At 41.2% G+C, this 237,308-nt stretch overlaps 1 protein-coding gene across 1 annotated transcript; it reads left to right on the top strand.

Moving 5' to 3' along the window:
• Positions 1 to 2,699: 2,699 nt before the first annotated feature.
• LOC126456342 (trypsin-like) lies at positions 2,700 to 189,773 on the top strand. Its single transcript, XM_050092098.1, has 7 exons — positions 2,700 to 2,792; positions 4,928 to 5,044; positions 41,437 to 41,624; positions 160,372 to 160,510; positions 166,203 to 166,319; positions 180,533 to 180,691; positions 189,612 to 189,773. The coding sequence occupies exons 1-7, from the start codon at positions 2,700 to 2,702 to the stop codon at positions 189,771 to 189,773; spliced, it is 975 nt and encodes a 324-aa protein (XP_049948055.1).
• Positions 189,774 to 237,308: the final 47,535 nt, after the last annotated feature.

The following is a 237,308-nucleotide window of genomic DNA, read 5'->3' as shown; positions in this document are numbered from 1 at the left end:
CACACACATCCATGCCCAAGGCAGGATTCGAACCTGCAACTGGAGCAGCAACACGGTTCCAGACTGAAGCGCCTAGAACAGCATGGCCACACCGGACCGGCTCACAATTTTCCTTTAGGGCTTTTCCTGGCTGATTGCAATATGTTTCCTTTTTACAGCTTCTGTTACTTCTTCTTACTTGACTTTGGAACAGCACCTACCAAAAAAATTTTTGCAAAAGTTTTAAATGTGCAATCCTTTCTGGAATATCTGCACCCCAGTCTAAACTTTCCCTTTTAAGTAATATACTTGTTCGCCTAAACTTATCCTCCTCTGACCAGCCTGCATTGAATTTCTTTTGTAAACTATTTGTCAAAGACATTGGATGAAATGACACATTTAGCTCAAAACTGATGTTACTGAAACTGTTCCTGTCTTTTATGTGTATTATCATAGACGGAATTGCAATATTTCCTTCCCAAACTTTCTTTTCAGGTAACTCCATTCTGTCCAATTTTTTCATCTTCTCTCTAGCTTCTTTGTTGAACGCTTGAAAAATCTGACCATAATAAATTTTAACCTCATGCCTGCCTTTCCTGCATTAACTGACTTGGTCTTCAACAATTTTGTCCAAGTCTTGCATCTGTACGTCAGCTCTCAGTTCTAATGAACTTGTTTGTCCTCGATATAACCTATACCCCTCACATCTTTTTGAAAGTTAAGACTTCCACTTTAAATATTTCAAGGTTTCTTGAACCTTTCAACCTCTTTCTTTGTCTATAACCTAAGCTTTGCCCCTTTATTTTCGATTCCTATCAATTGCTCATATAATGCCTTCATAGATTTATTTTCAGCCTACAATACCTTGATAACTTTCGATTCAGTTATAGATTCAACATCCTTACTTCACCTGCAACTTTAAATTTAACCTCCTGATTCAGATTCAATACTCTGAATCACATCTCATCATATCATCCGTATTGTTTTTCTCATCAAAATTATTATTGTTACCCGATCCCATTTCTCTTTCCTTCTTACTACTTGCTTTGTGATACCCTGCTGCTTTATCCCCTATCACTTGAAATCTGTGTCAGCTCTCTTCTCCACTCATAGTAGTTTTGAAAAATCAATGTAAAATCTAACAGGAATATCCACTACAGAATATTTGACATCTGGCCACTAACTACAGGCACAGGAGCCTCAAAAACAAAGTTCTGAAGTACTGTCATACTCAGCACCACGTACAGTGAAACCAGATCCTGCTCATAATTAATCTTTCTATCAGTAATGTCCATGGTCATGCAAAAAAATCTAACACCATTTTAATTGATCTGTTAAGTAAAAGTCAAATCTGATTGTTAACATTAAAGAATGGGGAAGAATTACAATATTTGATTGTGTTAAGAGTTTATCCACTGGTGCCCTCACTTGTAATGGAATACGTATAGCAGCCATGTACATAGCTCACAAGTGCCCAAAATGGCTCTGTAATATTGCAGTTTGGTGAGTTGTTATACGCAAACAAACTTGATTCAGCAGAAAACTATCCGCTGTCTGAACATTCTACCAAAGAAAATATAGGTACTTTGGTGTATTTGGTCGACCCCAGCTGGCCTAATGGCGCCCACTTTACGACGAGAACATGTCAGTAGCACTTCAAATATTGCGTAATCCACTGGAAAATCTGACTAAACGTACCCAAGGGAGTGCAACACATATAGACACTGCCAATACCAGGTTACATATAAGAAGACAAAAAAACAAAAAAAATTAATAGAACATATCTTCTAGAATAAATTTTTCACGCTTCAGTGGAATGTGTGCTGATATGAAACTTCCTGGGAGATTAAAATCGTGTGCTGGACCAAGACCCGAACTCGGGACCTTTGCCTTTCGCGGGCAAGTACTCTACTGACTGAGCACCCAAGAACGACTCACCACCCTTCACAACAGCTGTACTTCCGCCAGTATTTCATCTCCTGCGATCCCAACTTCACAGAAGCTCACCTGCGAAACTTACGAGACTAGCAAGGATATTGCGAAGAAACGGCTTAGTAATAGCTGGCGGGATGTTTCCAGAACGAAATTTTCACTCTGCAGTGAAGTGTGCGCAGATATGGCTCAAAATGATTCAAATGGCTCTGAGCACTATGGGACTCAACTGCTGAGGTCATTAGTCCCCTAGAACTTAGAACTAGTTAAACCTAACTAACCTAAGGACATCACAAACATCCATGCCCGAGGCAGGATTCGAACCTGCGACCGTAGCGGTCTTGCGGTTCCAGACTGCAGCGCCTTTAACCGCACGGCCACTTCAGCCGGCGCAGATATGAAACTCAGTGAGTAAAGAAAGCACTTGCTCGTGAAAGACCAATGCCCCGAGACCGGCAGAGACAGGAAGTTTCAGAACATTTCGTAAAAGTGTAGGAAGTCAACAAGTGTAATGCATGCAATTGATAAAGGAATTTAACGAAAACAGATACCATTTGCATTGACATATTTCTGTGGTAAAGCACTGTACAGCGACTTTCGTTTTAGTTCAGTGCTTGAAATTATGGGAAAATTATTTAAATAAATGTGTCACAAAGCAATGTGAGATGGACGACAACAATATGAAAACCAAGAAAATCAGCATACGAACTCATCAAAGCCAAGTTAAGGTTCATGTAATAAATCATTAAACAACATAATTGCGAGAGGAGATTTGTCTAATCATTACAATGTTCAGAGAAAGAAACTTAGCTGTGGGGAAACGGTGCTTATATGTGCTGGAACGTCGCTGCGAGTTTGCTCTTGAAGACAGTAGTATGAAGGTACAGTAAAAGATAGATATCGTCTTCTTTTTTGTGGAAGCATTGGTGGTCAACGATGCGAAACAAATGTAATCTGTCAATAAAATTCTTCTGAGCTGTTTACCGCATTGTCAATATACAAAACTGTCCGACGTTTTGGCCACTATTGCAAGTGGCCTTCCTATGGGCTATGTGCCGAGCTGATTCGAAACTGTACTGAAAAATGAACTTTTTGGCGCCGGCGCAGAGAGTAACAGCTGTTGTAACCACTGTTCGAAAGTAGTAGCTTTTGTATATTGTATACAGTTCGGAATATATACTCAATATTGAAATCATTTCACTGAATTAATCTGTCCTTTTACAGATACTGCTTTTATTCTTCTACCTGATACACTGGTTCATGATAAGAACGAGTAACCCTCATCTCACAAGACTTCGTGAAAACCTGGCGTCATTTTGACGTCAGACCCTGTAACGAAGATGATAAAGGCTGTCAATCGATTTTCGGAATCGCTCAGTTCACAACACATGATGTGACGTTCAAAACAATAACATTTGCCTCGATTAGAGAGGTTACTGCAGAGTACATTAACACCGAAGTTACATTGATTATAAACTTGTTAAGATCTGCATTCATGTGGACTACACTGTGGATTAGGGAGAGATTAAAGTGTTTGCAAGAATTGATTCCGAAACTTACTGAAAAGCTGTACCAAATACGTTTTCTGATACGTGTTCAACCCTGAATATGAAACGAGTAGCAAAAAACAAGCTGGAGCCAGCGAGCATTGAATCCTTTTAAAGTATTTGTGAAAAATCGTTCATTAAGGTGTCCCAACAACTTAAGTTAATTTTTGGAACTCTTGAAAACTAATTCTGAAAACTAGTTTCACGAGTTGGACTGCAATTAAAATGGGTGGGTAGCCACTCTGGTAGACAAATTATTCTATGAATAAATGCGTTTTCAAAACATGGGTGTTGGTACATGTTGCTGTAGTGAAATGAAGTAGAACCTCAGATTGATGGCTAATATAATTTAATTGAAGAGAATCTTGTTCGACAAGAAGTGTCCTAAGAGAATTAGCTCATAATGATGTCGAGTTTTCAGGGAACTTGTAAACTGAGTGTTACCCAATAAGAATCATGTTGTCACTGGTACACAGTTGATAATACTGTACGCGCTCAATGCTGATATTAGATCACACTATAAAACTGTCTTTCTAAACTCATTGCTTCCACATTTCTCCACAATATCTCAGATCACGGTAAAAGCCACACCGACACTTCGGAATTTTGTCCCGGCAGTTCGCAATGTGTTTCGAAAATCATCCAGACAATAAATGTGTCTCTGCACTACTCCTGCGTCTTACCCTCTATACCATTGCGTGGAAGATCAATACAGGGAAGAAGAGGAGATTAGTGTTAAACGTCCGTCGACACCGAAGTTGTTAAAGGCGGAGCAAAAGCTCGGATTAGGGAAGGATGGCGAAGGAAAGCGGCCGTGCCGTTTCGAAGGAACCATTCCGGCCTTTCCCTTAAGCCATTTGGGGAAATCACACAAAACCTAAATCAGGATTAGTCTAAGAGAAGTAACATTTGAATACAGTTTATCCACTACTTATCCAGTCCATAGAGAAGGGTAAAAAACTGTATGTTGGTGTTATAAACTCGCTATCCATACCGGCGTACGCGTCGACAACCAACCCACGCATAACTGCCGTCCACTCTTTGTTGTATCGAAAACCGCTACCTATCGATACACATTCTAGATTCTCGCTCTCACTGAATACCACAGTTAAATTGTGTTAAACATTTTATAACTGAGACAGATACTAATGATTTTAAAGATAAACGAACAGCATTAAATAAAAGAAGAGTAAATACTTTAAAACCCATTAAGTTACTGACAATTATAAAAGATACACAAACTGTGATGCATTACAGTGTATACAAATAGTCTGTTGTATATTATAGTATATAGCTATACACAAGTATAGCATATAGACATTTATTTCCACAGTCTTATCTTCACAACATAAATTTTTGTTACATGTCAGAATATTTTTCTTTTTCAGAGGGCTTTCCTTGCCATTGCAAGCCTTAATTTTATATCTACTCTACTTCCACAGCCGTCAGAAATGTTCATGCCTTTTCAGGTATCCCCAGCTTTCCCGATTGACAGCGTCACAGTGGCGCCAATACAGCTGCCAGAAAAGGATGAGGACGTTCCAGACAATGCCAACGTCACGACCATCGGCTGGGGAAAACATTGGGTAAGACCCCTCTTTCTATATTATAATTTCTGAAATCAACTTCCTATAGAGACAAAAACTTTCCACGCTTGAACTGTCACTTTGAGGATGTGGTTCCTCAGCTTGAGCTGTATTCTTCTTGCAAACGGTGTATGCATACTAGCAGCTTGAGATTAAGAAAATCTTTCGACGTTGAGCCACATTCCAACTAACTACCAAGATACAATCAGTCTCAGATCTTCTTAGATAAGATTTTGGTTCTAGAAATATTTCACTAATAAAACGCAGCTCTATATACTGGGTGCCGAATGTTCAGCAGAAAAGTGTGCAGTGCAAAGAGGCGTAATAGGACCGTTAGTGATCTCGGTATTTGCAAGGAATTTATTAGAGAGAGCCAGCACTGATATCAGATTATCCACTGACAATGGTGTTGTCTTCAGGAAAATATTGTCATTGGGCAATAGCAGGAAAACGCGGAGAGAAGGTATAACACTTCAACTAAATGGTTCAAATGGATCTGAGCACTATGGGACTCAACTGCTGAGGTCATTAGTCCCCTAGAACTTAGAACTAGTTAAACCTAACTAACCTAAGGACATCACAAACATCCATGCCCAAGGCAGGATTCGAACCTGCGACCGTAGCGGTCTTGCGGTTCCAGACTGCAGCGCCTTTAACTGCACGGCCACTTCGGCCGGCTAACACTTCAACTACTATGTTGTTAGCAATAGACTGATAATGTTACTCCTGTGAAAGGATTTTAATGTGACTGTACTCGTGCTTGATGGAAAGGTATCAGAATGTTCTCGTTTCTCGAAACCTTGCTGTTGAAAGGAAGCAGTAGCAGAATTAAATGAATTTGAACCAAGATTCTATTATTTATATGTAAACTGCAATTACATAAAAGACAATGGTCACCAGCCTAATTACGCAAGTTATATCAAGCACTAGCACTGTTCATGAAGAAATTTAACTATTCAGACTGACGTTACTTGATTCTGAAATTCTCATTTTGCAGATAGGATAGAGGACAGTAGCACACTTTAGCGACCAATGATACAGTAGTTTGGCAAGAACAACACAAGAGGAATATTAAATGTGTTTGTTACAACATGTATGAAAGAACACACACCACAGATATATATTATGTAAATTGAGGCTGAATATTATGTAAGTTGAAGCTGAAAGGGGCAGAAAGAAAATCAGAACGCAAGGACAATTGATATCAGATGCATCTGTGTTTTACATAGAATCAGCAGCGATGAGTGAAAGCAGAAATGGAATGAGATCTTCAGCACGCTATATGTGTGTTGCTCTCATTTTACCTGGCTCCAACTGATAAACTTTATTCAAAAATGTGCTAATATTAATCTATTTTATTCATTACATCAATAAATATGTCAATTAAAACTGATAATTTTAACAGAACATAAAACATTAAAAACACTACCAAACAAAAAAACCTTTTTTTGAGACTAAATATTAAATATGCAAACTCGTTTTTTTAAATCTAATAAATTTTTTATTATTCATTTTTAAAAACCTAATAGCTTTTTTAGTTTTTAAAAACTAACAATTTTTTTATTTTTTAAATATGTCACATCCCGGCACAGCCTCACTATACCAGAATGAAGTAAGTGTGAACTGCGTAGCGCATTCAGGATGTTAACGACAATGGGTTAGTTATAAATAGCTATCAACCTTTATATCAGAGATGAGAGGGAGAGAATCTCCTTGATTTGAAGCAAATCAGTTTCCTGAAAATAGGTTAGAGATTGCAATAGGCAGAAAAGATTGCTTGGTTTCGATCAAGTTTATTCTCACATATACTTATGTGAGGTGTTGGACCATAAACCACCTAGTAAGATTCAGTCTATTTATCCGGGCTTGCTACTTCAAAGCTAATCGCCAGTACATATAAGAAACAAGTACTTGTTCTTGGTTAGCACTGAAATCTCTCTAAGTAATTGATACAAAGACTGACAGCCTCTGTTCAACACTATTCCAATGAAACTCTAAAAACCCTACTTGACCTGCAGTTCCTGAGTGTCCACCAGAGTGTATCACCGTCTTCTCATAGTTGAAGTCTTTATCAGCTGTATCGGTTGCTATGGGCCTACTCTGCCCCACTGGCGTCCCGCTGCAGTATCTCTTAACTGCCGGCACTGGCTCTGAATCTGCATCTGAATCTCTGCTTCTAGCTATTCCACTGACTGGCCTTTTATTTCATTTCTTATGTACTTTGGTGCACACAAGTTAATTTGTTTCACATGACCCTTTCATTTCTAAGTGATTGGATTGCACAAGAATGCCTAGGGTTCCACATGACACTCTCGTCTCTAATTGGATGGATTGCGCAAGAATGAATTCGGTTCCACATGGCACTTTCGTTTCTAGCTGCACATAACTTAATTTGGTTCCACACGAGTCTTTTCTGCACGTGACTGACACTCTCTCTTGCTGTATTATTGCCCTGGTGTTTGCGTCTTCGATTGCCCAAGTTTGAGTCATGCTGCTTCCTCTGGCAGGAAGTCAAACACTAAGTTATTTGATCAACAAGCCATACTTGGCAGCCTCCACTGCTTATCTTGTCCCTACATCCTGGTGGACTATTTTTTAATGTCAGCTGGCTGTTTGCCTATGGAGCCTGGACTCTTATTATGGTCACAAAAGCAAGAATAAAAAATAAAATTTTCTATGGTCACAACAAATCTATAATTTTTAACTTTTAAAATCTAATAGTTTTCATTTTTCGTTTTTAAAAATCAAATACATTTTTATTTTTAATTTCTAGTCCTTTTTCATTTTTCATTTTTAAAATCAAATAAAATTTTTCCTTATAAATTCTAACAAAATAATTTTTGCAGTTTCAAGAAATGTAATTTAGAAATATGACCTTTGCTTTTGATGAATTTAAATTTCAGAAAAATATTTTAGTTACAAGAAATAATAAGCCAAGAGAGGAACTAGTTAAATGATATATTTGCAACTACTGTATTAAAGCATCTTTAATTATAGAGCATTTGAGCACTGTAGAACATAATAATATTATCGTTAATATCAAAGGAATTGATGGTGAAAATATACATGAATTTGAATTGTATGGTTACAATGAAGATTTGTCAGAAATGTGGGAAGAAATAGAAAAGTCAAATTTCTCTTTTCTACAACATTAAAAGAATTTGTGAAATATCATATAAAAATATGTATTGAACATACAATTTATTTTATTTATGATGATACATTCAAAGAGTTTAACAATGAATAAAGAATATTAAAAGTTATATTTTTGTTTTAATATTGTTTTTAAACATCTCTAATTCAATAAACAAAAAGTATAAATATTTTAAAAATTCTGAATTAACATTTTCTGTCGAATAGTGTAAGTTAAATTATTTTTTCCATAAAAAAAAGTTAGTGTGAAATTTCAAGTAGCTTAAGGAATTTTATCATGAAAGAAGCAGTTAATTTCACTTTTGTTTCTCGATTTGTACCAATATTTGTCCTTTGAGTAATACGGGTTGTTTGAAAAAGAACTCCTTAGTGTTAAATATAAATGTAATAGGGGAAATTAATGAAAAATTACATCAATGAGTATACTTAACGAAAGTAAATTCCTTCAAGTTTTATTTAATGTTAGTATATGCTAACGTGGGATCCATTTGTTGCCCTGCACATGTTGAGACATTATTCCACTTCTCAAACCAAACTTACGTCTTCTACGCACAACATCATACACAGTACCTTTAGGCACTCCAAATTGTAGACTATGCCTTGCCAATGACTTCTTTGGGCTCCAAAACACGAAAACAGATCTGTTCAACAACATCTTCAAAAGTTCTTAATCTACCTGGTGATTTTTGCTTTTAAAACACTGCTGGTTTCCTTGAAAGAATTTCGCCAATGATGGATAGTTTTACTGTTGGTGGTTCACCAACATGCTAGTATCTAAAATTACATTGCTCTTTTGAAACTGACACAGTTTTCATGAGCCAAATAACATACTGCACTTTCTATTTCGGAGTACACATTGTTGCTCAGTTGCCCTGCACTGCACTGCACACCCACCTTGACTGTACTGAGGGAATAGAGGAGAAAACCAGCACTGGTACTGTCTCAAGGTTAAGCAGATCTGCCAACTGCAGCGGAGCCAAACTTAGAGAGGTGATGAATCAAACACCACCAACTAGAATAGTACACATTAAAACTATGGAGTTCTCTTTCAAACATTCTGTATTACAACACAAATATCATAATTCATAATGAAATTATATAGACTTATATGAGTATCCCCTTTTAATTGTGTTAGAAATTTAAAATCATAAATGATTCATAAGCTTTTGAAGAATTGTTTCGTGGATCTAAGTTCGACATTTCTTGTGGAAAAATTATATTTCTTCCATTTTTAAAATAAATATCTTGCAGTTTAACTTGATCAACTTACTGAAGAAATTCAACCAATTGATTATTTTTTCTTTTTATTTGAAAAAAAGAAAATAAGATGTATCAAATGTTGTTCAATTATAATGATTTGTTACATCTAACTCGAAGTTACTATTATTATTCAATCTAGCAATTTCTGAAGTTTGTAATTCAAAGAAAGATATTGGTATTTAGTAGTTTTTAATCTTTTTTATTCTAATTCTAGTTGATAATCATGTTCATATTTGATGATAGAGATTCTAATTTCCATATTTTCAGTGTTTCCTTCTTTTGGTAATAAAACTTTTAATTCAGCTCCAGTATAATTTTTATTGGCCCATCTCAAAATTTTTCCAGCACCAGAGCTTAAGGAAAATTGACGAATGGTTCAAATACCTCTGAGCACTATGGGACTTAACATCTGAGGTCACCAGTCCCCTAGAACTTAGAACTACATAAACCTAACTAACCTAAAGACATCACACACATCCATGCCCAACGCAGGCTTCGAACCTGTGACCGTAGCAGTAGCACAGTTTTGGACTGAAGCACCTTGATACACTTGTCCACCATGGCCAGCTGAAAATTGATAGTTAAATCTCCTTTCCACATAATATCTTTAAGAACCCCCAGATACTTCTGGTGGATAAAGTACATCGTTTTCTTATTTTTTTATTTTACCATTACTAAACATATATGCTTCCATATCAAATTTGTCAGAAAGGGATGAGGGTCAATTCAATAAAACTGACAAAGAAATAAAAGGAAGTTATTTTCTTGATAAAATATTATTTCCTTTTAGCAGTTACAGAATCAAATAATTTGCAACATAATTGTCAATTAATTATTTATTTAATTTTCCATCTTATGGAGGGTCACCTAAGACATCAGTGTGAAAAATTAAAAAACTCACGTATAATAGAGCATGATTTCCATGAACTCAGCTGCATCCAATATTTATATCAATTTCTATTTCTCTATAAGAAATATTTGAACTATCTTTACTTTTTTCTTTGACACAAAGAGAATAAAATTGATAGATTCCAATTTATAAACATTAAATTTTGATAAAAATTTGATAAAAAAGATCTTATCAATTTTAATTAAAAAAACTATAACCCTTAACTCACAAGGTATGGTGTCTCAGACTGCGCCAGAATTATCCAAATCGCTCATGTAGGTCAATTATGGCAGATCGTTTTTATGCACCACCTACCTTCTTTTAATTACCAACACTAAAAATTATTATTGTCAGTTGCATTATCACTTTATTTGATTTTTGTTGACATATGTAGTTGACATGTGATGGGGTCTCCTGGACTGCACCTTGTGAACTGTACCTGCTTTCGACAGTTCAGAACAAAACATGTTAGCACGAATATGACAATTTTACGTACTCTACGTACGATGAAAATTTTAGTCAGTGAATGGAGAATGATGTCAATGATATAGAACCAGAAGTAGACGAAGAAGACAACGATTTTTCAGTAGCCAGTGATCACACTTCTGCTACCAAGCAAGAGCACCATTCAGAGGAAGCACTTCAGGACAATGGTGATAAAGACCTTTCTGTTTCTCCAACAAAATGATTAGTATTAGTTAAAATTAAATGTGTTCTGAGTGGTGCCAAAGAAAGATGTAGATGTCGGTACTGAATATTAATTTTGCAACCTTTGATTCTCTGGCTATAGAATTCAGGTTTTATGTGCAAGTTTAAATCCTAGAAATTAGGTTTGTGCGAAAATTTGCTTTCCACTGAGATACCATAATTTTTCAGAACGCAAAATTCACTTCGCTAACAGTTCGTTTTGTGCACTATTGAAAAAGCAACACAAAGTATTTTTGCTTCTAACAAAAAAAATCCTGTTGGCTTTGTTTCGTGCAATAAAATCAACAAGGACTATTTAAACAAAACTTATGTAGTTGTAACCATAAATGTTGTACAAGATATATTGAATTTTCCAACGAATTAGAGCTTAAATCAGAGACCTCACCTAGTAGTATACATTACAGGAAACTGACCTTGTGAGTTAAGGGCTAATTCCCAACCATTATCATCTAGGCCTATCCTAATTTTAGTTTTTCAGACATTATTCCTCTGTTGCTGCTAATTTTTCACCAAATGAGGCATATTCATCATGCGTTCTTTCTTTTGCAGTTAACTGAAGTTCTATACCTACTTCATGTTTCTATTCTAAATCTTTATTGTCTCTATATGCAATATTATATTTTTTACAAGCTTCACCTAATGGAATGATTCCTTAATCAGCTCTAGATAACATTATGTCTAATGTGATTCTTGGACCACAAAAATTATAACCAGGAAGACACATTTCAAAAGTAATTTATTAATTAAAGTATTAATGAGCACTTTTCCATATTTTTGTCATTTCCAAAATGTGGGAGGTAAATTATTCAAAAATCTGATTAAATAAGTTGGTATTAAAACATCTCATTACATAAGGTGTAGCTTTTGGATTATTAATAACAAAATCAATAAATTAAATGTTAACACTTTTGTTATTCCAAATTTTTCTTTGTAATAGTTGTTGTTTCAAGCTAATACTTCTCCATGAAGAATTGCTTATATAGCAATCGAATCTCCAACATCATTCATCCAAATGTATTTAATTGGTTTTACCAAATATACTTACCTACTATTTCATCTTCACTTGAATTTAAAATTACTGGAAAATTTTTTTTGAAATATATACATAGAGAATTTCTTTCATCAAATATTTATATTCCTTACTTTTACTCGATTTTATTTTATTTCTATTATAATCAGAATATAATTCTCCTGAGTGATCTAATATATCTAATTTGATATATCAACAGTATCAAATTCTTTATTCATATCATAGATAGTAATCTGTTTTTCAGTTAAAAGTTTCATTAATCCATCTGTTACTTTATATGGTTATCACCAACTGCTAATTTATCAGAATCGAATGTTACTGGTATTTTACCAACAAATGTAAATGTGCCAATCCAAAAATCGTATATTCGCTGTTGTTGACATATTCTAGCATTTTTCACATACATCTACTTTTTTCACATTTGAGGGTTATTCTCACTTTTTTTCGATCTTTAACCTCTACTTCATACTTGTTTAATAAATCCTGTATTTCTGTTTATCTTAATTTATATCATTGCTGGGGAATTTCGTATTCTTTAATTCATTGTACACCATTATGTTGTATCTTCAATTGGTTTTAAGTTTTACCTGTTGTATCTTCTATTGTATCAATGAGGGGTTGATCTTATTTCTCAAGTTCCTTTCTAGGTGGTTTTCTGCAATTTAAAATTCTTCTTTTAATTGTTCCCTTATCCATCTGTTTTATCTAGCTCTTATAACAACTTCTCGATCATACACAAAATACATAGTAAGCCCTTTAAGGTGATCACATTTTGCAAACATGTAAGAAGCATAACAAAATTAATATTTTAGTTTTTAAAGTGTATATTGGTTTCTAAAGAATTGTTATGTTTCAATTTTGTTTTTATCTTTTATAATAGCTTTATATGTTTTACATGTTTTTACATATTTGTAATGTTGTTTAATACATTTGTATTTTTATGAATCTTTATACTTTCTTAATGTTTTTAGATCCTTTAGCGCATTTTACACGTTTTATAGCTATTGATGTGTTTTTATAAGTTTTTAACATTTTTATATATTTGAACGTTTTTATATGTTTTAACATTTTAATTCGTTTTGTTATGCTCCTCAATTTTCTATGTTTTTATTTTTAATGCTTTTAAATATTTTGCAAAGCTTTCTACATTTTTATAAATTTGAACATTATTTCTGTATTTATCATTATCAACTAAATTGTCATATCTTTTGTATCTTTTGTAATAACTCCAAATTTATCATCATTGCATCATTTACTGCACATTTCTTTAAAGTCCAAAAATTTAATACTGCCCTCAACAAACCCATGATAAATATGTTTCAGTTTTTTATCATCCTGTCCAAAAATGTTTAAAAATGCAAAACATTTCTTACTAATTATTTCTGTTTTTATGACTTTGTTTCAGCTAAATAACACTATTTATTCCTTTATATCTTCCTATAGTAAAATATTCTCTAACATTATCTTGTTTTTTAAGTATAAAATAAAACAACTGAACTATCTTCACATTATCTAATGCTATAATCTCTTCATTTTCCTTATTAAAGTAAAAATTTTTTTCTTAAATATTTTACAATTTTTAATAAATTCTGAAATTTTTGAGTGATCTAACTTTTAGAATGAATAAATAATGATATACTTTATCTCAGTTTAACTGTCCTGGCACTAAAATATGATTGTCAATAGTTCATGTAGTTTTTTCACATTCACTTGGTACAATTACAGCAAACTGATTTGATTTTGGTAAACGCTAACCCTGTCTTTTAAAATGATTTCTCACAAATACTCATTTTTGGCACCCAACCAATTTCTTGATTATTGTGATAGCTACAGCAGTTTTGACTGCATTTCGTTTATTTTAATATTAATTTAATAATAATTGATGAGTCACATAATTCCATTAATTTATAATTATATAAAAGTTGCTTTGACAGCTTTCCAAACAACATTATTACCTGAAACTACTGTACCAATACCTTATAAATTATATTGTGATGGTGAAACAATAGAAATTCCTGTTGGTCAATATTGTTTAAAAATAAAGAAAAATTAATAAGACTAAAAACCTAATATACATATTGAAGAAGATAAAATTTAAATAAATTTATTGTTGAAAATGATGTTAAATTGTATGCAGATATAAAAGATTAAATTGGATGATTTTTAGGTTTTAATAATCAAATTATGCCAAATAATGAAACTCTGTTCTAAGAATTTGCCAAAATATAATTCCTTTCGAGTTAATGTTTATTAATTTTAATTCATCTCATCGAATCTATACAAAATAAAACAATTTTTCTCGTTTTGAAAAAGGTTTTTCTGCTCCTTTTAAACCAGAACTAATATTGGGCGCTCCAATTATTTATAAATCGTCTTTTCTTTTATTTGTTCCTATTCTTAAACAATTTCAATTCTAAGAAATAACTATAAATGATGGAACTGATAATTTGAATGATTTCAATACTGCTACTCTCACAGATATTTTAGAAATATATTTATAAATTTTAATCTCGTTATTACGTTTAATTTTCTTTGCTTTAGGTTTAGTTTTAGTACTTTAAAGTAAAGTATGAACAATCATTAAGCTGTTCAATAAAAATTGTGCATTCAGCCACATAAATTCGACTTATTCTTCTAATATTTGGGGTGAATATCGCCAGCCTTCTTCAGAGTTAGGCAAGGTGACTGACGCTCCAGCACTTGAGCCATAGATGCACAAAGCACCAGAGACGTTGATCTATGGCAAAGAGATAAGATATGTGCATGGAATCAGATCTGTGGCTACATGATGACACTTTGAGACTTGCAGTGTATCGAAAACAGATCCATATCCATTTGTATTTACATGCAAATAGCTGCCACCATCCTTTGCAGATGATGAGTGTGCTTAGAATATAGTGTATGATAACGTCGAAATTTTAGCGTCAACTTCATCTTTCTGTGACTCAATAGTGAAAGAAGCAATTGAAGTACGGTTGGCGACCAGTTTAATTAATAGTGATGGTGGCTTCAGCTTGGGAAGATCATGGAATCTGGCAATTCCTGTAATAATTTCACAAATATGGCGTGAAAGTGCAGCTCTCTGCGATACATCGATATCACCATGTGGATCAAGTGTGCAGCCATAGATCTAATTCGATGCATATGTCATCCCTTTCCCATCAGTGTCTCTGGCGCCTTGTGTATCTGGGCCACATGTACAGTTTTGTGGTCTGTGGCATTTAAAGGATGGAGCAAGTGCCGGACTGTCAGTCACCTAGGCTCACCCTGAATATGGCTGGATGATGTTGAGTCGAAATATTAGAAGAAGAAGTCGAATTTATGCGGCTGCACCCTCCATATTTTATGGAACAGCTTATCGATTGCTTATACTTTACTTTGAAGTGCTAAAACTAAACCCAAAGCAATGAAAATTACATAAAATACAGAAGAATTAAATAATATTGATAATTTTGTAACTGATACTCAAAAAAGAAAGAAAGGAACATGAAAATATTGTTGGAAATTGACTTATAACATTTGGTATTCCGACATGTTCTGGATGAGTAGAACGTTATGGTGGATTTTTGCTATTATTATTAGCTGCATTAACACATTTAGCTGCTGCCAGTACAGTAGCAAAAAGAATAAGTGGTAAAAAACCAAAAAGGTTGTAAAAAACAAAAAAGAAGCGATTTAGCAATGGAAAAGAAAGCAACTGACTAAAAGAAACAAAAATTAATAAAATTATGAACATTTATCAAATTTTGTTTTAAGAAACCTTGCTAAGGAATTAAAAATTGAACATTTAGTATACATTTTTAAGATACATGAATCTGAAACATTACATTCACATATTTCTGATAATGTCAGTGCTCTATAGATTTGTTATTACAAAACAAATAATACAGGAATTGTGTTTGATCCACTTGGCAGAAATTTACATAACAATTTATTAACTTTTGGTACAAACTAATATTATAATATTAATAGCATATAAACTTTTGAAGAATTCATTTGTGGTCTTTTCTGTTTGTTTATGTGAAAACTGTTACTACATAATTATAAATTTCAACATATTTGAAACGTAATAAATGGACATTTTTGGAAGCAAGGGACAATCTAAAGGCTGCTTTGATAGCTGCGAAATAAATGGTGAATAATTAGAAAAACTGAAAAATGAATTGCAATTAAAATTTAATAATGAATCGAACCTAAAATTCTTTCAGAATTATATTCAGAATTTTAAAAATTGACAACAGATTCATTAGAATTAAAAACTGAAACAAAGTTTAAGAAATAAAAAAAATAAAATCGCCTTAAGAAATAAATACTGATACAAAACTTAATAAACATGAATTAGATCAAATAATACAAAAGATAATTAAACAAATTAAGAAAACACTAGTATAATTTTTCGTTTTAGGAAAATTTGGACTACTTTTGTCAGTAGAAGATTAGTTGCTTCAAAAAATACAGTAAATAGTTATGATCCTCTTACTAACAAAGTTTAGAAATACAATTAAACTATCCTTCCATGAAGACTGAAAGCATAAATATTTATACACAGTTCAATAATAATATTACTAAACAAGAATGAAGTAAATACACTTGTGTTCAGAAAAAAAACAGAACACTTTGAACAATGAGAGATAGGATATTCATATGCACAGGACATGTACATTAGTAAGTTCTGCAGAAATGATTAGTATTTCAGTCACATTGGTTCAACATGTGTCTCGTTGTGTAGCAGGCACAACCCTAATAATTTGTTGCATGATTGCATCAGTACATATAAGGTGTGAATGGCATCCTGTTGTATAGTTGTCCATGCTGCATTCATCTGTTTCCAAAGTTCATCTTTGATGTTGGCAGTGGGTCACAGTACCGTACCTTTGTTCCACCACTTCCAACACAATTTCGATTTTCGACAAGTCTTATGATCTGATGGGCCAGGGGAAAAGGCTGACATACTGTGACACCAAGAAGGTGGGTGTACATTCAGCAACATATAAATGGCATATAAATGGCATATAAATGGCATCACTGATATTGTGCAAAATTGGTTATGGTGACAGGTTGTAGGACGTCATTCACATAGGTTACACTGGTCACAGTGCCCTGGACATGCACTAACTGTGATTTGTGATTGTACTCAATAGCACCCCATGCCATTATGCCTTGAATTGCTATTGTGTGTCTTGTGTGAATGCAGTCGCTGCAATGCTGCTCTTCCTGTGTACAGTGAACCGAAATGCTGCCATCATTATTAAGCAAACAGAATCTGCCTTTATCTGAAAACACTGTCTGATGCCATTTAAGTCCCCTGTGGTGTCTCGACATATTCCACACATTATTGGCATCTACCCACATAACACATGCCATAATAAAGGGTGACAGTCTGTCACCCTGATAGTGTATGACCAATTACACTGTTCCACAGTTGGACCAGAGCTGAGGGTGATGCAGATCTGTCCTGCTATGCTATTTGGATGATGTGTCGATCTTGTGGGTGGAGGAGGGGTGGTGGTCTGGGTGGTGCGATCTGACATCTCATCATGTTATATAGCTCTCTGTGAATCATTCTGCTCATACCTGTTGCACTGCTGAAGCACTTTGTTTCACATGAGGAGCAATTTCCCGGATAGAAGCATGAAATTCTCTTATGCCAATAATTCACCTTCTTTCAAACAAACTGATCTGATGGTACAGCTCATGCTTGTGTTCACAAGGCATCCTACACATCTGCTCAAGTCACACTGATCCATTATCTTTAGTTGATAGCGACAACTAGAACCACTGGCACAATTATCAGTAGGTGCTGTTGCGCAATGGTATTGACATTGACCTTGAAGCCATAGAACGACATCATTAAAATACTAATCTTATAGTGGAATATACTAATGTACATAACCTAAGAATATGAACATTCAAACAATTGAAATTACATTTATGAGTGGAAATGAACAAAAAACTCACTATTTTGGATATACTTTTCTTCTTGACAAAGTTGTGGTTATTGGTAAAAAATACAGAACAATTTATTATTCAATGATTTCGGTATTTCGTTAAGTCTTTCAACAGTACTAGCAATTACATTTTGTTTAAAATATTAGTAAGCTTGAATTAACTTTTAAATAAAATATTACTTCTTACAAAAACAGTATTTAAATATGAGATGTAATGAAAAATTTGTTTGTAACTTAATAACTAATTTAAAATTATTTTGTCAAACAAATACAATAAAGTAATTTATGGTTATGATTTAATTAATTTGAAGAAGGACATATTAAAGTAAAATCTAGAGGAGTTCTGGATACTGCATTCACAATACAAGTTGTTTTCAAAAAAATTCAATTAGTTTTTATTTTTTAAACAAATGACGTTTTTTCATTATAAATGAGTATGCAAATAAAGAGCATATGTAATTTGTTTAAAAGAATTTGTGATCTAGAAATAAATATTTTGTAATTACTACTACCTGTGAACATATAAGTAAAAGATATGACAAATATAATTTATTTCTTTGGGGCTTAATAATGATTTTAAAATTATTTTGCCAATGCGATATAATAAACGAATTGATGAATATCTGTTTCAGTTTCTTGAGGAAGGATTTCTATACTAAAATATAAAGGACTCAAACAGTTGGTATATTTCTTAAAAGTAACTTAACTGTAAATGTACTTTGCGATTATTGTAAATTAGAAAAATTTTGTGGACATCATATATGAAAAATAAACATAATTTAATTGTACGTTTAGTTTAACACTTAATAAGAAAATAGAAACAAAGGCTAATTTGGTAATGATTGCCTTATTCTAAAATTGAAAACGATAATGGAGTTTTTTAAAATGATGAACTAAACCATTATGTGAATATTTACTTTCTATACCAATTTTGTTTTGTGGAAACAAAAAAAGATAACAAACCGAAAATTTCAAAAATCTTTTACTGCCATTTGAGACTAACCATTTCTAGAATGCTGGAAAGCCAATAATTATGACAACTGTGTGACAAAATTTTAAATTATGTAACAGTTCGAAAATAAATTTTAATTTATGTTGTATATATAAACTGCAGACAATTAATGAATTTTGTCATCAAACTGAAAACTATGTACTTCCTACAGAAAAACATAAAGTTAAAAAAATCAGAAAAAGGGAAAAGATATTAAAAAAGCCTATGTTTTCAAATTTATGATTCTGGATAGACATTAAGTAGAATAAAGGTAGTCATCTTATATTAAGTAACAAGAAAAATAAAAGAACAAATGTGCATTCACTAATGTAAAAATTATGATCAGAAACATTTTCAGTAGTCTACAAAATTGCCACTACTTCATTTCGAAAATAAAAATAATGAAAATCCACAAAAGGTTACTGAATATAAAACAGTAGATTCGTTATTGGTGAAAAATTAAAGATTTTGGGTTACCACACATAAGTGATGATATTCGAAGATTTGTGACTAAAATGAATTCACCTAATAGCATTTTTTAATTTGGCATAAAATATCAATTATATCATTATAAACAACATACACAATAAAAGGAACTCATATTTATTTATTATATTTTAAAAAGGGAAATAATTCGTACAACTGTTGGATAAAAGATTTTGATCGACAGATTGTATCACAGCTCTCGAAATATAATGGATCAAAATTTGTCATATGTATTTATACTTTAATAATATAGAATATTTAGATACTTACTCAAAATTGTGTAATTATTAAGTCGGTAAAAATAGAACTAAATAAAAAAAGGTCAGTACATAAACCTTAAAAACTTTAAGATTATCCTAAAGTTCCTTTTGTTATTTTTGCAGATGTGGAATGTTTATTATTAAATGGATAACTGCCATCCAAATCAAACACATTAACCATGTGGTTTCTGCTGTTGATTAAATATATCAGTGAATACTATAAGAATCGAGTTATGTAAGGAGGGTCTAGATGTCATAAAAGTTGGCTGTATCCATGAAAAAGAAGTTTAAAAATTTGTTGACATTTATTGTGAATTGAGGAAATGAAACAACTGATAAATGAAGAAGAATCTAGGCAAGATAAATCGATAAAATATTCTTTTCTGCAAATTATTATCATGAACATCAGTTATGTAACAATGGTAAAACTAACACATTGTGATTTAATATTGGTTTATTTATATTACTTTATCAGGTGATGATTCTCATTTATTTGCAAATTCCTTGGTAACAATGGAAAATATATTGATTTAACATTAAATAATGAACATAGATATATTAGTTTTCAAAAATCTGAAAATGATATTTATTGATGAATTTAAATTTTAAGCTTGAAGTCTTGAGAAGCTTGCTTCGAGTTTAAAAAACAATCAAATGGAAAATATTAGGGTTATTTTTCACAAGGATACCTAAAAAATTTAAAAACAAAAAAGGAGTTTATCCTTATGATTATATGAATAATTGGGAACAATTTCAAGAAACACATCTTCCAGCAAAACAGAAATTTTATGATAAACTAAAAGACTATAAAGCAAGTAATGTAGGTTATAAATGTGTACTATCATTTTGGTAAACATTGTTGGATAAAAAATTAACTAGAATACCGTCTTATATAACTCAAAATTGATGTTTCGTCTTAGGCTGATGTTTTAGAAATTTTAGTAACTTTTTTGCTGATGCATTGGTTTAGATCCATCTTGGTGTTTTACATTACCTCTTTTCTATTTGGTGCGATATTATAACTGACTAATCAACCACTTTAATTGTGTTACAATTACGATATGATTCTAGTAGTTGGAAAAGGAGTAGAAGGTCGTATATCACAGTGTTGTAAATGACATGGTGAATCATATACTAACCACATGAACAATTTTGAAACAAACAATATCTTGCATTTTTTAGTTTATTTAGATGAAAAATAATCTATATAGGTATACCATGAGTCGATATTTACCTTATGGTGATTTTGATTGAACTGGACCAAAAAATTATGGTTCTAAAACTCTAAGTGTAATTTTAGATCCTTCTAAACATAAGTTATAATTTCGAAGTCGATTTATGATATAAAAAAGAATTATGTGATTTATGAAATAATTTACCTTTAGCATCTGAAAGTCAAATTGTACCAAGAACTAATGCACAAATTAACTACTTCAGATAATAAATATTATTATGTCATTCATTATATAAATATTAAATAGTAGCTCTCTTAGGAATGAAGATAATGAAAACTGATAAGCAAAAGATGAATTTCTAGAAGAGTCTTATAAATTCTGGTTAATTTGGTACTCAGAAAAAGATTGCAAGATATCGGAAACAGAGAAGACAAAAAATTAGTTGGAAATGCAAAAAAATGTGAGAAATTAATAGCAAAGCAAAATTTGAAAAAATAACGAATAGTAGTTGCTCTTTGAGTGAAAGAAACTAAAATTTTGTTTAATAAACCTATTTATATTGCAGTGACTAGTTTTAATGCAAAGAAATAAGGTATGATTTTCATTATAATATTATGAAAGTTAAATATGCACAAAAAATGAACTTCTTATCAATATACTGATAGTGACATTGTATAAAAACTTAAATTTTTTATAAAGATATAATACCAATTATTGATTTTTTGATACTTTTGATTATTCAGAAAGTTCTATTTATAATATACCTCAAGTAAATAAAAAGTATTAGGAAGTGAAAGATGAATGTGAAGGAAAAATAATGGTAGAATTTTGTGGTACAAGAGAACAAATGTATGCTTATATAGTTGATGAGCAGAGGAGAATAAATCAAAAGTGGAAACAAATTGTCATGTTAGAGTTAAAAATATCAGTAAGATTGTTTATAAAAAAAAATTATAAGATTGTTGCCAAAAGTAAAATATGTTACCAAGGTTGCTTTTTTAATAATAATGAACAATCGAGAACTATAAATTTAATGTAATGTGAGAAACATGAAGTCTATTTAGTTGAAGTCAATAAAAATATTTACATTTTCAAGATAATATGAGTTATGTTTTAGAAAATAAAATACTTTTCCAGATGTTCATTATTTAGTTAAAATCATATAAATATTTATTCCAAATACAACCATTCTTCAAATAGTCATATTTGATATATAAAATGTAAAAAATTGAGTGATGTAATACATCCAAATAGAATAACAGCAAACTTATAACAAACATTTGAAAGTGTTAGTTCAGTCTGTACAACTAACAAAAGTAGGTTAATTAAAAAGTATTGTAGGAGCTGGAGAAGTCTGATAATAATATTCAAAAAGAAATAATTTATGTATTACATAAATGGGTGAGTAAAAATTTTACAAGAAGAAAAATTATTTCTTTTGGTATAGATCATTTGTGGCCACTGGATTTTGTAGATACATATCAAAGAAATTTGAAGGAATTTCAAAAATAAATAAGGTATAAAATATTTATCAACCATAATAAATGGATGTTAAAAATTACTCAGGCTATTCCAGTTAAGGATAAAACATATCAAAATACAGCTCATTGTTTTGAAAAAAATTAAAGGAAAGATATACTTTACAAAGGCGTAATGGAAAAGAATTTTATATTAAAGGTTTCGAGAACTTATGTATAAATATAAGATTACTCATTATTCAACTTACACAGAAATGAAAACACTGTATTTGATAGATTTAATTGGATTTAAAAAAAGAAAAGATATTAATTTGACTTACACAGTAATTATAAATGGATGGATATAGTTAAAAAGCAAGTTGATGAATATAATAACATGAAATATTCAACAATGAAAATTAAACCAAACATGTAAACAAAGAAAATCAAGAATGATAATTACAAACTGTTAATGTTACAAATTTTGAAGAGTCTAAGCTTTGTAGACGATAAAGTAAGAATCAGGAAATTAATAGGCATTTTTCAAAGAGGCTATGTAGTTAATTGGTCAACAGAAATTTTCGAAAATGGAAAAGTCATTCGTTCTAATCCAAACATATAAAAAGTAAATAGTTTAGATAGAGAAACAAACTTTTTATATATAAGCATTGTAAAAGACAAAATTTCCAGATATTAACTTATACAAAAATTATATAAACAAAAGATGATACAGCTTTTGTAAAATGGATTGGTTTTGATATTTCTCATAATAGCTTTGAATCGAAGAATAATGTTATAATATACAATTAAAATGTTATTTGTCAATTATTATTAAAATTCATTTATCAAAATTTTTAAGTTGTTGATTCAATCCATTTACTAAAAAAAATTATTTTCATTTTTTAACTGTTGCTTTTTCTACGAAATACTTTTCTATATAAATGGAAGTTGTCAAATCGAAAATATGTAGGATTGATAAATCTATTAATATATTTTCTTCACAGAAATATTCAAAAGATTGTTACAGAACAGTGTTTAAAGCTTGATTAAATTACCATCTTTGAAATATATTTAACAAAAATGAAATTCTTTGTTTCTGGAAAACACAGCCCTAAATTTCAAATATTATTATAAGCAATTTTTAAAATGAATTTGGAATAAAGAACATTCAAAAACATTACTGGCATTTAAAAATATTGAGAATATAAAAAATAATGATGAAAAGATGAATTCAAAAAATGCATAAATTTTCAAGAAATTCTAGATTGAAATTGTTTTATAAGTCTCTTTCATCTAAAGTATCTATTCAAATAAATGAAAAAATGTGTTCTAGAATATATCAAAAATAAGAAAATTTCTAGCATTTCTTAATTCTCTTAAAGTATTTATTGTATGTATATGGCTATGTTTAAAGTTTTGGAAGAGTTAGAAAATTAAGACATAAAAATATTTTAAAACAAACATCAAATATGTTATTTAATAAATCTATGAAGAAGTGAATTATTACATACATATTTGATGTTGAGAATCATGATAAACAATTTTCCAAATTTTTTTTAGTTTTATGGTTTTAAAAGACGATTGTGGTGGTTGGTAAGACAGCTTTGGAATCAAAGAGCATATAATTGATAAATATTTTAATGGACAACATAGATAAACTAAATGTGAATTTTGCAAGAAATTAAAAAAATTTAAGAAAATGAAGAAATTAATGGGTTTAAAAATACAAGTTCCTGTATTTAATATTTAATCTCAAGAAAATTAATTTCTTTTCATGTGTGAGTTTTCTTTATGTTTTATATTCAGTTAAAATTAATAATTTCAATTGATAAATTTATTGATGTAATTTGGTTAAAATTAATGAATAAAATTAACTAATATCAGCTCACTTTTGATTAAAAGTGTTTATGGACTGGAATTGGATAAAATGAAAGCCACACACATAAAGTACACTGAAGTTCTTATTTTATATGTGTACTGGACTGGGATTTAAAATCAGGATCCCTGCTTATGTGGCAGCTGGGCTTATTATTGTGCCTCCTGGACACAGTGTTTATCACAGTTGTGCAGAATATCTCATCACATTTCCTGGCCATTGCCGATTCCCACTTAGTACCACTTATCAGCAGTCCCTGTTGATGTTCTATATGCTCACTACTTTGAGATTCCCACAGGTCAGACGTAACTGTTCTTTCACACTGAAGGCGGTGGATTCAATACCCATTGTGGCCAATCAACTACATGAATGTGTGATGCCTGTTCTTTCAGAGATTTTTCACTTGTCGCCACTGATTCTGAAAAAAAGTCTTGATGCAGCTGATACCAATAGTCCCTTCTTTTTCCTTTACTTTCTCCCCCTCCACCTGCTATTTATATAAAATGATCATTACAAGTAAAGCGTTTGCTTATGGTGGAGATCTGCTAAGTTCGACATGAAGCTCTAATTGCACAATTAAACATTGCATTGCAGCCTGCTATAGACAATATTGATCTTTATTAAGTATTTGGATCTGTGCATACTGACAAATATAAAAAGAAAGTATTAACTATCTTTTATCTGTTGGATCAGTTGAAAATGCTGCCACTGAAATTGTTTTCAGATAACTGTGTTACATTACTGATTATTATTTGCCTTCTTAAGGAGTGTTCACATCTTTACACTATTTTGCTCCAATACTTCATGCAGTACTGAGATCTAATATAGATTGAATAATTGTAGCTAGTTGCTTATTATTACAAAAATATGTTAGGGATTGACAAGTACAGTTCATACTGCTGCAGTTGTAATATGAAATTGAAATCTGGCTCATCAGTTGGCTTATGCACTCATAAACTAATCTGTCAACAGGCTCAGAACAATGCTGAACATTTTGGTAACAGCACAATGTCAAAATACCATTAATTACGTATGTAAGAAGTTATAAACACTCTTACTTCCAAACCCGCACAATAATTAATTCTTATGCTGGCCATGAAGTCTACTAGCTAGAAACTATTACGAATTATAACAGTTTTTTCAGGTAACAGTAATACTGAACTGAGATTTCAATAAAAACAGTCTTTTGGCTGCAGATTTTATATATTCTCTTCGTAATTGTGCTTTGGCAAAACTCTAATTATCCTTTTATGCAAATTGCGTGACCTACTTCAAACACGACGTTCAGTGAATAATTATGAAATTTGCTACTCCACAATGTTTATTAACTGTAGTGAAAGAAACTTCCTGCAGATTAAAACTGTGTGCCATACTTGGGACCTTTGTCTTTCACAGCAAGTACTCTACTGGTGGATGTAAAGCTGTGGGGACCCATCGTGAGCACTTGCCCATAAAAGAAAGGTCCCGATTTCGAGTCCCGGTCTGGCAGACAGTTTTAATCTGATAGGGAGTTTCACATCAGCGCACACTCCACTGCAGAGTGAAAATTTCATTCTATAGTCAAAGAAAATTGTTTTTCAGTTCAATAAAATTGGATACTCAGAAATATCACTGTACTTGGAACAGGGCCCTATCTAAATAAATGACTAAGGATAAAATACAGGTGTTGAACACAAAGTTTGAGGGACACAAATATCTTATTGAATAAAAACCGCAAAACTGGCCCACACAGTTGTGGTTAGCGTTTTTTTTTTACCAAAACACGTTTCAGCTCTTACTGTGCTCACTTCAGTGGGTTTCATTTACTTCCTTTCTGAAAATTAATGTTACATATTAACAACTTGTTGCGGTTATGTGGATTTCGGCTTATACATATCTATGAACATAAGGAACTGATAATTGTAAATTGCAATTGTTTCAAAGAAAATGCCTTTTTTGCATGCTGCACATCGAAATTTTTATTTTTATTTATGCACCCAGACATGTTTCGCAATTTTTACAAGGCATCTTCAGTGGGTGCCCTGAAATTCTACACGATTTGTCCGTTTTTACACATAGGTTATGGTTTCACATCTATGCTATAGATTTAAAAACAGCTCCTTAACGTTTTTTTATGAAATGGAAAGGTACTTACAGGTAACTTCTAATTCATTGTATTTACGCAAACTGCTTTTTCTTATCTGGCAAGCATGTGGACATCTGACACATAACTGTAACTGCCCTCTTTTTAATACAGAGTTTCATTTCTTTTTCTGTCCGCCCCGGTAGCTGAGTGGTCAGCGTGACAGACTGTCAATCCTAAGGGCCCAGGTTCGATTCCCGGCTGGGTCGGAGATTTTCTCCACTCAGGGACTGGGTGTTGTGTTGTCCTAATCATCATCATTTCATCCCCATCGACGCACAGGTCGCCGAAGTGGCGTCAAATCGAAAGACCTGCACCAGGCGAACGGTCTACCCGACGAGAGGCCCTAGCCACACGACGTTTGCATTTCTTTTTCTAAGTGTTACCAAAATTCTCTCTTTTCTGCTTTCAACTGTTTTGTGAATGTGTGTGTGTGTGTGTGAGTGTGTGTGTGTATTAGAGAGCGAGACAGACTTTTTTTTAGTAAAATAAAAATTATTTATTTTATTTTTATTACTACTTTTTATTCATTTATTTATTCTTAATAACAATAATAATTATTATTATTACTATACTTTCCTCTATGTACTTATGAGAGGAATCAGATGTATAATCATTTGTTGGGTTTTCTGTATATTATATGATTAATCAGTGTAAACAGTGAGTTGTTATGTAAGCGTAGGCTTCCGCGGCCGTTGTCTTCTTCAATAAAATTCTTCAGGGTATCAGACCGCATCGTCATAATTTTAAAATGCGCCAACGTTTCGGCCAGCGTTGCAGCTAGCCTTCCTCAGGGCCTTACGTTAACTGCTAAATGAACACACTTGGATTCCTTAAATAGCTGCACGAGAAAACCGTGTCGTTACTTGATTGGCTGTACTAGGAGGAGGAGGAGGGGTGAAAGGTATGCTTTATTGGTGTTTCCTTTATTATGTGTTATTGGCTGAAATAGATGTTTTCTATTGGTCTTTATATTAATCCACCCCATTGGAGGAGACGGACGAATAGCGAACAGGTGATGGCTGTGACGTCACACTGTTTCCATGCTGCCCAGAAGCCGGCTGCGGCGTGCCATTGCTTTGTGTGCTCGCGACCACTACTGTGGCTCTCCGCGTGTCCGCATGGGCCGCCTCGGCTCTGCCGCCGCTCCGTAGCCCTGCTATTGCAGGCAGCCAAGACCTCGGAAGCTTGTACCCGTCCTCTCTATTCATGTTGGCGGGTCTTTTGGCTATTTCTATCGCCTCTCTAATCTTTCTTTTGAAAGTGAGAGGCTGTTTCGCCAGGACGCGGGCTTCTTCAAGCGATGCGGTCTGATACCCTGAAGAATTTTATTGAAGGAGTGAGTTGTTAGTCATATTTACTTGATCGTTTAGTAGTTATTTTTTTCAGCCTTTGTTTTGTATATATGATAATTTTCTTGTAATGTTAGGAGATTTTTTCATTATTTATTCTAATTATTTTCATATCATTTTCTCTTGTAGTAGGTTTGTGGTTGTTTTCTGTCAAATGTTCTGCAAAAGATGAGTGGTTCATTGTATATTTCCATGGTCTGATATGTTCTTTGTGCCAGGTGTCAAATGTTCTGCTGGTTTGTCCTATACACCTTCCATCACATGTGCTGTACTGTAGTTGTAGGTTCCTGCTTTTTGGTAGATATCTAAGGTTTTTGTTACTTTTGGAATGTATCTTTGGATTGAATTGTCTGTTTTGCATGCTATGTTTATCCCTTGTCTTTTGAAAATGTTCGTTATTTTATGTGTGAGTTTTTGCTTGTATGTCATTGTGTACCATCTTGAATCTTCTTTCTTGTTTTCCTGTATTCTTTGTGTCGTTATTGTTCTGTCTCTGTGCCTGTTTGTACAGTGTTTTGTTGTACTGTTGTTTGTGGGTTTTTATGTACTGTGTTCACTGACTGTATTTGTTATTTAATTTTTTTGTTTAATTTCGTGACTAGATCCCTATTGTTCCCATTCTTTGTTGCTATTTGTGTGATGATGTCTAGTTCTTTCTGGTAATTTTCTGTGCTGAGTGGTACTGTGTTGAGCCTCCGAAGCATGTGTCTGAGTGTTGATTGTTTCTGTGAGTGTGGCTGATCAAAAGTCTGATGTAGGATTGTGTCAGTTGTTGCAGGTTTACAATAGATTTCAAAGCTATGCTGATTGTTTTCTTTTTTAATAGTTGTATATAAAAGATTTAATTGGTTGTTCTGTTCTTTTTACATTGTGAATCTTATCTTTCTGTGTATTGTGTTTATAACTGTATGAAACGGGTCAATTTTTGCCTGAGGTTCATCTATTAAACAAAGGATCTCATCTATGTATCTGACCCAATAAAGTATGTTGTAATTCTTTTTGATAACATTTTTGAAAATTAAGTTTCCTACTGGTGATCCCATTGGTAGCCCATCTTCTTGTAAATAGTATTCATTATTGATATTAAATTAGTTTTGTTCAGTTATCAGTTCCAGAAACTTGTGTATTTCTTTGATGTGTTCATCAGGTAGTTGGCTGTTGACCTTCAGGTTTTGTTCTATGATATTTATTGTTTCTGCTATTGGAATGTTAGAGTACATGTTTTCTATGTCAAAAGAGAGTGGAGTAGCTGTGTGTGGGATTTTTATATCGTTTATAAGTTGTCTTAATTGTGCATTGCTGCTTGTAGTGCTGTCATCTTCTATTATATAAGTTTCTGTTAGTAATATCAACATGATTCCTTTAAGTTTGTAAGTGGGAGCTTCTTTTAAGTTTAAAATATGTCATACTCAGATATTTGGTTTATGGATTTTTGGTTGGCATTAGAGAGTGGGTGCTGTAGGATTGTTCTGTATTAATTTACCTTTTTCTCTGTCATCCAGTATGTATTCTATATTTTTAACATATTCTTTACCTTGGCCTGAAATGTGTTTGTTGGGTCTGATTTCAATTTTTGAATATTATTTTGTGAAATGAACTCTTGTGCATTGTCAATGTATTGCTGTTTGGGCATAAGGACTACTATATTTCCTCTGTATGCTTTAGTAATAATGATGTTTTCATTTTGGAGTTTGTTTCTGAGTTTTATGAGTGTTTCGGATTTTGTGTTTTTACTTTTTATGTCAGTTTGCGTTTTTGTATCTGTAATATTTTTAAGTATTTCTTTTTTTTATCAATTCCCTTGTTAGCCCAGTGTTTACATTGCTGTTTTCACTTTTCTCCTCTCGCTTTAGAATGGCTTCTTATTGTATTATGAGGTTTTCTGTATATTCTTCATCTACTTTTGTATTCATGTTATATTTCAGTCCTTTTTCTAAGAGCTCGTTTCCTTCATTGTTCAGTATTGTGTCTGTGAGATTCATCAAACGTGGATAAAATTTGTGTGTGTGTTTTGGTTGTTTATTGTTAAGTTTCTTTGTTGTGTTTGTTGTCTCATCAGCTGTGTTATCTTTTTCTTATGCTTTTCTTCATTTTCTTTCAGGACAGTGTCAATGTAACTTTCAACCTTTCTGACCAGATCAGAAGAAACAGCAGGATTGTTAATGTTATTTGCGTGTTGTACATCTGTATTATATAGTTTTCGAGATAAAGTTTGTTTTTTCGAGTGTAGAGCTTTGATTTCGTATTTTAGCCAAACTTTCTGAGCTGTTTCTTTCGTTTTTATAGAACTAGACGAACTGTTTTAATCTTTACATGGATATAGTTAGGTGGAAGGTTATTGGATTTACAAATATTGTTGAACTTTATGTGTTCCAGGGTTTTATGGATGTTGAGATGTAGTCTTCTGAATCTTTGGTAGAGACCAACTGGAAATGCCTCGTAAGGCTTATATAACACGTTTCTTGTAATGGTCATTTTCGCAGCAGCTGTATATAAATTGCAGTTGTTTAAAAGAAAATGCCTTTTTTGCATGCTGCACATCGAAATTTTTATTTTTATTTGTGCACCCAGATTCGTTTCGCCTTTTTTATAAGGCATCTTCAGTGGGTGTCCTGAAATATTACATGATTTGTCCATTTTTACACATAGATTATGGTTTCACATCTAGGTTATAGATTTAAAAACAATTCCTTCACGTTTTTTATAATATGGAAAGGTACTTACAGGTAACTTCTAATTCATTCTATCCTAGGAAACTGCTTTTTCTCATCTGGCAACCAGGTGGACATCTTACAGTTCACTTTCAGTTCACTCTTTACGTTACACATCACTGTAACTGCCATCTTTTTAATACTGAGTTTCATTTATTTTTCTGGGTGTTACCAACATTCTCAGTTTCCTGGTAAAACAGGACAGCCGCGAGCTGTGACAGAAGTGACATCAGACTTTAATGCTGGGCAGAATACAAGTGTGTCTGAACACACAATGCGCCAAACACTCCAAACGACGGGTCTCCGCAGCCGATGACCCATGCATGTGCCAATGTTAACACCACAACATCGCACCTGCGACTGAAATGGGAACATAACTATCGGCTCTGGACGTTGGCGCAGTGGCAGAGTGTTGCATGGTCTGATGAAACCCGATATCTTCTTCATCGTGTCGATAGGAGAGGGCGAGTCCGTCGTCTTCCAGGGTAACAGCTTCTTGACTCTCATACTGCAGGACAGACATAATCTGCCGGTGGCTCCATTATGCTCCGGCGAATATGCATGTGTGCATCCATGGGTCCAGTGGAGCTCGTGCAAGACCCCATGACGGCCAAGCAGTATCGTACACTAGTTGCAGACCACGTACAACCCTTCATGACGATCATGTTTCTCGAGGGCAATGTCATTTTTCAGTAAGATAATGAGCCTTGTCACAAAGCAAGGAATGTAACGCAGTCGTTCGAGCAACACTATGGCGAGTTCCAATTGATGTGCCCCCTCCCCCAAATCACCAGATCTTAACCTGATCGAGCACATTTGGGATGTGACTGAAAGTGGCGTCAGAGGTCATCGTGTACGTCCTCGGAATTTACGGGAATTAGGTGACTGGCTGTGCAAATGAGGTGCAACGCCCCCCAGCCACTTACCAAGGTCTCATTGCTTCGATGCCACTAGCGTCGCCGCTGTTATCCATGCCAAAGGTGAACTTACCAGGTATTAAGGAGGTGTCTTAATATCCTGACTGATCAGTGGTAATCATAGGACGACATTAATTGTTTACGTTGACAGTTTTATATCTACCATCTATTCTACAGCTTGTCATTGGCAAACAGCGAAACGTGTTATTCTTTTCTATTTTTCACCCACTTTAGACCTGAAGCCTTCCATTATTTAGCGTTTTACTTTCGTTTTTTTTTGAGGCTATTGTCTTGATACTCTTATTTTTACAAATGTGACGTAAAGTAATACAGGAGGCAGGCGATGATTATTACAATTATCAGTAGTCCGCTAATGTTTGTTTCACATACTACTGGAACACTGTATCTACTTGCCTGTATACTTAGCTGGGTGGTAACATGCTTGCCTTACCTGCAATCGGTCCCGGGTTCGATTCCCGGCCTGGTTGGAGATTTTCTCCGCTCGTGGACTGGGTGTTGTGTTCTCCTCATCATCATTTCATCCTCATCACCGGCACACGTCGCCCAATGTGGCGTCGACTGCAATAAGACTTGCACTTAGCGGCTGAAGTTCCCAGGATGGGGCCTCCCGGCCAGCGATACCATACACTCATTTCATTTCATACTGTATCTACGCGCAATAATAGCTCCTGCATATCTGATGATGGACAAATTCCAAAACGCGTCATATGAGCAATATCTAATGTTTGACTTTCACCATCGCGACCCAGTTAGCCTGAATCCAGAACTATTGATTATTACTCTTTTTTCGCTCTTTTCAAACTTTAATTTCTTTTGTTATTTCGGTTTTGCTGTTATGGACGTATTTAATGTACTTTATCAGACAAACTCCAGATTTCTCTCCCCATTGTATGTACGTGTTGTTGTCGCTACATTATTTATTTCGTTGCCTACTTGTTTACACTGGCGCGCAGTTCGACGCAACGATCTTTAATCTGCCAGGAAGTTTCACTACAGAGAGCTATCCGACGGAAAAAATATGAAGAAGCAAGGAGTTGTGCAAAATAAACGAAAGTTGGCAGGTGTGTTTCTACATCTGAAAGATAGTGTCTATTCAAATTTCGCCTCAGTCGCGTAAGAAGGCGCTAGTGGTCCCACTATGAGGATGCAAATCAAGTTTGCTCTAAACACATGCTGTAACGGCCGTGAGCGTTAGTTACCTTTGAGACTGGACATGGTGAGATGATGTTAGGAACGAATGCCTTCAAGACGACAAAGAAGCCATTATCAACATCTCACTGAGCCTGAGAGAGGCCGCGTAATAGGGCTATGAGAAGCTGGATGTTTCTTCTTCGATATTGCAAGTGTTCAAATGTGTGTGAAATTTTATGGGACTTAACTGCTAAGGTCATCAGTCCCTAAGCTTACACACTACTTAACCTAAATTATCCGAAGGACGAACACACACACCTATGCCCGAGGGAGGACTCGAACCTCCGCCGCGACCAGCCGCACTCGAAATTGCAGAAAGACTTGGCAGGAATGTGTCTATTGTACTTGGTTGTTGGTAGCGACGGTCACGAGAATGTTTGGTCGCAAGACGACCAGGCTTCAGCGGCCACGTGGGAAGACTATCGTGTTCAGCGTATGTTTCTTACGCATCATAGTGCATCTGCTGCAGCAATTTGTGCAGAATTTGGTACCACAGTGATACAACGAACTGTTACGAATCGAATACTTCAAGAACAGTTCCGAGCCAGATAATCTGTATCGGGCATTCCACTGGCCCCTGAGCACCTCCATTTGCGACTAGAATGGTGTCAAGTGAGATCTCATAGAAAGGGCAGGGTGGAGGTTAGTTGTGCTTTCTGATGAAAGCTGGTTCTATCTTAGTGCCAGTGATGATAGAAGGTTGGTTAAAAGGAAGGCAATTGAGAGCCTCCAACCAACCTATCTGCATGCTGGATATACTGGACCTACACCTGGAGTTATGGTCTGGGGTGCAATTTCTCAAACCATACTGTGTACTCATTAGACTGTTCATTCCGTTCAGCATATCATTTAATTCCTCTTCACTTTCACTCAGGATAGCAATGTCATCAGCGAATCGTATCATTGATATCCTTTCACCTTGTATTTTAATTCCACTCCTGAACCTTTCTTTTATTTCCATCATTCCTTCCTCGATGTACAGATTGACGAGTAGGGGCGAAAGGCTACAGCCTTGTCTTACACCCTTCTTAATACGAGCACTTCGTTCTTGATGGTCCACTCTTATTATTCCCTCTTGGTTGTTGTACAGCACCCTTATTGCACTTACGTCAGTCTGGTCATTCGAGTAGTTGTGTTGCCATTTATGAAGAACATTCCAGGGGGTGTTTTACAACAGAATAACGCTCGTCCGCAGACAGCTGTTGTAACCCAGCATGCTCTACAGCGTCGACATGTTGCCTTGTCCTGCTCGATCACCTGATCTTTCTACGATCGAGCACATAAGGGACATCATTGGATGACAACTCCAGCCTCATCCATAAACAGCTTTAAGCGTCCTTGTATTCACTGACGAAGTGCAACAGTCATGGAAATTCGTCCCATATACTGACATCCGTCGCCTGTGAAACACAATGCATGCACCTTTGCACGCTTGCATTCAACATTCTGGTGTTTAAACCAGTTACTAATGTACCGGCATTTCACATTTGTAATGGTTTATCTCGCGCTTATGTTAACCTGTGATCTTGCTATGTAAATCACTTAAGTATGTTAACTAGAGAAATGTATTCCAGAAATATTATTTCTCTACATTAATTATATTTTGGTGTTGCGATTTTTTTTTCGCCAGTGCGTTTACCTCCTTCAGTTAGATCATTACGAGTATCCCTCAGTCATGTGAATACGTCTTCGTCACATAGACGGGATGTGTGTAATAGGTTTGTCAGTGATGTCTCAAATATACAAAAATGATTTTGTCCACTCTATGTGCAGGTATCTGCAAAGAATGCAGATTTAAAATACTTTGGTAAAAGACTGATGATGCCAGCTGAATGACTGGGAATCAGTTCCACAGAAAAAGTGTAGAGCGTTGGATGTTGAAATTTTGCTGTCAAAGAACAAAGCATCTATCCTAAGTAGACGAATACCATTGTAACCACTGTTAACAATGAGGTATTATAGAAACATAGCTTATTCGAGAAACTGAACTTCAACCGTGCTTGCCACCAAAATAGAGCAGGTCTATATTTCATAAGCAACTTTTGTTTAAAGAAATGAACACACCGCCAGTTGGCTGCATTGTTCATTATTTAATTACGACCCATGTTTCTGTCTTTTATGCCATTTTCAAGTGACTGAATTTATTTCATTAACATACACTCCTGGAAATGGAAAAAAGAACACATTGACACCGGTGTGTCAGACCCACCATACTTGCTCCGGACACTGCGAGAGGGCTGTACAAGCAATGATCACACGCACGGCACAGCGGACACACCAGGAACCGCGGTGTTGGCCGTCGAATGGCGCTAGCTGCGCAGCATTTGTGCACCGCCGCCGTCAGTGTCAGCCAGTTTGCCGTGGCATACGGAGCTCCATCGCAGTCTTTAACACTGGTAGCATGCCGCGACAGCGTGGACGTGAACCGTATGTGCAGTTGACGGACTTTGAGCGAGGGCGTATTGTGGGCATGCGGGAGGCCGGGTGGACGTACCGCCGAATTGCTCAACACGTGGGGCGTGAGGTCTCCACAGTACATCGATGTTGTCGCCAGTGGTCGGCGAAAGGTGCACGTGCCCGTCGACCTGGGACCGGACCGCAGCGACGCACGGATGCACGCCAAGACCGTAGGATCCTACGCAGTGCCGTAGGGGACCACACCGCCACTTCCCAGCAAATTAGGGACACTGTTGCTCCTGGGGTATCGGCGAGGACCATTCGCAACCGTCTCCATGAATCTGGGCTACGGTCCCGCACACCGTTAGGCCGTCTTCCGCTCACGCCCCAACATCGTGCAGCCCGCCTCCAGTGGTGTCGCGACAGGCGTGAATGGAGGGACGAATGGAGACGTGTCGTCTTCAGCGATGAGAGTCGCTTCTGCCTTGGTGCCAATGATGGTCGTATGCGTGTTTGGGACCGTGCAGGTGAGCGCCACAATCACGACTGCATACGACCGAGGCACATAGGGCCAACACCCGGCATCATGGGGTGGGGAGCGATCTCCTACAATGGCCGTACACCACTGGTGATCGTCGAGGGGACACTGAATAGTGCACGGTACATCCAAACCGTCATCGAACCCATCGTTCTACCATTCCTAGACCGGCAAGGGAACTTACTGTTCCAACAGGACAATGTACGTCCGCATGTATCCCGTGCCACCCAACGTGCTCTAGAAGGTGTAAGTCAACTACACTGGCCAGCAAGATCTCCGGATCTGTCCCCCATTGAGCATGTTTGGGACTGGATGAAGCGTCGTCTCACGCGGTCTGCACGTCCAGCACGAACGCTGGTCCAACTGAGGCGCCAGGTGGAAATGGCATGGCAAGCCGTTCCACAGGACTACATCCAGCATCTCTACGATCGTCTCCATGGGAGAATAGCAGCCTGCATTGCTGCGAAAGGTGGATATACACTGTACTAGTGCCGACATTGTGCATGCTCTGTTGCCTGTGTCTATGTGCCTGTGGTTCTGTCAGTGTGATCATGTGATGTATCTGACCCCAGGAATGTGTCAATAAAGTTTCCCCTTCCTGGGACAATGAATTCACGGTGTTCTTATTTCAATTTCCAGGAGTGTATATTGTAGGACGTCAAGCTCAAACTTGGCCATAAATTAAGAAAAATATTCGCACCCCACGAATGATATCGAAGTGACACCGTGGACAAGTTATAGTGCATTACAGAAAACGGAACTCAGCGGAAGCTAATACTATTTTCGATTAGAAAAGGTTGGTGGGTGCAACTGAAGCTTCAGAAGCATAGTTACATTAGCCAAGCTTCTTCTTTCGTACTTCAGAAGAGTCGAACAGAAGCTTTCTTGTCATTTTGACATGTGTCCTGCAGAAAGAAAGTAGTGTAGATATATACATCGATGAGCAGTTATACGGCCTATGATTATTACTAAAGACATCATTAAAGCACTGAACGGCAGGGCTACGGCGACCATTACCGTGTAGTTCGTACATGGTGGAGAAGGAGTTACCTGTAATTTTCTGAGAGCAACTTGAGAAAAATTAGAAAAGATGAAAATGTAAAAGTCGATGGCCAGAACTAAGTTTGAACACCCCCCCCCCCCCCCCCCACACCCCCCCCTACCACCTTACACATGTAGTTTCAAAATGGTTCAAATGGCTCTGAGCACTATGAGACTTAACTTCTGAGGTCATCATTCAACTAGAACTTTTTTTTTTGTCATCAGTCTACTGACTGGTTTGATGCGGCCCGCCACGAATTCCTTTCCTGTGCTAACCTCTTCATTTCAGAGTAGCACTTGCAACCTACGTCCTCAATTATTTGCTTGACGTATTCCAATCTCTGTCTTCCTCTACAGTTTTTGCCCTCTACAGCTCCCTCAAGTACCATGGAAGTCATTCCCTCATGTCTTAGAAGATGTCCTATCATCCTGTCCCTTCTCCTTATCAGTGTTTTCCACATATTCCTTTCCTCTCCGATTCTGCGTAGAACCTCCTCATTCTTTACCTTATCAGTCCACCTAATTTTCAACATTCGTCTATAGCACCACATCTCAAATGCTTCGATTCTCTTCTGTTCCGGTTTTCCCACAGTCCATGTTTCACTACCATACAATGATGTACTCCAGACGTACATCCTCAGAAATTTCTTCCTCAAATTAAGGCTGGTATTTGATATTAGTAGACTTCTCTTGGCCAGAAATGCCTTTTTTGCCATAGTGAGTCTGCTTTCGATGTCCTCCTTGCTCCGTCCGTCATTGGTTATTTTACTGCCTAGCTAGCAGAATTTCGTAACTTCATTGACTTCGTGACCATCAACCCTGATGTTAAGTTTCTCGCTGTTCTCATTTCTACTACTTCTCATTATCTTCGGCTTTCTCCAATTTACTCTCAAACCATACTGTGTACTCATTAGACTGTTCATTCCGTTCAGCATATCATTTAATTCCTCTTCACTTTCACTCAGGATAGCAATGTCATCAGCGAATCGTATCATTGATATCCTTTCACCTTGTATTTTAATTCCACTCCTGAACCTTTCTTTTATTTCCATCATTGCTTCCTCGATGTACAGATTGACGAGTAGGGGCGAAAGGCTACAGCCTTGTCTTACACCCTTCTTAATACGAGCACTTCGTTCTTGATGGTCCACTCTTATTATTCCCTCTTGGTTGTTGTACATATTGTACATGATCCTGTCTCTCCCTATAGCATCAGAATCTCGAACAGCTTGCACCATTTTATATTTTCGAACGCTTTTTCCAGGTCGACAAATCCTATGAAAGTGTCTTGATTTTTCTTCAGCCTTGCTTCCATTATTAGCCGTAACGTCAGAATTGCCTCTCTCGCCCCTTTACTTTCCCTAAAGCCAAACTGATCGTCACCTAGCGCATTCTCAATTTTCTTTTCCATTCTTCTGTATATTATTCTTGTAAGCAGCTTAGATGCATGAGCTGTTAAGCTGATTGTGCGATAATTCTCGCACTTGTCAGCTCTTGCCGTCTTCGGAATTGTGTGGATGATGCTTTTCCGAAAGTCAGATGGTATATCGCCAGACTCATATATTCTACACACCAACGTGAATAGTCGTTTTGTAGCCACTTCCCCCAATGATTTTAGAAATTCTGATGGAATGTTATCTATCCCTTCTGCCTTATTTGACCGTAAGTCCTCCAAAGCTCTTTTAAATTCCGATTCTAATACTGGATCCCCTATCTCTTCTAAATCGACTCCTGTTTCTTCTTCTATTACATCAGACAAATCTTCACCCTCATAGAGGTTTTCGATGTATTCTTTCCACCTATCTGCTCTCTCCTCTGCATTTAACAGTGGAATTCCCGTTGCACTCTTAATGTTACCACCGTTGCTTTTAATGTCACCAAAGGTTGTTTTGACTTTCCTGTATGCTGAGTCTGTCCTTCCGACAATCATATCTTTTTCGATGTCTTCACATTTTTCCTGCAGCCATTTCGTCTTAGCTTCCCTGCACTTCCTATTTATTTCATTCTTCAGCGACTTGTATTTCTGTATTCCTGATTTTCCCGGAACGTGTTTGTACTTCCTCCTTTCATCAATCAACTGAAGTATTTCTTCTGTTACCCATGGTTTCTTCGCAGCTACCTTCTTTGTACCTATGTTTTCCTTCCCAACTTCTGTGATGGCCCTTTTTAGAGATGTCCATTCCTCTTCAACTGTACTGCCTACTGCGCTATTCCTTATTGCTGTATCTACAGCGTTAGAGAACTTCAAACGTATCTCGTCATTCCATAGTACTTCCGTATCCCACTTCTTTGAGTATTGATTCTTCCTGACTAATGTCTTGAACTTCAGCCTACTTTTCATCACTACTATATTGTGATCTGATTCTGTATCTGCTCCTGGGTACGCCTTACAATCCAGTATCTGATTTCGGAATCTCTTTCTGACCATGATGTAATCTAATTGAAATATTTCCGTATCTCCCGGCCTTTTCCAAGTATACCTCCTCCTCTTGTGATTCTTGAACAGGGTATTCGCTATTACTAGCTGAAACTTGTTACAGAACTCAATTAGTCTTTCTCCTCTTTCATTCCTTGTCCCAAGCCCATATTCTCCTGTAACCTTTTCTTCTATTCCTTCCCCTACAACTGCATTCCAGTCGCCCATGACTATTAGATTTTCGTCCCCCTTTACATACTGCATTACCCTTTCAGTATCCTCATACACTTTCTCTATCTGTTCATCTTCAGCTTGCGACGTCGGCATGTGTATCTGAACTATCGCTGTCGGTGTTGGTCTGCTGTCGATTCTGATTAGGACAACCCGGTCACTGAACTGTTCACAGTAACACACCCTCTGCCCTACCTAGCTATTCATAACGAATCCTACACCTGTTATACCATTTTCTGCTGCTGTTGATATTACCCGATACTCATCTGACCAGAAATTCTTGTCTTCCTTCCACTTCACTTCACTGACCCCTGCTATATCTAGATTGAGCCTTTGCATTTCCCTTTTCAGATTTTCTAGTTTCCCTACCACGTTCAAGCTTCTGACATTCCACGCCCCGACTCGTAGAACGTTATCCTTTTTTTCTCATGGTAACCTCCCCCTTGGCAGTCCCCTCCCGGAGATCCGAATGGGGGACTATTCCGGAATCTTTTGCCAATGGAGAGATCATCATGACACTTCTTCAAATACAGGCCACATGTCCTGTGGATACACGTTAAGTGTCTTTAATGCAGTGGTTTCCATTGCCTTCTGCATCCTCATGTCATGATCATTGCTGTTCTTCCGCCTTTAGGGGCAATTTCCCACCCCTAGGACAAGAGAGTGCCCTGAACCTCTATCCGCTCCTCCGCCCTCTTTGACAAGGCCGTTGGCAGAATGAGGCTGACTTCTTATGCCGGAAGTCTTTGGCCGCCAATGCTGATTATTTATCGAAATTTAGGCAGTGGCGGGGATCGAACCCGGGACCGAAGACGTTTTGATTATGAATCAAAGACGCTACCCGTAGACCACGGGTCCTAGAACTTACAACTACTTAAACCTAACTAACCTAAGGACATCCCACATATCCATGCCCGAGGCAGGATTCGAACCTGCGACCGTAGCGGTCGCGCGGTTCCAGACTGTAGCGCCTAGAACCGCTCGCCCACTCCAGCCGGTTCAAAAAATGGCTCTGAGCACTATGGGATTTAACATCTGAGGTCATCAGTCCTCTAGAACTGAGAATTACGTAAACCTAACTAACCTAAGGACATCACACACATCCATGCCCGAGGCAGGATTCGAACCTGCAATTGTAGCGGTCGCGCGGTTCCTGACTGACGCACCTAGAACCGCTCGGCCACACCGGCCGGCACTCCGGCCAGCTTGCACATGTAGATGCAACATTCCCAACCAATGGTGAAATAGCGGTACTATTGCAACTCCCTTGTCATCGGCTACTTTGCGGTATTGTTTAAATTTGCTGGCATTTTACAGCGAACTGACTGGACTACTTCCGTTAACATTATGCCACTGACATTGTTATCTCACTCTGTGTCGTTACTTCCTCTGCTCAAAGCACTGCGCCTGGTATTTCTCAAATAGGATACTTTCTGGGAGCGAAAATTTCTCTAATTTCTCCACCCTGCCCTTCAATGAGAAAATTTCTCAAGGAGAAAGTGCAACTCAGGCGCTAAATGAAATTAAGAACAGACTTTAGACATGTCTGCAGACTTTACAGAAAAAATCTATGCCACGTTTGAATTTAATAATTTGTACGTGGTTACTGTAGGAGGTAAGACTTTAAACTTCATACAAATGTGGGTTAAATACTGACCAAAAAAATCTGGTATGAAATGCGGTATGAAATTTAAGAGCACCCAGTCGCCGAGGAAGATATTTTGGTACTCAACGAAAATAAAAACTATTTCAATGAGTTCAATAACTTTTGAAATTACTTCCTATGTTTCAAATTGTTTCTGGATGCAAAACGTTCGTCCTGTTTCGAAAACATTCACCTAACTCTGATTCTAATAAAAATTAGAAACAGCTACTTCCTATACTTAGAGAAATTATATACAAGTATTACATACATGAAGTGTCAGTGATAGATTTTAAAGCTATTTTCTGTCACTGTGGAGTGTGGAGCACTCTCTGCAGAGATACAACAATATTGCAGCTTCAGACCTTAAATGTGAGATGAGTCCTAATTTAAATTAGATTGTAATTTATGATGTTCTTATTATTTATTTCTATGTTGTGTTAAAATATTGAGCTCTTCTAATGGTGGGCCTATTATAGAAGATTCACATCATACATTTTTGTGCTTAAATACTGGGTTTTGAAAACTGGAACATACTAGCGTAACTCTAGTGTAAGAAAAGACTGTTCTTTTTTCACAGTACTTTGGACAGATTCAAGATGGCCTGCGCAAAGTGGACATACACATATGGCAGCAGTGGCTGTGTGAGTCCGTGTGGCATGACATCAATTACAACGTCCACCCTACGCAGATCTGTGCAATTCGTTTCAAGAATAACAAGCACTACGACGCCTGCACTGTAAGTAAACGACGAGCTGGTGGTGAAAAGTATGCCGGGACGAGGAAGGGCCTTTTCTCTGCCTCTTACAGAGTGGGGGAGTTGTTGTACCTGGAGGATAGTGTGCCTAGGAACATATGATGTTTCCTAATCAGTGTTTCAATCTAGCGACTGATTTTAGAATCACATGAAGGAGGATAGTGTATCTAGGAACACTTGATGTTTCCTGGTCAGTGTTTCAGTCTCGCGACTGATTTTAGAATCACGTGAAGGAACGGGCTCTAGAAACTGCCATAAGCAGTTTGTGGGACTGGCTACTGTTTTATTGTTGAGAGACGTGAGGTTCTGTTTTGTGTAGCTTTTGTAAATTATACGAGTTGTGCATATTTAAGTGTTATTTAGTATATTAAATCTATCTGGAGGATACTGTAAATTCTTCTGTTACAGAGTTTCATGGTGAGTAAAATTCCTTACTTATTTAATACTAGTTGCATGACGTGTGGATCGTTAAGCCACACTTTGTCAGTTGTGCACCGTGTTGTTTCCTGAAAAAGAAGAAGGTCTTCGAACATGGAACACGTGTTATTTGCAAACGGGTCGACGCCCAACACTGCATTCCCTCATCATCGCACTAGGTCTGTATCCGGGGGCGCCGAGTGGAGATGCTGCAAGGGGAAGGGGAGAGAGGAAATAAAGGCAGCACCGAGCAGGTAGCTCGTGGGTTGCATGCACCTGGAAAACCCATTGTGTTTGTTGTTTTAACAGTGGAAGCAAGCTGTTGTGTCAGTGTGCACACTCTATGAGAAAACAGGGATGTGGGAACCCGAAGAGGGCAACTGTGACTGGAGGCACAGCAGCGATGTGGCCCGAGGAGCTGGCTGAGGATAAAAATCTTGCAACAAGAACTGGGTAGCACTGACAGCAACCACCTCATAATCGTTAACTCTGCCAGCTGTGATAAGATGGACGAAGACCGACTGCCACACAGTCAGAGAGCAGACCATGTGTGACTGAGATGCTTTGACACCACCTATATTTGTCCGGTATCAGGCTGAAGACTAGTTGGGATTCTGTTGCGCACTCAAAGACATTGTGAAATAAAACATCATCATCAAATGCCTTGACAATGACGCTCTACTAGAGGTTCGAATGGACTCTGCGCTGACTATGAGGCTCTCAAGCCTCTCTGCAGCCAATACATTGTTCTAGGACGAGAGAAGGTGCAACCAAAGAAGAAAATGGCAGCAATCAAGGCGCTCTTCAGAGGAATACCATGGCTTTGAAATAGACACACAGTCTGCGGAGGTACGCTACCTGCTGGGTTCAGAGAAGTGGCTGTCAGTCTACATAACAGAACCAATAAGGAGAAAAACATGTCTGGATAAAAAAAAACCTACAGCAGGACTGCCAAAAGAAGAAGCTGCCACGCTTGTTATTGTCTTGGCTGTAGACATAGCTGAGATCCAGAAAAGAAGAAAGGAAGCCAAACTGGTCTATGAACTGAACAAGGTCATGAGCTTTGACGTGAAAGTGGAGCCTCTCCCGGTGGGACTCGTCACTTAGTCGCAGTGCTATAAGTACCAAGAAGAGGAGTATGTAGCAAAATACTGCTGCAATCAGCCAGTGTGTGCCGAGTGGTCTGTCAAGCACGACAGTCCAGCTTTCCGAGAGGAAATAAGACCAACTGGCATGCCCCCACTGTGGTAGTTCACATGTCGCAAGATGGTGTGGCTGCAGAGTCTTTGCTGGCCGAAACCACGCCAGCGAAATGCAACAGTGGATGACGTTCCAAGCGACGAAGAAGACGTTCCAGGCGAGTTCGGCACGCACCGACCACGTCAAAAAGAGGCGTCGAAGGAGGTGAAGATGCAGCAAGGACGCAACTTCACCCATAGAGCAGACCAGAGGCGAGACGGAAGTGGTCCCCTTCCTGCACGGTCAGCTGCCCCCAACGTCGGTGAGGATGGTGGAGGGAGTAACCAGCAGGACACTGTAGAATGAAGGCAGTGAGCACCAGATCGCCGAGAAGTCTAAGGCACTGCAGTCGCAGAAAATGGCACACCAACAGGCTGTGAGAAGGACGATACACGTGCCGACATCGACGCCGCTCTGTAAGAGGCTGACTCTCACTTTAGTATGACGCTCCATACGGGAATGCAAGCGGCCTGCTTCCTGCTGAGAGATATCTAGTATTGTCGGCCATAATTAGATGCAAAAGTGGTGCAGATGGGCGCATGGTGGCCTCATGCTGCAACACTGAGAGATGCAGACCTGCCCTGCTAGATCATAGAGCAAGAAGCCGATGATGAGCAAATGCACAACACAAATGCCAGAGATCAACAGAAAAGACAGAATCTCAGTCATCTGAACAGAAAGAACTGACCAAGTAGTGCAAACCATCGAATTCTTCAACAGCTGTAATTAAGTAATAAACACAGAATGGCAGGAAAGGTCTATCCCAAACGAAGACGAACAGGACTACAAATGGCAACGTAACTGGCTGTTCTACCGCCACTATGTGGAGAAGGTCAACGCCCAGTGTCAAAAACTCACCACCAAGAAGAAGACTTCACTGACCCAAGGTGATGACCCTTGGAAAAAAAAAGCACTACAAAACAAGGTGAAGCCACCAACAGTTCTGGCCAAGGGTTTTGGAATTTTCCCTGCAGCTGCAAGTTGAATGACTGAACTACCCCTTGAAACTCCTACTACAATGCAGGGGTCGACGACAGGGCCGGCAAGCGCTCCAATTGCGAGACGCTACCAAATATTCCCTACCCCCTCCCAAAAATAATTCCTCTTGGCATAATCACAAACAAAATAAAGATGGAAACAGAACGATCTTAGTTTAAGACATTGGCTGGGAAAGTGCGACTATGTATCACTAGTTAAGACAGCCTTCCTCTGTAAGAGAAAAGAATGAAATGCGCTGGAGAAAAAAATATCACTCGCACTGGCAGCAGTATCACTGGCTTCATCCGATCGTCGGTGCTGAAGACATCTGAGGCTGTGTGTCTTTTTTGAGATGCGAAAGCAGAATGGTCATATCATGGCCAGGCAGGGCTGTCGATGACAGTGTCTTCACTGACATAGTCATCACCGCCGTCAGCATTACCACAGGTGTAGCGCTTGCCGACCCTGTCGTCGACCCCTGCATTCAGCGCCATCTGTCGCATGTATGCTGAACTAGGTGGTCTGGTATAGCTCTCGTATTTCGAGTTACTCTGATCGAGAAAACTGTCTTTAAAAGCAAAATATCATGTTTCTACTAGTGCCTATGCCAGACAATAAGAGGCATAGGCAACGCCGATGCAAATGACAGGTCAAGATGATTACAGGCCAGGAAAATGTGTCCCATACGGCCACAGCCAGCATGATCATCTCGATATACTTAGAGAAAATCCAGATGCAAGAAGGAGAGACAAGTGCCTCCACCACTCGTTAACTCACCTCAGACGAATCCAAAAACTGTGTTATTGCCCTGCCTCCGGCACTCTTGGAAAATGCGCAGGGTATAAGTCGTAGGAAGAACTAGACGCCGCCATCGCCAAAGTCATACGAGGAGATTAATGTGCAAGGCGAGGAACAATGGGAGTTTACTGACGTTGTCCTTTGCATCTCAATAAGTACATGACGACGCCAAGGAGTTTCTGACTGAACACCTTGTCACAGAGACTGTACCCAGGGATCTCAGAAGGCGCGAGACTGTGAAGGCGACTTTGCATGGCCTACCACTGGCTTGTGACGACACGGGTTCTACTGAGTCATAGACCTGCATCAGGTGATAAACAGGGAATGGCCGCCGGTCAACCAGTTTGTCGGCTCAGCCTGGCACAAGAAGAACAAAGACATCATTCATGTCTGGAGGCTGGCGTGATTAGAGGTCGAAGTCGCACCATCGTTGCTGGAAAGGACTGAGCAAGGCTTCTGCTGCCAGCAGCTGGGTCATGTGGCAAATATTGCTGAAACGCTGAGGTGCGTGCAAAATGTTCACAAACTCATGTAAGGACCACATGCTCCTGTCCAAATGTCACTGCACTAACATATGTCAACTGCGGCGGCAACCATGTGGCTAGCTTTCGGGGCTGCCCTCACTTAATGGATTGTCGCCACGAAAAGAAGCCAAAACGCAGGCGCGGAAAGAAGGACCACACGACTGAACCTCCCATCCCTGCTCCACCAAGAAGACAATGAGCACCTGCTACCCAACCAGGGGACGCCAACAAGTCGACAGAGTACGCAGCAATCTGCAAGAGGATGGCGGAAAGAATCTGACTACTGTCGAAGCAGTACGTAGCTGTCCTGACGGCAGCCGTGGAGGAAACCCTCCAACTGATCCCTCCCACAACCATCGCGATAGCACCACACACCGTTGTCATTTGAAGGAAGACAGAACCTGGGGATAGTAGAAGAATGCAGCCAGTAACCTCAGATACCGCTAAATCGCAACGAACTGACAGGGATGCTGCAAAGGAGCCCACGGATGCGGCCGCACCTGCCGCCCCAAAAGCCAACAGGTCATCCGCCGCCAGACGACCGCACCACAGAGCTACAACTCGCCTCACGCGACGCGATACCCAGGAAGGCAGTGCTAGAAAGACAAGCCATTCAGATGGAGCCCACGATACCTGTAGAACAGCGTACAGATGGAATCCTGTACACATTCAATACCAGCCAGGTCTCCCCTCAGGCAATGGTAGGGGCTGCCACACCAGAGACACCTGCTTCCTCACCCATACCGCACTGGGCTGCTGGGATGAACGACAGAATCAAGAAAAGCATACAGGGCCAGATGGGCAGCATCTGTGAATGGGTCCAACAATCGCTTCCGAAATATGCCCATACTTGCAAGTGTAAAGCAACCCCATACTGGCGCAGAGCCCCACCTAGAGGCGGGCTGGCCGCTGTGGCTAAGCGATTCTAGGCGCTTCCGTCTGGAACCGCGCGACCGCTACGGTCGCAGGTTCGAATGCTGCCTCCAGCATGGATGTGTGTGATGTCCTTAGGTTAGTTAGTTTTAAGTAGTTCTAAGTTCTAGGTGACTGATGACCTCAGATGTTAAGTCCCATAGTGCTCAGAGCCGTTTGCACCATTTGAACCTCGTGGTGGCTGGCTTGGGAATTCCAAGTTCGAATAAAATCACGGACATTTCTTCAAATGCCAAATAACCTGTGTTCAGCACCAACATACATACCAATACATTGAAAATCAGCTAAGGTGATTGGGCCTGTTCAGTAATGTATGTAAAAAAAAAAGTTATCATTCAGTCACCAGGAACGCCTGAAGATGGCAAGAAGTCGACTTGCCGTAATATCTGGCCTTTTAGACGACACCACCCGACTGAATAACCGAGAACTATTCAGAATTAAAAATATAATAAAAACAGTCTCCACCACATAAAATACACTGCCAGAAAAGAATATTAATAAGTCCTTTTAGACACTTCCAGTTCACTTAAGATTTATTGGTGCAGCAGTACATATTGGAGTATACGAAATGATTACATTTACATGTCACTAGCACAAGAGGTTCTGAGGTACAAAGTATAGACCCATGCTGAAACACGCATATTAGTACATGTTGCAGCCTCCACAGCCACCACGGCAACCACTGACTCTAGCATCCAGTCGATCGTACAAATGATGAATACATTCCTGGTATATGTAACACCACGCCTGCTCGACCTCTTCAGATAGTTCTGTAAGAGTTGTTCGTTGAAGAGTCGCATGAGTCACTTCTTATCTCGTCACATCCCACATGTGCTCGATTGGAGACAAGTCCAGAAATCGTGCGGCCCAGGGGAGCTGTGTGTGTGTGTGTGTGTGTGTGTGTGTGTGTGTGTGTGTGCGCGCGCGCGCGCTCACTATCTTGTTGGAATAACTCTTTAGCGCCCCCCCCCCCCCCTCAGAAACACTAAAGGCGAAGAAGAATTGTAGCTTATTGCACCTTCATAATGCCTTGAGTGGGGCCAGTGTATCTTGGACGAATTCACTGTCCAGGAAGTGCTCACCAGGTCTATGTCGTACAACAGATTTTATTGCTAAAGATTGCGGTGCGCCATTCCATCGTCCAAGTGATCCTCTGGCGGCACCAGTCGAGCCGTGCACGTCGATGCTGTGGCGTGAGTGGAAGACGGGCTGGAAGTGTGTGTGGCTGCAGTCCCACTGCTAACACCTTGTTTGCCACAGTTTCGTGTGTATGTCTGTAGTCACACTGGTAACAACCAGTTCTCAACATTTCGTGTTGATATGTCGGCGCTCACAAGCCCTCTTATCTGTGCTATGGCAGCTGTACAGTCTGCCATTGCTGCTCTCATAATAAGACGATCCTGGTGGGCATCTGTTCTGTGGGGACGTCCAGAATCTCGTCTGCCTACAGTAGTGAGAATGATCACGTGGCTACTGATACGAGCATCGTTGCACAATCGACGCAGCATGTCCAACTTGTGTGGCAATTCTCCGAAAGGACCATGCCACCACTCTGAGAGGCACAATTTGATCTATTTCAAACTCGCTCAGTTGGGTGTAGAAAGCATGAGTGCTTCTCTGTGGTATGGTTTCCTCCTTGCTTTGCACATTTGCACTACTGTGGGACATCAGGCTGTGAGCATTCCCTATTAAAGTGCAGACACAGATGACTCTCTGTAGCTATGCCAATATGCTATCAACTATCCCCCCAGCTGGCATATGCTATCACTGGATCAAAATCGTCATAGTCTTTCCAAGTATACTAATTTTTTTCTGGCAATGTATTTCATTTTTAAAAAAACTGCAATTGATTTCGATTAATGTCTCATAATCTGCAGACCATTATGTGCTGACTGCTGGAGCTGGTGGCATGAAGCACTAACTGCTCTAGGCTGGAGTGAAGAGCAAATGTTTCATAATCACATTGGAGTATAGGAAGAAACTGATTATTTAACTAGCATATTTCATTTGATGTCTTTAGTTCATCTCTATTTCTCAGTTATGTTTGTACATATGTTGAAGATATGAAAACCATTAAAATGTATAAATGCTCTTTATATATATCTAGCAGGGCAGACACAGATTGCTCTCTGTAGCTATGCCAATATGCTATCTACTATCACCCCATATATATATATATATATATATATATATATATATATATATATAGGCTGTTTATAAATGAATATTGGGGTTTTAACGCTTTATAATATTTAGCATATTAAACTTACAGTTATAAATGATATGTCAAATGAAAGAGCAACTCAAACAGTTTTACCAACAACCTTATAAATGTTCAGTGTGAGCACCATTCGTCACACAGCACACATCAAGTCTATAGCTGAGTTCTTCCCAAATGTTGATAAGTGTGTCTTCAGTGATTGTAGAAACAGCTGCTTCAGTCCGGTTTCTTAATTCAGGGAGGTCTGCTGGTAGCGGAGGCATGTACACACGATCCTTGATGAAGCCCCAAAGGAAAAAATCGCATGGCGTTAGGTCGGGTGAACATGGAGACCATGCAAAGCAAGCCCTGCCATGGGCCCCTTGTGGCCTATCCAGCGCTTGGGTACAGTGAAGTTCAACCAACCGCATACTTCGCTATGCCAGTGAACATTTATAAGGTTCTTGATAAAACTGTTTGAGTTGCTCTTTCATTTGACATATAATTTGTAACTGTAAGTTTAATGTAATAAATGTTATAAAGCATTAAAACCACGATATTCATTTATAAACAACCTGTATTCACTGGAGCAGTGTGTTTAAGTAGGCCTTACTAGTATATAGAAACAGGTTAATAATTCGAAAGCTAGAGTATCAAGTTTCCTTTCAAACGTGGTAAACGAAAATTTCAATATGTATAAAACAGAATTATCATCAGTCGAAGTAAACGAAGTAAATATCATGAATTTATTTGAGAAATGAATTTTTGTAGAGTTAAGTTCACATTTCATTCGGAAAGGTAAAGATTAGCAGTTTTATTCGAACCCCTAATATTAGTTGCTTGTAATGTTGTTTTATAATATGTTTCGATAAATAACATGGTGTAAATTTCGATTGCAATCAATATCTTAATTAAAATACTGAGATTTATGTTTAGAGATGTGAATAACAGTTTATCCTGATAATTAATATTTTAACATTAGTTGAGTGAAAAGAAACGTGTAAAACGTTAAGAATGATCAGAATATATCTTTCTAAAATATGATGCTCTACACATACTACAAGCAACTTTATCACTTTGCAGGGTGATGAAGGGGGTCCGCTTCTCTACGAGGGAAAGGTTGTGGGGCTGGTGTCGTGGGGACACTTTTGTGGTGAGCCCCCCTACCCCTCAGTCTACACACGTGTCTCCAGTTATCTGGACTGGATCACTGAGAAGACCAGTGGATCACGGGTGTAGTACTACAGACAGTGACTTTGTATTTGCTACAGGCCTTAAATACCTGTAAAATTAACATTGTGGATTATAAGAATATGTTATCGATATTATCCTCTGTCTAGAAGTGACAATAAAATTCCAGTCAAAACATTATTTGGTGGCAATCTTGTACTCAATCTGTGACACTGGGTCAAGCTCACTCTCATTCGTAAAACGTATTCATAAATTATTACACTTATAAATCACTTTTCTACTTTTCCATATTTTACAAAAAACAAATGTTATCTCGTAGTTTAAACAATGTTAAAATATGTAGTAAGAGCTAATGCATTACATTTGCGGATACATAATGCTTATCATGCAAAGTTGGTCTCAGTGTTAGGGTTTGATCCTTTGTTCCTGTGTAACCTGTTGAAAAATTTCGTCCACGATCGTTTAAATGTCAAGCAGCTGGAATATTATGTTGCTTTCAACCATATTGTTCTTTTATTTGGATGTTCTTGAACCCAAACTTACCCTCACATGTTTGACACTTTCCAAACATAGCTTGTGCAATTTTCTTGAGCCATAGAAAGAACACAAGCCATCAGAGCACAACATTTAGCAAATTAAGCAAATGCTAAACCCACTCTATTCTATTTTATCCAACTGTAAGGCTATCGCCGGCCTGAGTGGCCGAGCGGTTCTCGGCGCTACAGTCTGGAACCGCGCGACCGCTACAGTCGCAGGTTCGAATCTTGCCTCTCGCATGGATGTGTGTGATGTCCTTAGGTTACTTAGGTTTAAGTAGTTCTAAGTTCTAGGGGACTGATGACCTCAGAAGTTAAGTCCCATAGTGCTCAGAGACATTTGAACCATTTTGTAACGCTATCTATTCTTTTATTTGGATGTTCTTGAACCCAAACTTACCCTCACATGTTTGACACTTTCCAAACATAGCTTGTGCAATTTTCTTGAGCCATAGAAAGAACACAAGCCATCAGAGCACAACATTTAGCAAATTAAGCAAATGCTAAACCCACTCTATTCTATTTTATCCAACTGTAAGGCTATCGCCGGCCTGAGTGGCCGAGCGGTTCTCGGCGCTACAGTCTGGAACCGCGCGACCGCTACAGTCGCAGGTTCGAATCTTGCCTCTGGCATGGATGTGTGTGATGTCCTTAGGTTACTTAGGTTTAAGTAGTTCTAAGTTCTAGGGGACTGATGACCTCAGAAGTTAAGTCCCATAGTGCTCAGAGACATTTGAACCATTTTGTAACGCTATCTGACGCATCTCTGACGCACTTGGCACCAAAAATGCATTACACATTGCACGTCCAGCTTCACGTACGTTCTAGAATAGGATATAGTAAAAATTTGTGTTAACGGTACTGTCTTAAGTGAAACTGTTTCTGAAATTTCATTTATAAATTCTTTTCTGAAAAATAATTATTTAAGTAATGAATTATAGGCTCTATTACCAATACCAAATGCTACAGATTTTGACGATATGAAAAATAGGATCTTCCTGTTACTTTATAAAATATATTTCATTTTCGATGGCAAAATAAAAAAAAATTATGAATGAAAACAGAAATTTTGTTTACAAGAGAATTGAAGAGTAACAATATTGTATTTACTGTAAATTTGTTTTGGGTCGGTTAAGTTGTTAATTGTGGTTACTTATTTTCATGGAAGAAGATTGATATTAGAAAATATGTCGATATAAATAATAAAAATATAGTAAAAGAATTATTATTTGGTAATCAGATATCTTCAGAAATATCTAATTTAAGAAATATGTCATTTAAGTAAGGAAATTAACCCAGGTGTTAATGTGTGAAAAGTACGAGGAGGCTAGGTTCGTTACACAGTGCAAGGTTAAAAAACGCAATTAATTGGGTTAGTCATCAAGTTATAATTACCACATCGAATAATTCAAGATGAACATTCAGCCTTCAATACGAGACATTTTTCACGACAATGGATGACGTGGTGGGGGCCTTGGTTGTAGATGTATGCGTTTGAGCTCTACAGGAGACGTTTCGAGAATCGAGTATACTCTCATTGTGGCTACATCTGCCACGCAATTCTTTCCTCGACTGTGGAGAGAGTGACAAATCATTGCGTACCACGTTAGGAGAATACAGTGAGTAGGGCAACATGTGACAGCACAAAGAATCAGAGTGCGTGAGTGAGTCTTGCGTAGCATGAGCTCGGGTGTTGTCGTCCGTCGATAACACTACCTTAGTGTGCCTCGCCGCTTCGTACCGTCAGTGTCCAGCAACTCTGTATAGATATTTCAGAAGAATGCTCCTGTGACTGTTTACGGGCATAATGTTATACTGAATGGGTGTGAGCAGTCGTTGGAAGCTCCGAGCGGCGACGACCTGTTTATAACTGATCCAGGGATGATTCAGCTTTCTCCTCGCTTGTGACAGGCCGGCCTTCGAGCAGTAGGGGCCTCCATTTCTGAAGCGACTACCGGTTCTTCAGAGAGAGATGGTCCGTCGCTTCCTGCTAACGAAGAGAACACAGCAAGTGCCATAACGCGATTTCCCGGAAACTCAGTAGAATAAATGCAAAAAATAAGCGAACACACGTCTCGTCTTATCCGTACCGTAGACAAGCGGCCGTTTCCGATATAAATTAGACCTCTTTAGCGCGCGATAACTTCAGCATAAGTGGGGGCATAGAGGCTACCACACCGCTTCTAACTTTTGCGTCCCCTGTTCGAAACCAAATTATTATTTTTATTTTCCTTTTTTTTTTTTCATTTATGACCCATTTCCGTAGAAGGTTACTACGAGAATGCTTTTTATCAAGTCAGGAGATACAAGGGCGTCATATGAATTTCAAAATTACAAGTGGGTTTCTCAAAAGGGTCATACATTTATTATGTATTTGTACGGAATTTTCAGGAGCTGCAATCTTTTTAAATTGTCATATTCTTACTAATGTCAGTTCTTCATTCTTGCATTTTATTCTTATACTTATTCACCAGGAAGATTTGATGCATTCTCTTGGACGATACCAACCGTAGAAGCATTCTAAACAAAAATTCCGAACGCCATGAGCATCGAGCGAAGGCAGGTTTGTCACAGCAGCATTTCTTCTTATGAATCTCGTTCTGGAAACAAACGTCGTTAAGATTGCTGAAGATATCACACGTTGGCAAATATGTCGCAGCAAATCACACATAACGAATTACTTTTCCCAAAACTGGAGCTTCCATTTGATTATGAGTCAAGATACACGATAAGAGTTTCACCGAAAATAATTTCAAATAATTTTCCATTCATTTTTTTAATTCATTCACCAAAGAAACGATTAATAGATGAATAAGCGTAACGCTATTTCAATATACGTCCTAAAACATTCATGTAGTAGTAATCTTCCATGCATGTGGTGGCTAAATGAGAAACAATAATGAAAATAATAGTTGGGTTTCGAACACGGACACGAAAGCGTGAAACCATGACGCGAGACACATTTTTTTAAATTTATGATTTATTGTGGTTAAATACATGAAATAAATCCTTCTTCTCGATGACAGCAAAAGAAAAGTATAACTTCCACTCAATAGTGAAAAATTTAATGATGCTAAAATAAACTGTGCCTGAAGGCTTTCATTTGAGGAGATCGAAAAATCCTTCTTCCACTAACAATTTAAAATTTAACATTGAACATAAAACTTTTTTCTTGTAAAATGAAGTACAAGTTAAAAGAAAAAAGTGCGTCTTTTGCTCTTCATGCGTAATCATTAAAGGCTAATATCTATGATGTCCGTATCGGGTTTTTCTATTTCAAGGTTCTAAAACAGTTCACATAATGCACATTTTTGTTGTTGTTATTGGTTCTTGTGAGGAGTTGACGCTGAGTCGTTAGGTATACTCAGTAATCTTCATTACTCATCTTTTCTTCCTTTAAGATGTAATACACTGTGTGCCCTCTTATCCAGTTGACAGCATTCCATTCCGTTGCTGGATATGGCACTGTGTCTGGAGTTCGAAAATCTGCGGCGGTGAACATGTTAGGAGAGGTTCTGTTGACGATAACTAACTTCTACTTAACTGTACGCCAAATGTCTTTCACACTCAAACCAGTCTTCGTCGGTGTCATGAAGGTTGCACGCCGCGCACATAGGCGACTTTGCGAGATGGACTGTATGCAGTTGGGAATTAGCTGATACTTTCCTGTTGACAGCTTTATACCATGTCGCCTTCGCCCTGAAGGGTAAGTTCCTGTCATGGATATTTCTCCAAATAGCAGACCAGTCGTTGCTGGGATATTTCTTTTCAATGAAAATTGCCTTCTTTCGTGTCCATCAGACAAGTATACACGTTTTTTACTTTCATCACCTCCTGTTCTGAGAGCCTCGGTGAGATGTAACTGAATTCAACGAGGAAGTATTTCAAATGATAAAGAACGTTGGTGTATATCTATAGGTGGTTGAAGGCTGGAAAGAGCAATTCCATTCAGCAAATGGGCTGTCAAGTTGTTTGGAGACTTTTTCCACATCTTATATGTTCGCACACATATAACCTCGTAATTTTTGTGATAAAACACCCACAGCCATCCTTACGATGTCATTTGCTATATGGCTACCAGTTTCGGTGCTTCAGTGCACCATTTTCAGACCTTATCTGACATTGAGGGGGTTAACACCATCCGTATACACGATTCAACAGTGACCAACATCAATAGTTTGTGGTTGGAGAGACAACATCGTTATTACAGGTAGTGTGAAAAAAAAAAACAGCTACTGATATTGGCCAGTGTACGTTTACATCGTAATGACGGCTGTAGGTATTCCATGTCATTACATGAGTGAACGGCCAACGTCCCTCAGACCTCCAATCACAAGGGCGGACATAGAGAAACAAGTAAATTGTTGTTGACGTTGGTGAATTTTAATTCTCCATTCCCTACGCGCAGTGTTAGTGTGTCGAACTTCACTTTAATGATATTGCCTTGACTCACAATGTTTCCGAGGTCCGACAAAATTCTTTTGGTTATTTCTGTGGGTATCGGCAAGGTATATATATATATATATGTATATATATATATATATATATATATATATATATATATATATATATATATATATCAGTTTGGTTTTCTATATCTCTTCAAGTTGCCTCAGACTGTTTGCTGGTACAGACACTCCTATGCTTACAAAAAGCTTTTTCTAATTAACCGACATGGTATGACGGATGTTGCTTCTAAATTCAGTACCCACGGATTTTAATTTGGGTGCTTTCGTCAGTTCTCCTAGATATTGCAAGCATATCCTCTGCCTACGTACATGATGCCTCACTTCTTTTTGTTCAGCTGGGCACCAGATGCAAGTTCGTACGTGAGTACAATCTGAAGTGCTTGCGCTACTTCACCTTCATTCGTGGCCAGGACGCCCACATTGTCTGCATAGGCGTTGCACACTATTTTCTTGCCATTAATATGCCGTTCTGGAGCTGTTGTACGATTGTCGAGAGAAGAGCTTCTATTGCAATTGCGAATAGGACTATTGGCATGAGGCACCCGTGTCTTATGGTAATGGGCATCTCAATCTTCTTACTTAGCTGTACATTAATGATTATTCGTCCTGTGCTGGTTTTGAAAACCTGTTGAGTAATCCGCTTGATTCATGATAAGAATCCCATTGCTCCCGTTGATGATCAATTCTGTCAAACTCCTTCTCGACGTCTAATGACACTAATGTACATTTTATGCGGCCGACTTCTGAGGTTGGTATTAGATCCCTATAGTCCCATGTTCCTAATGGATGTTATTGTATTTCACTGCACATGTCTGGTAAGGCCGGCCGGAGTGGCCGTGCGGTTCTAGGCGCTACAGTCTGGAGCCGAGCGACCGCTACGGTCGCAGGTTCGAATCCTGCCTCGGGCATGGATGTGTGTGATTTCCTTAGGTTAGTTAGGTTTAATTAGTTCTAAGTTCTAGGCGACTGATGACCTCAGAAGTTAAGTCGCATAGCGCTCAGTGCCATTAGTCTGGTAAGTACCGCTGATGGAGTTTATTACCCTATTCGTTATGCTACCTAAAACGCAGACCATGTTCTTGCAATCGCCGTTGAGCCATGTGATTGGTTGCAGATTTTCAACTCCTTTGCTTCCTGAATTTCTAGAATTTAGAACTAATAGTCCTTCAGAAAACTCTTTGGGGATGTCGGAATCTCCGTTTATGAACACGTTGAGCTTGCATAGCCGTTTGCTTTTCATTTGTGGCCAGAAAACGTGGCAGAATTCTACTGGAATGACATCAGGTCCTGGAGATATAGCTTTAGGGTACAACGCCGTCAGTGACATTGCAGGGAGAAGGAAGTGCTTCTCTGGGCGGTATCACTAATCTCGTGTCTTACTGCTTTGGTAAGTCCCTCGTAGCACAGTAGTAGCGCTCAGTCGCCAGGTTCCATGTAGGTGGTGATCCTGCTGAAGTGGAGTGTTTAGGGATGCCAGTTGTTGTCAACAACGTTTGTACTATACTTGTTTTAATATAGAAATTGCTCTGTCACACACGTCACAGAATCAGAATTTGCCGGCTCTGGACTACGCCGTTATATCTGACCCTTTACACACATTAACACTGTTTTCTCGCTTTACTTAATGATAGACACTGCCCATGACACGAGACGTTCTGATGACTAATAACTTGACTTTATATCTTGTTTAATAGCTGGAATATGCACTCGCGACCGTTCTTTTAGAGCCGCCCCGGCTACTCGACCGTGCGTTGTGAGTGACTCCTCGCGACTAATTCGCCCTGTCTTCCCGAAGGACAAGAGAGACCCCCCCCTTCCTCCCTCAGCCAATACGGACACTTCTCTCGTTTCCTACATACATATAAATATCCAAACTTTCAGCCAATGGGCGTTCAGATCGCTGTTGCTAGGCGGATTTGACGTCACGTTTGTGGACATTGTGGCGAAAGTTTGTCTCAGAACACTGTCTCAGATTGTAAGATCCTAATCCAGAATAGTCGAATCTTATCCCTACTAAGGTTGCACAACATTGCCTCCTATGATTTCATCACTGATACTCCTTGCTGACGCTTAATTGTCAAATGTACATGTAGCCTGGCTGCTACTGAGCATTCCCGATGGCATAAATACGCCTAACACTTGGCTTAAACACGTGAGGGGAATGCACATATGCATTACAGGGACTCTGTGCTGTTGCTTCTTTCAGCTCGTCCTCCTCTATCTTACCCGAGAGATTTTCCGTTTCTTCTGTGCTAATTCTGCCTTGTAAGCTCCTATAGAGATCTTGCCACACGTTGTCGTCAGTATGTTTGTTAGACCTTAGCTCTGAGATATGTCTGTGAACTGCATCCTTTATTTCATTCTCTTTTATAGAAGTTGTTTCGTCATTTTGGACTTTAGGTCTCAAATAGGTCTGTGAACTGCGTCCTTCATTTCATTCTCTTTTATAAATGTTGTTTCATCATTTCACTTAATTTCTGTCAGTATTTTTCTGTCTCTTCTCTTATTCTCACGAATCACGCGGTACATAGCTGTTTCTTCCCTCTTTTATGATATTCTGCATTCTCGCCCATATTTTAGTAGCTTCCGCCTGCTGCCGTTTCAAAGCTAAAATGTTTGCTTTGATTTTCTGGATCCTTTTATAATTGTCAATTATTCGTGCCTCAATGGTGTACAAATTTCTAGGAGAGTTAAAATAAAACTCAGTCTCTTTTTTGTACCAAAAACTTTTCTGTCATGAGTATTCAGAATTTCTCTTTTCTTTAGCTTCGCGCACTGCATCCACCAAGCTATGGAAGAATTATATAAAACAATTCTGCTTTCGCATTCTTTCCATATGTTGGTAAATACCACACCACATTCCTTATCTTTCAGATGTGAAATATTTATTTTCCATTAAGTCCCTAGATTGATAAGTATTTTGCTTCTACAAATTACGTATAACTATGTACTCGTATGCAACATGATTAGAGAAAATAGTGGGCCCACTCTTCGGACTGGAGGACGCGCTTTTTTAAATAAATTGATACATAAATCCTGTCCAGTTTGCTTGCCAGGTAACTGGCACAGAAGCTGAAACCAGGCGCCGCACCATGGGTATGTTGTCACGAATCAGTTAGCTGCAACTGATAGACTATACGCTCTAGTTCTAAGCATTTACTTGAGATCGGTATTTGATCTTTTGGACTGAGAACAGAATTAAAGTCGCTGGCTAACACTACGTGGTCTAGATGATTGCTGAAAAGAGAAACAATCTCAGTTTTAAACAATCCAACTCAAGCGTGCCTGTTATTGCTGCCAAATGGTACATAAACTATGGTAATCCGAGCGCTATTAACAGTTGCCGCAGTTCCTCTTCTATAGGGTGTTCGATGCAATTCCTGTAGAGGATGATATGCTGGTACGAACTCTGGCCTCTACACACGATATTGAATAGACACCAGGATAGATGTAAAATATATACCAGAACTTGCCTATAACAACTTTGGTGGCTACCACATTGAACAGTGTTGCATTATTACTGTTCTCTACGTACGGTGTGCTAGGTTCTTCTTTGTTTTGGAACAATATAAATACGCAATGTTCAAGTGTAAATAAAAACAAATGTGCTTAAGTGATAAATGGATATTTCTTTATGGTTCCTGTGATGGTACAGTTGATGGTGGAGTACTTATTGCTGTCAGAAGTAGTTTGCCTTGTAGTGAAATTGAAGCAGATAGTTCCTGCGAATAGTATGGGTAGAGGTTATACTTGACAATCTGACCTAACTATTAACTTGGTCTTTTACCATCACCCCCCTCCCCCCGACTCAGAAGATATAGTTGCTGAACAGTTCAAAGAAAATTTGAATCTTACTTCAAATAGGGACCCCACTTTACAGACGAATGGAAAAACTGGTAGAAGCCGACATCGGCGAAGATCAGTTTGGATTCCGCAGAAATGTTGGAACACGTGAGGCAATACTGACCCTACGACTTATCTTAGAAAATAGATTAAGGAAAGGCAAACCTACATTTCTAGCATTTGTAGACTTAGAGAAAGGTTTTGACACTGTTGACTGGAATACTCTCTTTCAAACTCCAAAGGTGGCAGGGGTAAAATACAAGGAGCGAAAGGCTATTTACAATTTGTGCAGAAACCAGATGGCAGTTATAAGAATCGAGGGACATGAAAGGCAAGCAGTGGTTGGGAAGGGAGTGAGACAGGGTTGTAGCGTCTCCCCGATGTTATTCAATCTGTATATTGAACAAGCAGTGAAGGAAACAAAAGAAAATTTCGGAGTAGGTATTAAAATCGATGCAGAAGAAATAAAAACTTTGAGGTTCGCCGATGACATTGTAATTCTGTCAGAGACAGCAAAGGACTTGGAACAGCAGTTGAACGGAGTGGACAGTATCTTGAAAGGAGGATATAAGATGAACATCAACAAAAGCAAAACGAGGATAATGGAATGTAGTCGAATTAAGTCGGGTGATGCTGAGGGAATTAGATTAGAAAATGAGACACTTAAAGTAGTAAATGAGTTTTGCTATTTGGGGAGCAAAATAACTGATGATGGTCGATGTAGAGAGGAGATAATATGTAGACTGGCAATGGCAAGGAAAGCGTTTCTGAAGAAGAGAAATTTGTTAACATAGAGTATAGATTTAAGTGTCAGGAAGTCGTTTCTGAAAGTATTTGTATGGAGTGTAGCCATGTATGGAAGTGAAACATGGACGATAAATAGTTTAGACAAGAAGAGAATAGAAGCTTTCGAAATGTGGTGCTACAGAAGAATGCTGAAGATTAGATGGGTAGATCACATAACTAATGAGGAGGTATTGAATAGAATCGGGGAGAAGAGAAATTTGTGGCACAACGTGACTAGAAGAAGGGACCGGTTGGTAGGACATGTTCTGAGGCATCAAGGGATCACAAATTTAGCATTGGAGGGCAGTGTGGAGGGTGAAAATCATAGAGGGAGACCAAGAGATGAATACACTAAGCAGATTCAGAAGGATGTAGGTTGCAGTAGGTACTGGGAGATGAAGAAACTTGCACAGGATAGGGTAGCATCGAGAGCTGCATCAAACCAGTCTCAGGACTGAAGACCGCAACAACAACAACCCCACTCATACAATTATAGTCGGTGGTAACTTTAATCTAGCCTCGATATGCTGGAAAAGTTATAAGTTTAAAGCTGGCGGCAGGCATAAAACGTCATCCGAAATTATAATGAATGCTTTCTCAGAAAGTTATTTTGAACAATTAGTTCATGAGCCCACTCGAAGCGTAAATGGTTGCGAAAGCATACTTGACCTCTTAGCAACAAATAATCCTGGACAAATAGTGAGTGTTGTGACTAATACACGGATTAGGAGACACAAGGTAGTTGCTGCTAGGCTGAATACCGTAGCTCCTACAACCATCAAAAAGAAACGAAAAGTACATCTATTTAAAAAAAAGCTGATAGAAATGCTGTTAACGCCTTTTTAAGAGACAGTCTTCACTCTTTCCGATCTGATCACGTAAGCGTAGAAAAATTGTGAGATGATATCAAAGAGATAGTATCGACAGCAATTGAGAGACATTTACCACACGAAGTAAATAAGTGATGATACTGATCCCCCATGGTACACAAAATGGGTCAGTTCGCTGTTGCAGGAGCAGCGAAAAAAGCATGCCAAATTTAAAATAACGCAAAATCCCAAAGAGTGGCAATGTTTTGCAGAAGTTCGAAATATAGCACTTACTTCAATGCGAGACGCTTTCAATAATTGCCACAACGAAACTTGTCTTGGAGTCTGCCAGAAAATCCAAAGAGATTCTGGTCATACATAAAGCATACCAGTGGAAAGACACAATCAATATCTTACTGTGCGATAACAACGGTGAAGTCACTGATGACAGTGCCACTAAAGCAGAGTAATTAAACACGGTTTTCCGAAACTCCTTCACCAAAGAAGACGAAGTAAATATTCCTGAGTTCCAATCAAGAACAACTGAGAAGATGAGAAACATAGAAGTAGATATCCTCGGTGTAGCAAAGCAGCTTAAATCACTTAATAAAAGCAAGGCTCCCCGGCCAGATTGTATACCAGTCATGTTCCTCTCAGAGTATGCTGATAACAATAGCTTCATATTTAGCAGTTATATACAACCGCTCGCTCACAGAGAGATCCGTACCTAAAGACTGGAAAACTGCTCAAGTCACACCAATACCCAAAAAGGGAAGTAGGAGTAAACCGTTGAATTACAGGCCCCCATCACTAACGTCGATTTGCAGTAGGGTTTTGGAGCATATACTGTATTCGAACATTATGAAGTACCTTGAAGAAAACGATTTATTGACACGTAGTCAGCACAGGTTCAGAAAATATCGTTCTTGCGAAACACAACTAGCTCTCTATACTCATGAAGTAATGAGTGCTATCGACAGGGGATGTCAAACTGATTCCATATTTTTAGATTTCCAGTAGGCTTTCGACACTGTTCCTCACAAGCGTCTTCCAACCAAAGTGCGTGCCTATGGAATGTCGCCTCTGTTTTGCTACTGGATTCGTGATTTCCTGTCAGAAAGGTCACAGTTCGTAGTAGTACACGGGAAGTCATCGAGTAAAACAGAAATAATATCCTGCGTTAACCAAGGAAGTGTTATAGGCCCTCTATTGTTCGTGATCTATATTAACGACATAGGAGACAATCTCAGTAGCCGTATTAGACTGTTTGCACATGATGCAGTCATTTACCGTCTTGTAAAGTCATCAGATGACCAAAACGAATTGCAAAATGATTTCGATAAGATATCTGTATGGTGCGAGAAGTGGCAAATGAATAAAGAAAAATGTGAAGTTATTCACATGTGTACTAAAAGAAATCCGCTAAATTTCGATTACTAGAGAAGTCACACAAGTAGGAAGGCTGTAAATTCAACTAAATGCTTAGGGATTACAATTACAAATACCCTAAATGGGAACGATCACATAGATAATGTTGTGGGTAGAGCCAACCAAAGACTGCGATTCATTGGTAGAACGCTTAGAAGGTGCAACAGGTCTACTAAAGAGACTGCTTACACCACGCTTATCCGCCCTATTCTGGAGTATTGCTGTGCGGTGTGGGATCCGCATCAGTTGGGACTGACGCCTGACATCGAAAAAGTACAAAGAAGGGTGGTTCGTTTTGTATTATCGCGTAAAGGGAAGATAGTGCCATAGACATAATACGTGAATTGGAGTGGCAATCATTAAAACAAAGGCGTTTCTCGTTGCGACGCGATCTTCTCATGAAATTTCAATCACCAGTTTTCTCCTCCGATTGCGAAAACATTCTGTTGGCACCCACCTACATAGGGAGAAATGATATCACGATAAAATAAGAGAAATCAGGGCTCTCACAGAAAAATTTGAGTGCTCGTTTTTCCCGCATGCAGTTCGAGAGTAGAACTGTAGACAGACAGCTTAAAGGTGGTTTATTGAACCCTCTGCCAGGCACTTTATTGTGCATAGGAGAGTAATCACTTAGATGTAGATGTAGATGTTACCTAATAATTGTACTGTGTCATGCCTAATTCAGGTCCTCAAGCTGAGCTGAAACCGTCGTAAAATGGAAGCAGTACGTTTTCGGACATTGGTTCCTATCCAAAATATTATGTACTCATTCCCCGCTACAATTTCTAGAAGGTTGTAAAGGGAATTTGCCAGTTTTTGTATCTATTGACATGGGTGCCTTCTTTCGTGAGGAAGGCAGTTCCCTAATCTAACGTCTGCTACTTCCTGTAACCTCAGTACACTGAGGTGACGAAAATCATGCCATAGCACATGTGCCGATGCCGGTAGTGTCGCTTACACAATGTATGAAAGGGCATCTGTATTGGCGGAGCTGTCATTTGTACTCAGGGTGATACATTATGAAAAGGTGTCCGATGTGATTATGGCCACACGAAGGGAATTAACAGATTGTGAACGCGGAATGGTAGTTGCAGACGCATGGGACATCCCATTTCGGAAATCGCTAGAGGATTCAATATTCCAAATTCCACAGTATCATGAGTGTGCGGAGAATACCAAACTCCAGGCATTACCTCTCACCGCGGACGACGCAGAAATCGACGCCTTCACTTAACGACCTCGAGGAGCGTTTGAGTAGAGTTGTCAGTTCTACCCGCAAGCAACACTGAAGTAACCGTAGAAATCAATGTGCGATGTACGACGAAGTTACACGTTAGAAAAGTGTGAAGAAATACGGCATTAATGGGCTATGGTAGCCGACGACCGACGCGAGTGCCTTTGCTCACAGCACGATATCCCCTGCACCGCCTCTCCTGGGCTCGTGACCATACTGGCTGGACCCTACACGACTGGAAAACCGTGGCCTGGTCGGATGAGACCCTATTGCTAATGCGTCAGGATTGGCCTAGAGCGGAAAGCCGTAGACACCCGTAAAAAAAACATATTTTTCTGTGCATGGAAGTTTAATGCCTTAAACAGGCAGGCCTGTAGAAGTGGTCGGGACTGAATGGGCTACCGCTCAAGAGAGCAGGAGAGGAGGGCGCCTGGTCGGTTTGGAAGCTGCCAGCCGAAGAGAGCGAACGGCGTGTCCGCTCCCAGCAGCTGGCCGCGGTTCCACCCCCACCTGACCGCCTCCAAGCCTCCCTACTGGTCGGTCAGATCGTAAGACGCGCAGTTCTGTAGCGTTATCTCGTCAGCAACACGCGAGTTTAGCTGCTGATGATTCAACACGTTAGTTTCAGGGTGGTTCTATCTGGTTTTGGGCAACGTGACTGTGACACTGTAACTTACCGCCAGGCAGAAGGCACTGACGAACATCAAGTGAAAAAAAAAATCAAATTTTTCTACTAGTAAATCTATTCAGTAACGGCCTTCACTGTACACCATTTCTGTTGTTAAGAGCTGATGGTAGGGTTCCAGTGTAGCGTAGACGCCACGATGCCATGAATCCAAGTTGTCAATAAGGCACTCTACAAACTGACAGTTGCTCCATAATGCTGTTGGCAATGTTTACATGGAATAGACTGAGTCCTCTTGTCCGTCTGAGCTGATAATTGACCATAAGCACCCATACATGGACTTTATGTTCCCAAACATGACGGAACTTTTGTGGATGACAATGCGCCATATCACCGCTCCACAATTGTTCGCGTTTGGTTTGAAGAACATTCTGGACAATTCGAACGAGTGATTTGACCACGCAGATCGCCCGATGTGAACCCCATCGAACGTTTATGGCACATAATCGAGAGATCAGTTCGTACAAAAAGTCCTGCAGTGGCAACTCTTTCGCAATTGTGAACAAGCATAGTGGCAGCAGGGCGCAGTATTTCTGCAGGGTACTTGCAACGACTTGTTGAGTCCTTGTCACGTCGAGCTGCTGCGTTACGCCGGACAAAAGTGGGTCCGACTCGATATTAGGTGGTGTCCCACGATTTTCTCACTTCACTGTATATCGACGTCGGCTGTATGTAGGAAGTCTTGCGAGTGTTGTAGTGCAAAGACGAGCGTGTCTTACTAGTGTTCAGCTAGGTGATTTTGAATCCTCGTATTGCGTTCATCTGGTTTTATTTATTATCACTGCTAATATTCGTTATAAGATGTGCTCCCGGAAACATATAATTCCAGATGTTTGTTCCAGCAGAGTACCTTCAGTTTCAGACATTTAACAGTCTTCTTTCAATTCATCCGATTCATCTGCCCAATTTTTGCGTTGAATAATGTTTGATGTGTCGTTGTCTGCACGTTGTAACGCCGCTTCCTTTGGACGCAAAGATTAAAATATACAAATAGTACTCAAAACCCAATACAAGCCCCAAATCCAAGATCCAAATTTAATAAAAAAAGAAAACAAAGTCCCACTGTGATAGCATCACTTGAATAGTAGCAAGTATACTGAAGAGAAACAATGTAAAAAGAAATAGAAAAGAAATCCAGCATAAAGTAACTTAGTATTTTTGCAAAAGAAGATAAAATAGAATCCATTTTGTATCAAATTAAAGTAAAAGCAGATCGCAAAGTAGTGTACTTATAGATCACGGAACAGAACAAGTGACCTCAAAGAATACACCTTGTGAGTACTCTTTGAGGACACCGCGGAATACAGAAGATAAAGTAATACATTGTTAATGTGCTTCTAGCGCTTGCTTGATCGTGTCGTAACTTAACGTGTTCTCTTGTACGTAGGCGATGCGAGATTGTTTTTACGTTTTGGAGATTTGCGATCTGCTAGAAATCATTAAGCTTGAAATAGGTAGATCAGCAACTTTGAGAATATCATTACGTAAAACCAAGATAGGAAAAGAACCCAAATTGGCTTTAATTGATTATTGTCAATGGAAGACTGAACTTTGTCCCAAAGTGACAGACTGTTAGTTATTTAACAAAAAAGGAAGTGAATACTAGTATCAAATTGTGAGAAAGTACTTAGGTTTCGTTAAAGCAGCTGGTGAAATCTGGATCTTATGGCAAAAAAAAGCAGCTGGTGATATCTGGATCTTATCGCAAACTCTTTGACTGAAATTTACGTAACTAATTCCACCCAGATTAGGGAAAGGTTGCTTCTTTAAAACAGTGATAGGATGTGCTTAGACTATAATAAACGGGCATTACGTGAATTCACCGTGTTTGACATTTATTTCAAACCAAATAATATTACGTGCTTACGAAACATTTTATCAGTGCAGCGATACAGATTAATAACACAGCGCTGCATATATGCAGCTGCAAAAAAAAAAAAAAAAAAAAAAAAATCGTACTGATTCAGACTATTTAGCTTACGTAAACTGAAAACTTTAGTGGAGAAACTATTGCTGTGTATAGGTTGTAACCATGATTAGTGCAATAGTAGCAGTTTGTATGCGTCTACGCGTAGCGGTGATCGTACACGTCGGCGAGCATATGATTATTTGAGCTGCCCGGTGCAATTAATACGCACTCGGCGTGAACATAGTTGCAGCATGACAGACTTCTCTTGTAACGTTCCTCATCAGACAGTATACAGGCATTCTACCGCTAGCTGGTCGGGGCACGAACCTCATCAACGAACATTTCCAATAGAAGGGGCAGTTAGAACGTCTGGTCTCAGGAAGCACTTCCTTTGTGTCGTGAGTAGCGCTTAGCTGCAGTATTTCGTGGCACAGGGCGTGCAATAATCTTCTCGCCTTGAACTGAATCATATACATGTATGCTCAAACACAAACTTCTGTTTGTTACTGACTTTCTTTGTCTTTTCTCTCAGAACAAGTACCGATTCTTCAGCGCACTTGCGAACCAGTCTCCTCTTTTATGTTTTCTTGAACGACTGCTTCTTAGAGAGGTATCAGTGTTTTCCGGTGCCACATTTGTTTCTTGTGCGCGGTCCTATTCTCTGGCAGATGGGGCCTCGAGCATTATTGTTGTTTTCTGGGCTCTTTTTCGTCTGAAATATTGTAGTTGGCTCTGCTGTCTTTTCCGGTACTGCAGCTGATTCTTCATCTTGACGCTCGGATTCCTTTGTTACAAGGGAGTCGTTAATGTCCATCAGTAATTCACTTTCATGAGCTTTTTCATTCCGGGTGACTTCTGAAAGCCGGCCGCGGTGGTCTCGCGGTTAAGGCGCTCAGTCCGGAACCGCGTGATTGCTACGGTCGCAGGTTCGAATCCTGCCTCGGGCATGGATGTGTGTGATGTCCTTAGGTTAGTTAGGTTTAAGTAGTTCTAAGTTCTAGGGGACTGATGACCACAGAAGTTAAGTCCCATAGTGCTCAGAGCCATTTTTTGACTTCTGAAGCACGAGGCACAGGGCTTTGTCCAGAGGCTGCCGCTGCGTAGGTTAACGGCAGTGTTCACATGGTCGGGTGTCTCACAGCTTCGCCTGCGGTAACTGGGCCGCTCAGCGTTGTATAGTGAGGTGAGAAAAGTCGTGGGACACCTCCTCATATAGTGTCGGACCTCCTTTTTCCCGGAGTACTGCAGCAACTCGACGTGGCGTGGAAGTCGTTGGAAGTCGTTCGAAGCCCCTGCAGAAATAGAGAGCCATGCTGCCTCTATAGGCAACTATAATGGCGAAACTGTTGCCGGTGCAAGATTTTGTGCAAGAACTGACCTCTTGATTATCTCCCACGGATGTTCGATGGCATTCATCTCGGACGATATGAGTAGCCAAATCGTTCACTCGAGTTGTACAGAATGTTCTTCAAATCCATCGCTAACAATTATGGCCCGTTCACATGGCGCATATCCATAAAAATTCCATCCTTGTTTGGGTACAAGACGTCCAAGAACGGCTGCAAATGGTCTGCAAGTAGCTGAACATAACCATTTCTGTTTAATGATCTGTTCAGTTAGACCAGAGGACCAAGTCCATTCCATGTAAACAGAGTCCACGCCATTAAGGAGCCATCACCTGCTTGTTCAGTACCCACTTGGGTCCATGCCATAGTGAGGTTTGCGCCACACTCGAACCCTACCACCAGCTTTTACCAACCGAAATCGGCACTCATCTGACCAGGCCACAGTTTCCGAGTCATATAGGTTCCAGCGGAAATGGTCACGAGCCCAGGAGAAGCGCTGCAGGCGATCTAGTGCTATTAGCAAAGGCACTCGCTTTGGTCGTCTGCCGCCATAGCCCATTAACGCCAAATTTTGACTCGGTGTCCTAACGGATACGTTCGTCGTACGCCCCACATCAATTTCTGCGATTATTTCGAGCAGTGTTGTTTGTCTGTCAGCATTGACAACTCTACCCAATCACCGCAGCTCTCGATCGTTAAGTGAAATCCGTCGGTCACTGTATTGTCAGCGGTGAGAGGTAATGCCCGAAATACGGAATTCTCGACACATTCTTGACACTGGTGATGTCGGAATACTAAATTACCTAACGATTTTCGAAATGAAATCTGCCACGCTGTTGCATAGTTGTCATCTTGCATCGAAAGCGTAGCTTTCCGCGGAACTGGGAGGAGAGATGATGTTTGGTTCTCACGCTGGCACGGCTGACACTGGCTAGTGGGCTTAGCGAATCGTGTACCGAAATAATGCTGCGTGCTATACGTCACGCATACGCTCTATGAATCTGAAGAAGTACTATTAAATATTAATAGATGTTTTTCATGCTTCGGTTACCAAATTCTATGAACAACACAACCGTACTGTTAAAATTTAAAATCAATAATTTCAGAACTATGGAAGATATAAGTTTTACCTAAAACACACAAGAACCGTGCTGGCACTGTGAAACGGAGTTAGGGCCTGTAATGTATTCGTCTATAGTATCAATTGAAACTACAACCAAGAGGATAGGTTCATAAAATCTAATTTTCTTTAGTTTCGTTACCAAAGATTTCTGATGTAATTAAAAGTGCTTTGGAAAATTATTATTTCGTCATGTTTTGTTTTTGTGTGCTAAACCAGTATCTACCGTCGCAGAGTGATGCGGCAGACAACCTGAAACTTATCCAGGTAGGCGGGCTGATTGTTTAGTGGGAGACCAACCCGCTCCGCCGCAATGCGTCTAGCTGAAATTACCATTTCGCGTTCAAAGTCTGTTAATTACAGTCTTGCTGCAATGATCATGTCGGAAAACTTTTCACATGGATCACCTAGATACAAATGAGAGTTCTGCCAATGCATCGCCCTTTTATACCTCGTGTACGCGATACTATCGTCATTTGCATCTGTGCATATGACTCTCCTATGGTTTAGGTCACCTCTCGGTATGCATTACGAGCGGACGTGCCTTGTAGTACCACACGACACGCAGGTTCTTGGCAGCCCGTCATTTATCACGATGGCATGAAAACCGCACACATTGATATGTATTTATGTAAATCTACCCACAATTTCTAGTTCCATTCAGGATGGGGAACTTGTGAGCATGCGATCACTTTTCAGCAGAGTTACTGATTATTCTCCCGTAAGGAATTTATTTGTTCTACAGTGACCTCGAAAGGCAGCTCAAAGATACAACCAGTGCTAATTCCAAATCCTGATTGCGTGACAGAAACCTCATTCACGTTGCCGTCCCGATTTTTATATTGAAACGTTCCACCTCTGGACTCAACGATTTTCTCATCAAACCGGTGTTTCTAAGCTTCACTGTACTTCTCACAACAGAAATGAGAATACCTACACTATGTGATCAAAGGTATCTAGACACCTGGCAGAACTGACTTACAAATTCGTGGCGCCTTCCATCGGTTATGCCGGAATTCAGTATGGTGTTGGCCCACCCTTAGCCTTGATGACAGCTTCCACTCTCGCAGGCATACGTTCAATCAGGTGCTGGAAGGTTTCTTCGGGAATGGCAGCCCATTCTTCACTGAGGGGAGGTATCGATGTCGGTCGGTGATGCCTGGCACGAAGTCGGCTTTCCAAAACGTCCCAAAGGTATTCTGTAGGATTCAGGTCAGGACTCTGTGCAGGCTAGTCCATTACAGGTATGTTATTGTTGTGCAACCACTCCGTCACAAGCCGTGCATTATGAACAGGTGCCCGATAGTAATGAAAGATGCAATCGCCAACTCCGAACTGCTTTCAACATTGAGAAGCAAGAAGTCGGTTAAAACATTAATGTAGGCCTGTGCTGTGATAGTACCACGCAAAACAACGTGGGTTGCAAGCTCCCTTCATGAAAAATACGATCACACCATGACACCGCAGCCTCCGAATTTTACTGTTGGCACTACAAACGCTGGCAGATGATTTTCACAGGCCATTCGCCATACCCCACACCCTGCCACCGGATCGCGACATCCTGTGCCGTGATTCGTCACTTCACACAACATATTCCAGTGCTCAATCATCCAATGTTTACGCTCCTTACACCAAGTTAGGCGTCGTTTTGCATACACTGGTATGATGTTTGCCTTATGGGCAGCCACTCGACAGCGAAATCCAAGTTTTCTCACCTCTCAACATCTGTCATAGTACTTGCAGTGGATCCTGATGCAGTCTGGAATTCCTGTGTAATAATCTGGATAGATGTCTACCTATCACACACTACGGCATTCTTCAACTGTCTCTGTCAGTCAACAGACGAGGTCGGCCTGTACGCATTTGAGCTGCACCTGTCCCTTCACGTTTCCACTTCACTATGACATTGGAAACAGTGGAACTATGGATGTTTAGGAGTGTGAAAACCTCGCGTACAGACGTAAGACGCATGTGACACCCAATCACCTGACCACTTGCGAGGTCCGTAACTTCCGCGGAGCGCTCCATTCTGCTCTCTCACGACGTCTAATGACTACTGAGGTCGCTGATACGTAGTACCTGGCATCAGGTGGCAGCACAATGCACCTAATATGAAAATCGTATGTTTTGGGAGGTGACCGGATACTTTTGATCACATAGTGTATAATACCTACAAAAGGAATTTTCACAGTTGCCTCAAGCCATGGCTCGATTTCAAAAGAATTCGGTCTCTGAACGTTCTGATCAAACGTAAATTACAATATATCTCTGCTATTAGGCAGAAAAAATGGCTCTAAGCACTATAGGACTTAACATCTGAGGTCATCAGTCCCCTAGACTTAGAACTAATTAAAACTAACGACATCACACACATCCATGCCCGAGGCAGGATTCGAACCTGCGACCGTAGCAGCAGCGCGGATCCTGACTGAAGCGCCTAGTACCGCTCGGCCACAGCGGCCGGCTATTAGGCAGACTCATCTTTGTTTCTAATACGAATCCATTCAAGTCTGAAAGAAAGCAGCTAACTACTGCAACAGGCGCTCTGACTAGCCGAGCAGAGCACAGGAGATTGCCGTACACAGCACGTGTGGGACGTCTGCTCACCACGGCCGCCAAAAGCCGACTGCCCGCCACTGTGCCACCTCTTTGTTGAACTAGTCATTGATAAAAGGCATACAAACCACCTATAAAACACTGAAAAGGTAGAATATCTACAGATAAGCCGAGACACCTGTTCGCTTATTTTGATCCCTCTTCGACTGAGCGACGTTTCTGGGAAATTGGATTATGGGACTTGCCATGTTCTCCTCAGAAGTTATTCCGACTCGTTCGACCACATTGAAATCGCCTGCGCCATGTAAGCACTGTGTCTTGTAATGGTACATTGTCATCGTAAACTTGTGCCAGATCAGCATGGAGTGTAGCAGCGCCACTTCCCTCAAAATGTAGAAAGCGAGACCTCGACCTATAATCCATCTCATCAGTAGAATGGGTTGTTTTCTTTGGCATATTCCATTGGAGTACTGCAGCAATGAGCAAGGTGGGGATTTCAGTGACTGCCGACCTATGCCTGCAAACCAAGAAATATTAATTAGGTACCTTTATTTTTTAGAGGTGACAATTAAATTTTTATGGCTGTCTCTCATATCATAAGTAGATTGTCGCTGCAATACGTGCTATCATTTAAATTTATGACAGCGATTAACTGTATCAGCTTATTTTATTGCCTTCAAAAAAGTAGCAGTCTTCATGTTATTTAAGCACATATTATTTAATTGAAGGCGCAGGGGCGAGAAAGGAAACGAAAGAAAAGGAACTAAAGATATTAGCTACATCGGTACCTTATGCGGCTGGTCCCGGCGGAGGTTCGAGTCCTCCCTCGGGCATGGGTGTGTGTGTTTGTCCTTAGGATAATTTAGGTTAAGTAGTGTGTAATTTAGGTTCAGTAGTGTGTAAGCTTAGGGACTGATGACCTTAGCAGTTAAGTCCCATAAGATTCACACACATTTGAACATTTGAATTTTTGGTACTTTATGTGGAATCAGCGGCGACGAACGAAAGTGCATGTCAGATTGCGACTCGAACCTAGGATCTCCTGCTTGCTAAGGAGCTGCGTTAACCACTGCGCCACTCAGACACAGTGGTTATCGCAGATGCGTGGGCTATCTCGGCACTCCCTATGTATTGTGTCTCACTGTTCAGAGGCACAAAACGCGTGGGTGTTTCAGCCGAGTTGATAGGAGCTGAAGGAATTTAGGTTGCAATAATATGCGGTACGGCACACTGTTTGGAGAGAATGATTATTATTCAAGAAACAGATAGTACTGTGGAATTACTTATCTTCAATAGTTTGTAGGACTGTAGCTGCTGCTATGAACTGACAATCTCGTAACATGGAATACCATGAACTAATACAACATATTCTCAGGGACTAAGCCTGATGGCCCTCCTCAGAGAATCAATGCAAACATTATAGAACTGGCTGAGGGCCGATTATAAAAATGCGTCTGCCTAGGTTGAAATCTAGCTAAGAAGTGAACGAGGCACACTCCAGTTCCGTCGAGCTGCACAGCCCGCTAGAGTGCGCTGTGCTCGGCAGACGACGGGCTGCCAACCTTGTGTTGGCGCGGCGTTGTAGTAGTATCTGTGGCAATCATACTACACTATGGCCGATTAATGCTGTCACCCAGCGCCATCTATCCGCAGTCCCCGCCTATGATTGCTAGTTTTTCTTAGATTCCCACTGGATGTCCAACATTAATGTGCGTCCAGACTGAAGGTTGTGGATTCATCGCCCATTGAGGCGAATCAATTATATGAATGCGTGGTGTCTACTGTTTTGGGCATGTCCAAAAGAACAGACATGACGCATTCATGTAATTGATTCACCTCGATGGGCGATGAATCCACAACCTTCAGTCTGGACGCACATTAACGTTCGACTTCCAGTGGGAATCTAAAATCACCGAGCATGGAGGACATGGATGGGGTCTGCGCTGGGTGGAATTGTAAGTCGGCCATGGAGTATGTCGAGATAGTCCACGCATTTGCATTCAGTGCTGTATCAAACATTTCTGTAAGTTATTGATCCCTTTCACAATTTAAGGCTACTTTTGTGTAACTAAATTATAAACACCAAGTGTGTCACAGCTGCGGATTCCGCGTGGTATCTCTTCTTTTGGACATTTCTGAAAGAACATATACCATGCGCTCATATAAGCACATTTTTTTATAATGGCTTATCTTCAATCTGATGTGGCTAACACTATACCAGCCACGCACCTCATGGTAATTACTAGGCGATTATAATGAAAAAGAACGTTGTTCACCAGTACTTCGATACCATCGATCACATGTACACCGAAAAAAATAATTTGACAATTTCTTTTGTAAGATTCTTCAAAGATTCTAATAAAACTATCTCGGATATCCAGAAAAAGAGAAAAGGATGTCTCCCACATTTCCCATTGTGCGAAAGATATTCATCTGAGATGATGATGATGTCTGGTTTGTGAGGCGCTCAACTGCGTGGTTATCAGCGCCCATACAAATTCCCAATCTGTGCTTAGTCCAAACTCGCCATTTCCATCAATGATGATGAAATGATAAGGGCAACAGAAATACCCAGTCATCTCGCGGCAGGTGAAAATCCCTGATCCGCCAGGAATCGAACCCGGGCCCCCGTGCTCGGAAAGCGAGAACGCGACCGCGAGACCACGAGCTGCGGACTTCACCTGAGCAGGATAATAACGAGTTACCTACAACTTGTGTCTCATATTGCTAAAAACGGGATGTATTTAATGAATAATCAAGAGTAATATGTTTTTTACGGAGGTGAATAAATGGAATGTTCAAATGAAACCAAATACTTACTCAATTTGTAATAAAAACTGATTTTTGAAGTGGAATTTTACGTGCTCCTTCGATAGAGCGGTTCCAAAGCAATGTAGTGTGACATTCGTTTTATGGATGTACAGGGCTATTACAAATGATTGAAGCGATTTCATAAATTCACTGTAGCTCCATTCATTGACATATGGTCACGACACACTACAGATACGTAGAAAAACTCATAAAGTTTTGTTCGGCTGAAGCCGCACTTCAGGTTTCTGCCTCCAGAGCGCTCGAGAGCGCAGTGAGACAAAATGGCGACAGGAGCCGAGAAAGCGTATGTCGTGCTTGAAATGCACTCACATCAATCAGTCATAACAGTGCAACGACACTTCAGGACGAAGTTCAACAAAGATCCACCAACTGCTAACTCCATTCGGCGATGGTATGCGCAGTTTAAAGCTTCTGGATGCCTCTGTAAGGGGAAATCAACGGGTCGGCCTGCAGTGAGCGAAGAAACGGTTGAACGCGTACGGGCAAGTTTCACGCGTAGCCCGCGGAAGTCGACGAATAAAGCAAGCACGGAGCTAAACGTACCACAGCCGACGGTTTGGAAAATCTTACGGAAAAGGCTAAAGCAGAAGCCTTACCGTTTACAATTGCTACAAGCCCTGACACCCGATGACAAAGTCAAACGCTTTGAATTTTCGGCGCGGTTGCAACAGCTCATGGAAGAGGATGCGTTCAGTGCGAAACTTGTTTTCAGTGATGAAGCAACATTTTTTCTTAATGGTGAAGTGAACAGACACAACGTGCGAATCTGGGCGGTAGAGAATCCTCACGCATTCGTGCAGCAAATTCGCAATTCACCAAAAGTTAACGTGTTTTGTGCAGTCTCACAGTTTAAAATTTACGGCCCCTTTTTCTTCTGCGAAAAAAAACGTTACAGGACACGTGTATCTGGACATGCTGGAAAATTGGCTCATGACACAACTGGAGACCGACAGCGCCGACTTCATCTTTCAACAGGATGGTGCTCCACCGCACTTCCATCATGATGTTCGGCATTTCTTAAACAGGAGACTGGAAAACCGATGGATCGGTCGTGGTGGAGATCATGATCAGCAATTCATGTCATGGCCTCCACGCTCTCCCGACTTAACACCATGCGATTTCTTTCTGTGGGGTTATGTGAAAGATTCAGTGTTTAAACCTCCTCTACCAAGAAACGTGCCAGAACTGCGAGCTCGCATCAACGATGCTTTCAAACTCATTGATGTGGACATGCTGCGCCGAGTGTGGGAGGAACTTGATTATCAGCTTGATGTCTGCCGAATCACTAAAGGGGCACATATCGAACATTTGTGAATGCCTAAAAAAACTTTTTGAGTTTTTGTATGTGTGTGCAAAGCATTGTGAAAATATCTCAAATAATAAAGTTATTGTAGAGCTGTGAAATCGCTTCAATCATTTGTAATAACCCTGTATATTAACAGGGACAGTGTGACACGAAGAATAACCACTACTGCAGCAGCCACAGCAGCACTGACACTCGCGCTGAATGCAGCAGCAGCGCTCCCCAGTTGCTGCCGGAGCACTGGGCTTGTTCTTCGTGTTATACTGTCCCTCTTAACACGAATCAATAACACAAACATCGCAGGAGACTAATTTGGGACTGCTCAGTCGAATGGGCAATTAGATTGCACTTTAAAAATCATTTTGTTCGTAACGGGAAACAAACCGACTCTTTCCGTCAGCAGATGACGTCGTATGAAAGACTTGATGAACTACCTTTGTTTGAGCTAACTCCAGCAAAATCTAAAGTGCAAAATATCTGTCGGAACACTGGAGAAAATGCACCTGACCACTCTTAGGACAGACAACTTGTCTATATGTTTACGAATATGTATCTGGTGGATCTCTCTCAGGTTCAAGTGATTTTAGTGACTGAATTGCTCTAAGGTAAACTCGAAAGTTTTGGCGACTTGTTCTAATTTGAATATTTTCTTGCAGTTCGAACTGAGGTACAGTACCACGCCCGGGTTCCCGGGTTCGATTCCCGGCGGGGTCAGGGATTTTCTCTGCCTCGTTATGGCTGGGTGTTCTGTGCTGTCCTTAGGTTAGTTAGGTTTAAGTAGTTCTAAGTTCTAGGGGACTGATGACCATAGATGTTAAGTCCCATAGTGCTCAGAGCCATTTGAGGTACAATAATTTTTGCGTTCCCTATTCTGCATAATGTTTCTTGTGCAGGAAAAACATTTGTTCTTATCACACATTTCACAGAGAGCATTAAATCTCTCTAAACGATTGGCATGCAAGTCAATCATTACTGAGTTCACTAATTTGAATCCACTGTGCAAAAAATATCAGAGTGTTTCGCTCAAATGTTGGTTAGCTACGTTCCTTTCCCTGCGTCTTGGTACGAGGGCAATCCCAAAAGTAAGATCTCCTATTTTTTTATAAGTACATAGACCTGCTTATTTCTACAGTCGTTTACATCAGTTTATAGCTTGAACATGTAGCTATTTTTCGACATAATCACAATTTCTGTCGATGCATTTTTGTAGACGCTGGCGTAGTTTTTGTATGCCCATGTCATACCAGCTCGCCGCCATGCTGTTCAGAAAGTTATGAATCTCTTCTTTCACCACGTCGTCGGAGCTGAATCGCTTTCCGGCCAAATGTTCTTTTAACCTAGGGAACAGGTGATAGTCACTGGGCGCCAAGTCAGGACTATAGGGTGGGTAGGTGATTATGTTCCACTGAAACTGTTGCAGGACAGCAACGGTTTGCAGGGCTATGTGTGGGCGAGCGTTGTCACGGAGAATGTGTACGCCCTTGCTCAACATTCCTCATCTCCGGTTCTGAATTGCCCGTTTGAATTTTTTCAGAGTCTCACAGTACCTATCAGTGTTAATTGTGGTCCCAGCGATTCAGCTCCGACGACGAAGTGGAGGAAGAGGTTCATAGCTTTCGAAACAGCATGGCGGCGAGCTGGTATGACATGGGCATGCAAAACCTGCAACAGCGTCTACAAAAATGCATCGACAGAAATGGTGATTATGTCATAAATATATCTAAATGTTCAAGCTGTAAACTGATGTAAACCATTGTAGAAATAAACAGGTGTGTGTACTTATAAAAAGTAGGAGACCTTACTTTTGGGATTACTCTCGTAGATAACCATGACAGACACGGAAGAAATTGAGCGAGTATTTGGTTTCATTTGAACATTTCATTTATTCAGCTTCTTAAAAAATACATTGCTGTTGGTTATTCATTAAATACTTCCTGATTTTTATAACTCGATCCATCGGCGCTGGGCGCCGTATGAAATATGTGTTTAGCTATATTTGTCTGGGCTGACTCAGCTACACACGGTGAAAACTAAATTGCCACTAGAATGAGATTTTCACTCTGCAGCGGAGTGTGCGCTGATATGAAACTTACTGGCAGATTAAAACTCTGTGCCCGACCGAGATTCGAACTCGGGACCTTTGCCTTTCGCGGGCAAGTGCTCTACCATCTGAGCTACCGAAGCACGACTCACGCCCGGTACTCACAGCTTTAGTTCTGCCAGTATCGCGTCTCCTACCTTCCAAACTTTACAGAAGCTCTCCTGCGAACCTTGCAGAACTAGCACTCCTGAAAGAAAGGATATAGCGGAGACATGGCTTAGCTACAGCCTGGGGGATGTTTCCAGAATGAGATTTTCACTCTGCAGCGGAGTGTGCGCTGATATGAAACTTCCTGGCAGATTAAGACTATGTGCCCGACCGAGATTCGAACTCGAGACCTTTGCCTTCCGCGGGCAAGTGCTCTACCAAGGTTCGCAGGAGAGCTTCTGTAAAGTTTTGGAAGGTAGGAGACGAGATACTGGCAGAAGTAAAGCTGTGAGTACCGGGCGTGAGTCGTGCTTCGGTAGCTCAGATGGTAGAGCACTTGCCCGCGAAAGGCAAAGGTCCCGAGTTCGAATCTCAGTCGGGCACACAGTTTTAATCTAAATTGCCACTATCTGCCGAAACATCAGAGAAAATGTGCTGACGTCTCTTAGGAGGCACGTTCCGTGTATACACCGACGAAAAAGGAAAGAACATCGCTGGATCAAGAAGGAATCGTGCGACGTTAACGAAAGTTGGTTGGTATGTTTCTACATCTGAAAGATGACGTCTGTTCAAATATCACGCCAGTCAAATAAGAATGACGTTAGTAGCGCCACTGTGAGGACTCAAATTCCTTTAAATACACAGTGTAACAGTCGTGAGCGTTAGTTTACCTTTGAAATTGGAAGTGGTCAGTCGATGTTAGTCAAGAATGCCTTTGATGCGATAGAGACGCCCTTATCAACACCTCTCTGAATCTGAACGACGTCGTGTAATAAGGCTATGACAAGCTGGACGTTCCTTCTGCGATATTGCAGAAAGACGTGGCAGCAATGTAGCCACCGTACATGATTGCTGGCAGTGCTCGTCACGGGGATGTACAGTATCGAGACGGAAGACCATCGTTTTCGGCGTATGGCTCTGGCTCATCATACTGCATCTGCAGCAGCAATTTTAGCAGCAGTTGGCATCACTGTGACACAATAAACTGTTACAAATCGGTTACTTCAAGAATATCTCCAACAAGATGCCCTGTGGCATGTAATCCACTGACCCCAAACCACAGTCTTTTGCGACTTCAGTAGTGTCAAGTTAGAGCTCATTGGAGAGCAGGTTGGAGGTCTGTTATGTTTTTTGATGAAAGCTGGTTCTGCCTTAGTGTCAGTAATGCCCGTGTTAGCAGGAGGCTAGTTGAGGGCCTGCTGCCAGCCTGTCTGCATGCTAGACACACTGGACCTACATCTGGAGTTACGGTCTGAAGTACAACTTCATATGACAGCAGGAGCACTCTGGTTGTCATCCGACACACCTTGTCTGCAAATCTGCATGTTAGTCTGATGATTCGACCTGTTGTGCTGCCATTAATGAACAGTATCCCAGAAGGTGTTTTCCATCAAGATAGCGCTCTCCACATACCGCCTTGTTAATCCAACATGCTTTACAGAGTGTCGACACATTGCCTTGGCCTGCTTGAACACCAGATCTGGCTCTAGTCGAGAACATAAGGGGCATCACCAGGCGACAACTACAACGTCATCCACAAATAGTATTAACCATCCTTGTATTGACTGACCCAATGCAACAGGCATGGAACTCCATCCCACAAACGGACATCTGACACCTGTACAACAGAATGCACTCATGTTTGTATGCTTACATTCAACATTCTGGCTGTTACAGAGGTAGTTAATGTACCAGCATTTCACACTTACAATACCCTATTTTGGGCTTAATCAACGTATGATCTTGCAACGGAAATCACTTGAATATGATACATAGCCAGATGTATTCGCGAAATTTCATTACTCTACATTAATTTTTTTTGGTGTTGCGATTTTATTCTGCCTGTATTTTTTTTTGTACCTGTTGCTTTCTGTGCCACAAACTACTCAGAGCGAAACATGTTATTTCGTTTCTTTATTATCTTACCAATAATTAAGCACCTGTATTATTCCCATATCCTTGCCCCATAAATTAACTGGCTTTGCTATGACAGAATCTCTGAAAATTGATTTGTCATGAGAGTAGCCAATAGCTGTCTCTCTGCTGTTGTAAGTTCGTCTGTTGCTCCAGTTTTGCCAATAGCTGTAGCAGACGTAGCAAGGCAGAGAGGTTTCTGTAGATCATTAGAACGAGTATAATAGCTGATAAACGTCTAAACCTACAGGTAAAGACTAGTCACATCTTTGGTGGTTTCCTCCACCATAGAAGAATGGAAGCACTTAAGCTTTTGTTACTGTTCTGCTGAAGCCTGGTGAGTATGGACTGAGCTGTGGGCACTCCATGGATGAAGGTATCTGAATTATTTAGTGGGTCAATTTCAATCATTTTGATTTCACTTCTTCCAAAAGTCAGGGATGAACCATGCTAGTTATCAGTAGTGGGACAAAGTTCGTATTGCCCCACTCTGCATTCTTGTCAGATATTTTCAAGATGGCGGATCCAAGATGGCGGCTGTAGATGTGGCAACGCCGCACTGACGTCAAGGTGGGAAATTCAAATTTTGGTGGGAAAATGGATCAATTGGGCTACATACACCAACCTCACTCCTCCCTCCCCTACCTCCTCCAATCTGCTCACTTCCCCCATCTTGAAATTCGCTGGAAAAGGGCTCATTCTGTGCTGAGCTGCCAGGTAGGATGGATGTTAGTCCTTATTTTATAAGCAGTGTGGTATATTGCTTATTTAAACAATCTGAGTTGCCACTGATCGAGCACTGGACAGTTGCTCCATCTAGTGCGTTCACTGAGGTTTGGAGACCAACTGACAACGCTACTACCAGAGCATGCCGTTGCGTCTCCCCAACTCCGTCCTCCCCTCCCTACCTCTGATGTAATCCAAGATGGTGGCCTGGGGGAAACGGTGGGGAATTCAAATTTATTGGTGGGATATCAAATTTTGTGTCTTCACTTTGAGGTTTGGAGACCAAATGACCTGGTTCACAACACCACCATCAGAGGGCTCTGTTGATCCTCCACAACACAACTACCAGGGAGCGCTGCTGACCCCCACCCACCCCCCTACCCCACCCCAACTGGAAATTAGCAGATTAAAGGACTCAGTCTGCTGGACTGCTAGATAGCACAGACATAAGTCTTCATTATTTTGTATGCAGTTCGGAAAATATATATTTAAACAATTTGAGTTGCCACTGATCGATCACTAGACAGCAGCTTCATCCAGTTTCAATAATAACCGCTGGACATGGAGTGGATGTTTTTGCTATTAGTCTAGAACTGGAGAGTTGCTCCAGGGAGACTATACAATAGCCCTATATGGGAAGGATGGGTGGTGGTGTTAATATGACAGCAAGCTATCACTGAAGTACAGGGTGTAACGTTCTTTTAAAAATTTCTTCTTTTTTTTAACACATTGGATGAATGTGTGTGCGTACGAAGGTATATATATTGTCATACCTTTAAAGCAGCTACGGTTGAAAGCAGTATATTCTGATCTCTCATGGAAAAAAAAAGTATTCTAGCTACAGACTCAGCAGTGTGCAATGCTCGCCGTAATATTTTGAAATGCACATGAAATTCTTTTGGCTCATAAATGAAAACATTTAAGAAATATCGAATGCTTTTGAAAAACATATGACCTGGACAGGGAGGCAGTACTGATTGTGGTGAATTGCTAACACAGAGTTTTTTTTAGCAAAATTACATTCCAAGTTAAGTTTATCTTTTCAAAAACATTTGACAATTTAAATTACATTGGTACATAAATCTCATTTACTAATAGATCCACAAAACTGAGATTTATAAAGCAGCTATTATCTAAACTCACTACACCAGCATAAATGCAAATCATAAAATTACATATAGCTCTGTTAACAAATCTTAGAAACATTATAAAAGTGAAATGTCTAACTAGCCCCTTTATCAATCAGTTAATCCACATTCTGGGGTTACTCAACAATTACAAATTATCAGCTAATTCATCTATACTAATGTGCAGGCAAAATGAACATCATAATTATTTAACAACTTTACCTTGCTTCCATGAAGACTCCAGCTTCCATGTTCCTATAATTCCTATATTATTCTAACACTTGGTGGCTTCACAAAGCACACCACAAAAACTGCTTACTCCACCCCATTTCGCTCACAGAAAGTTACCTATAACTGTGTGCTCAGCGCTCCCTTGCTACAACACTAACATTTCAAACCAGATACAGTATCTTTGGCTCTGTGGTCGCGCGAAGTCAGCAAGTCTCATTATAAAGCCTATCAGATACATACATCATTTATGAAATAATAGTTCCATTTTGGTTTTCATTAACTATTATTGTGATATTCGGATGCTACATACATGTGTGCCCTAGTAGACTCCTTTCACAACCATCCTGCAGGGTTGAACAAATTTGGCACATATTTGGAAGTACCTTGTACAATAAGTGTGTGGGAAATTTATCTCATTACTGAGAAGCAGATATCTTCAGTAGTCTAGCAAGATTACAGTGTGGACCTAAGGACTACTATAAAGTAACATGTCATGACTGTACAAAAAAAAAATCTATCTGCAAAAGATCATAAAACTTGAAATAATTGAAAGTGTTCAGGTGCACTAGTATGAATTATAATATGGTTGTATTATGAGTAAATTGTCTCGTAAAGAAGATTACTGACAAGCAAGGCATATAAAACAAAATCAGTATACAATCCTAATCGTCAAGATAATGTTACAGGATTGGGCAAGGGAAAGGCAGAGTCATGGCTTAAACCTATGAGCATGTTGAAGTGACTGCATCATAAAGTCCATTTCTTTCTGTTGTGAGCAGCTTCAACAACTTAGTAGTCACCAAAGTGGATTGCATTCAGTCTACCAAGAATCTGAACTCCATATTATTTGCTTCAGTTATGTGCAGAGATACAATAGGTACTTGGCAACAAATTACCAACAACTACTGTTGGCGATTACGAAAATGTCAGTAATGTGATGACCATTGTCATCACCGATCTTCGTAGTAGATTCTTGTTAGATCCAAAGACGCTCGTATAGTCACTTATGTTGAAGTACGAATGCTAGTAATAAATTGCTCCAATACCATGAACAGAGGTGGGAGAGAATAATGGAACGTATGAAATGGTAGCAAAGGTAAGGTAATGGAACATGACCATTTCTACCTACGTCAACATCGAATAATCTGTCTGATCAGAAGAAGTTCAGTATCCTACTGGAATTAAAGAAACAGTGCTTTACCTCATAGCGAATAGGCAAAATTGAAAGTGAACTCTGAATAAGACAAAATCAATAAGTGTGGCAGCAGGCTGCCAATTAGGCATAGAATAACCAAACATGACAGAGAATGTTACTGGCTCATAACATCATACTGTGGCTCTCAGTGGCCTTGTATGTGCAATACTGAGACATTATTACTTAAGAACACCTAAAAGTAAAGTCAAGAATTGAATGGTTCCAGTTGGCCTTGTACTTGGAATACATGCAAATCTTAATAATTAAAACAACTAAATAGAAAATATCAATCAGAGATTCCAAGTGGCCTTTAGACATACATAAATGCTGATCTTAGTAGCTATAAAATGATACAGAAATCATCTTTGTGGCTCAAAGTGGCGTCGTTTTACATCAAGTAAATGCTGATCTTAGAAGCTAAAAAGTGACAAAAATCTCCTTTGTGGTTCACAATGGCCTAGTTTCACATGAAATAAATGCTGACCTTAAGAGCTAAAAATGTGACAGGAAACATCTTTGTGGCTCAAAGTGGCCTCGTTTAATGTAAAATAAATGCTGATCTTAGCAGCTAAAAAATGTGACATAAATCTTCTTTGTGGCTGAAGGTGGCCTAGTTTTACACAGCGTAAATATCAAAGCTTAGAAACTATCACAAAATATTATTTACCTATAACTTTCCATGGCACTCAGATGCCTATGCATAATTCATAATGAGAATACATAACTCGACATAGCTTTTACAAGAGCAAAGTGCATAAATAGCAGTATTGTATAAAAGTACGGGTCTGTATGGCTTGTATGAGAACATGTTAGATAAACAGAATCATAGAATTGAAGTATGGCGTCATATGAGCAAAGACACAGTATTTATAAGTTGTGTCGCATCCTCGGGGCTTCATAAATTTCAGTCCAGTCAGTAACCTAAATCTCTAACAATGCGCATACCTACAGGGAAGGATATGTGAATGCTGATAAGGGCAATGCACTTTATCTGTAAAGAAAACGATTAACAGTCAATCGTCATTTGTCTTGAGTCAAGAATTGCAATGGCGAAAGCAAAGAAAAAATGTGATTATAGTATATGTAAGCATAAAGGCAGGAGTACTAAGTGCTACATAATCTACTCACTATGTAAATTTAACATATCACAGTAAATCATGAGATAAATATACAAAGATGCGACTGAATTGCAGAAATAGTGGAAACTAGAAATGTGATTATTAACCTGGGAAAAAAGGCAGCCATGCACACTAACGTAAAAAGGCAGTATAATATGCAATCTAATTAGGAATGGTGAGAAATGTTTTAGGTGCAAAGTTTCTGTGACAGTCTCGCACAAACACCTCCAGTCATGTGGCACAAGGGAAGACAGATTGTTCTAAAAAGGACATACACAAAATACATATTAACATCATACAATATCATTATAGGAGAATCATCAATATATCAATATAATCGTCATTACTGGAGTGCAGCTCAGGCCATAAACACTCACACTGGTGCAGGTCATGGCATGAATACTCATTTAATATTCTAATAATACTCTTATACTTAACATAAAATGCAGAGAAAAAATATTTTTAATCCTAAAACTTTATAGACCATTTCCCCAATGTACCTAGTGCACTAACAGGAAAATGTTTGTAAAGGCCTGCCAGGAAATAGTGTAGAAGTGTCAATGGGGTTTAGTATTCCGTGTAAGTTGCTTTGTCATGCTTTCTACGTAATGCATTTCCTGCACATCTTTGCAGTGGTGCATTTCTCACTTTCATGTGCTTCTATTTATCAGCGTAATGTCTTGTATGGATACAATGAGACTTCGGTACATTGGTTTTGTAAAATATACAAAAAGAATAAGTATATGCGAGGGACATGAGTTACAAGGCACATTGATTTCTTAAATATACACAGGTGAAAGCAAGTAAACTAGTGCCATCATCAAGTACAAGAGATATATAACAAATTAGAGCACAAGACTGGACATAAAGGAAATGTGGCAAAGACATAGAATACAAAGAATAACCAACCTAACAGAAATGTAGTAGTAACTTATTAGACAATAGTGTAAATATCAGTATAGCATCATAAATCAATAGCACATTAAGTGGTATCAGTAAAGACAAAATACCATCAGATATAAATGAACATAACATACAGAGGTTATATACAAAAAGGACACACATTCTTATTATGAAAAAATGTCTGAGTTACAGTTTGCAGTGGTCAGACCACCCAAGGGATGTGATCGTATCAAGTCTGGCGTGTATATAGGGATGTGAACTTGCATGTAGAACCAAAACAAACATAAGCTGAGATTTGCTGCTAATGCAAATAACGACATCTGCAAGACCAATGCCGTGCATCATATTTCCTGAAAAGTAGCAAAAAACATTTATACAAAGCTGAAAAGTTTTAAAGAAATATGTATAGCAGCAGTGTGATGTCTTCAGAATTCAAGATGTTGAATTGAAGAAATAATGTATGTCGTCAAAATTGGTGCATATCAGCAGTGTAAATAAAGTAACTGGTTAAATAGAAATTTCGTAGACTAAATGCCATAAAATTTTCTTCTGAAATTCTTGCTGCTGAAATAAGTGTGTGTATAATTTCGTTCATAATGGCAGCCGTATTCTTGGTGCTAAGACTTACCTTATTGGTATTTCAGTAATTTCTTGTTATTGCTATACAATGGAAGTTGGAATTCAGTACATATCATTCAGGTGTTGTACAGCTACAAAAGACGTAAAAATTGGGCAAATTCAGTGTATCAATGTCAAAATCGTGTGTATCGGCGCTGTCCAGGAAAGCAAAATCGTATAAAAATACAGGGTGTCCCACTCAAACCTCCCTGATTTTAAGGACCCAGGAGATAAAAATCACAGTAGATACGCCAATGAAAAATGCACCACATTGTAGAGCATCTCAAAGAATTGATACTCCCACGTCAGAAGTGCCAAGTATTGTCGCCAGAGTGCAGCATGGTCGCATAAAGTGAAAATGGCGACTCCACGGCAGCGCGCGCAATAAGTAGTGTGGTTCGCAGAAACCAAATTGTTGATTAATCTGCAAAGAAATTATCGTCGTGTGTATTAACGTGATCCACTTGATGTGAAACCAATTAAGAAATGGTATAGGAAGTTTCTGGCAACAGGAAGTGTCCTGAAACATTCTGGTGGTGCACATTACGAAGTTTCAGAAAAGACAGTGGAGGATGTCAGACAAACGTTTCTCAGAAGTCCGCTTTAGTTGATTCGTCAAGCATCTTGGCAACTTGATGTACCTCGATCAACATTGCATCGTGTAGTATGTGTGCATACAAAGTGCAAATTCTGCTACATCTGACGCAGAAAGACAAACCACGCCGACAACAATTTTCTGCGGATATGCTGCAGCGTATTGATATCGATGCCAGCTTCCTGGAAAGATGTTTATTCTCAGATGAGGCAACCTTTCATCTATCAGGATGAGTTATAGGCATAATGCTCGGATTTGGGATTCGCAAAATCCGCACGTTGTTATTGAACATGTTCGTGATAGTCCTAAACTAAACGTCTGGTGCAGGCTAATGCACGACAGGATTGTTGAACCGTTCTTCTTTGAGGAACAAACAGTGAATGGGTCAGTGTACCTGGACATGTTGGAGCAGTTAGTGTACCCTCAGATACGAGACTTGCAACCCAACATCAGTTTTCAACAAGATGGAACTCCGCCGCATTGGTCAACGGCTGTTCGCAACTTCCTGGATAGGAAATTTCCCAATCGTTGGATCTGACGTGGAGATGATTCCATCATGTGGAGATTCGTGAAGGACTGCGTGTATGCGACCAAAGTGGACGATATTCTTATGTTGCGACATCGTATCACTTATGCGATTGCAACAATAACAGAGGAAATGTTACAGATAACTTGGCAAGAAATTGAATATAGACTCGATATCCTTCTTGCTACAAATAGCTCACATGTAGAGGTGTATTGATGATAAATAAATAAATTCTTTGAGATGCTCTACAATGTGATGCGTTTTACACTGTCGTATGTACTGTGTTTTTTCCCCTGGGTCTTTGAAATCAGGGAGTGGGACACCCTGTAATTTATCTGATGTTAGAATCTGCTATGTTGTATCTACATAGCGCAATCCATCCCTGATACATCCCTGTGTTTGGTTTGGCATAATATTTTTGAGATGAATGCAGGTGTGATTAGTTTAGGAAATCGATGTTTTCAAATAAATATGCTTGACAGTGTGGTGCTGGTAGTATTGAACACTGGTTATTTCTTTGTGGATTGGTTTGCTGCTGATGACTTGGCGATTAATTTCATAGGTCTGTGCAATGCTGTTAAATCAGATGGGCATTGCGAGTAAGAGAAAGTAACTTTGACTTCGGTGGGCTTGATGTTTATGGAGGAGAGTTAATTTTGGTCAGCGTGGCGCTACATTGCTCCCCGAAGGTATTGTTGACAGCGCCGCTGCTATTTTCAAGGAGGGCGTGGTACATACCTGTTGCAGGTATCACACTTTGTCTGTTTGCGGTCTCTGATGTGGAAAACTTAGCTTTGTTATTAGATTTAGTAGGCACAATTGGTTCATCAATGTTGTCCGAGATTAGTAAACTGCTGTTGCTGATGGTAACGTCGGAGGAAAAACTGACAATTTAATGCTGCTTAATAGAGGTCATGGTTAATTCCTCAGGAAAATTTTGTTCTTTGTAATCGATGGTTTTTTAAAAATAGGATGTGACGTTTGCGACGTGGCAACGTCTGTAACGAGATCTATGGAATTATTTTCAGTAGCCTTGGTACCTGTATCTACTTGTTTGAAACGGTTATCAGTCGTTTCTGTGTACGATGTAGGCTCGTCACCTATGCGGTAAAATTGTTCATTGGACTGTGCTGTGTCGTCATGTAGTTGTTGTTGTATGCTGGTGAACTGTTCATCCCTTTTATTAAATCGTTCATTGATCTGAGCAGTGAAGGCATCTTGTGTTTCTAGTATGCCGGCGGACTGTTCGTCCATATCATTAAACCATCCATTGAACAGAGTATTTCGTTCAACCATCAACTGCATGAGAGTTTGAAGCATCGCTTCCATATTACTGTAAACTGATGTGTCGGATGTCACCTGTGTTGTGCTTTGTGATGTGGAGACAGCATTAAAAATCATGGATGTCTCGTTTGCTGCATTATCTGCGTAATTACCGTTTACGGAATCTGCAGGTTTTTAAAAACAGACTGAGTACTTTTCAATGCTGTTTCCTCTGACACAGTATCGGCATTCTGATTATTTGTCTGAAAAGTAGGTAAATCATTGACCTCATTTGGTAAACAGTCAAGTTTCGAATTGTGCAAGTAAGCTACGCATTGATTAGATGCATCCGCAATATATGAATCTACCGTCTGAGTAATACTCAAATCAGTGGTTAAAATTATAGTGTGAGGAGTTTTTTCATTATTTTGAGAATCGGTACGTACAGTGCCTGTGGTGCATTGCAAATTAGGCATTGCAGAATTGTCACTATCTTTGTCACTGTTACATTCAATGTTGTTGCCATTAACAGGTACATTATTCATGTTAGTATTGTTAACAGTGAAATAGCGTACCCGATTCGTAATAACAATGCGTGTCATCGTAAATCACATACAAAGTACTAGTCAAAGACGAAAATATTCAACTATCAAATTAATGAAAAACAAGGCGGAGCATAAGAACGCCGATGAATATATATATTGTCTTACCTCTAAAGCAGCAATGGTGGAATGTGGTATAATCTGATCTCTCATGAAAAAATAAAAATATACTAGCTATTGACTCTGCAGTGTGCAATGCTGGCCATAATACTTTGAAATGGATATGAAATTCTTTTAGCTCATAAATGAAAACATTTAAGAAAAATCAAACTTCTTTGAAAAACATATGACCTTGACAGGGAGGCAGTACCGATTGTGGTGAATTACTAATACTGAGTTTTTTAGCAAAATTATATTGCAAGTTAAGTTTGTCTTTTTAAAAAATTTGACAATTGAAGCTACATTGGTAAAAATATCATATTTACTTATTGATCCACAAACAATGAGATTTATACAGCAAGTATTACCTAACCTCATTAAACTAGTATAAATGCAAATCTTGAAATTACATATAGCTCTGTTAACGAATCTTAGAAACATTACAAACGTGAAATATCTAACTAGCCATGAAATCAATCAGTTTATGTACATTCTGGGGTTACTCAACAATTACAAATTACCAGCCAACTCATCTACACTAACGCGCTGGGTAAACGAGAATCATAATTATTTAACAGCTTTACCTTGGCTACATGAAGACTTCTGCTTCCATGTTCCCGTAATTCGTTTATTAATTTAACACTTGGTCGCTTCACTAAGCACACCACAAAAACAGCCTACTCCATCGTCTTTCGCTCACAGACAGCTAGCTACAACTGTGTGCCCAGTGCTCTTTTAATCCAACACTACCATCTCAGGCCAGACACAATATCTTTGAATCTAGGGTCGTGCACAGTCCGCGATCCGCATTATAAAGCCTATCAGAGGCATACATCGTTTATAAAATCATAGTTCCATGTTGATTTACATTAGTTATTATTATTGTATTCAGGTGCCACATACAAGTGTGCCCCAGTAGAATACCTGCTCGAAGTGAAGAGGATATTTTCGCTGTTAGTCTAGCACTAGATAGTTGCTCCAACCAGTCTAACCAATAGCCACATAAGATGTCAATGGATGCCCCAGGATAAAGGTACAACTAAACGGGCTTGAGAAAGGTGTGGGCCGTTTATCATATACTTCTTCTGGTTGGCATTGAAATCATTACAGTTCCCAATAGTGGTCAATGTCATAACTTGTTTCATTTACTCACATACATCCATGGCTTTGGGATCAAGAACAATGTCTAGTCTTTTGGAATTGCCTGAAACAACAGTCACAACACATATTCATGTACATACGTTTGTCACTGGAAAATTCAGCCACTAATTAGTATAGAGGTGTATCATTCTGATTTTATCATATGTGTACAGTTTTTGGCTCTCTTGTTGCATTCTTACATAGGTCAGGCAATAATCTCCTATTTTCGTTGCCAATAATTTTTTTTTATATCTGATTATTGCCATGATTTTGACCATAGAGAGAATACATTGTTATATCTTACAGGATTCCGTGGAATATATTTTTGGTTGTTTTCTTGTGATTTTGTGTGTTGATTACATTTGTACATTGGTTTTTATGTCGTGTAAGCATTGAGTAATGGTGCCACTTCTGCTTTTTGGTAGTGCAGGTTGTCTACATTCAGGAGCAAGCATTCATTCAGGGGCAAATATTCAGGGGGAAAACGTATTATTCTCTTTTCATTGACAGGTCCTTAACCTATTGTTCTGCTAAGTGGATTATGACCCCCTGGCGGCAAGGAAAAATGGCGATATTATCCTGTCAGCGTCGTATCACTCGAACTGTACACGCCCCACACCATTACAGAGCCTCCATTAACCTGCTGCCATGCAGGTTTCATGGATTCATAAGGTTATCTCCATACCCGAACACATCCATCCGCTCGATACAATTTTAAACGAGACTCTTTCCGACCAAACACCTCGTTTCCAGTCATCAACAGTCCAATGTTGGTGTTGACGGGCCCAGATGAGGCGTAAAGCTGTGTGTCATGTATTCATCAAGGGTACACGAGTGGGCCTTCGGCTCTGAAAGCCCACATTGATGATATGTCATTGAATGGTTCACACTCTGACACTCAGTGACCGCCCAGCATTGAAATCTGCAGCAATTTGTGGAAGCATTCCACTTCTGTCCCGTTGAACGATTCTCTTCAGTCGTCGCTGGTCTCATTCTTTCAGGATCTTTTTCCAGCGGCAGCGATGTCATAGATTTGATGTTTTACTAGATTCCTGATATTCACGGAACATTCGTGAAATGGTCGTATCGGAAAATCCCCACTTCATCACTACCTCAGAGATGCTGTGTGCAATTTCACTTAAATCTTGATAAGCTGCTATTGTAGCAGCAGTAACTGATCTAACAACTACGCCAGACCCTTGTCGCCTTATATAGGGGTTGCCAACAGCAGCTCAGTATTCTGCCTGTTTACATATATCTGTATTTGAACACTCATGGCTATATCAGTTTCTTTGAATGCAAGAATGCTCTATGACTTCCATCCATATATCCATATAGGGCAAGATGGGCAATCGTCTTTGTATACTACGCAGTGTGACCGAAGTGCTACAAATATGTAGATCGGTATAGGACGCTACCTGGTATACTTTGGAATATATGTTCGAGAATTAACCATGAATGGACGTACTGCAGAGTCCTCTATCTACATTCGCAGTCTACTATATGCTACTCGAAAAGTAGTGGAGGGTTGGTTTAGCGATGACACAGAAATTGGGAAGCGTGGTGTCATGTCATTGGCCGGTGTTGAAGTTATGGAGCATCTGGTAAAATTGCTAAAACTGATCGTACTGACAGGTGAGGTGCTTGTTCCAATACATTGTCCCATATCGACGGTTTCTTTTCCATCCCATGCGTCCACTGGTATGCTGTTAATTATCACATAATGACTGACTAACGCCACTTCCTTTTACATTAAGAGAGTCTTAGTGGGTGCATCACTTTCTGAGGATGGCCTGCACAAAATAGTGACCGCTTACATGACTGCAAAATGAGGAATCAATTAAAATGGAACAGACATTTGCTACCATATCGCTGTGAAAAATGGGTTTAAATGTAGAGGTCATCAATCACCTTCATGAAGCTTTTTGGAGACACTCCACAGTGGCGCAAAACTCTCCCAGTTTCCACGTGTCTCGATGTCTTCTATTTTCTCAATAAGAAACACAGCCCTTGTCTTTTATTTCAGTCATCCTGTGTGTTGTAAGAGCAGCAGCAACAGCATAATTTACATTGTGCGATGTCTAGCTTCCTTTGAAAGGCAATGGATCGAGACATGTCAACGTCAGTTTAGCACCTGACATAGATCTCAAAGTCGTAGTGGAAAAACAAAATGTGTGGCAGTGTACTAAGCTGCGGTCTTACACTGCTTGAATGTGTTACAGTAGAAAAAACAATGTATCAAACAACTCACTGATAGTCTGTGGGATATGGTCCTCCTACAGTATAGGCGATGAAACTTTTCACTGATCTGTGGAAGCGACTCCAATCACTGTCCACTTGCTCCAATGGACCAGTACGTGTGTATTTGATGGGATCACCACATATGGTCAATGTCAACACACAGACGGTATTTGTTTTCATTATATCGAAAGAGAGACATCTGGTAAAATCTTATAGAATTTTCTACCTGGTGACGTTAGTGGAGCTTTTGTAGTTGGTAGTTTTTCTGTGTTGGATAGTACAAACTAATGAGGCTAGGGAGAATGTTTGGGTGACGAAAGCCCCCTGAGAGACGCAGAAATCATTTGGACTGGAGTACCCACATGTAGTTTGGCAGAGACTGGCGAGTAGTTACAAGATGACAGGGACTGTCTAAAAAACCACACTGCAGTATTACTGTGCGGGGTCCTTGGCAGATAGGTTCGAAAAAGGGGACTCGCTTCGAGATATCAGAGTGGGATGAATATGATTCCCCAGTGGCTGTAATCATTAAAAGACTTCTCCATAGGATCCAACACAAGTATGTGGTAAATGCACATACTTGATTCCAAATCACCGGCAGCATTTCTACCAGAAAGTGTAACGCTATCAGTGACTTTTACACGTGACTGTAGAACCACGGCAGCTTTTTATGTAGGCTGACAGCAACATAGTCGTTGTGATCGTTTTTTTTTTTTTTTTAATATCGCGGTTCTTACGCGAAATGTATGTTGCCAGCGGTAAAATCCTTCTGCAGTCAGCTTAAGATGCAGGTTCTCAGTAGTGTTCTCCAAAAAGAACGTTGTCTTCCCTCCAGGAAATTCCTTTTCAGCTCCCTGGCGAGTGTCCTCCGACTGCTGAAAAAAAATTACCCGCCATACAAAGTGACTCTCATGATCAATTTAATTGATTAGTCTATCAGTTTGATATCAGTAACATGATGTCCAGCGGGTGTAAGCGACGGCTAGGGAACTACAGATATGATTTGGGAGTGGGAGCGGTAACCAGACATTTTTTCATCGTGGCCATATCTTTTAACGAAAAATTCAGTCATTCAACGACAATGGTAGAGACGAACATCGTAATAAAATCAGATGATTTACCGAATTTATAAACTGATATGTAGTATAAATCTGATATTTACGACTTCTCTGTGCTGATGCCTTAAGAGACTTCATATGTGGCGAAGCATTTGGTTAATTTAAGAGAGATCGAAAGTGAGAAGGCATCTTGTGAAAGGTATATCATAACACTCCTTCATGAGCCAAAAATGAGTTAAGTATTCTAGTCCTGTGATGTAGGATGTATCAGATGTTAAACTGATTAGAACAGATTTTTTTCTACCTGATGAGAGAATGCTTAGAGGAAAAGTAGCCTACACCATACTATTGCACGATTTTCACAAGTAACGATATAGCGATGTGAAGACACTTGTATGCCCCGATTTCTTCTGTCTTCGGAAATAACTTGTATATGAGAGAGAAATCTGCATTAAATGTGAGAAATTCGAAGTGTGTGGTCAACAATATCGCTGTCGTGGATTGAGTAAAGTTTATTTTGTAATCGAGGGGGTCTACATCGGGCTGAAATTGGTTAGAACTACCATATACATTTGAGCCGCAGCTGTTTGTTTTGTAGTGTACTGTGGCTGTTGACGTTTGTTTCGCTGTGCACCACGGCTGTGGCAAAAGCTGTCACGAGGCTTCAGTGACTAGAACTTGTGGATTAGCTCAGTCTGTGATAGGCGGTTAGATACAAAGAATGGAACAAGGTGTCTCTGACCTTGCCAGGCAGAGGGGGCTAGCAACGTAACCAATGTGCTGGGTGAGCGGGGATAGTAGCAGACGTGTGTGACTGGTGTCTGCATTGAATGTATTGATAACATATTAATTCCTACCACTCCATTCATCCCCGAATGCCCTCCATGACTGGGGGTGGTGCACTCTGGCACACTCACACGCCTACAACAGTAGTTTCCACCGACCTCAGAGTGTTGGCGTCGGCGGTGTATGACGAGACTGGGATGCTGTTTGTGGACTACGGGACATGAACGCACGGGATGTGCAAGTGTTTCAGCGATCTCCCACATCTAGCCATCACAACTACTGCTACAGTCCAGATCGTGGTTTAAATGTGTCGTGTTTAGTGCTTCCCATTACAAAAATGGTTCAAATGGCTCTGAGCACTATGGGGCTTAACATCTGAGGTCATCAGTCGCCTAGAACTTAGAACTACTTGAACCTAACTAACCTAAGGACATCACACACATCTATGTCTGAGGCAGGATTCGGACCTCGACCGTAACGGTCGCGCGGTTCCAGATTGAAGCGCCTAGAACCGCTCGGCCACACCAGCTGGCGCTTCCCATTACATCACAGAGATATTTTTTGTTGTTGTTATTATCCCATTATGCAGTATTCCCTTCTTCCATCCGAGTGCATCGGACAGAACCCATTTAGTAATTCTATAATGCTTTAAAAACCCAATCGCGACGTCAAATTCCAGATTGAGAGCTATCTCTGACATCTAACCATTACAACTTATTACAAAGTTCAGATCATGGCTTAAGCGTGTCGTGTTTAGTGCTTCTCAATAACTGCAGTGGATACTATCTTGCAGAGGTATTTTGTTGTTACTATCCCATCACGTGGTAGACCCTTCCTGCTCCTTCCAGATGTAGTGGAGAGAACAAGTTGAGCAATTCTATTGTGCTTTAGAAACCCAACCGCGACGTCAGATTCTCAATTGATCAGTTTATTGTTTCTTATAGTTCTACTGCAACGTAATGAACTTCCTAACAAATGACCTAACTGTGTCAGTATCCACAGATAGGAGGCAGAGGAAAACAAATCCAGTGAGGTTTGAAAACTGGGTGTTTTCGGAATAGAAACCTGCCAAATATTCCAATTCTAGTATTCACCAATAGAAAGCAATGAAAAACTTCCCACACAAAAGGTATCGATTTAATACACTAGTCAATCAATCTGATGGAGTGATGGAATATTTGCAAGACATCCACAGCTGGGGGTTTACCAGGTAAACGCTGCTTTGGTTGTGGTTCAGGTGCGTGCAGGTCCAGCAGTGGCACACAGCATGACGTGGCCTCTTGAGACAGAGAGCGAGCATGTGTTTTGCCAGGAATTTCTCAGTTATCAATAGGAAAAGCCTGCTGCCACCTAACGCTATTGCTCGGGAATTAACGCGGTACTTCACGTACGTGTGAAGTGGCCGACAGCCGTCCAGCAAGCGCTCTGGCGTTTCCGAGTCCCTCCAGCGTGCCCCAACTTCTGGGCAGCGTGCACAGGCGGCGAGAGCGTTTTTCAGTTACATTTAAGCGATCTGTGACTGTGTAATTACGTGTTTCCTTAAGCTACTGGAATGAAAAAGCGCCGCAATTGCTTAAGTATTTCACACACTGCAATAGATTTCCTGACAAATTCTTTAAATAAACTATATTCCATAAACCACCTTGTACCTCATAAATTGTTTAAATAAACTGTATTGCATAAACTGAACTCCATTACCCAACATTTTCTTAAATAAATGAGTGAACTGTATTCCAGATACTGCCTTGTATCTCATAAATTGTTTAAATAAAGAGAGTTCCACACTTCGTCTAAATTGTTTGAACGATATTCCGTTCACTGCAATCGGTTTCCTGCCAAACTCCTTATAAATAAATAAACTGTATTCTATATACCGCCTTGTATCACCTAAATTGGCTAAATAAACAATATTCCACGAATCGTTTAAATTGTTTGAACAACATTCCATACATGGCATTTGATTTCTCACCAAATGACCAACCAATTGAGTATTTTCCCAAGCACATCATATCCAGGCTCTGATGTGTAAAGTGACCACATACTCATTATGATGACGACTGAACTAAAATTCAAGAACATTAAAAAAAGAAGTATATGTAAATGGGATTTGACAAACCTGAAAAATGAAAATACACTGAAGCACTATCAACTAGAAACAGACAAGAAAACAAATGCAGAGGGCTGCAATGATATCCAAAGCAGCTGCGAAAAAATAAAAAAACTGGTATTTTAGAAGCAGCAGAAAAGTAATAGGAAAAGAAAGGACAGAGAAAAGGAAGGAATGCGTTACTAATGACCTACTAAATATGATGGAAGAAAGAAGGAAATTAAAAAAATCTATGAAGAGGGAAGACCAAGAGAAATACAAGAGTCTGAAAAACAGAATCAACAGAGAGGCAAAACAAGCAATAGCAAAATACCTTGATGATCTCTGTATTTCAGTTGAGGAAAACATGAGAAAGGGAAATATTGGCAAGGCCTATAAATGTGTGAGACATTTCTTTGGAGACAGAAGAAAGAAGTGTAGAGCAGTGATGGATAAAATGGCAATATGTTGGATGACGATGATGAAATTGCAAGAAGATGGAAACAATATATAGGAAAACTGTACAGCCGACCAGAACTGTCTGAAAACATCATGGAAGAAGAAACAGAAGTAGATGCACACAACGTAGGTGAACCTATATTAAAGGAAGAGTTTGAACTAGCTCTGAAAAAATTGAAAAACAACAAATCGCCTGGTATAGACAATGTCCCAACTGAACTTCTGAAATCTGGAGGAGCAAAACTGAATCAGGAGTTGTATAATCTTGTTTTCAACATGTACGAGCAGGGAAAAATTTCTTACAGACTTTTAGAAAAACGTTATGATCCCCATTCCAAAGAAGGCAAATGCTACAATATGTGAAAATTGTAGGACGCTTAGCCTAGTTACTCACGCCTCAATTATCCTAAAACGCATAGAACAAAAAGTCGAAGCTACACTCTCCGAATACCAGTTTGGATTCCGGAAAGATAGAGGAACCAGAGAAACAATATTTGCTCTGAAACTAATAATAGAGAAACGACTTGATAAGAACCTGACAACATACATAGCTTTCGTTGATGTAGAGAAAACTTTTGATAATGTTAAATGGGATAAGATGTTTGAGGTACTCAAAAAAGTCGGAATAGACTATAAAGATAGATAAATGATATGGAAGCTGTACAAAAACGAGACAGTTATCCCTGGACGGACAAAACAAGAAGAGGTGCAGATACGGAAAGGTGTCCGACAAGGTTGTCCACTATCCCCGTTATCTTTAACTTATACATTGAAGAGGCGCTGAAAAAATAAGGGAAAATTCACAGACAGGTGTAGTAATTCATGGCCAATGAATAGATATAAGATATGCCGATGATATAGCTGTCCTAGCTGAATGAAAAGAAGATCTTGTAGTCCTACTGAATAGAATGGATAAAGTTATGGGGGAAGAATATTATATGAGAATTAAAAAAGCAAAAAGAAATGTAATGGCATGGGACAAAAAAGACCAAGTGAAAGTCCAAGTTCATGTAGGCAATAAACTGCTTGAACAAGTTGATAAATTTACTTATCTGGGCAGTAATTACCAGGGATGGAAGTAGCAAGGCAGAAGTGAGAAGTAGAATTGCTCAAGCAAAGGCCGCTTTTAACAAGGAAAAACATCTTAACATCTAAGAGCATCAGCCTTGAAATCAGGAAAAGATTTTTGAAGTCATATGTGTGGAGTGTGGCACGATATGGGTGTGAAACATGGACTCTCGGGACAGAGGAAGACCAGAAGCTCAGAAGCTAAATTCTGTTGAAATGTGGTGCTATAGACGCATGCTCAAAATAAAATGTATCGGCAAGGTCACAAACGAAGTGGTTCTGGAAAGAGCAGGTGAGAAGAGAATCTTCTGGAGTTTCATTGTTAAAAGAAGAGTGCAATTTGCAGGCCATCTATTAAGACATAAAGGACTCCTGAACACAATCATAGACGGATATGTCGAGAGAAACAGACCAAGAGGAAAACCACGGCAGAGGTAGATGGATCAAATCGTGAAAGATGTGGGATGTAACACCTATAAAGAAATGAAGAGAAAAGCTAAAAGACGCACAGAATGGAGACAAGCAGCCATTGTAGCTGTTGCAAATCAATACTTGGATTGACCACTACAGAAGAAGAAGAAGAAAAATAATTTCCAGTTGGGAGAGGGGGAGGGGAGAACTGGGGTTTGCCAGAGGGGAAGAATTAATTAATTGATCGAGTTAATTAATTAGTCAATTAACTGATATGAAAGGTGTGCTTGTAACACCGAGGAGAGTTCCCAGAGGGGCAGGGGAGGGGGCGAGGGGTAGGGTGCCATGGAATACCACTTAACTGAACAACAGGTAAAGGATGTGTCAGTCAAAAGACAACATAGGTTTACCCTGAATATATACTTGTCCCTGAATGTGGACAACCTGCACTAACGAAATCTCCTCATGATGCCATTACTCGACTACTGATATTGTGGTTCTGTGATCGTACAATCGTTACTACATACTACATATTTTGATTGTTTATATCCAATTTCTTCATTCGTATAGTACAGTACGTCCTGACTGTAACAAAGCCAGTTAGGTTTTCGCAGCGTTAAAATTTGAATAGGTCGTTTCATGGTACTGCATAGCTGAGTTTCCTGTTATGTCTGTTTTGTACAACATAGTGCACCTCACCGTGTTAATTCTAGTACAGTATTAGTTTTTTATTCTCTTTTTTTGCTCGTTGTATTACTTATAATACGTAAATGCACTGCTCACGTTTCTGTAGTACAAATATGAAGTCGTGATACTTTCCTTAAAACTTTGGATGATGAACACTTTGCTTACAATTGGAATTAGTTCTTATATACAGGGTGTATCATAATTAATGGTGTAATGTATACAGTTGATGTCTGTCTACACTAGAAGCAGAACTGTCTGAGTAAACATGGGGTCGATTATGCATACCTTAAGAGCTACGAGCAATTTTTCATCTTCAATACAGTGAAACAGATCTCTTCTACTGCATGTTCTTTGCTTGCCATATTTTTGGAACTGGTAGTATGGACCAAAACAAGAAAAAATGTCCAGTAAACGTGTGCTCTAAAATACGTTCCGTAAGAGCTATGAGCACTTGTTCATCTTTGTTACTTCGAAACACAACTCTGCTAATCATCAAGTGCTCGTAACTTTTAAGGTATGCGTTTTAGAGCACGTGTTTGCTGGACATTTTTTTCTTATTCTGGTCCATACTACCACTTCCCAAAATATGGAAAGCAAAGAACATGCAGTAGAAGAGATCTGTTTCATATTATCGAAAATGAAAAGTTGCTCGTTGCTCTTGAGGTATACAGTTTAGACCCTATGTTTACTGAGACTTTTTTGCTTCTAGTATCGTGTACTTTCAACTGTTTGGGTTTACACCATTAATTATGATACACCCTGTAAATGAGGCACCACATTTTTTTTATGGGTGGCACTTTCATTTCAAGTCATTACCGCTCTTACTTTTCCCGCAAATCGTCTACATGTTCCCAAAATTAGTCTACTAAGGCATTTATGAATGTGCATCTTAAACAGCATAATGCGTGCTAGATATATCTGGTAGCACTCCACCATACTGTTTTACTTTAGGTAATAGGGCTTTGAGTCAGTTCCGTGGTGCATAGGAAGATCTGCACACGATGCAGTGTGAACTCAAGTTATACACCCCTTCTAGTGTAGAATGATTGGTATGATGATGGATATTTGTCTGTTAAAGAGTTTTTACATTGGACGGTACACTACTGTAGACATCGATTTGATTTATTCTTCAGTTGTTTCGGTTACTTAATATGTGAGTAGCGTGTTCTATAACGCGTCTACTCAGTCTGTTCTGGTTGATCGTGACTGACAACAGTGCTTCGTGGATTTCTTGTCCTCGCCACACCAAGGAGCTGTGAGCCCACAGTAGTGCTTTGGTTTCGTCTCTGATCGGGAATATTAGGTCCAGTTCGTTGTTCGTAGTTGAGTAACTTGGGACCCATGGTTATTCTCACTCGAGGTTCATAATTTGTGATTGGACCGCTTTTCTTTCTAACATGCACGCTGTTCCTAGATGATTTACATAGGGGCAATTATATTGTGTTTCACAGACTTAGATTAGGTTTCCTTCGTAATTTATTACAGGAGATACAGAAGAAAATTATACCTGATTACGCATTTGGTACCTTGCGCATAAGATTCAGGCACTTACTTCAAAGTTTCTCCTATTAATAACAAACTGCACAAGTACGAAAATAGTGTTTACGTTTATTCGTATCCATACAGTTTCTTACTTAATCAGATGTGAGGATGGGTTGTTTAGTGTAGTGTGCTTTGACTGTATCAGTTTTACTTCCAGTTATAGATGTTACCCTCTTAGTCAGCCTGCTTACTATGCATTTTTGCAACACATTCGAGTATTGATGGTTTCTTGGACTACATAAATCCTATATTTTGAATTTGTCTTCAGGTGTAGAATAGTTGACAAAGTACATATTTCTGGACTCTTACTTCGTGTAATACTGCGCACAGTACACTATGTATTTAGGGATAGTATTAACATACCTCACTCTGTTGTATTTAAGGACGGTATCTTCTATTGATGTCTGTCTACACTGTACCCTACGCCTATGGTGTAGGATTGGTTTGGCAGTCTACATTGATACCGAACTCCTGTTAACACATTTAACTCAGTCATGAGGGTTTTCTATTCTCTCAGTTTTTTAGATTGTCTCTATTTTAGTTCGTTAGTAAACAGTTCACATGACATACTGGCGGGGATATGACGATTTTATTTTAATATTACACCTATTTGTCGGTAGGTTTATTAATGGAAAGGTTATGTTTCTCTGATATGCGTTAATCTATTTGTTTACTGGTATGTAAACTATTGTGCGGTATACTAAGAACATTAGCTTTTGTGTGGTATTCTAAGAACATTAACTTTTATGTGGTATACTAAGAACATATATTTCACTACCAGCTCAGATTCATTCAGATACATTATTGAAAACCAAACATGCTGTTATGTACCTACAGTTTGTACCTTTACTTTATGTAATTCTTCTTGGTAATATTGCAGATAATGTTGTCATTTAGAACCTTTTGATGGCGTATTATATGGCTGAAACTGGTAGCCTACAAAAAAAAGTGGAGATCAGCTAGCAGCTAACGGTGTTCTTGATATTTTATTCATATTTATTGGCTGTTGTCCTACCATTCAGCAAAGCAAGAATGAATGCATCTATGTTAGATTTGTCTATGTTTTGTTTATGGGTGTAACAACTTCCCAGAGTATTACTTTTGTAATACTTAAATTCTCCGAATTCATATGCTGTGTGCAATGTGCTGTTAGCATTCTGTGGGCAAGTCAGGTAAGTTTGACTGGTGTGAATGCTGCGGTTGGACCTCAGACTTGCAGGCAAAGACGTATTTGTGCTAAGCACAAGATCCACTTCACTCACCCTGTTAGACTACTGCAGCCTGATATGTGTAGTTCGCATGTTGTATACTGTTGTTTAGAGTCAGAAACGTCATTATTTTATCACATAGCATACCGATGTGTTTTATTTTGTTTGACACAAAAAGGTAACAAGTCAGATTCTCGTAAAATACGAGAGGGGAGACTGTATAGGTTAAAAGGTGACTGTGTACCGAATGCGTATTGTGCCAGTAAAATGACTCATACTTATGGTATTCTAGTAATTATGGTAACTTATCAAAAAAGTTAATCAAAAAGAGCTCATGCAAATTGAGTTCCATCTTAAGTTATTTGTGTAAACAATCTTTTATCAGCAGAACATTTCCAGACACCAAAATATGCTGAAGTTAAGCCTCTTTAAAAGAAGGGAAGTAAAGGGATACCATCAAACTATTGGTTAATTTCACTTTTGCTGGCTTTTTCAAAAATATTTGAAAAGATTGTGTTCAAGCATTTCTTCAATCATCTCACTACAAATAATATATTGACTAAGTCACAGTTGAGTTCCCCACAGGTTCGAACGTAGAGAAAGTTAAATGCATGTACAGTGAGGATGCACTTCATTCACTAGATAACAAATTAGAGGCTAGTGGCATTTGCTGTGACTTGTCAAAAACTTTTGACTGCGCAAACTGCGGTGTCACTGGCAGTGCAGCGAGATGCTTTGAGTCTTATTTAACTAATAGGTCATTGCAAAATACCTGTGGAGCAAGCAGTCGGTCTCACCTGATTGGGAACTAATTATATGTGGTGTTCTTCAAGGTTTCATCTTTGGTCCATTGCTTTGTCTTGTGTACATTAATGACCTGTCGTCTAAAGGTAAGCTGGTTTTGTATGCAGATGATACAAATCTCGCAATGAGTAGCAAGTCATGTACAGATTTAGTAAGGGCTGCTAACCACATTTTCACTGACATTAATAAATGGTTTAAAGCTAATACACTGTCATTAAATTTTGAAAAGACTCACTATATGCAGTTCTGAACATGTAAGATATTTCTTCCAGCATTTGTATAACATATTATATTTTAACTAAAGTTCAGTCTTGATCAAAACACTTATGTCTCAATAACATAGGTGACTGGTTTCAGTTATATTTATGTAACCATCTTCAGAATTAATTTAGAAAATACTAGAAACCAATCTTAAAATAACATGAAAAGTGTATAATGATGACAAATTTTAACAAGATAAAATAAAACTTATTATACCCATAGCTTCCTTAGAGGATGGTAGGCGGAGCTCTCCTCAGCTGCTACAAAGTCAACTGATGTTTATGAGTGCTGAGCATGAGCTTAAATATGCAGAGGCTCCGCCTACTTCCTCTCACACTACTTCACAACTGCCAATCAGCGTTCATAATATGACGCTATTGTCAGAGTATAAAAATACGAAATACACTAATAACATGAAATTGATTCATTTAAAATGTCTGATTAACCACTGCTTCTCAGTATATTTATTCTGTAATGAAATTTGTTGCAAGTAATGTATTTCCACCCAACAGCTCAATTTATACTATCAGTACTAGGAATGTAGACATGCAGATCAAAGAGGTTGAAGGTGTTACATTTCTGGCCCCAATTATAAATTCTGTTTGGAATGGCTTACTACAGAATTGCTGAAGCACTTGAACAAGTCTGCATTTGCAGCAAGAATCATGTCTGATGAAGGAGATATAAAAATAAAAAAATTGCTAAATTTGCTAACTTTCATTCTATTATGTCATACGGGATCACATTCTGGGGTAAGTTGTCAAATTGACCAAAAGTTATTAGTGTGCAAAAGCACTAATAAGACTTTTTTGTGGTGTAAATTCAAGAAAATCAGGTAGAAACCCTTTCAAGGAACTTTCTATTCTAATCACTGCTTCTCAGTATATTTATTCCTTAATGAAATTTGTGCAATTAATGTATTTCCAACCAATAGCTCAATTTATACTACCAGTACTAGGAATAAGAATACTCTACACAAAGACCTAAGATCATTTACCTTGGTCTAAAAACGGGTCCAGTATACAGGAACACACATTTTCAATAAATTGCCAGCAATGATTAAAAACTTGGTTTCAGATAAAGCACTTTTTAAAGAGCGTTTGAAAGTATTTTTGATGAGCAACTTGTTCTACTCCATAGATGAATGTCTTTACAGGGATTTTTAGACCGGCTTAATAAAAATGTCTGCTAGATTTCAATTGTGACAGCACATGGGCACAACAGTCAAGATTCAGTATTTTGTGTATGATAAATTTATTAAAAGTTGATATCTATGTTTCATTCTGACATTGTATTAATTCTGGAAATATTAGCAGTTCCAGATTACTTTAATGTATTCACTTATTTTGACAATGTCCTGGCAAATGATGAGGGTAGTGAGTACTACATTCTAATGTTTTACGTTTTTTTAATGTTATACTTTCTGACATGTTTCAAACTCATGAGAATCAGCTCATTTTTGCACTATGGAACGAAAGCTGAACCTAATCTAAACTAATCTAATCTACCAGTCATAATTCCACACAAAATTGTTCTCATTAAAGGTGTACTGTTCCTAAGTGGATAAAAACCCAAGAGATAATGTTAATGAGTGTTGTGACTGCCTTTCATGTGTGATTCGATACAGCCACTCATATTCAGCACAAAGGATACTCTTTGCCATCTGAACTGGTTTGCTGTGTTTAACTGAACAAATGTCTCATCATTGAATACAACATTGGATCCTATAAGCAGAATCTAGATCATATCTAGTAGGCAAGACAAGTGCCATAATTGTGAATCGAATTTTAATATATAACACTTTACCCCTAGGTTCCGATAATACAACGTTATCACAAAACATTGTCTCAATACGTTGAAAAAACTGCTGTTCTGTAATGTTCAAGGCAAATTTACCTTGTGGACCTAGAAACAATTTATTAAAGTATTAGAAATCTTGCCTGTCTATGCAACTCGTACGACCTGAAAAGTTCTTTCAGCTGAATGTGAAGATAAAGTGTAAGTAGGCTGTTTATGTTTTTTTATTGGTAACGCCACCTCTGTATGAAAATCACTGACTGTGCTGTGTGCAGTCTGTGGCTGCTTTGCGTTGTTGTAATACTCGCCATTGTAGTGTTGGGCAGCGGCAGCTGGATGTGAACAGCGCGTAGCGTTGCGCAGTTGGAGGTGAGCCGCCAGCAGTGGTGGATGTGGGGAGAGAGATGGCGGAGTTTTGTAATTTGTGATGAACTGCTATATATATTATGACTATCAAGGTAAATACATTGTTTGTTCTCTATTAATATCTTTCATTTGCTAACTATCCCTATCAGTAGTTAGTGCCTTCAGTACTTTGAATCTTTTATTTAGCTGGCAGTAGTGGCGCTCGCTGTATTGCAGTAGTTCCAGTAACGAGGATTTTTGTGAGGTAAGTGATTTGTGAAAGGTATAGGTTAATGTTAGTCAGGGCCATTCTTTTGTAGGGATTTTTTGAAAGTCAGATTGCGTTGCGCTAAAAATATTGTGTGTCAGGATAAGGACAGTCGTTTATAATTGTTCTAAGGGGACGTTTCATATGTCGACCCTTAGCCGAGGATACCTCACTGGAATCTTCTGATTTTTTTCTTGTAGTTTGTGTAATTAGTGTAGCTATTGTTTATTGCTAGCGCGTAATTGTAGAGAGAATCTTCTTTGTAGTTGCAGTCTTTCATTGTTGTACAGTAAAACAGTTGTGGCATGCATGTAGATTTGCACCAAGTATTTCGCAGCTGCAATTATCTAGATATTATTTTCAGTCCTATGTTAATGTGTTCCCCTATTTTTGCTCTTCAAATTGTGTTTTTCTGTGTTGTCTTGTGAAATATTGTGACAATAATGGCGTGTGAAAAACGTAACACTAGGCTCCAAAGTTAACTGAGAAATAATAGTGACGACGAGCGTAGCTTATCAGCACCACTGTGTAGTGAGTTAACAGACATTCGAAGTAGTAATTTGGTAATTGTGCATAGGGAAATGGAGCGGGCGGCAAATAATGGTGTAGACAGTGAAACAGGTAGTGAACAAGGAAGCATTATCGATCGATCGGTCGGCAACAGCTCGCCTCAGGAATCCGAAATGACAGAACACAATATTGCAAATACTGTAGACTTAGGTTTTGGGTCCTCACCGTTTTCTCAAATGAGTCAACACACATTTTCTGCTTGTCAAAGTGTGAATGTTGCCGGTGAAAATGCACTGCCAAAAAGCATAGAGAAACAGAGTCCAGACACTAATACATTATTATTGCAATTAATGCAACAAATGGAACAAAATTAGAGACAAATGGGACAAAGGCTTTAAAAGTTAGACACAATGGAACAAAATCAGAGACAAACACAGCAAGTTAGACACAATGGAACAAAATCGGAGACAAACACAGCAACAGTTAGACACAATGGAACAAAATCAGAGACAAACACAGCAAAAACTTCAGAAGTTAGACACAGTAGAACAAAATCTTAAAAAGTTAGACACAATGGAACAAAATCTTCAAAAGTTAGACACCACGCTTGAACACACACGTGAAGATTTAACTACTGAGTTACATAACATCGAATCGAAATGTCAAAAAGTCTGTAAAGGCGTAAAAACACAAATTTGTGAGCATTTCCAACCTATTTTTTCGCGTCATGAAAATGCACTACAGAATCACGAAGCAGCCATAAAAGAACTGCAAACTATTGTTCATGAAAATTATGAGACCTTTCAAGCTAAATTTGACTCAGTTGCATCTACTGATTCGGTTACGCAACTAGCAAAAACTCAGGAAAACTTAAAGGGCACAGTAGATACTCTGGAACTTGGTTCAGAAAAACACGCTGAGGAAATAAGTACACTATCGGAGAAAGTAGCCGAACTTTCGGATCAGGTCACTAATTTATCTACGAAGGTAGATGATAATCTGAATGACACAGAAGAGTGCAAACAAATTAGGAAATTCAAACAAAATCAGAATCAGATTAATACGCAACACCAAAGAGAAATCCGGGAAGTACAAGATCAGCTGACACAGTTAATACAAGAATTACGTATTTCAGGGGACACTCGCACCCCAACACGGGAAGAGGGACTTAGAAATACGGAACAACCACAAAATAATAACACAGGACACTTCGGAAATTATGAAAGAAATTGGCAAGGAACACCGAATTTTGAGATGGAACCACCGAAACAACGTAACAATGACCGATATGCTACTCGCCGACACGATAATTTTGACTATAAGCTGTTCATTACTACACGTAAATTCAAAACGTTTAAGAATTCTGCCAACGACATTCATCCACAAGCATGGCTCCATCAATTCTCTCATTGTTTTCCTCCCAACTGGTCATTAGAACACAGATTAGAATTTATGTGTGACTACTTAGAGAGTGAACCAGCTGTAAGAATGTGATCGGTCATTCACGATTGCCACAGTGAAGGAAAATTTTACCATGCCTTCCTCTCAGCATATTGGTCTCAAGCTACACAAGACCGAGTAAAACATAGCATCATAATGATGAAACGTTTCGAACAATCTGAATTTTCCAGTCTTATGAAATATTTTGAAGACATGTTGCATAAGAATCAGTATCTTTCAAACCCATACAGCCCCTCAGAACTCATCCGCATTTGCTTAATCAAATTACCTGAACATTTACGGCATATTATTTTAGCAGGACGTTGCAAAGACGACATTGAAGCTTTTCAGGGGCTCTTACAAGAACTGGAAATTGACACTGACAGTCGCGGGATGCGAAAACAGGAAAACAATCACTACAGGTCACATCCGTCACAATTCCGTGACGACAGAAGCAATAACTGGACACGACAAGCCTATTCTTACAACGTAAATCGTGACCAAAACAGACACCACCCATATGACAACCGTTGGCAGAGTAGTAATAATTACAGGGAAAGATCACCTCTCCGCGGTAATGACTATCACAGAGACAATCAGAGAAACAGGCAATATGGGAACCAAAATAATTATTATCAAGGGAGACAGAATAACTTCAGATGCAACGGTCCAGCGCGCAGTTACGATTCAGGGAGAAATTCTCCACCACTTAACCGACAAGAAAGAAACTACAGGAACTACCTACATGACGACAGACGAGATAATCATAACGACAGACCTGAATTGCATCAGAACTGGCGGGATTCAAACAGAGCAGGGCACTTTCGACAACGTGAATTTGTAGAAGTTCAGTCTCCTAATCCCAATAACGGCGCGCGCCAACAAAGAAACAGACAATGACTCTCACCGCAGGCAGCCATCTGCGCCGGCTGGCTCAGGGAAAAATAGCATACACGCTAACCTTGAGAAAAATTTTAGCATTCCTTACCGACGTATACAACATGATAATTGCATTCAAATCAAACTGTGAGTACTAGGATGAGTAAAGGTTTACACCACATTTCACATGTAAAACCGTTTATTGAAAGATAATCCGTTTTTTTACTTAGTCTTTGCCATAAAACTTTTCACTTCACGCTACTAGTACAATTTGTCACACTGAGAAACTGTTAACATGCAACAATATTTTGAAGTTAACTATCCACCCTAGAACCTAGGGAACATTTTTAAACAGAAATTACGAATGCATTGTTATTGTGAACAGACGACACAGTGTTATTGTGTGTGTACATTCTTGCTTGTTAGTTGCACGATTACGTAACGACTATAAGGCTCACATACTTAGAACATTTACCAGTACTGCTAATGAGATTTTAATGCAACAGTTTGGTTTACTTGAAATTTGGTGTATCATGAGGTAAGTACATTGGCTTTTGCAGTACTTAGCTTTCGGAGGACAATAACTACGACACTTTCACAGAGATTATCTTACAACAAGACTCACATTTAGCGCTACAGGACACGTATTTGAGTTAATTTTATACTTAAAACATTTATTTTTAAAGATATTTGAAGTACAATGATACAAAGGTTTTCCGTGACACATTTCATTCCATTGCTGTAATCTGTAGCACCTGAGGGTATTATTCATTAATCCTCAGGGGGGTACACGCTTACTTTGTGTACCATGTGTTTGGCAAGCACAAGGAGCCCTAGCTAATATGGTATTTGCATATACAACTTTACACATCGGTACCATATTTCTCTAACACAGAATTACACAGCTATCTGATTATTTGACAGAGAAACAAACATTCTTTTTACTACGTCAGTGACAGATGTTTACGCAAATTACACAGTTGGATAACTTCACACTTATGAAACTGTATTTTTTCTGTACTTTGTAAACTGTTCATATTTTTTCGGAACCATTGTGATACTATGAGAGCTTTGAATGATGTATTTGGTATGGGATCATGATTTTTAAAGTGCGTTTGAGGCAGATGACACTTTTGACATGAGCAGAGAATTTTATTAGGTTTTGAAATTATTGGAGGAAGCTACGACGATTTTGAGAGTTGACTGAGGTGTTATGATGTTATTATTACGATGACTATGTGTATTATGCTGTTGCGGTATGTTTATGATCAGTAAGCTGATGCTATTTGAGTTATTTGATTATGCTACATATCTGTAATGATGAAATATTGAAGAAGTGTCGGCGAATAAGGTAAGGAATAATGAGTAGTGGTTAGGGACTCTGGTTTGTGAAAAAGGATGTTGGAAACCAAGAATCGTACTTTAAGGGTTATGAAATGTGTGTAAATGCGTGAATGTATCACAATGCCAGCGAACATTTTTTTGGACACTGTTATATTCATAAGATTTTGTATCTACACATTTGCAACGCAAATTCTCGACCTCTGAAATTTTTTATATGAGACTGTCACTGTAGCGGAAACTGCCGTCGTAAATATTTCAGCAAGAAAGGTAAGTGACCTTGGCGTAATGCGTTTTGGGCGCCCAGCTGAGAGGTAGTCGTCTGACAAAAGAAAGCCATTAGGTGTAAAAAAAAAAAAGAGGCCATTATCCTCGCTATTGACATTCCTTTGTAGAAAGCACTGCAAATACGACACGCTCATTACTTGGAAAGATACTTACATCTGCACACCTGATTATGACAAGTGTCTTTCTTGAGAATTGAGAGAATTTTTTACTACCTTATGAAATGCCACATGGCTAATGAACGATGTTTCATGCCTTCCTTTGTACATATTTGCTCATTTTCTTTAATATCTAGTTTCTAGCTGCACGGCAGCATCGGTTAAAATAAAATTTAATATATGTACTAATACAGTTATTTTATGCCTACAGATCCAGTCAATAAGAAATTTATGATCTACTTCCAAGAAAACGAGGGCACATAAATAGACATTTCCCTTCACAGGAATTGCATAAATAATTTCTTTACGATTTGGTAACTTATCTGCTAGTGTAAGTTCTCGTGATGCATCACTCTAGTGTTAAGATGAGACATAGGTATTAGACATGGCCATTTTTAGTGTAATATTTTTTTCTGCTTGAGCTATGTCATGTTTAGATATCTGCTGTTTGCCAGGCATAGTGCTACTAAATTTCACTTTGCATTACTCTGTTAAGCTAGTTTTACTACTGATTTATTTGTCTTGTTGCTGCACATTGGCTGATATTAGTTGTAATGTTGCATTGCGTGGTAATTTAGATTTACCGCAGCTTGCTTTGACAATTTCCATTTCTTTTTCATTGCTGTGTGTATTAATTGTTTTATGTGCTGCTGCATTGCCTCGTCCCTTGGTATATATATTTGAGCTCAGTAGATTTAAGTTAGCTTTACAGGGGGTAGACTATATAAGAAACTAACTATAATGAATTGGAAGAAATGTATTGAGAAGCTATAAGAAAATGGTTTGGCCAAAAAAAAGTAGTGCACATTGGAGAAAAACTATTTTTGAAAGAGGATGTGAACAGAATACAGAAAGCATGCTTGGATAGGATTCTTTTTTTGGCTGGAGCAAATGTTGAAATAAGAGGGACGATCTACGGAATGAAGTTCTGGGCTGGACTGCAGCACCAAATGTTACACTGAAAACGAACCCTTTCCATTGTGTTATCCTCCTATGTGTTTGTGTACTCCTGTATATTTGTGTTTTTCCTGTCTTTATGTGTTCAGCTAATAAGAGTTATGTTGTAGAATTTTTCTAATAATATGTTATTTACTTTGTAAAGATGTTTAGACATTATTTATCTGTTCTGTTCTGTTGCTCATATGTGAAGTTGATGTTTCGAAAGTTATTCAGACCTTTTATGTATTTACTTATGTCATATTTCCTGTAACACTGATATATATGTTATTTATATTCTTTTGTAAAGCCTGTTTTACTACAAATGTTATCTGTATTGTTATGTTCTTTAAAGATGTATTTTGTACCTTTGTAATTGTATTCTCATGTTATAAAATTGTAATTGACACCAGTTCATCAAATTAAGTACCTTGTAAGTTACATTTCACTGCACACGTTTCTGTTGGTCATAGTATATGGACAATATGTGAGAAGTAGGGACTGTTAGTGTTTGCACGTGTGTTAATAATTCAGCAAGGGACTGGATAACAGCATTGCTGGTTCTAAGGACATTTCAAACAAACTTTTTGTGAGTGGACAAGTGGTGGTTTATGGACTTGCTATATTCTCCGCAAGACTCTTCGATGGTGATTGTGCACCTGCACAGTCGCAACAAGTGGCTGCTGGCCGTCTACACCTTTGCTGACTCACCAATACCATTATTTCTACAAGGACTACAGTGGGTCTACACCTTTACTGACTCACCAATACCATTATTTCTACAAGGACTACAGTGGGTCTACACCTTTGCTGACTCACCAATACCATTATTTCTACAAGGACTGCAGTGGGTCTGCACCTCTGGTGGCCGACCAATACCGTAATCTCTACCAGGACTACAGTGGGTCTACTCTGTGATGACCTACCTACCAATATTCTTCAAAACTTCGACTGACTCTGCGGTGGGTTTGCTCTGTTGTGGCCCATTACCAGTCTGCATGTCAAGAGTCAGCACTGTCTTTCCGTTGGAAGGACCACACTACTTCTTCAAGACTGTATGGAAATCCACTACTTCCGTGTGCATTTTCTTTTACTGCTCAGACTTTGAGAAAAACACTGCTATTTTACTGTGATGAACGATTAGGACTGTCTTTATGGACTGTTAGAAAATTTTAGCTTTTGACCAACTTTGTATCAATAAGTGTGTGCATTTGATTTCTTTGTTATTGTACTTATGAAAAATTGTATCAAATCATTATTGGCCACTGCCCAAAACAATTTGTAAAATTTTTTGTGGGGAGCATGGGGGCTATGTAAGTAGGCTGTTTACGTTTTTTTATTGGTAACGCCACCTCTGTATGAAAATCACTGACTGTGCTGTGTGCAGTCTGTGGCTGCTTTGCATTGTTGTAATACTCGCCATTGTAGTGTTGGGCAGTGGCAGCTGGATGTGAACAGCGCGTAGCGTTGCGCAGTTGGAGGTGAGCCGCCAGCAGTGGTGGATGTGGGGAGAGAGATGGCGGAGTTTTGTAATTTGTGATGAACTGCTATATATATTATGACTATCAATGTAAATACATTGTTTGTTCTCTATTAATATCTTTCATTTGCTAACTATCCCTATCAGTAGTTAGTGCCTTCAGTACTTTGAATCTTTTATTTAGCTGGCAGTAGTGGCGCTCGCTGTATTGCAGTAGTTCCAGTAACGAAGATTTTTTGTGAGGTAAGTGATTTGTGAAAGGTATAGGTTAATGTTAGTCAGGGCCATTCTTTTGTAGGGATTTTTTGAAAGTCAGATTGCGTTGCGATAAAAATATTGTGTGTCAGGATAAGGACAGTCGTCTATAATTGTTCTAAGGGGACGTTTCAAAAGTATTGTTTATTTTGTTATTCCTGTGCAATGGATTAATACAAGATCTCATGATTGCCTTCTAGCTTCATCAAGAAAAATGGTTATTTCATTTAATTAAATTGATGAGGGATCGAAATGTATATAAACATATAAATACCAAAGAATACAAATATTTAATGGTAATCACAAGTTAAATAGTACACGAATCACGTGGTACACACGCCACTATCATAAAAAAGTCTCTTAAAAGTAGTTGTGAAATGTACAAAACGCAAAAAACCTGACTTGATAAACTCGCTTACGGATGAAACACACAATGTTAACAGAAATGAAACTGCCCCACGTTAATCACGACCACGAATACCACTCTACTATTCATTTCCAATACGGATAAGCAAGTTTGTAAACATGGAAAAACGTTACCTTGCTTCCAGAGTACACACTAGGAGAAACATTGCGGACAACTCTGAGTATAACGTCATGAATACAAGCCCATGCTGCTTTCATACATTGCTCTCCCTTTTTCAGCATAATTCAATGCACCAACTCTCATTAGCACACCATATTACACAGAAGCAGAAGTATACCATAACTCTAGAACAGAGTCGAACAAAAACGAACGAAAAAGAAAGCTTTATTTAATTTCAGACTTCAGGTGAAATGGGCCATAACACAGATCTCAGTCCTCATTTTCTGAACGCATTCTCGTCTTGAAGATCTTAGCCAAGACAAACAAGCGGTAGTGACTACAAGAAAATCGATCAATGAGTGCAGATACGTCAGCAAAAATTGCACGTAAGTGTAGACATATAAAACATAGCTAATGGAACTTGGAAAAATTACAATCAATCATTTTTATCAGGGCAACGGCCTTGCCGCAGTGGATACAACGATTCCCGTCAGATCACCGAAGTTAAGCGCTGTCGGGCGTGGCCGGCGCTTGGATGGGTGACCATCCGGACCACCATGCGCTGTTGCCATTTTCCGGAGTGCACTCAGGCTCGTGATGCCAATTGAGGAGCTACTCGACCGAATAGTAGCGGCTCCAGTCAAAGGAAACCATCATAACGACCGGGAGAGAGGTGTGCTGACCACGCACTCCGACGATCTGTATCCTCCTTGAAGATGACACGGAGGTCGGATTGTCCCGGTGGGTCACTTCTGGCCTGAAGACGGAGTACCTTATTTTCGTCAGAATCCTCTGGAACTGGACAACAGACCTGGAATGTCTCCTGTAGAGTAATAACCAGAACACATTCCAAAATAACATTTCAAATCATTCTGATAAGCATAAGGGCAGTCCTCAATCATGAAAATATGGTGAAAGTTAACATAGCTCATAAATGATCATAGTATTGAAATGTATTTGAGGAGAAGTAGTCCTGGTAACCAATAATGTTGTAGTATTCGTATTCAGTTCCCTGGACATTTTTAAACACACACAATTTTTTTTTTTTTTTTTTTTTTCAGAACTCCTGAAGATAGACGTTGATCTTGGATATTGTATCACAGAACCAGACCCTTTGGCTGTTGAAAGATGTCACTAAATCCGTCCATAGATGCAAACAACCATGCATGAGTAGCGTCTATTGGAGGGGGTCGAACAGCCCGTCGATTCCAGTCAGTCCACTAGGAAGGAGGTACATGGCTCTTTTTCTCTGTAATTTAACTATGTCTCCCCAGTCAATATCGCGGTTCGATCGCGTGCGAAGTGTTACTTCGTGCCAGGAAGGGCTCTCAACAAGGGAAGTGTCCAGGCGTCTCGCAGTGAACCAAATCGTGTTGTTCGGACATAGAGGAGATACAGAGCGACAGAAACTGTCGATGACACGCCTCGCTCAGGCCGCCCAAGTGCTACTACTGCAGTGGATGACAGCTACCCACGGATTAGGCACCCTGACAGCAACGCCACCATGTTGAATGATGCTTTTCGTGCAGCCATAGGACGTCGTGTTACGATTCAAACTGTGCGCAATAGGCTACATGATGCGCAACTTCACCCCTGACGTCCATGGCGAGGTCCATTTTTGCAACCACGACACCATGCAGCGTGGTACAAATGGGCCCAACAACATGTCGAATGGACCATTCAGGATTGGCATTACGTTCTCTCCGCTGATGAATGTCACATTTGCCTTCAACAGACAATCGTCAGAGACGTGTTTGGAGGCAACCTGGTCATGCCGAACGCCTTAGACACACTGACCAGCGAGTGCAGCAAGATGGAGGTTCCCTGCTGTTTTGGGGTGGCATTATGTGGGGCCAACGTACGGCGATGGTGGTCATGGAAGGCGCCGTAACGGCTGAACGATACGTGAATGCCATCCTCCGACCGGTAGTTCAACCATATCGGCAGCATATTGGCGATGCATTCGTCTCGATGGACGGCAATTCGCGACTCCATCATGCACATATTGTGAATGACTTCCTTCAGGATAACGACATCGATCGACTAGAGTGGCCAGTACGTTCTCCAGACATGAACGCTATCGACCATTCCTGGAATAGATTGAAAAGGGCTGTTTATGGACGACGTGACCCACCAACCACTCTGAGGGATATACGCCAAATCGCCGTTGAGGAGTGGGACAATCTGGACCAACAGCACCTTGATGAACTTGTGGATAGTATGCCACGACGAATACATGCATGCATCAATGCAAGAGGACGTACTCCTGGGTATTAGAGATACTGGTGAGTACAGCAATCTGGACCACCACCTCTGAAGGTCTCGCTGTTTGATTGTACAACATTCAATGTGTGCTTTTCATGTTCAATAAAAAGGGCGGAATTGATGTTTATGTTGATCTCTATTCCAATTTTCTGTACACTTTCTGGAGCTCTCGGAACCGAGGTGATGCAAAACTTTTTTTGATGTGTGTATTTGTTTCTAACACATGAAGCTGAAGTACTAAAGCGTTCAAAATGTGTTTTACGTAAGAAGTGAGTGTATTTATGCAAACCGCTTTCTGCGTTAAAATAGCTGTACCCCTTGACATCAGTCAGTGCAAATCACACAGGTGTCATAGCATGTAACTAAGTTAATTACCGATCAACATATAAAAATTATTAGTAGCCAAAATATGACAGTGATATAGGCTGAATGGTTATATGTTAACACAGAAGCTGTCCAAAAATCATCAGATGGAAAAAGTTAAGGTAAATACCAGATGATCAAAAAGTTAGTATAAATTTGAAAACTTAATAAACCACAAAATAATGTAGATAGAGAGGTAAAAATTGACACACATGCGTGGAATGACATGGGGTTTTATTAGAAAAAAAAGGTCACAAAATGTCTGACAAATGGCGCTGGACAGCAAAACTGCTACCGTGACGAGAGAGAGGTACGCCGATATGTTACAGAGTCGCATCATCATTGTGGATTCTGACCACAATCTATTGGTTATGAACTGCAGATTGAAACTGAAGAAACTGCAAAAGGTGGGAATTTAAGGAGATGGGACCTGGATAAACTGAAAGAACCAGAGGTTGTAGAGAGTTTCAGGGAGAGCATAAGGGAACAATTGACAGGAATGGGGAAAAGAAATACAGTAGAAGAAGAATGGGTAGCTCTGAGGGATGAAGTAGTGAAGGCAGCAGACGATCAAGTAGGTAAAAAGACGAGGGCTAATAGAAATCCTTGGGTAACAGAAGAAATATTGAATTTAATTGATGAAAGGAGAAAATATAAAACTGCAGTAAATGAAGCAGGCAAAAAGGAATACAAACTTCTCAAAAACGAGATCGACAGGAAGTGCAAAATGGCTAAGCAGGGATGGCTAGAGGACAAATGTAAGGATGTAGAGGCTAGTCTCACTAGGGGTAAGATAGATACTGCCTACAGGAAAATTAAAGAGACCTTTGGAGAGAAGAGAACCACTTGTATGAATATCAAGAACTCATATGGCAACCCAGTTCTAAGCAAAGAAGGGAAGGCAGAAAGGTGGAAGGAGTATATAGAGGGTTTATACAAGGGCGATGTGGTTGAGGACAATATTATGGAAATGGAAGAGGATGTAGATGAAGATGAAATGGGAGATAAGATACTGCGTGAAGAGTTTGACAGAGCATTGAAAGACCTGAGTCGAAACAAGGCCCCGGGAGTAGACAACATTCCATTAGAACTACTGGCGGCCTCAGGAGAGCCAGTCATGACAAAACTCTACCATCTGGTGAACAAGATGTATGAGACAGACGAAATACCCTCAGACTTCAAGAAGAATATAATAATTCCAATCCCAAAGAAAGCAGGTGTTGACAGGTGTGAAAATTACCGAACTATCAGTTTAATAAGTCACAGCTGCAAAATACTGCCGCGAATTATTTACAGACGAATGGAAAAACTGGTAGAAGCGGACCTCGGGAAGATCAGTTTGGATTCCGTAGAAATGTTGGAACACGTGAGGCAATACTAACCTTACGACTTATCTTAGAAGAAAGATTAAGAAAAGGAAAACCTACGTTTCTAGCATTTGTAGACTTAGAAAAAGCTTTTGACAATATTAACTGGCATACTCTCTTTCAAATTCTGAAGGTGGCAGGGGTAAAATATAGAGAGCGAAAGGCTATTTACAATTTGTACAGAAACCAGAAGGCAGTTATAAGAGTCGAGGGGCATGAAAGGGAAGCAGTGGTTGGGAAAGGAGTGAGACAGGGTTGTAGCCTCTCCCCGATGTTATTCAATCTGTATATTGAGCAAGCAGTAAAGGAAACAAAAGAAAAATTCGGAGTAGGTATTAAAATTCATGGAGAAGAAGTAAAAACTTTGAGGTTCGCCGATGACATTGTAATTCTGTCAGAGACAGCAAAGGACTTGGAAGAGCAGTTGAACGGAATGGACAGTGTCTTGAAAGGAGGATATAAGATGAACATCAACAAAAGCAAAACGAGGATAATGGAATGTAGTCAAATTAAATCGGGTGATGCTGAGGGAATTAGATTACGAAATGAGACACTTAAAGTAGTAAAGGAGTTTTGCTATTTAGGGAGTAAAATAACTGATGATGGTCGAAGTAGAGAGGATATAAAATGTAGACTGGCAATGGCAAGGAAATCGTTTCTGAAGAAGAGAAATTTGTTAACGTCGAGTATAGATTTAAGTGTCAGGAAGTCGTTTCTGAAAGTATTTGTATGGAGTGTAGCCATGTATGGAATAAAACATGGACGATAACTAGTTTCGACAAGAAGGGACTAGAAGCTTTCGAAATGTGGTGCTACAGAAGAATGCTGAAGATAAGGTGGGTAGATCACGTAACTAATGAGGAGGTATTGAATAGGATTGGGTAGAAGAGACGTTTGTGGCACAACTTGACTAGAAGAAGGGATCGGTTGGTAGGACATGTTTTGAGGCATCAAGGGATCACAAATTTAGCATTGGAGGGCAGCGTGGAGGGTAAAAATCGTAGAGGGAGACCAAGAGATGAATACACTAAGCAGATTCAGAAGGATGTAGGTTGCAGTAGGTACTGGGAGATGAAGAAGCTTGCACAGGATAGAGTAGAATGGAGAGCTGCATCAAACCAGTCTCAGGACTGAAGACCACAACAACAACAGCCGCTATTGTTGAGGAATGATGGTGGACATATTGAGCATTTCCTGTAAAGAACACCATCTTTGCTTTGTCTTACTTTGTTATGCTAATTATTGCTATTCTGATCAGATGAAGCGCCATCTGTCGGACGTTTTTTGAACTTTTGTATTTTTTTGGTTTTAATAAAACCCCATGTCATTCCAAGTATGTGTGTCAATTTGTACCTCTCCATCTACATTACTCCGTGATTTATTCAGTTTTCAAATTTATACTGACTTTTTGATCGGCCAGTATATCAAATTTTCAACAAACAGTATTCATGACGTGATCATGATATGGCCTGAATAGTCATACACTAACACTAGCATGTGGTGAACTGATCTTCATAGTCTTACTTGAAATTTCATCATATCCAAGGCAGTCTTTTTCTTGAATGACATAATATTTGTTTCAGTTTCATCTTTGCTCGTTAACTTGTAGTTGCAAGTGAAACAGTTGTCTTGGAACTCTAATCTTGAAGTCAAGAGGCGATTACTAAGTATCTTTTACAACTTGGCCACAGCGATTTAATTTTGCTCTTTGAGGTTTCTGTTCTCATGAGGAAATGCATTGTTTTATCCCATCTGACTACATTCTTCATTCATTTGCGGTATTGTCTAAGGTGATATTCTGTTACTGTGCTCTGATTGTTCTTCGTATTATGATGCAGCTCATCTTCCTTTCTTCTTACATGACACTCTAATTCCAGTGGTTACTCAGATCGGCTTCATGCAGTTACTTTAATTAGAAAGAGCTGTCAAACAAACTGATAAAGCTTTGAAGAAATGTGTTATATTCGTCGTTCATCTTATCTCTAATGTACACACATTCTCATAAATTAAGGATAATGCTGATACATGGTGAAACAACGCTCTGGTGGGCGGTTTGCGGGTTTAAATCACCTCGGGGTGTGACCGTGCGGTGCATCTAACATGCGGTCGTCGCACGGTGGCGCTGGGAGCAGTCCACACACGCAGAGGTGGGTTGGTGCATGACAGAGTACAGTGCAGCGAGTAAGTGTGCAGTCGTTTTCGGACGTGCTAGTGGTGACTGTGTTGAAAATGGCTCAAACAACACAGATTGATGGGGTTATGAGGGGTAGAATACTAGGGCGACTGGAGGCTGGTTAAACAAAGCAGGTCGTAGCACGAGCCCTCCGTGTGCCACAAAGTGTGATCTCAAGATTATGACAACGATTCCAGCAAGCAGGAAACGTCTCTAGGTGCTACAGTATGGGACGTCCATTGTGTACAACACCACAAGGAGACGGATATCTCACCATCAGTACCCGCAGACGGCCACGGAGTACTGCAGGTAGCCTTGCTCGGGACCTTACCGCAGCCAGTGGAACAGTTGTCTCCAGACACACAGTCTACAGACGACTGAACAGACTTGGTTTATTCGTCCGGAGACCCGCAAGGTGCGTTCCACTGACCCCTGGTCACAGGAGGGCCCGTAAAGCCTGGTGTCAAGAACACAGTACATGGTCATTAGAACAGTGGTCCCAGGTTATGTTCACCGTCGAGTCCAGGTATAGTCTGAACAGTGATTTCCGCCGGGTTTTCATCTGGCGTGAACCAGGAACTAGATACCAACCCCTTTAAGTCCTTGAAAAGCACCTGTCTGGAGGTCGTGGTTTGATGGTGTCGGGTGGAATTGTGATTGGTGCACGTACACTCCTGCATGTCTTTGACAGAGGAACTGTAACAGGTCAGGTGTATCGGGACGTCATTTCCACCAGTATGTCCGCCTTTTCAGGGGTTCAGTGGGTCCCACCTTCTTCCTGATGGATGATAACGCACGGTCCTGCCGAGCTGCCGTCGTGGAGGAGTACCTTGAAACAGAAGATATCAGGTGAATGGAGTGGCCTGCCTGTTCTCCAGACCTAAACCCCATCGAGCACGTCGAGGATGCTCTCGGTCAACGTATAGCTGCACGTCTTCAAACCCCTAGGACACTTCAGGAGCTCCGACAGGCACTGGTGCAAGAATGGGAGGCTATACCGCAGCAGCTGCTCGACAACGTGATCCAGAGTGTGCCAACCCGTTGTGCGGCCTGTGTAAGTGTGCATGCTGATCATATCCGATATTGATGTCGGGGTACATGCGCAGGAAACAGTGGCGTTTTGTAGCACATGTGTTTCGGGACGGTTTTCGCAACTTATCACCAATACCGTGGACTTAGTCGTGTGTATTCCCTATATGCTTATGCTATTAGCACCAGTTTTGTGTAGTGCCACGTTCTGTGGCACCACATTCTGCAATTATCCTTAATTTATGAGCATGAGTGTAGATATCTTTTCAAGTCCACCCATCAAAACTGGGTTTAAATGTTTGCAGTGCAAGTGGACTTATATCTATACATCTACTTTGGTGTACGACTTCCCGTATTATTATCTGTGATCTGTGTCTTGTGATATGACACTCCATTACCAATTTCTCTCACATTGTACCAATGACCTCGTGAACAATCTGTGGAGATATTTTGTATGATAATGTGGCAGTTTCCCTAAACCCTAGTCGGAAAGAGCACTGTCTGTACCATGTCGTAAGATTCAAGTAAACCCATCAACATTCTTTTTTTCTAAAGGATCAGTGCGGTAGTTTACAATGAAAAATCCCCACACATGAGCTTCACGTGTTTGTTAAGAACCGAGCCTAGCACAGCATCAAATCTGCAGAGCAAAATATTATAGTCTAAACATGAGGATATGTAGTGTTCCAAATGAAAAAAATTTCCTTGAAAATTCTAACTGTCCTTCACAACCTTCTGGTATATAACTGACACAAATGGCCACTCCTCCCTCCAAGGACGAACTCCTTACAGTGAAGTAAGGTAAACTGCATTCATACGCAGATAGCCTTGGTATTTCTTTTCTATGTAAATGGTGCTCTGAGATAAAAATAACGTCTGTCTCAGGACCTGTTAACAATTCGTCTGCTTCATCTCTAATTTTCCTATTATTTTGATGAAATAAACTTACTACGTCTTCTGATCTGCGTTCTCCATTTATTGAACTAACTTCCGACATTAAAGGAACCGCCTCTAGCAGCGATACCTCCCCCCTCGATTTCAGCCTGAAAAAAGGCCAATCCTTCTGCACACTGTCACCGGAACTTGGCCTTGAGTGAGCCCAGATCCACCGACATTACCGTCAGTTCTAAGCTTCACCAACCATTCCAAACCTACGCATGTATCGGCTATGACTAGTGCAGGTGGCACCTCCGGAATGTGTGCAATTTCAGTAGTCATCAGCGCGTTGTCAAGTCCCCTGTCAAGTCGTCTTACAGCACTGTCATAATGAGGTTGATTGTAACGCCGGACCAGCTGTACAACACGAACGTTAGTGGTATGAATAGCAACCCTGTCGGAGTCACCACCTGCAATGCAAACCCAGTCCCTACTAAGACTATTCCCGGCCTCTAACACTATGGCTAACTGACTCTGCAGCAAAACCCTTACGCAAAGCCCCAAGGTCTTCTCTCACCTTACTGAGCCTAGCGGTTGGTTTAAAAATACTGGCTACTTGGTACTTCGTAGCTTATGTGTCCTGTAACTGTGTGCCTACACCGCACCCATGACTGCTACCTGTTGTTGTGGTCTTCAGTCCTGAGACTGGTTTGATGCAGCTCTCCATGCTAATCAATCCTGTGCAAGCTCCTTCATCTCCCAGTACCTACTGCAACTACATCCTTCTGAATGTGTTTAGTGTATTCATCTCTTGGTCTCCCTCTACGATTTTTACCCTCCACGCTGCCCTCCAATGCTAAATTTGTGATCCCTTGATGCCTCAGGACACGTCCTACCAACCGATCCCTTCTTCTAGTCAAGTTGTGCCACAAACTTCTCTTTTCCCCAATTCTATTCAACACCACCTCATTAGTTACTTGATCTACCCACCTAATCTTCAACATTCTTCTGTAGCACCACATTTCGAAAGCTTCTATTCTCTTCTTGTCCAAACTATTTATTGTCCATGTTATTTTGCTCCCATTGTCTCTTCCTAACCTTACTATCTGATATAGGCTACCTAACAATGTGAGTTGTCTGTTGAATCTCAGCTGCTCCTACAAATGCTGCTACCTAGTAGCCATCTTCTGTTTTCCTAACCTTACTATCTAATATAGGCTTCCTAATAATGTGAGGTGTCTGTTGCATCTTAGCTGCTCCTACAAATGCTGGATGCACCTTTGCACATGACTCTGGCAGCTCGCTAAAGCTATTCCTAACAGTCAAAGTGAAACTAACGGAACGCATTCTCTTCCTAAGGGCTTTACAGTGAATTGCGAGTTTGTATTCTGTTAGCGTCTTTCTCCATAGCCTCTGTAGTTCTTGTCTAGAAACCACTAACTTCACCTGCATCTCCACCGTCAGTCTATTCCTGTTACATGTCCTGTAGTTGCAAGAGAGGGCCTCGCTAGATTCCCCCTAAAGCTTTCTCTCTATGTTCATCACAGTGAAACCACATGCTACGGGGAACTTCACACACAAGACAACTCTGGAAAAAAAGAAACTAGAGGAAACACGGAAACTTCATTGGCGCTTTCAGCTTATATACACTAAAGCGTCAAAAGAACTTGGATAGGGATGCGGATTCAAATACAAGTATATGTAAACAGGCAGAATAGGGCGCTGCAGCCATCAACGCCTACATAAGACAACACGTGTCTGGTACAGTTGTTAGATCAGTTAGTGCTGCTACAATGGCAGGTTATCAAGATTTAAGTGAGTTTGAACGTGGTGTTATAGTCAGTGCACGAGCGATGGGTCACAGCATCTCCCAGGTAGCGATGAAGTGCGGGTTCTCCCGTATGGCCATTTCACGAGGGTACCGTGAATATCAGGAAATCCATAAAACATCAAATCTCAGACATCGCTGCCGCTGGAAAAAGATCCTGCAAGAACGGGACCGACGACGACTGAAGAGAATAATTCAACATGACAGAGCTGCAACCTCTCCGCAAATTGCTGCAGATTTGAATGCGGGGCCATCAACAGGTGTCAGCGCGCGAACCATTCAGCGAAACATCATCGATATTATGGAGTCCTCCTACTCATCTCTTATAGGGTGCCTAAGCGATGCTGCTTTCTCGGATAGCTATACAATTCAAGCAAATCACATTAATGGTTTTTATTACAATAAAGTAGATTGACAATACTTAACTTTGGGTTTACGATCGTGTCGCAAGCGATGGGCGACATGCAATCAACAAATGTTCTTCCGCTATACACAATGTGGTTTCTAGTTCGGGTCTGCTATTGTCCGCCTCCTACCGTCCGGCCGAGGCAGGCAGGAGCGGCGCTCATATTCTCTTCATATAGAGGCCGCGCCTGTCGTGGTGCGGTCTTCGTCAGCATACTACTGGCTGGCGTCGTCTCACAGTCTTTCTGGCGTTCTTCATCTTCGCGCCGGCGCTTCTCGATACTTCGGAACAGATACGGGCTTTCGGAGCCGAAGGCCCACTCGTGTACCCTTGATGACTACACGACACAAAGCTTTACGCCTCGCCTGGAGCAGTCAACACCGACATTGAACTGTTGACGACTGGAAACCTATTGCCTCATCGGATGAGTCTAGTTTCAAATTGTATCGAGTGGTTGCACGTCTGCGGTTATGGAGACAACTTCATCAATCCATCGACCCAGCATGTCAGCAGGGGACTGTTGAAGCTGGTGAAGGCTCTGTAATGGTGCAGGACGTGTGCAGTTGGAGTGATATAGAACCCCTGATACGTATAGGTACTACTCTGACAGTTGATACGTACATTAGCATCCTGTCTTATCACCTGCCTCCATTCATGTCCATTGTGCATTCCGACGGACGTGGGCAATTCCAGCAGGACAATGCGACATTCCACACCTCCAGAATTGCTGCAGAGTGGCTCCAGGAACACTCTTCTGAGTTTAAACACTTCCGGTGGCCACCGAACTCCCCAGACATGAACATTATTGACCATGTCTCCACCCGCTTTCTGATGTATGGACAGACCTGCAGGATTCATGATGTCAGTTCCCTCCAACACTACTTCAGACATTAGTCGAGTCCATGCTCCGGCACTTCTGTGTGCTCGATGGGACCCTACACGATATTAGGCAGGTGTACCAATTTCTTTGGCTCTTCAGTGTATAAGATATTTTCTCTTTGTTAGTCTACCACTGAACGGAAGGTCTTCTACGACTAAACTGTACTGCAAGAAACAACTAAATCCTTGAAACAGTTCTCGGCTACTGGCTATCTCCACGTGAAGTTACTCTGTGGGAAGAAGAGGTTAGCGTAACAAGAAGCTCTCTAACCTGACTGCCGTAATTGTGTGTGTGTCAATTCAGAGGTTTCAGAATGAGATATGTGTTTTGAGCTGCAACAGCACTGAATGTTCGAAAAAACGTGTGTGTGTGTGTGTGTGTGTGTTTATTACCTGTTTCAGTTTCGTCCTTCAACGGACACTGCGTCATATTAAATAAACATTCAGAGTTCTGCGCCCGCTTCTTGACATATTGCGTGGGAACATGTGTTTCGCGCTCTTCGGCAGGTGGCAGTTTGGCAATCCGACATTTCTCCAGCACCAGTGGACGGCGTCCTCAAATCGTTACCCTCTGTTACTAGCCGCGGGCTGCGTCGTCTGTCGCTATCAGTTTAAACTCAGAGGAGCGTTGCGGCCATGGTAAGACGTGTCTTGGCCAAAGATGGAAACTACCTACGCGTAACTGATGGATAGATTTGATAACAGAACAAATCACTAAACGCACTTTTACTCTCACGTGTAACTGATATGGTTCCTAACAATGGGAAAATTCATAATTAGAGTATATAAGTACACCTTAACTTGATCGACGGTAATTTTTTCACTCTCTTGTAAGGATAACTTAACAGTGATAAGATCAATTCTGGGACTCCATCGTCGTCGGCTGATATCTGGCTGCGACGACTGTCGTTATTAAAGACGCTGTGAATTTTCAGTATAAAAGAGGCTGTGAATGTCTTGTAGGCCTGATTAAGGACACCATGACGCAGACAGCGTTGCTTCTGTTGCTCCTAGCAGCGTCCGTGCGGTGTGCCCCAGGTGAGATCTGTACCTGTTTAAATGCACACAAGCCGGCTGCTGTGGCCGAGCGGTTCTAGGCGCTTCATCCCGGAACCGCGCTGCTGCTGCGGTCGCAGGTTCGAATCCTGCCTCGGGCATGGATGTGTGTGATGCCCTTAGGTTAGTTAGGTTTAAGTAGTTGTAAGTCTACGGGACTGATGACCTCAGATGTTAAGTCCCATAGTGCTTAGAGCCATTTGAACCATTTTTTACATGCACACACACACTCCGATTCGCTCTTAATGTGAGTTTAAGAGAATTCATTCTTTATTGTTCTGTACATTAAGATTTCTTTAATTTACATATAGGGTATGAAAGGATCGGTTCCAAGAGGTGTGTGGGTGTGTAATGGAGAACAAGGTCCCTCACCTTCAAACCCCCCAACCCCCCCTCCAAAAACAAATTTTACTAAAGGCGTTCATACTTTTATATATGCCAGTTTCCACATTTCTCAACGAAGTTTCGGAGAGTGAAATAACACGAACGCTAACGGCCTGTGTTAAACACAGGGTACTCTTTTGGATTCCAGATAAATGTAGAAACATGGGAAGCAATACTGATCGTACGACTTCTTTTGGAAAGTATTTTTAGGACAGGCAAACCCACGTTTGTAGCGTTCTTAGACTGAGAGAAAGCTGTTGACAGTGTCGATTGGAATACCCTCTTTAAATTTCTGAAGGTAGCAGGTGTAAAATACAGGAAGCCAAAGGCTATTTACAGTTTGTACAGAAACGAAATGACACTAACAATGGTACGGGCTATGAAGAGGAAGCAATTCTTGAGAATGGGCAGAGACAAGACTGTGGCCTACCCCCGGTATTATTCAGTAAGTACGTTGAGGAAACAGTAAAGAAAACAAAACAAAATTTTGGAAATGGAATTAAAGTTCAGGGAGAAGAAATAAAATCTTAGATGTTTGGCGATGACACTGAAGTTCTGTCAGAGACAGTAAAGGACTTGGAAGAGCAGTTGGACGGAATGGACAGTGTCTCGAAAGCAGCATATAACAAGAACATCAATAAAAGTAAAACAAGCGTAATGGAATGTAGTCGGATTAAGGCAGGCAATGCTAGGGGAATTAGATTAGGAAACAAACAGTAGATGAGTTTGCTATTTGGCAATATACAGGGTGATTCAAAAAGAATACCACAACTTTAAAAATGTGTATTTAATGAAAGAAACATAATATAACCTTCTGTTATACATCATTACAAAGAGTATTTAAAAAGGTTTTTTTTCACTCAAAAACAAGTTCAGAGATGAACTCCGCTGCAGAGTGAAAATCTCATTCTGGAAGTTCAGAGATGTTCAATATGGCCCCCTCCAGACACACGAGCAATATCAACCCGATACTCCAACTCGTTCCACACTCTCTGTAGCATATCAGGCGTAACAGTTTGGATAGCTGCTGTTATTTCTCGTTTCAAATCACCAATGGTGGCTGGGAGAGGTGGCCGAAACACCATATCCTTAACATACCCCCATAAGAAAAAATCGCAGGGGGTAAGATCAGGGCTTCTTGGAGGCCAGTGATGAAGTGCTCTGTCACGGGCTGCCTGGCGGCCGATCCATCGCCTCGGGTAGTTGACGTTCAGGTAGTTACGGACGGATAAGTGTCAATGTGGTGGCGCTCCATCCTGCTGAAATATGAATTGTTGTGCTTCTTGTTCGAGCTGAGGGAACAGCCAACTCTCTAACATCTCCAGATACTGTAGTCCAGTTACAGTAGCACCTTCGAAGAAAAAGGGACCAAAAATTTTATTGGCTGAAATGGCGAACAAATGTACAACTAAATGAAACTTTATAGCTCCCTTAATTCGCCCACAGATAGTGCTTAGCTCTGCCTTTTGTCGTTGCAGAGTTTTAAATTCCTAAAATTGTGGTATTCTTTTTGAATCACCCTGTATATATATATATATATATATATATATATATATATATATATATATATATATATATATATTGCGTGTGAGTGAAACGTGGCGGTAAGAAACAAGAAGAAGACGGAAGCTTTTGAAATGTGATGCAATAGAAGAACGCTGAAGATTAGAAGGTAGGACACGTAACTAATGTGGAGGCACTGAATATAACAGGGAAGAAAACATATTTGTGGCACAGTTTCGCCAAGCAATTGATAGGGAGGACACTTTCTGACAAATCAAGGGAGCACGAAAGTTAAAGAAACGGCTTTTCATACAGTCGCTTCTTAGGGCTCCGTGTTTCGGTCTCTAAGAAATGGCAAGGATACAAGGAAGCTGCAGGCTTTATTTAGCAGAGAATACTGTCCAGACGCCTGCCTGAGAGCCTGCTCACGCGGGCAAGCTGGTGGCCAAAACGACTGCGGAAAACATCCCAAACGGGTGCAGATACTGCCCTGGCCACGCCTTCTCGCAGCGACCAAACCTATACGCTTCCTGATTCCACCGTCAGAACCGGCAACTCTCAGCAACCTGAGCAAGGCTAGGCACAAAGGGAGAGATCCAACTCCGAGGAGAAAAAAAAAGCTGCGCCGGATTAGCCGAGCGGTCTGGGCGCTGCCGCCATAGACTGTGCGGCTGGTCCCGGCGGAGGTTCGAGTCCTCCCTCGGGCATGGGTGTGTGTGTGTGTTTGTCCTTAGGATAATTTAGGTTAAGTAGTGTGTAAGCTTAGGGACTGATGACCTTAGCAGTTAAGTCCCATAAGATTTCACACACATTTTATTTCGAGGTGAAAAAAATAACAAACAGTGATTTTGTCAAACGTAGACCAAAAATACTGAAAGTAGTGGCATTCCCTTCCTTTACGACTCGCTTAATTGCAGATTACAGATCTATGTTTACTATGGTAGAGCTTAGTGGAATGCTAATTGAGTTGTCGCAGTTGTGACGGTTTGTTGCTATTAAAGTTCTTAAATTAACTGCATGACACATGGAAATTGTATGTTTCGTACGAACCCTTTCTTCATATTACGCATTTCTCTGAATTGTACTTAATTTAAAGTAAATTACTAAGTACCAATCTAAATGGATCTAGTTGAATCACATGTGCTTTTAGATTAGTTTCCCAGATCTCGTATATGGCTGTCATTCTCTGTGCGTCGACTGTTTCCTTTCTTCTGTCCCCTTGGTTTTTCCTTTCTTCATTTTTTATTTATTTATTTATTAGCAACCTTATTTTATTTATTTATTTATTTATTAGCAACGTTATTCTCTGGCTGTACTGCCCAACAGTTTACCTTCTGAACGAACAGTTTACTCTCACCTACTTCTTCCACTGCATCCATCTCGGCTCTGTGAAGTAGTTTTTAACTTGTTGAATCCGTGGTACATTCTTTGATTTTCCTCTATACGATAAAATATTCTGTGTAAACCCTGTTGAAGTGAGTTTTTAAAAACGGCCACAAACTTCAGGTCTGTTGCCAGATTTATTGACTTGCCTGTTACTTCGCAGGTTTGCACTTTGTATCCAGCCTCCATTTCCTCCTGAGCCAGGAATTGGCCTCATAATCCTTCGATATTCCTTTAGGCTGTTTTCCAGATCGCCACTTCTGTTGATAATTGAAGTTTCGCTTGCATACAGGACTTCAGGTTTGGTCACCGTGTTGTAGTGTCTAACCTTTGTACGTATAACCATTCACTCACGTCACGTGAGTTTCTGCAGCAGATGTCTCACTACTTGCTTCTCTAGCCTCGTTACTTCTATGATCTCACCGACGCAATTGAAGTACCTGACCCTCTTGACCTGCCAGTACTTCCGAAAGCTAAATTTAACCTAGATGAATTCAGTTTCTACAGACCAGATTGCAGGTCAGTGTTTTCGCCGCATTGTTTGAATTCCGCAAATTTACTGTCCCCTAGTATTACTAAATCGCCTGCGAGAGTTAAGCAAGTGAAATTGATGTCAGCTTCAGTCCGACCGACTTGAGTAGGCTTTCAGAGATTTTGTTTTTGATTCTTTTTCCGATTCCCTAACTACGTTATATAGGATGAGATCGAAGAGTATTGGTGACTGTGCATCTACTAGGCGACAATCGGTTTTAATTCCAAAGAGCTCCGATAATCGACTTTATGTCTGCGAGTGCTTGGTTTATGAGGCTTACTGTCTTTGGGTCTAAGCCCTCCTCTCCTAGGACGTCAAAGAGAATCGGTAAATCTGGACTTTTATAATTATTGTTACATCAAAACAATGTATATATTCTACTGTTATTGTTATTAAAATCAGACGCCTAGCAAAATCTGAAACCCACGCCCCCCCCCCCTCCCCACCGTCACTCGACCCTCGCCAGAAACTGGCACCGGACTTGCGTCTGTGAAGGATTCGAACCTGCGACCGTTCAGCAGCGCGGTTCCGGACTGAAGCGCCTAGAACCGCTGGGCCACAATGGCCGGCTCTTTCCCGTGTCTTAATCTCAGAGTTGCGCTTGCAAATACGTCCTCAATTACCTGATAGCTGTATTCCTGTCTCTGTCTTCCTCTACAGTTTTTACCCTCTACAGTTCCTTCTAGTACCATGGAGGTTATTACCTGGGGTCTTAACAGATGTCCTATCATCCTCATTGTTTTCCATATGTCCCATCCCTTGCCGATTCTAGGTAGAACCTCCTCATTCCTTGCCTTAGCAGGCCATCTAATTTTTAAAATTATTCTGTAGCACCACACCCCAAAAGCTTTGATTCTCATCTGTTTCCGTTTTCCCACAGTCCGTGTCTCACTACCATACAGTACTGCAGCCGGTCGTTGTGGCCGAGCGGTTCGAGGCGCTTCAGTCTGGAACCGCGCGACCGCTACGGTCGCAGGTTCGAATCCTGCCTCAGGCATGGATGTGTGTGATGTCCTTAGGTTAGTTAGGTTTAAGTAGTTCTACGTCTAGGGGACTGATGATCTCAGATGTTAAGTCCCATAGGGTTCAAAGCCATTTTAACCATTTTTACAATACTGCGCTCCAATTTGTTCCTCAGTTAAGGCCTATATTTGAAACTAGTGGACTTCTCTCGGCCAGGAATGACCTTTTCTCCAGTGTTAGTCTGCTTTTAATGTCCTCCTTCCCCTGACCATCGTCAGTTATTTTGCTGCCTAGGTGGCAGAATTCTTTAAATTGGTCTACTTCGTGATCCCCAATTCTGATAAGTTTCTCGCTGTTCTCATTTGTGCTACTGCTCATTACTTCCGTCTTTCTTCGATTCACTCTCAGCCCACATTTTGTACTCATTAGAATCTTCATTACAGTAAGCAGTTTCTGGAACTCTTCTTCGCTCTCATTGTGGACAGCAATGTCATCAGCGAATCTTAGCTCTGATATTCTTTTACCTCGTATTTTAACGCCGCTCCTGAACTTTCTTTTATATCCATCATTGCTTCTTCGATGTACAAAGACTATATCCCTTCTTATGCCATTTTTAATCTGAGCATCTCGTTCTGGGTCTGCCACTCTAATTGTATCCTGTTGGCTCTTCTATATATTGTATAATACCCATCTTTACCTATAGCTTACCCCAATTTTTCTCAGAATTTCGAACACGTTATACAACTTGATGTAGCAGAACGTTCTTTCCAGGTCGACAAATCCTATGAATATGTCTTGATTTTTCTTTAGTCTTGCTTCCGTTATCACTCCCTAAGTCAGAACTTCCTCTCTGATCCCCTTTACCCTTTCTAAAGCCAAACTGATCGTCATCTAACACATCCTCGATCTTCTTTTCCATTCTTCTGTATATTAATCATGTCAGCAACTTGTAAGTACGAGCCGTTCAGCTTATTGTGCAATAATTTTCGCACTTGTCGGCTCCTGAAATATCCGGAATTGGGTGGATGATGTTTTTCCGAAAGCCTGATAGTATAACGCCAGTCTCATACATTCTACATAGCAACGAGAATAGTCGTTTTGTTGCCACGTCCCCCAATTATTTCAGAAATTCAGATGGGATGTTATTTATCCCTTCTGCCGTAATCGACCTTAATTCATCCAAAGCTCTTTTAAATTCTTCTTCTAACTCTGGATCTCCTGACTCTCCTGTTTCGTCTTCTATCACGTTAGCAGAGAAGTGTTTCTCCTCATAGAGGACTCCTACGTACCATTGCCACCTATCCACTCTCTCCTCTGCATTAAATAGTGGAATTCCCGTTGCATTTTTAATGTTGTGGTGACTTTTCTATATGCTGAGTCCACCCTTCCGACGAACATTTCTTTTTCAATTTCTTCATATTTTTCGTGTAGCTGAGTTCCTACACTTCCCATTTCTTCCAAAAAAATTCAAAAACACAAAAATTACTTTAACGGAACAGAAGAAGAGTTGAAATTACACAAGTTTTAGGCCGTAGTGCTAAATACAGCAAACGACACTAAAGCTTCCGCAACCCAAGCTCTGTAAAACATGTCGGCGCAAGACACCAACCTACGACAGTGGTCAGATGCTCGCTGAGCATGTTTACGTTTGATGATACTGTCTGCGTCTTTATACACTCCGAAGATGTCTGCAGTATTGCGAAAGAGAAACGTTAGGCATTCGAATAACAAAAATTGCCAAGGATTAGTCATGATAACCAGACAGACGCTAGACTTCTACTTCTCCTGAAACCACTCTACTTTGTAGTTTGATCAGTAATTCTGGATGAAGTTGGATTCCAATTAACATTTGCACTCTCGTCACTTATATAATCAAAATTTCCACTATGGAGAATGGGGCAAATCATCTTTGTGTGTGTGTTTTTTTAACCTCGGTAAACTTCACAATTCTCATTCAATTACATTTTCCTCTAACAACTTCATCAGTTTATCTTACCAAGAAGAATTTAAATGCTAGTGCCGACTTGTTGATTAGAAAACCTTCGGTTTTCTTAAATACCAGTTTAGGTCCTTAATTATGGGTATATTGCATCCCCCATCCCTAACTTCCAACAATTAATTTCGTGTTATAAACTTTAAAATGCAGTATAACATCTAAAGCTACAAAACCAAGAACTTAAGGTGAACGTGGCATAGTTTATTTCTATAGCGTTGCTTTAGTATCAGAATGATATCTTACATTAGAACAAATCTTACATTAGAAAAGTGACCAACTGATGTACGTTATGTCAAAAAAGAAGAAAAATTTAGAAGGTAAATGTAATAATTTCTGGAGATAAATTTCTGGAGGAAAGACAAAAGAACTGAAATGTGTCGGCAATGAAGTCAGGTATTTAGATTTCCATATTACTCTAATGAACAAGATACATTACATACGATACAAAATGGAAACAAAAGAATCATTGGAAAGTTAATTACTTACTGCAGATGGAAGAGACTGCTTTAAATCTGATGTTATCAAAAGTAATCCTGTGCTTTCTATAAACCACTGAAGACGTTATTATAAGTAATCCTGTGCTTTATATAAACCGCTGAAGACACGTCATTACAATATTAATAACGTTTATAATTTCATAAATAATTGCGAACGTTACCAGATGCCATGAAACATTAGTCTCATCGTGTTTATTAGAAACAGACTTTATTTAAGGAGGTGAACTTGAAAAATAATGGATCTTTGCTGGGAAAGACAGAGAGATATTCCACTTAAATGGCTTCGAGGACTACATAGCACCTAAACCATTATGGTCGAAGTTGTTTGGCCTGCATTTTCCACACTATATACACAGGGGTGACAAAATCCATGAGATACTTCGTAGTAGCGTGCCGGTCTTCCTTTTCTCCGGCAGAGTGCAGCAACTCCACAAGACATGAACTCAGCAATTCGTCAGAAGCGCCCTGCAGAAATAGTGAGCCATGTTGCCTCTATAGCTATCCGCAACTGCGAAAGTGTTGCGCTTGTAGGATTTTGTGAATGAATTGACCTCTAGATTATGTTCCATAAATGTTGAATGGGATTCTTGTCAGGCCGTCTGGATGGCCTAATCACCCGCTCAAACCGTCCTGAATGTTCTTCAAAAGCATCATTAACAACTGCGGCCCGGTAACGTGACACATTGTCATCCATAACAATTTCATCCTTGTTTGGGAACGTGAAATCCACGAATGGCTTCAAATGGTCTTCACGCAGCCGAACACAACCATTTCCAGTCAATGATTGGTTCACTCAACAGGACCCACTTAATTCCAAGTGAACGCAGCCCACACCATTACTGAGCCACCACTAGCTTGCAGAATGCCTTGTTGGCAACTTGAGTCCATGGCTTCTTGGTGTCTGCACCACGCTTGAACGCTACCATCCGGTCCTACCAAATCGGGAAATCGGGACTCTTCTGACCAGGCAACGGTTTTGCAGTCGTCTAGGATGCAACCCAGACGGTCACGGACCCAAGGGGGGGCGCTGCAGGCGATAGTGCGCTGTTGGCGAAGGAACTCGTTTAGGTCGGCTGGTCCCATAACCCATTAAAGCCAAATTTCGCTGCAGGTTCATCGTACCTCCAATATTGATTTCTGCTGTTATTTCACGCAGTGTTGCTTCTCTGTTAACACCGACAACTGGTACACTCTTGACATCGTGGATTACTGAATGCTGAATTCCCTAACGGTTTCCGGACTGGAATGTCCCATGCATCTAGATCCAACTACCATTCCGCTTTCAGAGTGTGTTAATAATCGCCGTGAGCCCATAATCACGTCGGAAACCTTTTCACGTGAATGACCTGAGTACAAACGACTGCCCTTTTACACCTTGTGCTCAATATACTACCATCATCTATATTTGTGCACATCTCGTGATTTTTGTCGCTTTAGTGACTGCACCATAGGTACGGAAGGAGGATCGGCAAAAAGTTGTATAATTATGATCGTAAATTGGTAGTATATATCTCATGGTGTGGAGCAGTGTCGGAGAAATGTTTTTAAAACGCAGTTTCATTAACAAGACATAGTTATCGATGCACAAGTAGAATACAGAATAAACGTCCAGTATTAGTAATGAACACTGGCACCTGTGATTGCCAATAATGCCTGTATCTTCATTGTGTGAAACACACACGGTAAAAGTACAATCCGTTGCAGTGGCGCACTACTGCGGAAGGCGTCGGTACTACAGGGACGCATAGTTAACGGTGTCGAAGCGGAACCTGGGGAGTTTCCTTATCAAGTGAGTACTGATACCTAAATAGCCATAAAAATGCTTTACAGTGTAAACTACAAGTGCTGAAATGAGGATATTTCGATCATGTTTCGATTGAAGAAGATAATTGTTGCTATTGGTAATTACTTTGATGCAGTACAACTCCCTAGTAACACTACTATCCAATAATGAATCTCTCTTTTACTCAGAAAGGAGTAATAAATATTTGAAGTACCTGCATCTGTACATCTTTCGCAGCAAAATCTGTTTGGAACTTCAATATCGGCCGCTATGTTCTGTCCGATCCGATAACTGAGTGGTCTGCACGGTGGTCTGTCCCGCCAAGGGGCCCGGGTTCGATTCCCGGCTGGGTTGGAGATTTTCTCCGCTCAGGAACTGGGTGTTATTGTTGTCCTCATTATCATTTCATCATCACCGGTGGAAGGCAACGGGAAACCACCGCTTGAATCACTTCCCTAGACGCTCATGCAGTGGACCACTCTGACGAGGCTTTCCCCATGACAAGATCTGCCGTAAGGCAGGACACAAAGTCTTTTTTAGATATGCTCTGAAGATGACAAACTAATGTATGTTGGAAAATAACTGGAAACAATTGGCAGAGACTAAGGTTTAATACATTCTAACAATGATAAAATAGAATCCAAGGGGATAGGAATTTTTCTTTGCTTATAGATGTTTGTCACTATTAGTGATACAGACAGAGCTTCTGTTGTGAATTTTCAGGCTTTCCCAATGCATCTGTTACAATACATTTCAGAATATTTCGTTGGCACGAATCTTCGACATCCTCAGGTGGTGGTATATCTGCAACGCGCTGCATTCCATCGGAAATTTTCTGCATTTCGTCCCATGGTCTGGGCAGGATATCTCTGAATGTCTTTAAGAAGACGATGGGGTGTGTGGATTTCTTTTCAGGCGAGTATACCCGAAACTGGGATACTTCAACAAGCTTTCTTCTAGAAGTATCGCCACTATGGTGGGTGTTCCCTGCACTCCGGATGGGAACTTACGGGCCCTACTTCATTTCAGAATGTTCGGGGATAATGATCACCCGACACATACAAGCTGCTGCAGGCGCGTCGCGATGTGGCGGTTTCTTATTCACCATAACCTCACGGTGCAAGTCCGTGACCTAAGCTGACACATGATCACGCCACTCAGAAATGTAATGTCAGTACATGATTTATGTCTGCAAGCTCATATGGAATGGCTTTCGAGTGTTGTTGTTGTTGTTGTTGTTGTGGTCTTCAGTCCTGAGACTGGTTTGATGCAGCTCTCCATCCTACTCTATCCTGTGCAAGCTTCTTCATCTCCCAGTACCTACAGCACCCTACGTCCTCCTGAATCTGCTTAGTATATTCATCTCTTGGTCTCCCTCTACGATTTTTACCCTCCACGCTGCCCTCCAATACTAAACTGGTGATCCCTCGATGTCTCAGTACATGTCCTACCAACCGATTCCTTCTAGTCAAGTTGTGCCACAAGCTCCTCTTCTCCCCAATTCTATTCAATACCTCCTCATTAGTTATGTGATCTACCCATCTAATCTTCAGCATTCTTCTGTAGCACCACATTTTGAAAGCTTCTATTCTCTTATTGTCTAAACTATTTATTGTCCACGTTTCACTTCCATACATGGCTACGCTGCATACAAATACTTTCAGAAACGACTTCCTGACAACTAAATCTGTACTCGATGTTAACAAACTTTTCTTCTTCAGAAACTCATTCCTTGCCATTACCAGTCTACATTTTATATCCTCTCTGCTTCGACCAACATCAGTTATTTTGCTCCCCAAATAGCAAAACTCCTTTACTACTTTAAGCGTCTCATTTCCTAATCTAATACCCTCAGCATCACCCAACTTAATTCGGCTACATTCCATTATCCTCGTTTTGCTTTTGTTGATGTTCATCTTATATCCTCCTTTCAAGACACTATCCATCCGTTCAACTGCTCTTCCAAATCCTTTGCTGTCTCTGACAGAATTACAATGTCATCGGCGAACCTCAAAGTTTTTATTTCTTCTCCATGGATTTTAATCCCTACTCCGAGCTTTTCTTTTGTTTCCTTTATTGCTTGGTCAATATACAGATTGAATAACATCGGGGATAGGCTACAACCCTGTCTCACTCGAGTGTTGTCTCTGTACAATATCTCTCAACTAGGCAGTTAACTTCTCGTTACTGTCTTCGTATTTTTCTTCCAACCATTTGGTAAATTCGTGGGAAAATACTTCGCCTTGAGGGTCTAACGGTCAAGAACTAAACTCTCAACTCTCAGAAACATCTGGGATACATTGGTTTCTATCGTACACTACGCTATCTGCAGTGACTGTATATCGCTTGTTAATGTCTGTTCTGCCTCCGGCATGCCTTCGTAAGTTTTCCTCAGTTCCAAAATTTCGGCAGAAATACTTGACAAACCGATATCAATGCGAAAGACTTGTCCTTGTCACGCTCAGAAATAGTAGCATTAATTTGCTCGGAAATCCGCGTGGCCATCTCGTGACCGTGTTCGACAAAGGTCGTATTAATTTGCGCAAAAAATTTTGCCAAGTTCTGCCAGGATAACTGTCCATTTGGGCTGACATTCGCGTAGTCCTCTCTTCGTCACGTTCGACAAGAGTGCTATGAATTTGCGAGGAAAACTGTTCACGTGCTCACTCTTAGTCACGCTTATTGATCGTTATCACAATTTTCTTAAATAACACTGTGAATGGAGCTGTATTTTCACTTATTTAAGAAATTTCCTCAGTATATAGTCCTTGTGGGTTTGATTCTATTTCGGAAATACCAGCGTTCGCTTATTGCTGCCGGATTGCCAGTACTGCCAGCATCGGCATCAGATTCAATATTCATTTGATTTTCTGGATCCATTGGTACTTCTTTCCCTATTTTGGTCATTAAATGTCAAATTTGCTTGCAACTGCATTATGTTTTGATCTACACTCCTGGAAACTGAAATAAGAACACCGTGAATTCATTGTCCCAGGAAGGGGAAACTTTATTGACACATTCCTGGGGTCAGATACATCACATGATCACACTGACAGAACCACATTCACATAGACACAGGCAACAGAGCATGCACAATGTCGGCACCAGTACAGTGTATATCCACCTTTCGCAGCAATGCAGGCTGCTATTCTCCCATGGAGACGATCGTAGAGATGCTGGATGTAGTCCTGTGGAACGGCTTGCCATGCCATTTCCACCTGGCGCCTCAGTTGGACCAGCGTTCGTGCTGGACGTGCAGACCGCGTGAGACGACGCTTCATCCAGTCCCAAACATGCTCAATGGGGGACAGATCCGGAGATCTTTCTGGCCAGGGTAGCTGACTTACACCTTCTAGAGCACGTTGGGTGGCACGGGATACATGCGGACGTGCATTGTCCTGTTGGAACAGCAAGTTCCCTTGTCGGTCTAGGAATGGTAGAACGATGGGTTCGATGACGGTTTGGATGTACCGTGCACTATTCAGTGTCCCCTCGACGATCACCAGTGGTGTACGTCCAGTGTAGGAGATCGCTCCCCACACCATGATGCCGGGTGTTGGCCCTGTGTGCCTCGGTCGTATGCAGTCCTGATTGTGGCGCTCACCTGCACGGCGCCAAACACGCATACGACCATCATTGGCACCAAGGCAGAAGCGACTCTCATCGCTGAAGGCGACACGTCTCCATTGGTCCCTCCATTCACGCCTGTCGCGACACCACTGGAGGCGGGCTGCACGATGTTGGGGCGTGAGCGGAAGACGACCTAACGGTGTGCGGGACCGTAGCCCAGCTTCATGGAGACGGTTGCGAATGGTCCTCGCCGATACCCCAGGAGCAACAGTGTCTACGGTGTGGCGGTGTGGTCCCCTACGGCACTGCGTAGGATCCTACGGTCTTGGCGTGCATCCGTGCGTCGCTGCGGTCCGGTCCCAGGTCGACGGGCACGTGCACCTTCCGCCGACCACTGGCGACAACATCGATGTACTGTGGAGACCTCACGCCCCACGTGTTGAGCAATTCGGCGGTACGTCCACCCGGCCTCCCGCATGCCCACTATACGCCCTCGCTCAAAGTCCGTCAACTGCACATACGGTTCACGTCCACGCTGTCGCGGCATGCTACCAGTGTTAAAGACTGCGATGGAGCTCCGTATGCCACGGCAAACTGGCTGACACTGACGGCGGCGGTGCACAAATGCTGCGCAGCTAGCGCCATTCGACGGCCAACACCGCGGTTCCTGGTGTGTCCGCTGTGCCGTGCGTGTGATCATTGCTTGTACAGCCCTCTCGCAGTGTCCGGAGCAAGTATGGTGGGTCTGACACACCGGTGTCAATGTGTTCTTTTTTCCATTTCCAGGAGTGTAATTACAAATGTTGCAATTATACGCAGCAGTAATTACACCTAATTGCTGTTGAACAAGATGGACCCGCCAGGTTAGCCGAGAAGCGCTAACGCGTTGTTTCCAGGACTCGCGTAGGCGCGCCGGCCCCGGATAGAATCCGCCCGGCGGATTAACGAGGAGGGCCGGTGTGCCAGCCAGCCTGGATGTGGTTTTTAGGCGGTTTCCCACATCCCATTAGGTGAATACCGGGATGGTCCCCACGTCCCGCTTCAGTTACACGACTCGCAGACATTTGAATCACATTCGCACTATTTCGTGATTTACACTAAACGGAGACAGTTGGGGTACACTGATTCTATCCCGGGGGGCGGGGGGTACAGGGTGGCGGCAGGAAGGGCATCTGGCCACCCTTTCAAATTGAACTTGCCAAATCCGATTGTAACCATGCCAACCCTGCGAACTGCAGCACATGGCACAAGTGACAGAAAGAAAGAAGAAAGCAGTTGAACAAGATGGATGCTGGTTTTAAACAGCAGAAAGTCATCTATGTCCATTTTGTCTGCATGCTGCTAATAGGCTGCCATCTCAGTCACAATCTTCTACAACACTAAAGTCATAGAATTTAATGTCTTTCTGCACAGAACATAGAATCATTGAATTTGGGTTATGAAATGCTCAATGAGATATTTAGTGAAAGAAAAGATCGCAATGCGCGAAATGCAAGCAGTAGGCAAGGGTATCCTTTACCTTCTAATTTTTCTCTTTTCTTTCGTGATGTATTACAGCTTCCTGATACAAAGAGTAGTGAATAAAATTACTTGTTTAAGTATTTTTCTTATTTTTCTAACACAGGTTTCTTCTTTCAGATATTGTCAATTATTGCTCCAATGTATATTTTCTAAGATGAAACAGAAAAGACATGTGATGTAATCACAAACAATAACAGAAATTTACAGACTTTTTTTCGAGCTTCAAGTTTTGGACGCCAGATGACGCAGTACTACTTGTCTCACAATTAGAGTTAATTAAAGTTAATGGTTTCTCAAAGGAGTGGAATGAATTTAACAATTTGCTAATGGTACAATATAAAACAATGAACAGCAGCGAAATGGAGTCAGCCCCTATTGATGATGGATAATTTTACAAAGAAGAGCACATTGTGGTGCGTCACTGGAAAGCTCCTTGGTGTTATACAGTTCGCCTTACAGAAACCCACCATCGTGTGGTTTACTTGCAGATCGCCGTGGTATTAGCCTACTGAGTAGGCTGCCAGACGTCTATGTTCGGAAACGGAGACCAATCAGATCCTATCAGATTGAATTTCAAAACATTGTCTACAGCCGAGAAGTGATCGAAACAAATATTCAGGGAGAGGGGGGGGGGGGCTCCGAACACTTAAATCAAAAGTAATTAACTAATGGATATAAATTATGTCCGATCGTTTGTGTCCGAACATTACGCTGCCAACCTCGCTTCCGCTATTCTGTAACATGTGGAAATTACAACATAAACGATTTAGACAAAAGATAGTGGCCTGAATCAGTGACAGAGCCGACACGACCAAATGTTTACTGATCAAATATAATGACAACTAAGAAACTTACGTCTGCTCAGCTTGAGCCCCAAGCGGCAAAATGCGATAACAAAAGCAAGAGATAAAAGAGCAGCGCTCCTTAACTTATTATAAATGGACTTGCATTGACCACTTACATCTTCTCTAAGTTTCGACATGTTAAATGCAATCTTCCTTTAATCACAATCGTGTCTTCTGTAGAAACAAGAACTGGTTTTCTAATTATGCATTATTACATTACATTAGCAGTTGAGAGAATAAAAACTGGGGGAAAAATGAGTCATCATATGAAACATTTTAAGTTTCACTATTATCAAATGCTTGAAAATATTACCATCACTAAAAACAAATGATTTTTCCATACATTTCCAACAAGCTTCACATAAACTTATAGCATTACCCATACTTTTCCTCTGTTTTCTTTCCCTGCCTGCAGAATTATAAGACCAGTAAGAATTCTCTTCCTTAAAATACTCACTAATTGTTAAGTTATTTTCCTCTAATTTGAGAATCATTTTGTCAGGCAATTCCTAAAATTTAATGAAAAAAAGAAGAAAGACCTTAATAACGCATTCTATAGAACCACCACTTTGGAAACACTGTGAAGATAACCTGAACACTCTTTAACTTTTGACATATCTTGAAAGTGCGTCAGAGTCATCCAACAGTCTTTGTGCTACTTTTCCCAAAGAAAGGTGAGTATTAACAGTGATCATTAGTTTTAAACATTACATTTGCTGTGTGTACATAAACAATATCACAGGAGTTTTTAGAATAGTTATGGATCACTTTGTGTGGTGTTACTTCATCATTGCCCAATAACATTACCATCTATTCATTAGTAAATTCGGTATTCTGCAGCATGAGGAGGGAAATATAATAGGACACATAGAGTAGGGATAGTGACTGTTATAAAATTGGAATATGTCCGTCATCAAAAGCTTTCATTAAATCGGTGTTCCATTTCAAAAAAAACACAGCAGAAAAAATAAGCTTTCCTTCACATGATAATTACCACGCACACTAACATGGACTAGGCATTACTGTAAGTGGTCCCATAATTCACAACACTTCTTTATCCAGCCGTTACATTTCTCTACTACACCACGTCCAGCTTGTAACTGACTGCTTTTCTAAGTCCAACTGCAAAGGTAGTTAATTTATACTTATTAATGCATCACATCTGGACTATACACTAATAATTACATTCCCAACTAGTACATGGTTAACAATACTGCTAAGAAAATTTAGCTACGTGGGGTAGCCGCGAGGACGGAAGCGCCTTGTTACATTCGCGCAGCTCCCCCGTCGGAGGTTCGAGTCCTCCCTCGGGCATGGGTGTGTGTTTTGTCCTTAGCGTTAGTCAGTTTAATTTAGATTAAATAGTGTGTAAGCCTAGGGACCGATGACATCAGCAATTTGGTCCCATATGCACTTACCAAAAATTTCAAATTTCAAACAAAACTTATTCCTTTAAACCTGGAATCTGTAAAGTACTTATAAACATATTAAAAAGGTATTCAGTAGTACTCTTTTTCCAGACACGGAACACACGTTATGCCTCCTTTGATTTCTTCCTCACATGATAGACATTATATATTCATAGCTCATCAACATTATGAACTCCTTTCATCTCTACTGTTCATTGATAATTACCCTACAGATTTTTTTTTTTGTGGTTACTCTACGAGATCTCATGATTCATTAAACTTGTGAAAGTATTTCATTAAATGTTTATTATTCTTGGAATACTATCCACCCACCTTTACCATTACAAACTCACCACCTTGGAATCCCACCGACCACTCAAGTGTTAGTAGGAGGCTGATATCTACATCTACATTTATACTCCGCAAGCCACCCAACGGTGTGTGGCGGAGGGCACCTTACGTGCCACTGTCATTACCCACCTTTCCTGTTCCAGTCGCGTATGGTTCGCGGGAAGAACGACTGTCTGAAAGCCTCCGTGCGCGCTCTAATCTCTCTAATTTTACATTCGTGATCTCCTCGGGAGATATAAGTAGGGGGAAGCAATATATTCGATACCTCATCCAGAAACGCACCCTCTCGAAACCTGGCGAGCAAGCTACACCGCGATGCAGAGCGCCTCTCTTGCAGAGTCTGCCACTTGAGTTTGTTAAACATCTCCGTAACGCTATCACGGTTACCAAATAACCCTGTGACGAAACGCGCCGCTCTTCTTTGGATCTTCTCTATCTCCTCCGTCAACCCGATCTGGTACGGATCCCACACTGATGAGCAGTACTCAAGTATAGGTCGAACGAGTGTTTTGTAAGCCACCTCCTTTGTTGATGGACTACATTTTCTAAGGACTCTCCCAATGAATCTCAACCTGGTACCCGCCTTACCAACAATTAATTTTATATGATCATTCCACTTCAAATCGTTCCGCACGCATACTCCCAGATATTTTACAGAAGTAACTGCTACCAGTGTTTGCTCCGCTATCATATAATCATACAATAAAGGATCCTTCTTTCTATGTATTCGCAATACATTACATTTGTCTATGTTAAGGGTCAGTTGCCACTCCATGCACCAAGTGCCTATCCGCTGCAGATATTCCTGCATTTCGCTACAATTTTCTAATGCTGCAACTTCTCTGTATACTACAGCATCATCCGCGAAAAGCCGCATGGGACTTCCGACACTATCTACTAGGTCATTTATATATATTGTGAAAAATCAATGGCCCCATAACACTCCCCTGTGGCACGCCAGATGTTACTTTAACGTCTGTAGACGTCTCTCCATTGATAACAACATGATGTGTTCTGTTTGCTAAAAACTCTTCAATCCAGCCACACAGCTGGTCTGATATTCCGTAGGCTCTTACTTTGTTTATCAGGCGAGAGTGCGGAACTGTATCGAACGCCTTCCGGAAGTCAAGAAAAATAGCATCTACCTGGGAGCCTGTATCTAATATTTTCTGGGTCTCATGAACAAATAAAGCGAGTTGGGTCTCACACGATCGCTGTTTCCGGAATCCATGTTGATTCCTACATAGTAGATTCTGGGTTTCCAAAAACGACATGATACTCGAGCAAAAAACATGTTCTAAAATTCTACAACAGATCGACGTCAGAGATATAGGTCTATAGTTTTGCGCATCTGCTCGACGACCCTTCTTGAAGACTGGGACTATCTCACTGTTAAACACTTCATTCTGCCAGCCATTACCTTTGCTACCGTAAGAGGTTCTAAAGTTTAATTTCACCTTTCCTCCTCTAGACACCAATCTTACAAATCTGCATTACTGTCATTATTATAATTACCTTTAATGTCCTGCGCGGAGTGTCAGCGCGGCTAGAGGCACCTTGTCACTAAACCGTGCGGTCCCTCCCGCCGGAGGTTCGAGTCCTCCCTCGGGCATGGGTGTGAGCATTGTCCTTAGCGTTAAGTTGGTTTAAGTAGTGTGTAAGTCTACGGACCGATGACCTCAGCAGTTTGGTCCCTTAGGAATGCACACACTTTGTTTTGTCCTTAGTAATTACTACCAAGTCATCTCTCAGAGCATTAAACTTATTTTCATGTTGGTGTTCGCACTGCGTTTCCATTTCGGTATGTCCACACTGATGCCAGTTAAGTCATTAATTAGGATTTCAGTTTACAGTTTTTAAGATCCACACTTACCTTGCATTTTAACATTTCAGATTCATATCTCAAGTCTTTAATTTTGTACGCAAAATTAAATTTTAGTGCTTGCTACTCTATGAGTTTCAATTTTTTTCAATTGAATTGCCATGTTCGTTCAAAACAAGGTCACCATTTCTGCTATTTCAGCTTTATGTTCGTCTCTGGCCTGAGTTTTTTTCCCTGTGATTCCTCGATTTGTCTGCCTAAATATCCAACAGCCTATTAACAACTTTTTTAACTTACTGTTTTGTTGCTCAAATTTACGATCTAAATCTGTCTTCAATCAGTTTTCAGCTGACCAGATCTACAACTCTGCTGATCAATTTTACATTCTAAATACTGTTAGAATTCAATTAAAACTTTATCTCCATATACCTCACTTTAGAAAATTGTAAACTATAAATCTTTTCTCCACAACTACTTTTTAAGGTGCAGTTAACGGAAGTGGTAAAGGCTGCCAGTCTTGGTTGAAAGATGAAAGCACAGCTGACCATTTGCAGCATAGTGGAAAGGACCGATTGCGCACCTCGAATAGAGAGCCGACTGGACGGCCTAAATCAGAAGCTCAGGCGGTTCTGCGACCGTGTAGGCTGCAGATTTCTCGACTTGCGACAAAAAGGGGGGTTGGGTTTCCGGTTCCGCTGAATAGGTCGGGTGTCCACTGTATGGCTGTGTGGCGTGGACTGGGCGGTTTTTATAGGTTAGAGGGTCTCGGGAAAACCGAAAAAGGGCTTCAGCCACAAAGGGTGCAGGCCGAACACAGGAAGAACGTAGATACGGGAACCATGGGTATAACAGTTGTAAATTGTCGTAGCTCTGTTGGGAAAGTTCCAGAGCTCCAAGCGCTAATATAAAGCACTGATGCTCAAATCGCTATAGGAACTGAAGGCTGACTAAAGCCGGATATAAGCTCAGCCGAAATTTTTGCGAATAACCTAACGGTGTTGCGAAAGGATAGGCTAAACACGGTTAGCGGTGGCGTGTTTGTTGCTGTTAGAAGTAGTTTATCTTGTCGCAAAATTACAGTAGATAATTCCTGTCAGTTAGTATGGGCAGACGTCAATGTTGGCAACCGTAATAAAATAATAATTGGATACTTTTACCGGCCTCCCAATTCAGATAACACAGTTGCTAAACGGTTCAAAGAAAACTTGAGAGTTTGATTTCAAACACATACCCGACTCATATGATTATAGTTGGTGGTGACTTTAGTTTACCCTCGATATGTTGGCGAAAATTCATGTTTAATTCCGGAGGTACGCATAAAAAATCATTCGAAATTGTGCTACACGCATTCTCTGAAAATTATTTCCAGTGATTAGTTCATGAGCCCACGCGAATAGTAAACGCATGTGAAAACACACTTGACCTCTTAGCTACAAACAATCCTGAGTTAACAAGGAGCATCAAAACGGATACAGGGATTAGTGAACACAGGGTTGTCGTAGCGAGATTGAATATTGTAAGCACCAAATGCTGCAAAAAATAAAAAAAAATATACCTATTCAAAAAAGCAGATAAAAATTCACTTGACACCTTCCTGAGAGACAATCTCCACTCCATACAAATTAATAATATAAGTGTAGACCAGATGTGGCTTGAATTCAGAGAAGCAGTATCGACAGCAATTGAGAGATTTATACGAAATAAATTAACAAAGGACGGAGCTGACCTTCCTTGGAACACAAAATGGGTCAGAACAGTGTTGCAGAAACCATGAAACAAACATGCCAAATTTAAACACGCGCAAAATCCCCAAGACTGGCGATCTTTTACAGAAGCTCGAAATTTAGCGCGGACTTCAATGCGAGATGATTATAATAGTTTCCACAATGAAACTTTTTTCTTGAAACTTGGAAGAAAATCTAAAAAGATTCCGGTCGTATGTGAAATATGTTAGCGGCAAGAAACAATTAATGCCTTCTCTGTGCGATAGCAATGGAGATACTGTCGAAGACAGTGCTGCCAAAGCACAGTTTCTTAACACAGTCTTCCGAAATGCCTTCACAAAAGAAACCGAAGTTAATATTCCAGAACTGAAACCAAGAACAGCTGCCAACATGGGTAATGTAGAATTAAATATCCTCAGAGTAGTGAAGCAACTTAAATCACTTAGTAAAAGCAAGTCTTCTGGTCCAGACTGTATACCAATCAGGTTCCTTTCGGAGTATGCTGATGCATAAGCTCCATACTTAACGATCATATACAACCGTTCGCTCGACGAAAGATCCGTGCACAAAGACTGGGAAGTTGCACAGGTCACACCAATATTCAAGAAAGGTAGGAATAATCCACTTAATTACAGGCCCATATCATTAACGTCGATATGCAGCAGGATCTTGGAACATATACTGTGTTAGAACACTATGAATTATCTCGAAGAAAACTGTCTATTGACTCACAGTCAACATGGATTTAGAAAACATCGTTCTTGTGAAACACAACTAGCTCTTTATTCGCATGAAGTGTTAAGTGCTATTGGAAAGGAATTTCAGATCGATTCCGTATTTCTGGATTTCGGGAAGGCTTTTGACACTGTAACACACAAGTGGCTTGTAGTGAAATTGCGTGCTTATGGAATATCGTCTTAGTTACGTGACTGGATTTGTGATTTCCTGTCAGAGGTCACAGTTCGTAGTAACTGACGGAAGGTCATCGAGTAAAACAGAAGTGATTTCTGGCGTTCCCAAAGGTTGTGTTATAGGCCCTTTGCTGTTCCTTATCTATATTAACGATTTGGGAGACAATCTGAGCAGCCGTCATGGGCTATTTGCAGATGACGCTGTCGTTAATCGGCTAATAAAGTCATCAGAAGATCAAAACAAATTGCAAAACGATATGGATTATAAACCATGGGGCAAGAGTGGAAAGAGTGAGGATGAGATGGTGAGACTGGAACAAGCCCTAGGTCTAATCCTGGAGTGGCACAAGAAGAAAAAGGAGATTATTATCATTTTGCTACAATATGTTAAAACTCATGTTTTTACCAAAGTTCAGATTGGCTGAATATGAAGCCAAACTGACTGAAGATAGGTGAAATCATTAAATGCATTTTTAAATGTTTAGATAAATGCTGGACGCTAATTCATCAACCTCTTCACTTGCATCCAGATCAAAAAAAAAAATCATCTCCAAATAACTTCCACAAACACAACACTCGCACTGGCCAAGACATTCACAGCAGAGCACTGGGAAAACTAGTCAACGTTCATTGGTTGTCGGAGGATGACGTCATCACGGATGCGCAGAACGAGCCTAAACTCGATCACCATCGTTCATGGCTCCAACAATAGTGATACAAGAAGTTTCCCCCTCTACATACCGTAAAGTGGCTTGCGGAGTGTAGCTGTAGATGCTGAAGGTAACGGTGACGGTACGGCCTGTACTGTTCGACGCTGTTTCCGATGTTCGGAGCCACTACAGCTCTTTGTGTTTCAGGTGTCGCTGCAAAAGAACGCAACACACTGGTGCGGTGCCACCATCTTGAACCAAGACTGGGCACTCACTGCAGCTCACTGTGTCGAAGTGTGAGTATCTTTCTATGTGAAATATACGAAATAGTGGAAAATTTTGCGCCTTAATGTGTACTAACGCTCCCTGAGACGAGATTCAGCACTGAACACAGTTAGGCGATGCACAGCACTATTTAAAATGGTGGCTCGATACAGTCATACTGGAACTGAGCTGTACACTTCTGCTTTCACGCGCAGAAGCTGCACCTACCGCAAGAAATAGTTGTGTAACCTGTGCTCCTTCAGTCTGGTAATCCAAACATTCGCATGTAATGCGAATTTTGCAAATTAAAACAGGTTGTAACGAAATAACATTGATGAAACAGGTGTTGTATTTCGCAGAATAACTGATGTATTTTACATGGCACTAAATGGATTAAGTTGAATTTACTCAGTCTGTCAGAGCAATGAAATCTTAAAAACGGTAGTCCTACAAAAATTTACTTGAACATGAAAATAAAATTATAAGAACAATCAAATGTTGTAACGTTTACTTGAATGCGAAATTATAACGATAACAGATTCTCCAAATGCTGTCTAAACACCACTGGTACGCGAAAACAGAGCCACCTTCTGTTAAACTAAATGCAAAAAACTTTCTCCTCCTCTTAAATACATAAAATCCTCTATGCTGTTCAGCATGCTAAAATTCTCTGAATTCTTCGTCGATTCCCACACTCCATCCAGTAATTATTGTAAAATACAATCGAAATAAGTTAAAGCTCGGTACTGCACATCATGTAACGCTCGCGAAATATTAAAGTCAGACTCAGCTCTTGGTAGTTAAGTCTCACTCGGCTCGGACTTTTTCCAAGTACGAACGAATATTAAAGTGCCTGCGGGGTTGCTTTCCGCCTAAAATCTGTCGCTTATACACGTCTCAAACCACTCTATCAGCTCCACAACACGTTAGCTCAAGACCGATCAATGCAGACGGATCGCCAGATGCATGCTGCCCAGAATGACCACTCGACTCAGAATGACCACGAGTGACCATTCGCTGGCATTTTCAAACCTTCGGTTCCCCCTCCAAAATTCATGACGAGCTTAAAACATAGAAAATGGACCACAATTTAAAACAGACATAAGTTAGAAATACGTCGTACATGTTGAAACGAAAGGTCTTACTTTGACAGTCCCCTGCAGACCACACACATAGGTACATACATAAAAGTTTAAGCGTAATTAGTTAAAACTTATTTTTGCACAGACACGCTTACGACAAAATAATAACAGATAAAATCGTTGAAACATGGAAAACAATAAAGTTGGCCTTCTCAATAGATACATCTTCTCATGCTCTAGTCAGTGATGATATCAAATCATATATGCAAACTACCACTTTCAAAAGGCGAGTGTTTTTAATACAGGCCGAGTGAACATTCAATTAAATAAATTAGAAATTAAGTAAAACTCTACACATTTATTACATGGCTAACTAGGTAGAGGCATGCAGGTTGCGATGCTACATTCATTTGATATGTAACTTTGAAGAATACGTTGACGTGACATATTTATATAATTAAAAGGTTATAAAAACCTTAGTAACCTCATAGATGAAATATGTAAAAATGTGTGTGTCTCAGTAATGAGAGCTAGTGTCCTAAGCTATCATCAAATACCTGGTTTCATAAGATCTCATGAAGCGTTCAACTGCTTTAATTGCAATTTTCTAATTTAATATTATTCGTTTATGCGGGTACTTGTATAGTTTTTGTCATGTTCATAATATCTATATATGAATACATGCATTGCAGTCCCATGTATATCCTGATGTGATTATTTTTGTGTTACAATGAAACTGTGAATTATTACTGAATTTCGAAATATTTCAGAGTAGTCACATTCTGCCGGCAGTTGCTTGGCTTTCTGTCACAGACCACTTGGCATCCCTTCACATTGGCCTCGGCAACCGAACCAACACGCAAAGTACCACGAATTGATAACATTTACTTGGCTGATAGCCTGCCAGCATATGCGCTATGTTACCACTTTCGCACACTATAGACAGGATGATGTGAGACCATACTCTCTGTTTCTCAACATTATTATTATTTTACCAAATTGCTGAAACAGATCAGTGTTTCCACCTACATAACAGAGAAATACTTCACCGTTCTGTTGCAGTACCACAGACAGATCATTGCGTAGATTCTACAAGACTGTTTTATGTAGCATAACTAAATGACTGACATATATATAATTACTATGCAATTCACAGTTGGGTTTTAGCTGAGGGTACCTAAAACTAATTTCAAATTATATCTCTGCTGTTCCACTCTAGAAAAGAACATGCAAAATTGTGCACTTAAATATTTTTTGCGAGCTATGGCTTTTCTTATTTTATCACCTTGTACTCGTCTTAGTGGGAGTAAACAAAATATTCCAGCATTCGAAGGAGAAAGTTGGTGATTGTAATTATCATATTTGGGACAGTATCTCCCCAATTTCTTAATAATAGGACACGAGCTGCCCTTCTTTGAACTTTTTCGATGCCTCCGATTGTCTTATCTGGTAAGGATCCCATACTGCAAAGAAGTACGTACTATAAAAGAGAATGGACAAATGTAGTGTAAGGAGTCTTGTAGGTTTATTGCACCTCCTGACAGCCAACCAATAAACCATGATATTTCAATTAAAGTTGTTCGTAATTGTAATTTCCAGGGATTTATTTAGTGAATCGACAACCGTGATTTATCATGTAACCGAAATTTAACAGACTTTCATATGTACACATATTGAGCACCTATTAAATTTTATTGGCCAGAATTAACTGTCAATTTTCACACCATCCACATAGCTTATCTGAACTAATTTGTAATTCGTTTTGATCTTCTAATGACTTCACTAGATCATAAACGATGACATCTTCTATAGACAATCTAAAAGGGATGTTCACATCGCCTCTAAATTTTTTATATGCATTAACAAAATCAGAGGGCGTAAAATGTTCCTTGGAGAACCACAGCTATGATTTCGTTATAATTAGATGACTCCCCATCAATTACTATGATCTGTGAGCTTGCTGACAGAACCACATCTCCATTCACACAACTGAGGCGGTACTCAGTACGTGTGAAGCTGAACAGAAGCCGCTTGTAAGAAATGGTGTCAAATTCCTCCTGAAAATTTTGAAATTTGTTACCCACTTGTGATCCATTGTCAGTAGCACTCATAACCAAGTGTGAATAAAGAGCCAGTTGTGTTCCACAAGAACGATATTTTCTGAATCCGTCCTGTTCATGGGTCTACAGACGGTGTTTTTCGAGGTATTTCATAATAATGGAACACAGTTTGTAGTCTATTTCACCTTGTCCGTTAATAATTATGCATCGATTTTTAACTGATAGGAGAAAAGTACAGAAAACACGCAATGTCACTGCAGCCATAACTGGCAGGAATAACAGGCCCACAGGATCTAACTCTAAAGTGGACCTACTTGACGCTTTTACAGTTCGGTCCGGATGAGGATAGTTAGCTACCTGCATTGCCTGGTCGGCACTCTCTCTGACGTTGCTCCCGCTGGTGCTAAATACACAGCCTTTGAATGAAATTATGCACCTCTGAATAGGATGGCTGACCAGCAAACAAATATCTAACGGATCTGGTAAAAACAAAACTATATTGTCAAGGTCATGCTTCTTCCAATTCGGTAGGTGTACATCGGTAATAGTTCCAAATCGAAGAGAAAAAACATCTCGCCAGAGAATTTACCGATGCTTCACACCATAGCTTTTACGATCTAGCGACCCTGGGCCGGTACCAAATAAAATGTGCTTCATGAAGGACTTTGTAGTAGAAGCACCATGATAGTTCTAGTACGGCTTACCATCTACACTACTACCGAATTATCCACTACAACACTGAGTATATGCACAGTGACATAATAAGCAGAGTCCTACTTACCAGTACTAATGTGAGACGCTAAGTATGGCCTGGCATAAACTATGTTCGTCTGATCTATCCAGGTGTAAAACTGTAGTGACTGACACAGGGAGAAGTATCGTTTTAAATCAACAATTAAAGTCATTTCCCACGAGACTGTTCATAGTTATTCACTGCAGACGTCTGGTGATCTAACAAAATAGGGTAATGTGTCGCGGAGCCTGAGCTGCTATTAGCTGAAGTTCTGTCTTCAGTCAACACGCTTCGTGAACTGCCGAGAATAATGAGACGCTACCTCTATTTATAACTTTTTGGGGGATTGTGACGTCAGAAACATCACTCTTCCTTATATCCATAATTTAACTGCTGTGACAAGCCGTACCAGTAACTAAAACTTAAACTCACTGGGGAATCTTTTTTCTAAGAGGCCCAGGCCCAGAGCGAAGTCCCTACAGCTGCAGCAGAAGGGTGTCTTCTCACTAAAATTGCGTCTTACTTTTCAGTTTTAACGGAAGTATCCCTATGCCAAGTATCCAGAACGTTTCAGACGCCTCGGTTTATCCCTTCTACGGGAGTCATGCAGCCGACTCATGCCTTTTTCCTCACAACCCTTGCGTGACAATGGTCCAACATGGCTACCAATTCCCTCCATGAATTCTGATGCGCTATTCATTTTAATTTCAAGCGACTCTTGAACGACCCATCGAATATAGATGCGGTTTGCATCAAATGGTTCAAATGGTTCTGAGCACTATGCGACTTAACTTCTGAGGTCATCAGTCGCCTAGAACTTAGAACTAATTAAACCTAACTAACCTAAGGACATCACACACATCCATGCCCGAGGCAGGATTCGAACCTGCGATCGTAGCGGTCACGTGGTTCCAGACTGAAGCGCCTTTAACAGCACGGCCACACCGCCCGGCTGGTTTGCATCAAACAACTGCCAAATTGACAAAGCATATATCTAGGGCATTATCTAGAAGGTATTCTGTACTTCAACTTAAGAATTTTTGTGATGATGTGGTCGGAAATGAATGTAATTTGGGGAAAAACATGTCCCTGCTCAACTCACTCTGCATCCATTGCTTTTAAAATCGATATAGTCTTGGAAACTAATGCACAAACACAGACTTCATATGTAAGCTTAAATTTTTTAAAGTAACCACAAAATCGTATTCTCAAAGAAGCTTTTTCACCCCGTAGTGATGGTGCATTTCGAATTTTCCCTAACTTAACTTACACTGCACAGTTTTGGTCGTATCAAGTAACACTTATCCAATTGCTAGACAGATAAATATTATACACAAGATGTAATAGTGGAACGAAACGTGTGGTTGGTTGGTTTACGTTGTCATGCACTGCATATACAATCTGTCACTTAGTGGGATATATGTCAGTTTTACCTTCCAAATAATTTTCAGTCGCCGTTCTTGAAGCTGAACGCGGTAATGGAACTGGTATGCAGTGCCACCAAACCATGCCGTGTTACTTTTTCTCCTTTTACAGTTGGGCAGGTGTTGGAAGAGAGCCCTCATATATTTCAGCTAAAGTAACGTCGTAATCAGGTTCCCGTTAAATCTTCTGGATTATAACGACAACGTTTCCACAGCACAGCTAGTTTTACATCGGCAGATGATGCCGATGGCTCATAAGCTGTAGCTCACAATAGATCGTAACATGTACGCTGGTTTCCAAAATTAAAGCAACAAACCGCTACTTCGCAATCCTGTGTCTAATTCACGTTATAATCATACAAACTGAAAACAGATGTCCGTACTATCGTATTCTGCACGAACACGATCAACGGAAAACCACGCCAACGATGATGTCAGGGCACCTGTCAATCGGAGTAGTGTTTGATAGGTAGTCCCACATCCACAATCGCTGTGTACACAGTCACAGACGGTGCAATATGGCACACAGAAGACGCCTACCAGAGCCCCTGCGGTAGAGGGCCACAGGAAGAATGGAATTAGCCAGAATATGCCCACGCATGGCTGCCCTATCGCCACCATCTATCTATTCATGTGACAATATTTGGTCGCGGCCTATACCAGTTACACTTTTTCTAGGCTTTCCTATGCTTGCTCTTACTGCGAAAACTTGGGAAGCCTTTCCACCCTATTTACAACCTTCTTAATAGTCCTAGCAGAGTTCCATCGAAAGTAGCACCTGCGAAAGGGGTTCGGTCACTGCGATCCCAGTCCTGAAGGAATTCCTTGGTAAAAGGGAGGATGCCCAAATTGTATACATACTGCAGCAAGGTCACAGCTAACTTCCGTGCACGTTGGTTCGAGACTGAAATTTACAGATCAGATGCCCGAGGCAGTTTGGTACGAGCGCTACTGTGAGATTGGCACAGGAGTTGCTGTTAGATACCACTCGTTGACAATGTAGTTTCCTTTCGTTTCGCACAATACTTGGCATTATGGAACAATTTATGAAAGCCTTACCAAAAGATGATGTCAAGTTTGTGACAAGTTAAGTTTACGCAGCTGTCAGAAGCTAATCGAATAGGAATTTTCGTCGGTCTTGACATTCGGAAACTAACGAAAGACGCAACATTCGAAGACAAAATTAAATTCACCGGAAGGTCTGCTTGGATATCCTTTAAAGAAGTTGTGAACACGTGTTTCAGCAACTACAAAAGCTCTAATTACGAGAATATGGCAAGAAAAGGAGGGAAAGTTATGGCTTAACGTATCGTCGATATCTAGGTCTTTACAGACGAACCAAAAGCTCGGAATGAGTTAAGAGTGGAGAACGAAATCGGCTGCACCCAGTCAGAGGAACCATCCTGGCATTTAGGGAAATAACTAAAAACCATTATCAGATGGCCGGACGCAGGTCTGAACCGTCGTCCTCCCGAATGCAAGTCCAGGGAGGTAACCATGCGCCTCCTCACTCGGTGAGAAAACAGGAAGAACCGTGCTGGATAATTACAAACCATTGGGTGCCTCATTGAGCTGGAAACCGCGATTCCTGGAATCTCCCGAAGCTTTTCCCGTACAGTCTGTGTGCTGTGAGTGACAGACAGGGAAATGGTTCCATCAAAATACTAAAGAAATGGAACTGATCTTCCAGGGCCAATGGGATGGCGCAATGACATATGGCTACTGCTGGATGCCGCGCAGAAAGTACTCTCAGGCAGTAGCCAAAAGGAAAAAAAAAAGTTACAAACAGAGACATTCTTCTTAGTGCAGAAGATTAAGATAATTCATTATAATCTTTGGAGTACCTTAATGGTCAAGTTTCCTTAATAATATTTTTTAATGTACACGTTTTTTATAATTTTCTGTCTCGTTAGAATCACTTTGCGAAAAAGCCTTATGCAGCAACAGAAACCCTTTGCAATTCTGAACTTAAGGTATCAAAAATATTACGATCCTTTTAGACAGTCAAGGGAATGCAAAGTGTAAATTCCTGGAGTTGCCTGAGGCTGTCTGAGACATGGAATCGTTTGTTAGCTACCTGAGGTGGACTTTGCCAGTCCGTACAACATTGTTGCAGATAATCAGACTCGCCAAGAAGAGACGAATATTGTAGTACTACCGTTTCACGGCTCTAGTTGAACAAAATATCGTTTTACAGATTATTCCATTTATCTGATCACCGCCTTTGCGACGCAGTAGATGCCGGGCAGCGAGCGCAAAGTTGACCGTGGGATCAGAGCTCGGCTGGCCGGTGTGGCCGTGCGTGCGGTTCTAGGCGCGTCAGTCTGGAACCGCGAGACCGCTACGGTCGTAGGTTCGAATCCTGCCTCGGGCATGGATGTGTGTGATGTCCTTAGGTTAGTTAGGTTTAAGTAGTTCTAAGTTCTAGGAGACTGATGACCTCAGAAGTTAAGTCCTATAGTGTTCAGAGCCATTTGAACCATTTGACTCACAGATGTTATTCTTGAGTTCCTGTATCGTGTGAGGATTTGTTGTGTGCACTTTGCCCTTCTGTGCACCCCACAAATAAAAAGACTTCTAGCGGGCAAGGTATTGTTACTAATCACTCTTTCATCGAACATATCATGAATAGCGAGCAAAGAAACATTTGCCATATGAGCCCCTGCCGAATCCTGTTGAAAAAATGCGAAACTTCGTTCTCTTTCACTCAGTTTATTTAAATAAGTTCGCAAAATGTTTTCCACATATCTTTCACTTGTAACTGTATCATTAAAAAAACAAAACTGGACTTACTATTCTGTCACCACTAACTGGGCACCACACCCCTATTTTCTGATAATGGAGGGGTTCTTCATGATGCACAACAGGTCTATCTGCGCTCCATTGTCGACAGTTTTGGGAATTAACATACCCTTGAAAATGGAACCAAGCTTCATCTAAAAAAAAGAATAAGGATCCATTTCACCGACATGCACTTGTTTTTAAACCCATTCGCAAAACTTAGCCCTTTGCACAGAATCACCAGGTCGAAGTTCATGTGCTGCTGACACTTATTAGGGACCTTAGCCCAAGCAACTCAGCACCTCTTTGTACAGATGTGCACGATATTTCTGTTAGCTGTTGAAGAAGTCTAACAAAGGGAAGGCCTCAGACACGGCCAACCGATTCGGTTCAAATTTGGCAGGTCGCTTGTGTACAACCTAAAACGAAAGAATCTAAGATATTTTGGGTCAACACCATCGCAATTTTGAGAAAATTACCCCTAAATGTTATGACGACCAATCAACTCATAATTAGAGGAATCGATAGATAATTGTATATAGAACATTTTTCGTCATCAAGTATGGGGTCCGCAAACGCAAACTTTTCCAGAAATCGAGAAAAGAAACTTTTACAATTGCCGCTTCTGTGTCTACAAGGTGAACGCTTTCAGCCGACAGCATCGATAGCACAACGGGCAAGGTAACTGGCTGGGGATAGAAAAACCCGGGTTGGAATATGGACGAAACCTAGCGGATGTTATTCTTTTCGTTTGTATTTTTCCATATCTCTGTTTATAGGAAAAGGGGGGGTTAATAAGGTAAGTAAATCAATAAGGAATGATAACAATAAGGTAGGCAAACTAATTTTCGAAACGCCGTGAGTTAGTAAAGTATTAAACTTTTAAGCCTTGTCACATGAAAACAACTCCGAGTAAGAGTGCTGCCAATTCCTCGCGAGGGATCACAGATAGCTAACCGCGCGACAACTTGTTTACAGCGAGGCACGGGACAGAATGCACGAAGGGGAGAGTTATGTTGCCCCGCTTGCCTCTTCGTCACGTCATAGTTGTGAAACTGGAAGAGTGAAGGTGTCCAGCACGAGCCTTATAGAAGTCAATCGGAAAGAGTTGGCTCAGAGCACTATGCGACTTAACTTCTAAGGTCATTAGTCGCCTAGAACTTAGAACTAATTAAACCTAACTAACCTAAGGACATCACACACATCCATGCCCGAGGCAGGATTCGAACCTGCGACCGTAGCGGTCGCGCGGTTCTAGACTGTAGCGCCTTTAACCGCTTGGCCACCACGGCCGGCGGGAAAGAGTTGTTTTCCGTCATTAGGCTGTGCGAACCTCGAGAATACATGTAGCGATTTTTCCATCGTTAATGCGTCAAATGAAATACGTTTTGTGAATGCATACAGTGCCAGCCGTGTGATATATATTTCTATCGCTATGTTAAAAACTTTATTTCCAGGCGTCAGAATTGTAGTGTGCTTCTGGAAACCCAGCGGTAATTGCACAACCGCACGGATGCAATAACTATTCACAGCATAATTCATAATCAACTTTCGGCACCGATTTTTCAGGCAATGATATCGTATGCGTGGTACGCATCAAAATTAATTCCCGAAAAAGATATATTTTTAAATGTAAACCAAGTTTGTTTTCCGCCAACTCTTCGGAAGGAATAGTGTAGCTGTCGAAAGATTGCATTCATTAGATGTTCTTGGTGCCGTGAGTATATTTGTTTCGAATGTTTATATGCCAAGTACCATCCATCTAGTTGTTCGAAGAAAAGTGAGGACACGTAACAGTGACTGGAAGAGCCATTGTAGAGTGACCTGGGGTAAGATTTTAATTGTTTACTATCCTAAGAGGTTTGAGAAATTTATTTGCCTACCTTTTCATTATCATTCCTTATTGATTTACTTACCTTATTAACCCTCCTTTCCCTATTAATTGAGATATGGAAAAATACAAATGAAAAGAATAACATCCGTTACGTTTCTTCCAGATTCGAACCCGGGATCTCCTATTCCCAGCCAGTTACCTTGGCCATTGCGCTATTTTTTTTTTAAATTCTTTGTTGATTTCATTTTTGCTCTATTTTGTTCGTTGTATATGTTCGGGGCGGACGTCTTATGACACCCGTTCAGGTTCGTCGTTGATCCGTTCACTCAGTTTTTTTTTTTTTTTTTTTTTTTTTTTTTTAATTACAGAGAGTAGCTAACCCTCTGACCGAACACGCTGAGCTACCGTGCCGGCGCTATCGGCGCTGTCGGCTAATAGCGTTGACCTTGTGGTTACAGAAGCGGCAGTTTTTACCTCGACTTCTGGAAAAGTATGCGTTTGCGGACCCCATACCTGATGATGAAAAATGCTCTATTTACAATTGTCTATCAATCCCGCCAATTTCAGTCGATTGCTCGTCATAACCTTTAGGGGTGATTTTCTCAAAAACGCGGGGGTGTTGACCCAAAATATCTTAGATTCCTTCGATTTAGGTTGTGCACAAGCGACCTGCTAAATTTGAGCCGAATCGGTTGGCCGTGTCTGAGGCCTTCCCCTTGTAAGAGATATTTAGGGGAATTTTCCAGGGGGTATGCAATGTTATCGAGACTAGCTTCTGTGAGCACTGTACGTCGTCATTTATGCTTCTTCTCTTGAACACTTCCTGTTTCACGAAATTTATTCACTAATTTGTGAGCTGCATCATGACTCGGAACTCGAATACCTGGAAACTTCTGTTCAAACAATATTCGAACAGTACGAGCGGACTGTGCGCACATACAAATCGTAAATAAACACTTGTGGAATTGAATAATTCGCTTTTGCCATGGTTGCGTTCGCAAGCTTGACTATTTCAATCGTCACGGCTGTTTCATTGCTCGAATGACACTGACCGACATGGCGCGTATCTTTGTACGACCTTCAGGCTAAAAACCCACAAAAAAATGGAGGGGGATAGTGTGGTCCCCCGGGACCCATTCGACCGGCAGGCGCGGCTTCAGTGGCAATACCCCGTGCAGGCGGTTATCAGATAAATGGAACACCCTGTACTTTTTACTAGCGACTTATTCGTAATCTCATGTCTGAAACTGTTGCAGTACAAAATAGATACATTTCGTTCGAAGAACGCAGGGATCTGTTTCAGATTTAGCAGTTTATAACCACAACTGCACTAAAGAAAAATGCCATCTTGCTTGTGGTCTGCTTCCAAGTTGAACTGTTGGTCCCCTCATAATTGGCAACGAAAATTTCTATGGTAAGAGCATAGCACCTCCAATATGGCCTTGCCTAGTAAATGTCTGTGGTGTTCTAACGAACTATCGAGTTAAAGTCTTGCGTAATTTTTGTATAACACATTTCCCTGCAATCCTGTGCATAACATAATCCAACAACACACACTGTGTGATTAAAAGTACCTGAATACCTAGCTGAAAAAGTTCGTGGCACCCTCAATCGGTAATGTTGGAATTCAATATGGTGTTGGCCCACCATTAACCTGCCTTGATGCAGATTCCACTCTCACAGGCATATGTTCAATCAGATGATGGAAGGATTCTTGGGGAGTGGCACCCCATTCTTCACGAAGTGCTGCACTGCGTAGAGGTATTGGCGTCGATCGGTGAGGCCTGGCACGAAGTCGGCGTTCCAAAACATCCCAGAGGTGTTCTATAGGATTCAGGTCAGGACTGTGCAGGCCAGTCCACTACGAGGTGCATTCAAGTTCTAAGACCTCCGATTTTTTTTCTAATTAACTACTCACCCGAAATCGATGAAACTGGCGTTACTTCTCGACGTAATCGCCCTGCAGACGTACACATTTTTCACAACGCTGACGCCATGATTCTATGGCAGCGGCGAAGGCTTCTTTAGGAGTCTGTTTTGACCACTGGAAAATCGCTGAGGCAATAGCAGCACAGCTGGTGAATGTGCGGCCACGGAGAGTGTCTTTCATTGTTGGAAAGGAGCCAGGTCAGGTGAGTAGGGAGCATGAGGAATCACTTCAAAGTTGTTATCACAAAGAAACTGTTGCGTAACGTTAGCTCGATGTGCGGGTGCGTTGTCTTGGTGAAACAGCACACGCGCAGCCCTTCCCGGACGTTTTTGTAGCAGTGCAGGAAGGAATTTGTTCTTCAAAACATTTACGTAGGATGCACCTGTTACCGTAGTGCCCTTTGGAACGCAATGGGTAAGGATTACGCCCTCGCTGTCCCAGAACATGGACACCATCATTTTTTCAGCACTGGCGGTTACCCGAAATTTTTTTTGGTGGCGGTGAATCTGTGTGCTTCCATTGAGCTGACTGGCGCTTTGTTTCTGGATTGAAAAATGCCATCCACGTCTCATCCATTGTCACAACCGACGAAAAGAAAGACCCATTCGTGCTGTCGTTGCGCGTCAACATTGCTTGGCAACATGCCACACGGGCAGCCGTGTGGTCGTCCGTCAGCATTCGTGGCACCCACCTGGATGACACTTTTCGCATTTTCAGGTCGTCATGCAGGATTGTGTGCACAGAACCCACAGAAATGCCAACTCTGGAGGCGATCTGTTCAACAGTCATTCGGCGATTCCCCATAACAATTCTCTCCACTTTCTCGATCATGTCGTCAGACCGGCTTGTGTGAGCCCGAGGTTGTTTCGGTTTGTTGTCACACGATGTTCTGCCTTCATTAAACTGTCGAACCCACGAACGCACTTTCGACACATCCATAACTCCATCACCACATGTCTCCTTCAACTGTTGAGGAATTTCAATTGGTTTCACACCACGCAAATTCAGAAAACGAATAATTGCAGGCTGTTCAAGTAAGGAAAACGTCGCAATTTTAAGTATTTAAAACAGTTCTCATTCTCGCCGCTGGCGTTAAAATTCCATCTGCCGTACGGTGCTGCCATCTCTGGAACGTATTGACAATGAACGCGGCCTCATTTTAAAACAATGCGCATGTTTCTATCTCTTTCGAGTCCGGAGAAAAAAAATCGGAGGCCTTAGAACTTGAATGCACCTCGTACAAAGATGTTATTGTTGTGTAACCACTCAGCCACAAGCTGTGAATTATGAACAGGTGCTCGATCGTGTTGAAAGATGCAGTCGCCATCCCTGAATTGCTCTTCAACAGTGGGAAGCAAGAAGGTGCTTCAAACATCAATGTAGGCCTGTGCTGTGATAGTGCCACGCAAAACAATAAGAGGTGCAAAGCCTCTCCATGAAAAGCACGTCTACACCATAACACCACTGCCTCCGAATTTTACTGGTAGCACTACACTCACTGGCAGATGACGTTACTGGGCATTCGCCATACCCACACCCTGCCATCGGATTGCCACGTTGTGTACTGAGAGTCGTCACTCCACACAACGTTTTTCCACTGTTCAGTCGTCCAATGTTTACGATCCTTACACCAAGGTGTCGTTTCGCATTTACCAGTGTGATGTGTGGCCTATGAGCAGCCGCTCGACCATGAAATCCAAGTTTTCTCACCTCCCGCCTAACTGTCATAGTACTTGCAGTGGATCCTGATGTAGTTTGGAATTCCTGTGTGATGATCTGGATAGATGTGTGCCTATTACACATTACGACCCTCTTCAACTGTCGGCGGTCTCTGTCAGTCAATAGGCGAGGTGGGCCTTTACGTTTTTGTTCTGTATGTGTACCTTCACGTTTCCACTTCCTATCACATTACGTGTACCTTCACGTTTCCACTTCCTATCACATCGGAAACAGTGGACCTAGGAATGTTTAGGAGTGTGGAAATCTCGCGTACAAACGTATGACACAAGTGACACCGAATGACCTGACCACGTTCGAAGTCCTCCCCATTCTGCTCTCTTACGATATCTAATGACTACTGAGGTCGCTGATATGGAGTACCTGGCAGTAGGTGGCAGCACAATGCACCAAATATGAAAAGATATGTTTTTGGGGTTGTCGGGATACTTTTGATCACGTAGTGTACCTCACTAAGCGCTGTCCAACTGAAAATAGCTCTGTTTAACTGTACCAGGTTACACCTAGTTCTCTTCTGCAAAGATGTGACGCACTCTTGGTTCTTTTTGGCAGCAGCGAGGACACGTACGAGGTGCTAGCTGGTACCAACAGCGTCACCGAAGGGGGTACCAGACACACAGTGACAGACATCAGTTCTCACGAGGGATACAACGCCAGTGATTCCTGGGTCAACGACATTGCCGTATTGAAGGTTAGTATTTCGAGTATTTTGTAATGTGGATTCATGCCGAGGGATCTCATAGCTCATTAATGTTCGACAAAGGCTAAGCTACAATGATATAAACATTCAGTGCACAAATGAGACGGAGGAGGGTGGAAACTAAAAGGCGACTGCGGCCTTGCAGTAGAGACAACCAACAGAAGGACGGTGTAACTAATGAGAAGAGGACATGAGAGACAGCAGCGGACAGAGTTGGAAGCACACCAAAGTAATGTTACTGACAATAATAAAATCGTTACAACTTGGCTTCCAAATACGTGAGTTCATGTCTTCAGAGATCGATATCCAAAATTTATTGTTCTTATTTATTGAAATTTTCCTCTATACAAAGATTTGTCTCCAACATAAATACCCGGAAATAATTTCATATTTTACATAGGACCTTAATGTATCTCCTCAGGATGTCCTTCCAGGTGTTTTGATCTTGTATATCTTCTTCTCTTGCGCCAAGTCTTCTCACTGTCAAGCGTACATTTTGGAGCCAGGTGGTCATAGGGTATCCTCTTATTTCCCTCTGGTTCCCATTCCAGAATCATTTTCTGAATTCTGACTTCCTCCATCCTTCTTACATGCCTGTACCATTCCATCAATCCATCACGTCATGTATTCTTTCTCTTACTTCCATTCTCTTTATTATTTCGTCTTTTCTTACTTTCTCTTTTCTAGAAATCTTGCTGATCTTTTCAGAAGTCTACTTCTACTGCTTGCAGTTTTTTTTAGGTGTTTCAGATTTGTAGTCCAAGTCTCTGCTCCATAAATAACTACGCTCTCTAGTATCGATTTATATATGATTTTTTTGGTTCGGTTTACTATATTCCTGGTCCATAAAATTGAGTTGCGCACCCCAATTATCTTTCTTCCACTGCTGATTCTTTTACTAATTTCTACCTGAGATTTTCCCTGCAACTCTAAAACTGATCCCAAATAGCAGAAAGTACTGTCCTTCTTAATTTTCTTTCCGTCTATGCGTAAGTCATCTGGATCGTTAGTGAGGTATTCTGTTTCCTGGTAATTAATCCCCAGTTTCTGTATTCCATTGCTAATTGGTTACACATAGAATTTGCATCTTCCCCATCTTATGCTATAACTTACCAAAAACTATCCACAAAATAATGTCACATCGAGAGACTCCGTATTGCAAGTACCTAAGTGAAATCATCAACTCTACTGATAGGGAAAATTCACCTATAGAAACTCAAGAGAGGCTACGGAAGAACACACTGTATCTGTGACAAAAAATATCTTTCGACCCACACAGATATCAAGTATTGCAATACTGTCATCAGACGAGGAGACCTGTATGCGAACGAAGATCTCAAAGCGAAAGAAAATCTCTATGCGAACAAAAATCCCATGCTTCAGACAAAAAGCGACACCGAAAATATCCTAAAGAAAGGAACACAGAATTACGAGAAAGATTTTCGGCCCAAACAACAGAAAAATGTGAATCTTCAGGTTTTGGCGGCGCAAAGACTGTTCCATTAAGTTTCGGGCGTGCAGCCGCAAGAAATATCTTTCTTCTTCTAATATTTCGGCTGTATAACGTTCAGCCATCTTCAGAGTGAGCCGCAAGACTGCCGCTCCAGTGCTCGCTTCGTCCCTTGATACTGTTGCACCGCGCGACTGCGCATGCGGCCACAGATGCCAATGCGCCAGAGACATCTGAACTCCCTCCACGATCAAATAAAGTTCACAATGGAAATTGAAAAGGAGGGATACCTTCCATTCTTGGATGTTTTGGTTCGGCGCAGAGAGGATGGCACTTTGGGACATGAAGTGTATAGGAAGCCGACGCACACCGATCTGTATTTACGTGCAAATAGCTGCCACCATCCTGCCCAGACAATGAGTGTTCTCCGAACTTTGACTCACAGAGCGCGTATTATTTCTGACGAAAGCAGTCTGCAAGATGAACTTTACCACTTACAAAGAGTGTTTGAAGACAATGGGTACTATCCACAACAAATACAGAGGGCACTGAAAATGAAACCGAAAGAGGCCACAAAGAAAGCAGAAGAAGATGAAGAAACCTTTAAATCGATGGCCTTCCTGCCATATGTGGGTAGCCTCTCATCAAAAATAGGACGCATTCTCGGCAGACACAAAGTAAAAGTGATTTTTCGTCCTCCACCTAAGACAGCTGCACTCGTGGGCTCCGTCAAAGATGATTTGCTGCTCCGAAAATCTGGAGTTTACAAAATTCCATGTGATTGTGGCCTTTCTTACATCGGACAAACAACTCGTACTGTCCAAGAAAGATGTACAGAACACCAGAGGTACATACGACTTTTACAACCTAACAAGTCTGCAGTGGCAGAGCACTGTAATGATAATGGTCACAGTATGTTGTATGACAACGTCGAAATTTTGGCAACTACATCATCCTTTTGGGACTCGATAGTAAAGGAGGCAATTGAAATTCGCTTGACGACGAACTTAATTAATAGAGATAGTGGTTTCAATCTTGATAAATCATGGAATCCGGCACTTGCTATAATAAACTCGCAAAGACGTCGTCACAGTGCAGCTCACAATGATATATCGATATGCCAACAAAGATCAACTGCGGAGTCATAGATACAACTCGCGCATTATGCACGTCTCTGCTGCAGACCAACGTCTCTGGCGCATTTGCATCTGTGGCCGCATGCGCAGTCGCGCGGTACAACAGTATAAAGGGAGCGGCAGTCTTGCGGCTCACTCTGAAGATGGCTGAACGTTATACAGCCGAAATATTAGAAGAAGAAGGAGATTTCTTGCGGCTGCACCCGAAACTTAATGGAACAACAGAAAAATGGTCTAACCTCATGGAACATTTTCGAAAAATGAGATTAAAATTGGTGGCCACATCCAATGATTCTCATCGCCAGGACTTAAAGCTTTAACATAAACTGAACGACTGAAATTTAGTTCTGGACTCAGAAGAATTAGGAAGAGCACAGATAAATTTCTTGGATATTTTAGTCAGAAACTCATGTATGCACAAAAAACTGACAAACAGAAAGTGTGTCCAGAGAACTAAACTATGAAGATAGGAACAAAATGGACTGAAGGAATTATAGAGACTTGTGGCTATTTGGAGTCCCATCGACAAAATACGAACCAATGATACGCTTCTTGAAAACCGCACCACACGTTGCCAGACAAAAGTCTTGTTATTACTCTTCTCTCGGCCAGCAGGGGTTTTTCAGCGGACCAATAGTGCGTATTATGAAGGCTGATTTGTCCATGATTGGTGGACGTGCGTTATCCTGTTCGGTTGTCTCTTTATTAGTTTTAGCTTCCGCTTCTAGTGCGCAACATTAACTCAACACCGGTGAAGTTTCGAACCGTTCTGGCAGATGGCACAGCCGTAGTACAGCGTCAAAATGGCGTCTACACACGACTCACGTGACAATCAGCGCGCTGTTGTTGAATTCTTGTATGCAGAAAAAGAAACCGTGGTGAACATCCATAAACGTTTGCGTGCAGTGAATGGCGATGCTGCACTTGATAACCCAGGAAATGCAGAAACAAAGCTCCATGATCAGCCATGCTCGGGAGTTCCTGTCACAGACACTGCTCCAGACATGCTAAATCGTGCAGATGCGATTATTCGTGCCGACCGGCGCATCACAACTCGACAATTGGCTCTACAGTCATTGGTCAGCATTGGAAGTTCGTCTGAAATGATCGAGACTCTCGGATATTCAAAGAAGCGCTCACGATGGGTTCGACGAATGGTCACAGTGGACCACAAGATTTAAAGAGAGGCCATTTAATCTGAACTTTTGGAGCGTTTAGAGGCCGACGGACAGGCCTTTCTGTCACGGATCGTTACGGGGGATGTATACTGTTTCAATAACACGAGCACGCTGAGGATATTTCGCAAACGCGTCGGTATTTGTACAAAATCGATGCAATAAAATGAGAAAGAACCTAATCTTCGTGGTTAAAGATATTCTTTCTTTGAAGACATTCTTGTCTGACAGAGAAGTGTCCTAAGAGAACTATCTCGTTAATTTTCTTTTATGCTATATAAATGGCTGAGACTAAGTTACTATTTAAATTTGTTGCAAATATGTGGGTATTTTCTATGCTTTTTATTCTGAGTGTAGCCTTACCAGATGACCAACGTGGTTTGAATATTTTCTCCTATTTTACGTGTTTCTTGTTTAATTTGCAAATTATTGACAATGAGAACTCACTCCTGAGGCCGGTCGCTGTGGCCGAGCGGTTCTGGGCGCTTCAGTCCGGAACCGCGCGACTGCTACGGTCGCAGGTTCGAATCCTGCCTTGGGCATGGATGTGTGTGCTGTCCTTAGGTTAGTTAGGTTTAAGTAGTTCTAACTTCTAGCGGACTGATGACTTCAGATGTTAAGTCGCATAGTGCTCAGAGCCATTTTTTTTCACTCCTGAGTGAGCGCTCTTATTTGTACATAACATCGAATATTACAGAACATACTTCTATTAAGTTAACAAGAACGTCACAGGATCTTCCGAAAAAGAGAAAAAAATACAAGCATAAATTGCAAGGCGCGAACCAGCAATCACATGTCTTTCACATCACAATTGCACAACCACTAGACAATGATGATGTTGCGGAATTTTTGAGTCGATGCTGTAGCTTACACCTCGCACACGTGTAAGCGTTACGAGTGTACTACTCGCGTACTAACTCTCACTGCCTCGCGGGGCAGCGCAAATTTCAGTTATTTTGCTGCCAAGACAGCAAACCTCAACTAATACTTTTAGTGTCTCGTTATTTAACTCCGCAGCTCATGGTCTTGTGGTAGCGTTCTCGCTTCTCGCGCCCGGGCTCGATTCCCGGGGTCGCATCGTCCCCTACGCTCCTCGGAGCATGTGACCTCATCATCTCATTATTTGATTAATTTTTTCTGGCTCATTCGTAACTTGATCGAGACCATACAATGAATTATAGTAATGAATATCGAATATATATCAATTAAGTTTACGGATCGGTAAAGTATATTTTATACAGACTCTCGGCGCTTGAGCACGACATTTTCGTTAAAGGTCCGTTCATGTATTTTTAACCGCGTTTCTTCTGTCTGTGTTTTCACTAAAATCGGACTTCGTTATCAAATAGCATCCGAAGATGTCGGTGAATCGAGCTGGACGACTTTTTGTTTAAAAGTACAGAGCCTTTTGCCATGCCAAGTCACCCAACAATCTTACAGTGACTAAAGGCACAAAATAAAACTTACATAGGTTAATAATAATAATAATAATAATAATAATACATTCTGAAATAAAAACACAATTAAATTACTGCACTTTCACTGTGACTTGAATTACGTGTGCCGTTTGGTTGCAACTCGTGAATATATAAATAAAATAATGTAGCATTAATGGCGGTGTGTCACATACGCCCGACCTGGATAAGACCTAGAAAACAAAAGGTGCCTCTTAACCATCTGACGATCAAAAATCTTCAAATGTTTCCAGCGGCTGCATACAATATTTATACAGCCGTCGGCTATATCTATGGCTCAAATCAATTCTTTTTTTATTACTTTTAATTACGTTTTCTGCTAAGAAAAGCTCAGCATGTAAATGTGTCTTTAAAATTACCTAGTTTAATTTAGCTCGACTAAATTCAGTTACCCTTGTTTAAAAAAAAAACACCCTTATGAACTAAGTAATGTTCATGCCTCCGCAGGTATCTCCAGCTTTTCCAATTGATGGCGTCACGGTGGCGCCAATTCAGCTCCCGGAGCAGGGAGAGGAGGTTCCAGACAGCGCCACCGTCACGGTCATTGGGTGGGGAAAACTGTGGGTAAGAACCCTCCATCTAATTTCTAATTTCTGCAATCAGTTTCACATAAAGACCAACACCTTCCACACTTAAACTGCCACTTCGAGCTTGAGCTGTATTCTCCTGTATTCTCTATCTGCGTATAAGCAGATAGATTTAAGGAAGTCGTTCGACATTGTACCACATTTCCGAATAATGACCAAGATTCAATCAGTCTGAGTTCTTCTTAGGTACGTTTTCGGATCTAGAAACGACTGACTAATAAAACCGAGCACTATGTACTGGGCGCCGAATGTTCAACGGAAACGGGTGTGATACAAGGAGGCGTAATAGGACCGTTACGCGCTCAGCATTCGGAAACTATTTATTAAAAAAGGTCAGCAATGATATCAGACTGTTCACTGACAGTGGCGTTGTCTACAGAAAAATGTTGTCATTGGTCGATAGCACGATAATGCAGATAGAAGGTATAACACTTCGGCTACAGTTAGATTAGCAGCAGACCGTACTCCTGTGAGAGGTTTTTAAATTGACCCATAATTCGAACCCAGATTCTATTAGTTATAAATAAACTGCAGTTACATAAAAGAGAACCTTCGCCAGCCTAATTATGCAAAGTACTAACACTGTTCACGAAGAAAGTTAACTATTGGGATTGACTTTACCTTGTACAGAAACTCTGTTTTGAAAATAAAGTAGAAGACAGTAGTATACTTTAGGAAGCAATGCAATAGTAGTTGGACATGAACAACAGTACAGGAACATTAATTGTTTTTCCAACAACTGCCTCTGATTGACACTTAGACTCTGTATAACAAAGCAGCAAATAAGTGTTCATTACTATTATATGAATGCGTGGTGTCTTTTTTTTTTTTTTTTTTTTTTTTTTTGACATTGATATATCAGCTGCAGCAGGATCAGTGGCGACGATTGAAAATGGGTGCCACATTGGAAGTCGAATCCAGGATTCCCTTCTTACTAGGCAATTGCGCTAATCACTGCGTCACCCGTAGACAGTGGACATTGCAGTTGTGCAGAGTATCTAGGTACGCCTCCTGGCCGACCCACATACTCACCTAACGCCACCTGTTCATAGTCCCTGTCCGTGTTCCCCGTGCTCTGCTTTGAGATTCCCACAGGAGGTCAGACGTTATTGTGCTGAAAGTTATTTGCTCTGACTCGTTCGTTCATGAGCGTTAAAATCTTTGGCCGCCTTTTACTCAAAACCGAGTTTACTGTCCTCTTATGTCATGAAAAGGTTGAACTAAAATTACTATTACAAACAGTATGTCTCAGTGCACACATTTACGTAAGGACAAAACTAACTAGCGTCCACTGTACAAGAAATAAAATCAAAACTGTTACTCAAAGACAACTGCCAAAATCAAACTGTGCACTGCTCAAAAAAATTGAAACACTGGAATTACGTAGCTATACTGTGAAATGCCCACTGTTGACTGCCCCATTAAAAATCTAAATTACATAGAAAATGCTTAGAATTAGCGCAATGGAAACTTGAGATGAGAAACGAAAGAACCAGCAAAAATACGAAAAGAATCTTACCTTAAAAATTACGGCATATTCAGCAGCAACAGCACAGCATGAACAAATCGCGCCAGCTAAAATATGCTAAAGTAAATCTAAATTATCAGGAGAAAGTTTCGGATGATTTTCTCATACTAAAACAAACTTCTTACTTGAAACGAAAATACTAATCCGTTCATGACAATGACAATTCTGTATTTAAAACTCTTATGTCACAAGAACAATAAACTCACACAAGCCATTGAAACTTTACTTTCTTTACAAAAGTCTTGCAAGGCAATGCTTTTAACATTATACCATTTGAAATGAATTAAGCTGAAATAACCTAAATTGAGGTGCGGAGGTGGACTCTTCTGTTGCAAGAATCGCTGACAACATCAGTAAGCGCCAGAAAAAATTATTACCTTAAGAACATATCCACAATGCAAATCAATTTTCTCTGTTCCATAAATGATGCGTTGTAAGTTCTTCCATCAGATTAATAATTCCTAACAATTTTCTTCAGCAAAATCCTCCACCAATATGCACTACACTCAAAACTTCTGCCAGTTTATTCCATGGCCAACAATGAACTGCTCTCTGCTCTACAACACAACCAAAGACACACAATTTCAGAGATAATGCTGTCACTGCCGTAAGTCGATTATTCCACAGATGTTACAGGCAACTGCTTCGCTCTCATAGCATGAAATTTCCACTCATTGTGAAGGTGTTGGCAGATAAATGTCCAATCCGCCTATATACGTCCAAATTTCAGGGTATTCGCACTGGACGTGGTGGATCATTGTCCATCGTGGCGAGTCGATTACGTGAATGTGTGGTGTCTGTTCTTTTGGACATATTCACTCGTTGATTCTAAATAAAGCCCGAATGCAGCTGATATCAGTATTCCCTGTCACTTAAATAGTTTTCAGACGATTACGTTATTTTTACCAATTTTTATTTGTATTCCCAAGGATCATTCACTTCTTCATACTCTTTAGCTGAAATGGAAAGGTTGGTACTAGGATCTAGTACAGTTTGAATATTTAAATCCAGTTGCTCTTTATAGCAGAAAAATGATAGAGACTGACAAGTTCACTTCATTAATACTGTAGCTGTAATGTGAAATTTAAATCTGGCTCAATAGTTAGCTGCCGGCCGGTGTGGCCGAGCGGTTCCAGGCGCTTCAGTCTGGAACCGCGCGACCGCTACGGTCGCAGGTTCGAATCCTGCCTCGGGCATGGATTTGTGTGATGTCCTTATGTTAGTTAGGTTTCAGAAGTTCTAAGTTCTAGGGGACTGATGACCTCAGATATTAAGTCCCATAGTGCTCAGAGCCATTTGAACCATTTTGACTTTCAATAATTAGCCTGGGGAACCAGGGCGTAATCAACCACTAGGCTCAGATCATGGCTGAATTTTTTAGTGACAACACACTATGAGAAGAACCATTAACCATACACATATAAAATTATAAACATTGTTACTTCTAAACCAACACAACATTCAATCCTTCTGCTGGGCCTTGCCGGCCGGGGTGGCCGCGCGGTTCTAGGCGCTACAGTCTGGAACCGCGCAACCGCTACGTTCGCAGGTTCGAATCCTGCCTCGGGCATGGATGTTTGTGATGTCCTTAGGTTAGTTAGGTTTAACTAGTTCTAAGTTCTAGGGACTTATGACCTCAGCAGTTGAGTCCCATAGTGCTCAGAGCCATTTGAACCATTTGCTGGACCTTCAAGTCTGTTACCCAGTAACTCTTATGAACCATCACAGTGTTTTCAGGTAATTGTAATACTGAAATGAGATTTTAGTAGGAAGAATACTTTAAATAATCCCTTTTTGGTGGTGCTCTGGTGAAACTTTAACTATCCTTCCAAGAACATCACTTGGGGTACGTCAGACATAACGCTCACTGAATAATTATGAACTGTGGCACTCCACAATGTTTATTAATTGTAGTGGAAGAAATTTCCTGGCAGCTTAAAACTGTGTGCCAGATTGAGATTCGAACTCGGAAATTTTATCTTTCCCAGACAAGTGCTCTACTGGTTGAAGTAAAGTTGTGGGGACGGATCGTCAATGATGCTGGGCAGCTCATCAGTAGAGCACTTGCCCGTGAATGACAAAGGTCCCATGTCTGAGTCCCAGTCTGGCGCACAGTTTCAATCTGCCGGGAAATTTCTTATCAGTGAGTACAGTGCAGAGTGAAAATTTCATTCCGTAGTGAAAGACAGTTGTTTCTCAGTTCAATAAAATCACAGCACTTTAGTACACAAACTTATTAATGAATAAAAAAAACCGCCTAACTGGTTCATGCAGTTGTATAGTACTGAACTGATCCTTTGAAATGAAGTTAGCGCCAGTGCACATCTCCGCTGGCTGCGAAAGTATCCGTGCCTCTCACTGTGTAACAAACTCTGAAAATTCTCTTCTTAAATCTGATTTTCGTTGTTGAGAGCTAACCAAAGTATCTCTTCAAATAGTAAGCCAAATTAATTCCATATAATTATATAATCTTGTTGCTCTAATTGCTTCGTTCAGTTCACAAGGTGGGAACACTTTGCCAGCTAACCACCACCTGATTCTTGCCACTTTCCAATTACAGCTAAGCCGGTTTCACTGCACAGGGACTTCCTCGAAGTTTTACACATTACAAGCCTTAATGCCCTATGCATGAACCAGTATTACAAGTAAAGGTGTAAAATTTATGTTTTTGTAGAACATTACTTTTGAAATTACATCCATGGAGTAAATGGACATAAATAATGAATGAAACATTTACCTAGATTATACTAATGAATGGTGTCTGTCCTTTCCGATATGGGCGAAAAGAACGAACACATGCATTCATAACTGATTCGCCAGACTCAGTGTGAATACACAATTATGTCCAACCTCCTGTGGGAATCTTACAGTAGCGAGTATGGAAGACATGGACGGCGACTGTGGATAGGTGGTGATAGGAGGGAATGTGGGTCGGCCGAGTGGTGTATCGATATACTCCGCGCAGTTGCGGTAAACCTTGAGTCTTGGTGGCGCAGCGGTTAAAGTAACTGCCTCGTAAGCAGACGATCCCGGGTTCAAATCCCAGTTTGGCACATTTTCCACTCGTCACCATTTATGTTGCATAAAGTCCTGATACAGCTGATGTCCATAGTCCCTTTCCTTATTAATGCCCTCCTCCTTCAATTTACATAGTATACACAGATGGAAACAGAAACTCCACTTGGTAGAAATAATCGCAGTTCTGATTAGATACATACAAATTTAAGATAATGCACATAACAAAGAACTGAAACCGAGGATAATCGATTTCAAGATTGGTGATAAGTGTCTGGAGTTTATTTCAACATTTAAACTTCTAGGCGCGCAGTCCGGAGCCGTGCGGCTGCTGCGGTCGCAGGTTCGAATCCTGCCTCGGGCATGGATGTGTGTACTGTCCTTAGGTTAGTTAGGTTTACGTAGTTCTAAGTTCTAGGGGACTGATGACCACAGCAGTTGAGTCCCATAGTGCTCAGAGCCATTTGAACCATTTAAACATTCATGACTAATACTAACAAGGGAACCTCCCCATCGCACCCCCCTCCCCCCCCCCCCCCTCAGATTTAGTTACAAGTTGGCACAGGGATAGGCCTTGAAAAGCTGAACACAGATCAATCGAGAAAACAGGAAGAAGTTGTGTGGAACTATGAAAAAAATAAGCAAAATATACAAACTGAGTAGTCCATGGGCAAGGTAGTCAACATCTAGGAAAAGGTCAGCTTACGAGCGCCGTTGTCCCGTGGTTAGCGTGAGCAGGTGCGGCACGAGAGGTCTTTGGTTCAAATCTTCTCTCGAGTGAAAAGTTTAATTTTTTATTTTCAGACAATTATTAAATTAAGTTCAGGCACTCACACATAATCAACTTCGCTCTCCAAAATTCCAGGACATGTTTAGATTTGCTTGGACATACGCAGGATTTGACGGTCTACACAAGGAAACATTTGAAAACGTAAAAAACATATGTTTTGACAGAGTACAGGGAAAACTGTGCGACTGTGAAACTGTTGCATTCATTTGTTGCAGTTTATGTGACAAACTCTTATGTTTTCATCACTTTTTTGGGAGTGATTATCACATCCACAAGAAAACCTAAATCGGGTAAGGTAGAAGAATCTTTTTACCCATTCGCCAAGTGTGCAAGTTAGGTGGGTCGACACCATATTCCTGTCATGTGGCGCACATGCCGTCACCAGTGTCGTATAGAATATATCAGACGTGTTTTCCTGTGGAGGAATCGGTTGACCTACGACCTTGCGATCTAATGTTTTCGGTTCCTATTGGAGAGGCACGTCCTTTCGTCTACTAATCGCACGGTTTTGCGGTGCGGTCGCAAAACACAGACACTAAACTTATTACAGTGAACAGAGACGTCAATGAATGAACGGGCAGATCGTAACTTTGCGAAAATAAAGAAAGTAAAATTTTTACTTGAGGGAGGACTTGAACCAAGGACCTCTCGTTCCGCATTTGCTCACTCTAACTACGGGACCACGCGCTCCTCTATACACATTGTCCTTGATGTTGCATATGTTGCACATGGACTACTCAGTTTGTATATTTTCTTCATTTTTTCATAGTTCCACAAAACGTCTTCCTGTTTTGACGATTGATCTGTGTTCAATTTTTCAAGGCCTATCCACTGCGTCAATTTATAACTAAATCTGAGGGGGGTGCGATGGGGAGGTTCCCTTGTAAGAAACAATATGAGATGAGGAGAGAAACCAATAACGGGAATGGCACGTAGGAGACAGGTTTGTTGCAAGGATGCTGAGAAAGAGCGTTGCTGCTGTGAAGCAAAACGCGTGGAGAACGGCAGTGCGACCCAATCTAGGCTACTGTTGCAGTGTCAGTCGTCTTTGTGAAGCAGGCATGACAATAGATATCGAATGAATTCGGAGATGCACTGCTAGGATTGTTAACAGCTCGGTACACACCATCTGGAAGTGTGACAGAGGTGCTCGGGGAACTTGACTGTGTCTTTTGGAAGGAAGATGACGTAGTTCTCGCAAATCTGTGTTGCGATGATTTATACAACCAGCTTTCAAGTAAGACTGTGCGACCATTTTACTGCCGCAGTCGTGTATCTTACGCAGGGACCCTGAGAATGAGGCAAGAGAGCAAGATGCGTACACAGGCACGTAGACAGCCGTTTTATTTTTTAATAGAAAATCACTAATATTGGTACAGAGTACTGTCTGCCATTCACGGTTCAGTGGTTCGTGAAGTATATATATTGATAAAGACGTACACTGTCAAAGTGTGGTTGCTAATTTGAGCCACCTGATTGGAAACTCAGGTATTTCCACACATGTTAAATTTTGAGCAACAACAAAAGCTATGGAATAAGTGAATAAAATATTTTTTATTCTACCCAAACACGTTTTAGCGCTCGCTGTGTTCATTTCACTGTTTAATTTACTTTTTTTCTGAGAACTGTTAGTACGTGTTAGCAGCTTGTGGAGGTTACATGAATTTCGGTTTGTAGCCGTTTAGATACACAAAGGACAGATGATTAGGCGTCAGATATTCCGTTAATTTACAAATACAGGTAAACAGACATGTCAAGGTTTGCCGCTTGTACGCCTATGTTAAGCTGAAAACTACGCCTAGAGTACTAATTTGGGAGAAAGGATTGTCATACCATTATTCACGTAAATCACAGGACGACATTAGTTATTCATGTTGGCAGTTTTATATCTCCCATCTATTCTGCAGCATGTCATCTACAAATAACCAATTTTTTTTTCTTTTCTGTTTTTCACTTACTTCAGACATGAAGTTGTTGTATTAAATTGCATTATTTAGTGATTTACTTTGGGTTTTTAGAGTCTGTTGTTTTGATACTCTTATTTTTATAAATTTGACATAAAGAGATCCATGAGGCAGGCGAAGATTACTACAATTATCAGTAGTCTGCGAATGTTTGTTTCACACACAACTGGAGACACTGTATCTACGTGCAGCAATGGCTCCTGCATATCTAAGGATCGGTAAATTTCGAAACACATCATGTGAGCAATGAAGTGATTCCTTACCTGATCTTTGACTTTTACCATTGCGATCCAGTTAGCCTGAATGTAGAACTACTGATTATTACTCTTATTTTAGATCTTTTGAAACACTAACTTGTTTTGATATTGTTTTATTTATTTATTTTTTTGCATGTATTTAATGCACTTAATTAAAAAATACCAGATTTGTCACCATTGTATGTACGTGTTGTTGTAGTTATATTATGCTCATTTGTTTCTCTGCCTGCTTGTTTGGAGAGTGACGTACAATTAACGCAACGGTCACCGTCTTGCATACGGTTAAAGTCTGCCAGGAAGTTTCACAACAAAGAAGCACACTGACGAAAAAAAAGCTGCTACACCAAGAAGGAGTTCTGCAACATAAGGGAAAGTTGGTAGGTGTTTTTCTGCATCTGAAAGACAACGTCTATTCAGATTACGAGCCGGTCGTGTAAGAGTGGCGCTCGTAGTGTCACTACGAAGATGCAAATGAAGTTTGCTTTTCATACGAGCTGGAACGGTCGTGAATGTTGGTTAACTTTGGGACTGGGCGTGGTGAGTGGACGATAGTCAAGAATGCCTTTAAGGCGACAAAGAGCCCCATTGTCAACACCTCACTGAGTCTGAACGAGGTTGTGTAACAGAGCTACGAGAAGGTAGATGGCCGGCCCGTGTGGCCGTGCGGTTCTAGGGGCTTCAGTCTGGAACCGCGTGACCGCCGCGGTCGCAGGTTGGAATCCTGCCTCGGGCATGGATGTGTGTGATGTCCTTAGATTAGTTAGGTTTAGGTAGTTCTAATTTCTAGGGGACTGATGGCCACAGATGTTAAGTCCCATAGTGCTCAGAGCCATTTGAAGGTAGATATTCCTTTTGTGATAATGCAGAAAGACTTGGCAGAAATGTACCCACTGTACGTGACTGGTGGCAGCGGTGGTAACGTGAATGTACGGTCTCAAGAACACCCATCCCGGACGGTCACGTGGTACTACCGAGTGAGAAGACCATTTCGTTCGGCGTATGACGCTGGCGCATCATACCGCACCTGAAGCAATAATTTGGGCAGCATTTGGCACCACGGTGACACAACGAACTGTTACAAATCGATTACGTAAAGAATAGCTCTGAGCCAGACGTCTTGTAGTATGCATTCCACTGACCACAAAGCATGGGCATTTGCGACTTCAGTGGTGTCAACTGAGAGCTCATTGGAGGGCGTGGTGGTGGTCTGTTGTATTTTCTTATGAAATCCGGTTCTGCCTCGGTGGCAATGATGGCCGTGTGTTAATTGGGAGAAGGCCAATTGAGGGCCTGCAACCAATCTGCCTGCATGCTAGACAGACAGGCCTACACCCGGAGCTGTGGTTTGGAGTGCGATTTCGTAAGACGGCGAGAGCGCTCTCGTGTTTATATCGCGCACCCAGACTGCAAATATGTACATCGGTCTGGTGATTCCAGCTATTGTGCTGCCATTTGTAAACAGCATTCCAGGCGGTGTCTTCCAGCAGGATAACACTCGCCCACATATGGCTGTTGTAAACCAACATTCTCTACAGAGTGTCGACATGCGGCCTTGGCCTGCTCGATCACCAGATCTGTCTCTGATGGAGCACATAAGGAACATCATTGGACTACAACTGCAGCGTCATCCACAAACAGCATTAACCGTCCTTGTATTGACCCTCCACGGGCATCAGGTACGAAACTTCAATACACAAACTGGCATACGTTACATGTACAGCACAATGCACGCACGTTTGCATTCAACAATCTGACGGTTACACTGGGTATTAATGTACCAACATTCCAAATTGGCTCATCTCAAGCTGACGTTAACGGGCGATCTTGCAACGTAAATCACTTAACATGTCACCTGGATAAGCTTACATTAAACTGAGATCTTGTAACATAACTTAAATATGTCTCTGGACTGAAAACCACAACAACAGATAAATATATTCCATAAATTTATTTACATTAATTATTTTTTTGGTATCGCAATATTTTTCCATCAGAGTAACTACTACCGTCAGACATATCATTATGAGTGTCCCTCAGTCATGTGAATAGGTCACATAGCCAGCATGTTTGTAATAGGTATAAGTCGTAACTCAGATATTCAAAAATGATTTGGTCCATTCCATGTGTAGGAATTAGGAAAGGATGTAGATTTAAAATACTTTAATTAAGACCGGATCATGATGCCCCTGTGGTTGGGAACCAGTGCCACAGAAAAAGCGACCAGCGTCTGATGTTCAGATGTTGCTGTCAAAGTATCTATCCTAAGTAGACGGATACCGTTGTAACCACTCCTAACGATGAAAAATTACACATTCGTAGCTTATTCGAGAACCTCATCTTCGTAAGCTTACTCACTGTGAAATATAAAGCAGGTGGAAATCTCTCAAGCAACTAATATCGAAGTAAAATCGTGAGGAAGTGATCGTGCACTGCATAAAATGGAACTCAGCGGCACCCAAATACTATTTTTGATTCTAAAAGTTTGACAGGTACATCTGCAGCTTGCGTTGCATGCTTAGATATGTCAAGCTTCTAATTACACCTTTGAGATGGTTCTTACATATGATTCCTTATGTTTGTGTCATGGGTCCTGTAGAAACAACGTGTTGCAGATATACAGGGCGTTCAAGAAAGGCTGGTCAGTGTTTAGGGATGACAAGAATGATCATTAGAAACAAAAAAGTGTAGTAAACATGGGCTCTAAAACGAATACTTTGAGAGCTACGAGCAATTCTTGATCTTCGATACTGTGTAACAAACCTCTTCTACTGCAGGCCCTTTCTTTGCATATTTTGGGATGTGGTAGTGTGGCCCAAAACAAGAAAAAATTTCCAGTAAACATGTGCTCTAAAATGCATACCTTAAAAGTTACGAGCACTTGTTCCTTTGAAGACTTGTGTTTCAAAGTAGCGAAAATGAACAAGTGCTCATAACTTTTAAGGTATATATTTTAGAGCACATGTTTACTGGACAATTTTTTTCTTGTTTTGGTCCAAACTACCGCTTCCCAAAATACGGAAAGCAACGAGTTTACAGTAGAAGAGATTTGATTTTCGGTATCGAAGATACAGAATTGCTCATGGCTCAGAAGGTATGAATTTTAGAGCTCGTGTTTACTTACCTACAAGGTCTACAACTTTGCTTCTGCCTTTTTTTTTCTCGCTGTTCGAGACTTTATTGTGAAAAACGTACAAAAAATTTACGATTCAAGGTATTGGCCATGGTTGTCCACTGTTTTCTCCTAGCCTTAGGGCAGCATACGAATCCAGCAGTGTATAAACTCTGCATCTTTTCAGGGGAACAATGAATCGATCCAATTTTGCACTTGTTCATATGACCGCAAGTGCTAGTCAGCTTGGACGTGCGTCATAGATCGAGAAAGGTGCCAGTCAGAGGGAGGAATATCTGGAGAATACAGCGGGTGGGGTAGAACTTTCCATTTCGGCGTTTCAAAGTATTTTTTGACTGGATCTTCAGCTTGGAATCGTGCACTGTCATGTTGCAAAATCATTTTTTCATGTGTATCGCTGTAGCGCGGCCGTTTGTCTTTCAGTGCTCGGCTCAAACACATCAGTTGCTTTTGATAACGACCTCCTGTGATTGTTCCCGTCGCTTGCAGTAGCATCGAAAGCTTTCTCTCTTTCACTACCGTGCCGGTCTTCAACGTCAAAACCACCATTCTTGAAGCATGGAAACCATTCTCTGCGAAGGTCTGTCACTAACAGGCATCTCATCATAGGTCTTACCCAGCTTTTTATGAGCCTCAGCCGCAGATTTCTTCATATCAAAGCAGAAAATTGAAACCTCCCGCAGATGACCAGAATTGGGCTCATAAGTTGACGTATTCAGTCATGAATAACTTTATGATGCAATCAAAAATCTACTGATATTTTGATGGCGTTATGTTCTCAAATGACACTTAAGTCGAACGACTTGCACTACTATTTTCCACAACTACCGTCTATTGCAAAACGGCGGAAGAGTAGTTGTAAACGTTATATTTTGATTCGAATAATCATTCCTCTCGCACCCCTGAATACTGTGTTTCCTCCTGGAACACCCAGTATACAACGTCGAAGATTCGTATGACCTGTGGTTTATTATTAAAGTACTCGACATCTAGGCTACGGATACCGTTATAAATGTAGTTCTTGTAGTCCGAAGAAGGATTTAGTTAGTCGTAATTTTCTGAAAGGAATCTGAGAAAGATTAGAAAACGAGGGAAATGTAATTTGGATGGCCGGAATCAAGTTTGAACCCGCTGTATCGAGTGTGAACCCGCTCTATCCTCCCACAGAGAAACACCCCAATACTATTACAACTCTCTTGATGTCAACTAATTTACTTTGCCTCTTAAATTAATTGGCATTTGACAGCGAACGGGGATCCCAACAATAAACCAATGGGAGCTGTACAAGCACCGTTGGTTCACACTCCGTTGCCGCTTCCACTCCTCAAAGCATCGCACATTGCAGTTCTCAAGTATAACACTTTCTAGACGCGCAAAGTTTCGCCTATGACAAGGAAAAACACTTAACTCGAGCAGTACATCTACATCTACATCTACATCCATACTCCGCAAGCCACCTGACGGTGTGTGGCGGAGGGTACCCTGAGTACCTCTATCGGTTCTCCCTTCTATTCCAGTCTCGTTGTTCGTGGAAAGAAGGATTGTCGGTATGCTTCTGTGTGGGCTCTAATCTCTCTGATTTTATCCTCATGGTCTCTTCGCGAGATATACGTAGGAGGGAGCAATATGCTGCTTCACTCTTCGGTGAACATATGTTCTCGAAACTTTAACAAAAGCCCGTACCGAGCTACTGAGTGTCTCTCCTGCAGAGTCTTCCACTGGAGTTTATCTCTCATCTCCGTAACGCTTTCGCGATTACTAAATGATCCTGTAACGAAGCGCGCTGCTCTCCGTTGGATCTTCTCTATCTCTTTTATCAACCCTATCTGGTATGGATCCCACACTGCTGAGCAGTATTCAAGCAGTGGGCGAACAAGCGTACTGTAACCTACTTCCTTTGTTTTCGTATTGCATTTCCTTAGTATTCTTCCAATGAATCTCAGTCTGGCATCTGCTTTACTGATGATCAACTTTATATGATCATTCCATTTTAAATCACTCCTAATGCGTACTCCCAGATAATTTATGGAATTAACTGCTTCCAGTTGCTGAGCTGCTATTTTGTAGCTAAATGATAAGGGATCTCCCTTTCTATGTATTCGCAGCGAATTACACTTGTCTACATTGAGATTCAATTGCCATTACCTGCACCATGCGTCAATTCGCTGCAGATCCTCCTGCATTTCAGTACAATTTTCCATTGTTACCACCTCTCGATACATCACAGCATCATCTGCAAAAAGCCTCAGTGAACTTCCGATGTCATCCACCAGGTTATTTATGTATATTGTGAATAGCAACGGTCCTATGACACTCCCCTGCGGCACACCTGAAATCACTCTTACTTCGGAAGACTTCTCTCCATTGAGAATGACATGCTGCGTTATGTTATCTAGGAACTCCTCAATACAATCACACAATTGGTCTGATAGTCCATACGCTCTTGCTTTGTTCATTAAACGACTGTGGGGAACTGTATCGAACGCCTTGCGGAAGTCAAGAAACACGGCATCTACCTGTGAACCCGTGTCTATGGCAGTAACTGAAGTTCATGACAGACTTCAGACATGTTTGTAGATTTCACAGAAATCTATGCCGTATGTGAATTTCATAACTTTTACGTAGTTACAGCAGGAGATAAGACTTTAAACTTCATAAAAAAGTACGTTAAATACTGATTTAAAAAATATGAAGTTTTGCGTACCAAACGGAATGCGATACGAAATTTCGGAGCACTCAGTCGCCGAGAGAGGTATTTTGGTACTCAATGAAAGTAAAAGCTATTTCAATGAGTTCAATAGTTTTCTAGATTATGTGCTATGTTTCAAATTGTGTGTGGAAGCGAAAATCTCCTTTTTCAAAAACGTTAACGTAACTCCGATCCTAATTAAAATTAGAAACAGGTACTTGAGACGTTTAAAGAAGTTATAAACATGTATTCCACTCATGAATTTCAGAAATCTTTGGTCGTTTTTGTCGGTGATAGACATTTTAAGCTGCGCGGGATTAACCGAGCGGTCTAGGGCGCTGCAGTCATGGACTGTGCGGCTGGTCCCGGCGGAGATTCGAGTCCTCCCTCGGCATGGGTGTGTGTGTTTGTCCTTAGGATAATTTAGGTTAAATAGTGTGTTAGCTTAGGGACTGATGACCTTAGGAATTAAGTCCCATAAGATTTCACACACGTTTGAACTTTTTTTTCTTGAGAGATTTTAAAGCTTTTTTGTATCGCTGTGGAGTGTGGGGCAACGTGGTGGCTCTCTGCAAAACTGCCACAACGTTCAAACTTCGAAACTAACATGTGAGATGACAACTAATTTAAATTGGACTGTAAGTCATGATGTCCTTTATTATTTACTTCTATGTTGCATTACAATTTTTAGCTCTGCTAATGGAAGGGATGTTATATGAAATTCGTGTAATAGATTTTCGTCCATAAATCCTAAGTTTTGATAACTGGAACACATTACCAAGTCTCTGGTGTAAGAGAAGTCTGTTTTTTTCCACAGTACTTTGGACCGTTTCCAGATGGCCTGCTCAAAGTGGATGTACGAATAATGCAGCAATGGCTGTGCGAGTCTGTGTACGCTGACATCAACAGCAGCATCTACCCTACACAGATCTGTGCAATTCCTTTCGAGGACGGCACGTACTACGACGCCTGCAGTGTAAGTAAACGGCAAGCTGGTGGTGAAAAGTACGTATGGGCGAGGAAGGGCCATTATTTTGTATGACTGACTTTTGTAGTGTGGGGGAGAGTGTTGTGTCTGGAGGATAGTGTACCTAGGAACACATCATGTTTCCTGGTTAGTGTTTCATTGTAGCGACTGATTCTAGAATCACTTGAAGAAATGCGTACTACAAACATCCATAAGCAGTTACTGGGACTTCCTATTATTTTTGTTGTTTCTGCGACATGAGGTTGTGTTTTGTGTAGGTTTCGTAAATTTTATGTGTTTTACACATTTGAGCGCTCTTTAATGGATATCAAAGTTATTTGGTGGATATTGTTAATTCTTAAGTTACAGAATTCTGTGTTGGGTAAATTCCTTGCATTTTTAAAGCTAATTACATAACATGTTAAGTCACACTTTGTCGGTTGTGAACCATTTTATATCTTGAAACAAAAGAAGATCTTCAACGACAGAACTTGATATTTGCAAAGGGATCGACGCCAGAGGTCACATTTTCCCAACCACTGCACCAGGCCCACACTCTGAGGCGCCTGTTGGTGGCAGCGGAAGGAGGCGGGAGAGAGGATACCAAGCGACAAACAGCAGATAGCTGGTGAGCTGTACGCACCTGGAAAATCGGTCATGTTTGCTGTTTTAAGAACGAAAGCAAAGTGTCGTGTCAGTGTGCATGCGCCATGAACAAAGCAAGACGTAGAAAGCATGAGAGGACAAGTGTGAGCAAAGGCACATTGGTGACACGACCTGAGGAGCCAACCAAGGGCAAAATGTTGGAAGACGAAGTGGGAATCCCCAATAGCAACGAGCTCGTAATTGACACCCCCATCACCTCCAAAGAGGACGAACAGAAGACCAACGATCACATGACAACACAGCATACCATCTATGTTCTGGCTCTATCTATTTTCATCCAGTATCAGGACAGAGACTGGTGGGACTTCTTCGGCACCCTCGGAGACACTGTGAAGGGTGAAATCAGCACCAAATACCTTGACAATGACGCTGTACCAGATGTATGTACGAATTCTGCTCTAGCTATGAGTCTGTCAAGCCTCTTCTCGTAGCTATGAGTCTGTCAAGCCTCTTCTCGTCAAAACGATTTTTCTGGCACCAGAGAAGACGCGACCAAAGAAGAGAATGACAGCAGTCAAAGCGTTCTTCAGGGGGCTACTGTGGCTGTACAATGAAGACATAATCTGCAGACGGCTAAACTGCTGGGTTTGGAGATGTGGTCATAAGGCTACATAACAGGACCAATAAGAAGAGGCAACCACTCTTGGACTTGGCTGTAGACTTAGCTGAGAACCAGCAAAAAAAAGGGAGCCAAACAAGTCTGTGAGCTGAACAAGTTGAGACTCTCCTGGTGGGACTCGACACTAAGCCACGTTGCTATAAGTGCCAAGAAGAGGGCGATATGGCCAAATACTGCCGTAGTCAGCGAATGTGTGTCAAGTGCGCTGACAAGCACGCCAGTCAGGCTTGCCCACATAAGGAAGTACACCAGCCAACTTGCCTCCACTGCGGTGGGACACATGTCGCAAGCTTTTGCGGCTGCAGAGTGTGTGCAGCCCGAGACAACGCCAGTGAGATGCAGTAGAGGAAGGAGACATCCCAGGACAGCTCGGCAGACACTGACCACACCAAGAAGTGCTGTAGGAAGTGAAAACGGCCCCAGAGCAGACTGGAGGCGAGGTGGAAGTGTACTCCCTTCCCACGCGGTCGGATGCGCCCCCCCCCCCTTTCCAGTGAGAGTGGCGAAGGGGGAAGGTAACTGCGCGCAATAGAGTGGAGGCAGTCCACCAGACTCCTGAGAAGTCAAAGCCGCTGTAGCCTCGCACCAACAGTCTGCAAGAAGGACGACCCACGGTACAACATCGACGACGCCCTACAAGAGGCTTTAGAATTATGCTCAACAAGGATATGGAAGCGGTCTTCCTCCTGTTGAGAGAGGCTTACCATCGCCACTCACACGTGGAGACATGAGCAGCATAGACAGGTGCACAAACTTGCCTCGCTGCAGCCCTCCATCACTACAACACCAAGAGATGCAGATTCCCCTGCTGGACGTGAAGAAGCATCAGCTTGAGACATGAGATAGGATGAAAGAGATGGTGACCAACTGTGCAACACAAAAGCCGAAAGTCAACAGAAAAGACAGCACCTCAGTTACCGAAACCGAGAAACTGATCAAGTAGTGCAAACCATTTAATTCATCAACAGCTATAACTGTCTAATAGACACAGAATGGCAGAAGATTCAATCCCAAACGAAGAGGAACAGGGTTACAAACGGCAGCGTAAGAGGAGCTGGTCTATGAATAGCAACATAGCTGGCTGCCACTACAAGGAGGATGGCAACGCCCAGCAGCGTAAATCCACAACAAGTAGGTGACTTTGCTGATGCAAGCTGATGACCCTTAAAAACTGGAGCGCTACAAAACCAACAAAACATGGTCAAAACACCACAGCACCCCAACAGGTGGAAATCCCAACAGTTATAGCCAAGGTTTTCGGAGGCTTCCCCTTGGCTTTAAGTCAAATGACAGAAGTATCCATTGCAACTCCTCCTACAGTCTCAATTGGGAGACAGTAGTAAATATAACCCCACCTCCTCTCAAATATATATTAAAAATGAAGAAATTCCTCCAGCTGTGTTTAAGGTGTAGATTTTATTAGTTTCAATGTTGTAACAACGCCATCTTCAGGTCCATACACTTGTTGACGTAAGCTGTGTGCAGCTGATACTAGAAGTCAGTGGTGAGATACGGACATGCTCCGTGTGGAAGGTGGTTAGTAACTGACTTCTAGTCAACTTCTGACGTCAACAAGTTAGTACCAACCTTCCACACGGAGCACGTCCGTATCTCACCACTGACTTCTAGTATCAGCCGGACGCAGTTGACGTGAACAAGTGTATGGGCCTGAAGATGACGTTGTTACAACGTTGAAACTGGTTACCAAAATAAAATCGACACCTTAAATACAGCTGGAAGAATTTCTCCATTTTTAATATAAATTTGCACCAGCTGACGTCTCACGGTCCTTCATTTCAACTATGGATGTACGAAGAGTCTCTCAAATACTCCTATTGGCGTCACCGCAAACAAAATAAAGATGGAAACAGAACAACCTTAGTTTAAGACATTCGCTGTGAAAATGCGGATTTGGATACACTAGTAAGGCGTCCTCCACAAGAGGAGGGAATGAAATGTGCCAGAAAAAAAGTCTGTATCACCCAGAGTCTCACACTGGCAATGCTAGCACTCGCTTCACTCGATCGTCGGTGCAAGGGCCGCCTAAGGCTGTATCTCTTTTTGAGAAACAAAAGCGGAATTGTTGTCTTACCGGTAGAGAGGGTTGTCAGTGGTGGTGTCATCACCAACATAGCCACCATAACTGTCGTCACTGGTGCAGTCTGTGCCGACCCTGTGTACCATAGACAACTGCGTTTGGCACTAGCTGACACATGCACACGAAGTAGGTGCTATAGAATATTAAGTTACTCTGATCCAGAAAATTGTCGCTGAAAGCAGTCTGTAGTGTTTTTACGAACGGAGCTCGCTATGCCAGACAATGAGAGGCCTGGACAATGCCGACAAAAACTAGATCAAGAAGACTTGGTACAGTTAGATGTGTCCTATATGATCACAACCCACTTGGTCATCTCCAGAGATGTAGAAAAAGTCCCGTGAGACCAACAATCCTGTACTCGTCTCAGACAAATCCACCAACTGCGGTAACACTCTGCATCCAGTCCTCTTGGTGAAGTATCCAGGAGATAAGTCGTGGGAAAAACTAGAAGGTGCCGTCACATAAATCGCATGAGGAGATTACTGCGCAAATGCATTGAACGTTGACTTCCAAGGAGCGCATGATGTGGTCACGAAGTTCCTGACTGTACACTTCGTAGCTGAGACTGCACCCAGGGACCCCAGATGGCGTGAGACTGTGATGGAGACTAAATGCGACTTTTCCTTCCTCGTGATGACATGGGAAGTTACTGAGCTGCTGAGCAATCTCAGGTTCTATGGAGTGGCAGGCATTCGCAAGGCGACAGACAGGAACCAGTCACTGGTCTAACTGCTAGCTGTTTGTAGGCCTAATCTGGCACAGAGAGAACAAAGACGTAGTGCTTGTCTGGAGGCTGACGCGATTCAAGCTTGAAGTTCCCCAGACAAGGAAAGAACTGTAGAATGTTTCACTGCCATGAGCTAGGCCACTTGGTGAAGTACAGCCGACACGCTGAGGCATGTGTCAAGTGCATGCAAGCACATGACTCATGCATCTGGTCCCACCCACACGTCGCTGCACTGGTATGTGGCAGCTGTGGCAGCAAACAAACGTCCATGTTTCACAGCTGCCCACCTGTTAGTGCTGTGAAAAGAAGCCAAGATGAAGGCGTGAAAAGAAGACCCACACGACTGGAACTCCGTCTCTGCTCCACTACGAAGACTATGAGTGCTCGCTACATAAGCAGGCGAAGCCAGTGACACCATCGAACACAAAGCCCTCAGCGAGAGGACGGCAGAAACAATAAGACTGATGTTGGAGCAGCTCAAATCTGCCCTGATGGCAGCATGGAGGAAACACTCCATCTGATGTGTCCCATCACCACTGTGGCTTCACCACCCCCTGCTACCATTACAAGATGTGAGAAGTTGCAAACATGAGAAGAATGCGGCGAGCAATGTCAGCCCTTGCAAAATTGCACCGAGCTGATGAGGCTGCTACATAGCCTCCAATGGACGCCTCTACACCAGTCCATGTCAAAAGGTCAACAGGAGATTCATTGTGAGACGCTTCCAGTGATGCCCATGCCGCAAAGCCACAACTCTTCTCATGTGCGTCCAGACACAGAGGGGTAGTGTTAAAAAGATGTGCCATTCAAACGCAGCCTATGACACCAGAGAACAGGGGAACGGTGGGTCCCATAAATGTTCAGCCCCAGGCAGGTCTTCCCTCAGGAGAGGGTGAAGGATGCCACATCCAAGTCACCTGCTTCCTCAGTCACACCACACTGAGAGGCTGGGATGAACCACAGCATCAAGAAAAAGTAATACAGGGCGAGATGGATAACATCTGCAGATTCTACGATCCTGGAGGCTGACCTGGCACGCCATGATACCCCAAAAGCGAAAGAAAAAAGCAAGTATAGAACACTACCTAGAGACAGCTGGCTGGCGAACTTCCATGTTCGAAGACAATCACAGCCATGTCCCCCAAAAACAAATAAATTGTGTCCCAATAACCCATCTAAAACCAACTTAGACACCAGGACATGGGGCACCGGAGAAACCGATAGTCCCATTCAACAGCACATAAAAAAATCACTTACTAGGAACCCCAAAAGATGGCAAGAAACTAGCTTGCTGAAATAGCGCACCCTTTGGACGACAGCACCCACCCATATACCTGAGAACTGTTCAAAATTGAAAATGTAACAGCAACAGTCTAGGCCATATAAAACACTTTATTTTAAAGAACTGTGATCGGTTTCGATCAATGTCCGATCATCCTCACATTGTGACATTCTGATTGCTGGAGTTTGTGGCACGACCCACATGACTGGCTGGTGTAAAGAGCACCTGTTCCATAATAACGACGGATTATAGGAGGAAATTGAGTATTTAAATATCGCGTTTTGTTTGGTATCTTTAATCCTCCTCCACTTTTCAGTTAGGTGGGTAAATACACTGGTGGAAAAAAAATTACTACACCTGGAAACACGATGTCGATTTTGATCTTATGTCAGCATATACCGTCTGGGGGGCGTGGGAGGGGGGTAGCAGATGTACTGATAATGGTTTCATCATTGTCCACTAACAAAGTGGTATAGTTACCAGAGGCCACCTATGTCTACGCTGTAATGGGGAATGCTCACAGCCAGAAGACTCATTATAGTGTAAACGTGTGAAACCAGCAGGCAACCATGTTCGGGAGACTCGTGCTTCCTGCAGCCATCTGAGCGAGTTTGTAAGGGGTCAAATTGTGGCCTACGGAGTGGCAGGATGGTTCCTTCGGAGAACTGCCACCCAGTTGGACATGCTGCATCAGTAGCGCAGCAATGCTGTTATCAATGGTCGCGTGAACATTTTCACACCTGTAGACGCGGTTCTGGATGTCCACGCAGCACAGACGAGAAACGGCGCAATGTAAGGACAGATGCCACTTAACAGACAAAAGGGCTTGTGAGCCCATAGCGTCAGCACGAACTGTTGCGAAGTGGTTATTAGCAGAGAGACTATGGGCATGCACACCTCTAACCTGCTTCCACTATCGCCTCAGCATCGATGTACTCGGTTCAGCTGGTACCCTCAGAATATTATATGGCGCGCTGTCATCTTCAGTGATGAAAGCAAATACTGCCTGCAAACAATTGGTGGTCGTTCGTGTGTATGACATAGACGTGGTGAGAGCTGTCTCGTAGAGCGCATTCATCTAAGACACACTGGCCCCACCCTAGGTCTTACGGCCTGGGATGCAATAAGCTGCACCTCTTGTTCACCTTTGCTGTTTCTAGTGGGGACGCCAGCCAGTGCTCGGTAATGCAGAATGTTGTTAAACCCGTTGTTTTGCGATTCGTGCAAAAGGAAGGTGATGGGTTCTTCCAAGAGGTTAATGATCGCCCACACCCTCCCTGTGAAAATCAGTGTACCCTACAAGGTGAGCAGCAATTTACTTCCCCAGCACGATCTCCGTATTTGTCTCTAATCGAGCACATATTGGATATGATGGCACGAGAAGTGGCTTGTGTGACTCGTCAACCAGCAACTCCTACAGAACAAAGTGAACATGTCGAGAATCCGTGACAGGATGTATCCCAGGACAGTGTTGGCCATCTGTATGACTGAATGGATGTTAGAGTCAGCATCTGCATTGCCACTGTGGAAACTACACCATGTTCTAATATGGGGGGTTCAGCATGGATCAATACCTGATACCTCAGAACCACTCCATACATTTTTTTTTTTTTTTTTTTTTTGTCATCAGTCTACTGACTGGTGTGATGCGGCCCGCCACGAATTCCTTTCCTGTGCTAACCTCTTCATCTCAGAGTAGCACTTGCAACCTACGTCCTCAATTATTTGCTTGACGTATTCCAGTCTCTGTCTTCCTCTACAGTTTTTGCCCTCTACAGGTCCCTCTAGTACCATGGAAGTCATTCCCTCATGTCTTAGCAGATGTCCTATCATCCTGTCCCTTCTCCTTATCAGTGTTTTCCACATATTCCTTTCCGATTCTGCATAGAACCTCCTCATTCATTACCTTATCAGTCCACCTAATTTTCGACATTCGTCTATAGCACCACATCTCAAATGCTTCGATTCTCTTCTGTTCCGGTTTTCCCACAGTCCATGTTTCACTAGCATACAATGCTGTATTCCAGACGTACATCCTCAGAAATATCTTCCTCAAATTAAGGCCGGTATTTGATATTAGTAGACTTCTCTTGACCAGAAATGCTTTTTTTGCCATGGGGAGTCTGCTTTTTATGTCCTCCTTGCTACGTCCGTCATCGGTTATTTTACTGCCTAGGTAGCAGAATTCCTTAACTTCATTGACTTCGTGACCATCAATCCTGATGTTAAGTTTCTCGCTGTTCTCATTTCTACTACTTCTCATTACCTTCGTCTTTCTCCGATTTACTCTCAAACCATACTGTGTACTCATTAGACTGTTCATTCCGTTCAGCAGATCATTTAATTCTTCTTCACTTTCACTCAGGATAGCAATGTCATCAGCGAATCGTATCATTGATATCCTTTCACCTTGTATTTTTATTCCACTCCTGAACCTTTCTTTTATTTCCATCATTGCTTCCTCGATGTACAGATTGAAGAGTAGGGGCGAAAGGCTACAGCCTTGTCTTACACCCTTCTTAATACGAGCCCCTCGTTCTTGAATGTCCACTCTTATTATTCCCTCTTGTTTGTTGTACATATTGTATATGACTCGTCTCTCCATATAGCTTACCCCTACTTTTTTCAGAATCTCAAACAGCTTGCACCATTTTACATTGTCGAACGCTTTTTCCAGGTCGACAAATCCAATGAAAGTGTCCTGATTTTTCTTTAGCCTTGCTTCCATTATTCACATTTTTCCTGCAGCCATTTCGTCTTAGCTTCCCTGCACTTCCTGTTTATTTCATTCCTCAGCGACTTGTATTTCTGTATTCCTGATTTTCCCGGAACATGTTTGTACCTCCTCCATACATACTGTTCGAAAAATGAATCTTGAGTGAACTGTATACCTCTAAAAGTTTGTACTAATTTTATTTTTGCTGGCAGTGTATGTAAAGATATGAGAAATATTACAATGTATGAATGCTCTTTATATAACAGTATAATTAATTACATTTATGCTTTATAGTCATTGGAGAAATACGTTTCAGTATGCGTTACTAATACATAATAAAATCTAAAACAGGCTATTAACTTGGAACTTTGAGTTTCATCTTTCCTTTCGTTTGAAACGTGGCAAACGAAAATTTCAGTACATATGAAAGCGAAGTATAATCAGGCGATGTAAATCATCAATTGATTTGAAAAATGAATTTATGCAGAAGTAAGCTCAAATTTCTTTCAGGAATGTGTAGATTACCAGTTTTATTCGAGTCACTATTGTTAGATACTTATAATTTTTGGACTATTCTATGTTTCGACTGTAATAATTATCTTGACTGAAATACTGAGATTTATGTTTATGGATGTGAATAACATTTGATCCCAATCACTAAAATTTTTACATTGACTGGAAATAAATGTGTATTACGTTAAGAATGGTCAGAATATACCTTTGTAAAACATAATTTTTTAAACATGCTTAGGTAACTTTATCAGGTTATCTTTGCAGGGTGATGAACATGCTTAGGTAACTTTATCAGGTTATCTTTGCAGGGTGATGGAGGGGGTCCGCTGCTCTACGAAGGAAAGGTTGTGGGGCTGGTGTCTTGGGGATACTACTGTGGTGAGCCTCCCTACCCCTCAGTCTACATACGTGTCTCCAGCTATGTGGACTGGATCACTGAGAGGACAAATGGCTCACAGCTGTATCACTAGCGACGTAGAATTTGTACTTGTTGCAGTTCTTAAATACTGATTAATATTATGTTGCAGGTTATTTTATAACAATATGTTATCAAAGATAAGTCCGTTAGCAGGTAACAATAAAATTTCATCCGAACTTTTGTTTGCAGCAATCTTGTATTCGGTCTGTGACACTGGGTCAAGCTCATTCACACTCGTAAAACTTATCCGTATATTGCAATATATATCGTTCAGTGCTCACCTTACTCTTATAATGCCCTACCTCACTTATTTGTCCATATATTACCGAGAATAAATATTAATCTATAATAACTATTTCATAGTTTAAACAACGTTAAAATTTGCAGAAATATCCAGTGCATTATATTTGCAGATAAATAGTACTTATCTTGCAAAGTTGGTCCCAGTATCTTGAGTGGTTCCTTTGTTCCTGTTTAACCTACTGAAAAGATTTCGACCAGTGTCGTTCAAATGACAAGTTACTGGAACATTAGGTTGCTTTTAACAATTTTCTTCTTGTTCTTCTTCTTCTTCTTCTTCTTTCCAGAAACAAATTGTATCATCTCGTATTTCACGCTTTTCAAACATACACTGTGCAACTTTCTTGAGCCATACAAGGAACATAATCGATCAGAGCGCAACATTTACCAAAGTCAACAGATGTTACGCCCATTCCACCCTAACTTATCGAACTCAAGCTATCAGAAGCAACTCTTAGGCACTTGGCGCCAAAAATATATTATATATTATGAAACTGGCTTCCAGTACCTTCTGGAATAGGACATAGTCCAAGTTTGTATTAACACAACTGTCCTAAGTGAGACTGTTTTTCAGATTTTATTTACACATTGTTTTTTAGACATCATTATTTAAATACAAATTTATAGGCTTCATGATCAATAACAAAGGCTACAAATTTTGACTATAAGAAAAATAGTAGCTTCTTGTTATTTTATAAAATCGATTTCATTTTCTATGGTAAAATAAGAAATATTGTAATTGAAGACAGAAATTGTGTTTGAATGAAAACCGAAGAGTAACAATATTATATTTACGTTAAATTTGTTTTTGATAGTGTAATTGTGATTAATTATTTTCAAGGTACAAGATCGATATTATCAAATATGTCGATATAAATAATAAAAAGCACAATAACAGGAAAGTAGTTGTTTGGTAATCAGATATGTTGGAAAACGTCTACACATGATAAGTATATAATTTATGTAAGAAAATTAACCCAAGCCCAACCAAAATTTATACTGACTCAAACATTACAGTTAACATATGAAAGTTCTGAGGAGACTAGGTTCACTACACATTGTAACATGGAAACAATTAGAGGGTTAGCCATCAAGTTACAGTCATCACCTTGGAAAATTCGATGATGTGAACATGAAACTTTGTGAAGGTGATAGTTCATCTGTACATGTTCATCCTTCAGTGAGAGACATTTTTCACAACGATGAATGTCGTGGCAGAGACCTTGGTTGTAGATGGATGCATTTGGATTCTACAGAAAACCTTGTCATCGTGGAAATATCAACAACGCAGTTCTTCCCTAGCTGTAGAGAGAGGAGGACGTCAGTGGTTGCAACGTCAGGAGAATACGGGAAGTGAAACAACATGTGACAACACAAAGAATCAGTGGGCGTGACTGAGTCCTACTTAACATGCACTTGGTTTTACACAGAAATTAAAACTGAGATATGCCTTGCCTGTTTTAGATCTACCAGGGTCAAGGAAAGCAGAAAGAAAGCTGTGACCAAAGAAGTTGACAATGCAAAGAACAAAGTTCATCGGCAATTTGATACTTCAGGAGGTGGGACCCAATGATTTTTGTAATTACCCTTTTTTTGGGTCACCAGTCTTCTGAATGGTTTGATGCTGTCCAACACGAATTCCTCTCCTGTGCCAACCTCTTCATCTCAGAGTAGAACTTGCAACCTATGTCCTCAATTATTTGCTGGATGTATTCCAATCTCTGTCTTTCTCTACAGTTCTGCCCTCTACAGCTCGCTCTAGTACCATGGAAGTCACTGTCCAATGTCTTAACAGATGTCCTATCATCTTGTCCCTTCTCCTTATTAGTGTCTTCCACATATTCCTTTCCTCTCCGATTCCGCGCCGTACCTCCTCATTCCTTACATTATCAGTCCTCCTACTTTTCAACATTCGTCTGTAGCACTACATGTCAAATGCTTCGATTCTCTTCTGTTCCAGTTTTTCCACAGTCCTTATTTCACTATCATACAATGCTGTACTCCAGTCATACATTCTCAGAAATTTCTTCCTCAAATGACGGCCTATGTTTGATACTAGTAGACTTCTTTTGGCCAGGAATGCCCTTTTTGTCATTGATACTCTGCTTTTGATATCCTCTGTAGCGGGAAGAGGTAGAAGGCACTGTGTTAAGACTCGTCTGAGCTTTCCAAGTAATTTATTGTTTCCAACTACAATGCCGCTGTTCCTCTTGGAGAGCATCACTGGGTCCTGCAATGATGAGGATACCACTTTGCTGTCTGTGAAACAGCTTGGCATGGAATGGCTGCCTCAGCGACCCAAGTGCGCACTGCTGTGTGTCGGCCTTGTACGGCAGCGAAGTTTTGGTGTTGTAAGGATGCCGGCAGTTGACTCCGTCCCTGCTGATTTAGCGCCGCTCGGTGTCAGCCGCAGGCAGCCAGGTGTGTGCTTCTCGCCGGCGTGGCTGAGATCGCGGCGACAACAAGCGCCCGCGATCCGGAGTCCGAATCTGCGGCCCTCACCTCAAGATGACTCTGGCGTGTGTGGGAGCCAGGGCGACTGCCCATGGTAGTGAGCCATGGAGTGGCCCGCCGCTGGCTGGCTATGGATCCCACATCGGCCTCAGAGGGTCGAACCAGCGACCCGCCGTGGGCTGAAGCGCTGCTGCGTGTAGCTGGTGGTGTGACATGCACCACTGTCCAGGAGAGCTGCCACACTTCAATGAATGCCATTAGAAACCCGCACCTATTTATATGCAGCTGTGTGCCTCTGTTTTGCAATACGCGCTGCTTCACATCATGTACTCATAAAACGCTAGGTTGGCGGAGTGGGCCCCCTTCTGCCTGTGAATTGTGACATGAAAAACCACTATGTATACTCTTTCAGCAATCTGACGGCCCTGCGGCCTCTATTCTACTTCGCAACTCACTGCAATCCAGCCCGCACCTGGCTGTAACTTGTGCTCAGAATATTGCACAAAACTAACTTTCCCTATCCTAAATGATGGTGCCGCTACACCCCTTACTCTGTCAGTCATTGGTTATTTTGCTGCCTAGGAAGCAGAATTCCTTAACTTTATCTACTTCATGATCATCAATTCTGATGTTAAGTTTCTAATTGTTTTCATTTCTGCTACTTCTCATTACTTTCGGCTTTCTTCGATGTACTCTCAATCCATATTCTGTACTCATTAGACTCTTCATTCCATTCAGCTGATCATGTAATTCTTCTTCACTTTCACTCTGTATAGCAATGTCATCAGTGAATCGTATCACTGATATCCTTTCACCTTGAATTTTAAATCCACTACTAACACTTTCTCTTAGTTTCATCATTGCTTCTTCGATGTACAGATTGAACAGTGGGAGCAAAAGACTACATCCCTGTCTTACACCCTTTCTAATCCGAGCACTTCGTTCTTGGTCGTCCACTGTTATTATTCCCTCTTGGGTCTTGTAAATATTGCTATAATACCTGTCCCTCATAGCTTACCCCTATTTTTCTCAGAATTTCGAATATCTTGCACCATTTCACAATATCGAACGCTTTTTCCTGGTCGACAAAGCCTATGAAAGTGTGTTGATTTCTCTTTAGTCTTGCATCCATTATCAACCGAAACGTCAGAATTGCCCCTCTGGTGCAATTCACTTTTCTAAAGCCAAACTGATCGTGATCTAGCACATCCTCAATTTTGTTTTCCATTCTTCTGTACATTATTCTTGTCAGCAACTTGGATGCATGAGCTGTTAAGCTGATTGTGCGATACTTCTCGCAGTGTTCGGAATTGTGTGGATGATATTTTTCCGAAAGTCAGATGCTATGTCGCCAGACTCATACATTCTACAAACCAACGTGAATATTCGCTCTGTTGCTACTTCCTCCAATGATTTTAGAAATTCTGATGGAATGTTTTCTGTCCTTTCTGCCTTATTTGATCTTAAGTCCTCCAAAGCTCTTTTAAATTCTGATTCAAATACTGGATCTCCTATGTCTTCTAAATTGACTCCTTTTTCTTCTTCTGTCACGTAAGGTAAATCTTCCCCCTCATAGAGGCTTTCAATGTGTTCTTTCCATCTATCGGCTCTCTCCTCTGCATTTGAAAGTGGAAATCACGTTGCACTTTTAGTGTTACCACACTTGCTCTTAATGTTACCAAAGGTTGTTTTGACTTTCTGTATGCTCAGTCACTCTGTCTGACAATAATTTCTTTTCAGATTTCTTCACATCTTTTGTGCAGTCTTTTTATTTAGTTTCCCTGCACAATCTGTTTATTTAATTTCTCAGCGACTTGTAATTTTGTATTCCTGAAGTTATCTTAACATTTTTCTACTTTCATCTTTCATCGATCAACTGAAGTATTTCTTCTGTTTCTAATGGTTTCTTCGCAGTTGCCTTCTTTTGTACCTATATTTTTCGTCCCAGCTTCGGTGATTGTCCTTTTGGTATGTGTCCACTCCTCTTCAACTGGATTGGCTACTGAGATATTCCTCATTGCTGTATCTATAGCCTTAACGAACTTCATGCGTATCTTGTCATCCTTTAGTACTTCCGTATCCCAGTTCTTTACCTATTGATTCTTCCTAATGTCATAAATTTCAGCCTACTCTTCATCACTACTAAATTGTTATCTGGATCTGTAACGGCTCCTGGGTACGCCTTACAATCCAGTAAGTAATTTCTGAATCTCTGCCAGATCAAGATGTAATCTGACTTAAATCTTCCTGTATCACCGGCCCTTTTCCAAGTATACCTCCTCACTTATGATTATTGAACAGACTGTTCGCTATTACTAGCTGAAATTTATTACAGAACTCAATTAGTCTTTCTCCTCTCTCAATCCTTGTCCCAAGCCCATATTCTGCTGTAACTTTTTCTTCTACTCCTTTCTCTACAGCTGCATTCCAGTCCCCCATGACCATTAGATTTTCATCTCTCTTTGCATACTGGGTTACTCTTTCAGTATCCTCATATACTTTCTCTATCTCTTCATCTGCAGCTTACGACGTCGGCATGTATAATTGAACTATGCTGTCGGTGTAGGTTTGCTGTCGATTCTGATAAGGACAACCATATCACTGAACTGTGCACAGTGACACACTCTCTGTCCTATCTTCCTGTTCATAACGAATCCTACGCCAATCACAGGATTTTCTGCTGCTATTGATATTACCCTATACTCATCTGAGAAGAAATTCTTGTCTTCTTTCCATTTCACTTCACTGACTCCCACTACATCCAGATTGAGGCTATCCATTTCCCTTTTCAGACTTTCTAGCTTCCCTACCACGCTTAAACGTCTGACATTACATGTCCAGGACTCGTATAATATTATCCACAGGTTGGTTACTCAGTCTTTTTCTAGTTGTAGACTGGAACTCGACAGTACCATCCCAGAGATCCGAATGGGGATCTATTCCGGAATCCTTTGCCAATGGAGGGTGCAGCACGCTGCTTGGAACGCGCTGATTCGCCCACTTCTGCAGATTATTGAGATCGTTGTCTATGTCACAGCTAATCACATAACACTGACACCATACAGGGCATTAGACGGCAGGCGTAGCTCATAAAGTGCCGTCGACCACCAGATTGCCAACTTCTGTAGGGAAATCTCATGGACATCAAAGAGCTGTGCCTGAGTAAATCCAGCAGTTCTTCTCTGAATGGAAAGGGTAATGCCGCGTTACGGTGTGGCCTCTCCACCACAGATAGGCTGCAAACACCACTGTCTGTTCACAGATGCATGTTGGAGGTAATAGACTTCAGCAGGCCTCCAACATACTACAACAGGTTGACAGTGTGTCAAACACCATCGATTCAGCTCTCAGCAAGCTGGAGGTAGAAATCCTAAAGACTTCAGTGAATCTGATGTTGGAAAATCGCAGCGATCTCAAAGGCAGAAGTAATCCAGTGAATGGATGGCATCACATCACAGGATCTGCATCATAGCTGGCCCATTGCGTATAGGCTCGGAAGCCTGAGTATTTATTGCTGTCCATCTGTGGCAAAGACGTTATGTCCTGTTGAGAATGACAGTGTGCTGAAAGGGTTCAACCAGAGGTAAGTATTACCTTAGCAGTTAGTGCGACAGTCCTGTGCTAGTATCTCTGACGGTTTGTTCTGCCAGCCCCATGGGTATCTTGTGGCATTTGGAGCTGGGCATTTGGTGTTTGGAATTCAGTGCGGTGACTGCCAAGGGACAGGGTGATCACTGGCACGCTGTGTGGCTCACGGACAGCTTAGTGCGTTTGCTGCAAGTCGTGTTTTCTGAGGCAGAGGCTGTCTGCTGGGACGGTGCCCGCCACAAACTTCATCTCCGCTGGGACTGCAATTCACTGCTTACATGTGCAAGTGCAAGAATTTATCATACACTTGGTTTTCTTATCCCTTATTGTTATTCATCGTCGTCATAAGTTTCGGAAATTAATTTAAAGCTAACAATTTACCACTTGTTGAACCTTTCTCAGTGATTAACGCTCCTTAAGTCAAAATATTACTAATAACATGGATTTCAGTACCACACGGTGGTTAGAAACCTTAAGGTGTTTTGTTTGATACGATTAAAGAGCGCTAACTTTCACGATATATGACCATTGTTTCACCTGATAATGTTAATAATATCTATTTGATTTAGTGTTGAGAAGTTTGCATTTTCATTCTAACTATGCAAAACCATGATATTCGTGGCAGACTTTCTATCGTTGTTTCTCCTTTATTGTCCGTGAATGACGTGTCTGTTTTTTTTTCTATTTTTTGAATACAGAACTTAAATGAGTTTATGTTTCATTTATTTTGGTTAATATTTCGTCATTCCTGATCGTTCTATTCCCTCGTACATGAGACTACCCACTTACAGTGTGCCCTAGTTTCCTGGGTTCTTCAGCATTCTTCACCGCACCTCGATATCACAACAGTAACTTCAGTGCTTCAGGCTGGCGCTTTTCTGGCATTTCAGCAGGCTGATACTTGTTCTTGTGGAACATTTACTAGTTCTTGAGGCATCATGGTGTGCTGTCAGAATGCATTATGATCCTTCCTCATGTTGCTAAATTAACATTTCCGACTTCTCCCTCGAGTGAAGCGAAGCAATAGCCTTCGGTTATTTGCAGTATTGTCTTGTAACACTTACATCGATTAGAAGTATTATGTAACTGTGTATCTGTAATTAGGAAGTGTGTATTCTTTGTTTGTTAAGGTCATTGATTTGTGACAGGAAATGAGAGTACTGTAATGTATATATGGAAAAAGCTAAATGATATTTAATAGGTGTATATTTAGAAGGAAAACATTGTGTATTGGAAGCTGGTTCATGTTTAGGGCATTTGTATTGTAAAATGTAAAAGATGTAGGGAAGTACCTCCACAATGGAAGTGATTTGACCCCATTAAAAGGTGGTTTTGGCGGTCGAACTGCGAGACTACTTGGGTGGGAACGGTAGGCAGTCAGTAGCTAGCCATTGCACGGTCCACATCGTCGGTGCCAGAGAGGCAATTGGTAGCCGCTTTGCAAGGTATTTTGCCTAAGATGTACATTTGGCTGTTGCGTGGTACTTTCTGCAATAAGGAATGGCTCTAACACGTTAAAAACCCGTCGCCAAGAAGAAATTGTAAAGAGCATTCAAACATCAATAGCCGTGAGTACAGTTAGCCGCCACGTCGCTTGCGACCACTACTTCGCCACTACTCCAACAACTTCATGGCTACAAATATGTATCGGAGCATGGGCCAGTTAACTTGTGTGAGTGATTTTAATAATAATCCAAGTGCTATAAACCTATGTTTAGAGCGATAATTTTTATCCTGATCATGAAACTATGCAGGATCTCCTCCTAAGTGTTCATAAAACCAAGTACCCTTTTTCAAATTCACTATTATTGTTTATGTATGTTGGTCAGATGTGCAAGGATTATTAAAAGTGAAGCTAGTTAGCATTTTACTAAAATACTCTCAAATTATTGCAAAGTATCGTTTTGCAAATATTCAGCGCCAGACTGAGTAAATGTTACTGTCTAAAATACCTGCTCAAAGGTGATGAAAAAAGCAATTAAGTTACACTCATTTGAAGCTTAATTTAGCTGTAATTACTATCATGAACGAATTTTTGAAGTTAATTGAGCTCAATGTTGAATAATCTACCTTGTAAAGTAGAAACATAAACTATTTCAAATGAAGCTAAGAATTAAATTTAGTTGAATTGAATGTTGCTACTGAAATAACATAGGCCAACGATTGAAAAGCTATTTTGCTGAGAATACCTTGTTCTTATGTTTTTAGGGTGGGAAATCCAAATATGATACTTTAAAAAACTGTATCACTCACCATTTCTTCACATTTTACAGTTAAATTTACTAAATTAAGCGATTTTTAAAGAATTTAACAGCTTTTATATAGTTAAAATAATTTAAAAAGGAAGTGTAATGAAGGTAGATGATGTTGGTAGCACTTCTGAAAAACATTTGCTGGAAAAAATGTCGATTCTGTTTTTGTGTTAACAGAAGGTGTTTTGTTTACTGTCAACCTAACCTCACTTGCCCATTTCCTGTACATGTGCTCAGTACAATGTCTAATTGTGGTTGTAAAAGCTCTGATGACAGTTTGTAGTGAATTTGTCATTAAAAACACCAAATAATCATTACAGACTTTGTGAGAAAGGTTTATCTATCATACTTTGGATCTAAACTTGGTGATCAAGATATATCTTAGACACTGTTTTCTTTTTTTTTTTTTGTTTTGGTTTTAGGGCGAAAAACTGCTATGGTCATTAGCGCCCAGTCCATGACTTAGGAAACAGTAAAAAACCGAAAATGGATACCAGCAGCAATGGGAGCGAAACTCAAAAAATTGGAGAAACTAAAAGCAGATGGAAGGCTTAAAAATCCACTGCAGAAAGGGGTTGGGTGTCCCCAAAAAAAACTTCAAATGACTGACGTCGTTTCACTGGCACTAATAAACTCGAGAACGCGATCGGCCGAGCGCGTGTCATCTGCTAAAATTGACGATATATCAGGCGACAGCTGTAGACGGGCGCGTAATGGAGTGAAATAGGGGCACTCAATTAAAAGGTGTCTTACCGTCCACACCTGAGAGCAGTGGGGACAGAGTGGGGGAGGATCGCCGCTTAAAAGATGTCGGTGGCTAAAAAGACAGTGCCCTATCCGGAGTCGAGTTAAAATTACCTCCTCCCGACGACGCGTTCGGGAGGAAGAGGTCCAAGCACAAGGAAGAGCTTTCACGTCCCGCAATTTATTATGGGGAAGTGTCGACCAATGTGCGTGCCATAAAAGAACAACACGACGACATAAAACGCTCCGTAGATCGGCGAAGGGAATCGATTGAATAGCTGGCAGAGGAAGAGAGATTGCAGCCTTGGCCGCTATATCGGCCGCCTCATTTCCACATATACCAACGTGTCCCGGGAGCCAGAGGAACGCCACCGAGACGCCCCCGAGATGGAGCAAGCGCAGACAGTCCTGAATCCGGTGGACCAGAGGGTGGACAGAGTAAAGAGCTTGGAGACTGAGGAGAGAGCTGAGAGAATCGGAGCAGATAACATACTGTAACCGCTGATGGCGGCGGATGTAGTGGACAGCCTGGAGAACAGCGTAAAGCTCCGCAGTATAAACCGAACACTGGTCGGGAAGCCGAAATTTATTTGGGGTGTCGCCAACAATATAGGCACTCCCTACACCAAACGATGTTTTTGAGCCATCAGTGTAAATAAATGTGGCTTCCGTCATTTGTGCACATAGAGCAGAAAATGCCCGACGATAAACAAGTGAAGGGGTACCATCCTTGGGAAACTGACAATTGTCACGGAAAAGGCAGATCTGGGGACGGAGCCAAGGCGGTGCTGTACCCCAAGTTGTCAAGAAGGTTTTAGGAAAGCGGAAGCAAAGAGAATGGAGCAGTTGACGGTAGCGGACTCCCGGTGGTAGTAGGGAGGAGGGGCGGCCTGCATACCCTACATCAAAGGAGGCGTCGAAAAAAATGTCAAGGGCTGGATTAGCAGGCATGGTAGACAGATGGCTATCATAACGACTCAGAAGGACTGCTCGCTGATTGGACAGCGGAGGTTCAGCAGTCTCAGCATAAAGGCTTTCCACAGGGCTGGTGTAAAAAGCTCCAGACACTAAACGTAATCCGAGCAGAGGAGTAAACTATGCTTCCATAGTCCAATTTCGAGCGCACTAAGGTGCGATAGAGGCGGAGAAGGACCACTCGGTCCGCTCCCCAGGAGGTACCATTCAGGACACGGAAGGTGTTGAGGGATCGCAGACAGCGAGCCAAAAGATAGGAAACGTGGGAGAACCAGCACAGTTTTCTGTCAAACATAAGACTCAAGAATTTAGCGACGTCCGAAAACGGAAGGTTGACAGGTCCTAGATGTAAGGAGGGTGGAAGAAACTCCTTTCGTCGCCAAAAATTAACACAAACGGTCTTACTGGGAGAAAAATGGAAGCCGGTTTCGATGCTCCAAGAGTGGAGGCGATCGAGACATCCTTGAAGACGTCGTTCAAGAAGGCTGGTCCGTTGAGAGCTGTAGTAGATCGCAAAATCGTCCACAAAGAGACATCAGGAAGGAGACATCAGGAAGGAGACAATCCATAATTGGATTTATGACAATGGCAAACAATACAACACTCAGCACGGAGCCCTGGGGTACCCGGTTTTCTTGGGAGAAAGTACGGGAGAGAGTAGTGTTCACCCGCACTCTAAATGTGCGCTCTGCCGTAAATTCGCGAAGAAAAAGGGGCAGCCGACCTCGAAAGCCCCAAGAGAACAGTGTGCGGAGGATGCCTGTCCTCCAACAGGTATCGTATGCTCTCTCCAGATCAAAAAATATTGCTACTGTTTGGTGTTTCCGGAGAAAATTGTTCATGATATAAGTGGAGAGAGCAACAAGATGGTCAACTGCAGAACGATGCTTTCGGAATCCGCATTGGGCAGGTGTTATTTTTTGTGGTGGGGTTTAAGGGCGCTCAACTACTGAGGTCATTAGCGCCCAGTCAATGTTGTTAGAGCACATGGAATCTAGTAAAACTCAAGGGGATGGGGGGGGGGGGGGGGACACAAGAAGGATCTGACAAAGATGCAGATAAAATAAGTAAAAAGGTTAGATGTCTTTGGACAAGCCAGTCAAAGTTATAAAACGCAGAATACGAGCAGCTGCTCGAGCGTCATCAGCTAAAACATCTGGTAAAGTAGATGGCAGCGACAGGACAACACGAAATTGACTAAAACGGGGACACGACAATAAAACATGGCGCACTGTTAATGCCTGACCACAAGGGCACCGCGGGGCTGGGTCACCGGAGAGCAGGTAGCGGTGGCTAAACCGGCAATGCCCAATCCGCAACCTGGTCAGAAGGACCTCCTCTCGCCGAGATGGTCGGGAGGAGGTTGTCCAAGCAGTTGGGAGCGGTTTTACTGCCCGGAGCTTGTTTCCTTGGAGGGATGACCAAGCATCCCACCACAACGACACAAGCCTCTTACATACATCCCCACGAACGTCAGATGACGGGACACAATGGGAGGCTGGCCGAGGCAGGAGGACTGCAGCCTTGGCTGCAGCATCCGCAGCCTCATTCCCAGGCACTCCTACATGTCCAGGAACCCACAGAAAGCTGACAGGAGAACCATTATCAGCGAAAGAATGGAGGGACTGCTGTATCCGTTGAATCAAGGGATGGACCGGATAGGGAGCTCCAAGGCTCTGAAGAGCACTGAGCGAGTCAGAGCAGAGTACATACGATGAATGGCGGTGGCGGCGGGCATACTGAACGGCCTGATGGAGAGCAAAAAGCTCGGCCGTAAAGCTCGAACATTGGTCGAGGAGCCGGTATTTAAAGGTGGCGGCCCCGACGACAAAGGCACAGCCGACACCATCGTCAGTTTTGGAGCCATCGGTGTAAATAAAGGTGTGACCGGCAAGTCGAGCACGAAGTTCGACAAACCGTGAGCAATACACTGCAGCCGGAGTACCCTCCGTCGGGAGTGAGCTGAGGTCGAGATAAATATGAACCGGAGCCTTGAGCCAAGGTGGTGTCGGGCTCTCACCCTCTCTGAAGGTGGTAGGGAGGGCAAAATCCAATCGTCGAAGCAGGCGACGGAAGTGGACTCCGGGGGGCAGCAGGGCAGACACATACAACCCGTACTGACGGTCGAGAGAATCGGCGAAGAAGGGCTGGTAAGAGGGGTGGTCGGGCATAGACAACAGCCGGCAGGCATACCGACACAGCAGTACGTCGCGCCGGTAGGTCAATGGTAATTCGGCAGCTTCAGCATAAAGACTCTCGACAGGACTAGTGTAGAAGGCTCCGGTCGCAAGACGTATCCCCCGATGGTGGATGGAGTTGAGCCGGCGTAAGAGGGATGGCCGAGCGGACGAGTAGACGAAGCTCCAATAATCCAGCTTCGATCGGACTATGGACCGATACAAGCGAAGCAGGACAGTGCGATCCGCTCCCCAAGATGAACCGCTAAGAACTCTGAGGACATTAAGGGAACGTGTACAACGGGCCGCCAAATAAGAGACATGTGGAGACCAACACAGTTTCCTGTCCAACGTGAGCCCTAGAAACTTAGTTGTTTCCACAAATGGGAGAACAACAGGACCGAGATGTAAGGATGGCGGAAGGAACGCTTTATATCGCCAAAAGTTGATACAAACCGTCTTCTCTTCAGAGAACCGGAAGCCATTTGCCACGCTCCATGAGTAGAGGCTGTATAGACAACGCTGAAGGCAGCGCTCCAGGAGGCATGTTCTCTGGGCACTGCAGTAGATCGCGAAGTCATCGACAAAGAGAGAGCCTGAGACACTAGGTGGAGTACAATCCATAATTGGATTGATCGCGATGGCAAAAAGGGCTACGCTCAAGATGGAGCCCTGAGGCACTCCGTTCTCCTGGAGGAAGATGTCGGACAATACGGAACCCACACGTACCCTAAACTTTCGATCCGTTAAAAAGGAATCAATAAAAAGGGGCAGGCGACCGTGTAGGCCCCGCCTGTGCATAGTGCAGAGGATACGTCCTCTCCAACAGGTATCATAAGCCTTCTCCAAGTCGAAGAACACGGCTACCGTTTGGCGCCTTCGCAAAAAGTTGTTCATGATGAATGTCGACAAGGTCACAAGGTGGTCAACAGCGGAGCGGCGGCGACGAAAGCCGCATTGGACATTAGTAAGTAGCCGTCGAGATTCAAGAATCCAGACTAACCGAGCATTAACCATGTGCTCCATCACCTTACAGACACAGCTTGTAAGAGAAATGGGGCGGTAACTAGAAGGAAGGTGTCTATCCTTCCCGGGTTTGGGTATAGGAACAACGACGGCGTCACGCCAACGCATGGGGACCTGACCTTCGGTCCAGACGCGATTGTAGGTACGAAGAAGGAAGTTTTTGCCCGCCGGAGAAAGGTGTGCCAGCATCTGAACGTGAATGGCATCTGGCCCCGGAGCAGAGGACCGGGATAGTGCAAGCGCACGTTCGAGTTCCCGCATAGTAAAGAGGGCATTATAAGTTTCCAGATTCAGCGAGTGGAAGGAAGGTCGCCGAGCCTCTTCTGCCTCTTTCCTGGGAAGGAAGGCAGGGTGACAATGGGCGGAGCTTGAAACCTCCGCGAAAAAGCGGCCAAAGGCGTTGGAGACAGCCACAGGATCAGCAAGGACCTCATTACCTGAGGTCAGGCCAGGTACCGAGGAGTGGGCCTTAATGCCGGCGCAGGCCACCCCAAACGACGGAAGAGGGAGTAAAACTGTTAAAGGAGCTGGTGAAAGAGGCCCGACAAGCTTTTTTGCTGTCTTTGATGACTACGGCATTGCGCTCGGAGTCGTTTGTATTCAATACAATTCGCCAAAGTAGGATGGCGGCGAAAGCTGTGTAAAGCACGTCGTCGAGCACGGATAGCGTCCCTACAAGCCTTGTTCCACCAGGGGACGGAAACGCGATATGAAGAAGAGGTAGTACGAGGAATGGAACATTCGGCAGCATTGATGATAACCGCCGTGAGGTATTCGACCTGTCACAACTGAGAAAATCGTGGTCCAGAAAGGTCGCCAGGGAGGAGTAAAGTCCCCAGTCAGCTTTCGGTATGTTCCAGCGCAAAGGACGTGGGGATGGGGTGTGGTGCAGGAGACGAACGACACAGGGGAAATGGTCGCTCGAATAGGTGTCAGAAAGGACATACCACTCGAACCGATGGGCAAGAGTGGTAGAACAGATCGAGAGGTCCAAGTGGGAGTAGGTATGAGTAGAGTCCGAGAGGAAAGTCGGGGCGCCGGTATTGAGGCAGACAAGATTGAGATGGTTGAAGACATCCGCCAAGAGTGAGCCTCTTTGACAGGATGCAGGAGAGCCCCAAAGGGGATGATGGGCATTGAAGTCGCCAAACAATAAAAACGGCGGGGGAAGCTGAACGATCAGGTGCATCATGTCAGCCCGACTAAAGGCAGATGACGGTGGAGTGTAGATGGTACAAACTGAAAAAGTAAAAGCAGAAAGAGTAATACGGACAGCTATTGCTTGGAGTGGGGTGGTCAATGGGATAGGATGGAAATAGACATCGTTCCGAACGAGCAACATGACCCCACCATGAGCTGGGATACCGTCCACAGGGGTGAGGTCATACCGCTCCGAGGTATAGTGGGTAAAGGCAATACGGTCAGTCGGGCGCAACTTGGTTTCCTGGAGACCAAGGACGAGCGGACAGTGCAGGCGGAGGAGCAGTTGTAATTCCTCCCGATTAGATCGAATACCTCTTATGTTCCAATGTAACAAGGCAATCGCTAGTCAAAAAGTTGGGGGAACGAGACGGGGGAAGAGCTGGTCACCTCGACGGCCGCGGAGGGCCAGGTTGCGAGGGAACAACGCTACAACCGGCGGGAGGCGGATCCGGTTCCATCGAGTCGTCGCCAGCTGCGGCCGCTGTCCCTGGTTGTGTAGGAGGGGCAGCATCATTTGCCGACGAGAGGCCAGCTGAGCGCCTGGCAGCAGAGCGTCCCGGCGAAACTGAGGACGGCCGGGAGCAGCGACTCACGGATGGAGCGTCAGACGAAACGTGCCGGGGTGGAGAGGGGGATAGAGACTTCTTCTTGGAGGCCTTCTTGGAAGGCCGAGGAGGCACAGGGATGGTGGGCTGGATGTGAAGAAGGTCCTCACGCGCGGGGTCCGTTTTGGAACGCCGGATCTCGGAAGCTGGGGTCCGGTAGGTTTCCCCGATGGACGCCTGAGATGAGGATCGCTTCTCAGGTGGCGGGGGGAGAGGAGGAGGAGGAAGGGTGGCCCCTGGGACAGAGGGGGCGGGGGCCACGGGGAGGAGGAGTTGAAAGGGAGGGATTTGGGAGGCGGAGGCAGAGCCCCCTGATGGGCGGAGGAGGCGGAGGGGGGATAGGATAGGGGTGAGGATACCGCAGAAGGAGTGGACACAACCGAGGTAAACGAAGTGGTCAACGGCACGGGATGGGGGCGGTCGTACTTCTTCCTGGACTCAGAATAAGAGAGCCGATCCAAAGTTTTGAGCTCTTGTATCTTCTTCTCCTTATGATATGCGGGGCAGTCTGAGGATCTAGGCGAGTGGATGCCAGGACAATTAATGCACCGAGGTGGTGGGGTGCATGTATGTTCCTCACAAAGAGGACGTCCACAATCGCCACAAAGGGGCTCAGCCTCACACCGTGACGACATGTGCCTAAAGCGCAAACACCGAAAACAGGCGGGACGTAAGGTCGCACGTCACACCGGTAGCACATCACTTTTACCTTCTCCGGGAGAATGTCCCCCTCGAAGGCGAGGATAAAGGCCCCGATGTCGATGCGACGGTCTTTGGGGCCGCGCTGGACTCGCAGGACGAAATGCACGCCTCGGCGCTCCAGGTTGGCCTGGAGCTCCTCGTCAGATTGTAGCAGGAGGTCACAATGAAAAATAACCCCCTGCGTCCTATTTAGTGCCAGATGCGGGACAATGGACACTGGGATGTACCCTAGGCGGTCGCACACCTGGAGCGCCGCCGACTGTGTGGCGGAGGTGGTCTTGATAAGAACGGACCCTGAACGCATCTTGCTGAGAGCCTCGATTTCCCCGAAGATGTCCTCAATGTGCTGAACAAAGAACATGGGCTTGGAGGTGGCGAACGTCCCCCCATCAGTTCGAGAACAGACCAAATAGCGGGGTAAGTACTTCGCCCCAAGCCGGCGGGCCTGTCCCTCCTCCCAGGGAATGGCCAAGGGGGAAAGGGCAGGAGAACCAGAACTACAAACGGTACCTTTTCTTTTCAAAGACTCGGCTGCAGAGCGACCTGATACATGTTGACGTTTCATCTGCGAAACGTCCACCCCGATACCACCCACTCCGACCAGGGGCTCTCCCCACGGGCGCCACCCAGCCTCAGCAAGGGCCACCTGGCAGGATGACCGTTGCCGGGAGTCCTGATGCCCCAAGGAGACGGGCATCTACTCCTTGGCCGACGTGGGGAGGGTGCAGCTCAGGTATCGGCAGTACCATCCCTGTGTTGTCAGGGGGCTACAACCTAGAGGGTACATGACGACCCCACCACAACGGGCTGGCTACCGTGCTGGATTTCTGGTGCCATGGAAAGTCCATCATGATCGCTGGTGCAGATGGGGACGCACTATGGGCGTAACTTGTACAACCCATCAGGCGTTTAGGCCCAATTTGAGGAATAGTGGGTATGGTTACAACGCCGGTTCAATGCTGAGTGCCAAGGTCTTAGTGCACTTAGGGCCAGTGGTACACCACGTAAGGTGTCCTTCCCCAAAAGGCTCATACTTCTGTAGAATTTTGAAAAATGGAGGTCAAACCCCAAGGGGGACCATCACATGGAAGGCCGAAACGGTTGAAACTCCTTTTAGTCGCCTCTTATGACAGGCAGGAATACCGCGGGCCTATTCTTACCCCGGACCCGCAGGGGGGGGGGGGGGGGGCAGGTGTTAAAAGACTTCGGGACTCCAGCCACCAAGCTAAATGGCAATTCACCATACACTCCAAAACCTTACATACACTACTCGTGAGAGAAATGGGGCGATAGCTAGAGGGGAGATGTTTGTCCTTTCCAGGTTTCGGAACAGGAACAACGATAGCTTCCCGCCATCGTCTGGGAAAAGTACTGTCGGTCCAAATTCGATTATAAAGGCGAAGGAGGTAACGCAGACTATGGGGTGGTAAATGCAGCAACATTTGGACGTGGATACCATCCGGTCCTGGGGCGGAGGAGCGAGAAGAAGAGAGTGCATGTTGGAGTTCCCGCATGGAGAAAACAGTATTGTAGCTTTCGCGATTTTGAGAGGAGAAAGCAAGAGGTCGCACTTCCGTTGCACGTTTCTTCGGGAGAAACGCTGGCAGGTAATTTGAAGAGCTCGAAACCTCAGCAAAGTGTTGACCCAATGAGTTAGAAATTACGATGGGGTCCACTAATGTATCATGCGCGACAGTGAGACCAGAGACCAGGGAGAAACTAGGCGCGCCTGACAACCGCCGAAGCCGACTCCAAACTTCCGAGGAGGGAGTGAAGGTGTTAAATGAGCTAATAAAGAATTTCCAGCTTGCCTTCTTGCTATCGCGGATGACGCGACGGCATCGCGCACGGAACTGCTTATAGCGGATACAGTTGGCCAAAGTAGGATGGTGGCGGAAAACACGAAGAGCACGTCGCCGCTCACGTATTGCGTCACGGCACGCCTCGTTCCACCAAGGAACTGGGGGGCGCCGGGGCAATTCGGAGGTGCGTGGTACTGAACGTTCCGCAGCTGTAAGAATAACGTTGGTAATATGTGTGACCTCATCGTCGACACTGGGAAAGTGACGGTCATCAAATGTCGCTAGAGACGAAAAAAGTGTTCAATCAGCTTGGGCAAACTTCCAGCGTCACGGGCGCATACATGGCAGTTGAGGCTGCAGTCAAAGGACACATGGAAAGTGGTCACTCGAGTGTGTATCGTCAAGGGCGAACCATTCGAAGCGCCGAGCTAGCGGAACAGTACCGACTGAAAGGTCCAAGTGAGAGAAATTTGTCGTGGAGGCAGACAAAAATGTAGGGACCCCAGTGTTGAGGCAAACTAGATCCGCTTGGTGGAAGACGTCTAGGAATAGTGAGCCACGTGGACAAGGATGTGGAGATCCCCAAAGCGGGTGGTGGGCATTGAAGTCCCCAACCAGCAAAAAGGGGGGTGGAAGCTGACCAAGAAGATGAAGGAGATCAGCTCGTGCCATTGGTGTGGACGATGGAATGTATACAGTACAAAGAGAAAAGGTATATCCAGAAAGGGAAAGACGGACAGCGACAGCTTGGAAGGAAGTGTTTAAGTGGATTGGGTGATAATGGAGAGTACCATGGAGAAGAATCATGAGTCCTCCATGGGCTGGAGTGCCTTCAACAGAAGGGAGATCAAATCAGACGGACTGAAAATGGGGGAGAACAAAGCGGTCATGGAGACGCAGCTTTGTTTCCTGAAGACAGAAGATGACCAGCGAGTAGGATCGTAAGAGGATCGACAATTCATCCCGATTGGCTCGAATGCCGCGGATATTCCAGTGGATAATGGACATAGGGTGAACAGAAAATGGAGGAATGTGACCAAGGTTACTGTCAACTCATCGACTGCTCAGAGCTTGCGACCGACAGCATGGAATGGCATTCAGCCGAAGGCAGAAGATCCTGATCCATAGGTTATTCAGGAGCAGCTCCTGCCACCAGCGATCGGCCGGTTGATCGGCCGCCAGCAGTGCGCCTCAGCGACACAGAAGAAGGCCGAGGGCGATTTCCGCCAGGTGGTGCTGTAAATGGGACACGCCTTGGCGGAGAAGGAGAAGAACTGGGTTTCTTAGTAGCCTTCTTGGAATTATGATGTTTAGATGGAGGAGGAACCGATGGTTGCGAAGTTGGGGTACGTAAAAAATCTTCACGAGTGTGCTCTTTTTTGGAAGTTTGGGTGTCTGACTTTTGGGCTCGAGATTTAGCAAAACCCGATGAAGGGTGAGCCATAGAGTGGGCAGGCGAAAGTGGTGAGGTTGAATGGGCGATCTTTGCACTGGCCGATCTGACGACCGTGGGACTAAAGGTGAGGTCGCAAGTCTGCGTGGGCGCCTCCTTTGTTGGCCGAGGAGAAGCAAGGACAGTGCTGTATTTTCCTGTCTGAGGCACGGTGGGCTGGCGACTGGCGAATAATTTTCGAGCAGCAAAGGTCGACACCTTTTCCTTCACTCTGATTTCCTGGATGAGTTTTTCGTCTTTAAAAACGGGGCAATCTCGAGAGGAAGCAGCGTGGTCACCCATACAGTTGATGCAGCGAGGGGATGGAGGTGGACAAGCACCCTCATGTGCATCCTTGCCACATGTAACACATTTGGCCGGATTGGAACAGGACTGGCTGGTGTGATTGAACCGCTGATACCGATAGCAACGCGTAGGGTTTGGGACGTAAGGGTGAACGGAAATTATCTCATAGCCTGCTTTGATTTTCGATGGGAGTTGAACTTTGTCAAATGTCAAGAAGACAGTGCGGGTTGGAATGATGTTCGTGTCAACCCTTTTCATAACTCTATGAACAGCCGTTACGCCCTGATCAGATAGGTAGTTCTGAATTTCTTCGTCAGACAGTCCATCGAGGGAGCGTGTATAAACGACTCCACACGAGGAATTTAAAGTGCGGTGCGCTTCAATCCGGACAGGGAAGGTGTGGAGCAGTGAAGTACGCAGCAGTTTTTGTGCCTGGAGGTCACTGACTGTTTCTAACAACAAGGTGCCATTCCGTAATCTGGAACAAGACTTTACAGGACCTGCAATTGCGTCGACACCTTTCTGAATAATAAAAGGGTTGACCGTGGAGAAGTCGTGACCTCTGTCAGACCGAGAAACAACAAGGAACTGTGGCAACGATGGAAGAACTGTCTGTGGCTGAGACTCAGTGAATTTACGCTTGTGAGCAGACATAGTGGAAGGTGAGGAAACCACTGCGGAAGAATCCCCCATGATTACCGGCGTCTCCGATGGCGCGCTCCTCCCTTGTGATGGCCCCTCTCTGAGGCCACTCCCGCCTTAGGTGATTGTTCACACCTCAGGTCACACCTCCCAACAAACGGATGGAGGGACCAATCGGCACTTTCGGAAGGTATCAGCTCGGGTAATCACCCCTCCCTGGGCCTGGCTGTTACCAGGGGGTACGTACGTGTCCTACCTGTCTACCCGGGGCGGGGAATTACGCGTTACCCCGTCACCGGCTACGCACAAAAATGCGTGGGTCGGCCGTCAGACACGCACAGGGAGGAAGAAAGAGAAAGGGAAAAACAAAGAAAGGGAAAGGAAAGAAGAGAGGTCTCAAACGTCGCAGCGGAGAAAAGGGTAAAGGTAAGGAAAAGAGAAGGACAAAGGAAGGATGAAGACAGACAAGCAGAGAAGGCGAAGAATGCGTTACATTTACGAGCGTCCGTCTCCGGATGTAGGCACAAACCATACTCCCAGAGGGGGGAGAAAGGGAAGGAAAGAGCCAGAGGTGAGGAGAGGGGGGGGGGGCGAAGATGGGGGGTAGGGAAGGATGCGGAAAAGGAAGGTATGTAGCCCGGAAAGGAAGGAGGGCCACATTAGCTTGGAGTCCCGTGCTCGCTACGCATGTTTCCACAAAAGAGTTGTGGACCTCCTGGGGGGCTGGACACTGTGTAAGGTATGTTATGTGTGTGGCTGGCTCAAATGGTTCAAATGGCTCTGAGCACTATGGGACTCAACTGCTGAGGTCATTAGTCCCCTAGAACTTAGAACTAGTTAAACCTAACTAACCTAAGGACATCACAAACATCCATGCCCGAGGCAGGATTCGAACCTGCGACCATAGCGGTCTTGCGGTTCCAGACTGCAGCGCCTTTAACCGCACGGCCACTTCGGCCGGCTGTTATGTGTGTGTTGAAGATCTGAGAAAAGGGTCCAAAACAGAGAAAAAAAGCCTTTAGATTTGCTGTTCCTATGATATGGTTGGAGCCAAGAAATCATTCCGATGATTACTACTTTTGCAGTGTTGATATTACTGGTCATAATTCGAAAAACAAGAAGGTAATAAGCCATCCATCCGTCATCTGACCAGTAGGGCATGGTGTAGATTTGCCGGTTTATGGATCACCAGATGAGTTAAATTCTATTCCAAAAGAACTATTTTCTGATGTACAATCTGATTTAGGTGAACCAGATGATGATGAATTCCATTGTAATACAGAAAGTCCAAAGCCCAAATTATTTACTCAAATCGACCCGGGCTTAACGAAAGAAAAAGCTGAATTTCTTGGCTCTACATTACAAGAGAAGGACTTATTGGCAGTTGGAACCAGCATATACATGTATATATAGAAAGAGAGAGCAGCAATTTTCCAAGTTTTTTCAAGAAGAAGGTGATTTAGTGTACTGCTGAGACATTTCTGGTCTTATGAATGAGTTAGGTATTCAATACAAAAGGAATACAGGAGGCTGTTTATTGATAAATCCAAAATTAGTTTAAAGGCTGTTTTATTACACAATGGTAACAAGTATGCATCTAGACCTGTTGGTCATTCTGTACATATGAAAAAAAGCTGAAAACCTAGAAGTAATTCTAAATAAAATAGGCTATTCTGCTCATGGTTGGATGATACGTGGCGATCTAAAAGTAACATGCATGCTTCTTGGTCAGCAAGGTGGCTTTACCAAATTTCCATGTTTCTTGTGTGAATGGGACAGTAGGGCTAGGGACCAACACTGGTGCAGAAAGAACTGGCCCTTGAGGGAGTCTTTAAAACCTTGTAGATCCAAAAAGTGTACACCTACCACCTCTACATATAACGTTAGGCCTCGCGAAGGCCTTGTCTAAAGATGGACCACGTTTTACGTATCTCTGTCAAACGTTTCCACACCTTTCAGAAGCTAAACTAAAAGAAGGCATCTTTGTCGGACCTCACATTAGAAAATTGATGTTTGATATTAACTTTGAACCCGTAATGACCTAAAATGAGAAAGAAGCATCGGTACCATTCAAGGAAGTCGTTACAAAGTTCTTAAGACATGAAAAAGACACAGAATATGTTTCTATTACAGCTACAATATTGAAGAAGTTTTAAACTTTAGGATGTTTAATGAGCCTGAAAGTTCACTTTTTGAACAGTCACCTTGAGAGCGTTTTCACCACGACATTAAAGTGATGGAAAAACGCTGGATCAGCAACTTAACCGAGAAGTTCAGCAAGCAACTCCTCGTAGACAAAGCTACACAAGAAACTTCGATGAAAAAAGAGAAAGAAAATACAAACCTATTCCAGCTGACAACTGAAACCTCTACTAACACATATCATTGTTTTAAATAGCTTATTGTAAATATAAACCATGCTTACGTTGTAAGAAAGCCTTTCATTAATCTCCCCATTTTATACTATACAGTAAGAAGCATATTGCTCGAAAACTATGGGGGATACAAAATAACTAAGGCTAGATTAGGATTCAGCTCCTAAAAATCTAAATATCAGCTATCAAAGTAGAAAAAGTGTAACAAAATATTTCGGTGGCTTGTCTAATCATAGTGTTGACTACTGATACAATATCAGTTTATGGGTCCCCCCATGTTCTTCTCATATTAGTAAGATAAATGGACTATTATTACTACTGAGGAAATCTGATATATTTCTATAAATGGGAATATTTAGTTTAATTGTGGTATTTATAGATCAGTTAATTCAGAAGCCCCTCCTGGCCAATTTTAGTTCTGCATCTCTTGCAGGAACATTTCAATACTGATCTAAGAAACAATATGGAGTGTAGCTCTTATTACTGTGAGTTTGGTACGATTTTGATTTCTGCGATTAGAACTACTGACAGCCTTGGGAGAGCCAGCCCCGACAAACTCTACCATCTGGTGAGCAAGATGTGTGAGACAGGCGAAATACCCTCAGACATCAAGAAAAAAATTATAATTTCAATCCCAAAGAAAGCAGATGTTGAAAGGTGCGAAAATTACCGGACTATCACTTTTATAAGTCACAGCAGCAAAATACTAACGCGAATTCTTTACAGACGAATGGAAAAACTGGTAGAAGCCAACCTCGGTAAAGATCAGTTTGGATTCCATAGAAATATTGGAACACGTGTGGCAATACTGACCCCACCACTTATCTTAGATGATAGATTAAGGAAAGGCAAAACTACGTTTCTAGCATTTGTAGACTTAGAGAAAGCGTTTGACAATGTTGCCTGGAATACTCTCTTTCAATTCTGAAGGTGGCAGGGGTAAAAACTGGGAGCTAAAGGCTATTTACAATTTGTACAGAAACGAGATGACAGTTATAAGAGTCGATGGGCATGAAAGGGAAGTAGTGGTTGGGAGGGGAGTGAGGCAGGGTTGTAGCCTCTCCCCGATGTTATTCAATCTGTATATTGAGCAAGCAGTAACGGAAACAAAATAAAACGTTCGAGTAGGAATTAAAATCTAGGGAAAAGAAATGAAAACTTCGAAGTTTGCGGATGACACTGTAATTCCGTCAGAGACAGACCTGGAAGAGCAGTTGAATGGAATGGACAATATCTTGAAAGGAGGATATAAGATGAACATCAACAAAAGCAAATCGAGGGTAGTTGAATGTAGTCGAATTAAATCGGGCGATGCTGAGGAAATTAGACTAGGAAATGAGACACTTAAAGTAATAAATGAGTGTTGCTATTTGGGGAGCAAAATAACTGATGATGGCCGAAGTAGAGAGGTTATAAAATGTAGACTGGCGATGGCAAGGAAAGCGTTTCTGAAGAGGAGAAATTTGTTAACATCGAGTGTAGATTTAAGTGTCAGAAGTCGTTCCTGAAAGTATTTGTATGGAGTGTAGCGATGTATGGAAGTGAAATGTGGACGATAAATAGTTTAGAGAAGAAGAGAATAGAAGCTATCGAAATGTGGTGCTACAGAAGAATGCTGAAGGTTAGATGGGTAGATCACGTAACTAATGAGGAGGTACTGAGTATAATTGGAGTGAAGAGAAATTTGTGGCACAACTTGACTAGAAGAAGGGATCGGTTGGCAGGATATGTTCTGAGGCATAAAGGGATCAACAATTTAGTACTGGAGGGCAGCGTGGAGGGTGAAAATCGTAGAGGAAGACTAAGAGATGAATGCACAAACCAGATTCAGAAGGATGTAGCTTGCAGTAGGTACTGGGAGATGAAGAAGCTTGCACAGGATAAGAGTAGCATGGAGAACTGCATCAAACTAGTTCAAATGGCTCCAAGCACTATGGGACTTAACATCTGAGGTCATAATTCCCCTAAGGCTTAGAACTACTTAAACCTAACTAACTTAAGAACATCACACACATCCACGCCCGAGGCAGGATTCGAACCTGCGACCGTAGCAGCAGCGCGGTTCCGGACTGAAGGGCCTAGAACCGCTCGGCCACAACGGCCGGCTGTATCAAACTAGTCTCTGGACAGAAGACCACAACAACAAGCAATACATTCATTCGCAAATGAAATTCATCCCACTCGTCCTATTCCACTGTGGAATTTCCTAGTAAAATTTAACGGTGTTGCGTATATTCTTAATAATATCAAATACACCATTACATGAAAGCTGACTTTCATACATCTTCAATGCAGTAATGTGATAGCTAATACTAAGTTTTGTGAACTGATTTTCTCTTTTATGATGTTGTCTACAACAGCCTAAGAATTAGCATACAAACCTCAGTTTACTCTACAAATGTACTTAAGTGTTTTGTAACAGGTTTGTCATTAGCTTTTAAATTAAAGGATTTTTTTCGATTTTTTTCCACATTCACGAATATAATATTGCTTGGGGTCTGCGGGTACATTAGTATATCTCTTTTTCTTTGTAAATATATGTGGTATGTCCCTGTTTTACATTATTTTCTACACTCTTGAAGATCTCATTATGGTCGTGTGGAGCAAAAAGTACATCTAATCTAAAAACCTCCTAAAAGAGGCCACCAAGTTTCTCGTCGCCACGGCGACGGAATCCGCAGTCCCACTAGTAGTCACTCTGCAGTCTCCAGACAAGTATACGAGGCACTCGGCTGCAGCTGCCGCACTGTGGCAGACCGCCACCGACCCACTGCCGTTCACTGACCCCACATACTGGTTGGAACAGCCCTTCTAGAAAGCCACGGAGACGTCGTGACAAACGTGGAACACAGAAAAAAAAGCTTGACACAACTCAAACCATCTGCTGCAGGGGAAACAGCCAGTAAGGTGGTGACTTAAATAAAGAAATTCATCACCACACCCAAAATGGAAAGGGAGAAAATACCGTCTGTGCACTTGGACGATCCCCCCCACAGTGACGGACCTTGCCACAAGAAAAGGCGACGCGGGGGCATGGAGAGTATGGAAATGTGTCAACAGAATCAGATCGGGAGTTACAAGAAGGAAAGACACCTTAACAAAATGAGGCTTCTTTCCTGTTAACAGCTACGTGACTGCGGCGAATTCCAAACTATAGTGTACCTCCCATAACCCCACTAGGGCTGACATGTTCAGCTACTGAACTAATCGCGGAAAATGCAAATGGAGGAAACGTGGACCGATACTGGGCTGATATTGTCTAAGTTACTATGTCTTGTAAATTTGTGCAATGCGTCTGTAAGGTGTACTGTGAAACACGTATGTAACATAGCAGCGATGGCGAGGCATTGTAGCATCTGTGACCAGAGAGTATGCGCTTGACCGCGCGAGTGTTGCGAGCGGTTCTCAGTCTGTCAGTCAGTCGTTGCGAGTCTGTCAGTCAGTCGTTGCGAGTCTGTAGCTCTGTCCAGTTGAGGGCAGTACTCTGTCTGTAGTCGCGGCAGTCGGTAGCTCGATTTAGTTATGGGCAGTCGGTCAGTAGTAGTCGTGCAGTGCAGTTCGCTACTAGTCGTCATGTAGGGCAGTACGCTAGTAGTCGTCATGCAGAGCGGTCGGTCAGTAGTAGCAGCCCAGTGCGGTTGTGTGATGTAGGCGGTCGGCAACACTGGTCAAGATGCTGAATGAGGTATACTGTTAATTAATATAATCATTAGATAATGTAAAAATTTATTTATTGTAATTATTCTCCAACAAGTGCCCCAATAATAATTTTTAATTTCAAAAGCATTTTTTTCAAAAATTTTATTTTTTATTGAACTAAAGATTTCGTTGCACTTCCCATTTCATTCCACTTCTTTTAAAGAAAATTTTCAGTAAAATTACAGAAAAAAGGAATATTATTATTTGCAATGCAGTTCCTCCAAGCCGTGCGCAAAGATAAGAGCAGAAATTTGACATCCAGTTATTCTGAGGTAAGACTTTAATTCTGATTGATTTACACAGGGCCAAAGACCGATGTTTCGGTTTAATTGAATTTTCTTATCACTGAATAGACTTTAAATTTTTTGTGAGGAATTTATATTTGAGTCAGATTGCGAATTTCACATTTTTGTTGCCATTGTCAGTACATTTCATTGTGGGCAGGTTACGCATAGAGCAATGTCCATTGGCATTCCATAAATAATATTTCTGTCTTGTAAATTTTTGTGGGGAGGTTACACTCGGCTCCCATTTGTATTAAGTATTGTCTTTTTCTTTTAAATTACGGTGGGGAAGTTACACTTGGCGACCCTGCCAGGATCGTATTTCGTTGAGAGTCTTTTGAGCAACAGTCAGATATCTGCTCTTATTTGCTTAGATATAATTAGGATTTGGCGCAACGCTTTTACTAATCTTGTGACTTTCTTTCTACAGGTCAACGGCAATTCGTTGCTCTGTTGTATTTGTGTGTTGCTTTTGCATTGTGCTTATTTATTTTCTGAAAAATTGTGACTATTGTAAAAATGCCGCAAAAGACTGTGAATAGTGTATCGCGAGGTATTTTGAATGAAATTACCGACTTAAACAGCGTGACGGATAGTAATTATGACATGCAGTGTGATGATGACAATCCTGCGTTCACTAACAATCAGTGCATTACAACCATTAATGATGACTTTTATCTTAATGATGAACAAACGAACTCAATTGTCTCTTCTGTTAATTTGACGACAATTGATGACGTGGGACGCTCCATTGTAATGAGCGCTACCCAGCTTAACACACCCGATTTGGAAAACTCAAGTAATGTAGAGACAAATTTGTGTAATGAAAATGAACAAGGTACACAAAGTACGCCGGAGTTCTTTAATTCCGAAATAGTGAATGAGAGTGTACATTTGACAGGGAAAGCCTTTTGTGAACCAAAGAATGACCAAATGGTCACACAACACGCGACAATTGCAAATACATCGTCAAATAGTACAGAGAATGGAGTAGATAATGTTACATTGGGTCAAATTATGGCAATATTGCTACAAGATAGTAAAAGACTAGAAATGATGGATGATTATTTCAAACAACTTAGAGAACAGTATAAACAACTTAATAAAAAACTTGATGAGCAGAACAAACGACTGGAAGAAGAGAACAAACAATTTAGAGAACGGGACAAACAATTTTCTGAAAGTATTAAACAGCCGAGAGAAAAATACGATAACCTTAATGAACAGAACAAACAAGCTAGCGAACAGATTACAGGTGTTACCATGCAATGCCAGGACATTAAAGAACAATTACGTGAGGATACTGAGACTTGTGCTAATAACAGTAATGAAAAAGTTGGCACTGTTGCACAAGAATTAAATAATACACGTGTAAGCACAACAGAATCACATAAAGACGAGATTAACGCAGTCACTGAAAAATGTTCAGCAAACGCAACACAGATACACGAAATTAATGCAGTCACCGAACAATGCCTTAAAAACGCAGTACAGATTCGCGACGAAGTTAATTTAGAGTCAGTGGAAGTTTCACACACTCCGAATACGGAAGTCAATAATAAAAATGAACGACAGATCAACCAAATTGACGAAAGTGTTACAGTAACAGAGTTGAAAATTATTTCAGTCACCAATACGTCACAGAACCCGCCACGTTGCGAGCATTTGTCAGAGTCACGCAGCGTGTATAATTTGAGCAATTTACAGCAACTACGCGACTTAAAATCCGAAAAGCCACGCGACTTAAAATCTGAAAAGCTACGCAACTTGAAATCCGAAATGACACAGACGAACAGATTCACACACAAACCTGAACGTGTTATCAAACTGAGTGACGAGAACGTAGATTTCGAGCAATTTGCATTTGTAAGAAAATGTAAGGAACTTAATAATGACAGCGTACAGGTACACGCTTTGCACTGTATACGACAATTTATCTTTGTACATTCACCGCTATTGCCTGTAATGCAGAAGCTAGCTTTGAACCTGAGGCGACAATTTGCTATCGAATTTTCATCAGCATTACCTATTATGCAGAAACTGGAACTAGTAAGAATACAGCGATTTACTTTTGGAATTTTACCGCTATTGCTTGCAACGCAAAAGCTAAAATTTATTTGCAGTGCGTAAATGACCTCAGGGGATTCATTACGCTTTAATGAATATGTGCCGTAGCGAGCATAGGGCCCCGAGCTGTAGTAGTGCTGTTTCATCTTTAGTTTTCTGCACTGCGGCCTTCTCTTCTACTATCCTTTATGTCTATCAAAACTGCTCTTTAACTATTGCTCTATGTAGAATTAAGAAACGTTGTAAAGAAAACCCGATGTGACAAATTTTTACCGAATGTGACAATTTTCAGTAGGCACTCCCGTAATGACAACTACCGCCGTAATTTTAATTACAGATAAAATCGTAATCATCAGTATGTGTAAAATTATCAGCAATAGGAACCATATTTATGTAACTATAGATGTTTTTCACCACAATAGCATGAAAGTCAACCGCTTAGCATACCTAACCAACAATGCAGTCTACAAGGTCAACCAGGCTTTAATGTTTCGCCGCGTGCACGTAAAGTCTCAGCTACAACAAATAGTAACGCACGGCAGCAAAGAAATAACTACGTACAGACAACACTCTATTTCAACTCGTATCGCAATGCGCCGTATAGAAATTACTATCATGACGGACGTAAAAAAAAATAACGAGCACAATTTTCAGCGTACACTTAATAACAGTCGATCTTATGAGCAGCAACAACATCAGCAACAACAAATAATCATGAATGATCCAGACAATAGGTGTCATCGATAGCGTAACACGTCAGTAAGAAATAACAGAACAGTTCATATAGTGGATATGCCACAGCATCCTCCCGTAAATAACAGGACGTACGATAGAATTTAACCAGATACAGCACAGATTGCATATTACAGTAACGCAAACATTACTTTTGACACGCAGAATTTTGCTCACGAGAATGTTATTTGAAACATGCTCTGTTGAATGCTCCACTTTTATCGCACCCAGATCTTACCAGAAATTTTTCCATTGCCACTGACAGTTCCAACACCGCCTTAGGCGTACATATTTTCCAGGAAATTGAAGAAGATGGTTCAATAGTAATCAAAAACATCGCATTTGCAAGCCGCATTCTGTCACCTGCTGAGCGAAATTACTCCGTTACAGAACTTGAAACATTATGTGTTGTATGGGCTTTTACGAGATTTCGGCACTTTCTTTATGGCAGACATACCACCGTTTACACAGACCACAGAGCGATACAATTTTTACTCTCGGCTAAATTTACTCACGACAGGTTAAGTAGATGGAAACTTTAGTTACAGGAATTTAATTTTACGATTGTTCACATTCCCGGCACACAAAATGTTATAGCAGACGCACTATCGCGTTCTCTCGGCAACAATCAGCAAGACGTAGCAACCAACTTCTGCAAAACAAATTTCAGTGTCATGTACATTCAGCAAGTTGCATTTGAAAACTTTATTTCATCGTCATTACAGGACATAGCACAAGAGCAAAATAAAGACAATGTGTGGAAAGAAATTAAACACCTTTGGCAAGATAGGAATAATGTTACGATTAGAAACCACTACACTGTACGCAATGACATTCTGTTTCGCCGCTCTCATCCTGACAGCAACAATTGGTTATTATGCATTCCTGACGAACTGGTTAACAAATTAATTTGGTACACTCATTTAAGTTACGCACATTACGGAGCACGAAAATGTTTTCTTATACTGAGACAGAACTGTTATTTTACCAACATGGAGAAACGTATACGACGAGTATTAGCCTCTTGTAAAATTTGCCAGAAAGTTAAATCAGACACCACTTCACATATTCCTCCTTTATACCCCATTATACCTGTTAAATTAAGACATATGGCCGCAGTAGATATTTTTGGTCCGATTCCGAGAACTAACAGAGGTTTTTGCTACATCTTTGTCGCTGTTGAGCTCACTTCAAAATTTGTTATTTTCACTCCATTACGCAAAGCTACTGCTAAAACTGTTTCGAAGGCATTTGTAAAACATTTTCTATTTCATGTAGGGCATGTGATGAAAGTAATTTCTGACAATGGATCACAATTTCGATGTGGCGTATGGACACGTATGTTACGAGCTAGAAACATTTCTCCGATCTATATATCCAAGTACCATGCTTCTTCGAACCCTTGTGAACGGTTAATGAAAGAAATTGGTAAGCTGTGCCGAATATACTGCCACAAAAGACATATTGATTGGGATACACACATACTCTCATTCCAAGAGGTAATTAATTCCATCCCAAATGAATCCACTATGCTATCTCCGTCTGTTATATTGAAAAACGTTGAACCACCTAACAAAATTAAAGAATTAATAAAATTCCCCAAAAGTCGTCGCCTACGACACCACGAAATAATTGACATTGCGCTGAACAACATCAAACGTGCCGCAGAGCGCCGGAGAAGACAGCAAAAACAGGTTTGTACACGCCGCGACTTTCACGTTGGACAGAAGATATTGATACGTACACACTATTTATCCAGTAAATTAAAAGGTAAGTGCAGTAAATTTGAACTTCTATACGCAGGTCCGTATCGGATTCGCAGCATCCCTCACCCCAATGTTGTACACGTCGAAACTTTGAGAACTAGAAAATCGAAAGGCAATCACCATATCTCAAACATTAAACCGTTTATTGAGTGAAACCACTGTATGATTCAACACACTATGATGCCATTTACTAATGCAATTATTTCACGTGACTAATTACTGATGATTATCGTATTTTTTCTTGGCAAGTGCCCGGCAAGGTAAGGTTAGCAGGTCGCTTTTCTTGTCGTTACACATCAGACCGTGCACATTTTCCACTTTTTTGTGTATATGATTGTACTCCAGTTTTGTTTGTATGTATTGTGAAATAGTTAAGATATAACACACACCAGTCGACTTTGACATTTCTTTTTACCTTATGACATCTCAACATCGTGACTGTTTTACTTTTTTTTTTGCTGCTGCATTGTAATATTATCTGTACATTTTGCCTCTGAACACTGTCAATGCCTTTGACATATTACGTTTTCTGTCATGTTATGCTGTATGGTTAATTATGTCACCATAAACCAGTCATTATCTAGTGGGTATATGATTTAAATGCAGGACATTAATCTCTGTCATCAATTTCAGAAAGAAATGATGCATGTAAGAAATAAATTTAACATAAATGGGAATTTCACCTACGGAATAAACGAAAGGAGATGCAATAACTTTATGAGGAAGAGTAGATGGATCAGGATTGGCAGGCATTAACAAGAATATAATATACTCATCGTAGAATAGCAGTCTTAACTAATTTTTTCTTTCAGAATACAAGGTGATTGATGCAGGCTGTCAGACTGAACTACACATCTTAGTTTTAGTGATGAAATATGCTAGAGATAAGGAATAGTTGTATAATGAGTAAGGAAGTTATTTTTTGCAGATGATAATGAATACTGATGAATAATGATGAAGGAAATGGTATTATGAATAATGAAGTTTTTCTTTACAGGTGATGATAATAGTGAAGTTATGATGATATGGATAATGAAGTTTTCTTTACAGATGAGGATAATGTTGAAGTTATGTATTTATGTTATGTAGTTATTTAAGTATTTGTTGCAGTTTGCTTTGACAGCAGGTGTTATATTGCATAGTAGGATGACGGAAAGTTTTGGAAAGGACAGCTATGGAACACATTTTTATACACATTTCACTACCTGTTAATTCGAAGTTCACTACTTTTCAGCATAGTGTGCGTTTCTTCTTTCAGGTCAATAATCCATTTTGTAATTTTTCCAGGAGAAGTTTTTCATGATACTTACTAAACCTGTTACTTATTATACCTGTTCTGGTACTTGCATTTTTTTTGTATTTTTACCCATTTGTGTCTATATTTATAAATATGATCACATATACTGCCTTGTTACATAACCTTGCTACAGCTGACTCATGACGAATGACGTTACCTGTCCTCATTTGCAGCAATAGGTCAAAAGCAAATAGTGTTATGTCTCAGCAATTAATTATCGATCCCAACGGAATGCATTGCTAACAAAAAAAAAAAAAAAAATGTATTACCAGTCCCAAGTAGTGATACCAGTTTGAGAAAATTCTGAATAATACTGATTAGCTCTGAATAGTATGTCACTTGAGTAATGACCTCTTAATGAGACTATATTCAAAATAATGCTTTGTCACTAGCTAATAACTGCCACTGTTTATTGTAATGATACTACTTATAATGCCTGTGATTATTAATGATTTGACTGTAATTAACTGATTTTAATAATGACTTTGTAATGATCTGAATACTACTGAAGGAGGAACACTGTTTATTGTAATGATACTACTTATAATGCCTGTGATTATTAATGATTTGACTGTAATTAACTGATTTTAATAATGACTTTGTAATGATCTGAATACTACTGAAGGAGGAACACTGTTTATGGTAATGAGACTACTTATAATGCCTGTGATTATTAATGCTATGACTGTAATTAACTGATTTTTAATAATGACTTCGTAATAATCTGAATAATACTGAATGATGATTCTATTCAATACTTGCTGGCCACTGAGTGCCAATAATTAATGTCACTTGATGAATTGTTATTAATTATGCCATTAATTAGCTCTTGTTTTCAATGTTCATACTTTGTAATTGGAAATGAATGTGACTGTTTAATAATGCTTTGTAATTAGAAGAAGGCTAGTGATGCTTACTAGATTGGAATGACAAATGATTAGTTAACTGTATTTAGAAAAAACTAATAATGATTACTATTGAAATGACAAATGATTAATTAACTGACATATAATTAATTAACTATGCTATATTTTGTAACCGGAAAAGAATATGATTCTTACTATATTGAAATGACAAATGATGCTATGCTTTGTAATTAGAAGGCTAATGAATCTTAATTACTGTTTAATAATGCTTTGTAATTAGGAGAAGACTAATGATTATTATTGGAATGACAAATGATTAATTAACGACAAATGATTAATTAACTGTAATTAGACAAATGATTAATTAACGACAAATGATTAATTAACTGTAATTAGGAAAAGGCTAATGATTATTATTGGAAGACAAATGATTAATTAATTATACTATATTTTGTAACTGGAAAAGAATGCATTTATTTCATAATGCTTTGTAACTAGGAAAAGAAGGCTACTGATCCTATGTAAAACAATTAATGAACATTTTTCTGTAATACTACATACTTGGTACAGAAATGTTCAATAACTGGGCTATGAATGCCACAAACTGCTAATTAAGTCTGTAATTGTCAATATTATGTGACTTGATGTCCTTCACCTCATAAGCTGACTACCCTAAATTACTGCAATGTCCATTTGTCCTGTTTATCCTAGTGATCATGGAGCACTATATTTAGTTTTTGCACTAATTCTACGTTGGTGTGCCTTGCAAGAGCGTGGTGTTGACACGACATGCTGTCCACCACCGTGAGCAATGAAGACGTTATTATGGTCCCACTGTTTGGTGTAACTAATGTACTGCCAAAATGAAAACATGGAACATTACTACGACAGTTCAGTGTCTTGGCTACACTGATAAATTCTGATGGGAAAAGAACTTCAAGTTGTGTCACTTGGTGTTGTACTTCTGTGGAAAGATATGGACTTTCAGAACAGCTGTGTGCAATCTAAAGTGCTACAACCATGATGCAATCCTTCCCTTTCCTATCCTAATTCTTGTCACATAATGAAAATCATTTTTTTGGTAACATCATTTCTGTTCGTAGGTTATACATTTTTTTCGATTCGCTGAACTCCAGTGCGCGTACACTTATGTCACTTGTCAACATAATATTTTTTGCCAGTCTGTTTATTTGTTCTGAATATGCTAAAGAATTTTTTCAGTGCCTGTGCACTTTGTTATCTGTCAAATAATTTGTATATACATTTTTCTGATTTGCTACTATGTTTTGTACTCACATTTTGTCTTTGTCTGATATATTTTATACTTAGTGCGTGTGCACAACATTTAAATATTCTGTAAGTTGTAGAATTTTGTTAATTAAAGAAAAATTTTGCCGCGCTTGGCAAGTCCAAATGACTCACCATCGCTGCCAAATTTTTGCCCCCCCCAGTGGAGGGTTATGAAACACGTATGTAACATAGCAGCGATGGCGAGGCATTGTAGCATCTGTGACCAGAGAGTATGCGCTTGACCGCGCGAGTGTTGCGAGCGGTTCTCAGTCTGTCAGTCAGTCGTTGCGAGTCTGTCAGTCAGTCGTTGCGAGTCTGTAGCTCTGTCCAGTTGAGGGCAGTACTCTGTCTGTAGTCGTGGCAGTCGGTAGCTCGATTTAGTTACGGGCAGTCGGTCAGTAGTAGTCGTGCAGTGCAGTTCGCTACTAGTCGTCATGTAGGGCAGTACGCTAGTAGTCGTCATGCAGAGCAGTCGGTCAGTAGTAGCAGCCCAGTGCGGTTGTGTGATGTAGGCGGTCGGCAACACTGGTCAAGATGCTGAATGAGGTATACTGTTAATTAATATAATCATTAGATAATGTAAAAATTTATTTATTGTAATTATTCTCCAACAAGTGCCCCAATAATAATTTTTAATTTCAAAAGCATTTTTTTCAAAAATTTTATTTTTTATTGAACTAAAGATTTCGTTGCACTTCCCATTTCATTCCACTTCTTTTAAAGAAAATTTTCAGTAAAATTACAGAAAAAAGGAATATTATTATTTGCAATGCAGTTCCTCCAAGCCGTGCGCAAAGATAAGAGCAGAAATTTGACATCCAGTTATTCTGAGGTAAGACTTTAATTCTGATTGATTTACACAGGGCCAAAGACCGATGTTTCGGTTTAATTGAATTTTCTTATCACTGAATAGACTTTAAATTTTTTGTGAGGAATTTATATTTGAGTCAGATTGCGAATTTCACATTTTTGTTGCCATTGTCAGTACATTTCATTGTGGGCAGGTTACGCATAGAGCAATGTCCATTGGCATTCCATAAATAATATTTCTGTCTTGTAAATTTTTGTGGGGAGGTTACACTCGGCTCCCATTTGTATTAAGTATTGTCTTTTTCTTTTAAATTACGGTGGGGAGGTTACAACTGTTAGTATTATTCTTTACCTTATTTGTCTGTCTACATTAGCATACTCTTTAAAAAATATGTGTGTTCCTGACACGAAATAAATAAACAGATAATAACAAAGATTTCTCTTGATGGCAGCTCATGGAGACTGAATGAGCATACTCTATCCCCAAAGCAAGATACGACGTACCTCGTAAAAAATTAGTGTTTTTAGATATGTGAACCGCAGTGAGAAGTAGTAGACTCATCATGTTAGATAACAGACGACACAATACGTTGTAACCTCCCACTCACTTATCGACCTTAATGACAGTGAAAAATTAAACCGCGTGTACCTAGTGGAAATTTGGGAAAAGCAATCGTCACCGAAGTTAATCTGTCGGTAAAGAGGGAGGAAAGGGTTACATCTAAATGAAAGGAAAAATGCAAATGAAACTGGTGGAAATTAATTTTGAAAAGGGGTAAAGTTAATAAAGAAAGTAAATGTGCGGCCGTTACGTTAACAATTAACTAGCGGTAATTAGATATTTGAGATTTGGGGGAAATCACGGTCGCCAGTCCTAAGGACAATTACTATAGTAACTGAAAAAGAAAGGTTATTACACATATAATTAGCACTAGAAGCGTGGCAACTGAAGGTTGACACGTGTAGTGTGAAAACTGAAAGATTGTCAGAAGTAATAAATTTCGCTACACTCTGACTTAATTTAGCAAAAGAATTAACAAAACCGGAAAATCGAAAGTTAATTTAATGACTGAAGTTAATAGTGAGCTTTCTTTCTGAAGCACATCGAAGTTCAGTAAAATACGGGTAGTCTTGGACTACCTCAACAATCATTTCAAAAGCAACTTGAATCTACGCAATTTAGAAATAAGAGATTTTACTTTGAACTTGAATTAAATGATTCTGAACAATTAACAATGGTAAAATTTAGTACGTACCAAGCTGAGCTGCAGTCACAGGTAAGCTAAAATATGGTAACAAAACTAGCACTCTTAATTTGTGCTTGTGTAATCTAAGTATTGTAGCCAGCTATGAATACTTAAAGTGAACTTTGAAATTAAAGCAGTGAAATGGAATTATGCTGGCGTTTGAATTTCAACGACACTCGGGTTCATTTCGGAAAAGGAAGGGACCCTGCTTGGTAATGCAATTGGGACAATGAGCAACAAAGGTCCATGCTAAGTAGCTGTAATTTTGTGATGCAACAATTTTAAAAGTTTGAAAAGCTGAGGTCTGCCATACAGTTCTAAAACTTTACGTGCTTCCAGTCTTCCTTGTTGGTTGATTGAAGGTTTGAAGCCGTCGATCGAGGATGTGGCGACAGTCACTCATTGTCGGCCGTCGCTGTTGCAGAAGCTGCATGTTGGCGCGCCTTCTTCTCGACACGGTCAACAGACGAAACGGACTCTTGATGTGCGCCAGCTAATGCTTCCCGTCCGCGACACCATGTCCGAAACTACACTCCTGGAAATTGAAATAAGAACACCGTGAATTCATTGTCCCAGGAAGGGGAAACTTTATTGACACATTCCTGGGGGCAGATACATCACATGATCACACTGACAGAACCACAGGCACATAGACACAGGCAACAGAGCATGCCCAATGTCGGCACTAGTACAGTGTATATCCACCTTTCGCAGCAATGCAGGCTGCTATTCTCCCATGGAGACGATCATAGAGATGCTGGATGTAGTCCTGTGGAACGGCTTGCCATGCCATTTCCACCTGGCGCCTCAGTTGGACCAGCGTTCGTGCTGGACGTGCAGACCGCGTGAGACGACGCTTCATCCAGTCCCAAACATGCTCAATGGGCGACAGATCAGGAGATCTTGCTGGCCAGGGTAGTTGACTTACACCTTCTAGAGCACGTTGGGTGGCACGGGATACATGCGGACGTGCATTGTCCTGTTGGAACAGCAAGTTCCCTTGCCGGTCTAGGAATGGTAGAACGATGGGTTCGATGACGGTTTGGATGTACCGTGCACTATTCAGTGTCCCCTCGACGATCACCAGTGGTGTACGGCCAGTGTAGGAGATCGCTCCCCACACCATGATGCCGGGTGTTGGCCCTGTGTGCCTCGGTCGTATGCAGTCCTGATTGTGGCACTCACCTGCACGGCGCCAAACACGCATACGGCCATCATTGGCACCAAGGCAGAAGCGACTCATCGCTGAAGACGACACGTCTCCATTCGTCCCTCCATTCACGCCTGTCGCGACACCACTGGAGGCGGGCTGCACGATGTTGGGGCGTGAGCGGAAGCCGGCCAAACGGTGTGCGGGACCGTAGCCCAGCTTCATGGAGACGGTTGCGAATGGTCCTCGCCGATACCCCAGGAGCAACAGTGTCCCTAATTTGCTGGGAAGTGGCGGTGCGGTCCCCTACGGCACTGCGTAGGATCCTACAGTCTTGGCGTACATCCGTGCGTCGCTGCGGTCCGGTCCCAGGTCGACGGGCACGTGCACCTTCCGCCGACCACTGGCGACAACATCGATGTACTGTGGAGACCTCACGCCCCACGTGTTGAGCAATTCGGCGGTACGTCCACCCGGCCTCCCGCATGCCCACTATACGCCCTCGCTCAAAGTCCGTCAACTGCACATGCGGTTCACGTCCACGCTGTCGCGGCATGCTACCAGTGTTAAAGACTGCGATGGAGCTCCGTATGCCACGGCAAACTGGCTGACACTGACGGCGGCGGTGCATAAATGCTGCGCAGCTAGCGCCATTCGACGGCCAACACCGCGGTTCCTGGTGTGTTCGCTGTGCCGTGCGTGTGATCATTGCTTGTACAGCCCTCTCGCAGTGTCCGGAGCAAGTATGGTGGGTCTGACACACCGGTGTCAATGTGTTCTTTTTTCCGTTTCCAGGAGTGTATCATTGCCAGTCGAGCGCAATTACATGCTGACAAACCCCGAAAGCGCGGCAACTCGCGGGAGCTTCTCACAACACACCTGCTCCACTCGCTACCCCAGCCAGACTCTCTGCTCTGCCCGCGCTCCACGCGGCAGAGCAAACACTACCAAAGATCCTACACACTTTGATTCTTCACACGACCCATCGATGTAATCGTTCGATAGCAGTTTTCCCTAGGCAAGACCCAGCGTAAAAATACAAATAATATTTACGAAACAAACCAATTATACATCGACATAAGTGCATAAATATATATATATATATACAAACAGTAAAACAATTACAATATATAAAGAGACAGAAATGTCATATCTTGAGGTAACAAAACAAGGAAAAAATAATAGTACAATAGATGGAAATAGGAGGATATGCGTTACAACGTAACACGCAATCTCTCTGTCTCACACACACACACACACACTCACACACACACACAGGATGACAATCATTGAACTACATGAAAAAAATTAGTTACAGACTACGGCGTGCACACACTGTGTTCAACGTGTAAACGTCACTAAAGATATTCAGATTTAGTTTATGAAATGTTCGATATGCCTGTCATCATTGGAGATGATGTGGCCCAGACGAATGGTGAAATTCTGCATGACCTGCTGAAGTGTCGGAACATCGATGCTGTCGACTACCTCCTGAGTGGTTTTAGGGCTATTGATGTACATCTTGTGATATGTCTGCGTAAGCAGAAGAAACTAACGATCAAAGTCCGAAAACAATTTATTGGAGTTTTCAATTAACCAAAACAAATTCTCCAAGTATAACACCAACACAAAACAGTGATCCGTCTTCGAATCACAACTACATACAAGAATAATATAGAAAACAACTGAAATAATTTCCTACTAGTCTCCGCCAGAGACTTCTCCGATACACCAAGCCTAATCCAGAGATTAGCGAGGAGATCCAAACTGGGCTGCCGGGGTGGCAGCTATTAACGTCTGCTAGCGGTCGATGAACTGCCGATGTGCGGCCGAGCGCCAGCCTTTATAGCGCTTTGGCGGATGAGTTCCTCGGAACTATTTTCCATCACGTGGTTTGATGGGTGGAAATAGTTCCGGGATCAGCAGCGACCTCTTCCTTATGTTTATGTGGGCCGGTAGTGGCCCCTGGTGGCCGCTGGTATCTTTGCTGTGTTGTTGTTGTCGTTGTTGTGGCCGTTCATCAATGTTGCCTGTCGGTTGTGTAGTGCTTCGGTGTGCCTGCGTAGCGGGCAACCCGCGGCTTCAGGCTGTCAGTTTGTTTGCTGACACTCTAGGCGCCGTGATGTCTGGTGGAGAAGCCCACAGCACTTGTCTTTAATACAGTTCCACAGAGAGAAGTAACATGTGCTCAGATCCAGAGAATACGGCGGCCAATCGAACTTCATGCCAGTGACCTCTGGGTACCCCAGAGACAGAATGCGGTCTCCAGAGTACTCCTCTACGGCATCAAACACTCTCCTGCTTCGATGGGGTCGAGCTCAGTCTTGCATGAACCACATGTTGTGTAAATCAAGATCACTTTAGGTAAGGGGAAAGAAATCATCCTCCGAAACCTTCACGTACCGTTCGGTAGTCACCGTGCCATCGAGGAATGTTGCACCGATTACTCCGTGACTGGACATTGCTCATCACATAGTCACCTATTGAGGATGAAGAGACTTCTCGATCGCGTAAGTCTCAATCCCCCAAATGCGCCACTTTTGTTCAGTGGTGAACCAATTTAAATGCAAGTGGGCTCCGTCGCTAAAACAAACCATACTGTGCGTACTAATTTCCATCACGCCTCCCGGCCAACCGTGCAGTTTGAACGTCCTAACGCAAACCGTTCAGATGTTATGACGTTTTTATTTCATATAGTTCAGTAATGGCCACCCTGTACATACATGCATACATATACACTGGTTTTAATTGTTTATATGAAACAATGGATAACGTTGTCCCAGTAGGAAAGTAAAATTATTACAATTTCTCAGTCCGACAAAGGTTTCCAGTAGGTTCTCCTTGGTCGCGAAGCGAATGGCCGAATTTCATTGCAGATCCCCGTGTATGAGCTGCCAATTGAGTTCCCTATGCTTCACTCCTAATTTATTGAAAGATTTGTCTGCTCCCACGAGTTGGGAATGAAACATGTACAAAAAAATTAAAAAAAGGCATCAAAATACGCAAACGAGTCAGCTTCCGATACGAACCAGGTTATCTCAAAAAGAGCTGAGTAGAGTTATCCAATCCAGATAATTAGCAAGGGACGCCCTCGGCAGAATGAACTGAGTACGATAGTCACTGTTCTCCTCTTGGTTTGCAAAGTAGAATACGTAAGGCAAATATCGATTGATGGTAGTGAATTTCCCCTTTTAGTGGACAACGTTTTCTCATAATATGGGTGACGTTTGTCTAACAACAAAAAGGCTTTATCATGTGGGTACGTTATTCAGTACCGTATGGAGAAATCAGGAAATACATCTTATCACTTTGTTGCTCTTAACATTTCGAGTTGCACTGAAGATAACAAATTTCTGGCCCATAAATATATCAGAAGTGAGACAACACTTGCTGGGCGATAACGCTGGCGTTCTGAAGACTGACATTAAGGAACTGATATCACCAGCTCTCTCAGTTCATGTTGCTGCCAGACTTAGTTACCACCGTGAGGACCGTAAAACGTAAATGAATCTTATCAAGCTGGACTTTAAGTCTGATTTTAGCAACCGGGTATCGTTATCCTCATTACACTGTTCTCAGTACAAAGTGCAGAAAGTTCTATTTTGATGCTAATTTAATGGATTTCTTTAGACAGACGTTTACATTAATACACAGATGTGATAGATGTACAATTTATATATAAAAACGAATAAACTGATTTATGTGAAATTCTTCTTCTTTCTTGTGCTGTTAATTAATTGACGAAAATTTCAACTAAAACAACATTTTGCGTTTCTCATACTACTGAGTTCCATGTTTGCTATGTTTAGAGACAAATAAATCAATATCGTGGAATATTTTATTATATCCCATCATTAATGTTCTGTGGGTTAATATACTTTCGTAGCTCATAACTTTGAAAGAGATGTGGGAATAGACTTTCGTAGCTCATAACGTCGAAAGAGAATACCTATTACGCAAAAACGAACGGTGGGAATAATATGTAGAGTTCCACCAGGAATCTTGTGGAAGGAGTTATTCAAAAATTTAGGTATTGTATTTATTCTTATACCCTGCAGTTCACTAAAGATCTACGTAGGTCTGTCTGGCTGCCCATTCTTCTAACCGCAGGTCTCGCCCTGATGACGTTGCTGTCCTTCGTGAAAACGAGGAAGAATTACAGAACATGAATTGATAAGAAACCAAAGAAAGATGTAACTATGAAGGAAGAGCAGAAATGAGATTAAAGACGATCATCAAATTACAGAGCATGAATTGATAAGAAACCAAAGAAAGATGTAATTATGAAGGAACAGCAGAAATGAGACTAAAGACAATCATCGAAGTTGTGGACCAAATAGAAGACAAAGTTGAGAAGTCTGCTAGACTGTAAGCAAAATATCGCAGGTTGACGAAGTAATTAGGGTATAGGAAGCAGACTATCACATGAAAAGAGAGCATTGCTTTCTCCTAGTGTCAATCGTATCTGTCGATTTTGGAAAGAATAGTAAGAATAATTAAGTCGTGGAAAAACAACAGAGTATCTGGCGAAGATGGAATTATTGTAGAAGTATAGAAATTGGACCCCACAAAAAACGCACTATAAATTAACAGATTAATATCATAAGTCTGGAAAACTGAGAACATCCCTAAAGAATGGAAAAGAACCTTGATATATCCGCTCCACAAAAAAGAATCACACAACCATACTAAACGTTATATGATGCTGGAAAACTACAGTTAAATTTTTTTGATTTCGACAAAGCTTACAATTCTGTTGACAGACAGACGCTGTTTAATAGCCCAGAAGAACCAGTAGTCGGTACAAAAAGCAGACTCATTTTCCAGTAAACCTTGACAGGAGCCACCTGAAAAGTGAAATTCATGGGAGAAAACTCACTCTCATTCGAAATTCTCACAGGAGACCAACAAGGAGTTGGCTTATTGTCACTATTGTTCAACACCCTAATAAAAAACCCTTTCAGACAATGTGAAAAGTACGTCGAAGGTGTCCAAATTGGAAAAGAGAAAGGGAAAAGAATCGCTTTGAAATGCTTCGCCTTCGAAGATGATCCGGCTAATAAACGACAAAGATGAAGGCAAACAAGCACTAGGTAAATTGGATAAAATGTGCCGAAGAGCCGGACTCCACATTTCCTTTGAAAAAACTGAAGATACAGATACCAAAACAACCGGAGAACTCCCATTGAAAGCACAGTATGAAATAATCTCACGGGGCTACATCTACTTCTACATCATTGCTCTGCTACAGTGGATTACCAGGCACAGGATTCATCGAATCACCTTCGAGCTATTTATCGCCCGATTCACTCTCGATCACGACGCTGGAAAAACGAACACTTAAATCTTTCTTTGCAATCTCTGTTCGGCATTTAGACGTTTCCCGGACCGTTATCAATTTGTCCAAACGTTCGTTATCTGACGATGAGACATCTGTGCTTGCCAAGGGAGGAAATTTTGCTGTTAGTCCGCGTTTTGTGCCCACGGAAGAAATTATAGCCAGTGTAGAAGCAGGAATTCGCAGTGTGGATTCTGTAACAGCTGAAGAAATCCGTATAGAAACAGTGAGAATATTAGCCAATGCAAAACCGCCGAAGAGTAATATAACGGTGGGTCAGAGAAGAGCTTTAAAACTCCTGAATGACGACGATAGTATTTTGATTATCTCAGCTGACAAAGGAAGCGTAACGGTGGTTATGGATGTGGCCGACTACCAGAGTAAAATTACTGATCTACTGGATCCGCAAGCATATAGGAAGCTGAATAAGGACCCCACTAACAACGTTCTCAGAACTGTGTCGCGGTTAATAAAAAAGTCCTCCATTGAAGAGAGTGTACAGAGAGGTCTCTGCAATTCGGTTGCGCTACCACCGAGGCTTTATGGATTGCCCAAAATTCGTAAAGAAAATGTGCCGTTAAGACCGATACTAAGTGCCATTGGTTCGCCCACCTACTCGTTAGCCAAGTTTTTGACTACGCTGTTAAAACCACATGTGGGCCGTTCGGGCTCTTATATAAAGAATTCGACACATTTCATCAGCAGATTGAATGGCATAGTGGTCCAGCCGGAGGACATATTGGTCAGCTTCGATGTGGTATCGCTGTTTACCATGGTTCCACTTAATGATGTATTGCAACAGCTGGATCGAATTTTTCCTGCCGATATTTCAGAACTGTTTACATGTTGTTTGACGACCACATACTTCAAGTGGAATGAACAGTTTTATGAGCAAACGGATGGCGTGGCTATGGGAAGCCCCCTAAGTCCCGTAATTGCAAACTTCTTTATGGAGAAATTCGAAGAACAGGCGTTAGGTACTGCCAGCAAAAAACCAAATGTGTGGTTCCGATACGTGGATGACACGTTTTTGCTGTGGAGACATGGTAGGGAGGAACTAAGCCGGTTTCACGAACATCTGAACAGTATAAACTGGAGAATTCAGTTTACAGTGGAGGAGGAGGTAGACGGCAAATTACATTTCCTCGATGTGCTTTGTTTTTAGAAACGAAAATGGTAGTTTGGGCCATTCGGTATACCGGAAACCCACGCACACGGACCGTTATTTGCACCGGGATTCGAACCACCACCCACAACAGAAGCGGGGTGTTATCAAGACGTTAGCGGACAGAGCTAGAAATATTTGTGAACCTAAGTTGCTCAAAGCTGAGATGGAACATCTCCACAATGCACTAATGATGAACGGATATTCGTCCGCCGAAGTAAAACGTGCGTTGAGGCAGCCACGCAGAAATCATACTGACGTACAGGCTACTGCAAAATCTAAGGTTTTCCTGCCGTTTGTTAAAAATGTAACGGAAAGAATAGGGAGGATCTTAACGAAGCGAAATATTACCCTAATTTACAGGCCCACCAGGAAGATACAGGAATACCTTAAGCCTGCCCAAGGACGCTCGCAAACCGTTGGCAAAAGCTGGAGTGTATAAGATCCCATGCAGCCGTGGAGATGTTTATGTGGGTACCACTAAAAGAACTGTTTCTAAACGTTCGGAAGAGCACAAGGGAAATTGTAGAAGAGGAGAAACGGAACGATCAGCTGTTGCGGAGCATGCTTTCCAGCCAGGGATCCACAATATTCGTTTCGAGGAGACGCAAATACTAGCGGCCACAAGCGGATATTACGAAAGGCTCTACAGGGAGGCAATCGAAATCGCTAAACACCCAAATAATTTCAACCGAAAGGAGGAGGGCGTGAAATTAAACGGAATATGGATGCCGGTGTTAAAGAAGATGGCAACGGCGATCGGTGGCGACGGACAGCGGCCAATTGCACTGACGTTTTCAAAACACATGACGTCATGCCGCGGCGTGGGAGCACGCGGACACGGAATTTAGTGGCAGTCAGTAGCGAGCCAGTGGGTGTGTTGGACCTTCCATCGAGCTACGGACCCCCTTGAAGATGTCTCCCGCAGTCGGGGACGAAACGTTGGGAATTGACACAGAATTCATCAACCGACCACGGCATAACAGCCCGGATAATTATAATGGACACTCTCTGATTTTCTTTATTTTATTATGATGATGATTACTGCTTATGTAGGTGGGCGCCAACAAAATATTTTAACACTGTGAGGAGAGTGTTGGTAATTGAAACTTCATGAAAAGAAACTCCGCAACGAAAATGAAATCATCCCAATTGACGTATTATATCCGTGGTGCTCTCTATAGTACATAGAACTTTTTCGATGTCCTCCGTCAATCCTATGTGATGCGGATCCCACACCACGCAGCAATGCTCCAGAAGAGGACGTACAAGCGCAGTGTAGGCAGTCTCTTTAATAGACAAGTTGCATTATCTCAGTGTTCTGCCAGTAAATCGTAGTATTTGGTTTGCTTTACCCAGAACGTTATCTAAGTGATAATTCCAATTTAAGTTGTTCGTAAATGTAATCCCTAAGTAAACAGTTGATTTACAGCCTTTAGATTTGGGAGATTTATCGTAAACCGAAATTTAGCGTTTTTAGTTTGGTGCTCATGTGAATGACCCACATCTTTCATTACTTACAGTCAACTGCCACTTTTCGCACCATCTTGTCTAAATCGTTTAGCAAGTTTTTGATCAACTGATGACTTCATAAGACACATCATGTGCATCACTCCATGTTCTTAGGAGAAACCAACAAAACCACAGGGCTGAACACAGTCTCCAACACAGGAAGAGTATTACAACTGCAAAAAGCGTGCAAACTGAAATGAAATCACTATAATAATGGGGCAATATTCGTAATGCATGTAATGAAAAACTACGACACAACAACACGGTTGTTTTACCAGAAGCCTTGTAAGCGGCAGAAACGGCAGAAATATGAGGGATGACAAATATTCATGACAGAGAAACAAGAACCTAAAAGTCTTAGAAAAATACACGGCACTATTCTCCGACGTGGAGCTCGGATAAACCGACTTTTAAAGACACTCTACGAATGCCCAGATATCGCAGGAAAGTTTAGAAAAAGTAACGTCTCTGTGGAGTCGTTTCATTACACTCTTGTCTCACTGGATTCTGTGCATCGTATTCTGTCCACCGCCTGACTACGGTTTAATTTATTAACTCTCCCAGAAAGACTGAGCAAACAAACTAAGGCTTATTAAATTATATTATGTTTGATTTTTTTTTGTGTTCCATAGGAAATCATGACCCATAATTATTACGTTTTTCCGTTCACCTTACCCTATGTGTGCGTGAATGTGACTGAAGGAGTGTTTTTACGTGTGGTTTCGGCTTTCTTTTGTGGGGAACGCTGAGTTGGTTGTCGTCTGGTAGGAGCAGGTGACGTTTGCTTCTCATTTGGAGGGTAGCACAGGATGACCTACTTAGGATCCCAGTACCTGGACAGAGAGGTTTACCCCTTTTAGTCTGAGGTTGGTTTATCTGTCAGGTTGCTTGCGGAAGCTTAGCCCTCTGGTAGCTTCCGTTGCACCGGTAGTTAGGCGAAGCTCGGTGAAGAAAGGACTCACTGCAGCCAGCGGTTGGCGAGTACAGTTCGTAGCTCCTAGAGAAGGTTTCTGCTGATAGGAAGTAGGTCTAATTAGAACTTCCCTATGTTAAATTCAAGGCATATTTGAGTACTTCGGCTTAACTGAATCGTGTGTAGTTATGTATTTTCGGAATGTGGCATAATTAATTTGTTAAAAATCGGCGATGGTGGTGGTTGAAATTAAAAGTGTGGAAGTTGCTTTGTTCCTTTCGGACAGTCTTGGGTATGTAGATGGAATGATTGAATTATTGTGATCCACTTCCGTTTTGTGTGTTTTCCTTTTTAATTGCGCGATTCTACAATTTTTGGCGAATTATCTGGTTAAACTTTATTATTCAGGCACCAGTCATGTGTATTCATAGGATGTGCATCAAATTCAGTGATGAAATAAATGTGCTACGTAAAAGATAAACTCTGCGTCCTTTATCTTTGTCACTGATGCCAGTTTTCAAATTAATTTTCTATTCTCTGATTTTTTTTATATACGACATACAATGCCGTTCATCTTGTTAATTTCTTTAAAAAATTGCGTTCTTATAATTAAATTCTTAATTTAATTACACTGATAATTTCCAGTTCGGTCTTTGCTTAATTGTTAGGAAGGGCTTGAGCTGGTGACGACACTAATTTTTAAATTTATGGTTGTCCTTGTGAAATGGCTTAACCAGAAATTGCGCCCAAGGGTTACATCCCCATTACTTTTGGTACATAACGTATGTCGAGCCTTGGTTAGGATCCGTTTACAGTTCTACATACATACTTCATAACAGTTCTACGGACATCTATGTAGGATGGATGA

Source organism: Schistocerca serialis, chromosome 1, assembly GCF_023864345.2.
Source record: "Schistocerca serialis cubense isolate TAMUIC-IGC-003099 chromosome 1, iqSchSeri2.2, whole genome shotgun sequence".
In the NCBI taxonomy this organism is placed as follows: Eukaryota; Metazoa; Arthropoda; class Insecta; order Orthoptera; family Acrididae; genus Schistocerca; species Schistocerca serialis.
The sequence above is the reverse complement of the archived record's forward strand: the minus strand, read 5'-3'. Positions and strand labels throughout refer to the sequence as shown.

Excerpts from the sequence above, each read along its gene's own strand:
- LOC126456342 (XM_050092098.1), top strand. The coding sequence starts at position 2,700 with ATGTTCAGAGAAAGAAACTTAGCTGTGGGGAAACGGTGCTTATATGTG. Across the intron at positions 160,511-166,202 it reads ACGACATTGCCGTATTGAAG|GTATCTCCAGCTTTTCCAAT; the intron begins GTTAGTATTTCG and ends ATGCCTCCGCAG. Across the intron at positions 166,320-180,532 it reads TTGGGTGGGGAAAACTGTGG|TACTTTGGACCGTTTCCAGA; the intron begins GTAAGAACCCTC and ends TTTTTTCCACAG.